Genomic DNA, 236,651 nt, shown 5'->3' on the forward strand with positions numbered 1-236,651 from the left:
AGAACTAATACATATTAAAGAAGGAAAATGAATATACATAACTGCATACATAAAACAGAGACAAAATATTCACCAATCAGGGGAAAACATGCAAAAGGAAGAACAAGGGAATCATGGGTTCTCACCATGGCTGAAAGTCACATGCTGAACTTGGATTGCTGACCACCACAGCGGGTTGTCTGAGTTCTCCTCAGGAAAAAGAGAGGCTGGAGTCATCTGCACCACCACAGAGAACCTTAAATTGAACTTGACATATGCTATTTTGGAACTCAGCTCACAAGTCCAGCAAATATCAAAAATAGTTTTATAAAATTGTCTATAGCTCAATAATGCTGAACCTCACCAAAGAACAGAGCTGTCTCAAGAAATACAAAGGAAATAATGGACCAATCTGCTGGACTCCTTGGTCACTGCAGCTGGAAGACTAGTTCATGAACTCTCCCCCCAGGCTCTGGTTTGCATCGCCCCTTTTTTTTGCATCGCTGCAATTTTACAGACTCATGGGTGGGGGGCAATGACTTGCATACAGGTAAATTTTTATATAAAGTAGATTCATGCTTCAATAATTGAAGTAGCAATTGTTATACGATTTCATGTAAACTTTCCTCGTCTTTCCTTTCTGCTCTGTCCGATCCCACCACTGCCACGGGAAGGAAGGTGCCATTATTGTGGTCCCAGTCAATGTCTTGAGCCATGGGGCGGTTATGAGAGACTGGAGGAGATTGTTGGCTCAAAACATTTCATGTGGGGGTAAGGGGCAGGTCAGGCCTTGCCCTGGTGAGGCAGTGCCCTGCCCTGTACACTCCCACCCCCCCTAGAGCCTGTATCCCAGCCCAGCAGTGGCTACCAGCCCAGCCACTGAGTGGCCAAATGACTGGAAGCCCCACCTGAGGGAAAGGCCCAGAAAGACTAAGGGGTATATAAGACCAAACATGAGGCAATCACACATCTTTACCCTACCTTCTCTTGGAATTTCTATCTGAACACCCCTGGAATCCAGGATTTGTGTGCTTTTCTGTATCTTTTCTGTCTGTCTTTCTTCTTCTAATTTCTTCTTGGAATTTTTGAGTTACTTAAAATCAAATGGGCTTAGAGTTTGCAAAGTTAATTTTGTTGCTTGGAATAAAACACAAAACCTTTCCAAACAATGTTAAGAATGATAATGTAAAAGCAAGTCTTTAATGAAAGCTTTCAGACACACAAAACATGGGTATATGCACATGAGCAGAATCAAATTCATAGAATTTTTGTAAGGTTAATTAATTAGTATATCCAGCAGGTACATCCAGTAGGAGATTCAGTTGCCCCCTTGGGTCTGCCTCTTGGAATTGTTCCAGGAGCTTCTTTACCTTATTTTTCATTATGTCTTTTCAGATTCTGGTTGCAAAACAAAATGTCCTTCTTAGCTGTTCTCTTCTTCAAAATAAGACTAAACAGAATTTCAAGAGTGTGTTAGAGACTTAACTTTTTCAAATCTAAGAGAAAGGGTAGAAAAAAATACTAGGAGCTATATAACCATGTATTAACAGTCTACAAAGCTACAAATATATGAAAAATGTATAAAAGCAAAAATTTTTATGCATCCATTTGGCCAAGTTAATGCTTTGAGAAGTGTTTTCTGTTGATTAAATGCTGCTCTAAACCTTTCGTCAAAGTTCTCTGATTTTCTAAAGTTGCCAACAAAGTTCTTTTTAGCTGTTTTGATCTCCTGAGAATATCCTGTCAGTATTTCTCCCGTGCACCCAACTCAGAGTACACAAACAACTGTAAGCCTTTTTAAAAACCTTATCAAGTGCGTTGTTTGGGGCCTTACAGATGCCTCTGCCTGAATTAAGGTGCAAACAAGGCCACATGCTGATGTCAATAGTACAGATTCTATTTGACAATAAATGAGGGATAGACAGAGAGTGATGGGGGTGGAGAAGAGGTGGAGGGAGGAGGGAGACAAAGAAAGAGAGTAACAGAGAAACAGATTAAGTAGAAAAAGATACCACCAATTAACCACTCCGTAGATTCCAGTGACATCCCACTGGTCCTCTTCTTCTGGTCTTCTGGGTGGTTGCAGACTATCCATTGAGTGGTGGAGGGAGAGCCCCCAGAATTTTTGTTTTGTGGGGTTTATATTGTGCTCAGTCTCACCTGGAACTGTTAAGCATCTGCCTGGGCCCAGGAAGCCCCAACAGATGAAGATCTTGCCTCTAAGCAGAGACAGCATGCCTGGTTCACAGATGGATCAGTCAAGTATGTCAAAAGGGAGAGATGTAGAAGGCTGTCATCTACAATCCAATGTAGGAGGAGGATAGTGGTCAGTGTGCAGAACTAATGGCTGTATTAATAATTTCATACTAGAAGAGACACAAACTCATGAGTTGTAACCTAAAATAACAGCTTATTTTAATCTCATGCAGAACTTCTATGTGAAGCCTGCATTGCAGTTGGTGTGTATCAACAGACACAAAGTGTGGGAGACAAGAAAAGTCTTATTGAATAAGTAAAAGGCCTTTGTTCACTTCTGTTCACTGACGATTCACGAAAAGCACTTTGGGAAATGTACAGCCGACATGAAGACAAGAACAAGTCACGTAAGCTTTGTGTGGACAATGCCTGATCAAAGTGCTAATTGGTCAAAGGAGCATGTGGACAGCAACACAGGAGATATGGCATATGGCCAATGTGTGTTTGTTTAGTTAGCAAGAATGCTAACAAGAATATTTTTAGATAGTATATTTTTAGCACAGTATAAAAGGCCTTGCATGAGTGTAATAAATTATTCTCTTCCCTGGAAACAAGAGAGTACATGTCATCATCGCTACAACAAAGTGCTAGATGCCCCTACTCTCCAGCTGCACCAAAACTCCTTGTTGACTTCATCACACAAGCAACTGGACCATGTGGTGAAATTTGCACCACCATTGCCTTAGAGAAGATGGGATGAGGGGGGGAGTGCAGTGGCAGGACACCTTCGGTGGTCCTAGTCCTGGTATTGTTGCTGCTGCACACTTCTTCTTTTAACTACTATTTGTTTTTCTTGTCATTATGCTGTATTACTCTTCTTCACAGAATTGCTTTGTATATAAGAATTCCTATAGTAGGCAAAAAGATTACTAATGTAATTGGTAACTCCTAATACCTGCAAAAAGATTCAAGTGCATGTGGGTCAAGGGGGGAATGTAGAGGTGCTGACCGGAAGACCATTGTACATCGAGGAGTCAGTGATCCACATAGCAGTGAACTGTGCAGGACAGACTCATCCGGGTGATAATAACAAAAGAGCCCAGGGGCAGCTCCCACTCAGTACTGGCGGTTACATCTTTATACTTCTAGCTCCAGTAAACAATATTTAATTGTTACTTTGCAGAGTCTATGTGTCCTTCTTACTGTGGTCCTAATGGATCAGCAACTCCTGGTGCAAAACAATTCCACACAACTCCACTTTTTCAATAGCTGATTTAATGAATTAACATTCATCCCTGAAGTCTGCACTTAAAATGGTAGGATCTGTTGTCCCCTACTTATGGTCTCTGTCCCTACTTTGGGTACCAGCTATTTTTTTTCACTAAAAAGATGGGGATAACGCCATTTCCTGTCTTGACAGAGATTACAAAGCTGGTAGTCACAGTTCTTTCTCAGCTGCCTTGGCATCCATTTTTGAACAGACACTTCTTGTAGTGTATGAGGACCAATACGAAGGAATTCCTTCACATTAGTATTATTGGGGGGGGGCACAGGGGTGGCTTCTGTGAGAGAATGCCAGAAGCTTCTGCCATGTTGGACAGAGCCAGTTCCTGCTGGTTCCAAGTTGGACACACCACTGGCCAAGGCTGAGCTCATTGGCAATGCTGGTAGCACCTTGTATGAGAGAACATATTTAATAAAAGATAAAAAATGATGGAAGAGAGGAGTGAGAAAATGTGAGAGAAACAGCTATGCACAGACACCAAAGTGACAAGGCTCAGTGAACGAGAGGGAGGATGTGCTCCAGGCACCAGTCCAGAGATTTCCCTGTTCCTGAAGGATACACCACTTGAAAGGGACCTGCACGGGAACAGTTCATGAAAGACTGCAGCCCATGAGAAAGACCCATGTTGGAGAAATTCATGAAGGACTGTATTCTGTGGATGAGACTCCATGCCTGAGCTGAGCAAGAGTGTGAACAGGAAGGAACATCAAAGTGTCGTGAACTGAGCACAATCCCCATTCCCCCATACCCCTGCACCATTCATGAGGAGGAGGTAGATGAGTTGGGAGCCTAGGAAGAAAGGAGGGATGGGGGAAAGGTGTTTTTAGGTTTGTTCTTATTTTGCAGTGCCCTGCTTTATTTTATTGGCAATAAATTAAATTAATTTCTCCAAACTGAGTCTGTTTTGCCCATAACTGTAAACAGTAAGTGATGTCCCTTTTTCTATCTCAAATCATGAGCTTTTCATTTTTTGTGTTTTCCTCTCCCTGTCCAGTTGAGCAGGTGAAGTGATAGAGTGGCTTGATGGGCACCTGATGTCTTGCCAAGGACAACCCACCACACCTGTCCTGGCTGTCAGGCTCTTTTTTGGCCTTTTCCACTGAAAAGCAGTACTCTCCTGGGATGCTGCAGTTGGCACCCTGTACATCATGGAGTCCTCAGCTGACTGAAGAGTAATAATTGATAACAACACTCTCCTGTCACAAATGGGTCTTAAGCAGGCAGAGGAGAATAATTTGTTTCCCTGCCTTTTGAGCTGTAGCAGAGAAGAAATCTAAATGAAGTCCCTTACAAATACATGGAGACAGGAAAGGGTGTATCTAACAAGAAAAGAGGTGTGTGAGGCCTGGGTGTATGCAGCCATATCTTCACAGATTTTTACAACTAATCTTTCCTTCTGAATGTAAAATAGATATTTCCCAAGGTAGTAGATTGCTGGCAGTTTTCTATGCATGGCCTTTCACACTAAGTGCTGAAGTCAAATGAGTTACACCATTAAAAACTGAAGTGCACCTCAGCAGTCCACAATGCCTGACTTTCTCTGACCAGCGACCCCCAAAAATCTGTCTCAGTGATTTCCATGCATGTTGCTTTCCTGACTGAGGAGATACAGCCTCAAAAGCTCCTTATTGCTCATGGGTAGAGGGGACTGAAGTGCAGCCTGTGAACAGCAGTGGTTTCTAGGACCTGAAGGGCTGATAACTAGCAATAACCCCAGGGAGAAACTGCAACATTGATGATCCTGAGAGAGGAGATAATGACAAAGCAGAAGGTATGGATTTTCTGGAGATGTGGAACAAGGGCAGAGCACTATTTGGGCTAAATGAAAGCAATCTTTCACCCAAATTCTGCTAGCAAACTTGCAGGCATGAGAGAGGTTTGAGAGAGAAAGTAGAAGAGTTAAGCAGTAAGAGCACATTGAAGCTCTGAAGTAAGGTGGGGGATAGCAATGTGTTAGATGTCAGTGCAGTCATTCAGAAGACTGCTTCTGATTCTAAAACCTCTTCCTAAAGATATTCAGCTAGAAACTGACTCCTTGATTCAGTCATGTCTTAAGGAAGAAGACTAAGAAGTACCTCAAAGGCAGTATCTGATCCTCTTCCATCCTCAATCTTTCCACACATAAAAGATACGGAGTCTAGGAAGGGATAAAATCCACATGAGCCAAATAACTTTTCTTTTGGGCTCTTTATGAAAAAAGGAAAAATATTTTTGTAAAAGAGCTGTCTGAGTGAATATACTTTGACAAGATGAGCAATTCCACTTAACAGTCACAGGTCTATGTCTCCGCTAGCCCAGGTCCCAGTAAACAAGTTATTCATCTGTTAAAAGCAGTCCTATCTTAAGTTAGCTCAGGGAAGGAGCTAGAACACACGAGTACAGCCAAGAAATGGCTGTAAAATCTTTATTTCTGGCTTTCTGCCCTTCCAGGACCCTCTCACAACCCCGATTTCCTCAGGGAAGTATTTTGGCAGAAGGGATGCTCACAGAGCCTGGGATATGAACTGTGTGGGCTGCAGCCAAGAGTCCCTCCATGTGGCTTCCTGAGCTTTGCCTTGTTTTATCTGTCCCTCTGTCCCTGCCCCTGAGATGCCCTCAGGATGCTGTTGATAGATTTACAGGTCCAGCTAGTTTGCACAGTCATGGCACTGTTCATCTGAACAGCAAGTTATTAATAGCATCATCCTTTATCTCCTCTATCATTGTGAAGAACACACTAAAAAAATCTAGTAAGCATTTGGAATATCTCAAATTATTTCAAAGATATTTGAAAGCACTCACAGGGAATCTGGGCCAGTGCTGTTGCCATACCCCATTACCTTAAACTGATCATTCCTATGGCGGGTATCTGCTGCTTAATTTGCAAATACCTAATGCTGAGTCATGGAAGTTGCTGTAGACATTTAAGTTATTAAACATTGTTAGAACATTAGGCATTAAGCCTCTTTGTAGTACAAATGGCTTGTCTTTTCATTGAGATTTTAAATTTCAACTGATGCTTTCAAGCATCTGTGTCTTAGTCCAATTTAACTCATAATTCTATTGCATACTTTGTAAGAAGCATCCATGTAGTAGACTTAATTGTTGGCAGAGACAGTATAATTCTGTTACAATGCTTCACAGAAACACTGCAAATATAACACATACATAAATTACTTCTTTTTGATGTAAAAGTCCCTTCCCAGTTAAGGACACCTGTGCTGTGAGAATACAGAATGGCATATATTTTCCTGGGAGCAAATAACAAAACTGCATAGTCTTCTGAAAGACATATTGGCAATTAGTCTGCTGACAGGTCAAAATTTGCAAGGTAATACTAATTCTCTTATAAATCTTAGAAAATTTCAGTGCTCAGAACCAAAGAAAAGGGCATTCAGTTAAATTTACTTCCCAGTCTGCAACTATTTGTTCTTTCATTTAATTTGAGCTAGGAATAGAGAAAAAACCACTCTATCACTGTGTCACCTGCATAAGCTATTCTATTTGTTGATCCCTCCCTCAGGAAGACACAAAAGAGAACATTGTTCTCATCACCTCCATCAGCCATAGAAGAACTCAGCTGTGTAAGCCAAAATTAGACATATCAAAGCACCTTTGATCACTTCATTTTCTGTCAAGTTCTCTCCAAAGCCAGCACTGTCTTCTGTAATGGATTTTATTACTTTGAAATGTCGTATTTAATGTGTGTTCATTCCTTCAGATCCCTGATACTGTCTGAGGTGCTGACTGCGCAGCACCACACGGAGAATCTTGCAGGTGGGTCTATTAATTTCAGTGTGTTCCTGTTTCTCAACAGCATGTGGCTTAATTGCAGAATTGGTGAAGCAAGGGCATCGCAAGAATTTATCTGCATTTTTCTATGTGTGCACAACCACAAAGTCATCCTGCAGCGTAGGTTTGAATGAGTTATGGGACCATAAAAAAGTACTTCAATTCACAAAGCTATCAACTCTTTGTCATGAAACAAAAACACCTGCCAGAAGAGTTTTATTCTTACTTGATAATCACAGCACAACTAGGCATGGGACAAAGCCATGATTTAAAGGGATATTATTATGCAGCAGACATGCTCCGAGGAACCATAGTCTAAATTTAGTTACTAATTAGAAAAACACATTTTACAGATATCATTAATTAGCCAACAATCTGAGAACTGTCTCTTTCAAAAAGGAAATGTAATATTATTAGTAAAGTACACACCACAGGATTTGACTTCTCTTGTCCAGTAGCTCTAGCAAGTGGTCATTACTCGTGTAGGTAACTTCTTGTTTTCCACTGATAAAATTAATTCTAAGCTACCTTTAGCTAATAGTGAAATTTGCCCTTGAGAAGAAACTGCAGAAATACACAGCAAGCCAGCATTCTTACATCACTTTCCAGAGTTTTATGAAATTCCTCTTCTGTCTTTCAGGCTGTTAGGACGCAATCAGATCATACTTTTGTCCAATAGCATGCAATTCAGAAATGTCATTTTTCATACAGAAGAGCTAAAATGCTGACGAATTCCTGTGGTTCCAGGAGTCAGGTCCCTGAAAAATCATCTGTAGCATTAGTAAAATACCAAAGCTGACACCTAGAAATGATCAAGTAAGTTGGAATAAAGCTGCAATATGGGGAAGAGGATGAAAGTTGCCAGTAGTGGGAACATAGCTTTCTCTGTCACGTGAAAAATCTTGAACTTTCAAAGGAAAGAATGTCTCAAATATTTCAACCAAGAGAAAAAAAAACTGTTGGTAAATGTTACAGTGATGATTTATGTGAGCAGTGGTTCAGTGGCCATATGCACTCCTTTTGTTTTATTCTTTGCACTGGGTCATATTTCTCATAGTATCTCATTTTGGGGAGGAAAATGGCTCAAAAGACTTGTGAAGAATTGTTTGGCCACAGGCACATTTCAGGAAATGTAAAATGTACCTAGGAAGCCTGAAAATGGAAAACTATAAGGACATGGGGCATCTGTTCTGCAGTGTAACTGAGGCACACTTCTTATACATGCCCTGAAGCACTGGGTACTTGGCCAACTCCTTATTCCAAGCTTTCTTTCTTAGTGTCTCACTTTTCCAAAGAAAAAATATACTATGTGTGGGAAAGCCTGTCCCTTCAGGAAATTACAAAAATGAGTCTAATTTTGAGTTTTGACAGAATTGTTTTATCTAGCCCTGGAAAACCTGAATGCTACCCATCAACAAAATCCTTGTCTCCTTAGTTGGTTTTTGTTTGTTTCTGTTTCGCTTGGTTGGTTTTTTCGTTTGGGTTTTGGTTTTTCTTTCCAGTGTTAGACAAATTTCAAACAATTTCCAAATATATTGTTGAATATATTTTAGGAGGAACTTTCCAAAACAAGGACATGGGAAATACTAACCAAACATTTAGAATCTCTTTTGAGAGTCACGGCAATGAGAAATATTTGTAGACCAGGTCAAGCATATTTCTTAGTGAAATGAAAATACAAGGATTTAGTTTCTATTGATTCTTAAAAATCTCAGACTTTGACTGGCATTGTTTTACTAAGACACTTAGACTGGGCTGGCTGTGGAAACTTCTCTTGTAGTTAATGGAGACAGAAAGGTACCTCTAGAAGGAGATTCATCCTACCTTTTTTAAGCTGCCTACTTCTTGTAAGTGCCTGGGACAAAACCCCAGTTTTAAGAGCCTTTCAGGGCCTTTCACTATGGAGGGAATTGGGAAACAGTGAACATTTTTTCTCACTGTTTGTGAAGGAAACACTTCTGGATTTCCTTCACTCAAAAAATAATTCAATGCTGATGTTTTGCTCATAGAAAATGATGCATTTCTCCATTGTCTGATAATCACAGCTCTCTCCTGGGACATTCTGAACAAATAATTTCTGAACATGTTATCAGTCACAGCCATGTCTGTTTATTCAAATTTTCTTTCATGGGTATCCAACCTACATTTTTACCTCATTTATATACACACAGCCAATAATTTAAGTAAACATTGAAACATGTACATGCATTTTCTACTTTAGGAGATACCTATAAAAAGAATGTTCTCTAACTGGCTTAATTTTTGCTGTTTAAAGTTAAAATTAAGCTGGTGCAAATCTTCCCATTTGTTAGCCTTGGGATCCCTTAAAATGAGTTTGCTGAAGGGACTTAAACTTGAGGCTTGTAGCTTCACCACAGTGGTTCACCCAGATCCATATTTCTGTTCCCTGACTTAGAAAAACACCTCAGCAAGTATCATGTGTTTGGAATATACACTTTCTTTCAGTATTTTCTTACATGGACAGTCACCTCAGTGAATATTCTGGCTTCTAAAGCCATTTACTAGTACACACTGTGAAAGAAAATTCAAACTCAATTAAAGAGGATTAGCCCTCTCTGTCCCATGAGGTGGCCTTTCTACTTGCATCTCTCTTGCAGCTTTCAGTTTCTGAGATTCATGGCTGTTACCCTGGGAGCCAAAGTCAGACATATATGTTGTGTTCAAGAAACTCACTCAGAGAACAGAGAATGAATGGATTGTCTGCTAACATAAGCACAGCTGTGTGTAGCAAGTGGCATACAGTTGTTTGTATCCAAATTCAGGCCACTGTGCAGCAGACAAAATAAAACTTCAAATCAAAAGAAAGTGAAAAATGTTGTTGCTTTTGCCACTGCCTTTTACCTAAAAGTATTTATGCAGATGCATATTTTGGATAAGAAGAAATAATTTGCACACTTTTACAGAGTATAATTTAATGATGTTTCAAGTCCTTATATTACTTCAACAGGCATGGGAGGCACTGAAGAATTTCTGGACATTCTGTCTGACTAAGCAATCATCTCCCACCCTCCCACCCCATCCATCTATCTTTTTTTTTTTCTTTTTCTTTTTCTTTTTCTTTTTCTTTTTCTTTTTCTTTCTTTTTTTCTTTTTCTTTTTCTTTCTTTTTTTCTTTTTCTTTTTCTTTTTCTTTCTTTTTTTCTTTTTCTTTTTTTCTTTTTCTCTTTCTCTTTCTTTTTCTTTTTCTTTCTTTCTTTCTTTTTCTTTCTTTCTTTTTCTTTCTTTCTTTTTCTTTCTTTCTTTCTTTCTTTGTTTTTCTTTCTTTCTTTCTTTTTCTTTCTTTCTTTTTCTTTCTTTCTTTCTTTGTTTTTCTTTCTTTCTTTTTCTTTCTTTCTTTTTCTTTCTTTCTTTGTTTTTCTTTCTTTCTTTTTCTTTCTTTCTTTTTCTTTCTTTCTTTTTCTTTCTTTCTTTGTTTTTCTTTCTTTGTTTTTCTTTCTTTCTCTTTCTTTCTTTCTTTTTCTTTATTTCTTTTTCTTTCTTTCTTTCTTTCTTTCTTTCTTTCTTTCTTTCTTTCTTTCCACATGGCTTGTACATTTCTTAGATGAGAATTTTGTACATAGTTTTTTCTCAGAAATCTTTGCCAGCAGAAAATACTAGATTTCTAGTCAGAATGTGGGAAAAAATGCAATGAAAATGCTTCCAGTCCCAAGAGAAAAAAAAAAATGTTTCTTGTCATTCATATTTATCAGAAAAAGCACTTATTTACCAAAATGAGATAGAAGTATTCATTATTCAGAATAAGACATCTGCAACACTGTGTATAGTTAAATAAAATCACCAGAGTACTGGAAGCAGTACAGCTTTTACCTACTGGATTATATCAGACAAGTAACTGTCCTAATTCAGAGTTCGCTTGGGTAGCTGATATCACAGTGGCACATGGCACCAGCCCACAGCTTATGTCCTGTGTTTGGGGACAGCAGCCTAATGCTGTCTGTTGTGGCAGTGGGGAGAATAATCACCAGAACAAGATCCCACAAAGGTTAGTAGTTCTTGAGAAAAGTTGGTGGAAAATGCTTCCATATTTAATTTGCCTATTAAAATAAAAAGTTAAAACAATCTTCCACTTGTCTGGATCTTCAGTTCTGCCTTCCTTGGAGGAGCAGTGAGCTGCTTTGATACTGGGACTAGCAACAGCCTGGTGGGACCCAGAATCTCCTCAAATAGCTCTATTGGGTCTTCACAGGGATCTCCAGAGTTAGAAATGTCTTCTTCCTAATGGAGCTATGGAGAAGCTCCACTTTTTCCCTTCCCCTCACATCTCTCCCTATATGTGTCCTTCCAGCTTTGCTATACTCTCTTTCTGTTAGAGTGGCTGTCACTGTCTTCTGACCCTGTACTAGTACAGACCCTGTACTAAGTTCTTTCAACTTGAAAGTGGTCAGAAAACTCTTTGGGTGATGTTTGGTGGGTTTTTTCCCTCAAATTAGTTTTTTACTATATGAGTGAGCTGAGCTTGCTCAGCATGCAGTCAGAGGAGCACTAGGGCCAGTATAAGGAAGGGAGCAGGTTAAACAGTCATGGTGAGGGCAAAAAGGAAGAAAGGCGAGATGAATGAACTGGACTCCTCCTTTCAGGGTCAAGCAGCCATCTGGTCAGCTCAGCTCAGGTGTATAAGCAGCCTAACTCCATTATTTAATAATGGGGTTAATAAGCTACCCTATCAGCAACCCTATTTCAACCCAAATTGCAAAATTTATTTAGTTGCTTAATTGGAGTGATTTTCATATTCAACTCATACTCATCAACCAGAACTTTATTTTCACTTCTCCTATCAACATGCTGATGGTGGGACCAAGCATTTTGGTCAAGCATGCTGGAAACTGCAACACTTTATGAGAAAAACCATCCCAAAAGAACCCTTAGGCTGTACAGTTAGGATGTTGCACCTGAAGTCTTCCTCTGTTTTTTATCCTATTTCATCTAATAGAGAATCTTTCATGTGCCTTTTGAAGCCATGTTAAAAAGCCAGGCTGTTTTGAGATAGTACAGAGGGACTGGTCATTCTTGGGATCCTTCCAATATAAACTGAACAACTGGCTGGGTGTCATGGATTGCAAAATTCTCTGCTCCAAAGGGAGCCAGTTCTGACAGGCCTGTCTGGAGGTGTATTCAGAAAGAATAGGCAGAAGGTGAGCAGTTGTAAAAGATGGGGTTCCTAGGAGAAAAGCTAAACAGAAGACACTTAACATGACCCATCTGCTCCAGAAGGAATCCTCGTTCCACTGTGAGAGGAGGAAATGCGTTGAACAATTAGGCAGAGATACAGCTCTGTCTAAATTTAGTTCCAGAGATTATATAGGCATATCTTCTGCTGCTTGTATTCCCAGTGATTTCTCTGAAGCAGTATCAGTCTGAGTGGAGGTTATTATGTTATTCATGTCTTTACATTCTCTATAAACTGTTTAGGAGATATGGGGAAGAAATCTTTTGTACATGACCTCTAAGGTTCTGGGCAAGTTACAACTGACTGTTTTTCTTTGCTTAACCCTGTTCGTTAGAGAAAGAAAGAATGAGGAGAAACCTTTCCATTAAGTCATGTATGTCTGCCCAAAAAAACTTTCACCAAAGTTTCAGAGAATACACTCAAGGCAGATGCTTACAATGTCCTGTGGTCTGTAGGAGGGCAGGAAACACCATGCTTTGTTTTTCAAGGAACAAAGATGTGCATCAGTTCAAATGCCATCCTGACTGTAACAGGGGAAAAAAGCTGGTGATGGCTGGACAACATGAAAGGAAACTGCAGAAGGAGTGCAGAAGGAGCACAGAAGCAGCAGAAGCCTGGAGAATACAGAGGGGCAGTGGTGGTGGGTGTATTAAAAAATCTGAAGGAATAGAGGAGAGAATGAGCTTTAACTTGAGCTTAATGCAGACTATAGGAAAAGAGAGAAGCAGATCAATAGTCACAGCTGACTTGATCTAGCATAAGCAGCAGTCCTGCTGTAAACAGGGCTTTGAAATAAGTGGCTTCCAGATGTCCTCTTTCATCAGAATTTCTAAGAGCTTTTGAATTCTTGCAGTGTCAGGTGAGGACATGCTGCCAACGTCTGATTTTTCTGCATTGAAAAATACTACGACACTGCACATGTTTTAAGACATCTCCTAACAGCCTCAGTGCAGGAATCCTTCTCCTCACCCAGAAGGGCAGCCCACAGAGGAGCAGGTGGGATGAGGCACATGAAGGTGGGTAGGGATGTGAGACGGGGGCTGGGCAGGCTGTAGGGAACAACTGTTGGTCAGTTTTATAATGGGATATGGAATTGCTCATTTCTTGGAAAATGCGTAGAGAATGCTGGTAATTATTATGGGGTGGGGACCATATGGTGTGCTGCAGGTGTACCTGCCAGGTCAGTCATAAAAGAAAAGGTTTCCAGATCAGGTACTAACACTGATAGGGGTTAGTGTAAGCTGGCAACATCATCTGCTCAGAGAGGCTGAAGCCTGGGCAGCTGGGGAAAGCTCAGCTCCAGCCTTTATGTTTTCCAGATGAAGGATGGTGTGCATCCCACAGGTCACTTGAAGACAGTAGGTGTCTGTTAACCCCAGGGGCATAGTCTTCCTGAAATCCACAATAGCAATAGCTGTGTTTTTCTGTTTTTCTGCTGGTCCAGGACAGGAGTCATGGACCTCACTCAAATCCTATCCAATCTCCTGCTGTCAAGGGGCTGTTCAGTAGAGCTCAGTGCCCCTCCCTAAGGCACAGAGCTTTTGTGGATACAAAAATGCTGCTAGCAAGGATTTTCTTGCTATTTTCTAAGTCCATGAGAGACTTTTTCTCTCTCACAGAGATAGTAGCAGAGTTCTGTAAACAACCAAACATCTGCAACCTTGAGAAGTCATGTTTATGGTATAGTAGAAAAATATTTTGACAATGGATGTTTTAGGATTTCAGCCAATCACCCCCAAGGGGTGGCTGATCCTTGTCCAATTAGACTATGAAGAAAAAAGTCTATAATTGTAAAATAATTAAATAAATCAATCTTGGTGCACAATTCCTGCCTGCTGGATCTTCTCTCCTCTTCCCTACGGCTGCGGGACACGGCAATATAGCCTAGGGCATTTTTTTTAATAAGCTTTCACCTCCTGCTCCTGAGAGTAGCTGAGAAGAACCCTGAGTCCCCTTTCTGGTTCTCAAGAGCAGGAAAATTTGACAGAAGTGAAAAAACATCTGGCATAAAGGAATGAGCAAGAAGTGAAGCCTGCCCAGGGCTGTGAACAATTACCATCACACCCACATGCCAGAGCACACACATGATCGTGCCTTGTAGGCACATCCCACAGCAGTCACAGGGTGCTTTCAGCTTCTGTGGCAAAAAACATCCCAGCTACTAGCAAATCCACTAGACCTGCCATGATGGGCACTCAGTCTCCTTCCCAACACACTCCCTGATAACCCAAATCAATCATATATGCGTGATTTTGGTATCGCAGCATTTCAGGCAGCAAAGAAGGCAAAGGATAATGAATAGAAAAATGCAAATACAATATCTCCTGTAGAAATCTATGTTTTCTGCACAGGTTTTACACTGCCCCTCAGCCTCAGACCTGGGGGCCGTATCAAAACTAGCAGCTGCAGTGACCTAACTGCTTACTTGTGTCTGTAATTAATTCAGATGAGCTTCCCAGAGTAGCCTCCCTTGCTATATAAGCTATGAATATAAATAGACATGATAGTTGAAGGCTTCGTTTGTAGAGCAGTGGAAGAATTTGCTAACTCCCTGGTTTTATTTATCCCAATCACATCCCAATATAATTTTGGAGCAAGTGAAACATGGATTTTAAAAGAAACATTAGGATTTTAGTTGAAGGTTAGCTGTGTTGAAAGTAGTTAAAGTAGATGGCCTGGCTGGAATTAATTAAAAGTTAATAATTAGTTAAGAAGAGCAGGACCTGAAATAAGCTTTAAGATGTAAGTAACTGACTGCTAAATAACTGATTGCTTGTCACTTTTATATTTGTTTATCTGTGCTTAGAATGAGAAACAGAAACATTGATAAATAGATCTTAAGAAATATAGACAATTACCAATTTCCCCCATCTGAGAACCTATTCAGAAGTCACGAAGAGAGGAACTGGAAGGTCACCAAAAGTAATTTGTATTGTCAAAACCCAGGAAGGTAGAAAGGTCAAATCAAGGGGAGACTACCTTTACTTCATCTTCAAGACCACCGACCCAGTTCAGAGAGCATACTATGCATGCTTAGTGACTTTTTAAGCTAATTACCATATCTCGTAGGTTAGCAAGCATAGTCCCGGAAGGGATGTCCTTGCTAAGGGGTGCTTACAGTTTCCTCTGGGACTTGATAGAACATATCAGCTGGCCAGTTTGAATATGGACAATTCTCTAAGCCACTTAAAGTTGTGACCACCTCTGTGATCCACATTTAAGAATAGGCAAACTCCCCCCCAAGCTCTCTCTCGTTTCCAGCGCTGGCACAGGTGGCTGCAGGCCCCGTGTGGGGGCCAGAGGGCCCGGCCCAGGCCCTGCTTGGGCCAGGCCGGGCCAGGCCACGGCCATCCTGGAGCCGATGGACCTGTTCCAGTCATGGAACCCCCCCACTGCCTTGCCATGGGCAGCCGGAGCGGCTCGGCTCTCCCCCCTCTCCACTGCAATAAGAAAAATTCAACATTCCAGCTGCAAAGCTGCAAGGCCGAGGTGAGATTAACCCTTTTATTGCTGTGAAGAGCTGAAAACCTGAGGGAAGAGAGAGAGTTTCAGCTTAAAGCTGAAATTCTGTTGTGAAGCTATGATATATCAGAGTATCCCGTTGTAATTTCATGAAGATATGGGGGGTGGAGTGTTCAACTTGTGAGCAAAAGCACCTGCGCTGAGATAGGCAGATGCTGACGCAGCTGTAATTTCATGAGAAGTTTGGACAGGGAGAGATGAACCAGATGAGGACTTTTGCTCCAAACGGGAAAGGAGAAAACCTCAGTTCCTAGAGATGCTCCCAGAGATAGTCCTAATGATGAAGATGATGAAGACCCTTTGCTCCCAGGGAAGGAGAAGGGCCTCTGTTTTTGTTTCTGAACGGCTCAACCTTAAAATTGTACCGCAAAAACCTTCAAGAGTGGACCCTCGAAAGCAGTTGCGGGAAAAGCTGCAAGTCGGGGGAAGGGACTCACACGCAGGCAGAGAGACTCCTCTTCCTAAATGGACTGAACAATATTTGGAAGTGGGCAGCTGTCTCATTGTGATACTGTTTTCATAGCATGAGCAAGAAGAGACTTCTCTTTCTAAATGGACTGAACAAGGTTATTATGGAAGTGATAAACAGACTGAACATCTTAAGGGTTGTCTTTTTACATTGTCAGTGGGAGAAGGGAGGAAGGTGGGGGGAGGAGGAGAGTTCTGAAGGTGGTATAATTTTTTTTTCCCTCTTTTAGGTCTGTTAATAAACTTCTTTATATTCTTTCAAGTTTGGTGCCTGCTTTGCATTTCTCCTAATTCTTATCTCACAGAAGATAAACAGTAATGAGTATTTTGGACCAAACCACTACACCATACGAAGCGGAGAATGGGAGGTGTCGATGTTATGAATATGCATTTGTATTTTGGATATTCAGAACTTTTGTAGATAAATAGATTTTGTATTGGCTTGTAACTTTGCACTGCATATTAGGGAGCTATCCCACGCAGCTGCCCGGCGCTGGAATAAACATACACTTTCTAACTCTAAACTGTTAGGGAGTCTTTGTCCGTCTCAGTTGGGTGTCGATATTAGATCAATGCCCATATTTTGGTATATCACAAGAACTGGGAATATGCTGTCTCCCCAAATCTGCTTTCCATGCAAAGGAAACCAGGGTACAAAGAGGTGCAAGGAGCAGCAAGACCCCGGGGTATGAAATGACGTATTCACTAGGTAGCCTTTACACAGCCTGATAAGTAGGTCATTTGTTACAGATACAATTTAGGAATTATAACTTCTTTTCAAATTGACTGAAGGGGGCATCATGGCCTGACAACAAGCTCTCCAAGCTGCTCATTGCTCTTGTCACAGTTTCTTCCAGAAGCCACCAAAATAAGCATTTAAAGATGGTGTCCTGAAAATAGCCCTGAACATCTGTAATGTCCCAAATGCGGGTCTCATCTTCCAAAGTTTCAAATATAGGTCTCACATTTTTAAAGAGGAATGATTTTGCACACTTTTATGCAAGCTTTTGGGTGGTTTAGGTAGGAGCTAGAGTGATTTCAGGAGACAGTAGACCTAGGTTCAGTTTTTGTTTGAGCAGATTCAAATCCAAAACTTCTGTCCTAGCACCAGTATGATTTATTTTACCAGGTTTCTAACTTAGCTTAGTGCCAGCATTCCGTAAATATCTTCTCAGGACTGAGTAACTGTGACAAGAGATATTTGTGAATCACTAAGCCAGGTTAAGAGAGAAGGGGTACAAGAATCACCCTGTAGTTTGGGCACTTGGATGAAAGGAGGGTTCTGATTTCTGCTTTGTGTTCTTACTGCTGTTCCTTGACTTTATTCTAGAACCTGTCTAATATAAAATAAATTTGCATATCTAAGCAAGGGCTTCTGTGGACCATATTACAGAAAAGAAAGCTGCCAAAGGAAAAGACAGGGTAACTTGAGGCACCCGTAGACCTCTGATTCACAAATAGATGAGAACAGACCAAACATATAGAACATGCTCAAAGACTGTGTTGTGCTGGAAAACTGTACACACCTCTCCTGCTGTCTTGGAAACAGGTATATGTCCAGTAAAGAGATTCTTTATTCCTATTCAGCTTGTATTCCTGGCTTATTGCCATGATGTCCCTCAGAAGAACTAATCAAGAAATCAGAGTACTGTGGTGAGGTGGAATTCTGATAAAAAGCACAAAGTTACAGAGATTTTGTAGTGTTGAGGCACTATTTATGAGATGGTTAGGATAGGGAGAGTGAGAGGTTCTGGGACTGGCCTTTGGCAAAGTTATTTGGATGCCAGACACAATGTTTATGGTCTACAATAGCACTGCTTCATCTAGATCTTGCCTAGGCAACAACTGTGTTCCCCAATTTTAGACTGATGTCTTCGAACAGGGAAACTGGACCAGCTTGAAACAATAATCACCAGCAGTGTTAGTTGTGCAGGCAGCTGGGAGTTTTGATAATCACCCACCCTCCTGCCTAGCAAATACAGCTGATGGATTTGAAGGTTGCCAAACCAGGTAATCTTTTCACTTCCATGGACAAGCCCTCTCAGCAGAACTGGGGCACGATGGCAAACCCGTGTGGGGCGGTACAATGAACATCATATAGCATTTCAGTACTCTTCTGGCAGGCAGGAGGCCCCTGTACTGTGTTTTCACCTGGGTTTGAACAAGATGTCTGGAATGCCAGGATCTGAAAGCAGCTTGCTGGAGTTCAAAAGAAAAAGATGGAAATACAAGACCTCAGAGGCACTGAATGATTAGCTTGTGTTGGCACTGCCAACTATGGCAGCAGACTGGGTTTCCAGTGTTAATGCCAATGTTTAATGACAATATTGCAGCCTTTAATCTGAAATAAATGGAGTTGGTGTAGTTGAGCAAGATGAAGGGAAAATAAAAGGACGGAGTTTGACAGCTCCCATTGCCAGCGTTGGCACAAAATTCTCCTCCATCCTGTCCAGCACTCCAGCTCTTTTAAAACAATCTATGAAGTAGTCATGTTGCATTCAGTACATCAGCAGTGACTGAAAATGTAATCACTGGAAGTGATACACAACTCAACAGGCTGCAAAGAAGTTGTTCTATGATTTTTAAAATAGCCACATTTTCTGATTTAGTGTTGCCTTTATAAAAAACCTGACTTATTCCTTCTCACACTGAGAAGTTACTTGGACTTACTGAATTATTTGGAGGAAATATTTCCATCTAAATCTGTCTACAGTCATCAGATAAATTCTGAATATACACAAGGGAAGATTTTGTTCTTTGATCAACTTAAAATTTGACTGTGTTGACAGCAAGTTATGTCTGATCTCATTTACATCAGTGCATAACTCAGTTTGCTTCAGCTTGAGCTGCTCTGGATTCACACCACTGTATGTCTAAAGAGAGTCTGACCTTGCTTTTCCGGCTTTTGCAGATAGTTGTTCTCAAATAATCTTTCTGCAGGCTACTCAAATTTATTTCTTCCATGCTGAATGATCACTCACTGCCAGACAAGTCAACTCAGCCCCTCCCAAGCAAGAAAGGTCAAAATTCTGTCCTCTTATTTTACCTCACCCATTGCCCAAATTAAAGCTGAGATATTTTCTCTTTTTCTTGGGTCCTCCATTCTCAAGTTGAAGCAGGAATATTTGCTTGGGCACCTCTCATATCCTGGTTTTCCTCAAACTAGTAAGTCAAAACACCACCTGACTTCAGAGCTCCTCATCTACTGCTCAGAAGTTCCAGAATTATGTCTGGAAAATGCTATATACATAGTCTAATATAAAGGAAATTAAGTATTGCCATTGACATATGAATAAATTTGCACTTATAAAACACAACCAGAGAAGTTACTGAAATGGCATCTTATATCTCCTTTCCAACAAAAAGGAGAAAAGAATCTCACATTTTTCCTGCTAAACAAGCAGATATTTAGGTAAACATGTAAAAAGTGTAATTTTGAGACATTGCAGCAAAACAAGGCAATACCTATTCTTGTAGTTGCCTGTACAGGTACAGGATTAAGGAAAAAAACATCAACAAACAAAACACAAATCCAGTAAAAAATGCCTAACCTGATATATTTGGCTTTTATACAGGTAATTTTACATCTCTGACTGGACAGGGGACCTCCTTCTTTTTTCCTGTTCCTGCAAGGTTTTAATTTTCTGTCAGTGGTACTTACCTTAGGTTTGTCCCAATCAGAATAAAACTATGTTTTGATGGGAAGTAAGACCATGACTGTTTTCTTGCTGCTTCACAATGATGTCAAATTAGGTACTGTATTGGACAACAGCTTCTAAATATCTTTGAGTGTGAAGTCATGTTTATCTCTGCATTGGTGCTTTGACCTGTCATATCACCCTGAAATTTCCTAGGGACCAATCTTCTCCTGCTAAAGCTGTCAGTTTCTCTCACTGAGCATCATACTGCCTGGTCCTTCCTAACCTGTCTGTGGATCTGTCTCACATGGATCAGTCTGGAGTGAATACAAGGAATATGCCACTGAATCCTTTATTTCACTGCTGCTTTTCTAGAGAGAAGAAGAAGTTCCCCTAATCATCCTGTTTTAGCAATCATTTTTGATGACATGTGTTCTTATACCATCTCCCCGGTTCACTTTATTTCAGAGCCAGTAGTGTAACCCTTATGGTGCCAGCCAGTCCACATCCTTGCCAGCCTGTTGCCATTGCAGGTGAGCTCCCTCGTGCTCTGGGGAGATTTCGGGGGTGATTTTGTGATGCACTGTGCTTGCAGGTGCCATCAGTTAACTACCTCCACAGTTGGCACTGCCTGGCTACAGAGGGGAAAGAACAGACAAACAAAAGTCTACTTTTGAGACACCAGCTTGCCTAACCCACCATGTACCAAGTCTCCTGCTGAGTATAACATGGGGGCTGCTAAATGCCATCAAAAGACCATCCCTAAATGCTTTTTCTAAAGTTGAATGCTTTTTCTAAAGTTGTGGCTAGAGCTTACACAGGCTTCCCAGAAGTGAGTGCTCTCACCCCACAGTTCAGGGGCTGGAGGTTGGTTGGGGGACACCTGAAGAGGAAGGCAAGAAGGAGAGTAGGGCAGGGGAGTGCGCAGAGAAGTTGGAATTTCTCCTCCTGCAGCCAGGAAGCTGGGAGGATGGGGTGATGACCACCACTCCATTGCTTCACCTGAGAGTAGTAGCCAGCAGCCACACCTTCCCACAGTGACCCTGAAGGAAGAGCAGCAGCCATTCCAGCTCTCCCGCACTCCGTCAATCACAAAGCCAGCAGCCTTCAGCAGGATGCTGCTTTGGGCAGGTACCTGCTTTGTCTGTTCCCAAAAGAGCTCTGGCTTGGGTATGAGGCTAAATTGGGCCATGTTTTAGTGCTGATATATTTTTGATGTACTGGTGACCTGTAAAAATCCCTGCCCAAAGCTAGATGAGTAAATTCTTGTGACAGGTGAAAAAAAGTTTGTCTTTCATGGCAGCTTTATATATCTGCTGCTGCAATTCATAGGAGATTGATGGAGTAATGAACCCCCATGTACAGTCCTTCTGCTCTACCAAGGCACAGCAGAGTGCAGGAGCAAATGAGGCCTCATTTCATAATCTGCCTGCTGAAAAGTAGATGTTTGTAAAAGGAAATAGGTAAAAAACCAAATTATTCTGTCACACTTCACACCAAAATCATCTTGTTCTTTATGGACAAGCTCAAGCAATTCTGTTTGAAACACCACACCCGAATCTGTGCTATGAATCAGGTGAAATCCCTCAAGTCACTGAGCCTGTGAAAGAAACACCCCCTCAAATCACAAGTTGCTGTTGCAGGGAGTGTGCACCAGACAACACTCTATTTTCACCTCCCAGGAGCATCCAGGTCAAGTGTTCTGAGTAGGGGAGGTAATCATGCTGCCTAGTTTTAAGCCCCAGTTTAAGAGCTTGTATGGAAGGGTTGCTCTCCCTCAACAGGCAAAGGAGACAGCTCCTTCCAGCCAGCAATCCAGCACATTTGTCTTATTCAGGTGCTACAGATCATCTTCTGAAAGAGCTCCTTCAGTTCACTGCCTATACAGAAAACTTAGGTTGATGTCTAAAACAGGCCAAATGAGTTCTAAAATGTTCTTTCTACCCAGGGAGCTGTGGGGAGATGGGTCCAATCTAGGCCTCTAAAATAAGCTCCTGAGTTTGGTGGCTGAGGTTTGGCAGTATGCCTAACACATCTTCACCTGGATATCCCTGTTCTGAGCACCTTTTGTATCCTACTGACTACGTACAGTGATAGGGGCCCAATTATAAAGAAAGCTTGAAGAAATCTTGGCAGTGATGGAGTTAATTGGTCACTGCTACACCTTCATGATCACCCAAAATAAAATCCTAGAGATTCTTTTAAGGTCACTCTAGTAAAGAGCACTGAACAAGAAGTGCTTTTTCCCATTCCTCACTGCAAGTACTGTCACAGGTATGGATAGTTACCAGGCTGCTTTGTAGTGTTCCTGTAACGCTAAAGAATCCACACAGTGCCATTCTGCCTCCCCACAGAAATCCCCGTCTCACGGGAAAGGCAGGATATTAATGCTTAATGCAGATGATGAAAGGCTATAAACTGTTGATCTGCTTACAAATAGGGGACATTAAATTTTGTAAATATTTTTGTCTGTTGGTAACTATAGTTCTTCTCTGGCTTTTCATTCTCTATAGGGACACAAATGGAGATGAATGAAGGGAGATGATCAGTGAATCAAATCATAAAACCCAGAGAAGGTCAAAGCAGTAGCGTTTATTGCCATCATCTCTCAGAGAATATATGAGGCATTAAAATTCTGATACTGTACCATATTCTAGTCACAAAGATTTTAACGAGCACAAGTAATGGCATCAAATGAATCTCATCTAATGACAAATGAATCTCATCTAATGACATGAGCAATAACGAGAACAAGAAAATGTGCAAACCACAACCTTCTTGAGTATGATCCTAAACAGGTGCTTTACAGTCCATCTTGGAAAGTGGGGGCTGTGGCAACGTATTAAGGAATGCACAACTGATTAGTCATTACTTACTGCACAACAACTGCTGTTGATTGCTGCTACTAGATATCTGATGTGTTGCCATCCCAGGCTACACCTTTTTCCCCCCACAACGGTCATGAAATTTCTGTTGACAGATAGTGAAAGCTGCCGCAAATAATACAAGGGAAGCTGAGTGTAAATCTCCACTGTGAATCCACAATTACTTCAGGAGAACAGGGTAAACAATGCAGCAGACAAGACTCATATCTATCAGCTCTTCTTTAATATCATAATTTTGTGTAACACGTGGTTGCAACTCAGAAACACTCTTGATCTAGGCATATCATCTCTTTGCAGGCACCAAGTCAAGGATGTCATAAATACTTTTAATTTTATAGAATATGGAGGATGCAGAGCAGAGTAATTCTATACAGGATTGACTGGCAGAAGTTTGGAATTCCTCCTTTCAGGCTCCTTTCACCAGAACTTCTAGAAAATGTGACAGAGCTTAGTAAAGCAAAGACTGAGCTGCAGGCTTAATTGCCTGGCTCTGGCAAAGGCAGAAATAATTGCAAAAGACTGTAAGAATGTACTAAAGATTCCATCTCCTCACTAAAGATGAACCAAGTTGCATTTTCATCATCAGCAATAATCTAAGTGTAGTTTAGTTTACTACCAGCTCGCCCTGACTTGGTTGGGATATTATTTTCCTTCCTGAACACATAACTGCTTGCAGAAACTACCTGGATACAACCAAGGGTTTGCAAATCTTAAATTGCTCCTCTTAAAAATCAGACCAAACTGTCACTTACAGCCCTAGATTATTGTGTTTTAAATTGCATTGCACTAAAATCTAGCCCTAGCTGGAAAGCTTTCCAATAGTGTTATTTGCTCTTCTGTCTGCCGTGCTGGCACTAGGGCCAGTTGCAGGCAGAAAAGGGCAGTAAGCTGCAGTTTGTACCTATCTGAGGTGCCTTTTCGAGGCGTTCTGGTTTCAGAGCAGCACAGCAGCCACCACACAGTGCTTCATTTGGGGAATGTGACCTTTTCAGTGCTTACACCCTGGCAGCACTGTTCATTTTGTATGATCATCCCATATAATCTGCTTTTGCCACCTTCTCTGACCAAACCTGGCATGTCAGAACTTTCTTTTGTCTACAGGTTGTCACCACACACCACTGCATGTTACTGGAGCTGTGTTCACTCATGGTACTGTGATTTTCTATGATATTTAGTATTAGACTCTCTGCCTATAGATCTGCATAATTTATTATCATTTTCTCCCCACCCTGAGTAATTTTCAGCTTTATGTTTTCTACTCAAAATGTGTTTGCTGTATTAAATTATATTGCTCCAAGGTGAATCTCCATTTATTTCTAATCATTACTGACTTCTTTAAGTGAAAATGTGGCAGGCAAGCTCATTTATTTCACTTTCCGAGGTCAGTCTCTTATGTTCTCAGTTGTGTCATTAAGACATTCTGCCTCCTAGAAGCTCTTGAGTTATGACTCTACCTTCAGTACTGGCATCTACTCCATATCCTTGCCTTGTACTTATAAGAAATTTAAGGCCATGTGTCATGAAGATTCAGCCAGCAGGGACCAAACCTGTGGTTTAATGCATGAGCTCTTATTACTTGCAAAATTAAAGTAGGTTGGTCAAAACTGGGCCAAATTTATCTTTCTTTGGCCAAAGAAATACCAGATGTATGTGTGAATCAAGGAGAAAAGATGTCATGAAATCCTTTGAAAATCCAGTGAGGAACCTGCTGGGTTGTCAATAAATCATTTTGAAAGTGCTATGTGTAACAGCAGCCATTAGAAGTCAGGATTTACCTGCACTTGTGGAGTCTGACACACAACACCACATTTTCTGAAAGGGGAATGCTGGACTATCTCCATACTAGAGGTCAACATTGATTATCTCATGTCCACCAATAAAAAGCTAGTCCTGAAATGCCAAATGTTACCTTCAGTATCAATTCTCTTTCAACCACTGCTATCCTGCTCCCCAGGAGCTGGTGAAATGCTGTCCAGTGATGCCATAAGCACCTTCTGCTGCCAGTCATTGCCAACTTATTATTGCCAAGATAGATGTGATGCTGCAGATGGTGAAGTGAAGGAGCCTTGTCTGCAAACACAGACGACTCTTTGCATGTTCGCTTTTGGAAGAAGAGTGATCACAGACACTATGGTTTACCATAGTATTCAGCATGAAAAGTGGTTCATTTGCTTGTCCTGTGGACTTCAGTGCCACCTCTGACACAGCCAAATCCTCAGAAAAGCTGTGACTGGAAATACACAGAATTGTCTGCTGACACTGCGTGTATACTGTTTGCATGATGCATGGCAGGACCGTGATCACCATTTTGGTAGCAGGATAATGATGAGCCTCAACAAAATAAAAGCTGTGTGCTTTTGCAGGACCTTTGTGCATGGCTGTACTTGTGCTTAGCTCCTAACCACAGCCAGTTCTGATGCCAGTGGGAGTTTTTTGCCTAAACCACTGGTTCTCAAACAGCTCAAACCGTTTCAACCTTCTTTTTCCCAGACCACCCATGAAGCTATAGGGAGTTCATAAGTTTAAAATATTTTTGTGGAACATCAATTTCACAGACCAACTGATAACCCCTCAGCAGAGACCACAGGTTGGGAGCCTCTCACCAAGTTTTACTGAGTTTTACTGAGAATATGCTCTGTAGGAACATGCCAGAATAGGAGGAAGAGAGAAAGAAGTGGGACAGTGCACAACCCGCACCTCTGAAGTACTGATGATGGACACACATATCCTTCTCTTACTTAATCACCACAGACTCACAGAAGGTATCAGTAGGACTGTGCCTGCAAGTGGGCCTTCATTGACTCTTTGAAGCAACTTGGAAGGGCTCTCTGTTACACACTAAAGATTGATGTCTATTAAAAAAATGCTAAAGTTGTGTGGCTATTCAGCCTCTACCAGGATACAGATAATGATGAGAATAATAGTAACCTTTCAAAGGTGAGGAATTGCCACAGGTGAGGTTGGGAGTTTAATGGGCAGGTGCAGCTAATTTAATAGCACTCAGGCACTGGGCAGTAAAAGTCCAGTTCCCTTGGGTTGCTTTATACTAGACTGCAGGTATAAAGGGAGCAGAAAGCCACTGAATCATCTTCTCTTTGGAGCAGCAAATTCACCTGATATAGTAGACAGGGGTTGTTATGCAACAAGGTTGTATAATCTCATGAGCAAGGCTTAAGAAATTAGAAATATGCCAGCTATGTCAGTGTATCCCAAAGATCCTTCTTCCAATTTATGACAACCCTGAAGTTGTTTGAGTTTAGGCCAAGGTTCCCCTATTACTCGCCGACCAGAGAATTTGAAGGCCACAAGCCCATTTTAGTTCTCCCACTTGTCATTCCAATTTTTTATGCCTTTAATTTGACTACAGCAGAAGGTTTTGACTCAGGTGTATTTTGCTTTTCTAGCCCAGGGACTACAGATACATTAAGATTGGACAATATCGGATCAAACTTCTGAGGCAATGAGAACTGCATGTAAAATTTTAAGACTGCACACAACTCTTCCTTGTGCTTTCCTGTGGCTATATTACATACATTTATTGAAATTCAACTTGTAGTTAGGGAACAAGAGGATTTTTTTAAGGCAGTTTATTGCTGCAGGTAATAGAAAAGACATAAATCTTCTAATACTAAAGTTTCTGGCCAGTGATACTCTAAGCAGTTGTTACTGGGGGAGTTTTACCAACCATGGGAAATCTCAGACAAATGCCATTAAATGTTTTCTTTCACACATACTCTGAGTCATTGTTTAAAAAAAAAAAGATGTTAAATTACTATACTTTTTAAATTTAATTTTGTCTTTCTCAAGTCTTTGGAAAGTCACAAGAGCATGTGTCAGCATACTTTAATAAAAATAATGGAGGTTGGGGAGACATTTTCTAGACCTTTTACTCACAGTAGAAAGTTTCTTAGCAGATATTTTCATGAAAATAGCCCAGAGCAGTAAATGATAGAATTTCCCTTCTGTAAAAGAGCTGTCTCTGAACAGAGGATATCAGTGCTGTCACTGTATGCAGCTGCAGTTTTTTCTAGTTATCAGACAAAGTATTGCTTTCAAAGTAGCCAGCAGTGGTTGTCCTTTACCCATAGGGAGTGTAGGGAGATAGCAAACGTTCAGTGCTGGTAAATGTTGATGAGACCTCCCACTTCTTTTGTCTCAGTGCATGAGAAGATGCTCCCTGACATGCACAAGGCACAGGCATGGTAGTGCCTTGCTGGTACAGGTGCACTGCTGTCAAAGGCTGAAGAAAGAAGAGTCCTCAGCCTTTCATGACACTTGGAGTGAGGAGCAGGCATGGATTTCTATGAACAAGTACAGCATGACCCCATCCTCAAGGAGAAATGAGTAGCAGCTTCATACTCAATAGATGACACTTCTGAGGTCAATACAGCAAAAATGGGCACGAAAGGAGGGTCTCGGTTTGCGAACTTTTGGATAAAAAAAAAAAGCCCAGTGTAGATGGGGAAACTGAGTCTCTCTTCCTCACCCCATGCACAGTTATATAGGGGAATTAGAGCAAAAGTCTCTGTGTTGGGGCCACTTGACCACCTACCACAGACCAAGTGAGAACTTGGCACAGCTGTGCTGACAGACATAAAAGCCCTTCTGTCCATGGCAACTGTGCTTCTAATGTAAGTGACAGGCATGAGTGAGCAGGGAGGCAGGAGGCTGTGGCTAATGGAGGGAAATCCCAAAATTCTTGGGGCCCTAGATGTGTTGTTCTTGTGCCTACAGTTAGCTGCATTTCTCACTTCATTGGATGCTTTGGAAAGATACTCGTGTAATGAGAAAGTATGCTGTGTATCTGCTTAATCCGTTCTCCTGCCTTTCTCCAGCGTGTGATTGCTTTAGAGTTGACCTGTGTCTTGGCAGTGACTTGTGTGTCATTCGGTGGGGCTCCACCACACTGCTTGTATCAATGGGGAGCCAGCCACCCTCAGCTGCCTTTTCAGTCCCGCTGTACTCACTGATCATGGAGAAGGTGACTTCTGGGGGACACACCAGAGCCCATGGCTTGTTTGTGTACAAGTCAAAGGAGAAGGTGCTTGTGAAATATGTGGTAAATCCCTCCAGCTGGGCTACTGATGTTCTCACCATGGTCCCTTTCCTTATTCCTCCTCTCCATCTTCTCTTATGTTCTTATCCTGCTTGCTGCATCCTGTCCCTAGTTAACTTGTCAGTTCTTTAAGATGAGGATAATCTTTCCTAAATATTGTACTTACTCAGCATGACAGAAGCTTGAGAACCTCTGGGCTCTCCTGTAATGAATGTAATATATAATAATAACAAGATGTCATTGAAAAATGAGCCTGGCACCGTTCAGAATAATTGAGAGTAATGTTAGTTTTTAACAGGAACACTTTTTTTGCTCAATGATATATACATTTTGTCAGAAACAAGAATTATCAAAATTTTCAGATTTGAATTTCCCTGCTTTATTTATGTTACAGCTTCTTTTCTCCTTCACTTCATTATCTGTTAGATTTTTTCCTGCTTTCTACTCTGTGACAGGAGTAAATTCCAAGATAGAATTGAGTGTTTAGGCTGCATTAAAAAGAAGGTAAATACTGAAATTCCTCTTTTCTAAACATCAGTTTTAATATCATTTTTCAACGAAAGTTCTATAAGTGAAATATTTTCACCAGTTATAACAAAATTTATTGTGACTAAATATATCTCTTTTTCCCTTTTCTAGTCCCTCCCTAGTAGCCATCCGTTTTCTCCCTCTCTCTTTTTCTATTTCCCTGCATCTACTTATCTCTCTTGCTTTCACCTGTACATGCAAACACTCACTGACACAGATATTTTGACTGGTGCTTTGTCTCTGCACAGCAGAGAGGCTAAAGCTGAGCCTGGATTTTACATCTCTGTGTATTCTCCAAGCTCCTGTCTTGCCTTTGAGATGCTCACAGCTACAGAAAGGGAATATACACACTTTTTCATTTCTTTGGTATCTCCTCCAATAACAACAACAACAAAAATCTTTTCTCTTTTTCTGCCTTTCCAGCAGTAACGAAGAAGCCATTGTCTTCTCCTCTAAACTGGCAAGTTCCAGAGGGAGAGAAAGACAGGGAAAATCCTTACTTACAAAAATAATACTATAAATTATTTTCATTATTGCAGTTGTGATACTGAGTCAGTACCTAGGAGGCCCTCCTGAGAGCTAGGGGCCCCTTTGTGCTCTGGGATGATACACAAAAGGACTCTGCTCCAAAGAGCTTTTTTTTTCTTTTAAGGAATTTCTGGCGCTGATTGGATGTTGATGAAAAATGCTGGCTTGGCAGCAATAGAGAGGAAAGACTCCTGTTCATCTGCAGGCAGTGCAAGTTTCCCCTTTCCTCTGTCCTGCTGGCCATTGGTGGGACCCTGAGAGCCAGTCACAGCTTTCCAGGTTGCTGAGTAAAGCCCAGTGCATCAGGTTCTGGCTGATTTCTGGATCATGGTACAAAGTTTTCTCCCTTTGAGGGGAATTAAGGTCACTTGAGCTCATATCCCAGCCTGAGCTCAAAGCAGACGTGGTTCTATCAGTAACACAGAAGACAGATGTGTGGATGTGTGGGTACATCCCTGTGTGTATGCACAAGGTATGTTTCCTGACTCCACTGATCTGTGGGCTGTTTTCCCATTGAGTCATCTTCATCCTCAGATTTCACCCTCTTCACACATACCACATGTCTGTAAGTTTGCTACCTTTTCAAAATGTTTTTAAAGGATTTGAAATGCTCTGTATCCTCTGCAGTGTGTTGGTTTAGTTTGTGTAAACCCAGTGAAGCCAGTGCACCCAAGCCAGTTTACACTGATTGAGAATTGGCTCTTGATTTCCTTCCTAAGGGGATACAGCTTTGAGCCTTGAGATACTAGAAGCCACCTTCCTGCAGGTGCAGGGGATGCAACAGGAGGGAAGCAGGAAAAGTCACTGAGGAATGGGAGAGAAGAAGTCTTCTTCTCTATTGCCTTTAGACACCTTGGCAGGAAAGCTGAAGCATTGCTTCCCTCCTTTTCACACCCCCATCTCAGGATTCACGGTGGTAGTTGGCTTAATGAAGCTGGCTCTGACACAGTATGGGACATAGAGTGACACTAGGTCTGTCTTGCAGAGGGATTGTACCTTAACTTCAGCATCTTACCCTTAAAACTAGGACAAAACTTGCATTTACAAGAAACAAAGAAATATCTAGCAAAATTAAACATAACATTCTATGAGTAACCTTTTTTTCAATAGCCATTCTTAATCTTTCAGCGCCCAAGATTTTTGTTTGTATTCCCCTGCTTTGAGTAACCCAAACTATTTAGCTTCTGGTTATACTAAGTGGTTTTTAAATGGAAAATAGGAGCTCAAATTTAGTAACCATTCATAAATTTCAAGGAAGTGCAATGTGGTTTTTAATATATGCTGTACGTTTTATAACTGGCGCACTTCTAGGAATTGAAAGTGTTAAATAAATTACACGGTCCAGTGAACCTTTTCCAGACCAGTGTGTTGCTGGGATTTGGACCTGGTCCACTGCATTTCTTTGAAGCTCTTACTGCTTCTATATTTTGTTTTCTAATAGCCTAGTTAAAACAAAGAACATTTCCTTCAGAGCTTCTAGTCAGCTCTGCATTTCACTTGGCTTCTATTTGATTTTTGGACTGTTTCTAATTGATTTCCATTAATAAGGTAAAAAACTCTGGTTGTATTTTTTTTCCCCTGGTGCAAAAAGAGACAAGTAATATCAAACATAAGGTTTACTTGGATTCCATCCAAACAGTTAACTCCTTTTAGTTTATCCCCAGTAGACGTTCCTTTGGGGACGCATTATCATTTCATCAGTAGTTTCTCCTCTGCTTCTGTATTTCTTCAATTAAAATTCTTTTCACAGAGAGAACTTTGTTGCCTATTCCTGTTAAGGGTTCCACGCCAGGGGTTTAACACTCCAGGCTTATACTATGATCAGAAATTTTGCTGCAGTTTGCATTATGAGCACATTTTCTCCTTCCTGTAAATCATTCATATTTGTATTTATTTGTAACTTAGTCCATGCTAATTTCCAGCTATTTACATAGCCACAGAATCTTAATTTTATTCTCGTTACCATATCATCCTTTTTTCTTGATGGACTAGAGGGAGAAAATTAGAAAGCAGACATGATCAAAACTGCAAAACTCAATTAGAGCAAATGATGAAACATGATGTAATAAAAAAATTATTGCAAATATCCTGTCCTGTTACTTATTATATATGTTTTTAAGCTGCTGTGCACTTTCATACTTTAAAGGCTATCTTACTAAATATTTCTGACCTAGCATCTCAAGTCAGCAGCTGCAATAGAGAGATTTGCTCTAATATTATTCCTGCTTTCCTCGAGGCCTACTAGAGAAGAACCAGGTTTATAAGAAGAAATATATTTAGATAGAATCAATTTTCTTTTCCATGCATGAAATTCTATCTCTGGCTCTGGTAGTATTAGGTTATACCAGTCCCCTGGATTATTCCCATCTTAACCTCTGAATTATGTGAGACAGGCTTAGAGTACAGAAGAAAATGGTATTTCCATCAGCAAACAAAATATTTTCTCGTCTGAGTATGGGCACTTGAATGCATTGTCACTGCAGTGGTGTACCATGTTTTTTATTGTTTTTCAGACTGTCCAGTCCAATTCCCTTGCGGTGATAATGCAGACAGACTCCAAGCCAGAGCTGTGTGGAGTGGCAGAACTCGTTGGGCAGACAGGGACAGCAGGGCCCCGCTGCCCCATGACTGGGAGGTGAACATGGCTCTGATTGCAGGCACGTGGACAAATCCTTCCCCACTGCACAGTGCAGTGTCAATCCCCCAGTCTCAGGGTCCTCTTTGAGAAGCCCCAGGTCAGAGGCGGTGACCGCCTCTGCTTCAGGCAAGCACCTTCACTCCCTTTTCTGACCTTGCCTGTGCTTGTGGAGGAAGATCATTTGGCAGCAGCACAGCACTGTCAGAAGATGACTTGTTAGTGTCCTCTGTGCCTTTCCTGGGAACAGCAGGAGCTGGGAGAGGAACAGATTTCCCCTGCACTGGCACAGTGTGTCCAACCTGGCAGCTTGCTTTTCCCTGACCTACTTCAACAACAATGGGCACTTGTGCTCACTAAGCCTGGGTGCTGCAATTCTCTGCTAGCCTAGCAGAAAAGTTGGCTTACCAGTGCATGGAGATGTTAAGGTGAGAAATAATGTGAGCATCAGTCAACAGCTTTCCTGGTTATGTCCTTCGGGACCCTCCTGGGTGACACGAGACATGCACAGCCATCACTCGCACTGACACCCACCATTTGGTGGAGGATGCCAGGAGCCGTGCCAGCCCTGCTGAGGCTGCAGCATGCCTTCTCTCAACATGAGTTGGGGCAAAGGCTTTCCATCTCTCCAGCATCACCTGCAGCTTGCCTCCTGACCACCAAAATCCCTCCTGCACAGCCCTTGTGCTCCCTGCTGAAATCCCTCCTCTGGCAAGTACTAATACTGTATGTCAGTGGAGGTTCTCGCTTCTTCTCTGCTTTATTTTCTAGAGAGTTGTTTTTTGGTTTTTTTTAATGCTACTGGTACTTTCATATTTATAGTGTTTTTATGGCCTTTGTGATGTATAATTTCACTGTGACCTCACAGCAAGCCTGTGTGTGCTTTTCCCCCACATGATTAACTATTTTAATAGAGGCAAGAGAAAGAAAATGGGGAATTTGTGGACAGTGGTTTTCCTTGCTTGGTGTAGGGAAGCAGTTCATTGTGGGTCATTAAGATTCGCTGTAGCATAACTCAGTAATAATGTGGAAAAAGAAGTCATGTGCCTGTGGGTTGTGTGAACTGAAATTACAAGCCATGTTCAAACCTCTGAGTCACCTCTGCTGCTTCTCAACACAGCTGAGTCCAGGCAGAAAGCACTGAATGAGCAAATACAGTGCTTAAAACCATCTATCCCAGACCTCTCGCTGGGTGCTCCTTTAAAAACTATCCATAAGCAATTTTAAAAGGGTAAATTTAATGAGTGGGCTGAGAAAGGCACTTATTACCCTCTCCAACTGGCACTTCTTGACCCTGGATGCCTGCTTCATATAGTATGGCTAGGGAGTAAATAGTAATAGTAAGAGTAAATAATGAAATCAGTGTAGAAACTGATCTGGTCATTAGCTGTAAAATATAATGCCACAGAATCCACACACCAGGGATCCCATCATTCATCTTCACAGTACTTCCTAAAAGAAACTGAAATCTTATAGAACAAAAAAATGGCATTGCTCTGGCAAGGAAATGAAGACTTACTTTAAAATAAATCTAAAAACCCCAAGGAAAACAGCCATCAGACTTGATGCACAATGTTGTTAGGGAATTTATTACTGTCACTTCTATTTCTGATCCACAAAGTGTGTATACTTGATATATGGCCAAACTACAGAGCTTTCCACCAGTCTGGACTCCAGCAACCACATTTCTGGCCACTTTTCTGGCCACTTGCCTCCTGTTGGTAGCCAGTCTGGTGTCCTCCATGCCTGGACTAATGGTCACAAAACCATCCCGCTGTTACTCTCGTATGGAGCAGGTCTGACTATTTGGTGTTGTAAGCAAACCTATTCTTTCAGTTCTTCTAGTGGACACATGTGGGCACCTGACAAATGGCAGGGGGGGAGGGGGAGGAAGGAAATTTCTTTGCATGCTGCAACACATTGGAATAGTTTACAAACTTCAGGCTTGCAATTGGAAACAGCAGCAAGATTGCAAGTCAGCTGAGTAAGTACGTGGAAGAAGAATATTCTGGAGTAGTGACCTGCAAAGTCAGTACTTTTTATGCATTCAGAGACCTGGGAGGCATCAGGCACAGATCAGGATTAGGGGTAAAATGGCAGAGAGGGATGGATATGGGCATCTTAGTCTGTGATAGGAATTTCAACATGTTATCAGAAAACCTGGCTCAAGGGTGGTCACCAAATACCAAAGAGACACTGGCTCCTATTTTCAGCCCAGGTTTTATACAACACTGAAGTCCAGAGAAGATCTAATTTTAGATCAGTGGAGGCAAGGCTGAATGCACAAACAAAAACTCCTCCTACCAAACAATATCTCTGTTGAGTATTGTCATGCTGGGTATGAAATTTAGCTGCTCTATCCATACCAGATCTGTTAAATATCTAGAAATTATTCATCTGTGATAATTAACGAGGAAAATAAGATAATTAATTTCAGTGTTTCTTGCAACAGGGAAGCTGTCTGGCAAAATATGCCAGACAAAACATCCATACAAAAACGTGTCATTAACTTACATGTTTAGTTCATTCACATTCCTAACCATGAATAAAAAGGAGAAATTAAATGACAGTCTTTAATTGTCTGTATAATTCTTCTTAATGAGTACATTCTGGAGTACCATAACGATGGTATAGGTTTATGAAACAGAGATCTGTCTTCCCTTAACAAGAAAGAAAAAAGCGATACTGCAATACTGGTTAATTATTTGATGCCCTTTCACTGTGAATTAAAGGTCTATGCACATACAAGCTTGGAGAAGAAAAAAGATGTAACACTTAAAAGTACATATACTATCAGAAAACTGAGAGGGTTAGGGGAAAAGGCCAGGAACTGATGGGAAAATAAATAAGATGAAAAGTAATAGAGATAACTGTGGTAACAGTAGATCCATTTAAGAATTTATCATACAAGAGTCACAGAGGTAATGGGACTGCTCACCTGTTTAAAAATAAACATGCAGAAGTGTTTTGCTGGCTCAGAGCAGAGTGCTTCGACAGAGGCAAATCCATGGTCAGTGGAGATGGGAGAACCTAAGTCAGTGCCACCCCTCAACTCTGTGAGAATGAGTTGAATGAAGAGATGAGAATAAGTATGCTTGGAAGTTGGAAGCGAAAATGTTGTGAGATCTCAATGAGATTTCTGCCTCCAATTTGTACAGCTGTAGGCCACTGCCTTGCCAAAGCTTTTCAGCTGCTGCCTAATTTCAGGCATGAGAGAGTTGCATCCACTTCAGGTTTGATGGTCAGCATCTGCACATTCTCACCTGTGCATGTCTCCACAAAGAGCCCAGCCATGGATTTTCATGCTGCCTCTTGGCTGAGAAGGATTTCTCCCCATGTATCTGCAAACTTGCACTTACTGCTCCTTCACACTCTGCACTGCAGTGTCTCAGAGACAGGCTGGGCAACTGCTGAGGCCATTGCTCACTGGATCCATCTCTAGGGTTCGCTGCTAATGTGTCCTCACCTCTGTCTCTTATGGCACATTTGGACACAAGCTCTTTGGGATTAGAGTTCCTTGAGGCTCAGATGCAAGAAAAGCAATGGATTGAGTTCTTTGTTAATCTTGAGCCTGGGTGAGTCAGTATGAAGTGAATCAGTGAAGAATCATGATCAGTTTGCTCCCAGGTTTGTTTGAGGTGATGATTTACATTTAAGCATTCTTCTTACCTACACATATTGTGGACATATAACCTGGGGCTCTGGCTCAGTGGTGTGCCCACACCAGCTTCCACTTAGCTCATAATGGCAAACCCAATGGATTAATCACAAAGGCGCTTCAGGAGAGCCATAACCCTCATGGGATCTAGGGCACCTCTGGGGTGGCATGTCTCCAGTGGGATCTGTGCTGCCCAGTTTACGTGTCAGTGTCCTCAGAGCTCACTGAATTACAGCTGCACAGTAACACAGCCACATTCTCTTCATCATTGCTGACCTACTACTCCTTAGGGATAGTGAGGGTGAAGTGGACAGACTTGTGGGCCAGAGTGACCACGCAGACCATTACAGGGGATGGAGGATAAGGGGGAGGTATCCTTGGGAAGACCATCCTGAAGGTCAGTGCGCTATTTAAAGATGTCACTGCAGCTCTGTGATGACCATAAAACTCATGACTGGTTTCAAGCTGTGGCACTGAGCCTGGCTGAAGAGATTTTTTTTTAACTCAGTCTCTACTTCCAAGCAGTGCAGCATCCCACTCTTGCTTGAGGCTTTTCTTGTCAAGCCACCCTTGAACAGATCAAAGTTACTGTTGATAGGTATAATTTGTATAAATCAAAAATCTGCAACATTTGTAAAAAAAAGTTTATGGATGCTACTTGGAAAAAAAAAAAAGGCTTTCTTTATTGTATTGAGCTTCTGGCTCAGAATTGCTTCCAGAAGGGCACGGTGTTGTTCTGCTCGCTTTGGTGAAGCAGCAGTATATTTTGTTGAGGTCTGAGCTGACTCCCTGCAGCTTTGGGCCATTACTGAATTAGAGCCAATAAAGAGCATGCCCTCTTTTCTTTGCCTGCAAGTCAAATCCTAGTAGGGCTCAGTAGGACATTCAAGTAATCCCTGATTAAATTAGATTTCTCTGAGCAGAATGTCCAGATGTGGTGGATGACACAAACCCACCCTCTGAGCTGTCAGATCCTACTTCCTAGCAAAATCATAGGCAGGAAAGAATGTATTGTCATGGAGACTTGAGGAGCAAAAGGCACTGTTATCAATTTTCATTTGCAAATGCTTCACCCACAATAATAACTAGAGGAATAGCTACCAGGAGGCAAGGAGTGCAACCAAACCAGCATGTGACAAAGGTACCCCAACAAGCTCTGCTTCCTCACCAGCCTCCTTGTGCGCCCTGTACCACAGCAGAATCCAGCCTGCTTGCTGAAGCTTGCTAATGCTCAAAGGAAGAAGTTGATATTCTTTATGTTCCACATTCTTCCATTGCTCAATATCCAAATATTTCACAATGTAGATCCAGTTACAAAAGTTCATTTAAGAGAGAATTCTTGCTCCAAGCCCAGTTTCCTGTTGCAGCCTGAATCCCAGAGCAGGTCATGTGCAGCAGTTGGCTCACAACTTTCTGGAGATGCTGCGCCACTGGTTTTATAAACAATGTAGAGTGGGAAATGGATGAATATGTTTCTTATTTGAGTAAATTAAATCTGGCAAATGTAATTCACTCCAACAAGAATGCCCGTTGCTCATGGTTTCCAGAGAATGCTGTGCAGCTTTCCCTGGGGAAACCCAGGGACAAATCTGTCTCTGCACAAACAAAACTCTCTTGCATGTCTGTTGGAGCAATGCCAAACAGAGAGAAGTGTTTGATCCTGGAGTCTGATTCCCCACAGACCAGAGAGCGAACTCTGACCTAAATAATGGAAAGCAGCCTTGGCTCTTGGCAGCCAGGCTGCAAGCAAGGAGCCTCTGGTGTGGTAAAGAAATAAAACTCCAGCACTGACAGGAGCTGCTGCCTGGCTTGTCTGGTATGCAAGAGGGGAGCGAGTGCTGCCACACTCACAACAGTTCAGGGGAAGTTTGAGTCCTGGCTCCTTGTGGGAAAACCAAGTGAATTCCTGTCAGGGACACTCCCTGGCAGCAGCAGGAGGCACACAAGGAGCCCCAATCAGAGCGTGGGTTTAATTGTGTACATACATCCCTGAACACGCTTTGCTGGATCTGAGCTTTTGCTCAGTGCTGTGCTCAAATGTTGCTCCTATTAGCAGGGAGAGTCTCAAGGACTCAGTGGGGTAAATCCTTGTTGGCCCCAGTGACAAGTAAATCATGGTTCAAAGGGTTGTATTGAAACCCCTTTTTGGTATGTGAGCACCAGTCCAAAAGAACTACACCGTTTCTCTAGGACCTGATGGTGGCTGTGGAGGTACCCAAGTGCAGAATGAGCCATTTGATTGTCACGTTGTGGAAGAGCATGGTCATTCTTGCCTTTTGCAAGACTCTTCTGTGTGCTTAAAGTGGAGCAGAATATTTTTTTTATCAGTATCTGGTTAAAGTTAAAATGTATTTATTGTCCTGTACTGTAGGCTTCATGCTCCAGTTCGGCTCCTGCCCAGGCTCCCCTTTGCCCACTCTGCTTTGTTTCCCAGAGACAAGCAACTTGTTCCCTATCAATGTGCCTCATTACCTGCAGGTCTGAACATTTCCTGAAAGATCACCTCATTCCACCCCCCTGCCATGGGAAGGGACACCTTTCACTAGATCAGGATGTTCAGAGCCCCATCCAACTTGGCCTTGAACACTTCCAGGAATGGGGCATCTACAACTTCTCTGGGCAACCTGTGCCAGTGCCTCACCACACTCACATTGTAGAATTTTTTTCCCAATATCTAATCTAAACCTACTCTCAGTTTGAACCCATTCCCCCCTCTCCTGTCCCTACATGTTCCTGTAAAATGCCCCTCTCCAGCCTCATTGTAGACCTACTTCAGGTACTGGAAGGTCATAACTAGGTCACACCAAAGCCGCCTCTTTTCCGGGCTGAACAAACACAATTCTCTCAGCCTTTCCTCATAGGAGAGGCGTTCCATCCTTCTAACCAACCTGATGGCCCTCCTTTGGGTTCGCCACAGCACATCTATGTCCTACCTGTGCTGGGGACCCCAGAGCTGGATGCAGAACGTCTAATGTAGACAATGGGGAGATGTACACTCCTTACCAGATTTTTTATTATGGTCTTTGGAGATGTTCAGCATGGAAGGGAGCTTGTGATGTTCCCAAGTCTGAATTCTACAGAAATTTTGAAGAGTGGCTAGTATTAAAAAATGTTCATCTGAAACTTGGGCATGGGTGTGCTGTTGGTGCTTGGGCATGGATTAACCCTGCCAGGGTTTTCTGGGAAGATTGCATGAATGTGTCACTCCAGTGACCCTGTGGGAGTTTCTCCTGAAACAAATGGGTCTAAAAGAGGTCAAAATAAGGGTGACTGTTGGGGAAGATGAAACAGGAAAGCCTTATAAATATGATTGCCTGACAAAAGATTTTGGGAATATGAAAACTACAGGCAACATCGAAATGAAAGCCACTTTTGAAATACCAAGTCTTAGTTACTGAACAACTAGAAAACAATGGTATGGCCAACTGAAGGTAATCCCCTCTTGATGGAACAATACCCTCTGCTTGCAAACAGGTCCAAGGGTCAGAGCAGACCCTACTAGCTCAGCAGAAGGGGTCCAAAGAGTAGTTTTTAGAAGTTAAGATGTAACACTCTATGGTAATATAAGAACTCTTATAGGCTGTATGTAAATGCTATAGGATTTGTATCTTGTATTAGATTGGTTAGTGACAATTAGAATATTCAGTACAGAAGATGATTTATTGTATTGTAACCAGGACTTCAGACACTTCATTCCTTACTACTTATTCCACTCTTGCTCTCACTTCCACTCTTGCTCTTATCCTTACTACTACTTCCACTCCTGCTCTTACTTCCACTCTTGCTCCTACACGCTCTCTCTCTCTCTCTCTCCCACTTACTCTCTTGCTCTCTTGGGCCTGCTCAGAGCTGAGTCTGGCAGCTCTGAGCAGTGCCCCTATACCCAAGCCTTTTACAATAAACCCCATGTGTCCCAAGACCTGCCTATAGAGATCTCTCCGTCTCCGTCCCGACCGAACCCGCCCGTAAACCTACAGGTGACATCCTACAACAGCCTTGTGTTCATCAAAGTCCCTTCTGTCACCCATAGTGCCAGTCCTGCCTCTCTCCCCTGACTTTCCCAGGACTGCTAGTAAAATCATGACCTTTCCATTTTCTCTGTGACCTTGTGATCAGCTTTAGTGGGCAGAAACCTGGAGCCAGTACTGGGTAGAGTAGCAGGCCATCCCTTTTGATGGCACACTGCTCTGAAAGCAGCTGGGATTTTTCATGGGATGGCACAGCAGTCTCAGTAGCTCCTACAGCTTTCTTCCTAATTCTCTATTTTTAAACAACTGAAACAGCCTTTTGTGAGTGTGCCACCTCTGGGGAGTTGTGTGTGTGGAGGAGAGGATTCCTAGCCATGTGTTTTGTGCATACACATCCACACTCACACATACCCTGACCCTAATTATGCCTCAGGTCACATCTGTTCACCCCCGTGAGCCCAGATTATCTCTTACTCCCATGAACGTGAATCCAAAGCAATTCCACTCGTATACTATGACTTCAAATAAGCTGCAGAACACTGAACTGGACAAAACCAGACCAATTGGGTGTTTGTTCTTTGAAGATTGAAATAGAAGAAGTCTTTAATCTTTTAACAACCCAGCTTTTGGCCTTTGAACACTTGCAGCCTGTGCAAATGTGCCACCTCCACTGGGAAATCTAGCTTGCAACAATTTTGCACCATTTCACAATATTATTTGTTCAGGCATTGAATGATAGAGACTTAAGGAATGAAAAAAAATAGAATATCCCAGTTAGCGTGGCCTGTTACCTTTTCAGCCTAGAGAAAGCTTTTGCTTACAGAGAATGGTGGCTTGCAGCCAATGTTAACATGGGCTTTTAACTCCAAAGCCTATGGAAAGCTTCCTCTGTCTTTCCCAGGTGTCAGTATGAACTATCACTACACTGCTATACAGTCCACAGGCATACAAAGCCTGGCTTATGGATGGAATTGACTGCCAGGGACCTGGCATGTAAGTTTTCTTCAGCTTGCTTTCTGAACAGGGCCATGACCGAGAGTAGAGAGGTTCTAATATTTATGTTGCACCTTGGCTTACACGGATTTTGCAGTTCAGATGGGTTTATCATATCCACAAGTCTCTCCATGCTGGAGAAGATCTCTGATTATTTAAGAGAAAAGGAGAGGATTGCTCAGTATCTTAGCATACAAAATCCCCACAAACAATGATGCAAGTGCAGTCTCACACTCCAGCTGCTTTTCTGGAATTTCCAGCTGTCCTTCCCATTCTTCCTACTAACTTGGTATTAGACTTCACCTCTCTGCTTCCCCAGTGCCTTCATTTCTCTTAAATCCTGGAGCACTACAAGCTGTTTCTCACCACATGCCAGTGAAGAGCAAAACAGGCCCATGACAGTGGCTGAGATCCCAAAAAGCCCAAGTGGTTGCTGTCAATAATGCCTTTGGGTCTGCATCTGCAACACTTATGTGGAGCAGCACTCAACAAAAGGCACCTTCCTCCAGGGAGAGATCCACATATCCTTTTCAGCGCTGAACAAGGGACCTACTATTCTGCACACAAAAGAACAAGGATTTGCCTCTTGACTTCGTTTTTCTTCCTGTAAGCCTATTGCAGGAAAGTTCTGTTTTATTTGAATGCAGCATTGTTTATTTATAATTTTGTCCTAGTTGTGTGACAGATTCAGCATGTGTCACCCAGCAGGGGAACAGTAGTAGGCTGGAGAGTTAACAAATGCACTGCAGTGAAGCCAGATGGCCTGTTTTCATAAGGAGCCTCTGAGAGATGCTCTGCTGCAAAGATTTCTTTTTTCTTTCCTTCCTTTGGTGCCCAAAAATCACTAGAGCAGTGTTATTGCATATTAACTCACTCACCAAAGCTTCACAGGTCTGAGCTCCACCCTGTACCTAATCTAACACCCCCTGTGAACAGAAAAACACACGACCTGATGTACTGAATCAGCCCATCACCTCTTTCCAGAAGCAAAGTCAATAAATGAAAGGCTCCTGAGCACCCTCTCAGTTTCAGTGTACAAGGGGTACTGAGGTGTGGGTGAGGTGCCTGTGTTCACCACGTGGCCCATAGATGACTTCAGCCTGGCTGGGGCACAACCAGAACCCTCTCTCTGCAGTCAGTGGTTCCAGAGTGTAGCCCCAGCTGCCTGGAGGGTCCTGCCTGATTCCCCCTGGGAGCACCCACGCCTGTCAAAACATCCATGCACATCAAGGGGACTCACTTAGTGCTTAGCTCCTGGGAAGCAGCCAACTTGAAAGCAATCTCAGAGCATATACTAGTAAAGAAGATGTTTGCTGGAAGAGTTTGTAGTTGTGCTTACATTTTCCCCAAACGACCATGCCCCCAAGGAGACAGAATTTTTCCTTTCTTTTTCAGGATATCATTAAAGAATGTTTTATCTTCTTCCTTATTTTCTCATTTGTTTCTCCCTCCAGTTCCCCATTGGGATGTTTTCCAGTTTCACAGAGCTTGCATGCACTTTCCTTTGGAAGCCATTAATACCAATTTCAAGCTCTAGCTTTGACTTGAAAGAGATGAGAAAGAGTCTCACTTTTCAGGCTCATGAAAAATGGGGCAAGATATGAGCTGATTAGGTATTTGCAGCATCAGTACACCAGAAAGTCTGATAATAAAAAAAAGAAGATGGGCAAGCTAACTGCTGTTATACATGATTTCACAGCATTTGTTACAATCAGCAAAGAAAATCTTGACATTTCAAAAATCTTGATGTGAACAGGAATTACTTTAAAGATGGCATGTTTTTTCCTCTGTTCAGCTTTGAATTGCCTGCCTGAATACAAAGGGTTAAATAAAAGGAGGATATAAGTTTATTTTTAAATAATTTAACTTTTAAAGAGCTAAGGACAAGTGATTTATTATATAGATAAGGCAGCATTAATCACATGGGTTTGTGGAGGATTTTGTTCTCTTTTTCCCATCTTTGCTCCAGGGGAGAAGCTATCCACCCACCCAGCTATCCTCAGTCAGCCTAGAAGGTGTTATTCCTACCAAGGCTGGAGGAAAAGAACTGAAATTACCACAGGAAAGGGGAGTTTTGAGGCAGGCCAAGAGGGGCTGCCCAGGATAGATGTGGGAGAGCCCGAAACACAGGACAGCAAGGGGCTGAGGAATGGCTTCAGCATGATGCAGAGATACCAGAGACACTTAAAACAGGCAGCCTAGTAATGGAAATAGCTCTCTGTATCAAAGATTGCCAGCGTGGTGTCAGCTCAGGGCCTTGTAGGGCATCTCACACTGCAGAGCACAGACCCTATAGGCTCTATGAGCCACTTCCACTTGTCAGAGGTGAGCTTAGAGAGGCCCAGAGCCCCACATGCATGAGCAAACTCTGCTATTGATTTAAGTTTCACTTTAAATTCTTTGAGGAAAACATGAGTAATGTGTTATTTTGAAGACACAGGCTCTGCATTTCCACAAGCAGGCTGTCACAGGTTCTTGAAGGAAAGGTCTTTGAAGACAAGGACTATGTAAATTAGTGATTAATTTTATCCTTTTTTGAGTTTGACAGTGAAACAAACAAACAAACCACTACATATATATATAGATAGATATCTATATATATATATAGCTATATATCTACATATATATCCCTAAGTCTGAAATACTGGGCTAAACCAATTTGAGGAGATGTATTTGAAAACTGAAACTACTTATTTGGAATTGGCTTTTATTTCCAGCTTTTCAAAATAATTAAAAAAAGAAAATGACAACATTCAAAAGAATTTGTTTGTCATGCACAAAACAAGTGAGAAGGTCACAGCAGCTGTCAATAGTGATGAAAGAAAAAAGGCCAGAACTGTCCTTATCATTAAAATCTTGTGGCACAGTTACACACTGCCACACTGTTGAGGGTCCATACTGTTTAGGGCCAGCTCTTTCCATAGCAGATTCCTCTTGGAGAGAGACCATTAGAGAACCAAAAGAAACCCAAGGAGCAAGAAAACAATTTAGGATTGTGGATGATCAGGGCTCAGGCCCTCTCTCTGGACTTATTTCATTTGGCAGTATAGATTGTTACTTGCTTTCATTTGAAGCCTTATATTCGATATACTTACCTGGGCTATATTTATATTATTTTGTTTATTTTTTTTTATATATATCCTAGTTATTCAGAAAATTCTTTTTATGGGGTGAACCATTCATTCACACATTCTCAGTCTATCCTGTTGATGCTGCTCCTTTTTGCATTGCAGACTTATATATTTATTTGATGGAAAAAGAAAAAAAAGAAAAAAAAAAAGGCAGGAGAAGAAACTACACTGTGAACCAACACAGGTGGAGATCTGTCAGTATGGTTACAAAATCACCAGGATGGAAGTTATCTGGTCCTTTCTTCACCTGAGGGTGATACCGTGCATCAGCACCTGTTTCCTGCCAGTTTATCCAGCTGATGGTTAAGTATTCTTTACTGACATTAGCAATGCTGATTTAGCAAGCTGTTCCTGTTCTTCAGTCTTCTCTTTTTGGGCTTAACAATCTGATTTACGTCAGCAGGCTTTGCTTGTGGATCTTCTTTTCATTCAGCCTTATACTTTCCCAGTGTTTTTTCCCCTCGACAGCCTCCTTTCGGACCCTCACCTTCACAGTGTGTGGCACCCAGCACTGGGCACTGCACACCTTGACAAGGGATAATGAGGGTGGAAGAAATTCTGGCAGTATCCTGGAGACTGCATTCCTGTTTCCCCGTCTTTGTGTGGTATTTTCCTTCTGTGTGTGACACTGGGGCCTGTGTTCAAAGCCTTCCATCAACTTTTAAAGATAGCACCTATCTCACAACATCAAACAGCAAATGCTTAAGCTTTGAAAAACTACTGTGTTTAGGTGGGCTTTGAAGCAGATGCCTCCCTCAAAGTGCACATGTTTATGCTGATCTGAATCATGTAATTGTCAAAAGTTTTGGAAATGTCGTGAGGACATTTGCCAAACTAGGGCCCATTTAGGAGGAAATATAAAGAGGTAGTCCCTACATTTTTCAACAATCTTACCTGTATTTCTGTCTCTGCCTGGGAGGCAGAGATGTGAGAAAATGTGTGGAAATGACAGAAATAAACCCAAAGAGCATTTGGGGTTTTATCACAGGTATGTGAGTTTGGGTACACACTCAAAGACATGAATTTCCCATGGTGTCAGAGCTAGATGATTAATTTCTAGATTGTCTTAAAATAGCCGGTGCTAAATTACAATGAAAAGAGAAAACAAAAGACTATTAATTCTTCTTACATTCCTTTATATAAATATTTATGTGTCTGTACAAGCACACACATGCACACATGTTAATGGAAGGGACCTGGGATATTCTGCCATGTGCATTAGTACATGTAACAGGTATTTGGTTTAGTGCACAGATTTACAGAAACTTTTTCATCTTCACTGTAGGCAATCACTCAAAAAGTAAATGCATGGCAGGTGTGCTGATACGTAGATCACAAGGGTGTTGCAAGAGTTGCTGTAGTGTATCAGGATGGTGTTTCAGGCATGAAATAATCTTATTCTAATTAATCCATGTGCTTCCAAGCATAACTGAGTAAAGGAGCTCTGGAAAACTGTTTCTAAGGTCCAAGGATCTTCCTGGGAAATACCAAATAGATGTTGTTTAGATTGAGGACCAGATTTATAGTTATATGATTTCTATGGGTCATGCCACAACATCACAGACATAAAATTATCTGCAGAAAGGTAGGAAGACAGGAGGTTTTGGACAGTTAATATTTATTTATTTATTTATTTTATCTATTGTTACCTACTCCTGGAGAAAAAGTAAGTGTTATGATCACTTTTGTTCTGTATTAACTATGTTATTCTGTTGGCTCCCTGGAGCACCAGGACATGGGATTTAAACAGTGGCAGTCTTACCTACTGTTTGGTTCCTCCTTGTTTTTCGTGTTTTTTAACTCCTGCAAAAGAATTGTGAGACAAATAGTCAAATGGTTTTCTTCCTTCTCATGCCTAATTGTTCAAAGGAGAGAGTCTGCTCAGGATTTGACTGTGTCTAGTACTAGATTGCAGTGCAAATAAAGTTAGAGAAGAAACAGAAGTTTCACTGCTAAATTAAGAAGTGCTTTTGTTATCAAAGCATGCATGTTGGGCTGTTCCAGGTGCTTAAACATAGCTTTAGCTGATGCTAGTATGTCCATCAGAGAACATACCTTTTGCTCTGTTGTTAGGGTGGCCCAGCCCATTTCTGGGCTGTGGCAATCAAACGCCAATCAAACCAAGGCCATCCAGTGGGTGGATTTCCCTGCCCAGCAAATCTGAGGGTGGGTCAATGGGCGGTATTGAGGTATAAGCTGCATCCCCCTGGGTGGCACCCTGACTCCAACCACCTCCCCCTGTTCCAGAAAGTTCTTTGTTGTTCGGTTGTTTATTGGCTCCTTGTTATAACTCCCGCCTCCCTGTTTTCCCTATTGGTTACTGTGAAGTTGTATCCTCCCCCTTGCTTGTATCCCATTGGTCCCTTTCCTCCGCCCTAATTTACCCCTCTATATAATCCTGTGCACAGCGCTTTTTGGGGCTCTTCTGGTCCCTGGACCCTGTGACAATAAATGCTGTTGGAACCCACACCGGAGGCCCCTCTCTGCTTCTTTGCCTCTGGGTGACGCGAGCCCTCGGCATTGGCACTTGACTTGCTTCCTCTGAAGAGGAGCCAGCGTGCACATCCATCCTGTGCAATTCCCCACTGAAGACGCTTCCGGAGGAGGTCTGTGGGAAGTGACGCTGCGTCCCCTCCAACCAAGGGCACGCCAAGGCTCAGACAAACAAGCAAAGCATTACTCTGTCTTGAAAAACCCCTGGGAAATGAAAGATTGAGACAGACCAGGACAACCCATCTCCCTGGTGTGATTGGAGTCACCAATTTTGCTTCTTCCAAAGACAGCCTTGTATCTGTGATTAAGCCTGGTTCCGCTATTTTTGCGTGGTTTTATTAGACTACTTTTTTTTTTTTTTGAAGATTACTTTTTCTAAATAATTAGTGAAGAAGCACTTGGGGAGGAGATGACTGCTTCCCTCTTTTGTCCTGTATAATCACTCCTGGATCAAGTCTAAGGGGAATTTTTAATCGCTATTGGACCTTATTGGTCTTTGTTTAAGTTTCATGTGACTCAGGAGCACACAGCTGCCCTTTACAGCTCTGCAGGCCATCAGAGATTTGTATATACTAGCCAACAAATTGTCTTGATTATGACTGGTCAAAGGTGAACACCAAATGGCTGCTCACTGCAGGTGGGAGCATCACCAATGTGGGAATTTCTAGTATGGAAATTCTTTAGTTTTGATATGCCTATCTTTGCTTTATTAATCTCCTCCTGCCCCTTGGGCTGTGGAAGTGTATTATATGTAGCAAAACTTGGATTCCAAGCCTAAATGGCACTGGATACCACAGGGATATTTCGTACCAGCATAGAGCTGTTCCGTTTCATTTACTGCCTGCAGGTAGCACAGAATTACCGCGTAGAACCAGCCTGCATCTCAAACAGGACCCGGGACAGGATTCGATGTCTGTACATGTTTCAACAGATGGTGCAAGAAATCTTCAGAGCAGATAACTGGAGAATAATGGACCAGACTGTTTGGTCTCAACCTTCTGTAGCTGGTTTGTGTGCTTACACAAAGATTTCAGCTGGTGAAGATGTAGCTCAATCTGAAAGCAATGGTGTTGTTTAAAGAAGAAACTCAGACATAAAGGGACAGCTTCCTGGTGTCTCATCTTTTTTCTGTTCTTATATTTAAGCCAATCTCTGTACACCTTCCATAAAATCCAGATTAAATATTACATTGAGCTAGTACATATACTCTGTCTACTAGAATTTGGTAACTGTCCTTGTTTTCAAAAACTCATCATTTTTGAGAAATGTCTTTTTTAGTAACACCATGTGCCTAAATTGATATTTTTTCTAAACACAGAACTTTGCATGTTTGAAATTGAGTAGGAATAGGCAGAATTCTTCAGTAAAACAGTTCCTCTTTAGAAACAGCCATTCATTTCTGATGTTCATTTCATCATCTCCACCTGGAGCAGTTCCACTTTCTGCAAACAAAGAAATAATATTTTGTGGGTTAGAATGCAGCTGTCTTCAGAATCTGAAAGTTGGGGCACATGTATGGGTTGAGGGAAATGTCCCTATGGCAGTGGATATTTAGTTGGTTATGTAAAGTGAAATAAGTCCAAAATGCATCAGGAGTCCCTCTGCAGGCCAGGAAAAAACCAAAATAGGAAAGTATTAATGAGGCACAAAATCTGGTTTTTACATTCTTTGCAATATGGCTGTTCTGTAATGGCTTTTGAAGCTCGCAGATGCTTACAGTAACAGTGTCTTTCTGCACTTGGAACCTCAAAAGATTTTATTTTAGGTACAGTGGTTGCTTTAGAAGTGTGAGTTATGCACATGCAAAAAGGATGTACTTCACAGTACATCCTTTTTTAGATGTGCTCTATTTCCATCTCCTTATAGTGTGAGCTGAAATAAAAGGTAAACATGACCAATTAAACAGTTTGAAATAATGCAACTCGCTTCAGACCTCTCTATTCTATCACAGTCTTCAAATTTATTGTTATCTCCATTTGGATGCAATCATTACTTAGTACCCTAAAATCATCAGCCTGCTCCTGAGATTGCAAGACTGCAGCTTCTGCCAGAAGATTGCAAGACTTCGCTGCCCAATGCTGTCTTGAGAGTTGGAGGACAAAGTTAGAGGTGAATCCTTTTGCCTTGCAAGACTGACTATAGGTGCAACTTCAATGGTACTCAGTGGCAGAGGTTTTACTCTTGATGGAAAGAAATGGCACATTATGTTTCCTAGGAAAACTGTTCCCTCTCAGGCTTCCTACCTACAAAAAGGCCTTCTGCTCAAAATGACATATTTGGGGGTTTTTATGGAGCACCATGGCAGTCTGGAGTCACAGTATCTTTGTCTGCCAGGTTCAGTTTAGGCACATGGCGTTACTACAAAGTGTTTCAAACTGTAGTGCAGCATGGGGCTGGATTCCTTTCCACTTTTACCTGGTTATCCATAGCAGAGGCTATATGGCAAGCTCTCCTGCATGTCTGAGAAACCAGTCCTGTCTTGTAGTAAGCTCAAAAGAACAAAACACTTGATCTTCAGTCACCACCCAAAAAGCTTTTCATCCATAAAGCTTGGCCAGTAATACAGTCCTGGCTGCTGTATAACCAAGACACCTAAGAGACAGACCCCATAATGCTGAGTGTCTAGAAAAGCAATTTCTTGCATTATTGAGGAGGGACAGGTTTCCTCAGAGGGCAGTTCAGAAGAGACTGGCATTCCACACCATCATCCAAAGAACTGCAATCCAGCCTTCTAAGCTTTGTAGTTAGGTAGTTAAAGTTAGGCAGAGTGGAAATATTTTCTTCACTGGAAATTAGGCATCACTCCCTGTAAGTAACTGAAATTCTTCCATAACATACAAATATATAAACACTGCACAGGCAGACTTAGCTCATGCTTGAAAAGTGTCTTCAAGTTAGTGGGATGTCCAGCCCTCTGAAAATGCCTATTTCTCTACATGAGATGGAGAAAACAGGTGACTACACAGCTCAGATCCACAGCTTTTCCATTGCTAAACTGAAATTAGCTGATTCTCCCTAAAAGACAGCTCTGTGACACACTGCAAATTAGGTTAGCAGCCAGCTGAATATTCAGGGTAAGATCATGCATGATTCAAATCATCAAAGTTGGGTTTTCCGTATGGGAATTTCTATCTCCTTACAAATCACTACTGAAGCTTGTGTATCCGTGTATGTTTATCAAGGATATTGTCATGCCTTGGACTTGAAATGATGCAGCCATTAATAGGAGAGGAACACCTTGTCAGAAGAGAAATTACACAATTTTAAGTCCAATGCTCTGTTATTTTTATCAATGATCTGGACACTGGAGTCGAATGTACATGAAGTTTGCTGAGGAGTAATTCTGGACTTCCTCGATGATAGAGAGATCTGGAAAGACTGGAGAGAACTGGAAAATCAGCAACTGTATGAAATTTAACAAGAGCAAGTGCTGGATTCTGCACCTGGCATGGAGTCATCAAGGTTATATATACAAATTAGGAGCAAGAGGCTGGAGATCAGCCCTGCAGAAAGAAATCTGTGGGTTTGGGCTGATGGGGTATGTTTAGGTGTTAGGACAGGGAGGGAAAACAAAAAGGGGGTAGAGCAAAGTCACAGGCTGCTTGCGTTTTCTTGCAAAGGTGGAATTCATCATACTTCCATAAACAAGATGCAAGCTGTATCTCCAAAGGACTGTCCCCGGGAGAGCAGAGACTTCAGAAAAGAAGCAGGGTTATAGAGGGCAAACAACATGAATCTCCAAAGCTAAGGGTACACAAAATGAATGCAATCCTTCAATCCTTCTGGACTGGCTAGTAAGCACATGGAATATAATTTTACCTCTGTATAGAAGCCTTCAGCTATGACTTCATATTTATCCCTACACTCCTTCTAACCCCAAAGTTTTCCACATCAAAATGCTTAAACAAGCCTTACATTCAAGAGCTGTGATAGGGCATGTGAGTCCCCCTCATCCATGTTATGAAGAACTGCTTGGCAAGTAATCTCTAAGTATCACTAAATTCCTGATAAGCTGCCATACTTAGCCCAAGGACAAGAAACTGTCCAGAGATTTGCATATCAAATTTCTACTGATGGTTTTTACAATAGGAGTTGGAGCTGGGCAGTTGCAGCATACATTTATAAAGCTTACAGCTGTGTTCAGTGATAAGATAAGAGGTTCTTTTGTAGAGACCAGAGCAAAAGCTTTGTCAGTGACTGAAATGACACTTCTATCTCATCGTGAAAGATGCCTCTTCCAGTGGAGGTGTAGCTGGCATGAGGCTATCATTTGAATTGTTTTTTGGGTTTTTTCCATGAAAATGAGAGGGAAGAATCTTGTGATTTATGAAGTAGTCTGTCCTTTTTTATTATTATTTGTAACATTAAAAGAAAATTAACTTCAGCAGAAGGATTTTATAACCATCTATAAACTTGGTTATCAGCACACCAACATTATTAAAAAAATATATAAAACAAATCACTCCAAGGCTGGAAATGGAATATTTAACATTATGCTGTAACAGGGGAGATGCTCTGGTTATGGCTGAGTGGAAACTCAGCCAATTTTTTATTATTATTTTGGTGCCTGCAGTTTCCTGAATCAGAATTTTCCCATGCTTTCTCTGAACCTGGAGGATTTTAATTTGGGTGTTAATTTGTTAAAAGTCTGCAACCTGTTTCTCATTTGCTTAATACAAAAGAAAGGGACTGAGAAGTCACTCATATTTGTAAATTCATCTATTAGGGAATTATTTTGTGGGTTTTGTATACCATATAAATTTGTTTTCCCCCAGCTTTGGTTAGGCATCTAGTTTAAGTCCATCATGTAACTCTATCACTAGTAACTGATAGAAATCCTAAGAGGACAAGTCCTTTCACCCATGCTGATGCCTACTATTCTTTCACTTTTGAAATCTCAGGGTCAAGATTAGATGAGATGATAACTTAATATGTAGTTTGAATTAAATTACTTCCACTCAGAATTTGAAGAATGGCTTTGGTTTCAATTTATAGGGGAAAGGTCCAGGACTTCTGTCTACATAGCCTACTGAGGATAAGGCAAACAGCGATACAATCACAGTTATATGGGTTCTTAGGGGATGTAGCCTTTGATTATGTTTGCTTCAGTCTGCGAGGCAAGCATCTAATGGCTGCAGAGTGGAGCTGAAGTTCAGGTTTTAATTGTGTGTAATTAAGGAATGGAATGACATATCAAGGGTGGTGATCGGTTCTTTACTGCTGGCATTTTAAATTGACTCCTAGTTGGTTGGGGGTTGGTTTGTTTTTGTTTTTGTTTTTTTAACCATAACAAGAACTCCAGGAAGCCCTTTGGTCTGTTTTTATACTCTTTGTATCAACCCACCATACCCCCCACCTTTGAATTAATAGTCACATTTATCTCACTCAGCTTCAGCAATTCGAGTCAGGCAATCTATGGTCAATGGAGTGAAATAGGTACTTCCATATGTTGCTTTCCAAGACCATGTTCCCTTCATGTTATTTTAAAATTCCCCATATGATCAAAGAGACAAAACTTGTCTGTGATACTGCAAGACAAACCATGACAAACTCAATCAAATGCTATTAGTGAAATTTAGATGAAATTTCTGCTGAAATCCACATGAGACATGACTGAGGATGCTCAATGTGCAAAATGTAGTAGATTACTGATACACAAATCATAGATTTGGATTTTTCTTATCCATGTTAATGCATATTCTCTGCAGTAAAAAGAATACCTGAAGCCTTTTGTCAGGTATAAAGACAGAGGTGATAAGAACTGTGTAAATCTTATTTTCTTTTAAATGAGTTGAAGGTATTATTCATCTACCGATTATTAAATGTACTTTACCTGACTAAAAATTTAATATTGCAGAGTATGGAGGAAACTATTGTATAATATGAATGACAAGTAACAGCGTGCCTCATTATTGCACTCCTACATTCAGTGACAAGATAATTTACCCGTTGTGCTCTTCTGCTGTGGTCCTCACACTGTAACTAATCTATGCATTAGAGTACAGAGGAGACCTCTCGCCCTTTAATTTTGAAATCTCAGACTTCTGTTCGGGTAAGTAATACCTCACTGGGCCAGCTACTGAATTTTCACTCACAGGTATACAGGAAGAAAAAAATCCATCTTTGCAGCCCATGCAGCTGCATGGGTCTGCAGGGCAAAGATTTGACCTTCTTTCCTCTGACAGTAGGGAGAACTTTTCCCAAAGAGATGAGGTGAATATTACTGAGCCCCAGAGTTCACACTTCAGCTAATGGCTGTTTTTCAGACAGCCATCTGCAGGAAATTTCAAGACTTCTCCCATTACCTGTGTGAGTGCTGCCCTATGTATGCAGTCCAATGCAGCCTATCAGTTTGATTTCATGTTTTATCTTTATCTGTTCTCACATGGTCTAAGTCCCATGGCCTTTGCTTCAGCAAAACTCCCAAAAATGGGTGTATAAATTTTGTTAGGGTAAGGACAATGATGTTGGCAAGCAATGGCACTGCACAGCAGACACAGATAGTTCTGGAACAAAATTTGGATTTCCTTTTCCATCACTTCTGACACTTGACCCTTTTAAATCAGGTCAAAAAGCTGAAAGAGCAGAACAACCTCTGAAAACAGATCTGAGAACTCTCCAAAGGATTGGTTTTTTTGATAGATGGAAACAAAAGGTTCTACTGTTTCCAAATTGAAAGGTTTTATTTAAAATTAAGGTTACATTGAAGTGCATCTACCCAAGGAGCCACGGCACATATTACAATTGCAATTGCAATGCCTGAGATGCTCATTCTGCCCTTGGATGAGGCTACTTGGCAGATGATGAGAGCTCTGTGTACTCAGATGAGACACAGAGCTCAGTCAAAAAGAAGATTTACACTGTGTTTTAACCTTAAACTGCTCACATCAAAACATTTCAGGGGATGACAGTGCTTTATTTTCAAGTATAATCAGTTTTTACTAAATCAAATATATCTGGGATGTATTTTTCAGAATAAAAATAGAAAGGCAGAGGGACGTTGAAAGGAAAGTCAGACTTCCTCAGGAAATTACCTATTTTGCAGGAACAGCATTATCTCTAGAAAAAGTGGAAAATTCACAGTATTCAGAATGGCATAGAATTTTTTCATGCTCCCTTTCCACAAAGAACTGAGATATTAATTAATTCCTAAGAGAACTGGAGGGATTTGTTGCTTGTTTTCTTTTTAAAGGAGGATGCATATTCTGTCCCATTGGAATTGAAAGAATATCTTCAGACCTGAATAAAGATGCATTCCAAAAGATGTTGAAAGTTTTTGCAGAGCCAGCTTCTTCAAGAGCTTGTTACAGCCAGTGATCTCAACCAAGAGCTTTAATAAGAGCTGAATTTATATACAAACATTTAGAAAGCAAATAAATAAATAAGTGGGGGAAAGAGAACTTCACAGCATTCAGTATACAATTTTGGTATAATACTATGAGCACAGCATTAGAGAAAACCATGCATCTGTTTTATGGTTGGTTTATATTCTTCTCTTGTGTGTGCATTTTATGCACATAAAAATTAACAACCTTTGACTATCCATTTGTATTTATAACATCTGCAGTACCAATGGGTGCAGTTCTAGTTTTTCTGTCCCAGGCTTGCTAAGCATCCTAATTTGGAAAGAAAATGCCAGATAACTCTCCAGGGGAACATTCACTATGTCAATGTCTCTTGATTCCTAGACATCCTAATCCTAATGTCACCAGTGGGAAGTCTATAATGAAGGAAATCCCAATGGCACTGAAGCAGGGTAAAGACAAAAATGCCAGTCTTTGCTTTTTCTGTTTGAACCAGTTGAGGTATAACTAAATGCAGTCTGAGACTGGAGTGGCCTTTCTGCTTTGGAGTCAAGAGCATACTTGGACTGTGTAAATGAAAAAGGCCATTGTATAAGATGAGTTCAGAAAATTATGTTCATGTTACAACTGCCCCTCCAATAGTCACAGTCAGAGCTGGCTGGATTCCCCCTGTTCTTTGTGAGTACCTGGACAACAACGACTCTCTACCACAGTTTATTCTTTGAGGACACTGGAGTTCACCACTGCCTTACAGAAAAAAAACAAAAACCAAACCAAATCATAACCAAACAAACATACAAAAAACCCCCAACCAAACCAAACCAAACCAAAAACCCCCAGCCAAACCAAGAACCATAAAACACATCAAAACCCCAGGGCCTACAGAGAGCCACTGGCACAAACCCCTGAATTCAGCTAGTGGGACTATTATTGTGATAATTGTAAGAGAGATTTTTAAAAAATATATAATTTTCTCCTCTGGTACAAATTGCTGCAGTGAAAATGTTCCAGCTGGTGTGCAGCTGGTTCGATTCAAATATTTCCATTTGCAGATAAATTCTCTAGCTCTGAGGAAGTTGCCAGTTGTTGTGCTGATAAATTCAAGATTTCTTTTGAGTTGCTGTGCTGTGGAGGAGTAGGGGAATATCTCCAGAGGGAAAATGAAGTTCCTGATGAGCTGCATGCAGTAATACACTGAAACTGCAGCTGCCTGGTACTGCCACGAGGCACTTTGAAAGTTAGCCCTTCCTCTAAGAGGACAGATAGAAGTGAGATAGTGGATTATGATGAAAAGCAGTTTTCAGGGAAGTATTGGTGAGGAAGAGGCCATGTCACAAACTTCAGGTGAACCTTGAGTCAGTTAAAGTGGGAAATTCTCTTCCCAGTCTGTGGGTGTATGTGAAGGCTGTCAGCTGGCTCGATGACCTTGCAGAATCGTCCTCTGACCACGAACCGATCATCGTGTACCCTTGAGACGTGAGGAGGAACTAGAAAGCAGAAGCAAGCCAAGAGAAGCAGGGAGGTCGACTTGGAGAATTGCTGTGGACAGGACACGAACAATAAGATAGGATGTTAGAACTGACAACTGTGCAAGATGCTGAAACTGATTAATGAGTTATTGCCATGCCATTTTTTTGAAATAATGCTATGTTATTTTTCGAACAGTGTATATATTGAAGCAGTATAAATGTAGCTGATGTTGCAATAAAGCCAAAGACGACGATGACTCGTTGTTGTGGCATTCTTTGTTCGCCTCGATAGTAGCTAGCACGCCACAGGTATATCTCAAAAATGTGTTGTACAAGAGAGACCATTTGATAAGGGTGTCTTTGAGACTGCTGTCAAGACTGGCTGTGCCCAAAGCCTGTGTCTGTACCCAGGCACTGGGGAGCACACTGGCACTGTCTGTGGAGCACAGAAGGTCTCAGAGCACTCCATAGGAAAAGCCAACCCAGAGGCAGATCTTATGAATGAGGAGGAAATAGCCAAGGCTTCCATGTAACAGAGAAATATGGATTTGGGCAGAATTTCCTCTGGTTTAATCCTTCTTGTCAGCCATGAAAACCTTGCATGTCTGCTTAGTTGCTACTGAAATTTTCCTGCACAACACCGATGGCTCCTTTGCAGAGCTCACATTAGAGAAACAAGAGCTATATTTTGGCCTGAAAATACATCCTGCCAAGCAGGGGTTTCTGGTTGTTTATTTGTTTCAGCAAGATGAATAGCACCAAGCTTAAAAAAAGCCATAAGCTTCCTGTATTTGTTTTGTTCATGTTCACTGCACTGTGGGATGAGTTTACCTTGGCTAACACATACTCACAGGAAATGAAATAAAAACTGCATGGAAATGAATATCTCCGAAGTGGGCAGAGCAACAGAGGTTGTTTTTAGCAATCAATGCTGGTTGTGTGAACAGTGGGAAGGAACTAAGGCTTGGTGCTACCATCTTACTTCTCGTCTTGGTCTGACTTAGTAAGTTACAGAAAGAAAAATGCTAAAGTAAAAAAGCAAATTAGGGTCTTTTCTCTCAGGAGGAATAGAAACGGCCTTTTCTGCAGAGGTTAAATCTCCGCTATTATTAAAAAGCAAAGAGGAATGTGTAAATCTCCTGCCAGATGGAGCTGACAGGTTATGTAAATGGGCAGTAGTTGAAGTCAGAGCCCATAGAGGCTTTCCAAGCATGCTGTGACTAAAAGCTGCAGTCTCCAAGCCATTTGTTCTCCTGCACAGTTTCTCATACCAAATGAATCTCATTTTTTATGTTTCCATATTGCCATGCTAATTTTAAGATAAAGCAGTCCTCCTACCACTAGGACCCAGGCTGTTGCAGGAGTGGAGGATAGCTGTAGGGCTGGGAAAGAGCAGCAAGGGGCTGGGGAGAGCAAAATGCTGCTTTTTTGGGGCTGGAACCATCTACACTAGCTTAAAGTGTTTGTCAAGCACAGTTTTACTTTCCAAAGTCTTGCAGGCTTGGACTCGGACTCTCAGTGGCATGTGTTGCCTTCAGAACTCTCTGACAGTACAGAGTGTCAGAAAGTTATAAAGGACAGTTTATGCTATTACAGAGACATATATTCTTTCTCTCCAATATTGGAGATTTCAGGTTTTTAATCATAACAGTGTTATCCAGATAGCACTAGTGCAGAAATTTGTGTGTACAGGAACACTAGTTTCTTACTAACACAAAAGTGTTACTTTACAATAATCTTCAGGAAGCAGGGAACTGCAGCTAAGACAAACACAACAAAAAATACATTGCTTCATATTTTATGATAATCTCAGAAGCTAGTGAAATGTATACATTTAAAAAATTATTAATCCATTATCAGAAAGGGCAGTCATCAGAAAGGATCTTCTCTGTGTTACAAAATGCATCTGTGGAGGGTACTGTTCAAGTCACCTGAAAAAAATTCCACATTCATTTTTCTGTTGAAGTAACTGAGGTCAGACTGTACTTGGTATGTACCCAGAAGAGTTTGATATCAACTTTAGCTTCCTGACAGCAAATTTGAAAAGACTAAAAGAAGTTGCTCTCTATCTGACATTTTACAATCATCTGTCCTTGGCATGCTAAGCCAGGTTTTGGGGGCTGTAGTCAGCAAAATACAAAAGTACCTGCAGGGCAATACAGCGCCACTAAAAATTCTCTCTTGACTTTGACGTGTTCTGGAAATTACTTGCCACTTTTATAGAACAGAATATGAAAACCTGATAGCTCTGTTTTGCTCTTTCAGATCCCAATATTTGGACTTCATTTGATTTAAGAAATGCTTCAGTAGTCTGGGATGGATACTAAAAGCAATGAATAAAACTTCCTGAAAGCAGAATCCAGCATATTATTGAAAATAATTCCCATTAAACAATCATAAGAAATTAATTTTTGCAAAATAAGAACTTCTCCTAGGCTTTTCTGTATAAACATTAACACTTTTGAAAATTCATGTTGTCAGATTTTCTCACTCCACTGCAAAAAACTTTCCCAGGCTGCAGTTGGCAACTCCAGCAGTTTTCTCCATCCAGTGAAGCCAGGAAGTGTGAAAGCTGGGGAATTGTTTTTCCTTAAAGTATGTTTCTGATCATTCACGTACGTGGTGTTCAAGATGTGGGCAGAAGTCTGCTTTGCTTAGCTGAGTATCAGAACTGGGCCTCCTGCCACTATCACATCCTCACAAACAGGTTTGGCTCAAGTTTTAGCACAGCTAAAATGGAGGAAAACAAACCTACTTTTTTGTGTCTTGTGAATCAATACCTGACTCCGTGTCTTGCCTATACTACCCTAGACTGCAACTTGTTTGAAGCATAAAGAAAAAGCAATTTTAAAACTTTAGCTCCTAGATGGTAACTCTAATGTGGCATATTCTTCTTCATTTGGCTGCAGGCAGGAAGTCCAGTGAATGTCTTGAAAAGCAAGTTTTTGCCAGTTTTACCACATGCTTCTCACATTTTTGATGACTGTACCATTCATGTGTCAGAAATAACCACAAGGAATGCGAGTACTTCAGGCAGTACAAGTTTTCAAATGGCTCTACAGTAGTTTTTTGGAACAGAACCATGCTCCTAGCTACTTCTAGATATATGCCAGCTAGCAAAAATCAGTCCACCCCTCTCCCAAAAACGGGTTTTAATTAAATTGCACTGCAGCAGATTCAGCTGAAGTCTTTGAGAAGAGGAAACTCTCATGCTTTAAGTAACAGATGGTAAACTCAGGGGGTGAAGCCTCGGTGGAACTTATGCCTGGTGTAGTCCGAGATCCTGATTCCATACAATTTATAAGAAGCTTTTGCCATGATGTTTCAAAGCTCTCCTCTGTTCTGGCAGCATGTCAGAGAAGGGAGTCACTTAAAATGCGTGTGCAGCTCTGCAATGTTTGTGCATATTCTGCAATGGGGGGCTTACTGTAAAGCTGGACTTTGGAATACAAAAAAAGGGATATAAAACATTAGAAGCATATTAAATCTAATTCCTTTCAATACTGAAGTCTAGGGAAGGCCCTTCCACGGAAACTGTGTTTTTCTAGAGGAATGAAAAGTAAAGAAACAAACCCCATTTTAAGCTGAAAAAGGTGCTAAAACAGGAGCTAACATGACAGGGTGGGATGTGGGTACCTCAGCGCTTAGGGTTGCTCTTACACTTGCCAGCAGATCCAAAGCTGTCCCCTTGCTTCGTCCACAGCAGGCCCAAGTAAATTGATTTTTCCTTAACATGATCCAGGGTTTGCCCCTTTATTGCTTGAGTGAAACTTGTCCTTGCTGCTATCGATCCATTCTATTTATTTTCTCTCTTTGAATCCATTTGTCAAGATTCTTGGAAGGTTAACCTTCCAAAAACTTTGCAGCCCTTCTCAGCTCATCTATGAAATGTCACAGTCCTGTTTTATAGTCCATTGTACAAGTCACCAGTGAAACCTTTGAGAAGATCCTGAGATGGTTCATGGCAGAGCCCTGGGATCATTCTTCCTGACACTGAAGCATTAAAAATACTGTCCACAGCTCATCATACATTTTTGCTCCCCATGTGTAGGAGGATTTTCTAGGCCGTAATCATTAGCTTCTCTTTTAGGGCTGGGAGCAGGAAGCTCTGATATTCCAGTCCCATTTTATTTTTTCTGATCTTGTGGCCATGATAAAGCCCTTTTCTATACCTTTCTGACCCATTGTCAGGGAAGTGTGGGTAATGCTATGTTCTCCTGCACCTTACAGTTCTGCTGCAGGGCTTCATCATCTGAAGGTGAGATGTTCTGAAAAGAACTTCTGCGGTAAGTGCTCCAAACTGATATGACTCCTAGTGGAGAGCATTCATCTATACATGGGGGAAGAACAGGATTCAACTTTCATTTCATATGAAAGCTGAACTATTTAATTTTATTACTTCAGGCAAAATACCAGTAAGAAAACAAACAGTAAAGAAATCCTTCAATCAAGGCAATATTAATCCCTCCCATCCAGCCACAACTCAGTTCAGTTGCTGGGTTTGCAAGAACTCTAAATGCTTTCCTTTTCCTCAAAACACCACTTCTTTATCCTTTTTATCTCTCAAAATTTTAAGATACTCCCCCTCAGTGAACTTGCTAACACTTTGCACTGGACTCCTCTGCTACCCCTCTGACTCTGATGTAGAGCATAATTTCATTAATGACAAGAGATGACCTCTCTCTTGCTTCCTGTGTGGGCTGCTCTCAGCTGGCTTGTTCAGCACAGTTCTGGTCTTTATTGCACAGTGCTTTATCTTTATAGCTCTTATCAGACATTTTTACCAGTTTCCTCATGTGTGTTATTGGCAGAGGGTCCATTGTTCAATGTATCAAATACATACTGGAAAATTGCCCTTGATTGGCAATGATTCTGGATATTTTTTCGGTTCAGCAATCAGGCTGCAGCACATGTGATTTGTACTTGTTGCTTTTCATGGGCTTGGGACTCAAAATACAGAAAGACATCCCTACTTTTCAAGCAAGAATCTGGAATTAATCCTTAGCATTGCAGCCTTAGACTGATATGACTCAGAATGGGATTGGATATCTGATACCCCACCAAAATGTCTGCTGTGTAGATTTCAGTTTTCATACACATAAGGAAACAGTCTTACGTCCTCAGTGTCTTGTAAATCAAGAATAAAAATCCTGAAATTCTACTTGTTCCTTTAGCACAGCTATCACCTGCATGAAAAAAAGTTGCTTTTGCCTGTTCCTTCCTGCTCCCTTCGCCTTTTGAGGATGAAGAGGACAGGCTGTACATAACATCACCCTGAATACCACACTTTAGTAGAGACTGGACTGTTTCCTCTCGAACACAACTTTTCTCTGTGGCACTAAAACTTACCAGAGCCTTAGACTATGAGATTGGAGGGAACCTTGTAGATTATGTAGCTAAAATTTCTGCATAAGGCACGGAGTATGCCTTGCTTCCCCTCCCATGGGAAGTCCACCACACAGTCTTACTGAGGCTTTAGACCAAAACACTCCTGATTAAGTCAAAGGCAGATGTGCCCTATTAGGTTGGCAGTTGTTCATCTTTGCTGCTGAAAATGCATGTTTTACGCCTAACTTTCATTTGATTGGCATTAACAGCCTTATGTTGTTTTTTATCATGGTTTTATCTGACATGTTAAGAAAAATATTAAAAGCATGAATATTTTCTTGTCCTATTAGAATGTAGGTTGCCTCTTGGTTTTGCATTGAATGAGCAAAAGGATTTCCTTGCATCTCCCATTATAAGGCATTTTTCTATTCCTCAAAAGTTGTTGTCTCTAGTCTCTGCATAATTTCCAGGTTTTCACAACTTCTTTAATGCATGAGTTACTTATACAGTTATTTGTTTTTAAGAAGTGTTGTTTGCAACTCAAGCAACATTTCATATTCACTGTCATCATCAGCAGCATCCTCGTGGATGTTGATTGAAGACAATACTGACTATTAAGGAGTAGATCATAAATTAGAGTATCTTGGAAACTTCAGGGATCTATACTTTATAGATTACCCAAAGCATTAGGAGGCTCAAGGTTGTCCTCCTGCAGGTCCCCATCTTTTTTTTGTTCAAACAGGTCAGGTGCATAGGCAGAAATGAGCTACCGATGCATTTCTCGCTACTCTCTGCCCTGTCTTCATGAGGGAAAGAGCTTTGGATCCCTTCTCCACCTGGGAAGGAGATTATCTGCCATGCCTAAAGGGTAGAGAGTCATAAAGCCCCATCAGAAAGACCTGTAACCACCTAGATCAAGTGATCCCTTAGTTTCTTGAAAATAACACGTGTTTGTCAGGTGCTGTGCTCTACAGAAGGCGCATTGTATCAGCACAGTTTGGCTTCACACATTACATCACAAAAAGTGAACAAAAGCAATACAGCTAAAACATTCTACTGAGTGGTGTCTCAAGCTGCTCACTATTGCTTTTTTCCTGTTTTTCCCCTTCTTCTTCCATTACTTTGCCTACTCTAAAATTCTGGTTACCAAGTCTTTGGGAGAGGTGGTTTTTATGTCTTTGTAGAGTAGCTGGCACAACAGATCTGTCTGATCTAAACAAGGCCTTTGAGTGATAGGCAAGGCTCATGAATAGTGATTATTGCTTCCAACCACTAGAGAACTCAGCAGTTTTTCGGAGAAGTTGACCTACTTAAATTGTATATACAGGTAGTGCTTGCAGCCTTTTATTAAATTGCTCCAGCAAACAGTCAGAGAGAGAAATGTGGAGGATACACAGCTATCCTGCAGGTCAAGATGTGTACTAAGAAATGAGAGGCTGCAATTACAGCACAGGTTTTGTAGTGAGGTACTTTACTGAGAGCTTGAGATTGTCCTTATGGGAGTTGAGGGATCAAATGCGAAGTACTAACACTGTATCTTGTACCCAAGACAATTACTGGTTCGATGGAATAAAAGAGCTGGGAAATTAACTATTCAGAGCAGGTCTACCTTGCCAAACATTGTTAATGTAATCCAGATTTAGCATAGACCCACACAGTGCGACAAGGATTTGGCTTTAGTTCAGTTTTCCTCTGACCCTCTGTCACTCATTCCATGGATTTCAGGCTCTCAGTTCATCTTCAAGGCCCTGAACGGAGCTTCTGAGCTTTTTGGGAAAATTATACAATGGTCCAGATCTGGGGTTTGAAAATGCTGATAGACAGCAAATCTACTTACAGGCTTTCAATCTGCTTTCCCCTCCTGAATTATAACAGAAGACATGGGGGAAAAAGTATAAATAACAACCAATAAAAAGTGAGACACTAAAGAACTCCCTTTCATAAATGAGTAAATTTTCAGAAAGGTAGAGGTAAAAAACAAGCAAGAAAAGGAATAATCAAACACTGTGTGCATACGTTACATAAACTCAATGGAAGAAAGAAAAGAGACAGATGTCACACTGAAAAATAAACCACTAGGGTGCTTATTAAAAGTGACAATACTCCTACAGAAAAATATTGCTGCCTTGCAACAGACATTAGACAGTTTTCCATAAGCAAAAATAATTGTCTTGGTATTTAATGTCAACGATTTACCACCTCCTACAGAGATGCCAGCAAATACATACCCAATCCAAAACATTTTACATATGAAAACAAGAAGCCAAGTTAGGAAAATAAGTACTTGGCTGGCTGAAATGTAATGGATGAAACACTGTTAGGAAAGAGCTGCTGAACTAAACTGGGTCAGGGTCTGGTGATTACTGGGGCTACTGGTAAGAATTACTTGGTGCTACATGCTTAGCTGCAGACCTGAGAGTGTGCTGCTTACAAAAAAGCAGGCCTACAGGGAATCAGGCCAGGTATACACATTAATATTTTTGGTTCCCTCACTTCTTTAGTGTCAAATGTTTGATTTTACAGGAGGGGAAATTTTACCAAGTTTTTGCTCATTAGCAAAAACCTGAGAGATGAAACATGGAAAAATTGGTGCATGTTTCTGAAAATCATACTTCAAAGCTGTAAGTGAGATGCCTCTCTTGTGTATAACAGGGCTCCTGTGTTTCTGTAATGTGATAAAATGTCAGACCTATCTTTCTATTTACAATAATTTGGCTGTATTGAATATGTGGAGATATGTCCGAGCATTTTTTGTCTCATTTTTGTTACAGGAAAAAATGGAAAACCATGATCAACAGCAAGAGATGGAAAATACTAATATCAGCAAGAGTACAAGCTCAGCAGAAGGGGAATTTTCTACCTTGTAAATATGCAGCTAATATATTAATCACAAGGCTACGTAGCCCTTGGCCAGGATCCAAGGATGAAAGATGCATTACTTTTGCCAACAGGAGACTCTCCACCTCCCCTAGCCATGTATGCTACAAAAAGATGCTGAGAATGGTTTTAAGAGTAGTGAAGGCAATGTAGATATGATAGATTTAGTATATAAATACGAACATCCATAGAATACACCAAGTCTTAACAATATATATTGTGGTTTACTTTCAAAAAGTGATTAAAGTATTTAATTATGTGCAGAGCATTCTTTAAAAACCCCAAGATTATTAAGTGTTGGGAACACAGTGATCTGTTTTGCACACAGGCAAAAAAAAGATGTGAAAAATTTCCCATAACACCATGGCTTGCAGGGGAGTTTGAATTTGCTTTGACTGCACACAGTTTAAACACTGATGCTGGAAGGTCAGGCAGTGCTTTTCTAAAGAAATCTATCAGAATAAATGGAATTGCTTTGGATTTGCCCTGGATTCAGTTAAAGCAGAATCTGGTCCATGAAGTTCATCATGGTCAGTTGCACAAGCTAAAATGAATCTCCAGGAAGTTTTTTGTGTTTTCTTCTATTTTATTATGAAATTATGTAAGATTGAAAAAAGATACCTCTAGGTTTCATTAGGGACTACAGATTTTAAGAGAAAGGTTGTTTATTTGTATGTTTTAGAATCTCATGCTCAACTCTAATCAATTGTAAGTTATTTTTAATTGCTTTTTAAGTTTCATTAAGCAGTGAACTAAAAACAGCTCTGGTCTAAAAGCTCCCCAGAACTCTCCTGCTCAGGTCAATATCTGTTTTCCTCCAGAGGCAGTGAGGACAGGGGAAGAAAGTGAAACTTGTGCCTCTGCAGCCCTAGAATTGCAAGGAAGGAGGGAAGGAGGGAGGGAAGGAGGGAGGGTAGGAAGGAAGGAGGGAAGGAGGGAGGGAGGGAGGGAGGGAGGAAGGAAGGAAGGAAGGAAGGAAGGAAGGAAGGAAGGAAGGAAGGAAGGAAGGAAGGAAGGAAGGAAGGAAGGAAGGTCCTACAGAGCCCTTGGCCAGTTGTTTCAGCTGAGAATAATTATTATGCATATCCTGTTAAGTGTGCCATCTATCCTAGGATCTGTCTACTGGAGCATTATAGTAATTTAGAGTAAAACATTTTAAATACATTGATCAGAGTTGGCACTAAAACTCTTTTGAAATGGATCTGGATGGCAGTGTGACATGACACCATCTGGGTTTCTCTCCTGTTTGGACATAGAGTGGGTGTATGCTTTGGCACTGACAAAATAAGAATGTTATCAGTGCAGTCCACATTGACACTTCCCCAGTGAAGCTGGTGCCAAATCTCTCTGAATGAAAACCTGGCCTCCTTGACCTCAACAGGAACTTTGCCATGAACTTCAGGATGGCACACATTTCCCTTCTATCTTGACATAGAATAAGCTCAAGTGCCATATCTGGAGTAATCTCAGGGGACAGAAGCATTGAGGAATGGACCGGGATACAGGTTTTCACATGGTTCTCTGGCACAGATAAGACAGCAAGGAGCAGTATTCTCCTAAAAATATACAAGTGTAAAGCACTTATTGGAAAGAAGCTTATTGTACAGTCTTTCTGCCAAGCAGTTCATTGTGTGCCCAAGCTTGAAAATGATTGAAAATAGCCATAACTAGATGAAATGTAAATGTTTGCATTAAAATCCTTTATGACAGCAGGACTGGTAAGCCTACAAAACAAAAGAAGAAGAGAACAAAATGCCCTCACACAGCATGACTGCTGACAGAGTAATCTCCAAAAAAGACAAAAACAACAAATAAATACTACAGTGTGTTCTACTTCTCCAGTTACATTTTCTATTTACTTTGGCAATAGTCACTTAGCACCAATGCATTTTGACAGAGAAACAGTAGTGACTAATGGAGGCAGGTGGTATACATTTGAACTTTGCAGACATCAAGCAACAATTGCTGACATAGAGCTGTGGAAATGATGATAAAAATAGAAAATCCAAAAGGTCCGAAGGCCTTATATTAGAAGAAAAATGACAAAACCCACCAAAAAAAAGAAGATTCATGTGGCTTTCATTCTGGTAATAAAGCTGCAGATGTGGACTCTGAATATGTTGACAGCTAATTAGCTAAACCATGGCAGTGCAAATCGTGTGCTGCCAAGCAGTGGATGAGAAATCTCTTGCTGTAGCATGGGAGTTGTTAGGAGTAAGTATAGCTTGAGAAGGGAACACCAGATTTGTGTTCCTTAGTGACTCCTGTCATCATCAGCAGTGCACTTTTAGCTTACACACAAAAGCAAGGAGAAAAAGGACTTTACAGTGTCTATAGAGGAGCATGTTCTTGCAACATCAAACCTTAATCAGAGTATTTAATTGCAATCTTTGCATGCCACACTTCGTTGTACGTATCACTTTTCATGCTGGCAGACACACTGTGCTTTCTGCTTAAGGGTTGCAGCTGTTCAACACCAGCCCAACAAAACTCCTTGAATATGTACAATTCTAATTCCAATAAAACCAGCAAACAGCAGCATAAATTAGAGTGTGACACCCAAGGTGGTGTTAAAAGGACAAACACCTTCTAACAGCAAAGAGTAAGCATTAATAGAGATTAATTAAAGTGTAAGTGAAAGCACAAGCCTGTGTAGAGTCCATGCATCTAGCGGTTAGGAAGGAGCAACTAATTAAAAGGAGGAGATTGAAGTCAGTCAGAATGATAATTGCCTCAATTTCAACCAAGTGAGTGGTTCCCTGTCTCTCCTGCCTGATAGCCATGATCAGGTACTCCAGAAGAACGAGATGACAAAAGAACAGGAGCTGGAATAAACCCCGAATTGGTGTCTCAGCACTAGATAAAAGAGGTATAATACAATGAGTAACATGGTGCCAGACTTTCTATTCCTCCTGCCTCATGTAAAGACAAGGCAGTCAAGGAAAATAGTGAGAAACTCAAATGTGCTCCTTTGCCCAGGGAATTTGCTGAAGCCAAGAGTCCTGAGAGTATCCAGTGTTCTCGGAGAGCAGGAACAGCCAGAGCAGTCCAAATTAACAGCACCTCACCATTTGTAAGGTGTATTGAGAGTCATCCTTCAGAACTGAAGCTGATGGCAATCCTTGAGAGACCACTGCAGTGAGACACATGGAGCCAGCCAGTGCCTGTTTGCCTGCTTCAAGCATCTGATGCCACCTGCTGAAGGCACCAAATTGTTTCCATGTCAAAGCCAAGGTTGTAGCCTGACCAAGGGAGGGCGATGGTCAGATCCTCTGGGATGCCACAAATACTCATCACAGCCACAGGATGCCCTAGGGCATCATCTGCGCCCCACATTGCTCAGGTGATGGGGAGTTCAGGAAAGGATGGCAGGTCATCTTTTTTCTTGGATGAGCACATGCCACGGTCTCAAAGACCCCCACAGAGGGAAATGGACCTCAGCATACCAAACCAAATCACATGCAGGGCTGTTCCAATTTTAGCTGTGTTTCAAGAAATCCAAGCACATAGAAAGCTAGCCCTAGGGCCATAAGTGAGGTATACATGGATCCCAAGTCCAAGTAGCCTGGTATGCTCATATCCATGCAGGTACACTCTCTTTGCTTCACTAAGCTGTGAACTAAGCCCTCCCTATGACAATATCCGTATGAACAAGTCAATCACAGGGCTGTGCCTGGGCAAAGACTGGGAGAGTGTGGGTTGTCATAAATGAAAGCCCTGCCAAGGAGCCCGCAAGCTCATGGATACAGGCAAGCACATGTCAGCACTGGGGGACACTGGCCTAGGTTTTTTCATGTGTACAAATGGAGACTGTGACCAGGTACAGAGTTAATCTGATAAACACCATCAAGCTCTTTCAGAAACATGCACTCCCAAGGAGTATAGACCAGGAATCATTCATTTCAGCCTAAGGTAAGGAGATAAATTAGGATCAAGCCCTTAAAAAGCCTACTTCTCTTCACTCAAATCAAAGATTATCTAAGATGTAAGCATCTATCATTCAGACACTCACTATTAAGTGACATGATTCCTACTATGAGGCATCTGACTCTAACTGTATGACTCAAAAGCCTGTAATTTGCAGAAGTAGCTGTAGTGCTGAGGACTTTGCACGGATAGCTCAGTTTACCTACGAGCAGTTGCCGTTAGAAATTATTGTATCCTTCTGCAGCATTCAGCTATATTAAAGATTAGGTTGTGAATGTGACCAACAGTAGTTTTGCAGAGAAAAGAGGTTATTAATCAAGTTGGATACTCTAACCAGTTCTCTCTATTGTGTTTTAGCTATAAGAAAGCACGTCAAGCAACAAAAGGCAGAGGAGCTGCAGACATGCCATCAGAAGCTCCCAGTAATATTTACTCTGCATGCCATGGCAACCAAGTTTTTGTGGCTGTGTCTACCCCTGGTGTGTGCCCTTGTTTCACAGGCTTGCTTTGCCACCAATTTTGGATTGCCATGTTTCAGGGTCCTGTCTGTAAGTAAAGGCATCCACCCTTTCCAACCTGACCTCCTGCATCTGAATACTTGTGGGCTTTTCCTAATGAACCCATCCATCTTTGCTAGTTAACAATTCAAACAAACATGTCAGTTCTTTGAATGGGAGGAAATATCTTTAAAACATTTAGGAGTTTCAAAGCACTAGGATAGCTTTGCTGAGCTAATAAATACCCAGCTGATTTAACAAAAAAAAAAAATCCCAAACCCCCAAAAACCCAAAATAAACCACAAAAAACCCCCACAAAAAAAAAAAAAAAAAAAAGAGGAAAAGAAAATGTGCATATGTAGTCAGTAATGCCCCCATTTTTGACATCTTTGGGTAAAAATGGTGTTTTATATTCTTATTTTAGTTCCAGTTAAGAATTATTCTAAAATATTTTTGTGAAGTGGAAAAATTAATACTCTAAAGAAATTTATGGAATATTTCCGTTAGGGGGGAGGCAGGAAACCATCCTTCTGTGCCTCTTGCCACATATCACCCATAAGCATGAAAAAGGTGATAACAGTTGGGAGAAGAGGCAGAGGCATTACATTTTTCAAGTCCTCTGAAAGGTCCAGTTGCTTAGATTTGGGAGGGAGTTCACTCATGACTATTCACAGAATGCTGCCACTTGTGCTGTGAGGATTTGCCTGTCGTTTCAACAAAGTGCATCAGTCAGAAAGTAAAGGAGAAACAGGCCTGGTGTGAACTGAATAATTTTTTTTTAAAAGCTTCACTGGGCAAAGGCAGAAGAAAGATAGATGACTGCTTTCAGGTGATACAGGAAGAATACTTTGCACATAAAGTCATTTGTAAAAGTTTTTTAGCAGCACTGGCTAAAGTAGTTGGATAAACAAGATTCAGGGTTTTATTTTGAGGGAGGTGTCCTAACTATAGTCACTACAATATGGATATGCACTTCCATAGGTTTCTTATATTGGCAGTGAAACTTCTGTGCCAAGAATTTCCTTCTAAGGGACCTCTAATACACTGCATTATTAAAAAGAGGCATTTTCCTCTGCAGGATGATGTGTTTCAACAAACTGAAAAACATAAATCTAAATAGCTCTTTTTCATACAAGAGTAATCGGATGGCTCAGAAGAAAATGTGGTTTTTCCATGTCTTAAAATGCTCTGTGAACCTTACTAATATATTTGAAACCATAAAGAATAAAGACAAATCTATATTAAATAATTTGCAGGCTAAAAATACCTCTTTATTATCCAGTACTTGTAGAGAGGAGGAACCTTAATGGATAATTTTTTATCTATTCATTATTATTGCTGCTGTTGTTTTTATTGCTGTTACTGCTGTATTGTTATTTCAGAGTCTATTTTAAACCACAGTCAAGGCTGAGGTTTCACTGTAATTTGTATAAGTGATCCATAAAATCTACATAATACATTATTGTCACTGCAATACATTAGAGCTTGCATGGAAGGAAAGGCTCTTCGTATTGAATGCTTTCTTACAGGACTATGGAGGATGTTTAGGAATAAAGTGTGAGCAAGCCTCCTGCTCCCATGGCACATCTCTGTAGTGGTACAGGGGCCAGCTGGGACAGCCTGACAGGTAACATTTTCTTCTAAGGTTTTTCAGTCCTTAAAAAGCTGTGTTTATTTTACACTTGTGCTAAGGCGGAGAAATAGGGATCTTCTCTGCCCATCTGAACACACCCCAAGATATTTACAAGGACATGGAGTGATAGGGCACAGGGGAATCTCTTTAAACTGAAAGAGGGTAGCTTTACATTAGATATTAGGAAGAAATTTTTCACTCTGGAAGTAATGAGACACTGGCACAGGTTGCCCAGAGAAGTCATTGGTTCCCCATCCCTGGAAGTGTTCCAAGGCCAAGCTAAAATGGGGTTTTGAGCAACCTTGTCTGATGGAAGATGTCCCTTCCATGGCAAGGGAGTTGGAACTGGATGATGTTTAAGGTCCCTTCCAATCCAAACCATTCTATGATTCTATATCAGAGCCTGGGATTTCAGTCAGAGCAGGGTCTTCTCAAGGGCTTAACGTCTTTTTTTATTGGCTGTGGAATTCCTTTTCATCAGTGTATGTCTTTCAGTGGGCTGCTGCCACATCAAGTCAGTGTGTGCCATGACTCTGGTTTGAAGGGATTGTGGTAGCAAAAATGCACTGGAGCAGGGGAAAGGGAGAAATGTGCCTGTCCTCGCTGGGTACACTGGTGTCAAGAAACAGCTTGGACAGCTTTGTGGAAGGGGAGAAGCTCCCAGACACTGTGGCATAGGCAGCCACTTCAGTGCTAATTATTCACCCAAAAGTGTTAAGGTAGAGAACTTCTTCCGTGAATCTTTCTGTGGGAGACAGGTCAGACCAAAGCAGAACTAAACCAGCCAAACCACTTGGCTCCTTCCTTGCTGCCAAATCTTTGATGCAAATGCACTGAGAGTTTTGCATTCTCCAGTGGGAGGTTACAGAAAACCAAATTCCCCTTGTTCAGGGATAGGTCAGGGCCATGGCAGTGTTACAACCCTTCAGTCTCCATGGCAAGAAAAACAAGGGGGGAAAAAGAGAAACTTGGTTCGAAACATCATATTTCAAATGGGAGCATATAGCAAGGCCAGTTTTATTTCATGCTCAGCCTTAGGTCACATAAAACCCTTGCCTCTAGGTCTATGAGCTGAGTTCAGCTGGTCAGACCCTGGTGCTAACAACACTAGGGTTGGGGGTTCAATCCCTCTATGGGCCATTTATTTAAGAGTTGGGCTTGATGATCTTTGTGGGTCCCTTCCAACTCAGAATATTTTGTGAATCTGTTATATAAAATCCCCAAATCCCTGTTAATCCTCATGAACACCTCTCTGACACAGGCAAATAACATTTCCTGTTCCTGGGTGGAAAAGCTATAGTATGGAGATTAATCCCTAACCATGAAGACAGAGTGAAGTAAGATTAAAACTGCAGGCACTTTGCCAGCCTACCCATCTCTGAAGTCTAGAATCTCTGGGTTTACCTACTGCTACAATCCAAATATTTGCAGCTTTGGTTTAACTCCTAAGGGTGTCAAATCAATCTGCTGCCTGTATAATGTTTTTGAATGAGAATTTGTGTTTATTTCCAAGCTGATACAAAGGCCTCCTTTCTACTCGTACCTGCTGCATCCAGATCTCCCTCCTTTTGGTATACATCAAAGGCCACCAGGAAACCTTGAGACAGATTGAGAGACCCTTGGTGACTTGGTGAGGCTGGAGATCAACCTGCCCTGGAGGTGAATCCCACCTGCAGCTGCAGAGCCCCCATGGAGACAGGACATGCCCTGCCACAGCCACACAAACCTCTCTCACCATACTCCAAAGCACGGTGGAGAGCCCCTGGTCCTCTTCCAGCACAAACATATGCACGGCCACTAAAGGAGTTGTTGCTGCTTTCTTGGGTAACCAGGAACAGAAAAGAAAAAAACTAGAGAAGTGACAAGAATTGTCCATCTGAGTTTTTTAAAAAGTTGCTCCTAACACAGTTTCAGCAAATTCAAGTTGGACACACACGTGTATTCCCCAACAAAAGCAGAGAAAGTATTTAGAGCATAGTTCAGTGTTCAGCTGGTATACTGGAAAAGTTTGACAGACAACAGTATCACATCCTTCTGATTTCACAGTGAGACTTTGGCAATGCTGCAGTTGTTGGATATGTTGCCTGTGTCCTAATAAAAAAGCCATAAGGAATGACAGTCCCCACTCCAGCCATTGTTAAAGATGTTTATTTTTCAGTCCCTTGGACACTATCCACAGATCAGACACCAAAAGCTCAGTGTTCACAGTTACATCCCCAGGCTCTTTTCAGGTCTTCAGCTCACATCTGTATTTCCTTCTCATCATTGGGCCTCTTGCATTGTTCTTCTGCCCTGGATGTCCAGGCAGTTTCTGACAGGGAAGAAACACCATGATGTCCAGTGTGATGATGAAATTCTGCTGACCTGGGAGTGTTCACATTAACTAGCAATTTAGAAAATATTCAGGAAAATGACCATGAATCCATTTCTAACAATCTGGGTAACACCACAGGCATGGTGCTCGCTCTTCACTAAGATGGTATGTTAGCTATGATCCTTACAAGACCCAGAGGCAAAGAAACATGGTCAACAATGATGAAGCAAGGATAATTAAACATATCAGCTAAGGGTTGATCAGAAAGACTTATCTCCACTTGGGAGCCAGCCACCTGGAGCCAGAACTCCGTGGCCCTGTCTCTTACTCCCTCTTTTTTCCCCCATGTTCACGTGGGACAAACAAGTCTATAATGTTCAGCAATAAAGTTTTGCTCTGTTTGAAACCTGGGTATAGCAGACATGGGATATAGCTGTTAGTGACACCTGAATTGCAGTAAATTCTGACCAAAAACCTGATACAAGAAAGAGTTGACAGCAAATGAAGGGAATGGCAAAGAATCCTAATCCTTGTATTTGCTGGCAGCTGAAAAGGCAGCAGACGTCTTCATAAAACAGCTTTGCCCCTCCTGGGCTGACACGGTGCTGTCAGATTGAAAGGGCATGAACGCCAACTGTGCTGCCCAACATGCTTCAGCAGGGGGAAATGCTGCAGCCCGTGTTTGGCAGCGTGATTTGCTGTCAGAGAATTTCATAGCCTTGGGGTGCAATTACCAAAAGCTCTGGCACCTGCCGTGTTCAATCTGTGCTTTGGTACAATCAATGGGTGGGTACCCCAGAGCACCCAGCAAGGACAGGAGGATGACAGCGTGTGGCAACCATCCCCCCCCATGCAGAGCCAGCACTGGGGTGTGGGCATGGTGCAGGGAACATGGAGCAGGCAGTGGGAGCAGTGGGCCAGGTTTGGCCCAGGTGGCTGCTAAGCCTCACCAGCTGCGTGCACAACTGGGATAGAGGGAATGAATAATGAATGTATGCAATAAAGCCAGCTTGAAGGTAAAAGAGGAACGGGAGGGCAGAATGTAGTCTGGCAGTCTTCCAAGGGAAGGGGTTTTAATCTTGGGTTTTGTTTTATTTGAAGGCCTCTGATCCTCAAGTGAGAAACAGATAAGGGATTTGCAAGGTTTCACACGGGTACTGGGCACGTGAAGCAAGTTGTCATCCCAACCATCCATACTGGTTTTGGCATGAATAGAGTAAATTCTGTTCTTAGTAGCTGGTACAGTGCTGAGCTTTGGGTTTAGTATGAGGATAATGTTGATAGCACGCTGATGTTTTGGTTGTTGCTGAACAGTGCTCACCCTAAGCCAAGGACATCTCATTGTCTCATGCTCTGCCATGGGCAGGTGCACAGGAGGCTGGGAGGCAGAATGGCCAGGACAAGTGACCCAAACTCTCCAAAGGGATATTCCATACCATAGAATGTCATGCCCAGTATATGAATTGGGGAGCTGTCTGGAAAGGACTGATTGCTGCTCAGGGTCTGACTGGGCATTTATAAGCGGGTGGTAAGCAATTTTACTGTACATTATTTGTCTTTTGGGGTTTATTCCTTTCTCTTTCTCTCCTTTTCATCATCATTGTCATCATCATCAACAACATCATTATTATTAGACTTTATTTCAATTACTGAACTGTTCTTATCTAAAGATAAGAACTTGGGTTTTACCTTTTTCCAATTCTCCTCCCAATCCCACCAGGGTGGGGGCAGTTGAGTGAGCGAGCAGCTGGTGGCTTGGTTAAACCACAGCACCATCCCAGCTGCTGGGCTCACAGATTTGGTTCCTGCTGCCCACCGGTGAGTGAACAAGCTTTGAAGTGAGAGCTGTGCTTGCCCTAAACTGGGATATCACTGAGTTGTAGCTACAACATGAGGCTTGTCTGCTTTAAGCTGGTCCACTGAGGTCCTATCAGCTAACCTGGCCTTTTATATGTGCAAGGATTCCCAGGAAGACATGAAGACAATGCTGTAAATGAGACTTGGCTTTCTTCTACACCGTGCAAGGAGGACTCAGGATAAAGACAATTCCACTCTGTCGTGTGTTCAGGTCCTCAGTTCCTCTGTGCACAATTCTAGGCTCGCTTAAAAGCACTCAGCAAATAACATATTGGAATACATGTCAGATATTTTTTAATCTAAGAGCGTGGGAAATGTATGCAAAATAAAAATTAAAAAACCCCAAACATATAGTTCAGTTTTCTTGCTTATGAAATCTCAGTGGAATATTTTTCTCTGTGGTCTATGAAGAGAAAAAACACGGGAACAACTGATGATCTTTTTTTTTAGACTTCCTTTACTGAAAAAATGCTGAACCAATGAGTGATTTTACTAAATATAAATGCTGATCTCTACAGTGGCCACATTAACAGATTGCTAAGTTTTATGAGGCGAATGTGTCTGCACAGAGCTGCAAAGAGCAGAAGATAATGAAAACTTTGGAATCAGATAGAGGTGACCAGCAGGACCATGAGTCAGTAGTCACAGTACACAGAGTGAAAGCCAGCACAATCTGGAGGAACCAAAACAAACTCTGCAGTATTTTTGGAAGGGGAAGGCTGGAAAGCATAGCTTTACCTGGGCAACATGAAATGCAGCAGATGGAAGGATCCTGAGGGGGAGAGAAACTCAAAGGTGGGAAATTAAGCCTCATAGTCCTTGGCAGTCAACCAGGAAGTTGAGAAAACCCAACTGAAACTGTACAACAATGGCAGCAGCTTCCCTCCTGCCCCAAACACACGCTCTGAAAGCGTGCCCCGAGCCAATGAAGCAATGTGCAAGGGACCAGATTCAGTGGACCAGTAGCTGCATGTTTTTCACAGAACTTGCTGGGGGCTATGGCGCACAGCCAGCCTTCTCTGCTTTGGCACTGGAAAGCTTCCTCCCATGAGGAGTTCTGCTCAGACTCAGACTATTCACAAAAGTTTCCAGCAGATAGGCAGAATGATCCTTGCACAGCTGACTGGTTGCTTGCAGGACAAAGCTGTTGGTTTAGAGGAGCCAGTTTTGTCTTACAGCTTCTGGAAGGCATAGGTGTGGGTGAACGGCTATTTCTACACTTGGTCATTCTCTCAGCTGGCTTCCTTAGTCAGGATAGGCTGGGATCTAAGCTAAAAGCTAACCTTTGTTGAGAATGGGGAGGGAAGAGTTACAGAACCAAAGGAGCCATGAGGGTTCAGGGATGAGCAACACGAAAATGCCTGTAGAATGCACCTAAGTCAGATACTGAAAACCAGGGTTCTGGGAAGGGAAGATGGGTAGAACAGTATCCATCCCTGGCAGGCATCCAAAGCATCCAGGACAGTCAGCTTGCTCATCGTGGCTTTGACCAGTGAAGTGACAATGGTGGTGAAAACAAACAGTCACCAGAGTCACCTGCTCCCCTGCATCACCTTGCTTCAGTTTCTTCCCCATACATTGAGCTGAGGGCAAGGAACTCAATCAAAATTACTGAGGAGAGCAAATCAAGAAAAGGATAGAACAAACTGACTGAGGGGAGGAAAGTTATTAACATGCAAATCAATGTAGATAAGTCAGGGGGCAAGGGAAATCTGAGTTTAATTCATTTAACAGTGTGGAGATGTGCGGACCAGAGCTGACAAGAATTTAAACAAAGATAATGCCTGTGTGTTATGTGTGTTTGTGTGCTTCACATGGCAACAAGGGACAGTGAAAGAATATATATCCCTGGGAGCCGTAACATTTGCTAAAATAACTTTTCCTAACACCTTTGAGTGACCACTCCTGCAAACACAGGCATTCTGCCAGTCCATCCAAAACTCCAGAATCAGAAAAATGCCCCACAGATTTCTTAGAAGGAAGGTTTATGCTAACTACTTCCAGTTAAGAGCACTTAAGCTGCATTTATTTTCTAAGTAATGTTGACTTCCTGATTTTTATGTGAAAGAGTTTTTGCTTCAAAGGCAAACCATAAAAGTATATTCTCCAGGCTCTCTTCTCAGCAACCTAAGCAATACAGTACTCCAAATCCATCATTGGCTGAGGTGGGGATATTTTTTATGAAACCTGCTGTTATAATATTGGCAGCACAAGTCTGCTTTAACATCACTGATTCCAAACAAAAGGAGACACAGATATGAGAAGATTAAAAGACTAAAAACAGGAGCATATTTTTATTTCCCAGAGAATACAAGATATGCAAGAGTTGTGTTTGCAGAGGACTGGCAAGATGAGGATTTGCCAAACCAGGAGCAGCTGTCATAGCAACCCCATCCAGAAAGAGAAGTGGTGTCAAGTCAGACATCACTTGGAAGGAAATTTCTCTGCTCAGAGGAACATTGTAATAGAAGGAAAACTTTGGAAGCTGTTGGTCAAGGCACATACATAAAACCTGGAAGATGCAGGTGAAGACCCCACCAGAAAGCAGTGGTGCTTCATGGAAAAGGAAATTGTTTTATAGAGCCTGATTCATAGGTCTGGCTCTGCCTTTGCTTGCACAGGGGGCTCTTGGCAATATTACATGTGTCTGCCTCATTTTCCCCGTCTCTCAAATGGGGAGAGGCACTAGGCATCTTCTCAAAGTCCATTGAGACCCACCAATGGAAAAATTCTGCATATGTTGACATGAGTGCCAAGAAAGATGCTTAATCTTCATTAAAGACATTTATTCAGTGGGCTCCTTTGCCTCCCTTGTGTCCTTTTTGCATGGTCCCATGGTGGAATGATGCTAAGAGCTGCTCAGCAAAGTAGGTTGCCTTGCTGCTTGTCCTCTGTTCTCTGTGTGAAGGCATAGGGCTTTTCTAGAGCCCTGCAGAGTTGCTTTCAGCATGGACTGCCTGGGCTAGGTGAGACAAAAAGAAAGCCACAGTAAACCAAACCCACCAGAGTCGCATGTCCTGGAAGAGAGCAGAGCAGGAGGCAGGAGCTGGGTGGCTCTGGTGACACATGCTGCCAGGAAGAGGGTCACATCATGCTCACCAGATGGGAGACAGCATCCAGTAGGCACACCTGGCTACCTTGGGACCAAAACCATCCCCAGATCAGCCTGCCTCTCTAGCTCCAGCCATGCGAGGTCTCACATTTGTGCACATTTCCCTGACTATGCTTATAAGTGCTGTGTAGATCCTGATACCCCAGGGGTTGTATCAGCCTGTGCTCACTTTCAGTTTGTCATGCTCTGGTCCTCTTGGAATACCAAGGCTAGTTTATCTCAATTCTCACAGTGTGCATGCCCAAGGCCATGAGCCACTGCTCAGAGAAGTCTCAATATTGTTCATTTAGTGGTTTTAATTTAGCATAGCTGAGTATATAAGATACACTGATATGAGAAATCTGTTGCTCTCCTCTAAATTCAGCCCTTTTGTACTGAACTGTAGGATGCTAAGAATAAGTGGGTACTTTGTCAGCAGCAGTAACATTTCAGAAGGCAGTCCAATTTTCTTCTTGCCTCCCTCAGGTTGCTCCTCCATTGCTAAAGCTCCCCTGCATGTCCGTTCATCATTCAGCTATTTTTAGATGCCCCTTCTCCACAGGCAGTTGATCCACAAATCAAAAAAAGCTGTGGAATCTCCCAGTGTTATGGAGATTTTTGGAGGTTTAATCCTGAACTGAGATCAGACGACAGTGGAGAATTCCTTGACTTTTTTCATTAGACAAAGCTCACAAGACAGAGCCCATGCTGTGACTATAATCCAAAGTCTCCTTAAGAAACCTCAAGTTGTGTCAGGTCCCAGAAAAGAAACATCCTCAGGCCTTAGGAATAATAATGCAATGGGGCCTATCATCCAAAAGCCAGCTCTCATATTCTGTGCAAAAAGCATAGGTTTCTACCAGATTCTAATTTTTATATTGGTAAAGTCAACAGCTACATCCTCGAAGTATTGCAGGAGCATACTTAACATGTTTGTGGCCATTTGCTGTTTAACTTGTACTAATTTTTGATATAGGAGTGTACTAAGAAGCCAAGAGAGAAAAGGGGACGGACATAGCTGACAATGTGGGGAAGTCATTACTATATCCTTCAGCTACTTGAGGTGACATTGTTTCCCTACAAAACAAATTGCTTATCACAGATTCCATTACTCAGGAGACAGTAAACAGTTGCCACAATGCATGCCTCTTAGGCACTAAAAGGGTCTTCAGGACATTTTTCAGCCTCACTTGCTTTTTGGAGGGGTGGATCTTTTATACAATTAAGCCTGAGCAACACAGGAGTGTTTCTTTTTCCTTTTTTACCCGTTAAGAAAACAAAGGTTGCTGTAGATTCTGGTGGTGATTCATTGAATTAGTAAGGAGATTGGTGAGAGGTGAACAGATGCAAAGCTAGAGGTAAGTAGGCAGGAAAAAAAACCAGTGCTAATATGGAGAATGTTTCCTCCTTATTGGGAGGATGACATCTTTTCGTGGTGTCCTGAAGCTCAGCTGGTAGTCAGGGCAGCTAGGTTGGCAGTCAGAGTCCAAGGCTGTCACCTTTCCAGTTTAGCTGCTGTCAGAAATGCCATCCAAGGTGTGCAGAAAAGTTATCAATCACTTTTCTTATTTGCTCATCTTATACATTCAGTGGTCTACAGTCATCAGGTGTCAGATACCCTGGCCTCTCCTTGAGCCCGTGATCTAAAGGAGAAAAAGAAGATCTCCAGTTTACCACTGCTCCTGAGATCTCTCCCCATCCACAGTGTCATAGCTGGTTAAAGTATCACCATGAGGGAGCAATACCTGTGCTACTTAAAACACTGGACAGCTTAAAACCACCTGCCCCAGAAGCTGGGTCGTGAATTGCTGTATAGCTTGAGCAATATATTTAGGGTCTGTCAACACCTTCACTCTGCATTGCCATGAAAGGAAATAAATGTTCAGATTGACTGAAATGGCTCCAAGCAGCTCAGAACATTTTGTAATTGTGCTGAGGCAGCTCTGAATGGTCCTGCTGTCTGAGAGGCAATGAAAAAGGAACAGCAGGCTTTGCTTGTAGGTACATTTACTTCTTGACTGTTGAAATCATCTGTCTGAACAAGGTTCCGGTAGCAATGCTTCCTAATTATGTAGGCCAGTGAAGCACCCAGTATTGAGTGCTGCATTCACAGGAGTTTTGCTGTGGCTCCCAAAGGAAGCTGCATATGAAATAGGCTGCTGAATCTTTTGTAAAAAGCATTTGACTTTGTTCAAAAAAACAGTCCTGAAATGTCCAGGTACGGAGTGACAGTATACTGGTGAATACAATGGCTTCCACCAGGAGGATCAATGTCTTGTAGGAGTAAAAAATGGAAAGGAAGGAAGAATGGAGAAGTGCAAGGCTTAATAAACATTTAATTAGACCTCAGTCTTCCTAATATTGGATAAGCTGGAAACAAAACCACGTCTATTACCTGGAACAGACGTTACTGAAAAACTGAGTATTAACAATCTGCTGATATACGTTTGGAATTTCTATACCAGTTATTTTCATACAAGTGCCTAAGTTTTCATATCAACATTGCTTAAAAACAAGATTTCAGCTTGTATTACTTGCTGACAGCTATCATTTTTCAGCAGTTTCTATCTAGTCATTTGTTAGGTCTGATTGCTGGTTTGATAGCTGCAAGTTAAGCATAGCTACACTGCAAGTCACAGGTCACACAAAATCAGCTCCTGGAAAGGTACGCTTCGGTGATCTGGTTCTATTAGCTAAAATATCTTTCAGAGCCTCCTTGAGAGTAAGGCTAGCCCAGAAAGCTGCCCTATAATTCACATTCCTTGATATTGACAGTATGAGCAGGCATAACAACCTACAGACAGAGGAGCTGTGAAAGTGCTCACCAGTACATGACAAAATCAGAGTAACTCTTCTGAGAGAGGTGAATACCACTGCTACACATTGACAGCAAATGCAGATTGATTAATATTTCATTGCAGAGCTAAACATTTAATGTGATTCCTCTTTGAAATGTCACTGCACATCTAGGCATGGCTGCCTTTACTTTCTACATGCTACTTCTAAAAAGTTAACTTCTTCCCTCTTACCACACATGGGTCTGTTGCCCATGGTGTGACTTCTTCTGGTACTGTTGCCCCAGGACTTTAAAAAAAATAGAATAGGTATTAGTGATGACAGCTACTACTAGCTCAGTGTTGTTCAATGGTCTTCAAGAGAGTGGGGTGTAAAAACTGCTCTGGAAATGAAACGCTTAATCTTTTAGTAATGGATTATCCCAAAACAAGGTACTCTGATCATTTAGTGAGAAACAGCTTGAAACCTTCCAGAAGTGACAGCCATGCCCTGCAGCAGCAAGCTGTAGCAGAGGTCTGGAGAGTGTGATGTGGGGAACAGAAGCAAGTACCCTGCTCACAAGCTTGCCTTTGAGTAGAGGCACTTCCTGCGGTGGCTGTAAGGCACACGGACCTGCTGAAGCCAACATGCAGGAGCAGGGCAAAGCAGTTTCTGCAAGCTCTGATTTTAGCCAGAGAGAGAGGGAGGTGTAGTAAAGCATTCTAATGTCTTTTTAATTTCTCTGTGCACCATAATTAGGTATTAATCCCAGAAGTGTAGAAAACAAATGATACATTGACAGCTACTTGAAAACAAATATTTCGCATCACAATTCTTAATATAGCCACACAGCTCCAGGCAAGAAGCACTTCATCATTTCAAATGTACTATCCTAATTATAGTTTGTATTTTAACTGAGATTTCCTGTCTCCATTTCCCTACCAAAAGATACCACCACTGAGTGAAAGAAAGTCCTTTACTCTTGCTGTAAACTGGAGTTACTTTACTTTAGGGTAGGACTTGGGTCCTACTGATAAATTGGGAAATTGCTGGTCAAATAGAAAGCTCACTGATACTGTTGTTGGTATAATATGGAAGACAGTAATACAAATGCTTCATATGGAGAGTTACTGAGCTACAGTGTGTCACACATGTGGAGCATCTACTACCACCCTGTAGTGGGGTCATCAGTAAACCCCCCAGTACAAAGCTATGTTTCTACTTTCTATTCTTTATCATTGCAATTTGGCAGTAGAAAGAGTCCCTGTGGACCCACCCAGCCTGGTAATATCAACAAAGAATTGCAGCCTGACATCAATAGCAGATTTTGTTTTATATCTTTTGAAAAGTTCATTATGTTTGTTAATCCACTTTTCACTTTCTTTCTCTGGAACAGGCAAGATAAGGATGCTCAGCTAGCTTGCTTTGCAAAGAAAGGTGTTTATTATCCAAATCCAGCAGTTCATTTATCTGAAAAATAAATACAAAACATTTTTTTATTAAGAGCTTCTGACCTTTGAAGATATTACTCCTAAATAAATACTAATTGCCAATATTACGTGCCACATAGACTTTGCTTTTGTAGAATCTTGTTTTAGTTAATTCTCAGATCACAAGAAACATTTAGTACAAAACCAAGAAAAATAATAAAGACTAGCTACTGAATTTTTCGCATTGAATCCATGCCTGAGTTAAGTCACTGGACTATTTGTCATAGGGTCCTATAATTTTTGGACCAGGGTCATGAACTTTGATCCAAGCCTGTTAGAATGACTGAAATCCTTAACAGAAAACAAAGTAGTCACATGAACAGCTTACTCCCTTTAGCAGCTACCATGCCTTCAAAAGCCCAAGGTTTTGAAAAGTGGTCACATCTGGCAGAGGTTTACGGAACAAGGTAAAATTCTTGGGCTTAGAGGCAGAGTAATTTGTAGAAAATCACCCTCTCCTCTGTAGAAATTGGCTGCCTGTTACTTGATGAAATACTCCATTCTTTGGTGATGAGCTGGAGCAGAAGTGCTTTACAGCATGACTGTCTACAAGCCAAACAATTGTACTTTATTTCTCTATTAAGTGTACTTAATATAGATTTTGCTGGGTGGTATGAGGATAATCAAAGCTACCTGTAGCTCCTGGAGAATGAAAAGAGGATGAAGATATTAATGCATGCAGAGAAGGGCTGCATGCAGTTTTCAAATGCACATGGAGCACACAGAACACCTTGGCTTCTGTCCTGGAGCCAGGGCTGGTGCAGTGGTCTCATACAAGGCCTGCTGCAGGAGCAGTGCACAGGCATTGCCCCCTGCCCCAGGTGGGACTGCCTCTGAGGGGGACAAGCTAGATGGGAGCACTCTTTTTCCTTATGTGTTCCCTTGGCACTGGCTTCCATGTGTGTCCCATAAGAAAAATGTCTGTAAAATTACCTGAGTGGCCATGGACCCACAGACTCACTTCTTGGGCTGCCAAGTCTTGCTGCAGACAGGAGCATTCCATGGGGACAGCAAACTTTCCTCCCATCCCCAAGGCATGAGCAGCTTTTAGCCTGATAACACAGACCTGCATTTGGTTCAGGCTTCATTTAAGATGGGGCTTTTCTGTGCTCTAGTGCTGCCTTGCCATTGCCATACCAAGCTGAACTGATTTATTACCACTGGGGAGACGATCAGCCTTGATGTGCATTTAGAGATGATCGTGCATCTGATGACGGTCAGTATGGGCCACAGCACCTGCTGAGGAGCTACTTGAGGGTCATGAGGTGTCCCTGTGAGATGGTGTCATAGGTTAGCAAGCATAGTCCCGGAAGGGACGTCCTTGCTAAGGGGTGCTTACAGTTTCCTCTGGGACCTGATAGAACCTATCAGCTGGCCAGTTTGAATATGGACAATTCTCTAAGCCACTTAAAGTTGTGACCACCTCTGTGATCCACATTTAAGAATAGGCAAACTCCCCCCCAAGCTCTCTCTCGTTTCCGGCGCTGGGACAGGTGGCTGCGGGCCCCGAGTGGGGGCCAGCGGGCCCGGCCAGGCCCTGCTTGGGCCAGGCCAGGCTGGGCCACGGCCATCCTGAAGCCATGGACCTGTTCCAGCCATGGAACCCCCCCCACTGCCTTGCCGTGGGCAGCCGGAGCGGCTCGGCTCTCCTCCCTCTCCACTTCGATAAGAAAAATTCAACATTCCAGATGCAAAGCTGCAAGGCCGAGGTGAGATTAACCCTTTTATTGCTGTGAAGAGCTGAAAACCTGAGGGAAGAGAGAGAGTTTCAGCTTAAAGCTGAAATTCTGTTGTGAAGCTATGATATATCAGAGTATCCCGTTGTAATTTCATGAAGATATGGGGGGTGGAGTGTTCAACTTGTGAGCAAAAGCACCTGCGCTGAGATAGGCAGATGCTGACGCAGCTGTAATTTCATGAGAAGTTTGGACAGGGAGAGATGGACCAGATGAGGACTTTTGCTCCAAACGGGAAAGGAGAAAACCTCAGTCCCTAGAGATGCTCCCAGAGATAGTCCTAACGATGAAGATGATGAAGACCCTTTGCTCCCAGGGAAGGAGAAGGGCCTCTGTTTTTGTTTCTGAACGGCTCAACCTTAAAATTGTACCGCAAAAACCTTCAAGAGTGGACCCTCGAAAGCAGTTGCGGGAAAAGCTGCAAGTCGGGGGAAGGGATTCACATGCGAGCAGAGACTCCTCTTCCTAAATGGACTGAACAATATTTGGAAGTGGGCGGCTGTCTCATTGTGATACTGTTTTCATAGCATGAGCAAGAAGAGACTTCTCTTTCTACATGGACTGAACAAGGTTATTATGGAGGTGGTAAACAGACTGAACATCTTAAGGGTTGTCTTTTTACATTGTCAGTGGGAGAAGGGAGGAAGGTGGGGGGAGGAGGAGAGTTCTGAAGGTGGTATAATTTTTTTTTTTTTTTCCCCTCTTTTAGGTCTGTTAATAAACTTCTTTATATTCTTTCAAGTTTGGTGCCTGCTTTGCATTTCTCCTAATTCTTATCTCACAGAAGATAAACAGTAATGAGTATTTTAGACCAAACCACTACAGATGGAAGGTTCTTAAAGCAGAGTAACTTATAGTTCATTTGCTCTTAGGCAGCCAGGAAATCACGCAGCAATGTGCTGGACCCTAGTAACGTAGATATATATAATGAAGCTGTGCCATATGTTCCTTTCAGAATTCCTATCATGTTCCATTTACCTAATTTAATATGCTTGGCATAACATAGAATATATACCTAACATACTGACATTCACAGCAGATACTTCTAGCAGACTAAAAGGTCTCAAAATTGTCCACAGCAGGAGTCAGAGCGTGTCTTTACTCAGCTAAAATATCCGTATATGTTCAATGAACATTTTGTTTCTTGGCGAGGAACATGAAAAAAGGCCACCTAGCTATATTTTAGCCTAATAACCATCCTTCCTGTCACTAGGACAAGTGAGCTTAAAACTGTCTCAAAATTTTCCTTATTTTCTCTGATCCATCATTATTTAAAGAAATATAATAAAAACACTTAATACTCAAAAGCATATATTTAAAATCCTGTCTGCTTAAGGGATTACACTTAAATGTCACTTCTAAAAAAAGACTTATCTAATTTCACCATTGTCTCTCTGAAAGGTTAAGCATGTAGAACAAAATTAATGCTTGTGTTGATGTACAGATTATCTGTCTTGTCATTCAGTTTGATATTTTTCACAGACTATTTCAATGAATGACAGATAAATTGCAGTTACAACTGATTTCTGGATTTTCCCTCAAGAAAAAGGAAATAGAGGGGTTAAACCACCTCAGGAGCTGTAATTTCAAAACATTTTTAAAGGCTGGGGATTTTTGTAATAGACAGATATTTGTGTTTTGGGGAGAGAGCAAACTCTACAGTACATGGTAAAAATTTGTTTGTTAATATGCAAGTCTTAAAAAGCAATGACTTTTTTGATAGAAATAGCTTAATGCTCTCTCAAACTCCAGACAGGCCTTCACATGCCTCATATTTATGCAGATGTGACAGACTTAATGCTTGAATGACACAATTTGCATTTTCCCTCTCAGGAGACACTGTGTTAGTGCTTGGGACTGGAGTCTTGGCAGTGCACACTAAGCTTCATAGGGAAAGTCCCCAGCTCTCTGGGATTTGGGTGGGGGAATGTGTTCTCCTGCAGTCATTCCCAAAGACTAAACTTATGTAAATAAAGTTGCATCAAGTTCTTCCGCCTCCACTTGCCCCACTCAAGCTTATTTATGAAGTACGTTTCCAGTCAGATTATATTTATTCAGAACAAGCTGTTCCTGACCCACCATGGTGTAATGACTGGATTTGTGACTGAGGGAAGAGCAGTGGCTGTTTGCATGGATTTTAGCAAGGCTTTTGACACAGGCTCCCAGGTTTTTTGCACCAAGTTTGGGCTAATATGGTCTGGATGGGGAGGTAAAAGCCTGATTAGATGACGAGGCTCAGAGGGTCATGTTTCCTTATTGGACCTGGATGCCTGTAGTGCAGTGCGTCTGTTCTGGAACCTGTCCTGTCCAATGGCTTCACCAGTGGAGCAGTGTGCTCTCACCAAGTTTTCAGATGATACCAAGCTGGGGGGATCAGGCAGTATACTGAGGTGTAGGGCTGCCAGCCAAAAGGACTGGGACAGTCTGGAGGAATGGCACAGCAGGAAACTTACGAAATTCAACCAGGACAAATGCCAAGTCTTGCACGAGTGAAGGAAGGAGGCCCTGCAGTGATGTAGGCCAGGACTTACTGAGCCTGGTGAAAAGATGTGGGGGGGACACAACAACCAAAGAGCAGCCACCCAGCACCCATGGGGAGGTGGCAGGAGATGGAGATGAGCTCTTCTCAGTTATTCTTCACAGGAGGATGAGAGACAGTCATCATTAATCGAAAACAGAGACCAATTATAAGGAAAACTCATTCCCTATTGGGACAGTCAGGCAGTGGCACAGGCTTCCCAGAGATGTTGTGCATCTCCATCCTTGGAGGTTTTCAACATTGGATGAGGTAAACTCCTAAGCAACCTGTTGTAGCCTTATGACTGACCCTACCTTGGAAAGGGGGCTGGACCACAGATCTTCTGAGGTTATTTTCCACCTGAATTATCCTGTGGTCCTAAAACAGCTTCTGATAATGAACAGTAGTCTGTGATTACAGGATTTGTTTCTACATATATATAGCTCCTGTATTAGCTGGGAGTGGCAGATCAAACTTGAAGCTCCCAGACTGTTTTTTGGAAGTGGACTAAGACCTCTGACGTGTGCATTGACAGTGGGCTCCAGAACACTGGCTGGTCTGGAATACAGGGAGTGTATAATCACCCAAAGAATGAGATGTTGCAATAAATTTCCAAAATGTATTTGTTGGGGGAAACTGCTTAAATAGTTCTAAAATACAGCTTGATAAATTTATGGACGGGATTATGGGATACGATTGCCAGCAATGGCACGGAAGGAATTCAGTGACCTAGGAGTGTGTGCAAGCTTACCTCTTCTGTTTAGACAAATTCAAGGCCAGCTCCTCATCTTCAAAGATAAATAAATGGAAAATTAAACATGGTAAATATTGTAAATACTTCATTGGCACTTCATACTGTGAAATCGAAAACAATCTTTTGCCAGTTCGAAGTTATTAGAGTTTGTAGCTGTGAGGCTTGATAACCATGATAATAAATGGTATTTATATTCCAGTGTAAAATGGAGATCAGAACCAAAATGCACAAATATGGACAAACCTAATTAAGCTGTGATTGGTTTATTCATATCACAGCAGCTGAAGGCTATATGATAAACAGCTTCAAAGCAGGTGCAGCATAAGTCATTGGCTTCATTATTAAAGATTGACATTTTATTCAAGCCCAAATTAAAAAAAGGAGATTGTATACAAATTGGTATTTCATCACAACAAAACCCTAATTTTCTTCATGAAGTAATTGCATAGTTCCAGTTTGTCATGATAAATCAAGCCTGAACCCAAGCACAGGAAGATCTAAAAAAAGTCAAAGTGCTCTTCATGATGCATGGTCCAGGATATAACCTTGTGAGAGTCAAATGTGGAATAGTAACACATGTATTTATAGCCAGGTCACAGAAACCTTTTATAGCCAACCACGGTTTCAGTGGAAGGAAAGGCATGTCTCCACAGTAATGCACTGTACAAAGGCAGCATTTTTCTATTCAGATATACCTGGTAAAGATCCGACTGCAGTCAGAGGAGCCACAGTCAAAGTTGTGTTTGTATGTCCTTCAGTTTTAATAAAGCAGCAATCCACAATCCTAACAGGGACATTTCATACTTACTGTGAGGATATATGGGGTGCTGCTGACCTCCTGCAGCAGGTTTGGGTATGGTCCTGAGTGCTCATGAAGGGATGAGCCTTAAACCTGCAATCTGGAGGGAAGAGCTGCATGTCCCACTGCTGCTGGTGCCACTGGAAGAGCGTGCAGGGAGGAAAATCCCCACAGCATGGCTGGTGTGCTCCTCACAAGTGCAGTCAGATGAGATGGGCTATTATGGGCTAATCTGGGAGTGGTAAGGAACAATTTTGTTTTCACTGCACAGCACCATAAAGCAAATAAATAGTGCTTAGCCTATAATGAAACTCGATAAAATTCTGTTGAGTGATATCAGGATTGATCACTGTAAGCTGACATTGTTATTTCCACATTCCTCCGAAAATCTGCCCAGTGCAATGTACAAAGCACTGGCATGATGCCAGAGTTTTTCAGCTCTTAAGTGTTACTAACCACCAGAACTGCAACTGGAACATAGATGGTAACTTAAATATATATGACAGAAATATGATATTGGGAAAACAGGACCAGAAGAACAAATTTGAAAGGGGATAACATTAGTTAATGTTATGACTGAAAACCTCTTACAAGTTCCCATGAATTAAGTTCACATTGGTTTACATAAAGAAAATAAAAGATTGATTTTTTTAAGGTTTATTTTATGTACTGTGCCAGTGTCCTGTGCATAGAACGCTGCCTGGTAGGTACTTGATCAGAGTTACTGGTCTTAAGGAAGTAAAGGCTTATTTCAGTTGGCTAAACTGGGATATACAGTTCTGTGTGAAATTCTGAGTTCACAGCAGCCAGGACAAAATGGGGAAAGTGTTGCTGAAATCCTTCAGTACACCTGACAACAACAGGCAAAAATGTGAATATGCCAGAATGTCTCCAGTGGCAGTAGATGTCTATCCTCAGGCAGTATAACTGAACTCTAAACATGTATGTGTTTTACAGGGTAAAAGGATATAGCATGGTTATAAAAGTCATGAGTGTTTCTGAGAATTTTTCCATAGGGATTTGGGAAGGAACTGTTTCATCTACTGGCACAATCATGCATTGCAAGTATTGATCAAGGAAAAATTTATTTACAGAGATTTTTCAAATACAAACATAAAATAGCACATATTATATATATATATTTTACAAAAATGAATATTGAAATAATAAACATGGTACAGCACAATACAACATCAATGAGCTAAACATAACAGCAACAGAAATCTATGTCTGGAAGAAGTTTGCTGTTAGTCGTACATAACCAACAGAGCTCTACAGTACCGTGAGTGGGATTACCAGTGGACGGGAAAACGTCCATTTACTGCATTTCATAAAAGGACTACAGGAAGGGTACATATGCCAAGTAATTATGTTGCATTTTGTAATAATGCTGAAAACACAGAGGCTTAATAAAAGTTATATAGGGCTGAATAAGCAGTGGATAAATGTTTGGGGAAGAAAAATGTGTAGAGATTATACAAAATACTGATAAAGTGGCTTATTGGTCCGTTTTATTAAGTTTAATGTATAGATTAAAAAGTGTTGCAACACCGAGTCTTAAACCACCAGAGAGAAGTAAAAAAAAAAAAGGAGAGGAAAAAAAAAGGAAAAAAAAGAAGAATCGCACCAAAAAAAGTTTCCTCTCTACTTATTTTGTGCCATGGTCAACATCTGTGCGTGCATGTGTGCTTTCGGGAGCGCCGCACTGAGGGGCTGCCAGGCGCTACCCCAGCACGCAGGCACTGCCGCCCCTCACCAGCCTGTCCAGTAATTGGTGCATGCAGAATTTCACCATTTGCCAAAGCAGAGTTTTCCTTGCTTATATTTTTGTGGAGCAGATCCTGAGCAGGCTTGGGTGAGAGAGCCTGTCCCTGCCCAGCCTAGCTGGGTGGCTTTGCACCACCCTTCACCTCCCTGCCACCCTGGGCCGCCCGCCGTCCCACTCCTGAGAGAAAGCACTTGAAAATTCCTGGTCCGTTGTTGTTGTCCAGCAGACCTGGGCGAGCCAGGCAGGGCCCGTGCCCGGGCCGGCTCAGTAGGGGTATTGCTTCTGCTTCTTGCCCGAGAAGCAGGCGAGCCAGGTGCACACCAGCATGGCAGCCACCGCGCCGCCGCCCGTGCAGTAGTAGGCCCAGCCGATGTGGCAGGTCCCTGCAAGGCAAGCAGCAGGACAAAGGTCAGCATTAGATGGCGGGGAAGGGCCGCCGCCACCACCCTCCCTTCTGCCCTCCCAGAAAAACACTTCTGAGATTTCAGCCCACTTGTATGCCAACCTCAGACAGGGAACGCGGGGCTCAGGCTCAGGCTCTGCCACTGCAACGGTGGGGCTTGAACCTGGATGCGGCTGAGAACTGCTGGGTGACCATAACCCAGGGCGTGGGGGACCTGCTCACATCTCCCACACACAGGCATCGAACCTGACCATCCACAAAGGAGTGTGGTGTCAGGGGATCACCTGCATGGGGGCTGCTGTGGGAATGGAAGCATAGAGCCCAGAAATACAAAAATAGACAAATTTCCCTATCCCCACCCAAGGTCACAACCCATTAGTGCAAACTTCAGTGATCTTCTGTCTAATGAGTGTCACAATATGGCTTTGAATCCAATTAAAGACATCAGCATCTTTATACAGTCAAACTGATCACCAGTAAATGGTGCTGGGGAATCCCACAGTGGACCATAAAGTGATTACTTCCCTTTCAGGCACTGTGCCTGCAGTAGGGGATGAGACCAGGAAAACAGCAGCTGCAGCAGGGAGGAAGCCTCTTTAGAGATCTCCAAAATCAAGGAAATGGCTTCTGCTACTCCACAGGATTTTAACCCATCTCAAGGCGATTTTCACTTGGGCTGCATCATCTTTGTCTTTTTTGAGTGCTTGGGACTTGTTACCACTGAGGTTCTTCCTGTGTTGTTGACATCTTGGGTGATATCACCCTGCTTTGAGCAGTGAGTGCTCTCAGTAAAGCACAAGCAGCAATGCAACGCTTCCTTCCCAACCTTCCCAAAACCAGCAGAAACCATTCTTTCCTTCAGAGACCAGAAGGTATCAACAGAGTTTCCATCTAGAAATAGGTGGTATGTTGATATTCTGTCCCAATGCCATGCCCAAGGGCTAGCTTCAGGTTCAGGCAATTATCAACTCAGCTAATCCTGCCTTAGGCACAAGAAACACAAAATGTCTGCTCAGCTTAATACGTCCAAGGCATTCGCATGCCTCCAGGCAGACAGCATTGCCACTGACTGTCTGCAGGACATTGTCTGGCAGGCTTTGTAAGGAGACATTAGTGGGAGGCAACACTTATGCTCCTGGTCACTTTGAAGATCTCAGGCTGACACCACAGCAGGAAACATAACACTTGTGTCATTTTTGTCTTCATAACCCTCCCAAATTTTTATTTAAAAAATACCCAGTGAAACAAAGATCCTGATGTGACCAAGAGGACTTGAGGAGCTGTGTGGCCTTGGCTTGAGCTTACTAGCCTCTCTCCTTAATGTGCTCAAGCAGACAAGAGAGATTTACTTGGTTTTGTCATCTAGTTGTGCTCTGAAGATAACACCATTCTTCGCTTCCTTACAGAAGACAACACAGAGAGTCTGACTTCCTGAAGAGAAGGACATCAGAAACCCTGGAGAGCTGTCAAATGCCTGGCAATGTCCCTGATGCTGACACTTGCCCAATCACACAGCAGTCCGTGGAGAGGCCTGTCTCTGGGCCACCTATTGCTTTGCCTGTATACACACCCTGTCCTTAGCTTCTGCCGCTGTTTTCGAAAACAAGCCTACACCAGTTCAAACCCACTGGATTGCTTTGAAAATGATCACATTTATACCAGCATAGGGTGTGCTACAGCATTTCTTGTGATAAGATGGACTCAATCCGATAGGTCTCTGTAAATTGTGAAACATTGCAAAACTACTAGGGAATTGTAGTTGCAGCTTGAAAAAGTAAATTTTTCTCATCATGATGTTTCCAGGTAGAGAAAATAAATGTCAAAATACTACCTTAAAAAGAGTTTAAAGATTCACCTGGTAGCCTGCCCAAAGCTGTAACCTAAGCAGGATAGAATGAAGTAAATTTGACCTTTTACATGGTGTGATTTCAACTTTTGTACCTTGGCAGTGGGAGAGAGCATGTGTGATACATATTAAGAAGAAAGAACTGTTAAATCAGTGTCAGAGATGTGTTCAACAGATACAACACACACGTTCACTCTTGGCTGAAGAGAATAACATTTATTTCTCCATACCATGCTCCATTTACCCAAAGGACCACTGCCCTACTTAATGCTCTGAGGCACGGCAGGCAGGCAGCCTCTTGATCTAACAAATGCAATGTAGTTCACAAGTGTGAGTTGAGTCAAGATGAACAAATGAAAGAATGGGAGAGCAGGGGAATGGATGAAGGAGCTGGGAGCTTGACCTTAGAGCAATAATAACACAGCAATAAACCTGGCCATTATTTCCAGCCCATGTCAAGAGCAATGGGAGGCCTTGGATAGAATAGCTTGATCTGTACTTGGATGATGCTGAGCAGAACAGAATTTCAAGCTGTTGTGCTGAAGAAGAGCCTGCAGCAGGGCAGGTGTCTGAGGGTATAGGACTTAGCTATACTTTTCATTCCAAGTATAGTAAAGTATAGATACAAGGCCAGAGATAATCCATCTCAAAGGTACCCATTGCAATGAGTGCCTACACTGCATAGCCACGTGTCAAAATGAAACAATGCCACCCCTTTTATAACCCTATATTACACAAGGAGGAAAACATTTTGGAGTGATTTTTTCTGCTTTGGTGTTCTCATTTTACCACATGTATGGCCTATTTTAGTCTACTGCATCCTAAAGAAAGATTGTTGGTTATCAATAATTGGGTAGTTTAATTGCAGTTTAAATTGTAAAATGACTTCTGCTTCGTATTGATATAAAACACTCATTTTTAAAGGAACAGGAAGCTTTATAAAAAGCAGAGTTGAGATGGTATTACTGCACTGACATCAGCAAGACTTGTCATGTATTCAGTGGTAAGCAAATGGTGAAGAGATTTGCAGAACTGGGGCTTAAATTCAACCATCAAGTAGAGCAGTTTGCATTCATGAAGCATGTCATGTAAAAGATTAGAAATCCAGTATTGCAGTTTCCCCCTTTTTTTTAATGTCAAACTTCTAAAATTAAAAGCAACACTGCCTAAATACTTGATAGAATTAAAGCAGTTATTGAAACCATGTCAATTTTCACACACACATAAAAATGCACAGCAGCTTTGTTGTTTTCCTTAAGGATGCATTGGAATACACACACACACATATACATATATATATATATATATAGGCAGAAGAGCGCCCATCCATTGAGGGTGTGGAGATGCAAGCAAGAATGTGTACATGTTCTTGCTCCTAAGATGGGCTAGATCTGGTTTTGTGCCAAAGTAAATTCCCAGCAGCTGAACTGGTCTTCTAGCTGATAGAGATGACATGCATCACAGCAGCTTGCTTTTGTGCACAGAACCGGTGTTGCTTTTAACAAACCAGTCTTCACCTGACAGGTCAGTATGGAGGGAGAAACTGTGCCTTCAGCACTTCAGCACTTTGTTAATTCTAGATTATTTTTTCTTTTTTTAAAAGAGAGCACTAGTAATTGGAGCTCTTGGTTGTTCAGTGAAGCAGGACTGTCAAAGTTGTCTCAGGTAAATTTGTAGCCAGCCATTAAGAACTTTGTTTTTACCCTTGTTTTAACTGGGATTGGCAGCAAGAGTGTGTCAGGATGAACACTGAAACAACAGACCGTGGATCTTGAAGTTATAGGGATGGATGGCCATTTTCCTAGCAAGTAAAAGAATGAAAGACTGGAAACATTGCACTCTTTTTTATGAGGATTGAGAAAAATCATGGTCCCTGAGGATAGAGGACAAAAATTACGGTGAGCGAGGACACTATCAAAAGAAGATTTACAGAAAAGAGTCCCACGGAACATAAGACAATATTTACTAAATCAAAAGAAATCAGTAAATGTGGAAGGGTAGTTCTGCAGTGATAAATGTGCTTACTAAAATGCACTTCCATGCCTTTTCCTGATTTCTGATGTGATCCTCAAGGGCATGATATGCAACCCCTTGCTCCCCTTCTCCTCTTGACTATATAGGCAAATAAAGATTAAGACAAATTTGGGAGTGAGTAAAATTTGGCAGCAGAAAATATGCAGATACTTGTTCTACCATGGAGCTGTGCCAGGATCCAGTTGCCAAAACATAATTTTACTAAGATTTCTATTAATCATGTCTTATAAATAATTATCACATATAGTTATCAAGGTCTTGGAAATAACATATGGTTTAATCTAAAATAACCAATAATTGCCACTTATGAAAAAATATCATGAATATAAAAGTGTCTTGGATGCAAACCTGTTAATTGCAAGACTTAGCATCTTAAATATTTGTACCTTTTTTGCTGTTAATTTTAAGACTATCCTGGACTTGCAGTCTGGAGTATTTGGCAACCTCTAATCAATTAACCTTAAGTATAGCCTATTTTCCAAGATGAAGGAGAAAAGGTTTCAGAATTAGCCAGACTGTAGAGTACAAATTACATACCTTCAAAAATAAAACCTACAATTCCTACTTCCAAGAAGGTGTGCAGGAATTCTAATTAACAGGTTCACATGAGAGTACAGTACTATAGAGAATGTGAATTCATATAATCAATCAGGGTGTTGGAAAAGAAATCAGAAAAAAAAATAAGGAGTGTGATTCTAAGGGGATATACTGGGATTTGGAAATATGAAAGATCTAAATGAACGTAAAAGATAATCAGCTAATTAATAAGAAGGCAAAATTATTTTGAAACAAAGCCAAGATAAATTAAATAGCTGAAGATCTTTTTCTTGACACAGCAACAATGAAAAACTGTCATGTGAAATCAGCTGCAAAAGCAGGAAGAGAAGTTGAAACTTGGAATGAGTCCAGAAAGAATTAAAGTAGTTATGTAAAACAAAGAAAGAACACTATATAAGGTAAAACTGCAGCCCAGCAAACAGCCTGATACATAATAATTAATTCAATGGAACTGGTTACTTTTCTGTTGCACAGATATTACTTTCTCAATGGTTTAATCTTTTTAAAAAATATAAAATTTTTAATGCATATATATTTTTTCAAGATATTTTGGTAACTTAGAATTAGTCTGTAACTAAATGCATAAAATTTCATAAAGTTCTGAAGTGTAAAAAAGTGGAGAAAAAAAGCCAACTTGAAATTCTTTAGTCCTGCTGTATGCAGACACTCACTCATGATCAAATCGTCCTTTCTTTGGAGGATCACATAATTTTGTTTAATCAAACCTCAAATTTGCTGTAGGTGTGCATTTATCATGAAGCAGTGAGGGAGAAACCAATACCCAGTGTCAATTACAATGCCCAAATTCCCAAGAGCAAATAGCTTACGTGCTGCTAATGAGGAGCTCTCTCAACCTCCGGCAAGAAGCCAGCAGAAAGCTCACCTACTGCAGAAGTGAAATCAATTTCACCTCTCTGAACATCCACAATGCCGAGATTCACAATGGAATAGAACTCCAGACTCCCTTCAGAGATGATGAAGAGGAAAAATCACTTACAAAAGTGTGTTGTATTTTCTCTTTTAGTAAATATATATGGTACAGCAGGTGAGCCCTGCTCTAGTAGCACCTATTTTTCTCCATTTTAACTAGGAAGGGATTCAAAGCAACCAGTTCAGCTGCTCTTTTTGAATAATAAAGAGCACCAAATACTTGCTCCATGTGGTTTGAGTCCCTTTCTGGATGCTCCTGATTATGTCTACTGACTGCAGAAGGTTCTTGCATGACCATGTCTAATTCTGGTTACAATGGTATATGCCTTATCATAGAATGATAGAATGGACTGGGTCAGAAGGGACCTTAAAGATCATCTGGTTCAACCCACCCTGCCATGGGCAGGAACCTTCCGCTAGAACAGGTTGTTCAGATCATCCAATCTGGCCTTGAACACTTCCAGGGATGGGGCATCCACAGCTTCTCTGGACAACCTGTTCCTGTGGCTCATCACTCTCATAGGAATGAATTTCTTCCTAATATCTAAACCTACTCTTTCAGTCTGAAGCGATTCCCCCTTGTCCTGCTCTTGTAAATGGTCTCTCCTTACGTTAGACAGAATATATGTGGACCTTGATATAGTCACCAAAAGCTTACAGAGATTTAAGAATGGAAGCCGTTTGGGTAGCACTAAAGAGGAAATGTTTCTTGATGGAATACTTCCTTTACTAGCACGTAGTTTACTCAGCCATTTTTCTAAGAACTCAGCAGCTGCAGCTCAAGTATGCTTGTAAAGGTTGTGCTCAGCCCCAGTCAAAAAAATGAATGTGTGAAATCTCCACGCTCTTTGCAGAGGATCTGCAAACAGGAAAAATGCTTTTTTCAGCTAGATTGCTCATAAAAAAACACCTTTTAATATTTTCCCTGTAATAGGTCTCCAACAAATTGTCCTCCCTTCTAAATCCTTTTCTTGATTCTTTGGCACTCTATGTCAACACTCAGCCAGATGCTGAAATGATGCCACCTAAGACAAATTAAATAGTTGACAAAGCCTTTTTTACATCCACAGTGCTTTCTGTGGGGCTTTTATGCTGTTTTAGTAACTGCACTGTTTGCTTTGAAAGTGCTTTGGAGATCATTTACTCTAACATTTCTACAGCAAAAGTAATTATAAAGTCAAGAGTTTTCTTTAAGATATTTCAAGCCCTCTAAAACTGGCAAAGGGGAACCTTAATAATAATGATATTTGGAAACAGAGATCCATCAAGAGAGAAGTTTCTGAGAGCTTTTGAGGCTAATCCAGCTGCTTGTTTAGTTCAGGATGGGAGCCAGGCTTTTAAGTCACTCTCTAGACAGTGACTTTGGCCAGGTGAGCCCTTTCACGGCAGTCCACAGATAGATGGGCTACCACAGACAGCAAGCAAAGGTGTGTACTTGGAGCTATCTGCTTTGGTTGCTGCTGCAGCTGGGCCCCCAGGTTAAGGATATCTCTGACCATGAAGGCATAGATAGAGCTACCATATTTCCTCAAGGAAAGAAAAGGTTTTTCCAAGTAGTTCAAAAAAAGTTCCACTAAAAATGAGTTTATCTTAAATTTTGTGTCTTCATTCTTTCAGGTTAATAAGTTAAGCATCTAACACCACTTCACACATCTGGTGTTTGGGAAGTGGCAGCTGGTGGCTTGTGATGACACGAATCATCTGTGTTTCAATAAGTGACTTTTACTCCAGATAAACATTTTGCTGCTTGGGCTCGTAGATATTGGGCTCGTAGTGCTGTTTCACCAGATGCCAACTGAGGCTCAATTTTGCGAGTTAAATTGAGCATGACCTGACCTCTCTGGGACCTTCTGTGGAACTTGGCTGCCTGTGCACCCATCAAAACAGAAATCAGCATGTAAAACTGAGCAGTTTCCACATGCACATCCAGGGAAATCAATGGCCTAAAAGAAGGGTCACATTGCTTTTAGACATTCAAAACCAATACAAATGTACTTACATGTGTACACTCACATTTCCCCTTTAAAACAGGCATGCAAGTTCAGAAGATTTCTTCACGCAGGTGGAATATGCAGAATATGGAAGCTTTTGCAAATGTCTTGTGCAGTCTTCATTTTAGTGCATATTCTCACCTTAATGCAGACTCCCTCACTATAATGAATTTCCTGATAAAACACTAATTTTTCATTTGTTTTTCTAGTGTGTTACATTTAGAAATGAAAACAAAATGGTATTAGTGCCTCTAGCTCAGCAAAATTGAATGTGTGCTATATGATATGCCAGAATGACGGTTACTTTTGGGAAACTGCCTGCTAATTCCTTTTGCAGACCCAGGGATTTTGTAGATCTGACTCACTTTCACACCCTTCAGTCAGCAGCTCTGTCCTGCTGTGCCACATCACTGCTGCACTAAATGGGCCCACAGGCAACTCTGATGTGCCAATAATGCAACATAACAGTAACAGTCTGCATGGTGACAAGAGATTAGGATTATCTTGATCCATCCTCAGTGAAAGGCAGTCCCTTTGAGCACTGCTCATTTCCTACTCCAGTCTCCACCTCAGGCACTATTAGCCTGTTGCCAAATTAGAGTATGGACTTTGACTTGGTCAATGAGCAAGCAACTGTGCTGGTTTAAAACACAAACACCTCTTTTTTTTCTTGCCCCTATTTATTTATATTGCCCTATTTCTAGGAGTTAACACCCTAAAAACAGTGGTAGATGTCTCCTGTTCATGATCTAGTGTTTCAGTGGGAACTCTGCTCCATCCGTGATGGGATGCTGCATTATGGAGCAGGCCTCCAAGACCTTCATACAGGTCATGCTGACTGCTCGGAAGCTGGGAACTACAAGCAGAGCAACACAGCACAGACCTATCATGGCCTTAACCTCTCAACAAGATTTGCAAGAGGTCATTTGTCAAAGGCCTAATCTATCAGTGTGCTTCTTTTCATGATGGCAAAACCATATTTCTAGAGAAGAGCAGGGAGCAAGCCCCTTTACAGGTGCACCAGTCTCTGTCTTTATGGAGGTTATTCCCCATCCCCATTAGCAAAACAGCTCATCTATTGAATGTAATTTAATCAACAAATGGAGTTGTCCTTGGCACAGTATCTTCCTTTGAAGAATAACTCCTCTTTGTCAGAGATGGAGCTGTACAACCACTTTTATTTGATTGAAAAAAATTAGCCCAATTAAATACATGAATGTTTAAGTAAATCCTTTGGACATAGTTCACTTAATAAAAACCAAATAAATATCCATTTTTAAAGAGAGCCGTAAACTGCTGGGCATTTCACAGTGCCAGCTCAGGTTTTCTAGAAAAGAATACTCAAATCCACTTAAATTAAAGGCATAGTTATTTTTCCTGCAGCCTTTTTATATATTGCTTTGGAATGTACACAGAAATGTGTGTGTGTTTGGCAAGGGTGGAGGGAGGGGTCCCCTCTTCACAATATGGGCCATCTCAGCACTATTTGGAGTGCCTATTAGTCTAATGCCTTTTCAGAGTGCCTGAAGACATGGAGAAGCATTTCTTATCTAGCACACCCACTGAAGATTAGGCTTTTTTTCTGGGTTCTTAGCATTGCTATTTATTTATTCTCTCTAGTTATGAGCACGTTATGGGGGCAGGGGTTTGTCATGTTTTCATTAAGCAAAAATCTTTATTTAATTACTAATTCTAGTATATTTCTGGTTGACATTACATATCACAGTGCACAATTCAGCTGCTTCTCAAGAGAGTTCTTGCAGTTCCTCTTCCGTACCCGCCTCTTGTTCTTCTTCATCCTCCTATAATGTAGATTGCAGCTCCTGGCTTTTATTTTCTACCTTCAACCTCAACCATTTTTGCCCTCAATTTTTGTAAGTCCAAAACAAATACCAGTGCTGAATTCCCACTTTTGCTGGCTCTGTGGTCAAAACTGGTGAGCTTTGACCCTCCTTTCCCAACTGCACACACACTTTCCCTGTGGTCCAGGCTGCAGCACTTGCTCTGCCATCCTGGAAGAGGAGGCTGAATGCTGTCTGCTGATCAGCATTCCTGTGAACACCCTCTCCTTTTAGAGTAACCATGTGCTGAATTACCCTCCCTGTGTCATCCTCACTGGCACCCACAGCAGCAGGGGGTGCAGGACCAGCACTCCCATCATCAGCTTTTCTCCTATTAGCAAACCAGTGCAGGGTTCACAGTAGCTCAGATTTTCTGAGAGCAGATTTTAAATGCAGCATGGTTCTTCAGACAACTCATTTCACAGGCTCAGGAATAGAAAGTATATCATTGCAGCTTAATCAAATTAAATATTCAAATGAAAGCAATAATTACTTAAATTTGTCTTGAGACTTAGTAAGATTAAGTCTTTGAAACATCATTTTTGGCCTGTAGGCTCTAATGAGTATGCCAGTCTCTAATGATTCAGAAAAGACCTAGAGGGTTGGGGTTATCACCAACCAAGAGGTATTTATGAAAGACGAGCAGCGTGGTTATTAAATGGCCCTCGGACAGTACCTCTTCTTTACAGATGGTTTTGATAACATACCATCAAACAGACACTGACATTAAGTAAAAAAAAATCATAGGCAAGCATTTAAGTTCACTGCCAATGTACATGGAAAGGAGATGTTTAATGGCAGAGAAATCACTGCAGCAAATTTCAGCCCTCATTATGATCTGTTAATTAATGTGTTGACATACGATTGCAGCAGATCAGTGAAACCAGCACTGCTGTCAAGTCTAGGCATGTGCAACACATGGGCTGTGTGCTCCAGCTCCAGAAAACAGTCAGAGCACTGTGTCTTCACAGTTAATGCAAGACTTCTCATGGGCCTCATGCATACCTGGAAGGAAAGCTGCCAGCTGACATTTTTCACATGGGATTCTTCACTGACTTTTAAGGCAGAGTGACTCAATTTATGCAAATATCTAACTCATGAGTCAACACTGAGACAGTGAAGGTGGTCTCAGAGACTCTAGTCTGTGTGGACATGACAGTGTTTAAGGTAACAGCTTGTACTGCCCAAATGTTGTCTTCAAAGGGCTCACACTGCCACAACACCCACCTTCTGTGACTCTGAAGAGAAATAACCTGGAAGGTAACACCCTTCTGCACGTGGCAACAAACATGGGACACAAGCTGGAATCCCAGAAGCACAGCTGCTCACAGGCTTGTCATGGAAGAGCAGGAACCAGTGTGCACCAGTGAGGTGCTAGCTGGCCTTTCAAAGGGTGCACTGCTCCATGGGCTGGCCAGGAGCTACTTCAGGCTTCCACACAGGATTGGCCATGGGCAGCAATGAACCTGAATCTTCCCTGCAACAGTTACCACAGAGTTTTGCCTAGTCTTTCTACTACATCCTTTGACACACCCTTCCATGGAGCTGGGAATCTTAGTTCTGGAACATTTTTTTTTCTGCTAGTTAACTATACATTTCTGTTCTTATTGTTCTCTCTCCTTTGTGTTTAAATCTTTCTATTATTAGGTGAATAAAAAATTTGCAGGAACTTTTTATACTTCCCTGACGAGCAAATTTAGTATCAAAAGAACAGAAGGATAGTAGAGTTCAGAATAACAAGGTAAAGCTTTCAGAGCACATTCCACATCCCCTGAGCAACACCATGGGCGGTTGCTGATAAGACATCAGTGGCACTGTAGTGATGGGTGCTGATATTGGTTATAAGAATTTCTGGTCCCCTGCCAGATCAAATGCACTCAAAACACCACAAAAATTCTGTAGGGGCAACTGGCCTGGAACATCTCTCCCAAAGCAGTATTTCTTTATCTTTCAACCTCAATTCATTTGCATATCTTGACAAGAAACACCTCTGAGATGGAAACAAATCTCCTTACTCCTGAAAAACATCAGTGTAAAATCAAGAGATAATGCAGCAGGTTTATCTTTAACCCTAGGAGACCATTTTTGTCTACTATTCCTTGCACTGGGATTACTGTCAGGCCGTGCACAAGTCCTGCACACACAGCCATGGAAAGAAGTTCTAAGCTTAACTAAGGTTTAGCTTGCAGAGGCTGGAAATGGGGAGTTCTCTATGTTTAAGAGCAGAAGCCCTCGAGTCTGTGGGGGGTCAAGGTGTTCAGTCTCTTCAGGATTGCAGATCCCCCTCTTCCTCAAGCGACACAGGGTCAGAGAGCACTTACAGAGAAGGGTATCAGCAATTGCATCAATCTTTCCTGCTAAATAAGGATCTGGATGTGCATTCAAACATCAGATCCTGACCATCCACACTGTTTGATCCTTAGGTTGCTGCTGTTTTCCTTGTTTTCTAGAACCCCTCCAGAGAAAGCACAGGTGTGAGCCTGGTTTGGCTGCATCCCTGGCTCTCATTCCAGGCGCAATGCCGTCATCAGCAGTAAGACAAGTAACTTGTTTGGGAGAAAGCAAACATAGGGTGAAAGTGTTATTTGCCAGCTTCCCAAGTATGTGAGTAACATACAAATACACTCTAGGCTTGTGTTAGAAGGCCATAAACATCCCAGAATTCAAAGACAGACAATTGCACTCACAGAGAATTACCCTGACCTGCACTGTGATGGGATGCCTCTATCTACCCTGTCAAGATCTCCAGGAGTGTTAGCTCCCATACTGCAAGACTATTAAATCTGATTTATTTCCTAAAATATGCATCCATCCATACATTTTCTCTTATAATGTTCTGTAAAATATTTCCAGAGATCTATCTGAAATCCCCTGCCTTGGCACCATACCAGAATTATGCAATATGAATAGCCTACCACACACAGGTTGCTTCCCCAAGCCTGTGCTTATGTCCTAGTTTGCTTTTATGGCCAACACATAGAAGAGCCTAATGTGGCTGAAATGCCCTGGTGATGACTCACCCAATTCAAACTGGTTGGAAAGGTTACCACAGGTTTGTCTGACTTCTTCACTGTCCCAGCCAAGAGGATAGAGGGCACAACCAGAGCCAATCAACAAACCTATGGAGAGAAAAGGAAATAAAAGTTTATACAAGCAATTGCCGTTAGCTTATACACAGGCTGCCACTTGGGAATCAAAGTGTCAAACTGCAATTTGGGAATCCCACAGAAAAGGTCTCTTCTTCCCTTAAAAACAGATGAAAACCATTTGGACTGCTGCCTTCTGCTGCAGTTTTAAAGCTGGTCTGTGGGCTGGAGCCAGTCTGAGCAGTTCAGCATCAGAAGCCACGCTCAGCTTCTGAAGCTTTTATCTGAGAGCTTTTAGACTCCTCTTCAACTCTCCAGAACAGCTAAATATGCAGTTTGGAATACACAACGTGTGGTTAAAAAGAAGTGTGTTAATGATAGCATTTACAAGCTGATTGCTTCTGATTAATTAAAACAACAATCAACCAGGGTCCATCAAGGTTACATCAAGAAAACTGACAGTTGTGCTAATTTGTTGCCATTTTGCTTTGTTTTTCACTCTTTCAAAAGCAAGGGAATAATGGTTTCATACCACTTGATCAATTCATACCACAGGTACACACTCCACAAAGTTTTCTTAATTCATTCAGCTGAAACAACTGAGGTCTTGAGTCATTTACCTGTTGTCATACTTGGTTTAACATTCACAAGATGCTTTGCTTTCTCCAGCCCTCATGCTGCCCCAGACAGATGTGTTTTGGCAAATCCTGTCCCTTCACAAGACCTTGTTGGGAATCAGCAATGCACCCATGCACCATGTCTATTTTGCAGAAGTGGCATTTTTATCATATTGCATTCTCAGCTGTCACTGCAGCAGCTGCCAAAAGGCCGATGTAGCTGGCAAAGCATTTTACACAGACAGCCTAGAGAGAACATTTCAATGTATGTTACAACATTTTAATGTTGCCTCCTTTGTGTCAGATCTTATTTATGAGACTGGAAACAAAGCACTATGTAGATAATGGGCTAGGGGCATCTGACACTTCACAGGCTGTAAAGCCAAGCAAGCCCTCCCAAGGTTTGCAGGGGTGCCTTTTACCTGCTAGGCAGAGCACAAGGCTTCAAGCCCTACAGCTGTCACTTGCTGACCTTGGGCATTATCTCTTGACTTCACATCACCTTGCTCCTCCTCTCTTGACAATAAAGAGCATGTGCTCCCTGGCAAAGCATTTCTGCTGCCCTGCTCCCAGAGCAGAAAAGCCCTGGGTGTTGTGACAGAGACACTGTGGACATCACACCAGTCTAACAGGAGTCCTGAGAGGGATTTACTCAGGGCTTGGAGCTTGCTGTACCTTTCTACTGTCTCCATTCTCCAGATACCTAAGCTTCTCATATTGCTGATGTTCCTGTAAAATACAGAAATCATCTTACTATGTTCTTGATTTGCTCAAAAACACACCTGAACAAGACACTAAAGTCCAGAAGTGGTATCTCATCTTTCTTCAAAAGATGTTTAATGCTCTTAGCATCTTGGCTGCTAACAAAGTAGCTCAGCAGCTTCTCTGCTGCTCCTCCAAGCACACCTGCCCCTGGTTTAAGCCCAGTATTAACTCCTTGGATCTCCCTCCACTAGGTTCAAATTTCTTCTCGCTGCTCAAGCCTACTTCTTCCTTCCCTTGTTGAGCAGTCATTGCCTGCTCCTGCCTCCATATCTGCATCACATAATGAAAAAGAAATCCCTGAGGCAGCCCTCTCTCAGATGGTGCATTCACCCAACAGCTGTGACAGGAGAAAAGCAATTAAGGACATGTGAATGCTAGGTATTTTCAGAACTAATCTGGGTATGGTTGCTTCTAATGTCCTCACTAATAACTTTCACAGTATCATTTGATTTTTTTTCCCCTAGGGCCATAGAGCTCAGGGCAGCTGGTAGAATCCATGTAAATGAGAACCACTTCTAATTAAATTCTCAGAAAGGATGTTTCTCAGACAAGAGAATTTAGGCCAAAACTGGGTCTACATTTGTTAAAGATAGCCTAAGACTCTCATAAAGCCCCTGTTGATTCTCCCTTGAACTGTTAAAGCAAGAAAGGTGTTGTGAAGCACAGAGAGCATGAGTGGTGTGCTAGGAAGGGGCAGGACCCCATGGGGCAAGGAGGGGTGCCTTTTACCTGCTAGGCAGAGCACAAGGCTTCAAGCCCTACAGCTGTCACTTGCTGACCTTGGGCATTATCTCTTGACTTCACATCACCTTGCTCCTCCTCTCTTGACAATAAAGAGCATGTGCTCCCTGGCAAAGCATTTCTGCAACATCATCACCGATGATGAATGTCTGGGGAAAGGAGGAAGAACACATAGATGCCAAAGACAGCCTCACAGACCAGTGGACTGTGGCAGCCCCAGCCAGTCCTGCAGTGGTTCTGACCCCTTCCCACACTGCTCATGGCACCCACAACACAGCCAGTGCCAGCCCAGGCAGCCACAGCTCAGAAGCCGCTCTGGCCTAAAGTGAGCTGCCCTGGCCGGGCTGTTTGCAATCAGCTTGTGTACTTGAACAGACTGTCTGGGAGACCTTACAAATGCTCAAAGGGCTCTGTTGTGAGGGGCAGGGAGATGTGTGCAGGGGGTAGGAGGGAAGGCAGGCTTGCACCCGCCTGCCTTGGACCAGATTAAACGGCAGCCAGCCCTTCCTCACAAATAGGTCCTGGGAAAGCCTTCTGCCCAGTTCTTCCAGGAGAGCACAACAGCAGCACTGCAGGCAAGTGAAAGGACTATTAGCATAACAATGCTGCTCCTCCAAACCCAGAACAAGCTCTTACTCAGCCCTTGCCAATTACTCTCCTCAGGTGGCAAGAGTGCCTAGTGCCCACTGCATTCACAGACTGTTTTCAGCTCTCTTTAGGTTTTATTGCAGCAACAGGTTGTTGTTTGGGTTTTTTCCCATGAATGTTGCTCACAGCACTTGCCACTGCCACTCTCCAAACACAGCTCATCCTTTTCCAAACATGGGTACCTGTTCACTCTTTCTGCCTCTGATGCTACACTGGATCAGTGATCACAAACTTTGGCAATTTATTTCCTTCCGTATTCAGACTCCTTCAGCCCCCTGTCACACCTCTTTTCCCATTTCTGTACACCCATGTCTGTAAGTTCAAAGCCCAGTTTCAGTGAAAATAAATTCTGGGGTTCGGTCAAAAATTCCTTAGCAATGCAATATACTGTAATGTTGAATTGCTCCAAAGGAGCTCACATATGGATGATTGCCCTTAAAGCCATTCCAACACTGCCTAACAACCAGCCCACAGCATCCACCACTGAGCCTCACCATTAGCTGTGCCTCCTAGAAAGAGATAAACCAAATAAGGGAAAACTATGTCAGAAAGCCTCCCTACCCCAGTGACAGATGGTTCTCCAGCTGGGTACTGGCTTTATCAGTGCTGAGTTTCACTTACGGAGTACCAGTCACCGAGCAGTGCAGCTTCTTTTCCGACTGCAGGCTGCACTGACTGGGATGATCAGATCAAGTGGGAAACTCCTGCCTATTGCTGGTGCTGCCACATGACCCCAAAGCATGAGTGGCAGCATGCTTATGTGCAAACAACAAGGTACAAAGCCATGAGCAAGCTCACACGCTTCTTTTAGTGAACACAACTTTCAGAGCCCACGGGTTTGTGTTCCCATCTGGCAAAAAGGCTTATGCCTATTAATATTTGTTTTGTCACAGGTACCAACTGGCCACAGGACTTAAAGCTGTTGCTCTGACATGTCCTTTAACATCACTGGTTTTCAGCTGGTTTCGACTGACCTTCAGACAGCTCCCTTTTGTGGTGCATATGCACCTGTTGCGGATTTATGTCTATTGACAAAACACTTTTGTCCTCTAGTACTTCTTGCAGGCAAGGTTCAGGCCAGGCTCAGGGGTTTGCCTGTTGTAACCACTGGACTCTGCCTAGCAGGCTGCTGCTCCCTGAGAGCTCAGCGAGGGTTTCCTAGGGCCATGGGATCAGTCGCATCCCAGAGTCCATTTCGATCTGGCTCCGGCAGCCAGCAGCGTTACAACACAGTGGATGGTAAAGAAGGTAGAGAAGGGTCTCTCATGAGGGTTTGAGATGGCTTTAATCACATCTTGTCCCCCCAATTTTCAGAGATAGAGAGACAGCATGGTCTGGGTGCGGGGTGGTTTTGTCAGGGGCCCAGGGGGGATCCCTGGGCGGGGTTGGGGTACAGGAGCAAATAGGGAGAAACTGAGGGAGTGGCCAGGGCTAGGGCAGGGAACAGGGGGAACAGCACAGAATCAGGGGGTTAACAGACTACCACATTTGCCTTCAGCATAAGACTTCCACAAAGATTTAGAGCCTGTTAGCCAGCTAGAAAAAGTTTCACAAGTTTTACTTTATGCCTGGAGGTATATTTATATGTATGAGCATATGTGTGTCACATCCCATTGCTTTCAGCAGGATTCTACATGACTTCAACAGGACTGATGCTGCCTCGGTCTGCATGGGCACTGAAGCTGGGAACTGGCATTTCAGCTCCCTTATTTTATGCACTGAAAGTGTGGGGTGTGCCTCAAAGCCCATGGTGTTAATAGGACTTGGACAAAAGCCCCTCAGTCCCTTCCCTCCCTTCTAATCAATCCATGCCTGTTTGTAAGCAGCTGTGTGGATCAGATCCTGCAAAAGCAAAAAGGCTGCGTACTTTTACCTTACTAATAATTCATACATGGTCACAGCCAATTTATTTAATCACAGAGAATGTAGATCCCGCTGAACAGCTGCATCCTCCATTGAAAGATCCAAGCTGAATCCAAGGGCTGCAAACCCAGTGGAAATCATTAAGCTAATTTTGCAGCTTCAGTTCAGAGCAGTTACTAGTTTAAGTCAAGAGTCACATTCTAGCCTGCTCTATTGCATTTAGCCAGCTATGCTACCCAGGACACCACACCCATCTTTACAGCTGCTTAAAATGCTTAGGATGCCTATAACATTTTTTAAAAAAGGAAGAAAACCAAAACCAACAATGTCCTGTAATTACCATCCCCTGTCATCTTCCATTATCCACTACAGTCGTTAAAAGAAATTGAAAGGGGAAGAAAATATGCAGATCCATAAATGGCACCTTCACAAAAGGGGCTGCAGCCTCCAGGTGTGAGGGACCCAGTCAGTGGGACAGGGTGAGTCAGCAAGTGGAGGTGCTGGTGGCACACAGCAGCTGTTTTAGATGACGTACCATGCACCAGTGGAGGTGTCGGCACTGTCACAGACCAGCTTTTCTGGAGAGGTTCCATATTTGGGAATGAAACAGGCTCCCTGCCCTGGTCTGTGAAACACTGCTATTGTGAATGCTGCATCTGGCTCAATGTGCTAGCAAGGCATGGGGAGAGACATGCAGGGCTGACTGAGAGCAACCAGATTTGGCAATCCAAAGCTGGAATTAAGACCTTGGCTTCAGTATTTAATACGGTCCCAGACAGCCCCTAGGCTCTTTGTGTGGTCCATGCAGAATGATGGATCCCTTCAAAAAGTAGTCTAAAACCAACCTATGAGGCTAAGTGAGGAGCTGCCCAGACCTACAGATTCTAAAACTACAAACCAGGGGGTCAGACAGTGGATGCCTCAATATTAAACCATCCAGAGTAATCCTTGTCTCTCCCAGATTGCCTTCCCTGTCACTCTTGCTGTGAGTATAATGCATGATCGTATTTTAGTAACAGTTAGCACTTGAAAGATGATCTTGTCTGTCTGGAGTGGTGCTTGTGATTGAAAATAATTACATGTAACAGGTTCTGCATATGGTGGATGCGGCAGGGAAGGGACAGTAATTACACTAGTGGCTTGGCACAGATCTAGGTCTCGTCTTTGAAGTGATAAAGAAATGATTTGTGGCATGCAGCAAACGGCTTACTCCAAGAGGTAAAATATTAACCACTATTAATATCTCCAAGAATAGCCTGGATATGAGCAAGTCTTGAACAATAAATACAGAAGGATTAACAAACCAAGAGATGTTAACCAGATTTTGCTGTGGGCAAAATGACTGCACTCATAAACACCAAGACCTATCAGTAAAAGCCAGTGCACAACAAAGGAAACTTGCAAATCCTTGTGGTGAGCTATCCTCAGATTGCTGCTGTGGTTTCAATGGGAGCCTCCACTCAGGACCTGATGTGCCTTAAATAACCCATGCAGGCATCACATCATAAATTAATTGCAACTGTCCTGACCATTCATAGCTGAAAGTCCTGTTTTACAGACTCGGCTCTTCCTCTCACTTGTTGAGGACACAGCATTCCCTGATTGCTAAATGGCTCATCCTTGGGTTTTTTGTCAGTCCATTTGATCATTGCATCAAAAGCCTGTTAAATAAAGCCAAACCTTCCAGAGTCTCCTTCCTTCTCCCTCGCATAGGGCAAATCTAAGCACATGATTCAGCTAAGTCTGATGATGAAAGCTATCAGTTTGATGAATAAAGAGAGATGGTGATGGCAGTGAATGAGGCACTTAGCTTTGGACTCAGCCTCAGAGTCTTGCTGCTACAAAATGCATTTTAAAATGGAAACTAAACCCGTGGTGGCTTTCCTTGATTATGGGCTTTTCAAGAGCTTTTTACATGCATTCATTTTTTGTACATCCTCAGCTCCAGACACTTACAGCCTATGAATGCAGTGAAATGGACTGCTGGGTACCATAAAGGCCTCCTCGCCCAGCAGTTAGAGGGGTCTGCACTGCTGTAACAGGGACCCTGGGAAGGCTCTGAAGAAGGAAGGAGCCCTTCACCGTGCCTTGTTATTGTAAAAACCCAATTTGTATTTTCACTTAGAAAAATAAAAGGAATGGGCCAGACTTGATATAAGTACTGCAAAGAGAAAATAAAACTGGAACTGAAGGTTGCTTTTTGTACAGTCACTTTTTAGTGAGAAATGCCTATTTCAAATTATCTTCCTCCTTGCTCTCCCCCATCATCTACTTTTTCTTCTTTTATTTTCAGACCTGACCAAAAAGAAAACTTGCCTTTTTTTTTGTTTGTTTTGTACAGAAATTCTAATGTATACTGTTCATCTGACAGATATTCAGGCCATATGGAGAAGCTGACAGACAATAATTTAGAAGTCATCACTTTCAAGACCATTTTAATGATGATTTTTCCTTTCACTTTTTTTTTCTCTATTAGCCAGCCTGAATCTTCAAGGATGATAGAAAGTTTTCACATTCCCATCTGTCACTTGAAGGTACAGTAATCTTGACAAGCAAAACAAAACCAATTTTTAGATGCAGCACGGACTTTCACTATCTGGTTCTTGTGATTTAACAACTCACCTCACTTTAATGATTTTAAAGCATTTACCTGTCATAAAAGTGACTCCAGAGTGTGAAAGTAAAGTGCAGCTGGCACCTGAAGTTGTCTGCTGCCTTCAGACATACCTTAGCCAACAAAAAACATGGTTAAAGACGAATTGGTTAAAAACTGAGATGCGAAATACTTCAGTAGACACGGCTTCTGAAGTCCGTTCAAAGAACCCTCCAGGAGCTGATACCAAGCAAGCAATGGAGTGATAGAAGTGGGTCAGAATAGATTAAGACAAACTCCAGAGCCTGGGCAGAGCAGCAGGACCCAAGAGAAGAAAGAGGGGAGCAGGGCCGTGCCAGCTGCAGGCAGCCTGGCTCCCATGCCCGTGGGAGTCCAGCCTCAATTCAGTTAGTGAGGGACAGTGTCTTTATACTGACAGCTCTTCGCCCAGAACATCCCTTCTTTGGGGTTACACTTCTACCTGCTCTCATCACCATCACTTTGTTCTTTGATTTCTCTGTTCTTCTGTTAGAGAAATGTTATCACACCAATCCATTACTGTTAGTATCTGTCCCTCAGGAAAACCAGACATGGAGCTGAAATGGGCTTTTACTAGGATTAAACACAAGATCAACACTTTGGGCAAAAGTTCTACCTTTAGTTAGTAGTCACTGAACATGGGGCATTTGACTGGTTCCTTACTGAGCCTGAGCTTAAAATGCCTCATTTGAGAGAGGGAACAATCCTGTGAATTCTCAAATGTGAATGAATTCAGTAAGGGACTCCCTCATCCCAGTGTCTGGGCAGCAGGGGCACACAGAGAGAAATAATTCTATGCTGCACCAAATTTCTTCCCATTCCTCCTACAAGGGTCATGACACATGAGACAGCAAGTTAGTTCAGGGTTTCACTCAAGGTCAAGGTGTTTCTGCCACAGACTTCCTATAGTGGGACATTAGAGGGACTCTTACATGCAAAGCAAAATGAAGCATAAGAACAAGAAAAACCAGAGAGAATACAATGCTACAACCTTCAGCTTGCAGATCCTACCTCCAATAACACTGCTTAATATGGAAAGTGATGGAAATAGGGTTTTCAGCCAAGGGCAAAACCCCAACACCCTTTCTCTTCCTGTTCTGAGCTCCAGGTTTTAATTCACAGCATTTGACTTTACTTAACCCCCCTTCTTCTGACTGTCAAGCCCCATACCTTTAATGAGACTTTCTGTGTTACTTTGGGTTACTCCACACCGTGATCATGCCCTGCCTGGCACCTGCTTGGCTCCCAACCTCAGCAAACAGGCACAGTGAAGAAATGCCACCTGCCTACTAGAGCTCTTGGAAAGTGGGGCCAGTGGCAGAGGAAAACTAAAACAAGGTATTACAAATACATACCAGCATCCAGCTGGCAAAGTGCTGTGTCATGGGACAGTCACACCCCTCATTTTCACTGTGACAGAGCATGGGGCAATGGAGGGTGCAGATGGGAGTTTTCTGACAGAAGAAACATCACTTATCTTTCTTTTTCATTTGATCAAAGGTGGTGTGCTCATTACTACAGAGGTGCTTCAGGCTCAGAGAGGGAAATTTCCCCACCCAGAGATGCTTCCTTTCTAGGTGCCTCAGGTGACACAGGGCATACCAAACCTGAGCAGATGCCTCTGCAGTGGCAATTGAGATCTTTGTCAGTGCAATTAGGGGAGTCTAGAAGACATTTTTCTCATCCTAAAGAATACATAAACATAGGTCTGTGACTAGGACACATCTAAGCTCACATAAGACAGCAAAGACATTCACATGGGACTGGCAGACGTGACATGGAGGCAGCAGGGAAAGCCATATGCATCTGGATTTGCAGCTGGAGATGGAATAGCCAAAGGCATCTCAAATGGCACTAGGCACTTGTAGGTCAGTGCCTGAATTGTGCTCCACTGGAAGTACAAAGCCAGAGTGGGATTTAGCCACCCAAATGTGTCACCTTCTGCCAGTTTAATTGCTGTTCAGTATCTTCCTCCTTTAGTTGCCTCTCCAGAACAGTGCAAGATTCCCCTAAGTCCTCTGTCATACCTGCCAGCCCACACAGAGATTTTGCAGACCCTAGGGTATCTCTAACAGTGCAAAGCATCTAGACTTAGCCTGATGAGGTCCGCCGTAGATATCTATTGATCTTAATGTGAGCTTAGAAACCTACCTCAAAGGAAAATAGCTGTATTGTAAACACCTTTATAAAGTGTATCAATCTGGCCCAAACTTACACTTTTCTTTATTCCTTATCTTCTATCCTTCTGCCTTCATTCTGCCCTTAAGATGCAAATGTTTCAATTCCTGTCATCAATTTTCTTCCTTTATGGGAAATTACCTGAATGTTACAGAAGAAGGAAAAGATTGAAGGAAAACCTGTGTTTCTCCTAAGTGTAAACCTGTATGTTTGCCTTAAAAGAAAACCAGTTGTATGGAAAAAATTTGCTGCTTCAAAATGATCTTGGTCTGCCTCAGTTGTTACCACTCAGAACTAGCTTGGCAAGTCTCTGCGCCGTTTCTCCCGGAGTTTGTCGCACAATAAAATGATTGACACCAATTGTTCTGAAAAGATGTGACATGGTCCAGTTAAAAGCAGAGTGAGTCTGCAGAGTGGAACTGAAATGCTTGAAGAACTCCAGAAAACACTCTGGAGTTTAACTGTCAGCTCATTTTTGTTTGGCAAGCCCTGATCAATGCTTGTACATTATAAGCTTTATGAGGGGAAAAAAAAAAAAAGCCTGAGTGTTATCACATGCCATCAGACTTCTTTATGTGACAACCCATCTGTGTGTTCACCCCGTCGTTTTGTGACTCAGAATCAAATGCTTGACAGTTCAAAGAGTCTAGAGCAGCATATGGCATATGGCATAATGTATTTAAATAGAAATCATTCCATTAGAAACACAAGGGTGCCTGCTGTAATTAATAAAAGGTAGTTTAATAACTAACTTCCCAAAATGCAAAACTCTCCATGTAGTCATAGTAGATAAGGCATACTCCTTTTCATTAACATGAATTTCAATAGCAAGTGGAGACTGGCCAAAACTAGGCAGAACTGTTCAGAAGCTCCATGCTCGAAGGATTTCCCAGTACGTGAACTGATCTCATGAAGGACGGTAACGAGGGAATGAAGGAACGATATCGTGCATCAGTGAAGATGCCTAACCAGAAAAATGGATAAATAGACAAGCATCCCCATATCTTTTCAACACAAACTGTTCAGACTAAGGTTGTTACAAGCACTATGTCTGCACCATCCTGGCTCTTGAGCACTACTCCAATGGGGTTTAATCCGTGTGTACCCAAATAATTGCTTTTCCATGTCTATTAGTTCACTGATTTATTAAAAAGCAATAGTTTTTAGATAATGAATAAAGCAACAAAATATGTCCAGCCAATTCCTTCACTTTGGTGGCATATCCCCAAAGTCACAGGGAAACTGGAACTGATACAAAGCCTATATCCAGTGGGAGAGTACTGCATACCAGGCTTTTGCCTTTTTTTTTTTTTTCAGTTGGTTTTACTTCACTTGAGCTGTCTGTGGATTAATACAAGATCAACCACTGCACATCTCAGTTAAACTTCAGCTATACTCAAGACTTTAAAGTAACACTTTCAGTACATGCTCTGCAGACCCTCTGGCAAGCCACAGAGAATTTTCCAAGGAAGTTCATACATGGCATTAGGAAATCTATACCTGCAGTAAAGATTGAATGGCTCCACATTTCTACTGAAGAGTCTCTAAGACCCCTCAAATCAAACGAGTTTGGAAATCACTTCTCTAGATAGGATATACAGTAAGATAAATAATGCTGTAAAAGTCAGTGGCAGTCATCAAGCACAGCTGAGAATCACTTTTCACTTTATGCTTTTCTCACTGATGCTTTACGGGTTTAAGTCTCCTTCTGCTCTGCAAAAATGTTCACACCATCAGCACAGTTGATACACAGGCCTGCAGCCATCAACTGCATCTCTATCCATACAGTGTATCCATTGCTGATGGCTAATGCTCAGACAGTGAAGTGCTGTAAAATACATGGGAACTGCTGAAGAAAAGGTCAGTTTAATTCACTGTTTGCTGCTGTAGCTGCAGCATTTTTTAGCAGCTTTTTAAATACCCTTTGCATTCACAAGGCTACTTGCAGAGCAAGCAGCTAAGCACATGAATTAATCTACACATGAACAAAGGTGTATTCAGTGCTGTTTGCCTTTGTGCTGAACTACAGTGGGAAATCAAAAGAAATGGAGTTAAATGTAAGCAATAATAGACTCCATGTGAAATTGATCATTCGTATGGCTTCCTCAATTAAACTAAAACCAACTATTGCCCCATTCTCAGCCACTTTGTTTTCAGTAAGAGGGACGGTAAGATTCCACACAGCTCCAATTAGAACTGTGTAACACTCAAAATACTGTTTCATACTGTTAGACTGTGTCTGTTTTGTTCTGCATGATTTTCACATGCTGAAAAGCTTGCATCATGAGACATACCCCAAGAAAATATATATTTTTATTTTTAAAAACAAATAAAAATACAGATTATTCTGTGCTTCCTATCCAAAGGAATTCAAACTCAATAACTGACACAATTTGCAGAGGAAAGACGTACTCTATAGAGTCAATTTCCCTCAAATAGATCCCATTTTTCAGTTTCCCACAAAATGTGATAAATATAATTTTGGATGGGAGCTGCAGTTTGTTACAAATACATTGCACATCTGCAGCTCAGAAAAATTTGGCACTGTCACTTATCCTCTTCAGAGAGAATCCATATGGACAACGTTACCAACATCTCAAACATTCTTGACTCTTTCTGTTAATGAAAACCAGTGTGTGAAAGGGAAGAACTGAGTAGAAGGGTGTGCTTCTCCCATGATGAACTCATGAGCCCATCTTTGAAATCATTCTGAAATGAGTTCAGTAAAGTTTAGTAATAAAACTAGGGCTGGAAGGGACATGAAGAGGTCATTTAAATCATCTGGCAGCCTCAAAGTCAGGATAAGCTCTACTTGTACCTTCCAAAAGAACTGTTTGTTGAACCTGTTTTTAAGAAGCCCCTCACAATGGAGACCCCACCACCTTCTAAGACATTCTATTCTTGTGGCTCTGTGTCTGCAACAGAACTTTTCACTAACCAGTATCTTCCTGTGATAATTTCAGTTCACCCCTTAAACCATGGACTCTGCTAAATTCCTGCTGGGGCTCTGAGAGACCATTTCATTTTTTTCCCCTCTTTGCAGCACCTTTCTCTATAATGGATTCAGCAGTCACGATTTATTCCTTTTTTTTTTCCTGCTAGAACTGGCCATTCCATACAGTCTCCTCCTCTTTCCCAGAGGATTTCTGTGGCTGCTGGCTTCCACAATCTACTGGAATTTTCCCTTCAAAAAACAAAAAGCCATGCCAGAATACTATCAGAGCAGTTGAATAATGAATCAAACTTGTTGCTTTCAATGGAGAGAACCCAAATGGAGAGCTAAGAGAAATGAAGACATTGAAGGTGATGATAATACCAACTAGCAAAACCCTAAAATGAACTGTGTGGCTCTTGGAGCTCATCCCCGTCCTCTCTTCCTAAAAACTTTTTAGAAATAATGCTTTATGAGCAGTGGAAGACTCTTCTAGCAACTCTTTGCTATAAAGGCTGTCCTTGGTAAAAGCCTATCACTGCTTTGATACCATCCCCAGCACACAATATTTCTGCTCCAATTTACAAGATCATTGGCTTAATGGATTAATACTTAGTGAATGGAGCATGCAATTCCTAGATACAAGACATGCATTTTTATTTGGACCTAGGAGTAGGGAATGCTAAGGAGCAATATTAGCATTGGCTGGACCTCCTACAAGGATTGAGAGAGAATTTAAGAAAAAAATTGAAACAGAAAATGAACAACCTATGAGGTGAATGTTAGATGGCTGCAGGAGCCACTAACGATGGCACTTGGACCATTTATAAAGTCTTCAAGGAGGAAAAGCCCCTTATTTTCAACCATCCTCAAAGACTAACTATTGTTTGCGTTCTTCTTTCAGAACCAGCTGGCTCCTGTGACCCGTCCAGCTCCTCACTGGCCACTTGTGCCACTGATTCCTGCTTGAGTCTCCACAATTTATAGTTCAGATATGAAATGAGCATCCTATGTTTTCTCTGATGCAAATAAAACCACCTGCAAGTGATCCCAAGCCAAAGCTGTTTGACAGAGTTATGTATCCAGCAAACAGCCCCTGGTTGAAGCTGGAGTGCAGTTTCTGGTGTGCAGGCTGAGCCGGGCTACTTACAGAGGCTGCAGTCCTTCTGCTGCTCCCTGTCCCAGCAGCTGCCTCCTGCTTTCCACAGTTCTCACACAACACTGTCCATGCAGAACACTCATTTGCTAAAGTATTCCAGAACATGACTCCCTTTATGCTTGGACAGGGACTGGTGCAACCAGGGTCTCATAAGGGTTATAGGATATATTTTTAGACTTGTGAAAGTATTACACTTAAAACACAAAAGCACAACTAATTTTCACTGCTGGAAATTGCTGAAAACCGAGTATATTTTATCATGAGAGAAACCCTGTCATCCTTTGACTTCCTATTTAAAACTAGAATAATACCCAGCAACTGCTTTAAGGGAAGGGATATTCCCTCCCTCCTGCATCTGACAAGACTTTCCTTGTCTAACTTACGTACTCCAGAGGCACCTCCATTGAAACAAAAATTGTATCCAGAAGCATTAGAAGAGCCCTACAACTAAGTCAGAAACATTGAGATCCCTTTAGTCCCAGCTTTTCTAAAATGTAAATATTCATTTTAAAATGATACCATCACAGCTTCCAGGACCAGCTATTAATCTTTCTTTTTTTTTTTTTTCCTGTCTCTTTTACTGACACAGAATCCTTGTTTTGAATTATCAGAACAATAATTAGATTCCAGGAAGGAAGGGGTGGGGGGAAGGGGAGAGCATTCTTGTCCCCCTGAGAGGAAGAGATAAAAGTTTCATTTCTGAAAGCTGATGTGCCAATGGTGGATAATGGGGAATTGGGATTCCTGCTTAACTGCATGGGAGAGTTCAGTAAAGTTTGTTAATAAAACAATTTAGATAAACTCCATTTATGCATTATTTGTACTAGTATCTTGGCAACTGCTTATTTAGCATCTTGAACACATCAGGAATTTTAAAGAGAAATACTGAAATCTTCCCTCAGACTGTAAAATCTTTGACGGAAGTGGGTCTGGGAAGCAACAAAGAGTTTTCTTTTTCTGCTTCTCCTAATTTTTTTCCTCCAACTAAAACCAATTCTCTAATATCCTTGGCATAACTACTATAACGAAGCATAATTTATTTGATCCTTACACAGCCCCCTTAGGATTACTTCTTGCAGATAGCCAATTATAAACTCTTACATACTTTATAGCCCTCATTATGTGTGACAGAGGCACACTAATAAATAATGCAAAACCCCTTTTGTACCCAGTCTACCTTGTGAGAATACCGGCGTCTGCTATGGAGGGAAAAAGCGCATTGTAATGCATTCTTATTTCCAAATGGACTGAAAAACTTTCTAGCTTCTGCTTGCTTCCTTGGGACACTTTTTTTCCCAGACTGGACTCCTGTGGCTTGATTCATTACTAGATAAAAATCAAGTTCGAATAGAAGTGGACCATGACATACGGAGTGTCACTGCCGTGTCACTTCCTCGTGACATCCTGTCAGCTGCAGACAAGAAAGGAGGTCTGAAGGCAGAACAGCCAGGTTGAATACAAATGAATGAATATTCGGTGGTAGGCTTTTCACAGTAATGAAGCAGAAAGGGTCAAGGCTCAAGGAACACATTTCACCCTGCCTGTGCTGCCTTTCTGGTGCAACTTCCAGACACTGCTAGTGCTCAGGTCAAGGCTCTGGAGGAGAGCAAAACAGCTCTGACCATCCCTCAGCTGTTAGGATTTAAAGAGCAGAGTGAGCAACTCAGCAGAGACATGGGGTTGAATATGCACTGATAAGGTCCTGGTGCGCTGTTTTATTTTTGCCTTTAATTGACATGACTACTTTTTAAAGGCAAAAGCTGCAACTATAATGACTGAGAAATGTTACCAAGATCGCTACAGAGACCTAGGGGGTCCCAAAGGTTACAGCGAACTTCTGTCCCCACCAGGGACTTCTGTGTAACCACTGTGTTACTCACATTGCCTCTTGAAGCCTTCTTTTCCCTACATAAAGAAGACGGGATATCAGTTCAAAAAGGCAAAGGGATTACTTGCCTCTGTGTGGTGCTTTGAGACCTTGAGAGAAGGTGTTAACACAAGATTTAAAAATCGAAACAGCAAGTAAATAAACAAACCCAACTTTTCCAAAGGCATAGCCCACCACAGCCCTTGCTCCCAGAGGAGTGGGCACAGCTACTTGCACAGCCTGTGATATGGGCTGAAGAAGCCTGAAGGTACAACTCCTGGCACCAAAACTAAGCAATGTAAATGACACATCTCCTCAGCTAGTGTCTTGATGGCCACAGCGAATTACACAGTCTGAGATTCCAGCAGACATCTGGGTCTACAGAATCTTCAATATCCCCACGTGGCTCAACACAAATGTGGAATGAGTGCATAGAATAATAGTCTGTGTAGTACAAATACCTTAGCCACAGTTAAGTCAAAGCCCTGCCACTGAGCCCTGTTAGATTATGCAATTAATTCAGCAGCCCTTCATAGCTGGCTGTGGGGATGGCAAAGAATGAGAGAAACAAACATTTGCCTTTGCATGCAGCTACAAAGAAATTATCTGCCATTTTAACTACAGGGTTTGACTAATGCACACTGAAGCACTCACCTTCAATTAGCCATTTAACCCAGCAGATCCAGGTGTGATCTGAAGAGGCTGAGATACCACTAAGTGTTTCTCTCACAGGAGCCATAGGGAATGGCCAGAGGATGTGATAAACTGGTATAATCCAACTGGCTGACAAATCCTGTGCTTCCAGGAATGAGCAAAATCCACAGTATCTTTTCCATTTTGTACACCCCTCCACTTATGACAATCTCAGCACTTACATACCTCATTTGGGAACAACATGCCCCTGGGAAACAATGCAAAATTGTTACTTGATGGTACGATACTCTAACTCATGGTTTATGAATGCATCTTTTATTTGTTTTTAAAAAATGAAATAAGCATAAATTAAATATGAGAAACTTTTTGCAGTTTGTAGGAAGAAACAACAACTAACTTTAAAGTGTAAATACCTGCTATTTTTGGTTAAAATGATTGTGGAAACAGCTTTTACATAAAACCTGATCAAGACAAGGTTGGGGTGTCTACAGTCTGGATATTCCCACCTGAAAAACCTGTTGGCAGTGTCAGGGTAACTTCAACAGGATCAACAACAGGAACCAGAATAAGGCCATCATCCCACCTGGCTGTCACTGAGGGATGGGTTGAAAGGCTTCCTCCTCCCTGTCTGCACCCGTCTGCTTGCAACTCTCCCATCATCACTTCTTCCTCGCCTGCCCCAACAGGATATTGCCACAAGCATTTACGTGGCTGCTTGGGAACTGACATTGTAGAAAATAAGGATTTTTTTCTTCCTGAAGACAAGGAACAACATAGAGTCAGAAATGGCAAGTGATAAATACTTAATCCAACTTAGGATAACAAAAAATAAAGATTGTGCCACTGTACTCTGCAGCAGATCACTGTGTTCCAGGTCTCCGAGTCTAACATGCAGCAGATCTGCAGAAACTGGAGATGGAAATGTAGAATTTGCATCCAGTCCCCTGCTCCCAAAGGGTGGTTCATTCCCTGAGGTATTCTGCTGTGCTTTGCTCCCTGAAGCACATTGCTTTAATCTGTGCTGAACACCATGGTGTGTCCAGTCCAATTTCAAAGGTCTCCAAGCAATAAAGGTTTATGGCTTTCCTGGGGCAACTGTTCCACAGCCAAATGGATTGCTCTGGTGTGATTTCAGGGGAGCAGTTAAATGGAGGCTTGTATCTGCCTCACCAGGAAAATACATCCACACTTAAGGGCTCTCCTAGAAGAATTTTTTGTGTATATATACACATGAAGGCAAGGTCACTTCCCAATGCTGTATGACAATCTTCTGTCCCATCACACTGACCTTTCATTTCCATTGAGGAGACAAAGACTCAGCTTGTCTCTCATTCCCCAACACACAAACACCACACTGTGAGAACAAGCACCACAACAAACACCAATGGCAACCCCAGGCACAGCAGCCTCCTCTGGAGCATAACAGCTCACCACTGCCTTCAGAGAGTGTTCAGTGCCACTTGCTGTGGCCACATGGACAGCTGAGCAGTGGGGCTTCTCTCTCCCTTGGGTTGACTTCCAGGTGCTCTGGCTTACCACATGCAGTGTGTCATTGCCTGCACCAACAGGCACAGGTGGCAACGCGAGGGGCATCCAATAGGACTGCTCCTCCCCACAGCAGCCTGTTCTTATGCTGGTTATTGGGCCACAAAATATGACTTTGGGATAAATTTCATGTCACAAAGGAGCAGATCTTACATTGTGCCATTTCTGAAAAGAATAGTTAGGCACTCTTACACATTCCCAGCTATGCCTTCTTGTCCCCTTCCTCCTCCTCCTCTCATGCAATTTCAAGCTAACATCAACCAGTTCAGGGAACTACACTTGCCAAAAAAAAAAAAATCACAACTTTTTATAGGGTTATTATTCTGCTGGTATTAACTCTCCAAGTTGGCATACTGATGGATAACATAAGTGCCATGCCAAGGGCAAAGGATCACCCCTTCCCAAGTACCAGTAATCATTTTGAGCAAACCATCAAACCCTAGTCTGGGTCAGTTTGTTTGGAACCCTCCACCCAACCACAAAAACAGGTTGGCAGTCTGATATGGACACATCAAGGGAACAAGGGGCATGTAAACAGTGGTCTGGCACCTGACCAAGTCCTGGAGACATGGGCAGAGCCAAGGGGACCTGCAGTGCTGCCCACAGCTGAGAGTGGCTGTGGAGCAACATGGTAAATGGGATTAAGAAAAAAGCCTTGGAGACAACTGTGCAGAAATGAGACAAAAGAGGGAAATGAGTGCTGCAAATATGACATTGAGGGATATTCAGAGATATACAAAATAGGAGCAGGATGAAAGCCGAAAGCTGAAGGAACACAAACTTTCAAGAAGATGGGAATAGCTTCTATATTCAAGGCAGTTAAAAGGCCAAGGAGGAAAAGATTGTGACAGGAGCCATAAACTTAGATTACTTGCATCAATAAGGAAGAATAAACTGTTGTGTTATACGAAGGGGCCCTGCAGTCAAAAGGTAATTGGTGTTGGAAAGGGGTTTCTTAAGAGATAATCCTGTCTCAGTTCTCTGATGTACAGCCCCGCTCCCGTACCTCTCACGTTTGTTCGTTCCAATGATCTGCCTAACTGCCTAATAAGCATCATTCCGTCTGTCATCGCAAAAGGAGTTCATGGCTGCAATAAAAAGCTTGGATGCAATTCAGCAATCCAAAACGCCACAGCTCTAATTTATTCATTCATTTAGTTTTCAGTGGTGCAATGACACTGGCCACAATAGTATTACATGAGGCTGCTTTAAGTATCCAGGAGAGCTCAGAGAGCGGAAAATTCAATTCCCATTGCCATGGTGAGCGATGTATGCCACTGAAGTGAGCTTAACTCCCAGGGTAAGAAGGGTGGTCTCCTTGCAATATTCCTTTTGAGCATAGCCACTGTACTCACAAAGAGCATTATCAAAACTCAGAACTCATTACTCTGACTGGGGGGTGACAATTCCTCCAAATCTCATTTTTGTGGAAACTCCTTCCAGCAAGCAGTAGTACTGAAAATATGCTGCTGACAATCATCAAATAGATTTACTGTATCGGGCACTAAAAATGTCTGCAAATTTGGGAAGGGCAATAGTTTCTAATTCCTTATGAACTGTCCCAAGACAGATCTTCTGAGGACTCTCTATCATTACCTGCCACTCAACTGACATTAATTCAGCTGAGTTTGGATAGTTTCCAAAGGCAGAATGGTGTAAGAACATAAACAATTTACTTATTGACCCTTCATGTCATAAAAAGGAGTTGGGTGGACAGTTTGCAACACAAAGTCCTTGCAGTAGGTACAGCTTCTTTTTGCTCTGCAGAGCCATGGCAAAAGGTGCCTTTGACACCCCACTTGTAGTGCTTGCTCTGATGTAGTACCTCGAATCAGGGGAGCACAAAACACCACCAGTGACACACTGCATGCCCAGAGCCTGTGGTGCAGTGAATCAGGGGCAGCTGCTTTGTACCCAGCTTTACATAACTCCTGACAGGCCTATGAGCACAAGTCAAGGCACTGTTATTCATACGGTTGTAAAAAATAACAGTGGTTTGAAAATGTTTACATGTTCAATTGTATATAAGCCTTCCCCAGTGAGTACATCTGTCTCTTTTTGCTTTTCTCTGTCAGTCAAAATGCCTCATGAATGCAGAAGCTGAATGCTGCAAATGAACACCAATGGAATTCTCCTTCCAGCAAGGCCCATGAAAAGTGAGGACAGAGAAATTTGTATTTGTAATCTCTTCTGAAGGGTTCTCTGGGCTGGAATTGCCTCAGTTTGCAGCTTACTAGTTTTAAGAAGCCATTTTGCTTTGGTGAATGCTATGCAATCATTTTTTCCTCCAGCATTTGAAATCAGGGGCACCTCTTTATCTGTTATCACTGCCTAGGACAGATCCCGCAGCCACACCTCTTTCCTCAGACAGATTGCGCTTTTACAGGTAGAGCCATAATAGTGATGATTTTTGATGGGAGTGGAAGGAGAGAAAGGTGGCATGATATTTTACTAAAAGACCACTTTAAATCAGAAGGTAGGAGCGAGCTGCCTGCAGGAACAATCTGCAATGGGAGAAAGGACAAGAGAAGGTTAGGGCAAGTCAAAATGTCTTGTATTTGTGACAGGTAAAATGCCTGCCGTGGGGTTACCACAGCTCAGTTTTCATGGGACAAATAAAGCCCTTATATTTAACAGTCAACATTATTCCTGCATTTCATGCATATTTCCATGTCTAGGGACATTGGAGGGGGGCTGACTGTGTGCAGATCCTGTGGAAGACAAGAGGGATTTCTATGTCCCCTAGTACTCGCTCAGCTTTTGCTCATCTTCCCCAGCTGTTACAGGGGACATGAGAAACTGGATGGCTATGACATTCCAAGGTGGAGGTGTCCAGAGGCAGGCTGACTCAGCCCTTGAATGGGGAGGTGGTATCAGTCACAGGTTCTGCTTCTCATCAGCAAGAAATGAAATGCTTAAGACATTCCCTTAGCAGAGTAATGAAAAATTCTCTTTCGCCCTCAGTAAAAGAAAATCATCACAAGGTTTCTTGCCTTACCCTTCTTTTTTATTTTAATAAAACTATTTTTCCTCAGTTTCTGTGCAGGAAGATCTTAGCTGACCCACTACAGGTCAGTCAGTGCAACTGATTTAATACAGGTGGAAGAAGCTAGAGACAAAGAGTAGAAAAATATGACATCATTATACAGTAAAATTTATTTCAGCTCCTGGGGAGAATATTGCATTCATCAGGGAGCAAATGAAATGCTTGTGTCAGGAGAAAAAGATTCAGAAAGTTAATTTGTGGGTCTCCTTCCTCACCTCAACAGAAGAAGGAGAGTTAATGCTGCTCCTTGGCATCAACTTTATAGTCAAGGAGACTATCACAATCCACTAACGGATGTGGAGCAAAGCAGCACCTTTCCTAAAAGGCAGCAGTCTGCAGCTGTGCCAGGATGGGATATGCTTGGTGGGCAGCCCTGCTCTCTGCCTTGTGAAACCAAGGGTAGCCATTTGACAGTCAGAGAAAAATTAGGTCAAATCACTGCATTTAAGCCAGGCCAGAAAAAACAGTGCAGATGAGGAACAATAGTCGTGTGACCAATTATAGCAAATGTTGTGATGTGTGCAGGAGCTGGGTTAGATTTTCAGCTAAACTCTTGGGAGAAATGCATTATTTATTGGCATTACTTTGCCAATTATTTTAATGCAATATTTATTACTGCATTAAACAATAAGCCTTAGATCTTTTTCATGGAAGAGGAAGACGCTTGCTTGGTCTCAAAGCAAAACACCAAAGCACAGCCAGGTCCCGCTTGCTCTCCCCCAGAAGTTTATTAATGAATGAACTGCTCCTAACAACTTGCTCTCTTTTTCTTCCCTGCCCTCCCCCTTTCCTGTCTTGAACTTCCAGCAGAGAATCGAGTCTTTGTTATCACTCAGGCTGTTGGTGAACTTTAACCCCTTCCAGCAGCCTCATGCTGCCCCATGGACCATGTTCCAGTCCAGAGATGGGTGAAAACATCCCCTGTCCATCCTGCCAGCAGGATGAGGACCCAGGGCTGTCCTGTGCCTGTGTCTGGACATGTTTCAGGGTTCTTCAGCACAGAAATGGACTGGGCATTTGCAGCCATTGAAATTCTATCAGAGGATTTAACAGATTACAGGGGGAAGAATGGGTTTAATGGACGTTCCTTCATTTCTAGGCTCTCTCTCCATCATATGCAGCCCACGCTAAGTAATACACCGGCAACAGTGATGTGGGAAGCAGAAGGAGCCTTGGTAACACCGAAGTGTTTCATTAGTGGATCTTGTTTCTTCCTTTGAACTTCTTCAGGACATTAAAAAATTGCATCATACCATAATTTCCTTTTCTAGACATGAAACATGCTGTGAGGGCTTCGTGCTATGCAACTCGATTATACTGCTCATGCATCTCTGAAGCCTAATTTACAGGCACATTTTCAGGTACAAGGCAGAAGGATCAAAATGCAGTTTATTAGAGCTGTAAGGGGAAATACTGTGGGGCCAGTATTTACACTGCAGTGGCTCCAAGTGTTCAGTGGGAATGAGCTGGACTACAAGGACATTTTAATGTGCTTTGGATCATGCCTGCACTAAGAAGAGATCACAATGGTTCTTATCAGTGGTTGTGGAAACCAGATGCCAGTGTCTAGTTATTGAGGTTTTATTTCCAGGAAGCATGTAAATCCTCTATTTTATCAACCCATCTCCTTTCTATAATATGAATGACAGATGGAGTAAGAGGAAATTGCATAATAAAATGAGTAAAAGCTGATACCAGTTTGAATTTGTTCAAACACTGATGATTATCTCATGCTTTGAATAACAGACATCTGCATGCCTCTCATTAAAGCAGGAGTCTTCGAGCTACCATGTCATAGCTGCAAGTCTTCCTAAGTTTTTCAAATAAAATAGCTGGTTTAACTACCAAAACCACCATGTTGTGGTATCTTAAAAAAATTAAACAGCCTTGACTTTTCAGGACTCACTGGCTCCTTTGCATAAACATCAAAGTTCCACAAAAGCAAAACCCCCTTTGGGATTTATAGCATGTAAACAGTCAAATTAATCCAGAGCTTGGTGAGAGATTGACAAAAAAGAGCAGAAAGGTGCAAAGCACAGCTTAATTAGATCATTATATTCCACAATGACCAGCACATGGATTATGGAAATCCAGCTTTAATGAAGTCCTGGATATGCTTATTTTGGTAGAGAGCTGATATTCCCATTTAATATCAAGTTCAGAGAGTAATAATAATTATTATTATTACATGGACTGGATCCAGTATGACCACCTTATGCAGGGAAGCACCCATCTTTTACCTTTACAGCACTCAAAAGCACTGAGTAAAGTAATTTAGCTAAAGTAAGAGCTAGTGTTTTGAGACAGGGGAGAGGGAGAAACACACCTAAACATCACCAGAGCAATCCAGAGCAATCCAGTCCTAAATCAGGTCTGCTTGCACTGGCCCCAGGCCTAAGTTATCATTAGTTATCACAGCTGGGGTCGTGATCAGTGGCTGAGGGACAATGAGCTTCATTGTATTTTTTCCATTTCTTGAGGGTTACAGGGACTGGTCTGTCAGGCCAGCTCCCAAGCTAGGTGGGCTTGCTGGGCAATTTTAAGAAGAAAGCTGTTCTTCAGAATAGTCTTAACCAAACATATGAAAATCCACAAAAACAGATAGTTTGAGGAGGAGTGATAGGGACAAGAGCCAAAGGATGGCTGAAATAGGAGTGCTTGTAAACAAGGAAATGCAGCTTTTGTGAGCTGAATAGTAACTCTGACAGAGTTCAAGAACCATTTGGACACTGCTCTCAGGCACATGGTGTGACTCTTGGGAATGGTGCTGTGCAAGGCCATGAGTTAGACTCAATGATCCTTATGGGTCCCTTCCAACTCAGCTTATTCCATGATTCTGTGATTCTGTGGGATGTGGGATAACTGGTGTGGGCTAGCAAAGACATGATATGATGGAGAGGAGAGTTTGTGTGGGAACTTCCAGTGGGCACATAGGAACAAGAGATGAGCAGAAACAAAAGTGTCTATTCAGTAGACTAATGCAGAGTCAAGAAACAAAAAGCAAATGATGGAGACTTTTTTTGATGCTTTAAGAGGCCACCTAGACACAGAGAGTAGATGGGAGTAAGGCAATAAAAGTAGATATTTATTTGAAAGGCCTTCAAAGATACCCCCTGGGGAGCCAGAGGCTATTGCCAAGATGGACCCCAAGGTGGATGACAGGTCACAAGTTCTTCACACTTTTATAGGTTTGGTTCATTTGCATATCAGGGTTAATTCTCCAATTAAAGCTTCAGTTAATGATGTAATTCCCCTCTGCTTGCCCCCCTCTCAGAGGCTCTTTGGTTTATACTTTTTGGGCCTAAGATGGTCTGGGTGTCCTTGGAGAGCAGGCCTGGAGAGGCTTTGTTATGTCTACCTAGCCTGAGAGAGCAGAAATAAACAGGGTACAAGAAACTTCAGAGCTACACACCAGGCAGTACAGGATTTGAAAAATATAAAAGTTAAAACCTAAGGCATCATTTTTCTCTGAAGGTTAATAAAAACACAGTTGTCCCATAGGTGTATTCACGGGATCAATTGTGCTGTTTAATAAACCCCACATCAGGATGCAGGGGTACTGCATTTTGGATGCCCACACCCTCGACCCTTCCGAGGCTTGAAACCCTTTTTTACCTGGGCCATGTTGCTCCCTCTAGCACTAACATGGTCCTGGTGGAACCAGCTGTCCAGAAGCCTGCTCAACAACACCTCACAACTCTGTTGATTCAGGAGTACTTTTAATTTATAATAGCAGACCCATTATGCCTAACTCACTGCTCTTTAACGCCATCAAAATGGAGGAAAATATTTATAATGCACATAAAAGTTCAAGCCCTGAGCTTCTTCAAAGACCCCAAAAGCTCAGTTGCTATGAATTGTTCTGAGTCATTATGAAATCTATAGGGCTGCTTTTTATCCAGGAACAATCAAAACCTTCATCACAGGACTCCCTTTGTGCAAGATCTCCTGGTGTATTGAGCAGTTGCATATTGTCGCACACAAAAAAAATTCTGAGAACGCTTTTTTCTTGTAATAGAGTATTAACTACATTTGTACAATACAGAATTACATTATTTTCAGCATGGTTTTGTTTCCAGCCACACTACCAGGCAGAAAAAAATACTTATCATTCACAAATGTCAGCTGAGAAAAATAAATCTAAGGCACATTAAATCATACAACAAAAATGCTCTAAGAAAGCCCCTTACTGCTCCATTCATGCCCTGCAGCTTGCTGATCATTACATATAAAACATACGCTTATTCTCATAAAATGCATTAAGATTTTATGGCACAGTGTCTTGAAATCACTCAGAAACAACCTAGAAATGTCATTAGTGGGTGACTGTGCTATGTGAATTATAGCTGTTGCCCAGTATATTATTTCATACCCTGAGAAATTTGATCTACTCAAATCATAATTATTTTCGGTTTCATCTGAACATTAACCCTGCTCCATCTATGGGTGAGTAACTAGCCTGGCTCAAAGTCCATTCCCCTTGGAAAGCAAAGCGTGCACCATCACATTAGGAAAACAAAGAGCCAGTCTCTGTTTCATGTTAAGCTAAAAACATCTGGAAAAATAGGTCTTGTTTTATTTGGTGCATACTGCATGGCTACTCTGAGATAGCAAGGCAAGCACCACTATTTCAGATTAACAAAAGAGTAATAATGTGCTATTTTCTGACTTGGCAAAGAAGATGCTAAATAAATCATGTGAATTATTCAGTGTTGAGAGACAGGTTATATTTTCTATTTCTGCTCTTTGCTCAGTCTCACATGACTTTAGTACATGCAGAGGTGAGAAAAAAGGCCTTTCTTAATCTCTGAAGTATGGCTTCCTCAATACTGACTGTAAATTGGGTTTTTCTAGGTGAATGGTCAGAATCTGGGTCCACTGAAGTGACTGCCAGGAATGACAACACAAGGTTAGATTGGCATCTCCATCCTCCTAAAACTTCTACAATTGGGCAGGTCTTCCCCATTTTCCTCCTTTTCCTTCCTGCATCTTTCCAAATGGTGTGCTGAAAGAAACACTCGTGTTGGCAAATCTCTGTATCCTCATATCACCCCACAAGTCCTGGGGGAGAGGACACCCACCAGTGCTATGCACACGTGCTGCCAAATCCTGCTGAAGAGAGCCTGTTCGGCAGGAACAGCATTCTCCTGGATATTTATGCCTCCCTGCTCAGAGCTCAGGTCTGACAAAAGTTATGATACCTGAAAGTACTCCATCAGAGTAGCAATAAACATTCCCTAATGCAACAGAGTGCCTGACTTACATGAAGCCTTTCTTCACAAGCACTTTAAACAGAGGATTACAATCCCCTTGACACAGCATAAATCCTGGGTGACATGCTGGTTGCCATGAATCAAATCAACACTCCAAGGGCTGCACCAGACAGTGGCTGGCTCCTGAAGGCAAGGGAAAAAAGAGCCAGAGGAACGCCCCTTCCCTGCTTTGTTGTGCTCATTCGGCACAAGAGCTACAAGGCCATTGAGCTAATCACCACCACAAAAACATTACTTCAATGCCTCTAACATGTGACATATTCTTTACTACTCTGCCCTGCTAATTTGTCTCAGCTGTCTTCTTTGGTTTTCCTCACTCTGAGAGATACTCCATCAGTACTGGGCATTTTGAGTAATTAAACCTGCCAGGATGCCTGCCTTTTGTCCTGGGACACATGTCCATCACCAGCTGAACACACCCAACAATTCCATTCACAGCTGTCTGCAGATCCACATTTTGATGGACATCACGGGACTGCGAGACCTTCCAGCTTTCACCTTCTCTGTGTAACTTCTGCTGTGTCCTGATGATATGCTGGGACAAGGATGGGTATGACCATTCACTGGCTTAAGCCAGGGACACGTGAGGGGAGGGTGTAGATCAGGACCCCACAGGGCATTGCAAACACTGCTGGTCAGTTCATCAGAAACACTAATCCCAAGAACTGGAAGAGAGGAAGGGGAGATTTTTATTGTTTCACTGGCCTTTACTGTTCTCTCAAATTTTCCCAACCACCTTTACAAATGCATACAGGCCTGCATTTGGGGAAGGGCAAAGACTCAGCTCTTTTCTCAAAGGTAAGGATTTTGTCTTACATGCAGTATGCGCTCAAAAATAAATGTTGTCTTGAATCACAAAGTTAGACCAGATGTAAACTTGGACAAGGAATTACAAGTTCAGCTAAGAAATACATGCTTTTCAGGTGTTCTCACTACTTTTTATTTGTCTTGCTGGATACTACTTCTTTGGCAATGCTTGCAAAGTAGAGGTTTTATAATTCCATAGTACACAAATATAAATCAGTGAAGTATAAGCAGATTAAATATAAACAGATGTAATAATGGCAATAGATTGTATTTTGACCGCCTGTCTTTGAAAAAGAGTGGTTACAATATCATCCCTATTAGTATTTCTTTCTTAAAAGAATTGAATAATGGCTCAAAGCACAGCTAGATATTATAGAATCAGAATTATAGAATCATAGAATAGTCTGGGTTGAAAGCAATGTTTAAAGGTCATCTGGTCCAACCCCCTGCAATAAGCAGAGACATCTTCAATTTGCTCAGGTTCCTCAGAGCCCTATCCCACTTGACCTTGAATGTACCATATACTTCTGGTGTGAAACCAGAAAACCTGTTTAGTTAATGTGGACATTTGTAATTCATTAACTGTCACATTTCATAGGTATATAGCCTTCCTTGTACGTGATGTTACAAAGACATAAAAAAAAGAGTGTCTTGTAATGTAAAAAAAAAAAAAGGAAAGATTCTAAGGAATTATGTAAATGGGAAATGATACAAAGACATGGAATGAAATAAGTAATCTTAACAGCTGTAGTATCACAAACACAAAAAATAATTCCAGACCTAAGAGAATATGAGACATAACAGACATAAGTGATAGCTGTACAGTTGTGTAGATATAATGATGTAGAGTTATGGAATTCATATTATAATATCCTTTCCACCTGGAAAGTTGCAGTCAACTTAGGTCATATTTATTTCTTTAGAATAATGAAAGTGAAACCCCCAAAAATGTGTCTCGAAGGAAAAGAAGTACTTAAGTATTATCATCTATGGTGAAAAGTAAATAAGGAAAAAGTTAAAGAAATGGTGGGGAAGGACAGAAAAGGTGCTGGAAGAGCAGACTGTTTAGTTCAACAATACCAGAAGATTCATATTGATCTGGAAATAAGAAATCCATCATCTAATCCTTCTGTGGTGATGGTACTCCTGCTGCTACAATAACCTTGGAGCAACTGAGATGTGGAATGCAATAATAGATGGTGGAATAAAACAGATTGAATGATTATACTGGAATCTGTCATTTGTCAAAGAATAAACTTTTTCCCCTTTCCTTCTAAAACATTCCTTAGACTGAAGATTGAACTACTGCCCTAAAATGAGGATGAAAGCTCCCCCTCTGAAAGGCCATGCCTCACAGTAAATTTACAGGACATGAGAATTCCAGGATCTCATAACAAAAGTTTAAATTTTCTTTCCCAGGGATGTGTCCCCTCAGTCAAATTAGCAACTCTTACCTGACTGATTCCTCTCTTCTTAGCCTCAACTGATCTTTCTCATGTCCAACATAAAAGTGTCACAACCACCACCCAATGCTCACCTTTCATCTAACCCATGGTCCTTTTTTTTTTTTGCAAATACTGAGACAAAATCTTATCATTTAAATTAGGAGAATATTTTGAACTCTAAGAAATGGAAATAAGGACCCCATGTTGCAAAACAGGATGCTTCCTCCCCTAAAATCTTCCACAGTGGAATACATAAGTCCCAACAGACTGAAGTAAATTTTAACACCTTTTGCATTTTTATCAGACATTTCTTTCTAGGTTTTCAAAAAAAGATATTGCTTAATGTGCCTGCTTTTTCCTTCTAGGCCGACACAGGGGCTAATGTGCTAAAAATCTTGTGGACTCCTCCCTATTAGGTAGAATTGGCTCATTTTTTCTTTTTACTGAATTAACTACATAAAAGAAAGCTCTTCTACACTCTACAATCTGCAGCCAAATGCAGTGAGACAGTTGAAGTTTTAGAGAGCATCCTTTACTAAATGAAATCCTAACAAATGAAAGTTCAGCACTTAGAAAGATGTGTCTTTTCAAACTGTCATGTAAAATCTTTTGCCTCTAACTTGTGTTATATCAAATTTTCCACTTATTTCTAGAGCTACAAACTAGATTGATTGCCAGTGTTAGAAATGGACGAGTCCTTTAAAAGCTTCTCCTTTAAAATAATTTTATGCAGTCTTCAAAGCTATAACATCAGAGATATTAACAGCCTCAGAGGCTTTATTTTAAAGACCACATAGAAAAAAGGAGGTATTTTAATATTAAAAAGTCTTTTATATAACCCACTCAGACAGGGAGAGGGGGGAGAACCTCTGCTAAACCTTTTCAAAATATGTGAGCCAGTTTTTGCAGCAGATCCTGGAGGTTCTCAGCCTGGGTGTCAAATTGTATTAGCTACCCTTCTGTTGTTCCATCCATGAGAAGGAAAGCTGAGGGTGTTACTGCTTGTTGTCATATGGACTGTGACAGCATCAGTTTAGGAAGGTGTATCTTGGAAAGTACAGCAGTCAATATGCAAAATATAAATCGATTACACTTCTTTGTAGCTTTAATAGCTGTTGTCTGCCAGACTGAAGCTGTTCAGACTTGGTTACACATCCCTGATAGCACTTGGATGATATAGTAGGACTTGCTTTCAGTAGACATTACCTATCTTCTGTCAAATCTTTCTCCTGTCAAATCTTTTAACCTGTCTGTGAAGCTTCACTTCCAGTAACCACAAGATTGTGAAGGGGCACTACTTTGTTGCAGGCTAAATTCCATGGAGAAATAATTCTCTATGACCAAACACTTATGTAGTAATCAATGCAATGTCAACAAATGAGTACGATGAAAGATTCCCAGAATGCTCCTTAGACCTCTTTGATGTCTGACACCTCACTGTTGGGTGAGGTTTGCATTTTCTTGAAGCTTGTGCATCGCAAAGATTCAAGGGCTTTACATCCTGAATCTGAACTAAGCTTTAATTCAGCCACATTTTCTTTGAGGAGTGTGAGCTGTGATATGTTGGGAGTTGCTTCAGCACTCAAGTATTTTCAGGAAAAAGATAGTGACCTAGTAAAAATCAAAGCAAACAGTAGTTTCCATCACTACAAATGGACTGAGAAAAATAAAAGGAAGGTTACAGTGTTTTCACAACCAGATCATACCAATTGCTACTTTTCAGTACATATACATCACTAAGACACTGTCAGCAAGCTTTCTGTCTAATACTCATAGATATTATCATGTACAAGCAAGAACGCAGAATGAGATACATTGCCCTTAACACTTTTTCCTCAAAAGCCAAGGTAGATTTCATGATGATGTTAAGAAAATACCCCTCTGAAGTAATAGATGTCAAGTCATACTGACTCATCTCAGTCTGTGTCCTTACTTGGCACAGATCGAGTCAATTGACCCGCAGAGTCATTGATCTGCAGTAGAACTGAGGACAGAGCCACGCAATGACCCCTTCAACATCCACATCGAAGGGCCTCGTCACGAGCTGACTGAACAGGAACAGGAAGGCAGCAGTTCACTTTGCTGCAATGCTCCTGGAGTTCTATCCTGCTATTCATGACTGAAGACACCCATTATGAATGAAACACAGATTTATTTCTCCTGTCTTTATTTATTGTTAGTTCTCCTTGCTTGAAAAATGGCCACTTCCCTTCTTTGAAAGATGTCTGGTGTTTTCTAACATCAGCTAATGGACGTTCTTATCGATGGCTGTAATGTATTTGGCATCTCCATAATGCAGCACAACTTTCTGGACCACAAGAGGAAACTACAAGCCTGTAAATATCCCTGTCTTCTTGTCATTCTGCTCTCCAAGGATGACTTTGAGAGACAAGAAGCCTGACAGAGTCTGGAGTGTGCTGGGAGGTGGGGCAAGGAATGAGGAAAACCCACTGTGCTATCTCGGGGTTCTCCTCACCAGAGCTGTCATACAAGCAACCCCTAATTCCAAATGCACATTCAAGAGAAAAATGTGAATGCTTAGTTGTGCTCCTTGAGCAAGCCATGTGTCACATGGGTTTTCTTTGAACTGGAAGAGAAAAATAGGGTACTGGACACCTGGGACTTTCCCATTCATGTAGCAGTGCATCACCGGGATCTCTCCCTGATCCGTTGTATTTTAATTCTGCTGCAAAATCCGAAAGAAAAGTTACAGTGAATTTCTGACAATCCAGCTGCATCAAAAGGGCTCACAATTCTATCACCTGACCACCAGGCACTTCAATTCTAAGAAGCTTTCCATTTCCCTCTGCTATTCAAGGCTTGTGTCAGAAAATGTCACAAAAGACACACAAATCAGACATGGCAAATAAATTTGTAGAAATGCTCAACTAAAATATCTTCTCTAGCAGGTTAACAGGTCTCTGGTGAAGAAAGAAGGAAAACACTTCTACCCCACAGTGTTAAACAGATGTGCTTGGAGCAGATGCCTCAAAAGCAGTAGGAGCTGTGACCAGAGTGAGTAAAATACTTTGTCATGGATGTTCCCAAAAGAGAGGGAAAATACAGTTCACAATGATCTGTCAGGAAACCTGCAGACCTTCACAGACTCTTGAACTTTGTTCCAGATGCATTTGGTACTCTAAAAGTCATACTCTAAAAAGAAGGTCTTGAAATATAATAAGCTTCTATGAAGCTTTAAACTTAGGATCTACATTTATCACACTTTAAATACAACAGATGGATCCACATAATTAGCAGCTTATCTGCATATATTTGTAGATAAGAAAAGAAAATGCTTAATGAGCAAGTAAGAAGTCTGTTTTTTCTAAAACTTCCAAGCCTTTGGGCCACAGCTCTATCTTTGCCCTAAATATAAGAATTCTACTGGCATCACAAGGAGCAGTGCAGGTGGAGGATGCTTTAATCTTTTAAGAGTGAAGAAGACTTTCAGATGCCCTGCCTCCCCATCCCCACAATTCCTGCAATTCAAAATATGAAAGAACAAGAAAGAACAACTTTAGAAAAGAATTAACCTTACTTCAAACACTGTTAGACTATCTAGTTTTAACTTTTTAAAGTCTCCACTAATTACACAGAGCCTTACAGAGCTCCTGCTATGAACCTGACATACTTAGGTTTCTGTTGTAGCCAGTAGTTTTCAGAGGAGACAAACCATTTTTGCTGGTATGTCATGATTAATGTGCCAGGCACAAGAAATACCAATGACAGATTATTTTACTTCTTCGCTCAGAGACCAAAATTAATCTTATCCCAAAAAAAAGGAAGAGAAGTCAAGAGATTATATGGACTTATAAAAAAATGTATGAAGGAGAACTTAACTTTGATTCTTGAACATTCAACTTTTTGTGCTTTAAACCAACCGCAATTTGGGCTCTGGTATCACCAATATTCATACACTGACTGAAACAAGCCTATAGTTTGTTGACTTTCACTTATCATGCCTTGAACTATTTAAGCAACTGAACCAAAAGTCACACATCAATGAACAAGCCAGGCTAGAGGTAAGAAAACGGTTAGAAAGTTGTCTTACCCTTACTCAGATGGGAATAATATCCACCTGAATATCACTATTGCTATGGCCCCAGGAACACTGTGAAATAAGTAAGCATTTAGGAGACAGGAGAGGAAACAAAAGCTTGTGGGCTGTTTAACAAATTCCATGGGTGCGAGAACTGAAGGAAACACTCCTGATAGCTAGGGAAAGAGGTGGGACAAATGAGTGGAACCAAGTAAAAAATGGGGCCAATCACTCCTGTAAATCCTTCTAAGTTTGTTTTTCTTGTAATGGCTCTATATAGAGAAAAAAAAGTGAACACTTTTCATATTTTAACTTGGAAATTGGACCAGTTTTTTTAATCGACATTTTAGTAAAAAAAAATTATGCTTGAAATTCTGAATTTGATATTTTCTGACAAACTTTAGAAGAAAAGTCAGACATAAAGTTCAGATTTGAATAATGCAACTACTGAGCAGCAGGGACAAGCAGTTACAGACATAACGTGCTGAAGATGATTAAAGTCAAAAATATGTGTCTTCAGCTTCAGCATAGCAATTCTTCTGCCATTTTTTTTTACTTGAAGAAAATTAAAGTAGGCACTGTATGCCAGCAAGGGAAACTGGAATAGTTATGGCTAAAATACATTAAATCAATATTCGTTCTCTCTTTTCTTTTCTTTTTTCTTTTTCTTTTCTTTTCTTTTCTTTTCTTTTCTTTTCTTTTCTTTTCTTTTCTTTTCTTTCTTTTCTTTTCTTGTCTTTTTTTTCTTTTCTTTTTTCTTTTCTTTTCACTTTTTTCTTCTTTCTCCCTCTCTTCCTTCCCCACCTTCCTCCTTCCTCCTCTTTTGTCCTCTCCCCCTCTCAAAATCTTTTTGAGAAATTGTACAAAAAGAGCAACTGAACAAAAGAACTATCATGTCAAACTATATCAATAACAAGTTCAATAGTTTTTGTCATTGATTCAGAAGAATTTGAATCCATTAAAATCTGTGAGTTTCAATGTATTGACATTTTATAGGATTAAAAAATCTGAAATTTTGGATTGTTTTATGTCAGTATTTTTCATCCCTGATTTTGTTCCAAGAGATAAATGATAAATACTATCTTTTGCATATTAAATGGTTTGATTTTGCAGAAGGATTAAACATATTGACAATGATATACCCTTCCTAAGGAACAGATGAAACTTCAGCTAATCCACCACAAGAACCCACTACAGAGCTAACAGGGTATTAGCTAGCACATGATAGTGCAGAGAGCAATGCTTTTGCTGAAATAAAATGAAGACACTTCTTTTGAATGAGAACTTCTTGACAAAGCCACGCATGAGGAGTGCAGACTTATTTCAGGCCTGTGTTGTGCTGCATCTCTCCCTCGGTGCAGGGCAGACTCAGACAAGTGATGATAATGGGGGATCCCACAGACGGCTCCCATTTTGCGCCAGTGATTACACACCTGTGTGGCCTTGCCTTTATCTCACTGTGCAGCAACAAGCTCTCATGTGAACATCCTCTCTGTCTGGTATTGGAAGTGATGAATGGAGTTGTTTTCTTGTAAGAAAACCCTGTAAGAGCTCAAATGACTAAAACGGGGCAAGCACTGCAGAGACAGGGTCTGCCTGGAGTGCTGCACCTGGACTGGAGCTCCACACTGCACACTCAGTTCAGCATCCCCAGCATCCCACAGCAGACAAGATTCTTTATGCTACTGCCTTTATAGTGTTGGATCCAACAAATGGCACCTGAAGTGATTCTTTGCAGAGCCTGAGTACCTTTTTAACCATGGTCATAACAAACCAGTACCTCCCAGGACAGCGCAGGTGCTTATGTCTATGCACCAAAGGCCATTCTCCAAGGCAGCCCTCTCTCTTTAAAAAACTAGGTTTGAATGGAGCTACAGTGGGTCAGTGCCAAAGAATGGAAAGGACAAAATCATTCACTGTTCTTCCGTGCACAGGAATGCTGTTAATGTTACAAACCATATTTCAAAGTGACTTGCAGCTAGTGAAAATATCACATTTGCCACTTCACCCTCTGCTCTAAATTCCTATCAGCTTTTATCTTTTCACTAACAAAAGGAAACACACGTGATGAAAACTAATGTAAAGGAAATAAAGAGAAAACGTCCCTTTTCAGAAAAATATAGCAGAGATCAAACTGCTGGGAAAACAAAACAAAACAAAACCAAAAAAAAAAAAAAAAAAAAACAAAAAACATCTGCTGCTGAGTCTCACGTCTCCCCACAGGAAAAGTTACACTCATTCCGCCAGGACTCGGTGAGACGGAAGTAATGGTTAGAGGAAGGCGGAGAGTCACTGTGTTATTTCATTTGGCAGGAACAGTTGTGTGACCCTCCCCAGTGACAGTAAGACACCTGGATAGAGGGAGGCTTGCAGCAGCAGAACAGCCTCAGTTGAGCTGGCCTGCAGCTGTATGAATGGGTTTTAGGGTCACAGAAGGGGTGCATTTAGTGGTAATTCCTCAGGATTGGGTTACAGCCTCTGCAACTTCACTCACCCCAAGGGTTCTCAAATCCACAAATGCCATTTCGATGTCAGGCTTGCCAAAGTAGGCAAACACACATGACAAAACCTTGCAAGGTGGCTCATTCTGCTGGCAGATATTCAAGTAGGTCTCCAGAGCAGACCTGCCTCAAGCCCAGGCAGATGCCACCTCTAAGCTTTGGACCTCGTTTTTTCCCCCTGAAAAAATGAATGGCTTTTTGCCATTCTCTAAGGCACATACAAAATATCACTCCGAAGGTAAAATAATGTCGTGTGAACTTCTCAGCTGATGGCTGCTTGCTTACACTAGGTCTTGTTGTGATTCTCGGTAGCTCTTAGCTTCCTGATCTGCTGCCATGCTAAAGTGAGCTGATTATTTGGGGACAGTTTCAGAAGAGCTCAGTCCCAGCATTGCCAAATGCCACTGAGGATATTCTCATCCTCATGAAGGCTATTGACACCTTCAGACACTGCCGAGTCTGTTAAAGAAGTGACATAATTAACCAGGCTCAAAATAATTTCTAATTAGAGTTCATCCAAAACCATCCCTTTACTTTGCTGATAACTCTCTGCCTTAATAGTGACGAAGTGACACTAAAACATTCACACAAAATCTCCATAAACCATGAAAAATCTACTTGAGAAAAGTTTGCCATTAAAACAGGAAAGCAGTTAGAACCACCTGATATGTCAAGTACGACAGAGATGAACTGCACCTATGAAGGAGGACTCATATAAAACACAGTAAGCAGTTTCCAGAGCTTTAGTTCTTCTTTCTGTTTTCCAGCCTGTCTGAGTCAAGTTCAAGACACACAAATGGCTTATCAAAAGGGATCAGACATGAAGGAAATCAGTAGTTCAGGACAGGCAGAGAAGCAGCTCATGGAGAAACAGAATGTTTTACTCTGGTCAGTAAAGAAGTGGCTAATGAAATACTGGTGTGAGATTCACAAAAAAAAAAAAAAAAGAAGAGGAGCTGAAAAATATAATGCATAGGAAAAAATTCTGAGGCTATAAAGAGTATTGTCCAGAATATTTAGCATGTATAAACCCTCAAAAGCCAGAGATGCTGACAATGATGTTTGAACGAGTACAGAGTGAGTTTTAACATTCCGTTGCTGACTGATGTATTTTCCTTTCAGCATTCAGTTTCAACACAGACTGGAGAGTCATTAAACGTCAGGAGAGATCCTGTTTTGGAAATGAAGATGTCTGTGTGGGTGTAAGATTAAATGTTCTCTCATCGTTCAAATGACTCAATGTCTGAAAGACCCAAATGCAATATTTTGGTTGAAATGCTGTTTAATCCAAGCCTAGCCATAATTTTGAGCATTCATAAAGATCTGCAAAAGGACAAAGCATGTTATCCATCATTCTACTGACTTAGGAGATTTTACATCCCTTCTGCTCGGTGCTTGGTTCCCTTGCCTGTGTCGTCAAGATTAAGCACAACAGCACAGACAGCAGGATTTTATAACATCCTTGACATGGCTGCTACCACCTCTTGTTACTGTTGGAAAGCTATTTGTCTGAAGCCTCAATCTGTTTAGCAAATGACAAAAACATGAAGCTGGGAAAAGGAGAGCAGAAGGAAATTTTCTACAAAGAGTGTGACTTGTGGTTACAGGGTGCTACTTGTGTATTCAGGATTTGAAGTACTATGTGGGTTTACATGTGGGCAGGGGTCCATAAGACTCTTTATCCAGTTATAAGGTGCCCTGTATCAGAGCAAAAATTGCAACAGGCACACAGTATAAACTAACAGGTCTTTTATTCAATTTATTCAAATTGGACTAAAATTTTGAAAGTGTTACTTTTTACTTGAAGACTTTTTTTCAAAGGACCTAAAGAAACTTCAGGCTGGACCACATGTCGTCTGTCACCCAACAGCCAGCACAAAGCTCAGTGTGCACCTTGGCAAATTCAGTAGGAATATGACCATTGCTTAGTGCCTGTCCTGGATCCCCCTGGTACAGCCAGGTGATTTTGCAGTGCAAAGATCCAGAATTAATGAACATGGAATAGTGGCCTGATTTCTGTTCTGATAACTAATTGGTGAGGAGCAGAGCTGCTCCCCCAGAGCCCATCTGGACATGCACGCTGCATCAGGCATCACTAATGAAATGAGGGGGGCTCAACACGCTTCAGCTGAGCCAAGGCCTGGCATTAAGTGCTCAGCCTCTGAAATTCAGCCTTTCCTGAGAAGATCCCTAGCAGCAGTGAGGCAACATAATCACTGTTTACTTTTTAAATTATTGGCCATGGGTTATGACCTCTGTATTTCAGAAAAAAACCACCTATGACTGTGATTTGTGGCGAGCATCCTTTACCAAAACCATTGCAGGCTGTGGAGATTAAAACAGCCAACCTCACAAACTCAGCAATTCACCCTCGAGGTATTTGATGGATAGAGTGTATTCTTGTGACTACAACGTGTTGTTAGGTTGAATCCACCAAACTCCAGCAGTTAGAATACTCAGAGTAGCAGAGAAGGGACTACAGATGTGAGGTCTGAGTGGAGGAAAGCCAATCCCAAACCCCCGATGTTCATCGCTCTCCATGAACCACTGCAGGCATTCAAGGCAATGCTGCTGCCCCAAAGACAGAGCCAGGGAGCTGCCACCACCCACTTGTAAAATCACAGCCCTTCCCTAGCCAGCAGCTCCAGGCTGAGCTGCACTCCTCTTTCCCAGATGGAGACAGGGGGTTGTGCTGCTTCCTCAGGGCTGAATTCGCCTGCTGTGAGAAGGCAGTGGAGAGTGGGAGCTCAGTCCCAAAGACTCAAAAGTAATCAGGCAAGCGCATTCTGGAAACAATTATGGTTTCCTTTCTCCAGGGAACAAGGCTCTCAAATATTATATTACCTTTCTTCCAGCAAACCTCATGATATTTATTTTCTGTTATACCTTGTATACATTATCAACATGAATCATTAGTGCTACACAGTGTTACAAAATGAAAAAGCAGATGATAGTGTTGTCCAACAGCATTAAGATATAAAATAAAAACTGTTTGTCAAGTAAGTAAAGCACCAGAATTGAAAATAAAACAGCTCTGCAATGAAAATGCAGAGAGAGAGAAACAATTACTGAGTAATCATTTCTAGCAGGGTTATGTCATAATTGGCCTCTGAATTAAAAATGAAAACAGCATTGACTTGTTAAAAAATTATAATGAATCAGGTGAAGTCAAAAATATGGTTTGTTAGGGTTTTTTAAAAGTATTTGTAAATAAAACAAAAACCCTCAAACGAATTTATTTCTGAGCCAAAAATGGCCATGAAAATCTCATTTTTTGGCATATTCGCACAAAAGCAGGGCCAATAGCCCATCAGTTCACACATTTAACCAGGGCACCTCAGCAGCAGATTTTGTTCCCTCCTGGCCTCCCCTGCTCTGTGTTGAGGTCAGCCCATCTGAGTCCCAGGGCTTGGACTTGCATGGAAGAAATAACTATTCCATGAGAAAAAGAGTGAGAGAGACTGCTTGGGAGGGGGAACCCATATTCGTCCATCTAGTGCAACAACTATTTAAGTACTTCATATTGAATAAAAGTTTCCCCAAGTTGGACAGAAACCAGCCCCCCAGGGAGTGGTTTAGCCTTCCCAGAGAACAGAGCCTTGCACCCCCCGGCACTGAGGGCAACACCTGGTTTGGGCTCTCACTATCCCCCTTGGTGACCCCCATCCTGAAAAAGTCTTCAGCAATTTCAGGGCAAGCTCCCAAATACTTTAAGGATGACTAAAAGTCATGCTTTTCAACACAGCGACTACTCGGCAGGGGGGAGCGGTAGGAGGGCCTCTGCTTGGTGCAGAGGCTTGCACAAACTGGACTGAGTGCTTTATAGGCCTAATTTTGTCATCATCTGGCTCACTGGCTGCTGGGCTTTCATTAATCAACAGGAAACACCATCCTTGGCTAATTTGGAAAAGTCAATCTGTTATGAGCTTTCACTTGCTTAGAAACAATCCCACATGAAGAAAACAGCATGGCTAGAGCGAGCATTAAAAACAGGCTTTCAGCAGTAACCCCTGTTGTCCGGTGTCAGACAGCAGGGGAGTCCCCTGCTAATGCCTTTTACAAGCAAATCCTCTCCCCTCACTGCAATATCTATCTGTATCACTGTTATTGCTTTCCTGACAATTCCTCTGTCTCTCCAAAAAGATAATTGAAATGTCCTGCTGTTTCTCTGAGTTTGTCCTTTGAAGCCCATTAAATCTTGTTTAGCTATGTATACCTTAGAGAAAATAAACTGCTATGCCATGATTAATCATCTCAGATCCTGGCTTATTTGTGAGGTGGAGGTATACTGAGAATGACTGAGGATGTTGAAGGGTATTAAAGCAAATTGAAATAGAAAGAGAAAAATGAAAGCCCCTGTGCACTAACTAGAAGAGGAGGAATAAACAACCAAAAACCAGGATAAGAAAAAAAATGAACCACAACCCAAACAGAACCTCTTCCTACTACCTGCACAATGATGTCACTGAATATCCCACTGCTCTTAGGGAGAAGGTGAAAAGGAAAACACATGGCAATGATTAGTGACATGGAGGAAGACACTTGGACATACAGCGATGAATACTGTGTCAGCAAAGAAAGGCAGTCCACAAGGGAAAGCAGAGCTTCTATGTAAAAAACGAGAGGAGAAAATTATATGATTAAATTCTGGTACTTAAAATGAAGAGGGAACAATAGCTGTAAGGATTAGATTCCTCTACTTTAAATAAAACCCCAAAAAAATCCAAAAAGGATATTGGTCTAATTGTGCCTTACTTTTAAATATCCTGGGTCCAAGCAACTATCATCCTAACTGACTTTGAAATCCTATTTTCAAGCAAAAGCCACTGCTGTAACAGCTGCTTCTGGAAAATTTATGTGCCTGAAATGGTATATACCTGCTATGCTGTTCCAGCGGTAGTGATCTAGCAGGAAAGCCACTGTGGAGTTAGACCAGATGGCAAGACAGAAATAGGAAATCTCTGCAATTTCTTTAAATAAAGAACAACTAGGGAGAAAGCAGAGAAAGCTAAGAAAAAGCAAAGTGCAGAGCAAAAAAAAGAAAAAAAAGAAAAAGAGACAGCAAAGTTTGGTGGATAATGAAAGGAAATGCAACTTGAAATCAGTGTGAGACAATCACTCCTTATCTGCACACAATTAACAGATAACATGGACATCAAAGGCAAACTCTGCTTTTTGCAGTTTGTATATGCTTGTTAACACAGATTTCTTCATTCAGTAACTTTTCCTCAGTTTGACTCTTCAGAGAACATTCTATGGCTTTTCTGCCAGCTATAGGAAATGAGAAAACACTAAACCCTATTTTTAACTTGTAAGGTTCCTCTCACCCTGGTTTTCTTGTTAGGCAGTTTTCACACAGAACTTTCGCTCTCACAAGGAGTGTGGCTGCCCAGTGATTTAGAAGATTTCCTATACAACCAGGGTCTGAATGCATTATCCCACACATGCTAGTGGTGCTCTGTGGTCCCTTGGTCACAGAGTCACGTCAGAAAACAGGATCATATTAAAAGGCTCAGAACTAGTGCCAAAGGGATACTTGAACTATTCTGAATCCCTGCAATCACCTTAAATGTTATAAAACAGCAAGCTGCATCCTAATCTACATACCCTCTCCCACTTCATTTATTTTACATTAAGCAATAAATTCCTTAAGTTACTATGGAAATCCTTTCTCTGAGCACCATAACTAATTAATCCCTCTGAAAATGGATAGTGTTGGTCCAGAGAAACTGCAAATATCGTGCTTGTCAGTTCACTTGATAGTGTCTGATATATATGGCAAAACCTCAACTTCTTGGTCAAAGTTGCATCAACACTTACACAAATTAAAGTCCTCTTGGAGTTACAGGGGAAATATGTCCAAGGCCATAAGCAAGCATATAAAAATTATTTAAATTTTATTGATTCCCTGAGCTGGCTCTTAGTCCCATGCCTTTCAGAGATGTGCTGCCATTGCATATTACAAACACACCTCTTGGATGGCTTCACCTTCCCCTCAACAGCAGCTGCCTTGGCAGTAAACAGAGGACGTAAAACATGAATCCTATCCTGCAATGAACACACATCAGAAAAAAGGCATTGTCCCCACCGGCCTTCATGTCACAGCTTTCAAGAAGTCCCAGGAACGACAGCATTTTGAGGCCAAGAATTGCTAAATGATTAAAACTCAACCAGATGCACTGTGTGGCAGAAGCAGCAGCCTCTGTGGAAAATTCACGAAGGTTATCCTTTGAAAATGCTAATCAAAAGAAAAATGATTCGCTTTGGTACCAGCCACTCTTTAAAATAACAAAGAGTGTGCTCATTTGGATTGCAAGACTATTTGTGTAAAGACAGGAAGAACATGGGTTTAGCATAATGATGAGGTCATGTTGTCAGAAGCCAGCCCAGACAAACGTGTCCCCAGGGGCCACTGGTTTAAGGCAACAGAAAGAATCACCATGCTGGACTGCAGGGATTATTTTTTGCTCTGCAAACAGCACACTCCACACTGCATCAGTGAAAACATTTTCACCATTCAGCAACACGTGGGCTTTGGCACTGCAAACTATGACTTTCTCGAAAGACCAATGAATAATAGGTATTGATAGGCATTACAAGAAGCATGTGTTCAGTGTTTCAACTAAATATGGTTGGCTTTGACATCCAGGACTCTAGCTGTGGGCACATCCCAAAAGAGAGAAGAGATTATCTTTGTTTTCTAGTAGCTCATAATGAAATTCCCAGCTTTGTCCATGCTTGTCATTGTTAAAGCTGCTACCAATGATTAGAAGTGAAAGAAAACCCTACTCACAGATCAGAACTTGACCAGTATTTGGAAACTACTCTTAATACAGAGCTGCCACAGAGAGCACGCATTGTTCATTTCTTAGGATGTGCACAGGCACAATACAGCCAAAGCCTGACATCACCAATGGTCCGAGGAGACAAAGCAGGTTAAAGTGCAAAACTATTAAAATACATTACTGTACAAAGCAGTATTGCTGGGAGAGTGCAGTCCTCAGAAATGCATCTCTGCAGAGATGAGGCAGTGTCAGCTCATGCTATTGGCTGCCCAGAGGTTGTGGGATCTCCATTCTTGAAAGTATTCAAAACTCACCTGGACACAGTTTTGAGCAGGGGCTTGTGCTAGAGACTCCAGAGGTCCTTCCCTTCCCTTCTCTTCCCTTCCCTTCCCTTCCCTTCCCTTCCCTTCCCTTCCCTTCCCTTCCCTTCCCTTCCCTTCCCTTCCCTTCCCTTCCCTTCCCTTCCCTTCCCTTCCCTTCCCTTCCCTTCTTCCCTTCCCTTCCCTTTCCCCTTCCCTTCCCGTCTGTGTCTCTCTTAAGACAGCTTAGAGCACAGGCAGAACTGAGCACCTGCACCATTGTAGGAATATCTCTCTAAAAGCAGAAGAAATAGAGAAGGTGGTGCCATTTCAAACAGGAAAACCACTTAAATGTTCTGATTCCATATGAGCAAAGTGTAAGTGTTAGCTGCATTTTACAATTCAAGGAAGTGTGTTGCAAAGGGCTGGAGCAATATGCCCAAACCCACACAGTAAAAACAATGTATAGTCCTGAATCTCAGGGCATTTCAGTTGATGACCTTGCCCTTAATCCTTTATTCCATGCTATATCAGAAGAATCAGGGATTATCAGAATATGACAGTTAAACAGGCAACGGTTCATATTTTGACCTCATTCAGAAGAGTTGTTTGAAGTGATTAACTTATTTGTGCATTGTAATTTCATTCACATACAGTGCAAAGCTGGAGCATTTTATAAAATGGAAGCAATTAGAGCCTGTGCTTTTTTCCAACTAAGTGACCCCCATCTCCTTCTAAGGGAATGTAAACCAGAATTAAGATGACTCTAGGCAGAAAAAAACCAAAACTATAATAGTAATTCATACTAGTTGGTTCTAGATGAGGTACTGAACACAGATGATGAAGTGAATTCCTCTATCAAAGGGTCTTAAACTGGTGTGTGGGAATACCCTCCTGCGATAAAAGCACATATTAGTCAAGAAATAACTTTCAAGGATGGCTGCTGCCAATGAGCATAAATCAAGGACTGCAAGTGATTAACTAATTTAAATACTAAAGACAGCTTTGGTTGCTGTGGCAATAAAAGAAAGGTCAAAAACCTGATGACCTTGGAGGCTCATGATCCTCTGGAGATTTCAGAACCTAAAGTCTGGAAATATATTAAAAGATATAATGCTAGCCAGATTGCCTTGTAATAGCTTGGCTGTTTTGTCGGCTGGAAGACAGACTTTGCAGCATGTTTCACACCAGTCCTCAGTGTGCAGCTAGCTCCGACTATCTGATATCTTTTCAGCATCAAAAATCAGCTGGGACATCTGAGAGCCTCAAACATTTCCTTTGAGCTCTATTGTTGGCCTGTTACTACTCTCAAATTTCAGTTCTCTTTCTCATCGAGCACTTTATTATCAAGTTCTTATTGCTAAGTTAGCTTCCTGGGTAGCTGCTCCTAAATTCATTGTACTTTTCATACTACTTAGAGGTTTGATTCAGAGCCTTTTGATGCATAAAAAGCCACTGGAGAAAGTGGCAGAAAAGCAGCACCTGAACATCCCAGGAGAAACCAACACAGGCCACTGAGCTCAGTGATTTGCTCAATCTGCAGCACCTGAGGATGTGGCCAGTGATACTCAAGAAACCTCCTGGCCAAATGTTACACCTGGCTGCTGTTGGACCTCCACTGTTTCCAGGAGAACGTCATGAGGATCCTCCTGATTTCACCCACCCAACACACAGAGTAGCAAGGATCTTAGAAACTCTGCCTGCATTGTGTCTGAATTCAGCTGTCACTGAATAGCAGGCATTTGTGAGAAGCAAGCAAAAATAAGATGACTGTGTGACCACAACAGCCTTATTGTGTAAAGCATTTGCCAAATTTCAATAATCATGTAGACCAGCCTATTAGCCTTTTTTTGGAAAACATGCTCTTCATTCCAAGACATACTAAACAGTCATATGTCTTGTGTTTGAGTGCAAACACTAATTTCTTTTGTCAAGATGGTAGTCAGTTTTTCTGAAAACAGGACTACTCCTGTGCAGAAGGGCTTCACTGTTTCAAAATAAATGCTGTTTCTGTGAGGAATTAGTCAGAACATCAAGATTAGCTGTTATTCCCCACTGCTTTTGTAAAGACTCAGACTACATTCCAATCCTACTTTCTAGAAAATATCTAATAATGCTTTCCTCAGTTTTCAATTAAGATGTTTATCTATAATTGGCATTACATTAGTATTGTATTGCATGTTAACCAAGGTAGCATCCACATTTGTTCTGCCTAAAACCACAGCCACCAAAATTGCCAGCTGCAAACTGGCCAAAACCTTGAGACAAATGCATTCTTGATCATTTGTCTTTGGACTAACCCCTTAAGCTTATTTATTTGCTATTGGTTTTCAAATATTTTAAAAGCTAATCAATTAATTGTAGGTGTGTCCTTCTTACCTACCATGGGGTTTTTACAGATTTCACAAAGAGTATAGAAAAAGTCATATTTGATGGGCGTCACAGAGCAAAGCAGGACAAGAGGGAATCAGTCAATTCATTGGCTGAAGAAAGGTGAAAAGGTTCACGGTCTGAGGATGACACTTGAAGTTGTGTGTTACAGTGACACTCCACACAGTGCCTGATTCACCTTCAGCATGCAGGCATAGGGCACCAGAGAGCATCAGTTCAGCTACAGCAGTCAGTTTGTTGAAGGGAAAGCATCCAGCTGGCTGGCTTTGCTCTTCCTAACAAGAAAACACTCTGGGTCAGCTCCCCAGGACATCAGGCTCATTTGAATATTAAATATTTTAACTGCCACATATCTTTATCCTCTCTTTTTTCTGCCCTGAATCCATGAAAGCTTTTGTGACAGCTGCATGCTATTTATTTATGTGAGAGCAGATCATGGCCCACTTGGGAATGCCAGTCTTGATGCACAGAGCTCACTCTGCATTGCTCCAGCAAGAGCAGAAGTACTGATCCTTCCACTATAAAACTGGAGGGTGCTGGGAAGAATTCACCCATAAAATTTACAGCTATCAACATATCTACAACCTTCAACCTTACTGCATAGTATTCATATGCTATAAACCTTCATCTCCATCCACAGGAGAGCTGCTGTCACTGAATGAGTGAAGTTTTCCCTGATAACCACACAGATATTCACTTCTTTTTCCTTCTGCAGAGGAGGGTGTAGTGGTTTGACCCTTACTGGATTTCACGCACCCACCAAACCCACTCTATCACTCCCCTCCACAAGTGGACAGGGGAGAGAAACTATAACCAAGATTCACGGGTTGATGTAAGGTCCATGAGAGATCCCTCGTGAAATATTGTCACAGGTAAAACAGACTCAAATTGGGGATATTAATTGAATTTATTACTAACAAAATCAGAGTAGGATAATGAGAAGTAAATAAATCCCCTACCCCTCCTCCGTCCCAGCTCTACCTCCTACCGCAGCAGCACAAGGAGAAGGAGAATGGGGGTGTTCAGTTCATCACATGGTGTTCCTGCTGCTGCTCAGAGAGGCGAGTCCTTCCCCTGCTCCAGCGTGGGGTCCCTCCCACAGGAGATAGTCCTCCACAAACTTCTCCAGCATGATTCCATCCCATGGGCAAGAGTTCTCCAGAAACTGCTGCAGCGTGGGTCACTGCCACAGGGTGCAGTCCTTCAGGCACAGCCTGCTCCAATATGGGTCCCCCCTGGGGTCACAAGCCCTATCAGGAAACCTGCTCCAGCGTGGCCTCCTCTCTCCATGGGTCTGCAGGTCCCTGCCAGGACCCTGCTCCATGGGGTTACAGCCTCCTCTCAGACATCCACCTGCTCCAGTGTGGGTTTCCTCCACAGGCTGCAGATGGATCTCTGCATCCCCGTGGTCCTCCATGGGCTGAAGGGGCACAGCTGCCTCACCATAGTCTGCACCACAGGCAGGAATTCCAGCTCCAGAGCTTGGAGCACCTCCTGCCTCTCCTTCTCCACGGACCTTGGTGTCTGCAGAGTTGGTCCTCTCACATATTCTTACTCTGCTCTTCTTTGGCTGCAATTACATCTGCTCAATAACTTTGGTTTTTCCTTTTCAAGTACATTAGAGAGGGTTTACCACCATTCCTCATGGCCTCAGCTATGGCCAGCAGCAGGTCCTTGAAGCCAGCTGACCTTGGCTCTGCCAGACATGGAGGAAGCTTCTGACAGCTTCTCACAGAAGCCACACCTGTAGCTCCCTGCTACCAAAACACAGCCATGCAAACCCAATACACAGGGTTTATAAAGTTTCTAAGGAGTAACACTGACCTTGGTCCATCTCCGCATTGCATATCTACCCAAACTCAGTTCACTGCCAAGCTATGGCCATAACCAGATTTTTCACCATAGAAGCTGAAATTTTCACAAGAAGTTCCAAATGGTAAAGCCGTCAGGAGCTGGCTCCCTAAATTCCCCACCTTCTTTCAAGTTCACAGCCCTAGTTATTTCTCCCTATAACATTCACAATCTCCAGTTAAAACAAACAAACAAAAACCACAACACGAAATTGTTTTTGAGTCTTTTTTTGAAGCATTTTAAAATCTTGGCTTTTGTTTCCCTTTGAAAGAAATACACAGTAGAGACAGGAGAATCAGCATCAGGGGGACGAAGCCCCTGCTGGCCCTGTGCATGTGCCTCCCCAAGCACCCTGTGGTGCCCCTTATGGGGCTGTTTCAAAAGCCTTTGGCCCTTCTCACTGGCCTTCCTCAGGCTGCAGCACCGGGGTGTGGTACAGCACATGATCCTTATGATCAGTATCTGGGGGTAATAGAAAATAGACAAGCTACCCGTGGACTGTATATCCCCAGCTTTCCCTCTTCTCTGCTTTCCCCCCGTGCCCAATTTCCTACTCTTGCCCTTGCTCTGTCCCCTACCAGCAGCAGCAGATGTCCCTGCCACCACGCACTGCTGTCCCATCACAGGCGTAACGCCTCGGCTTCCCCCTCCCCTCTTCCCACCCACCCGCAGCTACGTGGCACTTGCCGGGGCTTACGGTGGAGGAATGTTAACAGGAGCAGCCGGTTGAACCAGGCAGGCATTTAGCGGATTTTCCGCTCTGCGCTGCTGGCAGGCGGGACGCGGAGCTGTCGGAGCGTGGGCTGCTGACCGGGGCTCCTCGAGTGCCAGGCAGCCCAAACGCAGCGGCTTTATCGCCTCGCCCGAGCACACTGGGGCAGGGAGCAATCGCTGCTGCAGCTCGTGGGTGCTGTGTGTGTGTCACAGGACTTTGCCAGCAGCCCACGACTCTGCACTCTGCATATTGTGGCCATGAAAGTGCTGTAACCGGTTTAAACAGTGTGGTTTTATGAAGTAAAGGGTGAGTCTGTGTAACTTTTTATAGTCTGAGTGATTTTCTTCAGACTTTTTCTTAAATACATTTGGTCACTGTAACTGTTAACCTGCAGGTCACTGAGTTTCACAAAGAGCTTTTGGTTGTCATTAAATTAATTTATCTTAATTTCAGATTCCAGAGGCATTCCCTCAGCCAAGGTTTGCACCCAGTTCAATGAGCACATGACCAGAGGGCTGAAGCACACCTGCAATCCCACCTGGCCCAGCGTCCTGGCTGTGGTGGCCTCACTGGGGACAGGCATTCAATGCCATCACACCCAGGCAGGTGCTTAAAGAAATAAGGAAGGAAGTCCAGCCCACATCCCACACATCCTTCTCTGTCTCATCCCTATGAACCTAGGATGCATTGAGAGCCAACCTACTGTCTCTTTACCCCTCTCCTAAGCTTGGGCCAAACAAGATGCTTTCCACAGAGCCCAAGAGGAAAGCTGTGAATCAGCTGGATGCTGCTTCTTATGGTGAACTGGGAGACAAGGGAAATGACAGGGCATAATGAGGCCAGCTTGCATTTTTAATTTTTTTTCTAAAATTTTTTTTTTGCAGTGCTCTTTGCCTCTGGTTCTTTTGTATCCTGTATGGAAAAGTTAAGAACACTATTTCTTACCATGAACCACAAGATCACTTTTATTTGACAAATATGGCCTTCCCAAGAAGTCAGACCCAAGGGATATTCAGTTGTTCGCAAGAAGTTAGAAGAACTTCTGGTTTGATAAAGGAAATACCAGTGCTACAAACCTGCTTTTGTCTAGAACATTGCCTCAGTCCCACTAGCAAAACTGGCTCATGCACTCCATAATTTCTTGGCATTATTCAGTAACCCTAAGCAAAGGCAACATGTTATAATCCTTTGCTAGACCTTACCCCATCAGTGCCAAATTGTTATAATTGATCACTCACCCCAGGCAGTCCAAGTTTATTCCAATTGATATGCAGACTGACATTCACAGTCCTGGGATGTTTGATGGTTTTAGCCAGAGTTTCCCATTTTCAGAATATGTTTGAGCTATACATTCAGCTAGCAAATCATGGTAATAATATTAAGACAAAAGCCATTTTATGCAGTTTGGGCACAGGCCAGTTTATACAGCAGAATCTGATGTGTCTAAGCCTTGATTGATGCTCACCACATAAATTCCCCTAGTAATTAACCGGGACTAATAACTCCCAGCCATGCTTAGAAGACCACCCTCTTGCCCTCCCAGCTACAGACTCATCATTTAAAGTCAAATGCCTTAGTGGCTGCTCCTGGAAGGCTGGAGAGAAATGAAAGCATAAACATTTCTGAGAGTGACAGAGAAGGTGGTGAGGAGGGAAATCACACATCAATCAGTGCCCAGTTGATATCTTATTTTTGTAAGAATGGTATGTTTTGTTCATTTTGCTGATGTGAAATAGAAAAGAGGATGTGGGATGTAGAGGATGAATTGATGACAATGAGAATGGAGGAATTCCAAGTGACAAAGACAAAGCAGCTCTGGAAATCTCCTTGACCAATTTGCCTGCAGCAGTCTACCAGGCTTGATTCTCCATTAGACTAGAAATTTCATCCTACTCTTACAAAGTAAGTGAGCTTTGGTAAACAGTAAGATGCTGCATTTTTATAATTATGAAAATCCGAGAAGAAAGAATAATCCCAAAGGTTTTTAAAACCAGGAGAAATCACCCTTTTGCTACCTATGTAGGATTCCCCTCTCTTCCTCCCTCTCTCCCTTTTGCTCTGCCTTCTTAAGGAGCAGACACAAGGAGCAAAGAGAATAAAGGCTGTCATGCTTATGGTCCTCAGGATAAGGAGTGTATCAAGGGTATAATTGGAGTGTGCTGCTCTCCTGTTACTTGTTTTCCAAAGCCTGTAGAAAGATAAGCATAAATTAGAGCAGCTCTGAAGTAGCTATCTTCATATCAGGGGCTGACAGTCCTTGCAATACTCTCTGGAAAACACTGGACCCAAGAATTTCCCGTGGCAGTTTATGCTATCTCTACCTTTCCATGGCTTCCCCTAGCACAAAACCAGACAATTAAACCCAGTGCACTTAGCTCACCAGGGTAAGGCTGTGGGTTTGTTGATTGGGAGAAAAAAAAAGACACAATAAAGAAAAAAAGGTGCTTTAAAACGCACTCCAAACATACTTTAAAAGCACTGGATTTTGTTCTTTTGTGCTCACCAGTCTCCCAGACCACAGCCACAGCAGTGTGCAATCCATATAGTTAAACAAGCAAGCAGCAATGTGCATGTGGAAGAACAGGAAGATATTTGAAAAGGTTTCAAGATGATCCTCCTACAGATGGGTCTTTGAAACAGATGCAGCAGGATAGAGGCTCTTCCTGGACTTCAAAACCAAAATTAGGGGTTTATTGGGTCATGTCAAAGACCCCCCTAGCTTCCTATCTGGCCATCTGAAGAAGAACAGAGCAAGTCTGTTACAGACCCTTCTCCAGAGCATTCCTCCAGCTTTGCAGACTCTACAGCTCAAGGACTTTTCCAAGCCAGAGGCAATGCCCTTATACTCAACAGGCCTCGGGGAATTTTCCTGCCAAGAATTACTTTCATAAAAGAGACAGTTCAGCATTTTAAGCAATGCTATGCACGTTCCTCACTACCTGGGTTAAGAAACACCTCCTTTTGTTTGCTTTGAACTCACTGCCTGCTAATACCTTTTGATGCGCTTCAGTTTTTCTAATGAATAGGAGAGTCTTTTATTCACTTTTACTTCTTTCACTTTTTTTGTAAGTCTTTCACATAACCTTTTCAGTAATGTCTTTCCCAGGCTGAAAAGTCCTACCTACTTAGCCCTTATGTAGAAGCCATTCAGTAAATTTTAGCACATATTACAACTTTTTTTAAACTTTACTTTTTTTTCTCCTTCTAGTCCATCTTTTTAGGGAAGGAGGGAAAAGAGAACCAATATAAAACACAATATCCACAACCTGTGGAAACCACCGTCTAAGTAAGGGCCTGTAGTCTTGCTCCCACACAAAATCTGGACTGAGTTATCCCAGCCCCTGCATTGTAACTATGCTTCTAGGACCTCAACAGTCAACTATTTTTAATGAAAAAACAATATACCCCGCTCTTACAGAGGTTTAATCCATCTCCCTCTTAGCTCCAAAGAGCTTTCTGGTAGCCTTCCCCTACAGGCCTTTGGTTCTTCCAGTGGATGTGGTATACTCAGTAAAGCTCTGAAGAGACCTCCAGGAAGCCTTAATACTTCTTCAGGCTCAGCACCTTCTGGGTTACCTCTGTGGTGCAGCTGATTTGTCTCTCCTCCAGACACCTAACCACCCAGACCATGCCCTCTGCACACTTGTCTACCACCCATCCAGTATTATACTACATTATACCTATATTACATTTCAACATGCTTCATAACCAAGCAACATGACATCTTCCATGAAATCTTTTCTTTCTCTTCCCAAAAAATTTACTCAGCTACAAAGAGATTCCCATTGCTACCCACACATTGCCCCCCTCTCCTCTTCATCCATGCAGGTGGAATCACTGAAGCAATCTTCCTTATGAATGCGTGAGCGTCTGCTGAAGGTGTTCCAAAGTATTATGGAGAGATGGCAATTAACAAAAACAGAAAGTGCAATAAAATAGTATAGACAATATATGAAAAATACTGATTATGCAGCTGACATTGAAATATTTAAAAACTATGTTTTTTCTATGCTTAGAATTGCTCATCACTTGATGGTGGACAAAGCTTTTGTTGAATAACTTAGTTCAGCTTTCTTTTTGCTGTTTGTGATCAGTTATGTATGATTGTGTTTGCCTTAGTGCTGTCTTTCAACAACAGGGATGAAAGTCTGTCAGAGCATTTAGTATTATCAATTATCACTGTGGCTATATAAAGAGATACCGGGTCTGTCAGGATTTTTACATTTAATTGTGTTCACCTTGAGAAGGAGAGTTACACAACTACTCCACTTCCATACAGATAGGATTTCTTGTGAGCAGGAACTAGTGCTTTGGGGGGTTCATTTGCATAAAGCCTTATTAATAAAAGCAAAATCATTTGATCAGAATACTGACATTCTAATGAAAGCAAATTTGGATGTTGTAAGGAATGTGGATTCCACCTTGACAAATCACCTACATTCTTTCTCATTGATTTAGCACTGTAATAAAAGACAATGGTCTGGGGATTTTTTTCCTTTGGGTTGTAATAATTTACAACTGGTTTTTTATTTCGTTTCACACGGTGTCCTGGAGCTGCCTCCAACCTTCTCCCCATAAGCAGTAAGAATTTGTATCCTTTGTTACACAGAAATAAGTGTAATATTCATCGTCCAGTGGTGTGATAATTGGTGGGAGGCCATTCAGACTCAAGGCAGCCTCTGCATTCCCTCCTTGCTTTGAAGATGGGTTTCCTCTCCTGTGACACCAGCAGCTTGCTCTGTACTCTGTGAGACTGGGAATAAAAGCATCACTGCCTCAAAGGGACTACCCTCTCCTCTGTCAAAGAGAAACCAGGAGGTGCTGGGAAGGGTGGAACCCATAGCAGATGGGTACAAGCACCTAGAAGACACAAGTTCTCTTCTTTGCAGCAGCTGATAGAAAGGCAACTTGCTCCCCAAGGGCCTCTTTGGAGATACAAGGCTAAAAATGACCTCTGGCTGCCATGGATTCACAGTACCATGCCTGGTAAGGGCACGTGGATCAAAGCCACCAATGTCTTTGGAACATGGCTTCTGCAGGAGCTCCAGCTGGAAGTCAGGTGGCAAGTTCTGACCCCAATGCCTGAAGATTGTAGTGAAGCTCTCCTCACTCCTTTCCATGTGCACCTGCCCATACCTCACTTTTAAGAAGTCTCCATGGAATCTTCTTAGGCACTGAACAAAGCAAAGCCTGCATCATGACTCCATACCAGACAAGGCAGAATAATTGATCACTTTCGTTTGCATCACTCCTTTGTCCCATCTCTCCATCCTGTCATTGCAGATAACAAACCGATCACCACTAAAAGCCAAAGGGTAGACAATATCACGCATTTCAATCCATATTTGACATCCAAATGAAGAGACTTCACTTCGCAGTAGGAGCAAGGATCAGAGGAGATTAAAAAGACTCCACACCTCGAAATACCAGATGCCTTTGATTTAGAGTTTATGGCAATGTCAGATTTTGGATTGAAGGTGCCTGAGTCCATAAACTCTGCAGAGGAAATATTCTCACTAGCAAACAAAATATAGCCAATGGAAGAGAGCAAAACGAGCATGTATCTACTTCCATAGTGAAAACCCTGTCTTCCCCTATATTTAGGCTTGATACACCATTTTCATAGTAAATAACAACTGTAAAATCTCGAAAGTGTACTACTCAGGACAGGAACTTGCATTCTATTTGACAGAAAACCATATTCAGATCTTGAACAACTGAGTATGGAATTGTTCCATAACACTGAATTTGCAATGTTGGAAACAAGTTAATCCCACAAGCAAAAGACAAGGCTACAGGAAAGCAACTCATCCCTGTGCTGATACTAATGATAAATGTATGTGCTCTCAGCCTTGGCAATACAATGCACTCTCCCCAGATGAGTAATATGCTCAACCAACCAGACTTGGAGACAGGAAATGGACAATTTATTTCATCTTTATTTAATGGTCAGCAAACAACACATTACAATTAAAGCAGGTCCCATCTTTCATGCCATGCACAAGGATTTTAATCTCATGGGCCTACACTGTAAAGCAAGAGGGAAATTTCTGAGGAAGTTCATTAGTAGAAATGACCTTTTACAAATGAATTAAAATATATATGCACTGGCTGAGACTACAGCTTGGAACACAAGCTCTTGCAAGGGATTAAGAAACTCCTCTGCACCTCATTTTCCTCCTGCAGGTTATGAAGACAGAATAAAATATGTCCCCTCCCTTTACAGATCTGGTAGACAGTCAAGAATGGGAACAGGTGAAGAAGCCTTCAAACCTACTGGCCAGTAACACGAGATTCTTTACTGCTCATTCAGGGCAGAAGCAAATTGCTTCCCAGGTGCCTAAATATAATAATTACTCTTTCTGGGGGATGCTGCTGAAAGCCATGGAGGCATGCTGACAAGACTACAGATTATATCCATACAAAGGGTGGAAAAGAGAAGAGAGGCACCAGGCCATGAGACCTCCTCAGCGACTACTCACTAACTGCTCTCTTTGCATAATTTCCAGATTCATCATTTTTAAACTGTTTCTTATAGGAAAAACTTCAGGAAGGTCCAAGGAACTCTTCACAGTTCAGATTGGGAGTCTCAGATTGGGGTGTTTTTTTGGACATCAGCTCCTCTTTCATGGGAAAAGTTAGGAAATAAGGATCCCCTTGAGCTTCCACCATGAAAGTGTATGGGAAAATACTAAACATATGCATTTGTTTGTTATGGATAAAAAATATCCAGGTTTTGTGAAAGTAGAAAAAACTCAAAACCAGTATTAAAAAATCCCACAACAGTTCATTTTTTTTTTTTTCTGCCAAGGAAAACTAGATACTTTCTGAGATCGATTGGTTTTGTACTGATATATATTAAGACAAACTGAAGCATTTCCAGCACTGGTGTGGAACAACTGGGCCTTCAAAATCACACAGAAACTAAAAAGGTACCTCGAGTTTATGTCCTTTGATTTCCTGTTTACTAGAAGTTTTCAGTTTTAGTCAGATACCAAGGCTGCATAACAATGAAGACTACCTGCACAAAATAGAGTTAGTGATATTTACAGCAGGAAAGAACACAGAAAATTCAAATCTCCTCTGAGGAGTTCAGTTCTTTGTTAGGACTTCAGTGCTGGGCCATGACTAGTTACAGAGAAAGCAGACCTCATCACTCTAATGACTGTTTTCATTTAGTTCTTTTACACAACACTCAACAACACCAAAAAAAAAAAAAAAAAAAAAAAAAGTGTTTGATAGCACTCAGACATTCCTCAGTCCAACAGAGTACATGCTTAAATTTCTGATGTCTCCAAGCCAGTCAGATACAATCTGGAAGCTATGTAGTCCTATTAGTCTGGCACAGTGCTTGAACTAATTATGTAGAGACACAGCAGTTTTGTGCTTTCCAAATACAGATGGAGACTCTTCAGTTGGCTCAAGTCTGCATGTACCGACCCTTCTGCACATTGGTAAGATACTTAGAAAAAGTGGAAAGTGTTGCAACATATACAAATAGCAGACAAGAATATGAGTTTGAATGGCTCCACATTGTGCAGAAACATAAAAGCAAATATCTCACCTGGCAAGGGGTTTGCATTTTTTAGTGAAATGCTCATAGGAACAACAGACTGGACCTGTTTTCCAGGAGTCTAAAGAACAGTCCAGCAGTTACATTTAGTCTCGGTGCTATTAAACCAGCAAAGTCTCCTTTATGTTCTTCCCCTAGCCACACACTGATTTTCTCATTTCCTGAAATCCAGCTGAATGCAAGTTTTTATTACATATGCTGTGCTGCAATGATCTGATTTTTATGGAAGACTTTTCACACACACACACAGAAAGGTAGACTACACATGCACGTATGCTGCGGTTCCTGTACACTGAGAGGACTCGGTTTCATCTGGATATGGCTCACCTGTCTTCCTTTGCAGACAAATGACAGAAACTTTTTGGTGCACAAACTGGAGTTTCTGCACCAAAGCAAGATGATTACAATCAGCCAGATGAATCAGAGCCCAGAAGTACCTTCTTCTTCTTCTAGAGTGTATGTAGACATCTATTTCAGATACAATCATAATGCTGCAAGCATTCAAAGCTAGGATAATGAGTCCCCAGCCTAACATTTTAGCCTATTTTTGTAACTTACCTAGTTACTTGTTTCTAGGGCCACTGGTTATCAGTTTGACTCCATCTCATAAGTACATGATACATTCCACCTCCCTCTGATATGAAGCTTACAAAGTATAAGAAGGTAATTTATGAGTATGTTTATGTCATTAGACAGCAACACATGGGTCAGATTCTAATAAACCTCTGGTATGGCAAGAAGGCAAGAAAAGTTGGGATTGAGACCTCTGCAGATAGATAAGGAAAGGATACCTCTTCTTGGATCCCTTCTTCACTGTGACTCACCACATCGGCAGCCTCTCTAAGGCGGTTCTGCTTTCAGGAAGTACCTGGTGATCAGCAAGTCACGAAGGTGATAGAAGGTAAGGCTCTAGGTCCTCCTGCTCTTTCCTAGCTGCTGAATCAGGGACACAGTTCATCCCTAAAGGCTCCATGAAAGCTAGGTTATGTACCAGGTGGGTTAGCTACCTTCTGGCCTTCCTTATTCAAGAAGGATGTACAATATTGGGGCATCTTAGGATGTAGAGGAATTTATGTGGCTTTTTGGTGCCATCTAAAAACACCATTTCATACAACTCAGAAAGAGTTTCCAAAGCAATCCTTTCAAAGCTGTCAAAGCTTGGGAAATTTTCCTTTTGAAATTGTTTGAAACAATTTGCAGAAACTGTCACCTACAGGCTTTAATTTCTCAATCACATGTTACGTCTGTTTGCAACAGCATCTACCATAGTGCTTTCTTAAGAGCAACCAATAAATAATGGATGGCTCACTCATTGCCTTAATTCCTTTTAAATAAGTAAAGAGGCTCTGAGCACACCAAATTACAACATCATTTCTGATGTCCTAGTGGAGTCCCCAGTTAAATCAGTTTGAGACAGGAAATCAGGAAAGTGAAGTGATCAGCTGGTTTTCCAAGCATTACATTAACATCAAAAAAAACAAGCCCAGGAATGAAATGATTTTACCATATTAGGAAGGCTTTTCCTGAGCCCTCCGAGGCTATTCTAGTCAATCCTTCACAACAGCTGCATTCTGGGTCTCAAGTGGCACTGACAAGTAGCAGCTTATAGTAAGACTCATCTTGACAAACTTTAGTCATTTGAAAGTTAGCCACTCAATCTAAGGTACTCATCAATCCTCCCCCTTCAATCAGTGAAGTGAAAGAGGTCCCTGGAGTGAACAAAATTTCTTCAGACTATTATAAAAGCTGCTTAACTAGATGCTGACTGCAGCAGCAGAAATTGTTTGTAGGATTTCCATTTCCTACCACCCTCAAGTCAATTTTTCACACTTTTGTGGTCCAGTTTGCCACTTCTCAATCCTTCCACTGCAGCTATTTATGGGACCATGCTTTTAATCCTGATTTAAACAACTGATCTGACAAGTGTAAAAAGAGCCTTTAGGTGGGGCAGTGGCTAATCAAGGAATAATTGTACTGTTGATGTTGGAAGGCACCTCTTGAAATTATTTAATGCCCTGCTGAATAAGGGCCAGCTAGACCAAGTTGTCCAGGACAGTGTCCAGTCAGGTTTGGAATATCTGGGTACAGTCTTGGGCAACTTTAAAGCATGACATAACCTTAACTCCCATCTAGTGACTATGAAGGGTCTGGATCCATGAGTCATTTTGTATCCATGAAAACACACACTACCTACCAAGTCGTCTGGCCCAACCTCCTCCACATTCTCTTCTGTGACCACCAGTGCCACCATTCTGATAAGTGCAACAACAACAAAATCAAGGTCATAATGTATCTAAAGAAATTATTATGCTTGGTAGTGCCCGTATTCCATTTGATAGTTTCCTTGGCAAGTTCATCATGCAAGTATAGGAGCTGTGTGCTGACACAGAGGGGATGGAAACACACAGCTGGACATGTAAGGGAGGACCAGACCATTCTGTCAGAGAGGCAGAGAGAAGATGACCCAGACCTTCACCTTTCAGGGTCAATCAGCCATTAAATCAGTTCAGCAGCCTTGCAAAACCATATCCTTAATTTTCACAACAGTCTCTTGTGATGTTAAAAATGAAAAAAACCCTCTCCATTTGCCTTTTCTAGAATGGTCCCAGCATTAGCTGTACCAGTACATCCAAAGGGATGGGAATGGCAAATTCAGGAGCAGAAACTATATAAACCAGGTTTGTCATTGTAGTCAGCACCTTGGCAAACGAAACCTCTAAACACGCCTTTAATTAACTGCCCTTTAGAGATCCTTCTTTCTCTCTACAGTGACTAAAGACATAGCCTAGATAACTAACTCAGCTTGGGCAACTGGCATGTAGACAGTTAAAGGCAGCTGAGATAAATCCCCCACCCGTGGTTGGGTGTAGCAGTGCAGGCAGCTACAACTACTCTTTCTCCTGACGAGAACTCAGACAACCTGCTGTGCTGGTTAGCAACTCAAGTTTAGCATGTAACTTTCAGCCATGGTGAGAACCCATGAGTCCCTTATTCTGTCTTTTGCATGTTTGCCCCTGATTGATGAATATTTTGTCTTCCTGTTTTATGTATGCAGTTATGTATATTCATTTTCCTTCTTTAATATGTATTAGTTCTAGAAAGTTCCTTGTTCCTCGACGCCCCATTGGATCCTTCCCTGAGTCCCTCCTATGTGTTGTTCCCATTGGTTCCCTTCCTGTCAATCCCACCTTCTTGTCTCTATCCCATTGGCTGAGATCCCTTTCCCCACCTATTCTGTACCCAGTTTAAGATCCCTGGACGCTCCCAGCAATTGGCCTCTTTGTCCGTGTGATTTCACTGGAATAAACTTGTGTGGAACACGTATGGAGAGTCCCCTCTCTTTACTTCTTTGCCTTCGCCTGCGTTCCTGCTTAACAGTGACAGGATACAGCCCCTTTTGGGTGAGGAGCTGTACCCCTTTTTCATTGTGTGTTGGGCACTGAGTGCTGCCTTCCAGAGGGGTTTCAGCGTTGACCTCTGGGCTTCTTTGTGTCGGCACACGAGGGGTTAAACCCCCTTCTGCCAGCTCCCAGTGGCTGAAAACCCCTCCAGTTAGGGGACTAAGAAATCTTGGCCTGCAAATACTCTTGCATTTCGCACATTTCACAATGAGAGCTGAAATACCCTGTCCCTTAGCAACCACCAGAGGCCATTTATTTAAACTTGCAAAAGCTTTTGACCAAGTCCCTCTCCAGAGACTTATAAAAAATGAATAGTCATGGCATGAGAGGTAACATTTCGTCATGCATTGGGAAGTGGCTAAGAGACTGAGATCAAAGATAGTCAGCTTGCTTTTAGTGTAGCAAAAGATTCACAGCAGGATGCCCACAAATTCCACACTAGAGACGTTGGTTATTGAATTTATTAGTGATACAGAGGCAAGAGCAACAACTAGCACTGAAGAAATTATTTATGCTAACCTTTCAGCAATATCCAAGGTATGGGAAGAAAAAGCATAAGATACTTTGTATGACACACATGTTCCCAACTGATAAAGTTTTGAAAGTGATCTTCCCTTTAGCACCAATATGAAGCATTCAGAAGTATTTTCAGGTGGACTGACCATTATGGTGAGAGGATATTAGATGAACTTCACTTACAGCATCAGAACAGACAGTTCTTTGCTATTGTAACACCTGTGTAATGTTGAAGTGGACCACTAGATAAAAGACGTAAGACTTCAGCATGGGGAAGACAACAAGAAACATCCCACAGGGTCTCATTCTATTATTTACTGCTTAATGGAATACCACTAAATTAAACAACATTGTCAAGTCTCCTGTGAAAGCCAAACTGCTTCACTTTCTGCCGCTTTGACATCTAATCTAGGTGATTGTCATCCAAGTCTCCCACTAAAGTCACCAACTTACTTTCTTTTTAGTGTCTCATAAGGTTTATCTGCATGAATTAAGTGTGGTATATGGTGGTGTTCATTGGCTGGACTACTCTGTAGGCTCATAATATAGCTAGGACCCCAGTACCACAATTTTGACAGGAAAAAATAGCCCATCACAAGGAGAAACTTACATCCAATTCCTGAAGCTGCAGAACCATCACAGCCTAGCAAAGGCCAGTCTGTTGCTGAAGAATGGCAAAGTAATAACATAGAGAATGTTTCCCCCCTGCTTCCTGTGGCTGGACACCTCTAAAACGTTATTTTTAGACACAAAGACAAAAGCTGCAGAGTTACCCATACGGTATAATTAATCCTACATCATATTAAACCATAGGAAGTAGCAAAGTTGTCCCAGAACCCAGAACAAAAAATTGCCAGGCTTTTTAAAATACAGTCTGCAGGTGGCTACATGAAACTTTTGCACTAAAATGATGGGGCTTTGCCATCTGAAATGCATAAGCCTATACAAAATCTAACTACCTGCTGTAAATTGAAGCACCATAAAAATAAAACTGAACAATTACCTTTTGAGGGCAGTGTAGATTGAGCTATATATCAGATTTAACATGACTCCAAAGCAGTAAAATTCCACCAAACACAGCTGAAAGAGCTCCAGTCAACACCCAATTTAAACTTTGAACTGAGGGTACAGGTGGGGTTCAGAAGACAAAATTATTAGAGGGATCATGGCAGTGGCAGGGGGCAGGGAAAGCCATTGTGTCATTACATCTATTCAAGAGCTTAAAAGAACTGAAGGAGTTCAAAGTGAGGAATAAAAAAAAAAAACAAACCACAACAGAGAAGCAACAAATGATGAGGTGCAATTCCACTGCCAGATACATACATGAGGTTCCTACAGATTTCAGTGTTCTGGATAAAGGGAAATGAAAGTGTTCATGCTTATAATAGCTCCTCTTTCTTTCACTCCTTCCTTTGATATCTCTCCTTAAGCAAAACTGGGACTGGGCAAAATCATTCTTCTCAGGAACAATGGGAGGACTTTAGAGAGAGTTCTCTATTGTTAGACAGCTCTCCACTAATTCAGAAGGTGCCTCCGTTTGTTCTTTATCTTGTTTTTTATATTGTACTGACAATCCTGCTTAGGCAGAGACAGTTGTGTCTGGGAGTTTAGGGGGGTTGGATTTCTAGTTTTGGACTCTTGTGAGGATTCTCTCTGTGATCTCACCTGGTTGAGTAAGAGTATTTTGTTACTGCAGGGGTACAAATCCTCCAAGGCAATGATGTTAGATGCAATCTTATCCCATCTTGCAACAGAGAGAGATGTTTAATGCATATCTACCAGACTGGTATGCATATCCCTGAGCTCTGTTACTTGTAGCATGAGCGGAGCAGACTACAATCTGCTCTGATCTGGAAGCCCTTACAACCACATTATCGAAGCAATGCCCTTAAGCTCAGTCCTACTGCAGGCCTTTGAGTTAGTACGCTATGAAAGAAGGCATGTTAAACACAACCTGGCACTAGAGCAGTTTTACAGGTTGTGAAGCCATGATGTATTCTGAGTCTGGCCAAACCAGAGAAAAAGCACCAGACCTCACCTCAGCCTGCTCTCACCTGCATGAAAATGTTCTTCCTTGAAATTCAATGGAACAATTAGTCCAAGGAAGGCTTACTCATGGGAGTAAAGCTTGGCAGAAACAGGCCTTGTGAAGCTGAGTTGGAAGCATCTGTATCACATGCCACTGTGGAATAATTCTCATCTTGGCCCTGACAGTCTACCTCCAGCTGGGAAAGCCCCTGATCCCCAAAAGATTTTGTCTAAGAGAACCACCACAAAACAAACACAAACTACCACCCAAAGTCAGCTGCAGGCAACTTCAGCTTCACACGTATACAAATACTTCCATGCCAAAGTATGCAGTAGGGCTTTTTGTTATATCTCCTGGCCAAAGATAATCCAAGAAGGGGAAAATAAAATCACTGTATGTGTATTAACACTTATTATCACTTACATCCCTCACAGCACTTTAAATTCCTATCCCTCCCCAAGCTTTTGGCTGCTCAGAATTATGATCTGAAAACATGTTTGCCCATCCTCAAAAATTTCTGGGATTTCAAAATTGTTTCCTGTCCTCCTTTAGAATTATCTCTATATTAATAGAATAATACATAATATTATTAGTATTGATTCCTGAAAAATTTTGAAATGCCAAGACCAAACCCCTAAGCACTCCATCTCTACAGTAGGCAGCAGACAGGTTGGTTAGAGCTTCTCTCTTGGCTAGAAGGTTGCAACTGATGTCCCAAAATCAAGTGATTCAGATCAAAGACCTGAGCCAAAGCTTCTCACATCTGATTCTGATAAAATGAATTTGTGTTTCTTCAGACAGCCCCCAGCCACCATTGCTTGCTGTGCCTCTCATACTGGAGGCAGGCAAATGTTTTTTCATCTGTTTTATGAACAAATCAGCTAAAATGCAAGATAAAAGGTTGAACTTCTCTAGGGTCATCTTGAAGATAATGGTAAGGTGTCTTCTCAGCTAGAAAGATGTTAAACGTGACTTTGTGACCCTTTTAGAGACAATTGCTGCTGGTGAGCACTGTGACAGTGACCTCCAGCTGACCTGCCATCATGCACAGTTTGACCAGGTCTCCATGACTGCAGAAGCTCTGCTGCAGGCCATTTTAGCAAGCCCAGATCCGGGAATTTATGTTCTAAGATGACCAATGAAACTCTTCCATCATTGAAGGGCTGTACCCTGAGGCTGGCATTAGACACCTTGTAGCAATTGTCATTTAAGCCAAAGGGCAGTTCCTCTCCTCTACCCCCAGTGATTTGTGTGCCACACAGAGGGCAAATGCAGGGAATCCCATGACCTTTATTTTTTTCCTCCTTCCCTGTTTTGTTTTTGTTTTTTTCGGCCAGGCCAGTTCCCTGGCTCAGTTTGCTATGTAGTGTCACAAACACCAGCACCAGTGCAAGGCTGGGGCCACAAGAGCTGTGGATGGGGACTCCTTGAATCCAGAGAAAAAGACTTGTGTGAAACAGTTTTGGATGAAGAGCACTTAGCCCAAGAAGGGGATGTTCACGCCTGATAAGAAAAACTTTCTCTGGCCTGTATTTTCAAATGTATTTGAGGCACTTAGAGATTCAAGGTTGGTTATTTCTGAATAGCAGGGTAGAGTCAACAATACAGTAGGCTCTCACGTTGTGTTTGGCTTTGGGAGTTAGCTTGGAAGTTTTTGCTAGTATAGTTTCCCAAAAGCCATTTAATCTAGTAAATGGTGGCACAGTCCTGCCCCTCAAAGAATGGGGTACTTAATAAAGATTGTCTGAGGTGCTATCTTGCTTGTTATGTGTTTAGGTGGCAATTCAGAGACCTAGAAGAAATACATTCCAGTGATTGCACCCTATCACAGTTCCCTTTCAAGATACTTTTTAAAGAATTAGTAGGTTTCAATACTATCATGGCTACTTAAGATTGTGTTTAAATGCCTCAAGGTCAGGTCTGACCTTTTTCTCCCATGTAGGAATGTAAGACCTCAATCACACCCCAGTGAGAGAATGCACATTTTTTCCCCTACTTAAAAATCCATAATGCCATTAAAAATGAATACGTTGTTGTTAAATAAATGTATGATGCTAAGATTAAATCTGTTTGTATTTCCTGCCCTCTGTCAATTATTAATATTGCCCATAACAGAGAGATTAATACCTACACAGTGGGGTATAAACATCCAGAAAACAATATAAGCTTTTCCTTTTGAAGAAGAATTATTTGCTCAGGTTTCACATCCAACAGGAAGCAATTCTGAAGTAAGGAGCCTGGTTTTGCACTTGTCAGCACACGACTGAGCAGAATAAGCTGCTGCTCAAATCTGGTCGCAGGGACCTGGCAAGGGCACGGTCCATCAGTGGATAAAACCCATATGTTTGCATCCATAGAGTCAATATGGGAGGAGTAATGTATTTCTGAGGACAAGAACTGGAGTCAGAAGCTAAACAATTAACATTGTTTTCATGCTCCTCTGTAATTAACATAGATCAAAGAGGACCTGAAACCATCGATTTCACCAGAAACAGGAGACAGCAGAGTAAGCACCAGCACTAACAACTCCACGGCAGACACAAAAGCACCTATTGCAGCCACAGGCACAGGGCTGCAACACCAAAACAAAGCAGCCAGAAAAAAAACTTTGAAATGAAAGAACAGAATTTTTACACTCCAAGGACTGTCAACATAGGGACAGTGTATGAGAAAAGCTGTTGTTTTAAAAAGCTAGCAAATAGGGTTTACATTAATACAGCTTGTACTTCTTATTGAACGATGTGATGAGGGAGAAAAACAACAAGGAACACTAATTCTGTGGGTAAAGACATTAAATACAAAAGGTATACATTAACAGAGAGAAGAAGGGATAAAAGGAAAATGTGCCATAGATTTTTACTTCTGTGTTTACAAGCTGATTTTCTTTGCATGCATCAGCATTTTGTTTCTGTAAAGAGCATTACATTTAAATCCAGCAGTGATGAGTTCTGTGCTTGGCACCACCAGGTGAATGTGTTTTGACTTTCCATCTGTTTGTCCATAAGAAACCAACAAATACAGGTTTTGCAATTAAGAAGCACAAAACTCAGATATTACCTGGAAAAAAAAGCAGAAGACATTGCTTGGAACACAAGGAAAAAGCAAGAAAGAGTAACTCAAAACCATGAAGGCGACACGCAACAGCCATAGCTCTTCAAAGACGAGAATAAGCCCTTGTCCACTGCATTATTCCATTTCCACAATTGTGTTTGTTTGCAAAGTGATGCCTGCGTGAGCTACACTCAAGGGTGATGTTAAGGGTAATAAAAGTGTCACGACTACAAATCAGCAAATCAGTATAGCATATGTGAAATACAGAAGAGGAGGGAACTACAAAGCAGAAAAAATTTCCAGCCAGTGATGAAGGACAATAAAACAGAAAATGCTTTTGCCTGTATCTTGTGTTCTTCTGTTGGTAGCACTGCCTGGTGTCACTTTATCTTTCTGCCCTTTTGATCTGCCAGGTGAAATGCTTATCTGCTCCTTTATATTTTTACAGTGACTCCACAGAATCATAACATATTGGGTTGGAAGGTATCAAAGATGCAATCCAGACCTTGTTCTGAGGCAGGAGCAAACATATTTTATAATTTGCGCTAATTCCAGGAAATTTTGGATTGACAAGTAACTTCTAGACTGAACTTTGATTTCATCCTTTTAAGTATGGTGGGTCCAATATGTGCTTTTACTTAAGTACAAATAATCACAACAGATGTCAGTCCTTACTGGGATCATTCCATTTCAAGGATTGTTAGGATGGTCTATTATTATGAAGCTGCATTAGCTGCTGTATACTTCGTGCTGATGAAGCAGTGGTCTTTGTTGGTTTATACTGTTTCCTGAAGATCAGCCCTTTGGCTGTGCACACCAGGAGACTAATAATGGAGTTTATATGTACTGAATAATATGTTGTTTGGCACATCCATGAACTTCCACGTACAATAAATTAACATCATAGCAGTAAGTGATAAATTGGTCAGATTAATCCTGTGCTTTGCTTGAGCATCTTGCTACAGATAATATTAATAAACAAGATAAGGAATAAAAAGATGTTTAAAGCCTTTAAAATAATTCCCATTCATGTGGCTTTACAAAGGACTGTGATCAGTTGCAAACTGAATCTTTTATATTTAGATGCCAATAGCAGTTTATTTTTGATCAGTCTTCCTACAGATGAATTCAGACCCACTGAGAGGCTTTAGTGGTAAAGCTTCTGAAATTTCCATTGAATGCTGCTACTGAAAGTTTGGATGTATCTGATCAAAAATTACCATGAAATATTTCTCATAAGTGTTTATTAAAAGCTGGAGCATGGTAAATTGCTAAGTGTACTAGCTTAAAGTAGTTTAAGCTGAATATGGCTTCTTGTTACAGTGATATATTTTCCAGCTATTCCAGATGAAAAGATCTTTATAATTAGAGAACTTCAGAGAACAACCACTTGTGTAACATAACCTCTGCACTCCTATCTGCTGCCTGGGCCAAAGACAAATGTGCAGCATCCAGCGAGCGCCTGCCCACACCAATAGTTATCACTTTATCAAGTGCTCAGCCTTTATTTTTCCCATTAAACTGTGCTTCTCTTTTACTCAGAACAATGCTGCCTACTTTTATGAAAAGCCTGAAAAAGGTTTCATCAAATAAAGCATAGTGAAGTGCAGCTGGTTCATTCTTGTCTCTTGTGAAGGCAAGCAAAAGAAGCAATTTTAAGACTGCAGCAAAGAGTCACTTTAACCTGGCATAAATCCAGACTCCTCAGAAAAGATACTATGGAACTCTCCTGGCTCTTCTTTCCAGCTGTGTCAAGGTTCTGGCTCTAGAATTCATATTGCTGCATGGTGGGGCTCATCTCATCAAGTCAGATAATATTATTTTTTTTCTTTGGGTTTTTTTTGTTCTGTCCAACTTAGCTTCCAGCTGCATGGCATACCTAGGATTCCTAGCAATGCAAGCCTATGAAAGTTTATGCTGCCCACCAGAGGGGCCAAGAATGAGCCAGCTGATGCAAAGAAGAAGGTGGGCCCACCACTCTTGGAGGTAGCAGTGATGTCTCTGGATGAGACATCCTTTATAACCACAGCTTCATGTTCAAAAGGCAAAATCTTGTCATGAATGCAACATTCTCAGTGATGTAATTTCCTGATTTAAGAAGGCAATCTGCTATCTCAAAACAAAATATCTGCCTTTTAGATAAAGTTGTGTATGATGTGATGACCCATAGTAAGAGAAGACTAAACTCAGTGACACAGGAGTTTCATTTCAGTTTTACAATTATATTATTTCCACTTAACTATACACTGTTACTAACTTCAGGATCAGTGTTTAATCCTAGTAATGACTGTACAGCCTCCTAAAGACCAAATATAACTGCAATCCATTAACAAGAGAGGGGTAGGGACAGAGCTGAAGCTCTGAGCCGCTGGTTGTCCCCACTGCTCTGTTTCTCACAGCTCCAAAAATAAGCTTTCTCGAAAAATAAACCTACTCTAGAGCTCCCAAGTATCACCAGTGCAACCACACAAAACCATTTAGCCTGGGGTCCAGGGATTTAGCAGGCACAGGAATTTAGAGACAAAAAATCCCTGCCTGAAAAAACTAGTCTTGGGTACCCGTTAGCCAAAGTCATGCCAATGGATGCATGGAGCCCCTCTGAAGCCCTGGGAGCCCTATGGGGGTTCCATAAAGTTTGGTTAGGACCAAAACTGGAAATTAGGAATCCAGGGAAGGCCAAGGAAATGAATGGCCTATAAATCTTTGGGGATCAACCAGCTTGATTCCAAGGAAGATCTAAAGGAAAAAGGAATTAAGAAGTATGGGAAAGAACATAAATGGAAAAACTGCCAAGAAGTAATAAATGAGGAGTCAGGAAGAAAGGGTGTGGGATACAAGAATGAAAAAAAGGAAAGGCTTAGGGGTAATAAAAAGAAGGATTTGGGCCAAAATGTTTGTCAAGCACTCTAAGGAGAAGCAAGACTTGAAAGTAGTTTGTAAGAGCATAATGCAGCAATGTGACAGGGTGGATCTAAGAACAGCAATAAGATCCCAAAGACGGTGAGCATCTGTCAGAGTCAGTCTCTGTCCAGTCCAATTTCATGCTCCAGAGAGAGTGTGAAGCTCAGGCCACCTCATTTTCCATGCAACCACGTCAGGCTGACACCCTGAGGCACGAAACTTTCCATGTTGTAGGTATTTATTCCTTGAGCTTGTCACTCCATAATGAACAAGGACCACAGCTAGTCATCTGCTTATTTGAGAGAGTGCTGGGATCCTGACAGCCTGCTAAGCAAGCAGCAAAGCTAGGGAAGAGTGGAAGAGGTGTGGAAAGAAATGTGAGAGATCTCACAGTTAATGTGGAGTGGAGGCAGTGATGTAGTTATAGCCCTACTTTTATTTTCACTTGATGGCACAAAAAGGAAGGTGAGAAGAATCTTTTAAATGAAATATGACATTCCCTTATTAAAGTCTGATTTAGACTTCAGCAGTCTTTCTGCTTTGTACGAGTTTCAGTGCTCCCACACCACGGGCAGCCAAACAGAAGAGATTTAATAAAATAAATTTCAATGGTAATTTCCTGAATAATGAGGGCTTGTTTTCTAAGCAAACAGTCCTTTTGGTGTTGTTATCAAAGATGACAGGGCTAGCCATGTTGTAAATATGAGGAGGGGAGACATGGTCTCATTTATTGACTTGAAAGTCCTGCTAGGCATCTTTGTTTCCTGAGCAAACAAGTCTCTTGTGCGGACTGCATGGAAAAAAACTCATTATCCAGTTTTGTGGGGGCTGCTGTTGCTGGAAACAACTGCCTTGCTGCTGGTTTGTCAAAAGCATCATTGTCCAGCAGTGGGCTGCTGTGGCCCCACCAAGGTCCCAGCATCTATTGTTGCAGTTTGATGCAAGCGGCTTCCACTCACGTCAAAAGTGGAGCAGAGTCAGCATTCCCTGCCACATGTTGGGGTGACCTTAGGTAACAAATCTGCTGTGTTCCTGGCCTGTGAACCTTGGAGTCACAGGCTTTGTTTGGGTCCATAGATAAAAGTAAGTAACCCCTTCCAATCATTTACAGTAATCTCTTATACACTATGAAAGACATCCCAAGCAGAGTATTTATATTAAATACAGAGAGCAGGGGGCCTTACATTTGAGGAAAAACTAGAAAATAACTGAACAATCCTCAGAAACATTACTAATAATGCTCCCAGACAAGGAAGTGTGGGTTTCTCTATCTCATCAGTCTGCCTTTGCAGCCACTGTTTGCCATAATAGGATTCAAAGCTCCTCCTGAGATTGTATCTGCCCTCAAGGGTAAATAAAGTCAGAGCTGGAACTTTCTGACACAACTTTGTCACTGCCTTATTAATATTGTCAGGCAGTGACCAGAGAATGGGCGACACCAGCAGCATAGCAATTTTAAGGAAACATTTCCTATAATGAAAGTAGCAGCAGTGGTGGCCAACAATTATACAAATACAGTTTGGAGGCTTTTCCTCACTTACTTTTCTGTGGAGCCCACTTTTCTGCACAGAAAACCCAGTGGGAGACTGCTTTGTTATTGCTGAGTTCAATGGAAAATGCACAGTTGCCACATAATTCAATATTATATGCATTTAGGGCCTGACCCAAAGCCAGCTGACATCAATGGCACAGCTGCTATTAAAACTAGGAAGGACTGTGGTTTGGGCTCTCACAGACAAGTGTTCCCAAGCATAAAACTTTACAGGAAATTATCAGCTAATGAACAACAGCACTGGAGGGGATGCTGTTTGGAAGGTAACATTAAGTTTTCAGAATTACTCACTTTAAAAACTGTGGTTTGGTTCAGGTTTGCAAGTCAGTGTCTACCTAAGGAGAGCTATGAGCATTCATTAATCCTTATAATCCCTTCCAATTCACATGTGTTTATAAGGATGCTATTCTGGTCTTGCCTTGGAGAGATTTTTGGGCCAACTCCCAAAACTGCCATGTAGTAAGCTTAAAAAAAACCTCTCAGAGGTCATGAGTTTATGCTTAGGTATTTTTAAATGCTTTGAAATCCAGTGCTGCAGTAAAAAGGGCCTGATGCTTGCCAGACTGAGAACACAGCTTGGGGTTTCTAATGGTTACCTGGGGTGTGGATTAAATAACAAGGTACCGTAGGTCCCGAGCCACCTCTCGCACTCCAGCCAGCTCTGCACGTGCTCTTCCCTCCATGGCAATGCCCTGGGGTGCACCAGAATATCATAGTCCTCAGGGAACAAAACAAGGTACCCGAATGCCATGAGCAGGTACAGAAATAAACACATGCTGTGCCTGGGACCAGCTTTTCTTTCTGGCTGATGGGCCATGGAGATGAGAAGGCAGGACAGTACTGTTGTGAAAGTGACTCTGCCAGTGCCCCTGGCTCCTACTCAGAAGAGCTTTATCTTTCAAACTAGTGGCTCTTTCAGATACGCAATTCTCTTCACAACTGCGTGACAAGGTGTATGCTGCGAAAGGCAAAAGCTAATTCATCCCAGCACCATCCAAAAGCTCATAAAAGCTCTTTCACTACTAAGCCCCCTTGCGTCTTAGTCGAGGAAGAAGCAAGTCCCTTCATCCTGTGGGATTAGACCACAATGCCTTCCACCAACTCTGCTGACACAATCAAGCCCTTCTCAGAGCAAATGCTTTGAGAATCAGGAAAGTAAAGAATTCAGTATGTTGAGATATGGTAGCTTTTGTACTGGCACCCTGATAAGAAAACAATTTAATACAGATACGCACTTGCATCCTTTGAATTCCCATACACTCTTCAGGCAATTCATGTCACACAGAAGGCCAGCTCGAAGCCTAAATGCAATAAAGACATTGAATGGTTCTTACCTGATATCCAGCTGAGTCTTGGCCATGTGTTTGGAATTTTAGGTATGTTTGTGGGACTTTGAAGATACACTGGTTTTGTGCTGGCTTGAATGCTGAATTACTTGCAGTGAGGAACCCTTTCTGAATGTCCAAAATACCAACATTTAGCATGGTTGCCATTGAAAGAAACCAAAGATCTCTCTGAAGATTTCTTTACTAAAGCATACATCATCAGTGCATAAAAGGGTCATGAAAATGGTTTCCTTTTGTGACCTTTGTCATAGAACCCTCTGGCCAAAGCAGTTTGCAAAGGGTTGTGCAGGGGACTTCGACTGAGCCAGTCATGTAGCAGTGGTTTTCCTTAAAAGGTACAACTGCAATAAGCTTCTCTACAAGCTCATTCTGCCACTGTACCCACAAGATTTGGGGGCCACAATGACAGAGGCCTTTCCCAGAAAACTTTGCAGAGATATTTGCAAAGACACTGATGACAGAGCTGCAGACACAAGATCTGCTGCAACCTCTCCTGCAGGTTCAGGTGCCCAGCAGCCCCACAAGCTGCGTCCCCCTGAACTGCTGAATCTTCTTTTAAAGAGATCAGGCTGTTTTGCTTTCCTGGAGATACAGGGGAAGGATCTATATGCTCTGCACTGAATGATCTAATGTAATTTGGGGACAAAGCAGCTATTAATCACTCCTATTGATATACAGTAGCTTTATTAATAGAAAAACTGCCAGCAGTGTCAATTACTCATACACGTATGTATGCATATTCTATACAAAGAATGGAAAACAGACTTCCACCTTCTATCGGAATTGTAATTGGTAGAATAACTTCTGAAATGTGGGATCAGGTTTTAATAATGTTAAAATATTGTTTTGTATCACTCCCATGCCCTCATTTATCTCTGCCAAGCAGCAAGGCAGGCTCAGAGCCATCTGAATGCTGTGATTAACTAGGTTGCTGACTATCTGTGTATTAACATCAGATCTGTGATAGTTTCCCAGTGCCATGCTACATACAGAAGAGGATAAAAAATTAGTTGATCATCGGTTATTAAGGGCAGATGGCATAGCTGATGGCAAGAGCAAGCTCTTTCCCCACATCTCCCTTGCACATAAATTGGAGCATTTAGTCTGATTCAGCAGTTTAAACTCTTTTCCTCCTCCGGCTGTGAGTGGTTGCCACGTTCCAGGGCTCTGCCTCAGACTCCTGCTCTACCTGTCAGGGTAGGTGGGCTGGAGAGGGCAGCAGGGATGCCTCTGGGTCCCAGTGAGCAGCTGTCCTGCCCCAGAAAGCTCTCTGCATGGAAGGTGCTTTCCCCTCCTGTGCCATGCTGAGGAACCAGTGCTGCTCAGGAACTCTGGAGGAATGGTAAGAGAACAGGTTCCACTGGTGCCAGTGCCATCACACCATATGGATGCTTGTGATATTGGAGGGCTAGATTTGGTGATCCTGGTCCCCCCTTGTACTTCATATAAGAGAGAAATGGTATTTAGGTATGGAAGATGTTTAAGAGCAAAGCTGTCTTCTTCATGAATGCTGAATGCTGTCACTGCCTGAGAAGCCCATCTCACCTGGTAAATGCTTGATTTCAAAACACATAAATAAACCTAAGAAGCTCCACAATTCAGAAGTTTCTGATGAACCAATTACAAGCTTTTCTTTGTTCACCATAGCTATTTTTCCATTAAAGTCAAACCAAGTTTTCCCTGTGTTAACTTACATGCCCCAAAAGCCCAAATTCTGTGGAGGCTTACTTAACAGTTTCACACTGCCAACTCCCTTTGGTGCATCTCCTTGTAAGTCAAACTTAACATATGTTATCAGCAAACTTAAGGCCCTGCAGCAACAATTACAACAAAAACTAGGCCCCTGCACAGCTATCCTGCACATCTAGGAGCCTCCAGGAAAGGAATACAAAACATTTTCAGCCAGCTTTCATACCATCCAAATGATGTAATTTATTTACAAGCCACCTTGCATTCCTTTGCTCCTGCCACAGATACAACACTGCAGACACAGAGGTATCAGTCCAGCAACAACATGCTTGCTGCAAGGACTCCTCACCAGCAAGAGGTCACGCATCCCTTGGCTATACATCTGCCATGTTATGAGCCATGTGACTCATAAATATTTCTCACCTTTGAATAAAACAAAAGAGAAAGCTGCAGCATGTTGAGACAGAGTTTTTCTACAGGCAACCCTGCCTTCTCAGCACAGAGAGGCAGCTCAGCTGCTCTTTCACAGCCTGAAGCATCCATAACACCTCTACACCCACCAGGACCAGAGAGCTCATCAAAGCTGACACATTAGGGCCCTGTGTGCTCTTGGCAAAGTCATCTTACCTCCTTAAAACTTAGTAAACCAAGCCACAAAATGAGCTGAAAGAAGGTCCTTTATAAAAAATAGATATGATTCCTAAATTAATCCAAACAAGCTTTCTTGTGTAACTTAATTTCTTTCCACACAAGACACAGAAGAACATAGCTGTGTGGAAAAATCCCTAGACTAAACAGAGGACACCTTTTTGAGCTGTCCACCCCTTCAGAAGAGAACTGAAAAATCAGTTTGGCGCCAGATCACACTTCATTTTTGTTATCAGGTTGAAGAGGAGAAAAATTTGATGGTTATCATAGAATCACAGAAAGTTAAGAGGTTGGAATGGCCCTTAAAGATCATCTGGTCCCAAGCCCCACTGCCGTGGGCAGGGACACCTCCCACTAGATCAGGTTGCACAGATAATCAATTTAAAAGTTCTTGTAGAGCAGGTGAAGGTGGATCCTGATCAGGTGGAGCACTATCTAGCTAGAGTCTTATCCCACATGACCATACTGACATCCTAATATGATTTTTGACTAATATTGTTAACATGAATACCTGTCTTAAGTTTTATACAGCATCCATTTGTGGGATATGAAAGCAGAATGGCTTAAGGGAAGGGAGTAATTCTGAAGTCTCAACATGCAGTAAGAAGTAAGATTCTTCTCCTTTTGAGAAAGTTAATTCAGAAATCCTACGGTGAGGTTAACAGGATTAGTTTTCCAGTTGCCACTGACTTTGCAAGCATAATACCAGATGGAGACTGCAGAGAGGGAAGGAGGGGGGAAACTGACTCTTCAAAATGCTGGTTAATTGCAAAGACCCTGTATTGCTTAAGATGGGACTTGCTGACAGGGAGAAAAATATATCAAAGCACAGAGGAAAGACATCAAAATATCAGAATTTAGCTGAATAAATCTCAAGGGATGACAGAAGATCCGTTGCTTAGAACTCATATAGAGGGATTTCTTGTCCTGCTTGCATCTTGCATGAAGCAGTCTTTTCTTTTTTTCCTTTTTTTTTTTTTTTTTTTTTGGTACAGTTGAGTTCTATTCCAGAAAAGGGTGAAGAGGTATTTTCAAGACCAGTCAGAAATTACTCCACACAGATCAGGAGTTGGGATTTAAAGCTAACTGTTGGTGCAGATATAATATCCATGAAAATCTGGTTGAATGGGAGGTGTCTGCTTGCCTACCCTTGGAGGTGCACTGCATTATCCATGTAAATACTACTCTGAAGGCAGATGAACTTCCAACAGATCAGAAGCAGTTGCTTTAAAAATGTGAATATGTCATGTTGTTTCTACATATTCTGATGTGAGGGCTGATCCCCTCCTTTGAATTCCCTGCCCTAGGCTAGGGTGAGGTACCAGTCTCACGAAAACCTGCTTCAGACACCAAGGCAAAGAGAGGGTGAGATGTTTTCCCTAGGGAATTGCCTGTATCAAAGAAGCTCACAGCTAACTGCTAGCTAGGAAATTTCCAGCCTGAGTAACACTTTCAATTGCCTGAATCAGCTCAATTTCTCCATGCAAAGTTACAGTTCCACCTACTAATTAGCAATCAACAGAAATCAATACTCTGCATTGGCAACTGACATCCTCCATCTAAAGGATGAACTGTCATCGCTGTGGTGGCTCAGCAGCATCTGAGGCAAGTGCAACAAAGAAGCTGAAGGCTGAAGAACTTGTTCACCTACAATTGATGCCAAAAAGCCTCTTTTAAAATAAAGACAAGGGACTTCTTCTGAGCTCAGGCTTACTGCAGAAGGGCATTTGCTGTCTGTCCCCCACCCACTTACCCCTGTGTCTGGGTAAGAATCTATCTGAAAGCCATCTTGCCCTCAGAAGGAAGCAATACAGAAAAAGCCAGCAGCAATTTCTGGCACAGTGGTTTATCAGAGGAGCTGGTTTTCACCCCAGCAGCCTCACTCTGTTCCTGAGGGGCAGTAAAACCTGTGTCCCCTCAAGCCTCCATTTGTACATCATTCTGGCAGCTTCTGCATGTTCTGTATCCGTGTGGTGGTCCTTCTTCTCCTTCTAAACCTCTCTACCAGTGAACACATGGGGAGGGTAGCTTGTCACCATCACTTTAGGCTTCCAGTAATCAGAACCCAAGTGACAATTCGGAGGAAGAGCAGAGCATTTAGATCTACTCTCAGAGACACAAAATGAGCCACCTGGTGCAATTAATAAAAAATGATGGAACAAGCCTAGGCCATTTGGTTCATCAGAGTTCACTTAGCTTTTCTATTTAACGCTCTATTTCCTCCAAGAAGGCAGCTCATGATTTACCGAGTAACACCGGTGTGCTTCTATGGCTTTAGCTTGGAATGCCAGCTGAAAATATGTTTTACTCTGTTTGTATGTGCATAGAGACCTAGTTTTGTGGTGAAGACACCCACTACACACCACCTCTTCTTCCATTCCCTACCTGCTGGGGGCCATTTTAGGTCATACACATTCTTACTTTTACCACCCTCGCCACCCTCTAGCCCAACACTACATCCCACCCCAGAAGTCCTCTGGCACTGATCTAAAGAAGAGGAATGTGCAGGTGTGTTCCCAACTCATCTGCCCCATTACTACTGAAACTTGGCATTCAGTGTCCCACCCACTTGGAAGAAATGTCCTGGAGTTACTCCTGAACTTAAATGCCATGATCTGGAAATAAGAAGGAGAAAAAATAAGTTTTCACAGTTTTCCATTTAAAATTAATTTCCCAGTTTCCCATCCAACATTCCTCAGTCAAATCCCAAAGAACTTCTTGACCTGCAACTGCCTATTCGTATCAGGGAGTGCATGAAGCATCCCCAAACTTCCCACTGTGTACCAGGGAAATCCGCCTGCTCCAGATCTGCCCTATTTCCTCCTCCCAGTCCCCTGGAGCAGCTGACAGCTTCTAACAAGGAGCTCTTTGTTCGATAAAATGTTACACTGGATATTACCAGAACTTTTAAAACGGATGTTTTAAAATTCCCCACTGCCTTTGTAATGGGATTTCTCCCAAGGCCTCACAGGGTCCTTTCCCCTTGCCTTAATGGACATAAGCTTCTGCAGCTCTAACCAGAAAAAGGACTAAATTCAGTTTTCTTCACCTTCAGAAGACTGGCTAGAACAGCTGAAAATGAGGAAATCCAAGGAAATCCAAGCAGGTGCCATATCCTGCTTACCTGCTCCCTGACCATAGTCCATATGATGAAAACAATGCTCCTGCACTGAAGAGTCCATTGCTGTAGCCAGATATCTTAGCAGCGTCTCATGTTTTGATTTATTTCCTAGAAACTGATGTCTCAAATGTTCAGTTCTTTTGGTAAACCAGGCAACTGCTGCTCCAAAGGCTTTGTTTTGTGAGCTGTTCTCATTAGCTTCATGTATTTCATGTTTTTACCCACCATTTTCTTTATAATTTCACATAAAATTCCATTTGCTGTGCAGTGACCCAGTTTCACAGCACATCTGACATCCCTTTGATTTTTTTTTGCTGCCTGCTCTTCACTTACAGGTAAGAGCAAATGTAAGAAGTCTGCAGCTGGCTTCTTTGTGTGGGTCATTTAGACAGATTAGAAACACTGAGGGAAGCACTAACTCCGCTTCTGGCTTCAATCAATACTTCCTCTGAGTTTGACACAAGTCCTCTCTATTTCTTAGCAATCCTTTGCTATGTGATACACTGACTGCCTGATCTCTTCAGGTTGAATAGCAACCTGGCAAGTGGCACTTCAGTAGGTTGCTGCAGAACCCAAATAGCATGTCATGCCAAGTCCCATCATTACCCAGCCTTCTTTTTTATGTATGTGTATACATGCTTGTTATGGCAGAGACACTAGAAGGGAGAATAAAGCTAACAGAAGGGAGAGGACATGTCAACCTTAACCGTGTTTTCCCTGATGGTAACAAGTGAACAGCTTCCAGCAAAAATATTTAGTTAGGCTCATTGTGTGCAGGCTTCAGTATCTTACTGTCTGAATGCATTTGCTAAGTTGCCCCAGTAAGTGAATGCATGTGCATATGTATTCATTTCAGCTGAAATGTTCAGGTGTCTCACGCATTACTGATGACTCTGGAGATGCAAAAGCCACCTCCTTCATTTCCTTTCACTGCCTGGGGAGAGGTAGGAGTCTTGGAGGCAGCAGTGGTGGCATATGACCCAGGGATTCCCCTCAAATCAGCCCTGTAGCAGAGGCACGTCATCCATTCGCTCAGCCAACTCAGGGCAAAGCTGCAGCTGGTTCAAAGTGGTTGACACTGGAAACAGAAGGTGCCTTGGTCATGATGGGTAAGGTGACCTCCCCTGTCTGCTTCCTTTGGCATGTAAGACCCAGTCTGGAGGTCTCTGCACTCGCCCCCAATGTGGCTGCAGTTCCATCACTCCTGGGGCTGCCCCAGTCAGAGGGTCTGTGCACCATGGCTGCCCCACATGGCTTTGCACCACAGCCAGCCCGAGCCCCCTCCACCTCCAGCTCCGCATGCTGGCATCAGCAGCACGCACAGAGATGACCCAGGGGACAGCTGTCTTGGGGGTCTCTCCTCTTCCTTCTCTAGGAGCAAAGCCATGTTCATAAGGGTGCCTTCCATCTCCCCCAACTCCATGTGTTTCCAAGCCCCACATAAGTTGTCCATCTCTTCAGGTCCCTTTTGATCCACTGGGTTTCTGGAGCAACTCCTCCTGTGCTTTGTAAACAGCATTTGCAGGGATGCGGATGGGGAACCTACAGCTGGGATAACACCACACTGTAGCAAAAGACATCTCTGCCTTTCCGAGCCTTTCCTCCAGAGCATTCCTCTCCCTGCTTTCAAGATCTCTCATCTCCTAAAAACCCTCAGGCTTTTTTCTTTCATAACTCTATACTCTTTTAATGTAAGCATGAATCAAATTCTGTTCTTTGTCACTCCCATCTCTAGACCCGGAGTCACAGAGGAGATTTACGAAGTTACGCTGGATTTACACCAGGATAATGAGAGAAAAAACTGGCCCTTTGTCTTTATATTTTAACTGCTTCCCATCATATTTTTTATTTGTGGCAGTGTTATTGTTAGATTTACTTTGATGTTCCTGTTTGAAATTCATTAATCTACAGCTTTAGGAAAGCTCTTTATATTTGCTCTCTACTTGGAATATGAAATTACTTAGCTTTACAAAGTATGTTATAATATTCTAAATTTATGACATTACTATTATCTGAGGAATCTCCAGCTATTCATGCATATTCCCCCTTTGTTTCAGGCCCTTCAAACTTAGTACAGCTAATTCTACATTTTCTTGTCTTGGCATCAGTTGCACGCTGTACTGAATGCTATTAAATTACAGATCCCCACTCCTTTTCCTGGAAACTTGCTGGCTGGCAGGGTAAGATTAGATCTGGATATTATATGCAAGGTTTTTTTAACAGCATAGCTTTAGGATGCAGATACTATGTGAAGCTTCAGTGTGATGCCGTCCTTAAAAGCATTAAAAAAATTACATTAAGTAAAATGATGTCACTTCTAATCAGAATTTTTATCCCTTTCTTTCCTGATTAGTGCAGCCTTTAGCAGATTTACTAAATATCTCTGCTAGCTGCAACGGCTTCACCTCATGGCATCTTGAGTCAGCATTTCTGGCAGAAAGCACAGCCATCGAGTGAAATTCATAATGTAAATTAGCATTCAGCACTGGAACCAAGGAGGTCATTAGCAAATGTTTCCAAATGACCTGTGGCAAACCCACTTCCTCACCAGGCCTGCTTCAGGAAAAATCTTAATTATTCCCAGAGGGGAGGGGGGAAAGCCTCCTGATGTTCAGCTGGACAACTTGGCAGGGGTAATGGCAGCAGCTCTGCTGGGTTGTGCCAGGTGGTGTCCATGCCAGCATGTCCCACAGAGGGATCTCCATGCCTCTCTCCATGCCCAGTGGTCCCTGTGACAGTAAATAACACAGTCCTGGTGGCAGGGAGCCACTCCCCTTGTATCCTTCAGAGGAGCACACACTAACACCTCCCATCCATTCCCCATCAGGAAAAACCCAGATAAGCCCATGTGTCTGTTGATGTTTTTGAAATTAGGTCGCTCAACACATACCCATGTGACCTAGTGCATTTGTCAATTACTGGATTTTTGAGAATTTTCTCACTAATTTTACACACGGATGATTGCATTTACCCATGTCAAAGCTTTTATTTGTAACCTAACTGATAAAACCAATAAAAACCCATCTACAAATTTGTAGCCTACGAATTCATTCCCTCACAGGTCCCTATATGAAGTCCCTGCAGTTGCTTTCATAGCTTTATTTCCTCTGGAAGCAAATAGAACTATAATTTTTTTATATATATAATTATAAACAAATATAATTGTTTTTTAAAAATACCTTCTGAAATATTTAATGTCAGCAATGAGCTCATTAGCTATTATTTGCTTTGCTGGGAAATGCCAGGTGCAGAGCAGATTGCTATCCCCAGCCAAGCCAGGATGGGAAGATCATCCATCCCAGGACCCCGTGAGATGGGCCAAAGGAGAATGCTGGCAGGCTAGTATGACTCCAGATAAAACATACTGAGATATTTGTGCAGAAAACATAGCCTTATCCTGTAACAAGAGTTTGTAGCTCAGGGATTTCCCAAGTCAGAGTGAGTGTCCAAATAAAGGTTTAGTCACTTTCTGCAGCACTGCCTTTCCCCCACCCTTTGCCCAGGTGCTGTGGCCTCGGGGCACTCCCACGCTGGTGGCGGCTGCCAAGATAAACAGGTGCCAGGTAAGGTCAGACCCTGTGTGTCAGAGCAGGCTAGAGAGAAGATAAATGGGATTTCTCCCGAGACAGACTAAGGCAGATCAGGCCTCCCTGTGCCATGTCTGTGTCCCATTGAGCTGCTGACAACCTGGCCCTGCAGTGGTGTCCAGTGCTGAAGGAGATTCTCCTGAAATGATGTAAAATAAAAATACTCTCTGTTTGCTGCTGGCCGTTTCTCCATGGTGCCTTCACTGAAAGGCTGGGCTAGAAGCAGTGAGTTCCCAAAGGTAGTGGTGATGACAGCAAGGGTGGGTGGATGGATGGATGGATGGATGGACGGACTGCTTGCTCATATACCCCTCCACTGCCATCAGCATGGGAGCTGCTCTCACCAGGGCTTCCCATTTACTGGCGATGTAGATTTAACTTTGGAGGCTTCACCCATAGCCCTTGTTTGAAGCCCATGCCAGCCATGGGGGTGGAAGCCATGTAGAGGACAGGCAGTAATTAAAGCTGAATTTTGAAGCATAGGGATTTCTCCTCCTCCTTCTCTTACCCCTTCCTCGAGCCTAAGCCCTGGGACAATCTCTCAGAGCAGAGATGAAAGGCCAGGTTCCTGTCCCTGAGTTTATTAAAAAAAGTGCAAAGGTGGCAGGACAGGACTAATGGTGTTGCTGAGCTGCCAGGTGACATGGGATGGCTTCAGGACTCCAGCACGTGCTGTCCCTCTGTACCCTCTGTGAGCAAGACCCCATGCTGTGCACAGCACAGACCCAGAGCCTCCCTCCCACCCAAGAAACATAGAAAGACTTGGCACCCAGCTACCCACAGGGCACATGAGGGGCTGCACACCCTCTTGCATTACCTTCTACCTTAGAGTCAGGACACGGGATCCAAAAGATTATAAGAGCCCTAATTAAATGCATAAATTGTACGGAACAACACAAAATGCGTCTGCGGCTTTGGAGGACTATGACAATTTCAGGCAGATGGCAAGAGAGGAATTAGCACTTCTTGCAGCACCCAGGCAGAACAGATGCAATACATAATGAGGGTCAGGCAGCAGCACACAGCACAATTCCCTTTGCTCTCCCAGCACACACAGAAACGCTAAGTCACTGTGTCACTACAGATTTTGTTGCTGGAAACACGATGAGTGTCAATTGTCAAGGTAAATTAGTAATGCTGCATAAGCAGGAGCGGGAGGTAGAAAGGGAGCTGTGAAAGAGGCAGCTCTAGAGACACAACGCTTCTTAAAGCAGTTTCTCTAAACTCTTCCTTCTCCCGTATGCATACTGCTGTTTGTGAGAGGTGCACAGTCAGTAACTCCCTCTGCAATGGTTGTTTGTTTTAAATTCCTGATGGGAAATATATTAAGTTAATTAAAATTGTTTCAAGGGCAGTGATTCATGAGGCATCTGACTGCAGAAGAATAATGCATCTACCTCTCTACCTGACTTGTTGGTCAATTTCTTTGTGAATTGCTGTATTTTAATTCATGAAACAGTAAAACATCAGAGAAAAGCAATGGAAAGTTACTCTGTGCTTAACTGTGCAAGAAGTATATTCAGGAAGGAAAAAAGTGTAGACTTAATTTGTCAGCAGGTATAAAAATAGATCTTGAGGCATTATCTGAACTTAAGAAAAAATTTTAATTGGCTGCCTGGGGCCCTCCAGTATTTTCATTTTTCTAAATGAATTATGGTATATTCATTATACAATAGGTGACTACAGGTGTGGAAGTGTTTCTGTGCATTCATTCGGTGGTTCATCCACAATCTGAAAAACTAAGCCAACCAGGTGTAATGAGAAATCCCTGTTTAGGTGGTTGAGTTCCTTCTTCTTTGTTCTGCTTTTCTGCTGGCAGTATTTGAAACCCAAATTTGCATGAGTGAAAAATCTTCCTTGGAAAAGCTAACTCACACTTTGGGGTTCCACTGCCTTGCCAAATAATTCAAGCTGCTTAAATGGATTTGCAAGGTGGATGCTCAAATGCAGATTAAAATGTGAATCCACTTCCCAGAAAATCATGTAATTTATAAACGAGAAATCTTCAGACCTTGAGGTAGCCAAAGTAACCTGGCTTTTAAAGGAGATTACCTTCAAAAGGCTCCGGCTACCAATCTGCTGGAGACTGGATGTGCGACTCTTAAAGCCCCAGAACAAAAGATCAAAGACTGCCTTGGTCAAGCAAAGTATTCCAGTGCTGGGTAAATAACTTCTGCTCTGCAAATAGCATTTTCCCAAATGCTGTATCACAATTCAGATCTTCTGACAGATGCAAACACAGGCTGGAAAAGTGTGACAAAACATGTCCCATGACTTGTGAGAAGGAATTGGTTACCTGAGCATATCCAGCACATTTGAAAACTGGGGTACAGGGGCCATAATGCTTATGAGAGTACAGACATAACCTCAACACTAGGCAGTGCTAGTTAATAGCAGCACTTTTAAGGCAGGATCCTTTAAGGTGGAGCTTTCAGGGGTCCAACCACCACACAACCCTAAAGGGGCAGCTCTGCAGACCTGCTCCCCAACTGTGCCCCTAAAAACTGCATCTCCATCTTCTCACCAAGCCCCACGCCACCACACAGGAGGTCATATCTCTGGACACAGGGGAAAGGTGAGGAGGGGCAAGGTAAGGAAATGCTTATCCAGGAGACCTCTCCAGTGGGCATGGCCACTGGTAGGACAACCCCACCCTTGAGAGAGGCAACAAGTACTCAAAAGTCCCTCTATCTACAAAGGCTGTCACAGGGGCTTCGTACTTTCCTGAGTCACCCCACCAGCATAAAGACCTCAGGGACCAGATTCCCATCACACCATCTGTGGTGAATTTTTGCTGTGTAAAATGAGTGCAGGAGGGCTTAAAATGAGAGTGAGGTTTTAAATAGCCTTCAAGGCATGAGGGAGACTGCAACATCTGGCTGCTCATCTTCTTCCATCTCAATCAAGTGCCAGATAGAATTATGAGGACAGGCAATAAGCAGACAGGAATAATAAGAGAGGAAAGCAAATCTCTTCAAACCTGAACATGAAATCACAGCACCTTCATCCTCTAGAGGTTCAGGCAGTCCAGTAAAAGAGTCACATCTAAGAGGCTTTGAATCTGTGTCTTGTGACATGTGCTATCAGCCTAGCACAGAGCATCAGCACTCAAATAATTATCTTCCCAGCAATCAGCACCAAATCATAGTAGAAGAGAATTGAAGAATTTCTACAAAAGAACATTAACTGGAGAGCTAAATGATAAATGCTGCAATGTTGACACAGTCTTCTTGCAACTCCCAACAAGCATATTTTGCATTCCAGCTGACTCAAGGCATGTCCTGGGTAGTGGCTAAGAGCACTCAGCATACCACAGAGAAGCCTGACTTTGAAACAGCAAGCTCTGGAATACTCACTGGAGAGCTAACACATGTCTCCAGAAGAAGGAGCACAGTGGGACCTTTCTACACTGCCCTGCTTTCTGCCTCTTCCACTAGTGCTCACAGCAGGGGTGGAGGGAAAAAAGAAGAGGAAGAAATTAGTGCAATAAAAGGCAGCCAGCCCTGCAGCATCAAGATTCTGTACAATCCTCACATTTAACCACAGAGTCATGAGATGTGGCTGAACAAAAATCCCTTTGGCTCACCATACCTGCTGGCTTTTGGTATGGTTTGTATCATAAACACAAAAGAGAGCAAGACTACTTCAAAGCAGCATCGCTTATTGTCGAGTGTACAGGGATGGGTTAAATCATAGTGCAAGACAGTGCAGTGCTTGCACATTTTATAATGATTTTTCACGGGTTTTTTTTCTGCTGTCATTTGCAGTGCCTTCCCTAGGGAAATCATTTCCTCACCTCTGTGATGGTGGCATGAATGAAGACTGACCCCTGCCTAGGAAGCCACATTTATTTATGTAAGGTGATTGCATCCATAATATAAAAGCCATGTTTGGCCAGAATTCCTTCATGTCTCACTTTTATTCCCTCTTACTACTTCTGTATTCTTCTCTGTCACAATCATCGCAAATTACGTTATATTTTACCTTTTGTTTCACTGGACATTTTTATAGAAACCTAATTCTCTAATTTTCAGGCTGTGTCTTCTGTATCTTTGTGGTTGACAAAATTTTATCTTTATAATAAGTAACCTTTGGCCAAAAATCTCTTTCCAGTCACTCCCATGCAAACCCAAAATAATCCACCAATAAGCAAAACTTAGCACCTAGACTGGGCACGTCTGAAAATGCTTTGATGTGAAATAGTTTTCTTAGATGCAGATTGATTCTCAAGTGAGTCTACACCAGTAAGCTTAAGCAAGATATGTACTTTTATATGTGCAATACATCCCACCAGTAAAGAGACTCTGTGTAGAGTTACTACAGAGTAGTGAGAGCACGGTAAATTTGTGCATGAGCCTTATCTTACCTGGGCAGACAAAAGCTTTTATTATAACCCCCATTCCACCACGTAAGTCTTGCCTATAAATATTAGTCACACAGCATGGAAGAATCAATTTTTATGATGATGACAAACTAAGGCACAAAATTGAGCACTTATATGCAGGTTGCCTTTGGGCCTTTGGGCCTTTGGGCCTTTGGATGATTCACAAATTAGTCCTGACCCTCCTGGATCTAACTTTAAATATTTCACTTCAAATGTTTCTACTCTTTTAAGTACCCCTTAACATAGCTGGAATTTAATCTGCCTACCACTAGGAAATGATTTGACACAGACTCTGAGTACAGAAAAATAGATGTTTTCAAGAACAGACTCTTTCAGTTCCTCTATTCAGGAGAGAAAGATTGGTTTTATTTAGTTTCACATTGTAGGACCATATTTCTTCACTTCTATTTAGACAGAGTAGTCCTTTATTTTTCCAAGTAGTTCTGTTAAAATCAAGGTTGCTTGTCTCCACTCTGTCTTAAACAGAAGTAGACTACATAATCTGAATTATTTGGGTTTCACATGCAGCTGCTCCTACTAATGGCATAATCTGATTCTTCCCATTGTACTAAGCCACTTCACTTAGGCCTGTTTATGTTGTACTGGAGCTCAAGGCATATCATCTTAAGTGTTATACTCTTTACATAGGCATGATCTGTCACCCTGGCTTAATTTTAGGATGTTCTGAGTAGATCTTTGGCAGGTCCAAAGCCTCTTTGAAAACAGTAACAGCTTGTCTGAGTTTCACAGTTTGGCAAGAAATAGATATATACAGGACAATTGTGTGTCTTTTAGTGGGATGAGATCTCACTTCTTTCTCTTTCCTCCACAATGCTGGGCAAGCACAAAGATATTTTTAATGTACCTTTGTGACAAAAAGATTACCAGGAAATATTTTGTTTGGATTTTTTTGTGAAAATCTTTTTTTCAGGGACACAGGCATTTAGGATATACCTGAAAGCTTCTTCCTGCTCATCCTGGTAAGGTATGATAATTTTCAACCTTTGGTTCATGAGTTTATTCCCTAATCAGGGCTACAGCACATGTCAAAGCTGTTCACTTTGAATGAAAAGCTTTTCCAGACTGAAAACTCAATTTATTCCTGTTAGTGACATTAAGATAAGCAGTCCCTCAAGGGATCCCAGTCCTTATCTGATACACTGCGTTATTTGCAGGCTCTGGGAGAAATTAGGTGGAGTTTCATGTACACACACCTGGGACATGTGTACCCTATTGAACAGGATCTTTCATTTGCACATCAAATGAAGCTTTCCAGTAGCTCAGTTGAGCCCTGTTCAGTTGCTGAATATCATCCCTGTTACAAGAGGCTATGATAATGGCATGCCTATATATCCTAAAGACAAAGGATTACTGCTCTGCAGGAGGTGGCTATCAATCCCTTGCCTATAGTCTTGTATAATGACTATTCTGTAACAAAGTAATACCTTTTTATACCTTTTTGGAAAATGAGTTAACCCCTAGGAAAGCTTCATCAGATATCCTTCACGGCCCCTATCACAATGGTGAGATCAATTATTGATGTAAGCAGCACCGAGGAAGTTGAGGCAGGGTGCCATGCAAACCCAGAACACGTGCCCATGCACACCATGTACACGCTGGTGTTTGCTTTACTGGTGTATGCCCCTACCATTCCCTTTCTCTCCTGCTATTTAACCTGGTCCAGTCTTCCTTCACCTTCATGCTACAAAGATGCATGCTGCTAAGTCTGAACAAGGCTTTGTGCAGACTTTTTCTGGAATCAAATGTAGGCAAGTCCATATGAGGACAAGATTCATACTCACATGAAGAAATTAAGAACATTAATACAAGTATATTAAATTCAACATTGAAATTGAAGTCATTCAACCAAATTAAACACTTAAGTAGGAGCTGCCCTTGAGCCTGGAAATGGCCTTCCTTCCACTTAAAGGAGAATTAGCTGTGGAAGCTAGCTACGACCAACACACCAAGAGAACCAAGAGTCCAGAGAACATTATGCTTGAAAAGGTTTTAAAAGACTAAACAGGGAATTTGTTTAGTCAGAAACAGAGGGGTTTTTTTTTTCTGAGTCTTAAACTCAGAAACAAAAATCCACTGGGGAGCTGGACTAATGAAACCTACAGTGTTGCTTCACTTCACCTCCTAAATATATTACCATAAACATCTAGGCAATGTAATAGAGAAGAACAGTATTTTCCTAGGGATTTTTGAATAATCTCCCTGCACTGAACTGAGATTGATACCAGTCTCATGGCATGATACAAAATGGTTTGAATTACCTTCAAAAAGGGTATTTCCATTTCTTAAAATAGCTTCCCAATTTTAGAGTAATTTTTGTATAACCATATTAGGCAGCCTAGTGTTAACTTCATACCTATTGAAGATTATAAACATCGCCATAAGGAGCCAAGGTCAAATGCTGTGTGAAAATTGAGCTTGGCTTTACATAAATACAGTGAGTATTCCTGACAGTGGTGGAAAAGTCAATGTCCTTTTTGATGGAAGAACTGATTGCTCTAGGACTAGGTAATTGGCACTCACTTGGCCATGGGAAGTCTTAGGCTCCCTCTCTAGGTGATTTGTCACCTGGAGCTCAGGATGTGAACTATACATCATGAAAATTCTCAGTGGAAGAATTTCTGAGTAATAGAAGAAACACAAGAGGTTTCCTAGATAATTAGGAGAAGACATAAGTAGTAAAGGACTGAACCACAGTAAAAGCAACAGAGAAAATTAAATACTTGTTCAAAGTGGGCAAGGACTTCACTAGATAAATTTCTGATTATTATATATGCTAGATCAAGAATTATGAGAATGTGATTGGGATCAATAACAATCATACTTCAGAGAATTTCAGTGCTTCTTTTCTGGTTTTACTTCAAGTCAGATCCCACAATTTGTTTCTTAGAGTAACAGAATGCAGTATTTCCTTCCTAGAGGCGAAGATTGTGCATCCATAGCACAATCCCAAAGCTGGGAAAGTACACACAGGATGTAGTTTTTCCATTAAATATCCAGTATAGATAACAAACTGTCTCTTCAGTTTTTCCAAAAATCAGATATCACCCAGTCTTTTCCATAACCTGTCAAAGCTCATGAGAAGGGATGTCAGTGTCATGACCCCCAGCTATTGGGAAAGGATGGTGAGGTACAGAGCCATAAAAAGATTAAATCACAAGCACCCACAAGCTGATTAGAAAAGAAAGAAATCCTGATTTCCAGGAAATCCTTTCTCCAACTCTTGGGCTTGTGTCCCATACAACTGGCAAAGGCAAGGCAAGGAAGTCTACAGTAGGTTTTTGAAGATCTCACTTGAGTCTGTGTTCTTCTCCTTCTCTGGGCTCACACCTAATTCAGCAAGATCCAAAAGATGCCCAAAGTGCTACTGAATGGGTTAGCCTATGTGATGGAAGTCACTTGGTTTTCCTCTGAGCAAGAACTAAAGGCTATAATCAGACCGCCTATAACAAACTTCAAATTTCTCTCATCTCAGTGAAGTCACTAAGAATCAGACAGTCCAGTTAATTACAGTTTGAGTCAACTGCCTAAATATAAGCATTTGGTGCCACCCAAAATTCCCTAGGGTATCTCAGATTGTCTGCACAGGCTTGGTATGTGTGACATAAGATCTGTGGGAAATCCATGCAATTCTGGAGAGGCAGCTGGAGGCCACGTAAGGTTCCTTAGGGCATCTCAAATGATGCTAAACACCTGTGTTAAGGCAACAGAATGGAGATTTTTACCCCCCAGTTCTCTGTTGCTTGATCCCTTCTGCACTTCGCAGCTTCTCCAGAAATTGCATCGAAAATCCTGCCACTGGGATTCCAAAGAACTTTATATCCACTTTTCAGAAGTATAAATAATTATACAAGGCAAGAGGGAAATCAAGCCTGTTTTCTCCCCACCTCAGAGAGATATGAGAAATACACTGTGAAGAGTTAAACATTTGTGTTGGATTAAATTTACCATGTCTGCAGAATTTTCTATTGAAAGGTTACCTTTGAAATAATGTTTCAGCCAGCAGACTTCTGCTTCCCAGCCATTAAATTCTGTTGTAATAAACTTTTACAATATGCATCATTATAGGAAATTTAAATAGGCTTAGCTCTTGAGCGAGAATCACAAAGACAGTAGAATAGAGGGAAGAAATGCAAGGTGTCTGGCTTCTTGAATATTTAAGAAAAGGTTCTTCTTTATTAAACAATGCATATGAGGAGAGAGATTTGGACTTCTGAATTTTCAAGGTCAGGGTGGAAGGAGGTCTGCCTGGAGAGCCACAAACTCCTGATCTTAGCCCTTGCTTCTGCCTCTGTCTTTGCCACGTGGCCTTGTGCAAATCAGAGGACTACCCAGCCACTGAGCCCCTTAGTCCAATTGTGACTGAGCCCCTGGGCAAATGGGTTGTTAATACTCACCCCTCTCAAAGAAGAGTCATGGCAATTGCTCTTTTTATTCTTCACCTTATTGTTCTCATATCTGTGAGGACAGGCTTAGAAAATATAAATGGCTCAGCTTTACAGCAAAACGGTTGCTGGTGGTTTAAAAGTAAAATTCAGAACCACTTTTCTGCTTATAATGAGCATTGCAATGCAGAATGGGCAGCTGCAGAAAGTCCAAATGAGAGACATGGAGGATCAGCCTCCTTATTATTACAATGGTTTATGGAGACATTTGGCCTCAGATATATTCTCCTTCCTATTCTGCTGGTAATTCATGTGTTTAAAGTATAATATAATTGTCCACAGAGACCTTGTTACACTCCTTTCTAAAGCTCTAAGCGTGTTGGTTACTTAACAGACCTTCTGTCACACATGGGTGAAATGAAAATTCCCTTCCTACAGAAGAGTTACATTACCTCTTACATTTGTTTCAGAGGAAAGGATTTATATCCTATTTTGTTCTTCGTGTATTCTTGGAACATCAGCTATCGGCCTTAGGATGGCTAGGCAGCATACATCAGCCAATGTTGCATTTCATGGCTTGGTATAAATACAGAGAAAGATAGCTGATCCTCGCCATGTATAATGTGGAGTTAGACAGGGGTTGACAAAGTCCACGCTCTTAAAATAACAAATCCTTCATCCTGTCTATACAAGGAATGGAACAGAGGCACTGCACCACCTTCAAAGTCTTCTGAGAAGCAGGAGGGAAATATTAAGACAGAAAAACTGTCCTGATATACTCCTTTTCCAATTATTATTCTGCTTCCCTCCCCCTGCCAGCCGACAGACGGTTGCCTTAACAAGCAATGTCTTACATTCATCAAATATTATATTCCTTAGGATTTTCTCTCCTCCTATTGTTCAACAGCAGATTTCAGCTGTTCAGAAGTCTGTGGGTTCACAGACTTGGCTTGGCTGTTTGGGTCGCTGTGCATCTCTGGGATGCAAACTCCTTCTTTGATTAAGTGAGCACACAGAGACCCCTGGATCGGGAAGAGGGGAAGAGAATAGTCCGAAACATCACTCATGATTTGCATTGCAGTGTCCTTTGCAATCAACAGGAGACTCCGGTGCCCTCCATTTAGGATGCTGGATTCCTTCCCACCAGACTCAGTAATACACTTAATTCTTACAACACCCTGGCACTTTATTTTATTTCTGGCAGTGCTTATTCTAAAGGTCAAAGTCCTCACTGACTTTCTCAATTGACAATTCTATTTTATTTAATTTTTTTTAAACTGCAGAAGGCACATCTCTCATCTGTCCTGAAGCACTTTTGCAGACACAAAGGAAATACAGTCCACAGGGCAACCTCTATAAATGAGTACCAACAGGGACTCCCCAAATTAGTCCTTCAGAAAAAGCCTTAGTAAATGAACAGACCTGCTGGTTGAGAAACTCAAAATATGACTCAGATGCCGAAGTGACTATCAAAGCAAAGGGTCTCACAAGTTCCTATCCAGGAGGCAGAAATATAAATTTTTAGTGTGAGTGACATTTATTGGTGTTGGTTCTGATTAAGGGAAACAAAAAAAAAGAAGGGATGTTCATTAAAGTCTCCACTCTGGCTTTGCAACTTCATTTTAAATCCAAAACACTGCCTGTCAACAGACAGGGAAGGGGGCTTATTGAAAGGTGACCTGTGCTCTCTGTCCTTCGATGTATGTTAAGTGCTGCTGCATTGAAGCCAACCGAGGCCAGAGTCTGGCCTTGTAAATCTTGGTAGGTGCTAAGCTGACATGTAATTTACTGTGAAAGGACAACTCAGTTTTCCCCAGCTTTGAAAAAGGAATAAGGGCTGGTGGCCATTGCAGATCCTTTTGCCCCTAATGGTGAGATCCAGCAGACTTTGTTGAGGTCTGCAATAAGAGACCTCAATTTTGTTGTCTTCTGACATTAGCTGAGAAAGGTAATAACTATTCAAAGAGTTTGTCTCTCATAATAAAATGTAAGCCAGTGAAGTCCCTAATTTACTCACATAGGCAAATTAAAAAGCTTTGGCTTACTCTAATGTGTCACTTCTTGCAGCATTCCCCCCACTGTAGCTAATGAAATGTTACCAAGAGTGACACTCTAAAATCTGAGCCTGGGGATGAAATACCCTCAATGCAATGTAAAATACAGGGCCCCCTGTGTGGGAAGGTAGTGGTCCCCACCAAGTGACCCTCCATCCCCCTGTTCTCACTTCTTGTCAACTTTTACCAAGATTTTTGCTTCAAAATGATTCATCTGGAGGTGCTGTCCCATGCAAAGGAAGGCAAAGCTCTTTTTTTAAACACATCAAGGAAAAGAGTTCCTCACCCTCAGCTGGGTTTGCAAACCAGTTCAGTAATTACCTTTGGCAAGGGAGGAAGGGGAGAGTGTTTGCAAGCCTCTGTTTTAGCACATTTGCCTTGCCCACTGCTGGGAGGTGCAGACTTTGTTCTGACTATGGGCTGAGCAGCAGAGTGCAGGTTTGAAGAGTGCCTTTCTTGGCCAAATCCGTTGTTTGGAAGCTGGCGGTGGCTGCTGCTGCTGCTGCTGCTGCTGCTGCTGCTGCTGCTGCTCCCGTAATTGCTGAGTTTATTGCTGCCCGAAGCAAATGAGTGAGTAGGAGGAAAAGTAGGAGGAACAGAAAGTGCCATTAATCTACTCTTTGCTGAGTTCGTGGGGGGGAAAAAAAGGCAAGTGTAATTCCTGTAGGCACTGAGTATGGTGATGAGCACGGCAAAAGCAGTCAGATATCACATACTAGCATATTAGTAGGATGAAGAAGGCAAAGGGGGTCTCAGATCTTCACAGGCCAGGAAGCCTCTCACCAGGCTGTTCTGTACCATGGGTCTCACTCAGGGCTGCACTGACTTTGTGTTGCCTTGCAGGTCCTGTGGCGGGACCTGGTCCCAGCCATACTCCACCAAGTCAGGATGTGGCCTTGTCTCTCTGCAAAGTTAGACCTCTCTTCTGAAAAGCACAGAGGGTCAGGTCTAAAATATATATCTTAAATAAAAACAAGAAGTATGAAGGTATTGCCTTATCTGTAAACAGCTTTGCTCCTAGACGTGTCTGCTCACAGATATATTATTACCTCAAATTATTTTCTTAGACAAGACTATCTATCAGTATTCTGTACAAAAAGGAAAATGTAAAATGTAGATATCTATATTTTACTGAAAAGGTCACTGAAAATTACTTTACAAATGAAGGAAAGTTCTTAAAAATAGGAACTTATTTTGCAATCAAAATAGTTAATGTAAGTGTTTTTTAATAAACCATTGATAGCTTTCCTGCTACACTGGCCATTTCTCAACATAGTTCTGCTATAATGGAGACCATTGAAGGATATCAAAAAGACAAAGTATTCAGGAAGATAAAATCTCTTTTGTTAAACCAACTGATTCAGTTGTGAATATAGGCAGGCTTTTGAGTATCCCAGCTTTTCTCCAAGTATTTTCCAAAGAGAAGCAAAGTGGTCAGCCCAGCAGTGGAAACACTATGTGATAAAAAGCTGATTCATTTGAGACTGAAAACCTGCACTGATTAGTGTAGAAGGAAGCCCACAAGTCCTCTGCAAAGTCATCAAGGGTTCGAATGCAAAAAGCAAGGTAGGGGAGCAGGGGGCACATGAGGCGTAATATTTTGGCTTCAAGGGAAGCAAATTACAGGCAGAACCCTAATATTGCAAGTTTCAGACTCCTATCTCTATGTAACTTGTAATTACATGATTTATTAAGGAGTTTTTTCATGTTTAAGTTGACAGAAGGAGATAAGCGAGGTCATTGAAACGCCACAGCCACTTCATGCTCTTGAAGCACACTGGGAATTGTGGCACGAGAGTCTGCACAGAGATGAAGTAGAACTATTTGTTTATGTTGTTGCTGACTGAATCTGCTGCTGGCATCACCATTTAAAATTTCAAGCGTATTTAAAGTGGAATTGACTCAACCAAAACATCCAGCAAATCCCCAGAGATACAGATGAAGAACAACAGTGGCAAACTTCCAGCTGCCATAGCAGGCATTCAAAATCCTCTGGAAATAAATGACTAAAAGGCTTTAAAAGGATAAGAAACAACTGCCAAGCCAGACAGATCTCAGGGCCAGTTCCCGAAGGCCCCAGACATGCATGACTTCAGCTGATTTCCAATACTGTCATTCTTCCAGGACAGGCATTATGAGATGCCTGCCTTTGTCCAGGGGTTGATCACAATTGCTGCCTTCTACCCCAGCTCTGTGGTTTACATGAGGATGTGTTTGGTTCAAACAAAGGGTCTGCCTAGCCCAGTTCCAGCCTCCAGCAGCGCCATAAGCCATATCCATTGAAAATCAAGAAATGAGTGAACATTTAAAACACTTCCCCACGCACTATCTCAGCTTCTGACTCTTTTCAACTGAGCCGGTTTTCTAAACCTCATGTGCTTCACCTGCTTAATGATCCTTTGTAAATCTCTCTTTCAGTCTCTGCTTGAACTTTTGCATTCATAACATCCTAGAGCAGGGAGACCCATGGGTTCCTTGCCTGTTATACAGAGAACTGCCTTCTTCTGGTAGTTTTGAACCTGTCTCCCAAGTAGTCCATCTGAGGGACATTTATCCTTGCCCAGGATGAAACAGTGAATGTTTAGCCCTTATCTACCATCTCCATATCCAGGATTTTGCAGTTCTTCAGCGTAGCCTACCTATGTAGAGTTTTCCAGTCCTAGTCCTAGCTTCTCTCCTATTTCTTGGCCCCACAGCCAGGAAGAGACTGTTATTTTGCCCAGACATCTCCCAGAGAGGTACAGCTGAACTTTAAGATGGAAGAAGGCCTCAGCACCAAATTCCTGCAAAGGAGAAGGGATCAAACCCAGCTCCACATTCAGAGAAGCCTTGCTAGATGGCACATGCACAAGTCACAGCCCAGGTTTTGGTGAATCCCAGTCACAGGACACAGCACCGCACATCTTCTGCCTCATGGGGCAAGGGCTCGTGTCTGCAGTATGACCCAGTGCAGCCCTTCTCCACGGTCCTGGAGACCTGCCAGCAGCTGGGCATCAGCCAGCAGCAACCTCTAACACAGACAGGCGTGCGCTGAGATGCTGCTGAGATGCCAAATGGTGGAATGGTCCCTTGTCCCAAAGACTGCACAGTCTAAAGTGACAAAAAACAATGGGTTGTTGTTCACAAATGAGTGAATGATGTTGGCTGTATTTCACATTACATGATTTATATGAGATACATGTGACATGAGTCATATAGAGATATATTCCATATACTTTACAGATACATTTTGCATTCCAGACCTATTCTAAATACCTTTGCCTTAGCACAATAATCTGTGTTTGTCACATCCTACATTTTATTTTCATAATTCCCAAGAAAATGAAACTATTCACACTGAACAAATCAGCTTCTCACATTTAAAAAGAAGACAAGTATTTTCTATAATACAAGCTTTCAGAATTATTCTGTCAGTTGTTTGTGAAATAGCCATACTTTCATTAGACAAATTATCTATAGCCCCAGGAAAAATTAATTTCATGGGATGCAAAAGATTGAAGACCTATTGATAGAGTACAATATATGCTTGGCAGATATCCCTTGCCTAAGGCATGAAATGGCCTGACTATTATCTTGTCTACGGTTCAAAAGTAATTGTGCACATTGCACACAGAGTCCTGTCCGCCCACAGAGCAAACACCTAGTGATGATGGATATCACTATTGATACATTTCACCTAAAAACTAAAAGTGCTGGAAATAGGACTGTGAATTCTAGAAGGTAATATGAATTCATTAACTGCAAGGAACACACACAGTTGCACTTAAGGAGTAGAGCTGTGACAGTAATTGCTGAATTGAATATTTTTAAAAAGCCCTTTTGTTCCTACTGGCATCAAAGCTATTGTTGAACTGTGCTGTACTGTCAGCAACGTGAATATTAGGGGTTTAGATCCATGCATGCAAAAGATCAAAAGCAGTGATGAAGGATTCTGTAATTATTAGTAATTGCTTCCCAAGTGGCCATTTTTTTATAAAGATTCTTCATAGCAAAGTGTTCACTAAAGACTATGGGTTGAACTTATATTTTCATAACAAACACATGAGCCCATGGAAATTATTTCACACATTATCATCATAGCTGCTAACTACCACTAATAAGAAATACAAATGCTACATAAAATCTGGGTATCATTATTATGATTATTGTAATTTTAATGTCGATTGTAATGTTACGTTTTCAATTAGAAGAATTTCAACTAAAAAAAAAAAAAGCCAGGTAAACTAGTTTCCGATTGAGTAAAGTCTTAATTTCTCTAGTTCAGTGTTCAAAATTGTTTCAATCAAGTAAAATATTAATGGTGCATCACCTGTGGACTACTGCCATTGACTCATAAACAGTACTTTCTAGGCTCAAGCCTCCATCCACTTAAATGGATGAATCTTTGCATAGACATATAACTACAAGCACAGGCACGAAGAGAATTATAACAAACCCAAAAAAGGGTTTAAAAGCTCTGTCATGCCCTCTTCTCACATACCAGTACCCATCCTCTTGCCAAATGCGTTATCTTTAGAGCCTGACTTCATATTTGACCCTAAAGTTTGCCTTGGAGGTGCACTTGCTTATTCCACAACTGAATTTGTCTTGAATAAATAAAAATCAGAACCATGGGACTATTAAAAATAATTCATGCATGACAGTAATAGTCCACTAGGTGTCAATGAAAAACACTGAAAAGATTTAAGAAATTAAGTGTTCTGCTGTCTAGACGTGGCATTAGGGGCTTTCTCCGATCTTCTGCTGAGCATGGAGATCATCTGTGAGTACACAACCTACACAGCAGCTACACCTCAGTCAAGCCAAGCACCAGGAGGAAACAGATCCACCATGAGCTAGTGACTCCTGTCTATTTCCTAGAGGGACATTTGGAGTGCCCAGCTGTACACCTCCAGGACTTCTCCCTTCCTACATGTCAAAGCCCAAATGCAAAGGGTCAACAGACCAAAGAGTAAGAAAGATGCTGACAGGGGAGGCAAAAAGTTTGGGCTTTGTGGGGCAGATGCCACAACTTTGCAGAACTGGCCCATACCTCTCCTCTACATCTGATTCTAAAAACAAGATGTAATTTTCAGTGCCTGAAATGTCCTGTTAAAATCACTGCTAGGATGAATTACACTCTTATGCTCCTCAGGGTAAAAAACCTTACTGTGTCTGTCTGCAAAGTGCCTGTTTGGATGCCAAGCAAATTAATAAAGAATAATAACAGTGGTGTCTGCACGAAAAGCCATCTCATTCTACTGAAACCAATGGGACAATTTAGTGCCTTCCATTACGTGCAAAAAGCAACATTCAGTGCTTTGTTTGTGACCTCTGAAGAAAAACACATACAAAACCCCTTCAAGATATCCTTCAATGTGGGAAGGTTTTGTGTTCCAGTTAGGCTGCTTTGTTGAATATGTTAAAGCACTCCAGTAAAGTTGTCACATGACACTATTTCTTATATTATAATCTGCTATACCTCACAGAATAGCCTCCTTTACCATGCCAAATAAATTAACTCTCTTGCAGTTTCCTTTCGGTCATGGTTCAGTCTCCCATCTCACTCATAAGACACATTGGTACCATAATATATATATTTTTTCCAGGATAAATACTAATTTATTATAAAGGCAAAGTGTGGGTCTGCCCTAATATATAGAAGGCTGTAACAGGAGACTTTAGTCAGTCCAGTAGCTTCATTGTTCTCCAAGAACTCCCTCAAGATCATCTCTCAAAATAAAGCCAATTTTTTTTCACTTTCATCACTGCAAATCAGGAGTAACATCACTGATGTTTCCCTTCCGGTAAGGAAGAGTCAGGACTGCCGTCATTATTCATGAGGTAAGTGGGGAAACAAATCGTGTCACTGTTTTATTTATGTTTCATCTAATTATTCAAGGCACAGCTTGCATTCATCCTCCTTAGTGCCTGTTTTCTGTACTTCTCCACTGCACCTTGCCCATTCTTCGCTAGGGATTTTGATATCTGTTTAATTTACCATGACTTGTGCCACATTTTTCCCCACAAGCTGCATATTCTGTGCCAGAGGGAGAGGAGGGCAAAACCCCAAAGGAGAAGCACTGAGAAAGCCCACCAGGATGCATCTTAGATGACAAGAAACATGGAGGCCCATTCTCCTTTCAGCACAAGGGAGATTTACACCCCTAGTTCCCACTGTCATTATTGTAGTTATACACGTAATTTGTCCCATACACTGAGAAGAAAATAAACTTGAGAGGAGAAGTAAAGGGTATTCGAGGGGAAAACCATTTAGTATGTAAAGCTTGTGGCTGCCAGTTGGTAATGAATGTGGCAGACATAATAATGGTAATAATAAGAAAAGACACCTACATGTCTGAGTTAGGGTTATTGTAATATGGCATACAAACAGAGAACAAAACCATCAGGGAAACCACTAAATACCATTTTGAGGATACAGCAAAAAAATATACTTAACACTAAAGACAAAATTAAAAGGACAGCAAAAGCAGAATTAGGAATAAGCCAGAAAATGCAGCAGAGAAATCAGGGGAGCTTTCACTAAAGGAAACAGCAGCTCTCTGTGAGAGTACCAGCCGGTCTGGGGAAGTGGCAGAAATAGATGGGATGCCAGCAGCAAGAGGCAGAAAGCACAGAGGTATTTCCATCCATCAGAAGACAAAAACAAACACATTCAGAAGAGACTGGAATAAATTAGTTTACAGCATGATAAGTGACTCAGACTGTTCAATATAGGAGTGTTTAGGTAATGAGATTATGGACCAGAAATAATCACAGAAGCTAAAGCTTACAAATCAGTACTAAAGGAGGACTCTTAAGTGGTGGTTCTTAGTGATTCAGATAGTTCAATGTCTCAGAGAGTACAAAACATAGCCAGAGGTGCTGGGATAGCACTGATGCTGCTGACAGGCAGACAGACATAGCATATGAAATTGTAGGTCATGGTGTACCACCTTCCACTTCTTCCTGGTGCCAAGCTCACTGGCATTGCTCCTTTATGTAGGAATAGCAGTACAGATAAGCGCTACAGATACAGAAATACAGATGAGATACAATTGCAGCTGTGCTAGGAGTTACCATAAGCCAAATAGAATCAAATATACTTACACAAAAAATGCATTTAAAAACAGCTCTAAGACTTGAGAAGTAACTCTCAGTGGGGAATACCCACCAAAGTAGGGTGGTTCTCAGGCAAGTCAGGAAAGAGCACCATGAAGCAGGAGCACCAAATACTGGAGCATAGACAAAAAATAAAGCCTCCATCATATAGGACAACTATTTAGGGTAAAAATAATAACCTCCAATTGATGAACTGTTCTGTTCTCTGAGTGTAGAGACAGACCAGGTATGCAGCTGTCTTGTCTGCTGGCAGATAAATGCACCCTGAGAGATTTGGTCAGGATCACAAAGGAAGTCTCTGGTCTGAGTCACAGTCTCAGGCATCTCCTCAGCTGCCTTGTTGTACCTCTGAACTGTTAAAAGACTCTTTCACATGAATGGGGCTACACGAATTTTAAGTAGGGACTTGACCCATTGTATGCAGAACAGATAGAACATAAATCAGGCATAATTATTCTAGCATAAAATGGAGAACCTGTTTAAAATACTGCCAAATGTTGGTTCTGTAGAAGAAATATTAGAGTCTAAAGCCTTTAACTGAGGAAAAGCAAAGTAAATCCAGGTTTTGGGAGGTATGAATTATGAGGAAAGACTGATCAGATGTTGCTTCTATAAATAATAACAGCTCATTAATTCTCATTTTGCTAATCCACACATTTAAAGAACTCAACAACCTCTTTACACCCAAGGGAACTCATCCCACTTCTCAGCAGAGTTTTAATTTATGTTAGTAACAAAATCTCATATTTCTAGGAATTCTTTACTTTTAAGAAACCTATTACACTATTTTATTGGCAGACTAGAAGATATTATCATAAATAATTGAAACTCAACTACACTTGTTCAGGCATTAACAAACTACATTGGCAAGGCATCACACTTGAGTCTTTTTTTCAAGTACGTTCTTTCATTTATGGCATAATTTTCTGTCTATGGAGTGAGACCCAGAAAAAGGTCTACTGAATACAGAATATGGGGTTTACATGCCACACATGTGCTGAAGGATTTGTTGGGCAAAGTTTCACAATTAATTGCCAGGCCTTATTAGTGGACATATTTCTATCCATGAGAGCAAATTCACAGTCTCACATCGTTTAAATACACAGAAATGGGGTCATCCAGTGAAGATCTTGAAACCAAAGTAAGAAAATTAGTAATGTGAGCCTGATGTTAAGTAAGGCACAACCTGTAGTGCCAATATTAGCATTCATCAGGCAGAGCTCTCTTATGCAGGGATGATCTGAAGTGTGAAATGCAGAAGGATAATCAATCAGAGGAACAGACCTTCCACATGGATAGCAGGCAACCACCTCCTTCCAGAGTTGTCCTATGGGATGTACTCAGTGCAGTGGAGCATAACAGATGATAAAGCATTATGCCATGGTGTCATTGAACTGATTCTTAAAAAGACTGCAAGGTGTTTTCATGCCCTACAAAGCCAGCTTGGAGGAGGAGAATCATATCCATATGTGACATGGGTGTACTCATAGATCATCCTCTGGTCTTACAAGAGACTGATTGTTACCAAATAAGGCTGTCCAGAGGCGGCAGGATTCATCTCACCGAACTTTAACCAGCTAAAACTGAAGCATCTTATATGAGCTAATTGTCCAGGCTCTCTCCACACTGACCAGAGCCACCTCCAAACTACACATTCTCTCTTAATATAGATGGGATGTAAGACAGGTGGGATCAAGCTCCTACTGGCGAGGCCTATCTCCCTTCACTGAAAATAGAGCACCTCAACCAATGACTGAAACCATTCACCTGAAAAACTGAGGGAGGCAAAAATTAAAAACAGGAGTAACAAACTTGTGCAAGATTGTGTCAAGGACTAACAGAGTGAGACAAACAACTCCAAACTATCTTAAAAGAGGAGGTAAAACTACCCATGATTTAAAAAAAAAAAGAACAGCACTAAACAATGGAAGTTAAGCCTGAGCTGAAATTGCTGTTTATATAAATACATCAGAGCAGCTCAGAGCAGAGGGGGAAAACAGTTATTTAACCTAAGGTTCAACACTGGCCCAAGAGCAAATAAGTACATACTAAGAATACATAAACTCATTCTGAAGATTAGGAGAAGACTTCTAGCCACTAAAGGACCAAGGGTCTGGAACAGCCTTTCAGAGTAGTGAGATACTATTTTTGGAATATCATTGCCTGTAAAGAAGCTGCTCTGCTATGTTTATGGCATGCTTTAAGACATTACCATGAAGCATTTAAAACTGCTTGTGCAACCCTTGTTGAAGTACGGGATACATAAATATCGGATAACTATTCTGAAATAGAATATTTCAGAAAGACCCACTCCAATGTGAGAGACCATGCACGTGTCAAAAACAACTCCACATTTAATTCTAAGTGTTAGGATAATTTATCACAAAGGTTTAAAACTGGGCTCCTTTTGTTTGACTGCCAAGTTTCAACACCAGCTTTCCTGAATGTCAGGATCTGACTCTGCATTGTTATCACTGTCACCGAGAACATGAAATTCCCCTTGTGCCCCACTGGTTCCATAGAAAAAGCAAGTGATTGTGGGCACCAGCTTCACAATGGGCAGCCATGCGGTAGAAGCTAACTCCAGCAGCCCATTGCAAATCAGAAATGGGAGGAGAAGGCTAAAATAGAGCACACTGAACTTCAGCTGTCATTTTGGTATTGTGGCTTTGATATTTTTATTCTTCTGAAAATTACATAGTTACTTGCCAGTGTCAGACATCAGACTGGACTTCAAGCAAGCAAATATACAGCAGACTAAATAAGAGACATGTAAAGAAATAACACTGCAAGGCATTTTAAGGGAGAGATTTGAAATCCACTGGGTCTCTGGAAGGAGGTCTTATGTTTGCAGACACTTAGAACAGTCATCTTAATTGGTGGTGCTTAATAACATACTGCATGGATTCCACTCACTCTGGGAAACAAATGCAATTCTTTGTAGCTTGGTAAGATTTCTGGAGCTGCTGACACTTCCTGCTCCATTATTTGCAAACAGAAAGATTCCAGAGGATCAAAGTCCCTGGGAACATAGACACCCCTGCCATTCTCCCTTTTGTAAACAAAAAATGTTAGATACTGCAATCCACAGTGAACATGTTCTTTGTGGGTTTTACGCCCACAAAGAGAAGATGGTTACATTTAGAAGACCATGTCTTAAGTTTAAAATACAAGACAATAAATGCAAAGCAGATTAAATAGTGAAGCTACTAACATGACATAATGCATCATTTTGGTGTAGTATGTAAGGAGGATGCTAACAGCATCATAAAGCACCCAAGCATAATAACAAAACCACTTCAGCTGAAGCAGCTCTGAAAAATGCCTTTTTTATGAGAGTATACTTTGCAGAGAAAAAGCCTCAAATTTTCACAACCTGGTTGCAGGCATTAAGTAACAATCAGCTCTCAGAGAAAAGCTCAGTGATGTATTATGGCATTAGGTCTTGCTGGGAAAGACAAACTGTATTGTGATTACATGCAAAATTAATCCTGAAAAACTGCATTAGAAATATCCATGACTTTAAATTTCAGATCTATCTTCTTCCCTCCAGACAGTACTGTTTAAATGTTGGGTACAGGAATCCCACTGACAAGAACTCCTGAATACAAGGTTCATACAACCCTGGAAAGAAACAATAAAATTGTTTCACCTGTGCTCATTAAATATACAGTGCATGAACTCTGGCTTAGGAAATCTCATCAGCAGGAAGCTTCTTCTCCCTTTCTTCATTTTTTTTTCCTACCCCCTGAGGATTACTGAAATCTCTGCATTAACCACCGAATAATGACAATGTTCTGCAGCCTGGAGCTGTGACTAAGGATTTGGTCACAGAGGCTACAGGGTAGGGAACCTAAAAGCTGCCATTGAAAAAATATATTGTAATAGAAGTTATTTCCTTTCTAAGCAATTAAGCACCCAACCTTGTTTATCGCAGGTACTTTTCACTTGCAGTGTGCACTTAGGAAAATCTAGCTATGAGAGACAGCCCTACTGTTTCTGTGATGATCATGAAAAAAAAACGCCCCCACAGGTTCAGCAAGGTTCTGTTAAAACTTCTTGCTCTGTAACTCCAACCACTGCTTCTGAAGTGTTGCAGCTGAAAATGTTCACTTTCCACATTCATCATCACCTTCACTTATATATATTGTTACATACTAGCCCTTTTAGGACTCCACAGATACTCCCACTTAAGGCCTGATCTGACGGTCAGGCCTTAAGACTCCAAGTGCACAGCCACTTTTTTGGTGATGCATACAGTTCCTGGCTTCCTCCTCCTCCTCAGATCTGTGACTGCTCATTCCCACTCCCACTGCATCCTTTCAACTGTGCCAGCGCAAACATTTATGTGGCCATGCTGGGAATCAAACAGGGGAATTGATCCAGCTAAAAATAACTCTTTTTTTTCCAAGTCAATTTTCACGCAGAGCAGTTCCTGATGTGGCACGGTTGTGGAAAACTGGTGGGCAGCAGGATCAGGATGTGAGGTTGGGAGACCAGGATGTCCCCCTGGCATCTGGTTATGTCGGCTCAAGCTGATCGGGACAGAAGGTACAAGTTTTCAATCATTTCCCATCTGACTATTCAGCTTGCTATTTATTGCACTGGTCTTTCAAGCAATAAATGGCTTGAAAAAGAAAAGAACACGAGAACCAGATGCCCATAATATTTTTCCAAAGTGTACTAGGAAGCACAGGCATGGCCCAAGGAGCTTACCTCTTGAAGAAGACAGAAAATAATAAAACATACATTATAAACTGAAGCACACAGGTACAAAACCAGTGAGTGACACTGCTGATCAGTGCAAGGAAAGGGATAGGAATTATGTAAAAGAGAACCAGTCTTTAACCACTTTGGGAAAGACTGAGAAGAAACAGCAGAAAACCCAAAGTTCCAGGCTGGCCAACATGGTGTTATTGGAGTACCCAGGCTTCAACTGCTTTCCAACAGCTCCCTTCGTCTCAAAGAATCACAGAATTGGTGAGGTTGGAAGGGACCACAGTGGGTCATCTGGTCCAACCTCCGTGCTCAAGAAGGGTTGTTCTAGAGCAAATTGTACTGAATTGTGTCCAGGCAGTTCTTGAATATCTCCAGTGAGGGAGACTCCACAACCCCTCTGGATGATCTGTTCTAGTGCTCAGGCACCAGCAAAGTAAAGAAGTTCTTCTTCATGTTCAGGTGGAGCTTCCTGTGCATCAGTTTCTGCCTGTTGCCTCTTGTCCCATTGCTTGGCACCACTGAGAAGATCCTGGCTCCATCCTCTTGACATCTTTCCTTCAGATTTTTATATACATTGATGAGGTCCCCTCTCAGCTGTCTCTTCTCAAGGCTGAACAGGCCCTGCTGCCTCTGGCTTTCCTCATAGGAGAGATGCTTTGGTCCCTTAATCATCTCTGTCACCCTTAACTGGACCTGCTCCAGGAGCTCCCTGTCTCTCTTGTGCTGAGGAGCCCAGAACTGGACACAGCACTCCAGATGTGGCCTCAGCAGGGCTGAGCAGAGCGGCAGGATCACCTCCTTCGACCTGCTGCCAATGCTCTTCCTAATGTACCCCAAGATCCAATTGACCTTCTTGGCCACAAGGACATGCTGCTCATGGACAGCTTGCTGTCCACCAGGATCCCCAGGTCCTTCTCTGCAGAGCTGCTTTCCAGCAGGTCGGCCACCAGCCTGCCCTGGTGCATGGGGTTATTCCTCCCCAGGTGTAGGACCCTTCATTTGCCTTTGCTGGGCTCCAGACAGTTCTTTGCCCATCTCTCCAATCTGTCAAGGTCCTTCTGAAGGGCCACTCCTCCAGGCTTTGTGTCAGCAGACTTGCTGAGAAGGCATCTATGCATTCACCAAGTTATTGACGAGTAAGTGAAACAATACTGGGCCCAGAATTGAACCTGGGGGGACATCAAAAGTGACAGGCCTCCAACGAGATCCTGTGCCCCAGATCATGAGCCTCAGGGATCTGCCATTTAGAATCCACCTCACTGTCCAGTCATCCAGTCCACAGATTCTGAGTTTGCCTATGAGGATGTTGTGAGAGACATTGTCAAAAACCTTGCTAAAATCGAGGTAGACAACATCCACTGCTCTCCCCTCATGCATCCAGGTAGTTGCACAAGGTCCATGAGTAGTGGGCAGTGTGTATTTGTAGCTATGAATCTGGGCTGAAATACTCTTATTACTGGGATGAGTGAGGCAGCATTGGTTTGCTAATAAAAACACCAGAAAATTGTGACCAAAAAGGAAGGAGCCTTAAAAAAGCATTTCAAAAAAAGTTATAATTTCTTACAAATTATTTTAAAAAAGCAAGTTTTGAAAGCAATTTTTGCCATCTTTCCCTCTGAGAGCTGCCTTTTTTATTTCACAGTGGGTAACTGAGTGGCATGATGAGGATTAAGGCAGAGCAGATCCAAGTCATATTAGAAACCACTGAGAAATAAGGCTGGCTCATCACTGCTTTAAGGTTAAGTTCAAGGAGTTTTTCCAATGTTTTGATCGAAATAAACAGATTTTATCCTACTGTTAAATTAATGACAATGTCTGCTTCTTTAAATGACAAACACACTTTTGGAAAAGGTTAGTTGCTCAAAGTCACAATACTAATTTAAAGGACACTGCTCACAGAAAGATAGGTATAATAATGAAAAGGAAATGCAAACTATTACCTTTGTGAACATACACTACAGATATTTTCAGTGATAAAATTGTCAATAAACTCTTAATTTAACATTTTATTGTCATTGAGCTTAGCAAGTGTAGATCCAAGTCATAGCCATGAAGAGTTAAGATACACTCAAGGCTAAAGAAAAATAGCCCGCTCTGGTCAAAATCATTTATTTGTAAAGGGAACTGGGGTTGTGCCTGTGCACCCAGAAAACAGGCAGGTGCATATCTGGATTTTGGTTAGATGAGGAGTGAACCTGGAGAAATCCCACAGAAATCAGTGTCATTGTCCTAGCAATAAAAAGGTGTGTAAGAGTGTAATTTTAGCCAACAGGCATACACAGACTCCAGTCTCTCCACCACTCTCTACAGCATCAAAAAGGATATATTAAATAAGTAGCATGATAAGGAATGTCTTTATTCTGTAGCAAACCCTGCTTTAGAGGGGGAGTTGAAAGCATTCTTGAATTTTAAGCAGCAAGAACTTCAGTAGGAGGTTCTCTCTGGCAACAGTTGAAAAGGCTGAAGAAGACATTCGCACAAAAATGCATCAAATTCCAGAAATTCGACAAGACCGGGTTATGAAGCTGAACAGCGTTGTTTAAAGCAGCTGGCAACTCTCTGATTTATTTCACCTGTCCTTTTCATACTGCCAGGGAGAGTCTGCCCCACATGTGAGAATCAAGTCATCACTGCAGGCCTGATATCATGCCAACTCTCCTGAATAGCAAAAAAAAAGTCTATTCTGTTTAATTGCCAGGTGTCAAGCAGACTCATTACAGTGTACAGAAAGCTCTCTGTGCCACAGATCAACCTGAAGAGGCTTATCTTTGTGGCTGCTGTCTATACAGACATAATTAAATAAAAGCAGATGGAGGAGGCACTAAATAATTATGACTGCAAGATAAATAAAATGCTGGGTAAGTAACTTCAGAAGTATAATTTAAGCATCTTAGATAAATAAAAAGTATCAGCATCTTCTGTGATGTTTTCACACTGAGGTAGTTCAGAAAATTAAAATAATCAAGAAAACAATGAAGTGAAGTATTAAACTAAAAATATTAAATATGTGTGACACACACATAATAGAAAACAGGTACAAAGTCATTCTGACTCACTCTTCCTACAGGCAAATGCAAATATTCTCTGTGTCTTTTGCTAACGCATGTGCCGATTAATCTTGCAATCACATTATCACAAAACCGTGTTGTTTGGCACTTTTTTTTATTTCACAGAACATAAAGGAGCTGTCCCTGTTCTTTACAGCCACAACTCCATAGAGATCCAATCACGGGGACATGCCAAAGGGTCACTTTAGCTGTGCTAGATCTTGCCTGGCAGGCCCAGCTATACAGAATTTCCTGGAGTTTTTGCAGTGAGGTGTATCGATGCCTTGGTCCTTCTTCAGCTATCAGACATAGACCCCAAGTCACTGTGCTGCTCAGTGTATCAAGGTCCCACTCCTACAAACAGTAAATTTTCCATCAACTTCCAAGCGCTCTGGTTCCCCACCAGGTGCCCCAGGTGCAGACACCAAGCCACGACAATCGATTGTGCTGCCATGCTCTTCACACAATAAACTCGTGCAAGGTGCAGGGGCTGCGAGCCTGGCTCTGGGCACCTGTGCTTTCCTACTGCCCCCTAAAAGATGAAAGGGAGAAAATCTGTTTCTCTTTGCATTCACAGTGAGATACGGGGGCATATATCAATAAGACTGTTCACTCTCGGCTGAGGTACCCAGCTGAGCATCCCTTCTGGAACCAGAAAATAGAAAAGAAAGAAAAACTTGTCAGACTCCTGCAGCCTGAAGGTTAAAATGCAGGAAGACAGTGTGTACATGGGGAGCTTTTGTGAAATGTTTTGCAGCTGCGTTCCCCTAACACAGCTATATCTAAAGAACAGTTAAGAACATGAGGATTTGAAGTAAGTGCAGTGCCAACCTAAAAACCCCGTTCAGCCCACCGCTGGTCTTAAATGTTTCTTTGTAAATATGACATTGTGTAGCCTGCTGCAAAGTATTGTTTGTTCAGTGCCAAGTAGTCTGCAGTGCCATTAACTGCTCCTGGGAAAGATCCAGTTAGAAAGTGGGACAAAATATCCAAACAACACTTTTGAAAGAATATCTAATCCACATTGCCTTAACCCTCTAAATACGTATCTGCGTAACAGAATAAAAGTGCAGGTATTGCATATTTTACAGATACATAAGATGACCACATAGTGGCCCTATGAGATCCTTGATCCGCAATCTCCTTTCTGATCTGTGTGGCAGATCTATTCCTTGCTTGCATGTCTTACTGGTTTTCTGTCCAGAGGTTTACAGGACTATGTTCTTTGTCCACAGAGAAAATAAAATGTCCTTAACAAATGTCACACATAACAAAAAAAATCTAACCTACAAATATATCAGTGGAAAATATTACATTTTCTAAAATGGTCTTTTGTTGCAGTGGGGATCCTGCAACACGCATATATCAAACCAGGAGTCCCGTGGAAAGGAAATATATATGGACAGACAGATTCTTGATAGCTGTTTCAGAGATGTTTATTTCTCCAGCCGCACGGCCGGGGCTCTGCCGAGGAACTGTCCCAGTCACGGGACCAAGGGTCCTTCTGCCCGCGCAGGGAACACAAACCAACCAATGGGAACGAGGCTGAGCAGGGACAGGGAAGCCCCGTGTCTGTGCCCTCAGGGCCCCCTCTCCCAGGGCTACACGGCAGGGGAGGAGACCCCAACAGTCTTTCAGTGGGTGTGACCCAAGATCATAGAAACACACTCTTGTTTCATCAGCCACAAAAGGTAACTAAGCACAGCAAGCTCAGCTGTGCTTTTCAGCAATCTAGGAAGTCAACCAGCCAGAAGGTTGAAAACCAGTCATCTAAACAAGCATATATAATCTTTGCCCATGAAAGAAGCTATGACCTCTTTTGAACCATGGGATAGTATTCATTATTGCAAGAAAAGCTTCACAAAGGGAAGAAAATTAGCTGTGTCTTTCAGTTAGGACATGCCTTCTGCACAGCCGGACTACACAAAGCCATTTAATTATGGCAGCAAAGAGCTCAGCAGGGTAACTTGCCTTGAGAAACAGTGTGTGTTAGATTGTGACCAACACTGCACAGTCACCCATCAGCTTGGGCTGCACACAGTATGTATTCCCATCTGTCTCAAGAATGCCAGGCAGATAATCCTGTAGTCATAACCTACTGTAAGGAAGAGGCACATGACAGCTGGGTCAGTGGCTACACTTGAACCCCAGACTTGGAAGGCCTCTATTCAACACTTCTTTAAATTCAAGTTTCAAAAAGTTTCTAGCCTCCTATCTGTAAAAGGGAAAGTATCACTTGCATCTGTGCTGAGGCACTGTGAAGACAAAAATTTTCCAGAAAGATACTTTTATAACTTACAGTATAGAATTCTGTCAATCAGCTTTGCCAGAGATGACATCAAACTGTGTACTCAAATAATGAAGGAAAAAAAATTATGCAGTCTTAATCTCCCTCAAATCTTTCCTATTTTGCCATCCTGTTCAGCCCATCTCATCCATCTCACAGACTGATTAGCTTCATTAGAGATGCACCTGTCTTCTCAGTTTAACTTGTGAGTACTTGAAGACAGGCTGCAATGAAAAATCTGATGTCAACCTGTGAATTCACATTCAAAACCGCTGAAACCAGAGTCCTGTGGCAACAGTTGCTTCCCATTCCCATTTATCCACTGTTCAAGATCTCTGAAAACCACACTACCATTCCCTTTGGTTTACAGCAACCCCAGCCTATTTTCAAAGTGGGCTTACATTCCCAGTCTGGAAGCAGCCCCTCTCACCATCTGTTTGCAAGACAGAAGACTCTCCATTGTCCTTGTGTCTTTGGAGGTTAAGAAAAATCTCTGATATTTTAAAGAAAATATAAGTGGTCTGGATTTAAATGGGAACAACCACTAGCATGATGACTAAGGAATGCTTGCTGGATACAGCATAAAGTACTTCAAAGAGTGTCCTGGGAGGAGAGGGGAGAAATGAGAAGAGGAATCAAAGAGATTTCATGCAAGAGACATGAATGGTTTCCAGATGTAAGATCAAATGCAGGTCACTCTGTCAATGGATCAGTACACAGGTCACCATGTACTGAATTCAGAGGTAAGTGGAAGTAGTGGAGGCTGTTATACTCTTGCCAAAATCTAAATTAAGACAATATTCACAACAAGCAAACAGAAAAATATAAAAAGTTAGGGGGCGGGAAACTAATAAAGTCCAACCCCTTTTCACCCCAAACGTCACCTCCTCCTAGGTCTTCTCTATCTTTGGCTTTATTGTTTGCAGTTGCAGCTGATTCTGTGTAGATCCTCTGTATTATTTACTTTTGCCCTGTTCACTGGGTGTTTTCTTCCAGAACAAAGGTACGGCAAAAGATTTGCAGTTTCAAAACTGATTAAACAATTAGCTCATGCTTCCTCTCCACCTAAAAATGATGGCCAGCTTCACTGTAGACTGATGGGCTACACCATCCTTTGGCTGGGAAACAGAGACACCCATCTACAGACACAGAGTCCATCATATCTTCCTACAGATACCAGGTGCTATTAAAGCAAAACTACTGCTAATCCCTCATTTAGGGAAATAATAAAATAAACAAAAAGCATGATTTCTGAAAAGGCATACTATTTGATCTGATGCTTTTCAAACTGGATCCTAACAGCTTTCACTGAGGCTGAATTAAGGTCTTTTGAAATTTGTAAAGATTATTGCTGACCTATTTAAAACAAAAATAAACAAAACTAATGGGAAAAAAAATCATTCTGCTCTCTTATTTTTACTACAAAGAGAGACAGTCACACAGCCTAAAATCACAACCAGGTATAAATTTTGACCATTCTCAAGAGAGCCACTGAGATGAAAGCATTTGCTTGCTGAGCTTCATTGACTGAAAAACACTTGACTGGGTACATTTAAAAATGCTGCTTATCTGAACTGTTTTAAGAGATTAGTTTGTATATTTATTATGTTAATATTTCCCAAGTAAGATTTGCAGTGACTTATTACAGGACATATAACTTTGCAGAGCCCTGAGTCATTTAAGCTGGTACCTTAGTCACTAAATGCCAGCTACACTACTGCACACCACCTCAGTCTGTCTCTGGCAGTAAGCCAGTTTTGCAGATCCTCTTCCAAAATCCAGGTTAGAGTCTGTCTTTCAGCAGGATATTTCTCAGTGGTTTATATTTTCACTGTCACTAGCACGTCAGTAAGACTGCATATCTTTTGAGCTCTGATTAATTTTGCCTTGACACTATTGAAATGCCAAGTATGACTTTAACTCAGGTTCAGAAATGTTAATCAGTTTTGAAATATCCATAGATTGCATATATATCAAGGCCTATAAATACTCAGAGGCATCTGTCAGGATCCACATGGCATTAGCAGTCTTGTTTCTCTCCAGGCCCACAGTCAGGTGTTCATCAGTACTGATAACGAAATACATCATCTTGAAACAAAAGGATGTGGCCTTTTATTAGAGTCTTCTAAGATAAAAAATATAAAGACATAACTCTTCTAAGATATACATTAACTTGCATTCTCAAATAATATTTTGATTATTTACTTTTTCAGAGCTGCCACTGGCCACATTGGTAAAAAAATTCTGTCTAAATATTGATGTCCAAAAAAAAAAAAAATTCCCAGAATCACAGAATATTCTGAGTTGGAAGGCACCCACAGGGATCATTGACTCCACCTCTTAAGTGAATGGCCTGTACAGGGATCTAAAATCCTGTGTCTTGGATCTCTGCATAATTAGATCATAATCATAATGTGATTTCTGTGGTTTAAACCTCTACCATTATGCTAGGTATAAAATTTATAGGAATCTCCAGACTTCAGGATATAAAATACTCATTAATTTTGTGAAAGAGGAAGAAACTTCCCCCAGAGCAATTTTATTGCTGAACAGTCTGCTACACTGTATTAGGTCTGCTACTTACGCTGGAGCATTTCATGCTGGAAACATCAAGATCCTGTACTTCAAGCCCTCATGCTAAGCTAGAGAATAACCTGTATTCTTATATTCAGCTTAGTAGGAAAAAAAAGCTCACAGAAACTATGAGCTATGCCTTCATCCACAAACCAGCCAATCAATGTACTCAGCCAACCTGGAAAAAACAAAAAGAGCTTTCAGTCCATAGCCAGAGGTTCATGCACTGAAAATTGTGCTCTGGAAAGACCATTCCCAGAAGAAAGGGTATGGCCATGTTTTCCAGCCAGATCTAAGTCAGGGCTGATTTCAGTGGCACTGTGACAATTTGCACGGGCTGGGTACCCGGCTCCACGTTCGGAAGTGGCACCTGGAGCACACAGCTCTTGCTGCAGCCGCTGCCCTTCAGAGACACGGTGGATGCTTGGAGTCACTGCTAGAAAGACCCCTCTGCTTTCTTGGCGCAGCTAAGCCTCCTCCTCCTCAGGGAACTCAAGATGCTCACTGAGATGTAAACTACAGCCAGCCTATCCACCAAAAAGAGGTTGTGCCAGTGTATGCATGGGATTGACCAGTGCCCATCACGTGAGGACTTCCAAGGAAGGGGGGTGCCTTGAGGAAAATTCCCAGCGGATTTTCTCCCACCAGGAACAACAGAGCACAAAGGTCTCTCCTGCAAAGAAGGTGGGGAACTGTCCATAATCTCCAGCTTTCCTGAGGTGTTAAAGAAAAACCTAAATTGTTTCAGGATGCTCAAGACTGTATACATTTGGAAACTCTGCCTACAAGGGCACGAGGGAGACCTTAGGGTAGAGAACAGAAAGACATTCTTTTAGGAAAACTGAAAGGACAAGAACTAACACCTTCTAAAGGGCATAAGGAAAAGTTTCAATTGGAAGTCTCATTCCGAAAATAATTTATGGTCTCTCAAGCTTGGCTGCCGTGGTCTTGGCAGTGAGGCACAGATCTGTCGGTCTCTGAGTTACCTCAGAATGCGGAGCTCACTTTTAAGAACTTTTAAGCTTCACTTTGAATTAATTTTTAATTAGGTACTTTTTAAAATTTTACTGAGAAACCATAACACATTATTTTTGGAAGTTCAGTTTGGCAGAATGAAAAAGGGCTAGCATTGCAGAAGGGCTGGCACTCTGCAAATAAAGACCTTTTAGAGCGCACCCGAAAACCACTTATACTTTGGCAAAACCACTTACAGTTGTACAAATTTGCCCAGTATCCATCTAGAGAATATGTTTCTCTGCACTGAGGAGGAGGTACCAGTAATGAGAACAAGAGATGCCAGGCCTGTGCTGGGGTGCTCATCTTGCCTCACCCCACCTACCAAAGACTGAGCATGCAACACTAAAAGGAAAACAACTGCTTTTGCTCTCTGTGTTCCCATGCTCATACACACGAACACTTTCCTACCAAACCAACCTCCTCATCTGTTTTTGAAAAGAAAACTCACAGACTTCCTAAGCAGTCTGGGTTGCAGGCTTGTCTAACAACCTTGGGCTGTCAATCCAGCAGCAGTCCACTAGGTCTGCTTTAAAAATGAAGCTGTGATTAGCTTGAGGGAAATAAAATTTGCGTCTTACAGCAAGCTCTTAAACTGCACTTTCGACAATCTTCAATGATACAAAAAGGGAAGGAGCTCCTTTTTGCTGTCATTATATGTGAAAAACACTTGCAGGCTGACCTGGCTTCTCATATATTACTTTTCTACAGAGATTTGCAGCAGTGTCTCAATCGTCTTCCCCCACCTGCTCTGCCAAATTCTTATGGTACAAGCACTTCGAAAAAAAAAGCACAATTGCTTGAAATTACACTAGAGTCAAATGTTGATAAAAAGGTGTCACAGAGGGAATGAAAACTAACTGCTGTGAAATTTAATGAAACCCACTGTGTGCCAAGGGCATAGGCAGCCAAATTGAATTTAAAAAAGTGCCAAGCAGAGAAGCTTGTAATCAGACTAGCCACTATGTTAGATGAGATAAGCAGAATTACTTTTTTCTATCACTAGATCAAAACAGACTGCAATTCTTATGCATGAGATGAAAAGTTACAGTATTTATCTTCCCGGCTTCCTGTGTTCTCAGCACCGGATCTCCGGCTTAGTGGCATGAAATGGAATTTGCCGTCTCCAGTGTAAGGCTTGTCCCAACCCTCGCACAGTTCTTTCCTGACAGTTTTTATTGCAAATTGTTATGGAAAAGAGGAACAAGCTAATCAGAGTTGTTAATGGCTCAGCATAAACTATCTTCAGCCATGGTGGCCCCTTCCACAGCCTGGCCAATGAACTGAAGTCAATAGGGGAGAATAGGAAATAGAAGATAATGCCAGCATAGGACAAGGACCCTGTTCAACAGTGCTCACATGGAGAACAGTTGCCAGAGCATCACTCCACTGCAGCCTGTAAAGGAATCATTTTACTCCTTAATTATTATAACAGCATATTTTGAAACTGTGCTAAGAAAAGCCTGATCTCCCAAACAGAACTGCTTGCATTCATTTGGGGAGTAATCCCTCAAACTCTGGTTAAGGACATGGGACAAAAATGCTGTGCAGCCCATCTTTGTTGGAAACAGCTTCAGTACATTAATTTCTTCAGCTGTTTAGGGGGTTATCAGTAGTCTTGGCTCTGGGCCACCCAGCGTGGCTCAGGGTCTGCATCTTTGCCTCACTGATGAGTTTCAACACTGCAACCTGCTTGAACTTGTAACCTGGCCCAAATAGCCAGATTCTCCTTTTAATGGTCTGCTAGGAAAGCTGGAATACTTTCTGGAGAAAAAGTTTCTAGCAAGAGAGGAGATTTCCAGTACTGAACAAAGCTCTCCAAAACCAGCCATTGTGTTTCTTATAAAAGGATTTCTCATAAAAATGTCCTGACTTTTATCACGACCTCTTGATTTTGCAGAATGTGCCTGTAATGGTTTCGGGGCTTGTGTTGGCTGTAAAGAGTTTTATGCCAGTATTTAGTGCCATTCATCATGTTTTTACTGCCAGAAAAAGAACTTGAAAACTAACAGAATTCCTTGAAATCTAAAACACTCTATAGCACAGCAGCCTTATGTTTCCTATTTTCCTGTGCATAACCCATACCACATCTGAAATACCCTCTGCAAGTCAGCAGTACCAAAGAATACATCTGTCTGCAGGTATGGCAAATGGACTTTACAAGGAAGTGAAGTTCCTCTCCTCTCACAGCCCTCTCCATTCCCACTTCCCCTGCTTCCCTCCCTCCCTGCCTCTGACTACTCTCTCCTCTGCTCATACCTTTCTGAGGATGCATTTGAAGTAAAGGAGCTTTTAGGGGAATAGAGATCATCTGAACTTTAGCCCTGAAAGTAATACATTTGTCATTTGTTACTAAGCCAAAATTTAGAGGTCTCCTTTTACTTACTCCTTTACAAAGCACACAAGAAATGAGTCAGCATCAGTTCTTATCATATTAGAAATGAAATAAACCCAAATCTCCCTCAATTTCCCCATCTGACTTTGTTTCAGTTAGGACTTCTTTGGAGCAGCAACTGCCTCTGCCTTTTTCCATATCACAATGGATTTCAAGAGTTTCCTGCATTATAACACCAACAACCATAACAGAAGCAACACGGTACACCTGGGAATGTTTGTACAAATTTGCCAGACAGATTGTACTAATCTCCAAACGACATTCAAAGCTCATAGTCATGTAGCAGCACCTGGGCTGAGTCAGAGCAAAATTTGAAGCAAATTTTCTCTCACACATACGCTCCCGAAGGTCCCTCAACATCAGTCTACCCTGGTTTCTATAAATTCCCCAAACAAAGCACTTTATAGTACATCCTAGTAACCCTTCCCAGTAACTGGCATTCAGCTGTACTGTGCCTGACCTGAATGACTTGTAATGCTCCGAATATCAAGTTTGTCCTCAATTTAAAAAAAAAAAAAAAAAAAAAAAGTATTCATAAATAGGCTTTAATTTAGCTGCAGGCTTAGACAAAAACCTGAACTTGTGAAGAAGTCAGGGAGTGCACTCCGCAGAAGTTGTAAGGCCATTTCTTATACACCACTGTGTTAGCAGGTTTCATATCCTTTCACAGGGTGCTGTATTTCAGAAGCAGCTTCTCTTATTCCAGATTGACCATTCATGCCTTTATCTCAATACTTTCTCCAACTCCACATCCCTTTGCATTTATTAGAAAACTATTCTTCTCAAAATAACAATACCAATTTATATTACAAAGGCATCTTTATTGGGAAAAAATGCAAGACAACTGGACTGTCAGATTGGAAAAGAAAGGGTCAAATCTTTACGTTACTATAGAATTCATGTAGTGTTTATCAGAATTCTGTATTTTCTGCTTAATACTCTCTGAAGCTCTTTAGATTCTGCTACAAGATAAAATAACAATGAATTCTAATAAGTAATTGTTTAGGTGTTCCTTCATTATAATTTTTCTTCATATTCCTACAAACTACTGCCAAGCTTACATAAAAGTCTGTTAGCCTAGTAAAGAACTGTACCTGCAAATCAATTCAAAGTGGTCAGTCCTCATGAAAGATTGGGGCTTATCAGGCTTATGCAAGAAAATGTGGACTCAGCTGAGGGTGCAGCAGTCCTCTCAACAAAGACTTTTGTTCTAAGGTGTTAGTCCTCATGCAGTTAATATTCCATACCTGGGGAATTAGGTAGAATCTGGCATCCTATTAAGGTCTCTGCCCTGCCACAGAGCAGCAAACTCCTCCAAATCCCTCTAGTCACAATAAGTAGCAACAGTGCTGAGCTCCAGATCCTCCCTTCCCCTGGGTTCCATTAAGGAATACTGCTGTTGATTTCAACAGGTCAGGCTCTAAGGAAGAGCCATTCTGGAGGGGGGAAAAAAGTCTGCCTCTGTTCTCAGATGTACCTGTGACATCAGGGGACTGACAGTGGAACAAACAATGTAAAGGAGATCTAATCAAGCCTGGTGAATCAGCCTTATCACCAGCATTGTCAGGGTGCAGTGACCATGCCCAATTTTTCATGCCTGAGAAGATATAGGACAGCTACTAGAAGGGATCTGTCAAACGCAATATTGCCCCTCTGACCTGTGATGTCTTGTGGTGGCAGTCATCCCAAAAACAAGGACAGGATCCTTTCTTGGTTCTCTGTGACTTAAGGCCATCTTCATATGGTCTGAATGCCACTTAGGACCTCGCACTTGTGCAATATAAAAAGCTTAACATCACTGAAGTCAACAAAGGTGTTCCACAGAACCAAAGGAAATCCTTGAGTGGGAAGCCAGCCCACATGATGGCCACCGCAAGGCAAGTGGCCGTGGTTGGAGTTTTGGGCGTACGAATACATCCTGTGTTTGTTAGTTACACCACACTCCTTCCGAACTGCTCACTGCATGGAGTCCATACACTGGCTGCTCTCAAGTTCTATGCCTCACTTCTTTGAAATGATGGAATTTGAAAACTGCCTTATTTTACTTTGTGAAGCCAAAGTTAAAGTCCTAAGATAGTAGAAATATATATTGGAGAAGTAAAAGGATGTGAGCAAGGAAAGAAAAATGTAGGTTGAATACTGTGAAAGAAAAATTCCATGTGGAATGCATAGTAAGCTGAGTTTCCTAAGAGAAATGAGGAAAAAATAGAAATTACATTGACATTTAACACCAGACTGGACGAAATCCTGGAAAATACACCACTGGGAACATTTCTGTCCTGTCAGTAGGGCATATGACTTCACTCACGCTGGAAAATATTGAAACATTTTGATGCCTGAATGAAGTTCCCAGCAATATTCAAATATCTATTGAAATATCTCAGGAAGCAAAACAAGCCAGATCTTTCAATGCAGAAACAAAATGACTAACTCCAACCCAGGTTCTGCTCTAATCAACACAAATGCAAAGGATCTGAAATGAAGTAACTCTGAATTTCCTCTGACTCCACACCAGCAAAATAGATTATTTGGTCCCCTGCCTCACGTTTTCTAAAGTTTCATTAGGTTATGCAAGCAAAACCTTTTGAAATTAAAAGTGTCACAGAAGTGCTGAGCAGCATTGTTTCTTTCTGATAAAAGAAGGGATAAAAAAGCAGGAAGACTGAACTTCATTCTACAGATAAATAGAACAGCACTCCGGGACTTCTTTAGATCAAAAATTCTGTTCTTAATGCAAAATTCTGCTTAAATGCAGCACAGCTGCAGCAATATTCAAAACATTGCTTTTATATTCAACATCAATAGGATGACAAGAGAAGCAAAGAGATTCTTCCCAATATTTTAGCAACATCTTTTTTTTATATAATACATCAGCATTTCCATTTTAAATGTGCTTCCAAAGCACCTAAAATCTTACTTGCAGAATTTGCTCCAGGCTGAAACTCTGCATGGGGCTTTTTTTTCCACTGTATTTAGTCAAAATTTATATTAGGATTAAATATAATTTTTTAAAAAAATGAATATGTATTCAAAACAATTCAGTATAAACAATTTAATTCACTGGGGTAGCTCTTCAAGAATAAAGTCATCATCAGAACCACACCCATTTAGACTAATGTCAAATCCAATAATCCTAGAATAGAAATAGTGATGTAATTTGTACTAAGCGTCACTGACTTCAAAGGACGCACAAAAATTTGCAGCCTGTAAGCACCCTGATGCTTTTTTTAGGAAGATTTTGAAACACCAGAAGAGTTATCAGAAGTGGTTGAGAACAGAATTAAAAAGCTAAGACAGCTAAGTATGAGGGCTACTCTCCACATCATTTGTCTTCTTCAAGTTACATCTCCTCTGTTTCAGCAGCATTACAACCCCTGGCTTGCTCTGCACTGTTGTGACCTTGCTGGCAGGGATGGCCTCCTCAGAGCGACTGATTCTGCACCTTAGGACCAGTAACGTTTATCACTGATCCTTCCTTGCTAACCTGTTTCGTGAAAATGGTTGGTGCCAGCTTAAATAGCAAATTTTGCTAACCAAGTCTCCTTCAGTGGGACTCTAAGCAAACTCCCACAAAAAGCTGTGCTGTTAGATCTGTCAGGGCAGCAGCCTTTAGCAAGGCTGCAGTGGGAACTTCTGTGACCAAGGTGAAGGCAACCATACAAAACAGTATCACATCTTGAAAATATACAGAATGTAAGTCCGCACCTTTCTTTACCTCTTACAGGTAAGTACCTGCTGTCTTGGATTCCCTATCAGTCAGACCTGATGGCCCACGCATCGAGGAAAGATTCAAGTAATACAGTCTGTATCTAATTAAGAGAGCAGGAATCTAAGTAATGTCCTTTTATTAACCGATAGAGGACGTATATTGCATTGGTTCTTATATTGCATTCAGGCTTCAATCCTGAATTTGTCTTATATTTTAACTCCTATCTGAATACAGGAGAGAGAGAGAGCTGGCTTATCTTCAATAAAACATATGCTACAGAATCTTTAAGATAATTTCACTGTCTGAATTCCCTTGTCCTGAACATCTTCCCAAACAGTAACACTTCCCTGCCTTACTTATTCTGGACTCCAAATCTAAATCCAAGAATTTGACTCTAGGCTGTGCCACAGTATGTGAAGATACCTTGTAGTGCTGGGAAGCAAAGACTTAGCATAGGCACAAGCAGTCAGAGGATTCAGTTTAGCAAGTCGAAGTCTAGCTGAAAGGGATGAAGCTGCAAAACTATACAGTGCATTTAATCCTTTGGTGGGTGGCTAGAGAAAACTGGAGAAAGAACTAGTGTGAAACACACCAGCTAAGAAGCAGCTTCTATACAGGTTGTTCTGGTAAAGAAACCACAACAAAGTGCAGCTTGCATGGATTAAAAGCCACCTAAGTGTTGGATCTTAAAAGAAAAAAAAAGACAAAATATTCCTTGAGAAAACATAATTTTGCAATGATATATTCTTGGTGCTACATTTTTAACATTTGCATTAATGATCTGGAAGAAAAGCAGTCAGAGTAATTCACCACTGGAACAACTTGTGGAGATCAGGCTTTTCTCAAACTTAATTAAATACCATTTAGAAGGTTTTTTTTCCTCAGAAATACACTCTAGTTCAAACTGAAATTACATGAAGGCTGTCCTATGACCCATTCTACAGCAGACCTCAGACTAAGTAGTCACAGTGTTCTCTGCTGACTTTATTATTGCTGAATCAATGAGCCTATGACATGACACACAGTCACTCACTAGCAAAATTTAAGTGTTGCTTTTCTTGTTTGCTCTTGTTCTGTTACCTTGGGGAGGCTTCTGGTCCTTTCTTTTGCCTCTCCTGCAATGTCTAAATGTGCACACAGATGCTGGATTGGTACCCAGCCTGCAGCTTGTCTTTGTCTAGGATGAGGATTGCCCTGTCACATGTTTACAGGACCACAGCAAAGTCCCTGAAGTTTTGCATTCGACAAGAGGAAGGTGTGACTAAACAGCCCTGAACACCTAACTTGCAGGTGAAGAAGAGGCCTTGATGTTGGACAGAAGCAACATCAAGCCCCTCCCTTGCCTCTCCCCAGAAGTTAGCCTTTCAAAAAATATTTTTAGGCTGAAGAGGATGGAAGAACTAAAATGTCATTTTTGCAGTTTTTTTAATGTCTGGTTTTTTTCAGGTACAAATTACAGGCAGAGATGGCAAGAATATGTACAGATGGGGGAAAGGATGAAATTGCTTGGGAGAACCACAAAAGAGTCTGGGATCACTGTTTTCTTGACAGAAGTCTCTTGACCATCTCAGATCTTCGCTGTTCCCGCAAGGCTTTTCTCAGTTACATTTTCTCCCTATAGGCAGAAAATTATGCTGATCTTAGTCTTCCAGGCAGAAAGCAGAAAGCCTCACTTCAGCTGTCAGATGAAATAATGGTTACTGGTCAGCGCCTTTTCCTCCAGCTGCACAAAAACCTTTCCCAGAAGTTTCTAGTTCCTGTAGTCAACTGGAACTACTCTTCGCAAAGCCCCTTTCTTAGCCAGCCTCAGAATCAAGACTGTTTTGCTCCCCTTGAACCCCACAGCTGTCTTTAACTGCCAGCCGTGTTTCTTGAAGCACAACTTCATTTCAGTGACTCCATCTCTCCAAAGAGCCTCTTCTTACATTTTTAACTGTCTCCCCAAGCAAATCCTTTGAGGGAGAGCTTCTCTACATGACCCCACAAGGCCACAACTTAGCATTCCTTCCTCCTCTGTCCCTTACATTTTAGTATCATCTCACCTGCAAAGTCATATTCGTCCATTAATATGCAAACAACTTGCAGATTATGTTTAGATCTGTCTCTTTAAAATCTTTATCCCAAAATTGCAAAGGCTTTCTCTGAGATTTCATCACAGACAATGCAGGACCAGAACATCACCCCACACTCGACATTCTCCTCATCTTGAGGGATCAGTCCTTATTTTTCTGCCCTCTGCACCCAGCAAATGTTTGCCCTGAGCACCTTATGAGTGATGGAAACTATTATGGCCTCTACTGGCACAGAACACTTGGAGAAGGATTCTCCAGCAATTTCATATAGTACTGAGAGCATTTTTCATAAGGCCACATTTTACTTTCTGAGACAAAATCAGAAGTTGTTAGGAACTGTGTCCCCTTTTTCTCGAATAACCAAATGCTCCTTTCATCACCCCCTGTTTCAAGAGCTCTCCAGATTTTCTAACCAGCAATTCAAGGACCATAGTTTTGGGAGTTTCAGCTCTTCCACATAAGGGAAACAAGACAGAGAAATAAGGAGAGGAAGAGTAGACGCCACTGAAAACTTTGCTCATTTAACAAAGGGAGTAGCAAAACTCGTGCTTCGTTAGAGTGCAATCAATGAATGCTAAAGATGACAGTAAACGTGCCAGTTACTGACAGCCACATGGCTACCACAGTCATGGAAAGGGTTCACTTCTCACATGGCACTCAGAATCAGGGCCATAGTGACAGGTTCAGAGAGGTGTCTCAGCCAGCAGACTGGTTCATGCTCTGTTCCCTCGGATCCGTACTCTGAGCTTCGTTTAGCTGTTCTACGCAGCAAAAGGGAGTTCTGAGCTAGTGAAGATTTCATTCCTGCATGCTGACCATTTTAATGAAAAGCTTCACCTTGCCAGCGTAATGCTCTTTAAATTGGCCATCCTTGCAGTACTTGTGCCTTTTGATCCACTGCCTCTCATAAAACTGGCTAACCTTTAAGTTCATTATGTTCTTAAAAATATTGCTATGTTCTTAAAATCATTGCTCTGCATTTAGAGAGTGAAACTATTCACCAAATTAGTATGTCATATCCGAGCTACCTACCTGCAAATTTCTTGTTTCTCCATTTAAGTGGAATTGACTTGCCACGGCACAATGAAAAGGAGATCAATAATTACAGACTCCAATTTGCCAAAGATTTGTTAAACTTCACTCCTTGCTGTCATATCCTCTATAATTATGGTCGAAGACTGTATCCATCTACATGACTGTGCCCTCAAGAGGTTACAGATAGCATAACTTTCACCTCCATTGTCATTTCTTCGAAGCAGTCCAAGAGAGATGTCCAGGAGGCATGTTCTGAGAGACCACAGCATCAGTTTGCCAGCTGTGGACTGCAGACCACTGATGTCCACTGCAGAAAAGCCTGGCCTTGGGAGGTTGGATACTTCTTGTCACCCACCACCAAATTGCCTTAGAAAAAGCTAAAAGCATTTGTTTTTCATGCATGCAATTGCTGTAATGGTTACAGAGCTGCCACGTGATCATGTATGGGAAAGGAAGCGGCTCCCACAGTTGTGAAAATGAGGAAAAGTCTATGATGCAATCTTTCTAGTAGGAACAAAAACTCCACATGTTTCATCCCAGAGTCATCTTAAAATACATGTATGCTCTGTAGCCAGGATCATCTGAAATCGCAAATACAGACTAAGTACATAGGATCAAGCAATATCCAAAGAGCCCTTCTGACTCTGCCTAGATCTACAATTTCTTGCAGGTTCTGCCATTCCATTTTCATCAGAAGAGCAGATTTATGGTATAAGCACTCATGAATAATTCACTCCCTTGAGCTGCCACATGCAACTTGGGGAAATCCCAGCTATAAAACCTTGGCACCATTTAGCTAGCACAAGCTGCACTACTTTTTTACAGGTGTTATTCCACTGACCTACTTGGAGTTATTCCTCCTTCACAATGCTAGAAGAAAAGGATCAGGCTGTTTGCTTACCAGCTCTGGTAAGCAAACCTCTCTGCCCCCTCTTCATAGCAGTAAAAATGCTTCTAGTGTTGGAGTAAGTTTTAGCAACCTTAGTGCTTTGGCTCACCATAGATTCAGTGGCTTGTACATCTACCCTGCTCTTGGGCCTCCTGTAATAATCCATTCTCCATTGGCTCACTTCCTCCTCAAGTCTGTGTTTTTTAAATCATGTGGAGAAACTTACTTGGATCCTAAACAAAAGGAACACAAGTAAAGACATAAACTAGCGACACTGAACCTGTCTTTATGCTGGTTTCTAACTTCAAGAGAAATGTGGTTTATTCCAACACTTATCCTCTGTCACTGGAGCAAGAGCCCCAGAAGGGTATGGGTGTAGATGCCTCAGACAAAAAGAAAGTGAAACCGTTTAGCCACCTCCCTGTCCTAACGAAGAGGATGAATTAATAGCATCACTCAGTGGCTGCTTATTTTCCTAGGCTTTTCCTTCATACAAAGCTAGCTGGGAGTTCTTCTCCCCAGTTAAAAAAAAAAAATTATAAATGTTTTATTTGATAAGATCTCTAAGTGGAGACCAACTAAATGACAATGAGTGCACTGCCACCAAACCATATTCAAAGCCCACATCATGATTGACAGTTAAACCTACAACTGCAATACAGGGAACAAAGAGCTGGCATTCCCTGTTTGTAAATAAGGTGAACAGCTCACGGCTATCTTGACATAAAACAACAGAGTAATTATAGTGCCTAAGTTAGACATCTAAGTAAATGTAGTCATGTCATTTAAACAATTAACCTACACTGATTTATAGCAGCTAAGGATCTGATGAGGGATGTAAGAAACTCCTCTTTACCCTAATATGTCCCTTCAGTTTATCCAAATTACTGGCTTTCACCACCTGGCCTCTGCCTTGTGCCCCCCCAGTTAGGTTTTAAGCAGGTTAAGAAATTATGGTTCTCACTTTGGTCTTCTCTTACACACTTCCAGCAGTGCTGAATGAAATGCGAGACAACCATAAAAGCCAGTAGAGGGGAAAATTAGGCATGCTGTGTAACTAATGTCTGAACTGTAAGCAAAGTTGTGGGCAATTTTCATTTCATATCACAGGTTCACATTTCTTTGAATTGTCACCTACTGAGAACAAGCACTACCTGCTCATGCCCTTTCAGGCAGGATGGGATGCTGCCTGATCAGCTTGGACAAGCTTCAGGGGTTGCCATGGTGTGCTCTCAAGGAACCTCTCACCTCCTTGCCCAGGAGCCACCATCCTGCCTCAGAGAAGGGACCACACCTTCAGCCCACACCAGTGTCATGGGGGAGCGGGGTTCCTCCTGCATCACTCGGCCATCTGCCTGCTGCTGGGGCTGCCGTGTTTGCTGGGATGGCTGTAAGCAAACAGCTGGAAGCTCCCCTGCTGGCCCTGTTCCACAGGCACACGGGGGAGCATGGTCACGAGAAAGGGGCCAAACACAAATTAAAACCAGATGAGCCGAGACAGCAGTTGGAAAGAGGGGGTGGTTAAAGCCTGTGATGGCTCTAAGAGAAAAAAGTCAGACAAAGCGGGCTTGCAGATTGTCACCAAACTGAAAACCTCCTCCACCCCCGACTGCCTGGCTGGAACTGTATAATGGAGCAGGTTTCAAGAAACCGCAGCTCCCAGAAGAGTTAACTCTCCAGCAGCTGCTGCACTTTCAAATTGTCAGACAGATTAAACACAGGAATGCCTGTGGGCCACAAAACTGAGGGAAGGGTGAAGTGATGGGTCAGCTTGCTCTAAAGTGCAGAAACTACTCAAAAATTTGGAGAGAGGACTCCCTCTGGCCAGGGGGTAGTTACACTGGTATCATCTGGCTGGAGGCTTGGCACAGGGCCCTTTCCCTGCCTCAGCTGTCCACACCAAGCTGGACAGTTAGTGGAGTTTTTGTCTTGTGCTTCCTTAGAAGCTGCAGACATGGCATGTAACCAGACTGCCCTTGCAGGGCAAGCATGTGTTTGGAGGGGAGAGAAGTGAGGGTTCCACTACAGTCCACTCCTCTGGGGCATGAGCCAGGGTGCCTGGCTGGAATCAGACACTGCAGGGCACCCAGAAAGCTGGCACCTGCACTGCCTCAGCATCCAAAGCTCAGAGAAATATGTTACCTTATGGGGGCAAGTGAGTGCGAGCAGTGGAGCGCTTGAATAAGGCAAAAGCGAGTGCCACTGATCCGCATGTCACCGATAACAAGAGGGTGATGATTTACTGGGAAAACTGCCCTGCAAAAAGCACGCTTGTGGATCCTATTTATTGTCTCATACCCTTCAAATACTCTTACAGTTACAGAGACGCCACACAATTACAAGTTAGAAAAAGGAACAGAGGTAATTCTCCCACACACTGTCTAGCCCATGGAGCCAACAAACCTGTGGCACCATCAGCGGGCAGCGTGGGTCAGCCAGCCCAGCAGGGCTCCTCCCAGGAGATGGTAGGCCACCTCCATCAGGGATAAACAATTCACACTTCAAACCTGGGCCAAAAGCTTGTTGCCAGATCCGTGCAGTGGCAGACAGCAGAGCTGGAGGGAGCTTTGCCAGTATTAGGGGTAGGAAGGAGAAAGAGAGGTTGTTCCCATATTACACAGCCTCTCCTCTCCCAAACCACAATGCTCCATGTGGATCTGTAGCCCACATGCTTCTCCAGGTACGTCCAACTCAGCTCACAAAACTGCTGTGAAGATGCTGGCCCACAGAAGTTGACTTGCCACGCTGCTCTCAAAGGTCACATAATGACCAGACAGGGGCTTGAGCACAAGAGAGCACAGGCCACTGTGTCTTTGGGCCACTTTCAGGCAGCCACACAACCAGATCAGTCATTGAGGGAGCCAAGTGGTCTCCCTCTCTAGGAGAAAGTCTGAATCACCCCTTCCTCTTCCCAAAGCACCAGGGGAGTCTCCACACGTGCAAACAAATAGCCTGGACACCCCCATCCCCTCATCGCAAGAGCACTTACCCCCCAGGAACTGGATGCCTCCTGCCACCCTGCCCACGGTCCTGGAGATGAGCTCGGACACACAGCAGCCCATGAGCGCTGTCAGGGCCACCAAGAGAAGCAGCCCGCAGCCCAGGCCCGTCACCACCGTGCAGATCCTCCACTCGGCGCTCGGGATGGCCTGGAAGGAGGCATAGCGGCCACACTGCTCCACCATCACCGTCATCTGGCGGCTCTCATCCCGAATCGGGTAGGAACACCTCCGGAAAGTGCCGAAGGAAACAGACTTCTCCAGCTGAGACCCCAAGAGCCAGTAGGGCATGAAGAAGCCAACACAGGAGGCAGCAGCGCAGAGGAAGGAGAGGAAGGCCCAGACGACGCCGGCACAGGTGAGGCTGGAGGCCATCTTTGTATCTGCTCCAAGACCCCTCACAATAGGAAGACACAAAAGTAACTGTGTATTTTAGAGCAGTTTTATGGATAATCCGGAATCTTTCAGCCTTGACAAATCCTCACACTCGGAGAAGCTTGGATCCTAACAGCCAGGGGAATATTTCCTCCCATCATGAAGTCAAAGGTCCCTAATTAAATGACAAAACACAAAAAAGGAGAAAAATACAAGTTCAGTAACACTGACATTAGAAAAAAATATTTGTCTGCCAGAGTGTTTTTCCTTCCTAGGGGACTTCTGAAGTAGACATGCCACTTTTCTGTCCCACCCTTGCAAGAAGACCCTACAATCATTCTCAGTGACACCAGCTTCTGTGGTCAGTGTCATGGTGGTGACAGGCAGCCCAGCTGGCACAGGCTGCTGTGCACATCCAGGAACACTGTGCAGCCACCTTCAGGGGCTCCCTGTGTACTTGCCTCACTCTTCTCCACTGTACATCCTGATCTTTCCAGTACCGATAGAAAAAATAGATGAGGTCTTGCTTATCCTTAGTTAGATAGACCTTCCTCCTGCAATACCTGGATAATGTACTTCACTTTATAGATGGTCCTGCCGCTTCAGTGCAAGACCACTCACAGTGCCTAAGGTATTTCAAGATCAGACTCTTGTGACAGAAGTAAAATTTATTAGCACAACCCCAAAAGAAGTGTTACAAGACGACATTTTTTCCAGCACTCCAAGTTGTTTGGCATCTCTGTGCAAAAGTAGCCTTTTATCACTTGATGTCCCAAAGTGCCAGAAACCTGAACTCCAGGTGGGCTTCTGGTAAGTGAAGACATTGCCACATCTTTTGGATTCACCCCTACACAACTCCAAGAAGCACACAATTAAAACACAGAGGTCTCTCTTCATATTCCTGCTTGCATTCAGCCCAGCTCTTCTTTGCCTCTTCCCAGCTCAAACCCAGGAGCCATAACCCTTTTGCATCCTTCTCAGACAACTCCCAGCCTTTAAGCTCAGTATCAGTGCGGCCAAGTGCATTTGACTGTCACAGAAACCTACATGCCGTTCCCAGAGGCTGGGGGTGTATTTCTTGTTAAATTCATGCTGGATCATTATTCTAACTGCATTTGTAAATTTATGATCTTTTCTCACAGTTGCTGCCAAATTAATTCTGATAGCTATTTACAAGGGCTTTTTCTTCTAAGCATGATTAGACGCCAGTCAGTGAATCCAATTCATGAAAAGGCAATAAAATGAATACTACTTCAGCACAAGGAGGGAATGTAGAGAAAGTTTGTCAGTGAAATTAGCCATGTGCACTACACAAAAGTTTGTTTACTTTTAAAACACTAAGAAGAAGAAATCTCTTCTGTAATATTAAAAAGGCCTCTGCTGCTACTGGAGAAGAGTACACCTATCCACCCATAGCCTATCCACAGAAATGCCTTTCAACCTGCAAAACGCCAAACCCCTGGGGATAAAAACTTGCCAGAGAGGCATGGGGGGGCCACCATTCCTCCAGAAGCATCATCTAGAGAAGGATCTGTCTGTGTCTTGGCGTGGCAACAAAAGTCTAAGCCAAAGTGGGTCACGGCACGTAGGGGAGTTCATTCCCTGAATCTCGGGAGGAGGTACGGCTGCAAATAGGGGACAACATGGAGGGTCGCAGGGGTAAGACCTGCAAATCCTCCGGCTCCAGCGAGGCAGCAGCTTTGGCTCACCGGAGCCTGCCAGCTCACAGCCTGGGCGCTCTCCCGGGAGGCGGACTCGCCCCTCCGGCCCCGAAACCCCGCTCCCCGCCCTCCAGGGGTAGGAGGGGGCGGCGGAGAGATACGGGTTCCCCCGAGGGAAGGCGGCGGCCGGGAACCAAAACTCGCCGGGGTGATGCCAGGAAAAAACTGCGGGCGAGCGGGCGCAGTGCCCACAGAGCCGGCAGGGTGGGGGGGTGCCGGGCGGGGCAGGCTGGGGGCAGGAGAGCCGGGAGGGGCAGGGGATCCGGGTCGGGCAGGAGACGCGGGAGGCGAAGGGGTGGTGAGGACAAGGGGTCCGAGAGGAGCAGAGTGGGAGGGAAAGGAGAATGCGGGCGGGGACGGGCTGGAAAGGCAGAGGTGCCGAGAGTGCGGGGAATCCGGGTGGCCAAGAGGATTGAGAGCCGGGAGACAGCGGGGACGGGAAGGGAGAGCGGTCCGGGGTGACAGGGAGATACGGGAAGGACGGGGGCCCGGGAGAGGAAGGATTCAGGAAGACAAGAAAATGAAAGGGCTGGGAATCCGAGCAGGGAAAGGAGTCTACAGAGTCCGGTGCAACGGGCAAGGGATGCGGCCAGGCTGGGTGTCGGAGCGGGGAAAAGGAACGCAAGAGGGAAAGAGGGTCCGGGGATGCAGGGGATGTGGCCGTGCGGGGTGGGGAGGGGTCGGGGAGGGAAGAGACGTTCTGAAGGCTCGTGGATCCGGAGTCATGCAGGGGATGCAACGTACCGGGAGCGAGGGAGGGCAGGGGTTCGAGAAGGGAAGGGGGTACAGGGGATCCGTAAGGGGCAGCGGATTCAGCCGCGCAGGGAGTGCGGGAGAGGCGGTGTCTGGAAGGAGCAGGAGTGGCGAGGGGTCTAGGAGTGCCAGGATGGGGGCAGGCGCGGTGCCGGGGAGCGAAGGGCTACTTACGGACACGCCGGGCGTGTAGGCTGCCCGCCGCGGCTGCCGGGAGCACATGGGCGCGGGGCCGGCGGGCGGCGGCCGCCCCAAGCGACTCTACCCGCGGTCCCGGCGCGGAGGCGACGCGGGAGCTCCGAGGCGGGCGGGACCGGGACCGGGACCCTCCCCAGCCCGGCCCGTCCTTTCCTCCGCACGTTCCTGTCTCCCCCCGTTTGATTCCTCGGGAGGCAGCGCACTCCGCCGCCTCTCCTCCCCCTTCCCCGCCACCGCCTCCCCGGGCGGGACCCGCCGCGGTCGGCGCAGTTGCGGGGCCGCGGACGGGGCCGGGGGCGAGGGGCCGGGCGGCGGCGGGGGAGCGGCGAACGGGAGAACGGGGGCGCGTCTCCGAGCCCTCATGGGGCGGGGCGGTGGTCCCGGCCCCGCGGGGTCGCAGTGGGGGTGGGTCCCGGCTTCCCGAGGCCGCCCTGGACTGGGACGGGGGGGTTCGGGTCCCGGGGCCGGAGCGGTGGGTGCCGGGGCGGACTGATGCGGGGCCGGGTTGGTGCGGGGGTGGCGGGGAGCGCTGCGGCGTCGCCGGGCTCGGCGGCTTAGTGCGGGGTGCGCGGGGCGGTGAAGACGGGGACGGAGAGGAGGAAAGAGCAGGAGAGGAGAGGGGGGGAAAGCCGGCGAAGAAGGAGTGTTTGAAGGAAAGGGGGAAGGCTGCAGTCCTTACATGGGAAAATATGGACTAATCTGATGGTGTGCGTGTGATAAGAACTGTGTCTGTCTCTGCATGCGAGCTGCTGATCCAGCATTTTGATCGCAACAGTTCCCGAGTTGGTCTACAGCGAGAGTAAATGGGATCACAGTACCAAGCAGCTCATCCTGGATGGGTTAGGTCAAGCGGAGAGACAGGAGCTTCAGCCCTTTCCCAGAGTGAATTAAGAGGGAAAGTTTTGAGGAGGGGTTGCCTTCTGCGCACAGAGCCTCTGGGAGAAAAAGACATTTCCTATTCTGGTTTTTCCTCTACGCCCAAAAACATGAATATATTTCTCAGATATAAGACAATTTTATGACAAGTTTAAATTATGTCAGCACCAGACATGCAAAATCTCTTCGGTAATGTTTCTTTTACAGTTCTGGCGTGTGATTTAAACACCATTCATTAATATTATTAATGCTAAATGGAAGTGAGGTTTATTGCACTCAGTGTGCATTTACACCATTTAATAGTAACAGCAGCTATTTTCAGGATTAAATTACAAAGCTGCTTTATTGTCTTTTTAAAATTAGACTTCCATTTTTTCCCCCTATAATGCAAAGTCTTAAAATCAGAACATTACTGAAAATGCATATTTTCCCAAGGGATAAGAAATGAATTGGAAAGTATCTAGCATGATCGAGTTTTCCACCCTAACATTTCAAGTGTATTTAAGGAAATGTGCTTCAAAGAATCAAGAAGTCAGTTAAATATAGGCTGAATGCTAGAATATATGCAATAAAGTGCTTCACAAGGAAGACAATGAAGGCATAACCCCAAAGCAGCCATACCCACAGCTGACTACCCCTAGGCTACATCCACCTAGTATACATCTATAGTAATGTGGATCAATCTGGTGTTGGATCTCGTGTTGAGGACCTAAATGATGTTCACACTTTTCAACAGTTTTTTCTTCAGATTCACTCCAGGCTGGGTCTGTGTACTGAGGGCCCCATGAGAACTTAGAACACATCTGATAGACTTCTGGCACCTGTCTTCTGCTATATTGCTATCTGAATCCACTCTGTGTACTCACCTCTGCTGGGTAAAATAAAACGTGGTAAGTGAGGATGATCTGGAGATTCACTTCAAAAGCACGCCCTTGATTCACACCAAAACATGAAAGTGGATGTGCCCACAGGGTGTCTGACAGAAAGGGAGCTGGTATGACTTTCTCAAAGCTGAGAGCTGGAGCCTGCTCCACAGCATACCATCCTCCCCTCAAATCACCTTTCTGCCTGGTGCTGTGCCTCCACCCCCAAGCATGCACGAGCTCTCAGGTCTCCACTTCTACAAGGAGCTGTGCACTTTTTGGTGAGTGTAGACACTCCTTGTTTACCTCTCGCATGCCTTCACTTGGCTCAGTGCAGTATTTTACCCCCTGCTATTCATTTTACCAACGCCTGAAATGACAGGGATACTAAGCTAGTATTGTGTCATTGGAACTCTGTTCTTGGTGTAAAGAAAGAGAAGACTTGAGTACTGTTATTAAATCCTCAATTGTTTGAAGACTAAGGTCTGTCATTCTTTCCTTAGCCAAAGGCCTGGGTTATAATGAAACTGTGATAAATATGTCTAAATTAGGCGTGTGCTGGGATCAGACACGGGTAGAAATTGCCTGGCATTGAAATGACTGTGGAAAAACTTCTGTTTCACACATGGAAACTGTTTCTCAGTTAAAACTGGCATTGGAAGCCTAGGGAGAAGCAAACAAGCATACATTTATTCATGCAATTTATCTCTTGCATGGTATATGCCAAGGTCCCCAAGTCAGTGTTTGCTTTGCTAATGGCATCTCTACAGCAGTTCATTTACTTGCCTTATATGGCTTGTACATTCACTCTCTGAGCTGCTGCCATTCTGCTTTCCCTCATGGAAACTGTACATTGAATTCTGCATCTCTCCTGAAGCATCTCATCTTGCCAGCTGTCTCTGAATGCCCCCATAAGCTGGCTACATGACTTAGTCACTTTCAGGGAAATAAGCTTTATTTCACAATCCATCTTCTGTCCCATGAGTTGTGTTTTGATTAGGAACAAATTAAACACATTGTGTATATAAGGTAACATCCAAATTCTCATTCCATTTCTTTCCTAATGTTTAAAACTCAACATGCTTCAACTGTATCAACATTTCATTCCCCTTTCAGGATCATTGTGCTTGGACGTATTTTACTTGAAAGTTAGCTGAAATATTTCTATCCCCATCTAACCTGTTTGAAAGAAAAGGGGAGTTATTACATTGTGCTTTAGGATTCACAATCTTTCTTGTAACCACAAAAGTAGACACCTCCTCAGAATAAAGCAATAAAAAACACATGGTCCTCAGGGTCTTGTCTATACTGAAATAGCAGCTGGTTTTAAAATTGTTCCTGGTGTTTGGATTTTAAGAGAATCTGCTTGTGAGAAATCTTCATAGTTGGTTGAGGGAACCTGAGCCACGGATTACTTTCTGTTGCAACCACTGAAGTCAGACTGAATCAAACACCCATGAATACAGTCAGAAAACTACCCTAGCAGGGAGATGGGAAAATATGCTTATAGATTTTACCATTTTGCTTCTCCTCGATCCATTGACTATGCTGCTGTTACAGCTGGGGCACTACAGACTTGATGGAGCTAATCAGCACAGCAGAATAAAGACAGAAAATCCTGTCACTGTACCTAAATCAATCCTGGCTAATATACACATCACAGGCTCAACCACAGGCTCTTTCATTACGGTATATCCTGTAAGACAACATAAAATGCCAGAGGGGAGTGTGCATGTTCCTGAACCCCAAGGAAAATGAAGCAGCTACCAAACCTCTATCTCGTTCTTCAGTCTTTGATCAGAAAAAGAACCAAGAGGGTTTTATCTTTCAGGCCAGCATCCGTTTTCGGTTGTGTGATCTGCAGGACAGTGATCACACCAAAATGGTTCCGAGCATCTCACAAAACTGGATCTTCAGGTCGTGTCTCTACTCGATTCTAAATGAAAAAGGAAGGTATATGTACTACAATAGACTTGAGAGTATGTACCAGGAGCAGCAGAAAGTCAATCCAATTATTCAAATACAGTCTCCAGAAACCAAACAGACAAGTACTGTTAGAGAAATAACCTGATAATTAGTGTATTTGCCTGAAATTACGTCCAATCTTGCAGCAGCTGGGGGGGGGGAAAAAAATCAACTCAACAGACAGAAAAAGAGAACTCCAACACCTGCAAATTTCTCAGAGGAAGGTAAGAAAACAAATTCAGGTGACCATATCCTGTCCATCCGTATGGTGTTCTTCCAAGTCAAACAAATTGCATGTTTTCTGCTGTGGGTGGAACTAGACACCTGGGTAGATTTTGAGCTGTTGTATCCAGACCTGAATCTTGGCCTATAAACTTAGCTCTAACCAAAAGATCCTCTCTTCACTTCTATTCTAATAGGATCCTATCATTAATACTTATTTTTCTGGTGGTTCTCGTGGTAAATTTTGTGAATTCTCTTACTAACAGTTCATGAGCAAAACTTGCCATATTTCTGAAAGAGAGCTGTCTTACTGGATACAGTGCTGTTGGTGCTAACATCAGTCTTTTAATCTCTGGGTGCACATAAAAATAACATGTCAATGTAAAACAAAAGAGGAAAACAATCTTTATTATTTGCCATAAACCCTCCGTATGTTGTTTCATCTTTTAAGTTACTACTTATCATCTATTATATAAAAGCCACCAGGTGGTCTGCATTTTGCAAGGCTCTAAAAGAGTAGCTACAGCTATTGATTTTCTCTTTTGTGTCCTGCTGATGACAAGCCTGGTGGCTGTGAGAGAGGTCAAGGAGGTTTATTCTGCACCAGCCCCACGGCTGAAGGGAGGAATGCCTGCTCTGGCCTCACAAACACTGCCAAAGTGACTGAGCTCTGAGATTACAGGTCCCAGACCCGTCCTCCTTTACCAGGGAATTGTCTTAGCCCTGCACAAACCCAGGAAAAACATGTGGCTGGTTTCAATCCTGCATTTCCACTATTCTTAATTGGACTTTTTAAAATTAGGAACATCTGGATGATTGCTTTCCCAGTAAGAAATGCTCATCTACTGGCAGCCAGCTTTCCGTGCATGTAGACTCAATACAAATAATTTAATAGTGTCATCTTACTTATGAGTGGGACATCTGTCTATCTTCCCCAGATGTTGTTAAAGAAAGATGTGGGGAACGTACAAAGAGCAGGTCTTGCCGCGGTGCTTTCTCACACTGAGTGGCGGGCGCGTTTGGAGACATGAGCTTGTTTAACGACACGTGCAACAGCAAGGAGATTTTTCTTTTCACTTTAAAGCCTCAGCCTGGGATCAGCTTTCAGCAGGAGGTCCCAGTTTCCCCGCAGGGCCCGGACCATGCCGGTGCCCCAGCGATGGGGTGCCCGGGGCGGCGGGCGCGGGCTCTGCGCTGCTCGACAGTGACACTCGGTGGGCGGCGGGGCCGGAGCAGGGCTCGGGGAGGCCGGGACGGGCGAGCCGGGGGCACGGGAGCCTCACACCTCCGAGCCCCGCGGGGCTGGCGCGGGTTGTGCCCTGGCCCCTCCGGAGCGTTTGATGCGGCTGCAGATGAGGAAGGGCGTGCGTGTGAAAAGCGGGGGCAGAGAGAAGGGCTTGCTTCTGTTCTCCATAAAACCTCTGGGATTTTTAACCGCCCTGGGCCACTGTCCTGAGGCTCCTGAGGAGCCTTTGCAGAACCCAAAGGTGACTTTTAGCGGCACGGTTTGGTTAAACTGGGTGTATCTGAAAACGGGGTTCAAGCGTCCTGTTCCTCCCCTGGCCTTTTTCCACAGAACTGTAGCAGAAGTGCCTCTCCCCATGAGCTCCAGCAATCACTTGCATCTAGGTCACCCTATTAGATCACATTCCCAAGCATATGGCTAATGATTTCTGGGGTTTTTAGAAAGGAAAGCTGAAAATCCTCTAGTTGGGGACAATGGCCAATTCATTTTCCAAGTGGAAGCTCATTTCCTCCCCTCCCCATCACACCCTGAGGGTTTTACAGAACTCAGGGACTCTGTGAAGCTGGAACTTCTGAAATCTCACAGAGATTAATTCAGGGAAAAATTGTAATGCCAACTCTTGTCAGCTGAAACCCAAACAGAACTTGCTTTCAGGTGTATCCATGTCCCAAATGTCTTCAGTGGGGGAAGAACCAATCTCCTTTTTTTTGCAGCTGTCCAAAAGGCTTGTCATTAGCATATCCAGTATGTATATAACATTCATATACCTACATGGATATGCATTTATTAGATATATGTGTATTTATAATACATATACTGGTATAGGTATAGGAGATCAGGTTGGTCAAGCAGGACCTGCCTTTCGTAATCCATGTAGGCGGGGTTTGATCCCCTGGTTGTCCTGCATGGGCTGTGCAATTGCACTCAGGATATCTCTTCCATAACCTGGCCTGTTGCCAAGGTCAGGCTGACAGGCCTGTAGCTCCCCAGATCATCTTTTCAACCCTTCTTGTAGCTGGGTGTTACATTTGCTAATTTTCAGTCATCTGGAACTTCTGCAGTTAACCAGGACAGCTGGTAGATGATTGAGAGTGGTTTCACAAGTTCTTTCACCAGTTCCCTCAGTACTCTGGGCTGGATCATCAGGTCCCATAGACTTGTGCATGTCTATTTGGCAAAGGAGGTCACTAATCATCTCCTCTTGGTTTATGGGGGCTTCACTCATCTCCCATACATGCTCTGGAAAGACCTCTTAACCCTCTCTGGGAAGGTTCAGCACCTAGAGTGTTCTCTCTATATTATATTGTAACAAAATAACCTACTCACAGATTGTGCTTTTTCAATATAACTACATATTTCAATATCCTTTTCCCGCTGAAAAAGCTAATTAGCAAGGTCGTTACAGTTACCACTTATATGGGGGAAGATAGTAATTCCATTAATGTGCTCACAGGAACTTCATTTATATTACCTCTTAACCTTTACAAGGATATTATAATTTCAATAATTAATTGCTTTTTGCCATTTAATTTGCAGTTTACCATTTTCAAGGGAAATTACCCATTAAAACAAGGACTTTTTTTTTTTTAAGGAAAAAATTATTCACTCAAATATACACCATAAACTGACCTTAGAGAAACTAGATATTTGCTAAGCCACTTTCATGTTTGAGTAGAGAGAACTCTGTGCTAGCTCTGCATATTAAATAAATGCCCATTGCTTGAGTCTTTAGACATTTGGAAAAAATGAGGCAGAATGGGGCTGAGACAGTGACAAAAAGGGAATTAATTCTTATCCTCTTCCTTCAAATTCTGGAAAGCAATGAATCCTTCCTCTCTTATTGATGCAGTAAGAACTGACTTTCTTCTTTCTTTGCAACCATTTTGTTTCTTCAACTGAAGTTAATTTATGCTGCAATACCCATCCATGAGGGCTTCTGTTAACTTCAGTGCCTGAAAAAAATAAAGGAACTTTGGTTCAACCTCGTAAAACACAGAAACTCTGCCCGTGAATCACCCAGCACTTAAGTATATCCTCAAGACAGTGCCTGACACTTTGGAGAACGGAGCTCAACATATGTATTCCTGCTCACACCCAAGTCTCTTGTAAAATAACTCTTCAATGAATCAGACATAAGACAGTGACTCTGTGGTAGTATGTTGGCATATCTCCACTACTGATAAGAGAAACTGTGTCCAACCCCCTTCATACTGAAAGAAATTTAGATAAATATTGGTATCTGAGAAGGTGAGTAATGCATTCCAAGTGGGCATATCTGTGATAGCGTGAAACACATTTCTGAGAGAGGGATTTGCATAGGAAGATGGAAAGAAGGTGACAAAATAAATGAAGGGAAGAGGCACAGGAGAAGAGGGAAGAGAAGAAGCAGGTATGAACTAGACTGCAGCATTGATTTATGAAGGAAAATGTAAACATTTTTTCTGATTCAGGTGCAAAAATTAAACTAGCCCTTGGGCAGTTCCACCTTTTCAACTAGCAAGTCCATGTTTTGTCATCCAAAATGATATACATCTGCATGATATGTCACATGCCTACAGGCACCAACTAGATCATTTTGCTGTGAAAATAATACATTTTATTTTTTAATTGCAAAATCAAACCTCCTGGGTTTTTTACCCCCTTCCCCATGAGTATAAGGAGAACCTGGGGTTACACCAGGGTTCAAACACAGTATTTCATTTCCACAGCACTGAAGCTGGGGCATATTCTTAGGAGTATTTGCAGGGAAGTCAAAAGTCACAGTCAGACAAATAGGGGTAAAAAAAAAAATTCTACTCAACTGTCCAGCTCACAAGTTTTCTATGCAGGCAATGGAGAGGACTGGGTAGGAATCTGAGGATGAATTGCATTCTGCAAGTGCCTTTCTTTCCATTCTCTGATAGGATGGTTAGCTGTTGATTTTACCTCTGACTTTTAGGTGTTAGAAGATTGGTGAGATGTATTCCTCTAAAAGTTCTTAATTTTGTCTTCAAGTGTTCAGATATTCAAGTTGAAGAGAGCAAGAATAGATTCAGGCCTCTTAATATTAAGAGCTCCCTATATATGCAATGGATCAGCAATTACACCACAGCAAAATAATCTGCTTTTTGACCAGTAAAAGGAAAGTCAAGCTCCAGGCCAGCATGGGCTTTTCTTGTCATAAGCTTTCTGCAGTGAGGCACAAATATGTTAATTTTGCCAGTTAGCGCTGCAATCTGCAATCTGGTTAAAGCACCTGATGCTTTTCTTTGAGATGTTACTGTGCCTTTATTATTAGTACTCTAGACTATATCACATAAAAGGACATGTATGGGACAGAAGCAGGAAGAAGCCTCTAATCATCAAAATTAACATAAAAATATCCTTTCAAAACCTCTAAACTGGCAGTTCACTCAACATGACATTTGCTTTTTGACAGGCATGTGCTCTGCATGCACAACAATATTTTAAGATGGCATTGTTTAAAGAAAGTTGACAGTGATGGGTGATGTATATTCAGACTAATGATACTCTGAAGAGAGCTTTACCTGCATGGACAAGAAAGTCCTTGCTAGTTTGCATGCAAAAGGAAGCTTGGGGTCTATTCTGGGGAACTTGATAATCTCTTGTAATTAGTACTATAATTAGAGGTTGCTGGAAATGCTCCTTGAGCTTCTGCCAGGGAATGTGAGTGCTTCACAAAGCTGTTGACACCGTTCTGTACACCCAGCCTCACCAACAGAGTCAGCTGCAGTAGATGCCAACACAGAACTCTCATCTAAGCAGAAAACACACAATGCTTTTTCCTTCCAGTGTAACCACAGAGCGACACCAGTACGACCCAGCCCATCACCATGCTCCCTCCTGCTGTCCTGCAGCCCACTGGTGATCCCAGGACACACTAGGTCACCACCAGTTTGCCAGTTCTTGGCAGAGACTCATTCCATCTCCACTGTTTCAGATTGCAAATGGATAAATATGAGCCACATATACCAAAGTTCAGAAACAACACTTGCCTGCCCTTGGGAACACAATTATTTGCTTCCACTTCATCAGTCATGGGGATGCTAGTTCTGTAATAATGCCATAAAGGCAGAAATGACCACCAGAAAGGGGTGCCAGGTAATTTTAGCAAGAAACTGCAGGTTTAAATGTATTTCTTCTGGAGGTAAGCAGATCTTTGCATAGAAATTGTTTGCAACTCAACTGTGTTGACTGCAACCAGTGTCAGCCATTAAGTAATAAGTTAATTCTATCCACAGCAGCTCTCCAGCATCTCTGAGGGTGATGGCATCTCGCCAAGGCTTTGGAAGGGCTGTATGAGCTGACATACAAAGATGAATGGTTGAAGCAAGCCCAGATGACATTTCTGAGTCAACTTTACAGAAAGAATCAAATCCAAATATACCAGGTAGCTCCACACTGGAGTTGCTGAGAAGCTGTTTGGCTACCCTCCTGACAGATGTCTGAGAGTGTAACTTCTGGCACTTTAGAAACTTTTATTTCTCCTGAAGTAGCAATAAAATTCCATTAAATTCACCCAAACAGAATTGTTATAAGCACTAGGAGAAGCTATTTATGACACCCATTCCTGTAAAATTAGGTTGATGCCGTATTACTGCTATGAAAACTGCCATGATCATCAGCATGTTTTCTGCAACTTTTACTAGCAATATCCCTAAAGTGCTCCTTCACAAGACAATGGCTTTTGTCATGAAGCTGTACAATTTTTGCCTCATGCCACACTACTGCTTTTTCCCTCAAGATCTCTTTGTACTCTCATGGCTCCAGATACACTTTTGCCTGACAAAATTGTTAGCTGCCATTTAAAAGGGAGTTTCTATATGCCAGATGTC

General features: G+C 42.2%; 1 protein-coding gene across 1 annotated transcript; it reads right to left on the reverse strand.

Moving 5' to 3' along the window:
- Positions 1-87,357: 87,357 nt before the first annotated feature.
- On the reverse strand, positions 87,358-226,910 carry LHFPL6 (LHFPL tetraspan subfamily member 6). The gene is made up of 4 exons (XM_048295174.1): positions 226,621-226,910; positions 223,588-224,147; positions 100,683-100,781; positions 87,358-88,442 (listed from the first exon to the last, which is right to left on the reverse strand). Exons 2-4 carry the CDS (start codon positions 223,970-223,972, stop codon positions 88,324-88,326), a joined length of 603 nt encoding a protein of 200 aa, XP_048151131.1. The 5' UTR covers positions 223,973-224,147; positions 226,621-226,910; the 3' UTR covers positions 87,358-88,323.
- Positions 226,911-236,651: the final 9,741 nt, after the last annotated feature.

This window comes from Corvus hawaiiensis, chromosome 2 (genome assembly GCF_020740725.1).
Source record: "Corvus hawaiiensis isolate bCorHaw1 chromosome 2, bCorHaw1.pri.cur, whole genome shotgun sequence".
In the NCBI taxonomy this organism is placed as follows: domain Eukaryota; kingdom Metazoa; phylum Chordata; class Aves; order Passeriformes; family Corvidae; genus Corvus; species Corvus hawaiiensis.

Coding starts and splice junctions, on each gene's coding strand:
- LHFPL6 (XM_048295174.1), bottom strand. CDS start 223,972: ATGGCCTCCAGCCTCACCTGTGCCGGCGTCGTCTGGGCCTTCCTCTCC. Junction 100,782..223,587: donor AGGCATCCAGTTCCTGGGGG/GTAAGTGCTCTT, acceptor TTCTCTCCATAG/GTTTGTTGATTGGCTCTGGT. Junction 88,443..100,682: donor TTCCAACCAGTTTGAATTGG/GTGAGTCATCAC, acceptor CTTGCCTTGCAG/GGACCTGCCACATCGGCTGG.